At 38.0% G+C, this 288358-nt stretch overlaps 1 protein-coding gene across 1 annotated transcript; it reads right to left on the reverse strand.

Moving 5' to 3' along the window:
• Positions 1 to 22211: 22211 nt before the first annotated feature.
• Positions 22212 to 233425, reverse strand: LOC141401999 (uncharacterized). The gene is made up of 5 exons (XM_073982602.1): positions 232679 to 233425; positions 34496 to 34598; positions 33709 to 33731; positions 30633 to 31217; positions 22212 to 22351 (listed from the first exon to the last, which is right to left on the reverse strand). Exons 1-5 carry the CDS (start codon positions 233298 to 233300, stop codon positions 22212 to 22214), a joined length of 1473 nt encoding a protein of 490 aa, XP_073838703.1. The 5' UTR covers positions 233301 to 233425.
• Between the last annotated feature and the right edge of the window lie 54933 nt (positions 233426 to 288358).

The raw sequence follows: 288358 nt of genomic DNA on the forward strand, positions 1-288358 counted from the left end.
ACAAACTCAAATTCTGTTATCTTGGAAGCATAATTGTAATCGAGGGCGGAGAAGCGGTCATCGCAAATAGAATTGACAAAAGTAAATAAGCTTTCAATTAGCTACGAGTCATCTGGAACTCTTCAATAATTTCGACGAATACAAAAAGAAATATATGCAAATCGAACGTTTTATCCGTATTAGTTTAGGGTTGTGAAACTTGGTTGACAACAGTTGCCTAAAACTCTGTGTAACAATCATTTACAAATCGATGTCTTCGATACATACTGAGAATTTAAAATAACAATCATGGTTCAATTATTTAAAGGTTGGCCAGGTTCATGAAATTTTAAAAAAGCAACTCTGAAGCCAGTTTGCTTATAACTTCAAAATTACTAATAACAAAAGCAACAAGTATTCTATTTGAAATATTGTAAATGTTTGTTTTGTTTACATTTGATTTTAGATACAATTTATTTTTTTCATTTATTATCGCATCCATATGAAATAATCATTTAAGACAAACATATATAGCCATGTCCGTCCGTCTGCCTGTAGAGATCAATCTAGTATCCGAACGGATTGAAGTGACTGATAAATGTTAACGTTAGTTTACTTCTTTATGGAGAGGGTGACCTAGAGCAAAAGAAAAAAAGCAACGGTTCTGACCGGCTTTAACATGATAATGCCCATGACATATCATGCTGCCTCTTCTATCTCAAGTGGACCCCCCATACGCCGCAATCTCATTCATAACATCTATAAACACTTGGGTTGGCCGTTGGGCTACTAACTCACCCCTATAAAAAAACATCATACTATGAAAAAAAAACGACATCAAATGTTTATTACTCCCGGAAACGTTTTAGGGACCAAGATTTGCGAATCTGTACCAGAATTTCTGGACTCTTCATAGAGAAGGTGGACTTTAGATACTGGCAGATACTGTTTATAAAGAACGATGCCAATATTACTGCAAACAGGAAATAAAATGGATAAGGAAAGGCGTTACAAAAACACGCAAAGAGACGCACTGTATTATGTGCAATGACACAAAGCATGAGTTCCGTCGTTTGTAGCAGGTCGGATGTTAAAACATCTGGTATCCAGCTTCACCCCGAATAAAAACTTGCTGCAATTGGATAGATGCTGTTTTTCAAAATCAATTTTATTTGAAGTTTGAAAGCTCCCACCGAATACATTGAAGAACAGACCAGCGATACATTCTACGAGTGCTCAAAAACAAAAAAAACATCTACAAAATACACGGTAACAGCAGACCAGATTAAAGTGTCTTCACTTTCATATTCCACTGAATTGAATAATAATTTGTTTTCGAATAATGTATTATTATCTTTTGTTTTTATTTATACATACATACATATTTTGATTTTATTATTTTATTTTCAATCAATTTATTTTGTCATTTGTCAAAACAGTTTTGACACAATAGGAGGACCTCAGGAAAAAATTGTAATCATATGTTTGCTGTGTCCTACCTTGTAATGATTGTACCATGATAACAATCATCGTAAAGAGGAGGAAATGGATTGGACACACGTTGAGGAAAAATAACGAAGAACTATGCCGTTAAGGCCCAGATTGGAATCCTCAAGGTAGTAGGAAAAAGGGAAGACCTAACAACACCTAGAAAAGAAGTATTACGAAGAAATGATTTTCCGCATGGTATAAGTAAAGAGGTAGATTTAAATGAAAAAAATCTATAGAACACTTGTTTTTCTTGAATTCCTAAAACTTCAAAATAAAAGCAACAAGTGGGTTTGTTTACAATGCATTTTTTGAGCATTTTATAAAAAACGCGAAAAATGAATGAAGAGTTAAGTTTTCTCCACATAATCGAGTTGTGAATATGATAAACTGATTGTTTCAATACAAATCTCACCAATTTCTTCCATACAAATGGTCTAAAAACAATTTTAAAAATCATTGAATTCGATTTTTTTTAAAATTGTTTGGCATATTATTCAAACACCACACACACATACACAGTTTGTTTATATTTGGTCTGTTCCAGAAACTGCAAGAATCTACTTATTTTTACTACGATAACAATTTTTCCTTTATGTTATCGGAAAAAATAGTAAAAATTAGTAGATTTTTGCAGTACTGGAACAAACCAATTGTTTTGAAGTTTTAGGCATACTCGAATGAAAAAATTTAAATTGACATAAAGCTTTGGCTAACCTTTCTTATTAAACCATGATTTTCCGGTGTAGAATCCAACGGAGCGAAATAAAAGCAATAGCGAATGAGAGATCATTTTGGATGATATTTGTAGATGTCCTATGCTCCTCAAGAAGTTAAGCCGAAAAAGAAGAGAGATGTCAAGCCAATAAAGAAGTGTGTTTCCATCGAGGGCGCAGATAGAGAAACCTTACTGACGTATAGTCTGTGGTATGTTATGCGTACCATTGTGGCTCACGAATATAAATGCAACGCAATGGATTAACATTTAAACCTTTCCGAACAACCTCCAGCCTTCTCATGTCATCTGTGGATCGTCTGCATGAGAAGGCTAACATTCTTCCGATACGTCAACAAAATGGCATGCCCTCTTAGCAGTTTTTGCTCGCGTCTTATCGAGAGAACCGCCATAATGTAGAATTATTAGTTAGCGATAAATCGTTCAATGTGAACTGCCCTAATATTGATCACCTGTTAAGTGGGTCAGTGGATTAACAGTTCCATCAGCAGACCGCCAGACTTCATGACCTTTGAACACCGCACTTTCACAAGCCATCGGAATGTTAATGGACCTAGCTTCAGAGACTTCACCAATCACCTCTTCAGAGAACTGCCCACCCCTTATGATGTTCGGGTAGCAGAAAAGACTTTCTGAGACATAATTAATGCTGCAGCCACTCGCTATATATTTGCTGGTCGTATACCCAAAGTGAGATCAAATTTGCAAGCATTGGCGGCGGAACTAGCAAATGAACTTCGTGGATTCAACCACAGTCGATACAGCGAGCTAACACTGAAAGTTAACAGGTTGATGGATGGGAAAATGGGGAATATGTGGCTAAGTTATCCGGAAAATTGGAGCCGGAATTAATGAATTGTGGTCAACGGTTCTGTCACGTTTGGTTTTGTCGCCAAACTTGTGTCTACGTTTTTAATAGAAGCGACAACGAACATACATTTTACAGCCTTTAACACCAACCGTTGTTGTCCCAATCCCCGAAAATGCAGCCTTTTTGCAATTGAATTGCAATGGACTCCGAGGTAAGATCGAGGAGATAGTAGATTTTATGAGTCGGAAGATTATCAAGGTCTCGGCGGTGCAGGAAACCAGCATTGTGATGGTTACAATGTTCTGAGGAAAGATCGCACCAGCAGTGGAGGTGGGGGATTGGCTTTCCTATTGCACCAGTCTGTCCAATACAGACCTATCTCGCTTGAGCCTGTCTCTAATGGCTCATACATGGAATGTATGGGGGTAGCTGTCAGGAGTAGAGCTGCCGAGATAGACTTGCTGAATGTATACATCCCGCCGAGTAATAGCTGTATCCCTGATTATAGGCCTGACATTAGCCCGCTAGTGCAAGGTCATAATCGTCTGGTCCTGGGGGATTTTAATGCGCATCATAAGATGTGGCATTCGGCCCTCGGAAACGACCAGAGAGGTACAGCGCTGGCTGAGCAGATTGATAGCTCTACGTTTTGCACGGTCAATGAGGACGCCCCTACCAGAATTAGAGGAGAGTGTCACAGTTCGCCTGACATAACCATCGTGTCACCTGGTCTGACAAATGACGTTAGCTGGCAACCCGTCATTTCCCTTGGATCCGACCATCTCCCCATAATTGTCTCCATTAGCAGACCACCCGACTTCATCACCTCTGAACGCCGCACGTTCGTCAATCATAAAAAAGCTGATTGGCCGAGTTTCAGAGAGTTCACCAATCACCGCTTCAGAGAATTGCCCATTCCTTCTGATGTTCGGGTAGCGGAAAGGACGTTCCGGGACATTATCACTGCTGCAGCCGCTCGCTATATCCCTGCTGGTCGAATACCCGAAGTAAGACCAAATTTCCCAGCAGAGGCGACGGGACTAGCAAATGAGCGAGATGAGCTTCGTCGTATCAACCCCAATGACCCCAGAGTCAGGGAACTGACACTGGAAGTTAACAGGCTGGTCGGCGAGCATAAGCGGAACAAATGGTTAAATCATCTGAAGAGCTGCAACATTGGAGCCGGTATAGGTGAATTGTGGGCAACGGTTAAGTCACTCTCGAACCCTGGAAGAAGGGAAGATAGGACCTCAGTCACGATTAGCGACGTTACGTTGACTGACCCGAAGAGGTGCGCAAGTAATTTCAATCGACAGTTTGTCGAGCATCCCGAGAGTGACAGGGCGAAGAGAAGAGTATTACGTCGCATCTCTTCCTGCCGAGGATGAACCACCACAATTTACAATGGATGATGGATGATCCAAAGCGTTGGGCCCTGATGGAATCTCCATGGTAATGTTGAAGTAGCTGGATGAGCCGGGAGTCGAGTATCTCACCAAAGTCTTCAACTTGTCGCTAGGCACCCTCGTTGTTCCCGAAGTCTGGAAAATGGGCAGGGTGGTCTTACTCCGGAAGTCAGGCAAGGATGCCAGCAAAAGTGAATCGTACAGACCGATTTCGCTTTTGTCGCCCGTAGCAAAGACACTTGAGACCTTGCTCCTCCCCAGTATCAGAAATAGCTATCAAGTTGCCGATCATCAGCATGGATTCCGTAAGCAGCACAGCACGACAACAGCACGCCATTACCACATATATCTGTAAAGGACTCAACCAGAGACGGCCGTGCGATAGAACAGTGATGGTGGCGCTTGATTTATCAAAAGCCTTTGATACAGTCAGGCACTCCACACTGTTTGAGGACATTGAGCAGACAACCCTCCGGCCAAGCTTGAAACGTTGGATAGTCACACAATATGTGTGGACGCCAGTCGTACCTGGAATTCAGGAATAAGAAGTTCAAACCCCGTAGAGTGAAACAGGGAGTTCCCCAAGATGAGGTGGGGTAGGCTCGGCCCATTCAGCGAGATCAGGAAGGATATCCATGCTCTAGAGGGAGAGGTCCAACGATACAGGAGAGAATCCCTAGATCAACAAGCATATCAAGCAGGATTGAATAGCATTCACCCGGACGCAGTTGCCAAGGCCTTACGCAATTATAGCGTGAATAAAGTACTCGGAGTACATCCTCTATCTATCGCAGCTGAGGAGCGTCAGCTGCCACGACAAACCAGAGTAGTTTTGGCTCAACTACGCTCGGGATATTGTAGTCGCCTGAATTCGTATTGGGCGGAAATCGATCGCGCCGTGCAAGACATATGCCTAGTATGCGGCATGGGCCCCCACGACACACAACACCTTTTTAACTGCCCCGCCAAACCTACCCATCTAACTCCAGTGGATCTGTGGCTACATCCCATCGAAGCAGCCATTTTTCTGGAACTGGAGATAGACCCAGATTGAACAGAGGAACGAACATATAAACATAATAAAAACACTGTTACAACAACAACAACATACATTTTCAGAACTATGTATATTAATGCGAGTAACTATCTTGTGGTCTGATATTTCTTGAAAATTAAATACAATACAAGTTTCGACCCACCTTCAACTTTGTTTTTAGGAATCTAAATAAACTTTTATCGTCAACTGCGAACCAAATTTGTACAGTCGTTAGTTTTTGGCAATAATGTTTTTCTAAGAATTCCCTAAAAAACCGAACCCTTGCACAACTTTCACTTAATTAGACTGAAGGTCTCTTTTTTCAACAATTAATTCTATTTGCCTCAGTCTTTTTTGTTTCGGCTGTTTTTGCTTTGTCGTGCATCTCGTTGCATTTGCAACAAAGCATATAGTTTCAATGGAATGAGAGTGTCTGGAATTATGTCCGGATGCAGCAGCATCCATGCATTGAAGCAGCAGCCAGGCAGGCAGTTATTCATCTCTCTGCCTCCACACACCGAATAATGTGTAGTTAAAGTTCGAGCTTCATTTAACTTATGAATTGCAACATTTTAATTTTATTTCATGATTTGCAGTTTGTCTGCAGTCAAGCTTTTTGTTGTTTTTTTTTTTTCGTTTCTAGTTCGTCAGGATGTTTAGCGGTATTGCTGGGCCCACTTAAAGTGTCCATGGGTAACATAACAAAATAGCATTTCCCCATGCAATACTTTGTCTCGCCTGTGAAAATCAAACAGAGCATGGAGTATGGATGGCTGGCTGGTTGGTTGGCTGCTGTGGTGGCATATAACCTGGCCATGCCGCGATGGATAGATGGATGCTTCCATGCTTGAATGCTGAATAGCTGTATGGCAGCATACTGCATATGCCAACAAGTGTAAAATTAGTCAAAAATGTTTTGTCAGTCTCCACGCTTTTGAAAAATAAGTGGCTAAGGCCACAGTCACATGAAAAACGGAAAACCAAAAAAAAAGGCGAAAATCAAATTTAAAATAATTTTCTACAAAAAAAAGAAACCATAGCAAAGGAGGGAAGCCAAGGGAAGTGCTTAGTATCACTTTGCAAAACCAGACACTGGGACACTGACAGGCAAGTGGTGTAATATGCACAGAGGTGTATGAAAAATCTTTAGACAAACAGTCATTTCATTCATTGGCTGCCTGGCTGTGTGAGACAACCCACATGTGTTTTGTCAAGTTGCATGCATCATGATGCATGCATGCCGGCCGCCAACCCGCCGTATACCGTATACAGATTAGCAGCAAACAAACTTGTTAAATTGAAAATTGTTGATATTTATTTTGTTAGTTTTTGGTTTCTTTTTTGTTTGTCAATTTGTTAGTCTCCTTCCATTGACGCTGCAAAAGATTTCCTTCATTTATGTTTATTTTTAAATGCAAACTGCGAAACAAGACAAAAAACCAACGATGTCTTCAAAAGTACGTCTGAAATCGCTTTATCGCCTTTAAAGCATCAATTAATTTTAAATGTTCGAACATAATGCCAAACATGGGGTAATGAAATCAGTGAAACATTTTCAACAATGGCGATAATAAACGTCGGGTGGCGGTATACAACCCAGAAGTGACCTAACAATAAAGATGGATTTTTATGTGAAAACTACTAAATTTGAAGGTTGCCAGGAATATCTGTGGAGGAAAAGAATTTTTGAATTCTAGAATTCGAATATTTATAAAAACATGGTGCTTACTTCTCCCTCCAAATGAAATCTATCATCATCAACTCGAGAGGACAATCCATACACGAATTTCAGGAACTAGCACCATCAAAAAGTAAATGGAAACACTAAATGGCTAGGACCTCACCATTAAAAATATACGGATGCATTATTTGTAGGCAACGATGAATGACTCCATCACCTAGGACGGCAGACCAATAATCTACTTCATCATCTCTTTATTATGATCGTTTATTCTCTTACACTCTTTTTTATATATCTTCTTATTCTTATTCTTCTTCCATTTTCGAATACCGACTATTTTCAGCTCGCCTTCAAACATACAACCATTATGCTACATTTCACGAGTGGCTAAGGTCGATCATCACGTATATTAAATGTTATTTCAGTGTGTAGACGAAAACTAAACTTGATCCTTCAAACCGAATTAGTGGCCGAAACCAAGACCGCTTAAAAATTGGGAATTTGTCTCAATAGGAAGGATATTCGATCATGAAGAAGAAGCCATGGTGGAGTCTTACAAACTATCAGCCAAGTGTAGAGATATGCGTTAAAGCCATGCTGTGTCGATGAAATACTCGTAGTTGGGCCCAACATTAGTCCGGTTTTGGGAGGTCATAACCGTCTGGTCATGGGGACTTTAATGCTCATCATGAGTTGTGGCATTGGGTCCTCGGAAACGAGAAGAGTTGATTGATATCTCTACATTTTGCACGGGCAATGAGAACGCCCCTAACAGAATTAGCGGAAAGTTTCACAGTTCGCCAGATATAAAAGCCTGGGTACATAAGCTGCCTCGCCTGGTTACCTTGCTTTCCTGCTTCATTTCTGATATAACAAAAATAAAAGAATAAAGGAGAAAAGGGCAACCTAGTTCGAAATTGGCTCGGACTTATTTTTTCTTTTATTTTATGTTATGTCAGTAATGAAGCAGGAAAGCAAGGCAAGCAGGTGAGACACCTTATGTACTCAGGCCTTTAACTATCGTGCCACCTGAAAATTCGTCTCCATCAGCAGACCGCCCGATTTCATCACCTCTTCAATTACGGGAAAGCTAATTGGTTTAGTTCCAGACAGTTCACTAATATCCGCTTCAAAGATCTGATGTTTGGACAGCAGAAAGGGTATTGCATGATATATCACTGCTGCAGCCGCTCGCCATATATGTACATATGTACCAGCTGGCCGAAAACACGAAGTGCACGCAAAGAAGAAATATTGTGGGAGCAATCATATTCTAAGAGCAAAATAGTGTATTTTAAAAATTTGAAAATATATATTGTTGGCGAAACAATATATTTTGTGTCATTATGTTTCCTGGCACAGAATATATGGTTGAAACAACAAAATATATTTACAAATTTTTAAAATACACTATTTTGCTCTTAGAATGTGATTGTTCCCACAATATCTCTTCTTTGCGTGTGAGACCGAATATCCCAGCAGAGGCTACAGTATTAGCAGCGTGATAAGTTTCGTCGTACAAAGCCCAGTGACCCGAGAGTCAGGGAACTGAAACTGGAATTTAACGGGTTGGTCGGTGAGCATAAGCGGAACGAGTGACAAAATTATCTGAAAACGTTCAACATTTGAGCAGGAATAATAGAATCCTGGAAAGCTCAGTCACGCTTGGTGACGTAACGCTGACTGATCCAAGAGGTTCGCAAGTTATTTAATCGCAGTAGGTCTCTTACTGCCGAGGATGAACCACCGCAATTTACAACGAATGTTGTCACTACAATTTACATCGAAAGCGTTGAGCCGTAATGGAATATCCATGGTAATGCTGAAACAGCTGGATGAGCCGGAAGTCGTGCATCTCACTGAAGTTTTAAGCCTGTCTCTAGCCACCCACATCGTTCCGGAAGTCTGAAATTAGGCGGGTGGTCCTGCCACTGAAGCCAGACATGGCTGCCAGCAAAGGTGAATTGTATAGACCGATTTTGATGTCAATAGCAAAGACCCATGAGTCTTTTATCCTCCCCAATGTCAGAAATAGCTTTCCAGTTGCCGATCATTAGCATGGATTCCCTTAGTAACACAGCACAACAACAACGCTGCACACAATCTGCACACAATCTGCACACATATTAATGGAGGACTCAAGCTGAGCAAAAGTCATTGATACTGTGAAGCACTCCACTCTGTTTGAGAACACCGAGCAGACTACCAACCGGCCAAATTTGAAACGTTGGATAATCTTTTATATGGTTGGATTCCTGTCGTACGTGGAATTCAAAAACAAGAAGTCCAGACCCCGTAGACTTAAACAGGGATTTCCAAGAGTGGGGAGATATCTCTTTAAACTGTTTAATATCTACCTCTCCCGTGTGGAATACAGACGGCGTTGAGCTCGTAACATATGTGGATGAGTATACGAACTTGGCGTCAGGTACCTTCCCTGATGTCATTTGTGACTGATCTTACCAACCCACTAAATCTATGGCCTCACTTTCTTAAGTTTCTCAAGTCCCTAGCCGGGAACATATGGGGCGCTGATGAAGGAACATTGTTGATCACATATAACGTGATAGGTCGATCTGTGGTAAGCTATGCGGGCCAGTATGATCCGCGAATATAAGTACAACGGGATTGATACTTGTCAAAATGTCGCACTGAGAACTGCAACAGGGTGCCTCCTCATGCCTTCAGTGGACCATCTACATGCGGAGACAAATATTCTTCCGGCACAACAATATAATGACATGCTTTCGTTGCCGTACTGGTTTGGTTCGTGCGAGACATCCTAATCAACATACGGTGGAGAGAACTCCCCCACCTAGGCATGTCAGGAGGGAACTTCTTGATCTAAAAGGAGAGATCTAATGTTACAAGGGAGAATCCCTATCAATCGTGATCTAGAAGAAGAGATCTAACGTTACAAGAGAGAACCCCTATGAGTCACAGTTGAGGAGCGTCAGCTGCCGTGACAAACCAGGGAAGTTTTGGCCCAACTACGCTCGGGATGAGGCAATCGTCTAAATTCCTATAGGCAAGGATCAATAGCCCCGAGCAAAACATCTGCCCAGCATGCGGCACAGACCCGCACAACACACTGTACCTCTTCAACTGCCCTCCCAAACCTACTCAACTAACTCTAATATATCTGTGGTTACATCCCATCGAAGCAGCCACATTCCTAGAACTGGCGGTAGACCCAATGCCTGTTACAACAACAAGTATGAAATAGAGAGACTTCTTAACATCATTAGTTGAGCAATTGATGAGATTGATGGAACCCAGTCTGAAGAATTCCATGAGTTTAAAGTTTACCTCTGCGCGCTATGGAAGCAGAAAATAAAATGGGAAAGGAGATAATGCTCCGATTGTTTAATAAGAAGAGTGAGTTGCGGGAACCAGTTATACGAAGAAGGTAAGGGAAGAAAATTAATTTCTTTATATAGCCTTCTCATGTGAGGAACGATGAATGAAAAAATTCTAATTGACCTGTGCAAAGCTAAAATGTCAACATTAGAAATTATTTCTAACTCACCAGTAGTGCGATTCTCTAACTAATTTTTTGAGTTACCGACAAAAATCGATAAAATTAAAACGCAAAATTATGAATGAAAAGTGTAAATAAAAGTTGCCAACACTCTTGCTATCGGTAGAACTTTACGACTACATTATTTTGGTCGCTAGCTTACCGAATAATATCGTTCATTACCGAAATTATAAGCATATTAATTTTACCGACATTTGTCGGTAACTCAAAAAATGAGTTAGAGAATCGCACTACAGGTTATGGTTGTAGAATCCGAAACAAAATTTCAACAATTAGAAAGTGAGAGCATGGAATGGAAAACCGGTAGCTATTATGAAGGAAATGAAAGATGAGATCAGAACAATGAAAGTCGCTATGATTGCATAAAAATTAAAAAGAAGATGATTTCATGCTTCCAATTAATCTAAAGGAGAAAGTGAAGAATGATCTGCGTGCGGCTGAGGAATCCAAGGTAGCTAAGAAAGAATTACTAGCGGTTAGGCAGAAATAATGAAATTAAATAGAGCAGGGGAAGGCATTGTGACTCACAAGAGAGCCCATGTGCTCTAAGTGAGCGTAAATTTGTTATCGCTCACAGCCTGTGTAGATGCTAACACGTTGTGAACAACAACAAATTTACGATCATTGAAAGCACAAGAGACACCCAAAAATTTTCTCTGCCTCACTCTGAAATAGAGCTTTTGTTACCTCAGAGAGAGGGATAGAGAATAAATAAAGGGATAGAATAAAGCAGCCAAAATCACCCACATACGTTAACGTGACCCCAACAACAACATACGTTCTGTTCTCTTCATTCTCATATGCCGTGGATTAGCAAAGGAAAGACTCGCTCAGAGAGACCAATGAACAAAATATGTTGAGCAGCACCGAAATAAAGTTACCAATATTCAGTTCAAGAGGCGTCGTATGCCTTGGCATCTCACAGACACAACATCGAAGCAGCTTACTTACGACACGAGCAAGCCGTACCCGAATATTCGCAATTAGTACACTTTGTTTAGGACAGTGCAGCACGTTGAGCTATTTAATAAACAGTAAGCATTAGGGATACGTAAAATCGATTTCGGTTAATCGATTAATCGATTATTAACCGAAAAATTTCCAAAAGTCGTAGTCGACTATTGACTGTGCGAAAACCGAATAATCGATTATTCTTAGTCGACTTTCGGAAGACGGAGTCAACTATTATTCGTAGTCAACCATTAGTCGTAGTCTATTATTATTCGTAGTCGGCTATTAATCGTGGTCGACTATTAGTCGTAGTTGACTATTGGGTGTGCTAAAATCGCATAATTGACTGTATTTTTTTACACATGATTGATCGCATCAACGAAAATGGTCGATTATATTCGATTATAATCGGTTTTCGACGGTTAACGATTAATCGAAAGTCGACTTTTAGAACACTCTCAATTAATCGACTAACCGAAAATCGAGTTTTAAGTTTTTCACGAAAACCGAATAATCGAAAAATCGATTATTGCAATTCACTGCGTATCCCTAGTAAGCATCATTATTTGTAACCAAAACCTATCTTGCTCTTTCAGTCACTTGAATATCAATTTTCAGTGACGATAGCTACCATGCGAGCCTATCTCAGGAACCAGAGGAAACTTGTCGTTACATATGGTCTGTTCCTTTACTTCAGAAAATGGTAAAACCGGCAAAAGTTGTAAACTGCTCCCATATCAATTGTATTGTGCCTGAAGTAAAGGAACGCTTTTCGAGTAAAAAGTGGGAAATCTTGAAGATTCTTGAACGTAAAGGAACAGAGCTATAACTTTGTACATACAGTCTGTTGCAAAAGTTAGTATGCAGCATTGAAACCAAATTGTATTAGGGATAAAAAGCACTATAACTTGTTGAAAGCAACAAGCAATTTTTATTTTTTTGAGAGACACGAGGGTAGTCTTCGTTGATAACAATGGTAAGAGCGCAATATTTACATACATTGGAAATGTACAGTTATATTTAGTTATATTTTGTTCAAAATATCGAGAAATTTTTACACAGTTCCATAAAGGTTCTCCGCTGCATACTTATTTTTGAGACATGAGTTTTGGGTTTTGTGGTACATTTTTTATGTATGCAAACATTACACATTATTCATTGTTATCACCGAAGATTGTCTATCAAATAATACTAATTGTTTGTTGTTATAGTGCTTTTCATCCGTAATAGATTTTGGTTGCATTGCTGCATATGCGACAGACTGTATGTACCTTTGGGTGATGTTGAAGGCGCTGAAAAATCAAAACAAAAAAAAAAGCAAGTAAAAAAGTATCAGTCGGCTTTGCCAACAGAGATATACCCTCAGCCTGTGTATATTGAAACAATTTTTTCCCAAAAAACGCATGTATTTAGGGAGTTTCAAAAATTTTGGGCGTTTGAACTGGCAAAAATGTTGATTAGGATTAGAGATCAAAAGTTTTGCGGAGGAGATACTAAAAAGAATGGATCTCCGGCCACTACATATGGTACCATAGGGGGTTTTACAACTTCAGTGATGTTTGCTCATGGACTTGCCCCTGAAACAACTTTTACCATCGCAATTGAGGCAGAGAATGCAAGTTGCTTCAACAAAAATCAAAGTGATTCGAAAGCAGGTCTTAAAGTGAACATGTATCCGAAATTTTGTGTGGGAGGTACCGGATGGAGTGGACAAATATAGTCCATATTTGAACCTGATCTATATCTGGTAGATATATTAGGATGTGTTAAGTATGGTCCAATTCGGCCACTCTCTTCAAGAGTTATCGTGCACACAATTTTTCCAAACATTTTTGGACTTATGTGGGGGATGTACGTGAAGGAGTGGACCGATATGGCTTATCTTCGAACTTTAACTATGTTTGGACAAAGTATTACTAAGGCCAAACTTTGGACCGAATCGACAGACCTGTTCGAGAGTTATTTTGCCCTCCAACCTGTCACGGTGTCATAGGGGTTTTTTTGCAACTTTCAGGCTATTTTCTCAGGAAGTATGGACTTGCCCCTGATGAAACTTGTACCGTCGTATGGAGAGCAGTGAATACAAGTTGCTAAAGCAAAAATCAAAACGATTCGAGAGATGGTCCTAAACTGAACTTTTCCAAATTTTTGTGTGGGAGGTACCCGACGGAGTGGACCGATTGAGTCCATATTAAAACCTGATCTAAGTCTGGTACACGCTCCACGATGGGTAAAGTATGGACCAAATCGGTTACTCCCTTCAAGAGTTATCGTGCGTACAAACTTTCCGAACATTTTCGAACTTTTGTGGGGGAGGTACCGGAAGGAGTGGACCGATATAGCTCCTCTTCGAACTTAAACTAAGTTTGGGCAAAATATTACGAAAGCCAAAATTTGAACCGAATCGGTTCACCCGTTCGAGAGTTATAGTGCGCTCCAGCCAGACAGACGGACGGACATTGCTCAATCGACTCCAAATTGTCTGAAACACATTTCGCCCAAATATACTTGGGGTCTAAAACCATTATTTCGATGAGGCACATTTTGCCCGTATGAAAGTGTATATACCCTCGTTAGCATAAATGCTGAGGGTATAAAAATATGAATAAATCTCTTCATCTACACATACCGTTAGTAGGTAGACAAGACCACTAGAATGTAAGTACAGATCGACCCTTCATAAAACCATTTGAAGATATGTAATTCCAAACCCCAATGCTACCAAGAGGAAAACAAATGTTTTACTTGACATATTTGCATTTAAAGTTATCTTGCGGAAAGGTGTGGGGACAATACATGTTTGAAATTATTATTATAATTTGATATTCCCACGAACTAATATTGTCATTAAATTACCATAGATTTGTCTCTCAAAAAAACTATGCCAGCGGTAAAATTTCAAATAGAAGCGTAGGTGACACCTAGAACTGAATGCAGAATAAAAACAGCTGTGTGTCTAAGGCCTTTCATTTTCAATTCCGCCGCAACTCTAATGAAAATGACATGTATTGTCTCGAATATGACAACACGCACCATGAAACACACAAGATATTATCAGCCAACAAAACCTGCCTACCGTAAGGTACTTTAAAAAATAAAAACAAAATTGCCAAAAAATTAAACAATTTAAATAGTTTTCAAAATTTTGCAACTTATTTTTATTTGCCATAGTCTCATTATCCCCCCTTAGAGTATAAATGAGAAAACAAGTTTTGAAATTCGGCAACGATATCCGACATTAGTATCTTTGCATATGTCACCATACGGTGTAAAAAACCATGGTACGAACTTTTGTCATAGAGGTGCAACCATGGTAATGCTACTGGTTGCAGTCACCACATGATTTGCCTGCCCGCTGCTGTATGGTTTATACTACAGACAGACAGGTATCTTAACAGTTGTTGCCAAAATATTTTGTTTACTTAAAAAATGGAGATATTTGTCTTAACCATTATTTTGACGCTTTACAATCTCTATGGGCTTGAATTTCCACAAAAAAGCACAAACTGCTAAAATTCCATTCACAAAAACCGCTGATAAATGCAAGTTTAGTTTTTCGAAATGCTTTGCTGGCACAATTTTCATATGACACTTGCCCAAGGAGTTGGAGGGTAAAAACCGAATAAACAAATGATCTAAACTTACGCATTATGGCGTTAATGATTGGCTATTTACTGTGTGTTTTTTGGTTTTGGCTTCAACAACCAGTATGTACAAGAAAATAAAACTAATGTGAGAATTGCTCTGGTTTTTGGCATACGATTGTTGTTTGGAATCAGACTAGCCTAAGTGTCTCCAGGCTTGACCATGTCCCACTGCTAAGGTGACAACAAATTATGATAGCATAACATTTTATAAGGTAGGTTAGTGCATGTATGAAAGGAGGTGATTTTTTAAACCTGGTCGTAGGTTGTTAGAAGGGGTCTTTTTAATTAAGATCATTCGGGGTTTAAACCGGGGGCACCCCACAACGACGCAAAAATAGGGATCGACAACGCCAACACCAGTTACATAAAAACTTTACGTTCGTGGAGTTGACATAATAACGTATAACGCTTTATATAACTCCAAAAATACCAACTGGTCTTGCTTCTGTCCGTACAAGCTGATTCATAAATACATATCGACATCACAGAACGGCAATGCTCGCAACCAGATAGATCACACATGCGTGAGCTAAAGATGGAGAAGTGCTCTGGCAGACGTTAGAGAGAGGGATATTTAATTTAAAGCGGAAACCGACTTTTGGTTTGTAAAGACTCCAATGAGTTGTCAGGCTCCGGCCCAAGGTCGATATGATCATCGTTTCCGATTTCGAAGTGTTGATCTTTGTTTCTATATATTGTGGCCAAAAACGTTCTTTAACCTTGGGGGTAGGATAGACGTGCTGCAGAATCGATAAGATATTTTCTATGTTTCTGAACTTGCAAGAGTCTACCAATTTCGACATTTTGATCTTTTTTAAAGTGCAATGTCAGTCACTTTGAGCAAATGCATGGATGAATCATATATGAATAGCCTTATTCAACATGATGATGCTTACCGAATACTCAGAGATATTAGAACATTTCCAGCTGACTAGGAAGCAGAAAAGATGAAAGCCGTTGCAATGATTCGACAATTCGGACTTCCAACGTTTTTTATAACATAATCCAGCAGCTGAAACCAAATGGTTGGAACTTTAAATTATCCTATCAAAAACAGTAGATAACGTTGATACTTCTAAAGAAGAAACATCCAATATGTCATTCTTTGAAAAGGTTCGATTGATCGGTAGTGACGCTTGCTTTGCTTGCCACATGTGAGATAACTAAGTGTGTTTATGACCTCTACATAAGATTTATACAGATATGGTACATATGCATGTTTACATTTAGTTCTCTCGAGCAGAAGTAGCAATAAATAAAATGGCAAGTCTAGATATTGTCCTTAATTTAAAGGATAGTGAATCAGACTGGTTCAGAATGTGATGGCCGCAAAAATCGGAGATGAAGTAAAAATACTTTTGGAGAAGAAGCAAAAATACTTTTGGTCTTATTAACTGAGCGATTAAAGGGATTAATGACACCATGGTAGAATCATTTGGAAGGTAGGTCAGGTTCGAACAAATTGTGAAAAACAAGGCCTGGGTGTATTTGCTTATTCTGTCAGAATTCCAACAACTGAATATTCAACAGGTTGTACTGTTTATTTGATATTTTGGATCATTAACTAAAAACGAGAAAAATGAATGGGAGGCTAAGTTTTCTTTACAGAGTCAGCTTCTGTATATGTTCAAAAGTTTGTTTCATCACAATGTTGTAATAAATATAAATAACACTGCTCAACAAAATTGAAAAAGTTGAATGTTTCAGACGAAGTTGCAGTTGTTTCTAGATGAAATCGGCGAGTTATTTTCAAATCCGGTCCCAGGTTTTCTCCATCAGCTCTTGTTTTTGAGATATAGCTCAAAATCGGTTTTTACGAGTTTTACCCAGACTTTCGTTATTTTCGGATACAAACAAAAATTTTTTGTGGGTTTTTCGACATATATATATTAAGGAGATGTTGTACGCTCGATACAAATCGCTTTTGAAATAATTATGGCGAGAATATATCAAAAAATATAGAAAATATACGACGAACCTTGTAAAAATTGCATATTTTGAGTACTTTAAGCTGTAATTACGTCATCAGGGGAAGTCATAGGATCTTCATATGGTACTCCGAATATGCTTATAGCCCGTTTCCACGGTACGTCGTTCGTTCTTTATTCGTTGTTCGACCCATAACTACGAATAAATTACTTATTTCCCCACACAAAATTCTATGAACGAACGACGATTTTTCTACGTTGTTCGATTAAAAATACTCTCTGAACGACGAAAAAGTATGTCCCATCCCTAACAAATGAGAGAATTTATCGAAAAAATTAATTATGACATGTCTAAATTCAAAATTGAAAAATTTGTTGAAAACACAAAAAATTTTAGAAAAAGGAAAAAGATGAATGAAAATTAATGAACTATACATTTTATATAGATGCAGAAGGATGATGGTTGTGTTTCCTTCATAATTCCACACACCTTTCTTGTCAATTAGTTGAAAATCAAAAAGGAAACAAATAACTGAAAGTCTGTAAACACAAACATTGTTCTGACATGCCTCTCTCTCTTTAATTTTGAAAATAGAAGCATATAAAAATATATTAAAAATACAAAATTATTCTGAATTTATGGAAAAAATTAATGAAATGTGTGTAGTTAAATATAGACGATACATTTGAAGGAAGGTCTATTGCTTTTCCTATTCATTTAATGTATATTTTATGTGTTATCGGTTCAAATTTTCGTGAAAACAAGTAAACAAAAATGAAGGAAATTTTGTTTATATTTCTGTTAATTACGAATGGTGTCGTGGAAACGGGTTAATTCGTGTACGTCGTTCGACAGACGAACAACGTAATTGAAACGCTCGTGTGAACATGACATTAGGGTGTTTACTATATAATCCAGTATTCAAATGTATAATATAAAGTTCATAGCGCCCATGATTCCGCCATAACCTAAAAACCATCATGAAGAATGCCATTGAAAAGTAAATGGCTTATGTGGGAATGATATCACTGGTAAATTATTTCCCTTTAGCAGTCTTCATGCCGATTTTTAGGTTAAGGCCGAATCATGGGCGCTATGAACTTTATATTATATATTTGAATACTGGACTATATAGTAGACACACTAGGCATATCCGCATTGCCATATGAAGATCCTATGACTTCCCCCGATGACGTAATTACAGCTTAAAGTACTCAAAATATGCAATTTTAACAAAGTCCGTCGTATATTTTCTATATTTTTTGATATATACTCACCATAACTATTTCAAAAACGATTTGTATCGAGCGTACAAAATCTCCTTAATATATTAATGTCGAAAAACCCACAAAAAATATTTGTTTGTATCCGAAAATAACGAAAGTCTGGGTTAAACTCGTAAAAACCGATTTTGAGCTATATCTCAAAAACAAGAGCTGATGGAGAAAAACCGGGACCGGATTTGAAAATAACTCGCCGATTTCATCTAGAAACAACCGCAACTTCGTTTGAAACAAAAGTTGTGTTGAGCAGTGTAATAAATGCTGAAATAACAATTTTCATTTCGACTGAATTTTAATATCTATAAAATATTTTGTCATATTTTTCAAAACCATACACAATTTGTGTATACTGATTTGAAAGAATAAGCAAACCAATAGAAAAAAATGTAATCAGCTGTTTGCTATGCCCTACCTTGTAATGATTCTACCATGAATGACACCTTGTCTGAAAAGTACCACGAAAAAACGTTGAAAGCCTGCGAGCTGCGGCATCGAAGAAGGAGAATGCTCGAGTTACGGGAAGGATAACGAAAAAAAAAAAAATAAATTTGCCGATATAGTCATGTCATGTGCTGATGAAACGGTAAAGTATTCGCTTCCTCATGAAGATGGTCCACCAGTGTAATGAGGAGGCACCCTATTGCAGCCCCCAAGGCGGCATTGAGACATGTTTGAATATTCTTCGATCGCGTAGCGCTAACATTTACATAGGTTACCATAGATTTTCGCGTATTGATTTAAAAGAGGTGAACAGGTCAGAGCCCCAAGTGCTGCCAACCACAGATTTGACAGACTTGTTCCTTCTTCTGATCTTATTCTAAATAGCAGGGGCTTGCATGGACGACTTAAATATGCTATCGAACGTTACGCCCAATATTTTGGGCTAGGTCAGAGCGCCATGTGCTGCCAACCACAGATTTGACAGACTTGTTCCTTCTTCTGATCTTATTCTAAATAGCAGGCGCTTGCACGGACGACTTAAATATGCTATCGAACGTTACGCCCAATATCATGGGCTAGTTAGTGGTAGGCATCGGGACACCATCGACCAATATATTCAGGGGTGGTATCATTTCAGCCGTTTAAGCGGTGATATTCTCCTATTCCTCAAATGGAAGAATTTAACTAAGTCAGATATGTAGATATTTAACCTATGATATATGCCATTGACGATAAGATCCGACACCAATGGCGTCCGGAGGTTGTGGAATTTCAGAAAGGTAGAGGTTAAGCAGTTTCGGAGATATCAACCCTCCTTCGAGAACTCCCCGTACCACTCTAGGCGTCTTCCATTTCTTATTTCTACACATATAGTTGATTATCCTTATCAAACAGCTTGGCATGGCTGATGGTTATGAAGGACTTCTATAGGCCAAGAGTCATCATGACTGTTCGGTTGTTTGGCGTGTTCTGATTCAGTTCTTCATTGTGTGGATATGGCAAGTGATGCTGTTGTGGTACAGTGGATTTTACGCACCCCTTCCTGATGTTGGATTATGCGGTGGAGTAGCGCCTCTGGAATCTTCGCTATTGGCGGCAGGAGAGAAATCGGGATATACAATTCGCCTCTTATGGCATCCTTGCCTGGCTTTAGCTTCAACTTTCCAGGCTTCTGATACAGTATGCCTAAAGGTAGATTGAGAACACTTGACAATTGAGATATGCAGTTTTGTCTTATAACTTTCGAGGTCCTTTATAAATTGTCGCCTTTAAAAAAAACGCCCACATCTTCGTCGGATCTGTCACTGCCACTTCGTTGGCCGTTCTATCATCATTCTTTTCCCGATTGGAGAATGATTAAGCTGTTGCCCACAATTTACTCAATCCTGCTAGAATGTTGCATTGCTTCAGGTGATCTAGCCAGTTTTATCACTTTTGCTCGTTTACTAGCCTATTGAAATCAAGAGTAAGTTCCCTAACTAATAGTTCCTCAGTGTTCATACGACGAACTTCATCATACTCATTTAAAAAATCCGTCTCCTAAGTCTGATTACAGGTATAGATGATGTCCTGAAAAATTCTTTAAATTATCCGAACATCTAAGGGGATGGACAAAGCGATGATTGGTAAATTCTGTGAACCCTTGCAAATTAGCTTTTTCATGGCTGAGAAAAGTGCGGGGTTAGAGGTTATGAAGTCTAAAGGAGAAAATTATAGGAAATTGGTCTAGGCCACCGTACAAAATGTGGACCTACCAATTTGCTTGGAGCGTTGAAGCCTCTCCTGCTATTCGACCAGCAGGTATATAGCATTTGGCTGCAGTTGTGATAATGTCTAGGGAATTTATCTCATATGCAGGACTGAACAGCTCTTTGAAAGGCGATTGTTGAATTATCTGAACCCTTGTCAATCAACATTTTTGTGGTTTAAAGAAAAGCAGCGGCCAAAGTGAGGTGTTCTGATAACGGAGACGATGACAGGCCAGGGTTAACAGAATACGTAATTTATCTGACCGGGTGTCACAGTTGTTCTTGTTGTTGTAGCAGCTTCTACAAGTATGTGTATGTCTTCATTTTATTGATTCGGCTCTGCCTTCAGCTCTAAGTTCAGAAAGGACGCCACCTGAATAGAATTAGTCCAAAGTGTGAGTGGAGTCAGGATAGTCGGGTTGGTACCGCATGCTGGGCATATATTCCGCGTGCCATCAATCTTGGCCCAGTAAGAATGAGGCGGCTGCACCAACCAGATCTTAGTTGTGCCAACACGACTCTCGTTTGCCTTGGCAGCTGTTGCTCTTCCGCTGCCACGGGTGGTGGGTGATCTTTGAGGACGATATTAGCACGATAGGCTTCCAGAGACTCAGTGACAGCATAAGTGTGAATATCTCCCAAACCTGCCTAGTAAGAACGTTGATCCAGAGGTTCTCTTTTATATCTCTGGACCTCACGTACTTGTGGCGTGGAATGGCAGAAATATTGAGGTTAAATAGTTCCGCAGATATCACCCCTCCTTGGGAACTCCCTGCTTCACTGTAAGGGGTTTGCATTTCCTGTCTCTGAATTTCACGTATGACTGGCGACCACACAAATAGTTAATGACCCTGCGTTTCCGACAAGACCGGAGAGTAGTATTCTCGATATCCTCGAACAGCCCTAGCTTGGCTGACCGTATAAAACGCTTTGGTCAGATCCAATGCTACCATCACTGTTCTGTGACATGGTTTGTCCTGGTTGAGTCCTCGTCCAATATATGTGAAATGGCGTATAGTGCTGTTGTTGTACTATGCTGCTTCCGGAACCCGTGTTGGTGATCCGCAACTGGATTACACGTTCTGATGCTGTGTCACAGTGGTGATGTCTGGCGAGTTGTGGCAGCCTCCTCTTAGTCTACTCGCCTCATCTTAGTAGCGTCTTCGTTCACAGTACAAAATTTGAACCTATCAATTTGCTCGGCCATGGCTGTACCCCTAGGACGGAATACAAAAGCTCATGATGAGCACTGAAGTCGCCTAGCACCAGATGAGTATTGCCATCCAAAAGCGAGGCAGGAAGAGAATTCAGGCACAACTGTTCTTCGGAAGTATGCACCATTCAGAACTTCTACTTTGGCAGTCCCACACTATACTGCTAACCCCATAAATTCCATGAATGGGGTCCTTAGGATCTAGCTTAAGCAAGATAGATCTGTAGTGGTCAGACTGGTGTGTATAAGGAAGGCAAGTCCTCCTCCTCCGTCTCTTTATAATAATTCCGCAAAACATTGTAACCTTCACAACGTTGCAAGTCACAGGTGATGGTGAGCTTTGTTTCTGGGATCGCGGCAACCATGATGTTTCTCCGACTCATAAAGTATACGACGATACATATCCCGGTCGTTAAACAGCAAAATGGGGTTCAGGATGCTGCGTTTGTTGTCGTTGAAGTCTGTTAACAGAGAAAATGATAGGAAAATGGTCTAGGCCACCGTGTAAAAATGTGGACCTGCTAATTTGCTCGGCCAGTGCTGTACCCCTCTGGTTATTGCGTAGGACGAAAGGCCAGAGCTTATGATGAGCGTTGAAGCATCTTTTGCTATTCGACTAGTAGGTATGGAGCAAGTAGCTCCAGCTGTGATAATGTGCTGGGAAATTATCTCACATGGAGGGACTGAGCAGCGGCGATTGTTGAATTCTCTGATCCCTTATCTATCAGCATTTTTGTGGTTCAGCCTAGCACCAGATGATTATTGCCATTCAAAAGCCAGGCAGGCAGAGAATTTAGGGCACAACTGTTCATCGGAAGTATGCACACATTCAGCACTTCTACTTTGGCAGTCTCACACTTTACTGCTAACCCCATAAATGTCATTATGGGTCCTTAGAGTCTATCTTAAGCGAAGTAGATCTGTACTGGCAAGACTGGTGTATATAAGGAAGTCAAGTACTCCTCCTCCGTCTCTTTGTAATAGGTCTGTTCGATAAGTTCGCAAGTAAAACGTTTTTGCAGGTTCTTGCAAGTACTTGCTACTACTTCCCATTTCTCTTTTACTGAACATGTTAGTTATCGAACAGTAGACCTGGAGCTGGTTAAAATCTGAGCAGCCTCAGAAGTGCAACCATTCCTTACATCCAATGCATCTCAACGATATTCCCATGTGGTGTATGTGGATCTGGCAAATGAAATACATATATTCATGTCTCCAGTTTCTTCTATAACCCGGCACGGACCAAAAGATCTCGGAGCTGGTTTTCTGAGACATATTGCATTTCGTATTCGTGCGGAAGTATGATTGGCTTATGATTCCCTTGTGAAGAACTGAGAGTTCAGCATTTTCGAAGAACGCTCATATTGCTTAAATTTTTTTTCTGGTGTTGAAATTTTAATTATCATTATGAGGCGTAGGATTTTGATCTGATCTACACAGCATCTATTTGCCTGCAGCCATCTTGTTAATATCTCAGGGTATTATTCCCAGCTCAGGCAACTTCGAATTTCCAACGGTGGCAAAAATACCGCGGGTGACGCAGGAGACGAATGATACCAAGCAACGGTCTTGACCGGCTTTATCATGGCAAAGCCAAGGATTTATCTTGGTCCCTCTTTCATCTCCTGGGCAGCTGCCTTTAACATCCGTCAAAGCTAGTGAGCTAACATGTGCCGCGCGTTCACCCATAAGAACTTTAAAAAATTTGGGTTGGGCGTTGGGCTAGTAACTCACCCCGTCAAAACACAGCCCTACTATGAAAAAACAAAGAAAAAGAAACCCCTCTAAAGTTGACGAACCCCGCAAACGTTTGAGGACCATGATCTGCGAATCTGCAACTGGAATGTCAGGACTCTCTACAGAGCAGGTGCAATTTGCGCACTGGCGGATGAACTTGACAAGTACAATGCTGATATTATCGCCTTACAGGAAGTGCGATGGAACCAGACAGACGTAAAAATAACAAACGATTACGCACTGTATTATAGCTGCCATGAAACGAGACATAAGCTAGGTGTTGGATTTATGGTAAGTAGGAGGTTTAAAATCTCGTCTCCAGCTTCACTACTGTTGATGAGAGAATTGTCACAATCCGTATAAAAGCAAAGTTTTTTAACATCAATCTCATCTGCGCCCATGCCCCGACCGAAGAGAAAGATGAACAGACCAAGGATACATCTACGAGCGCCTAGTGAGAGCGTATGACCGCTGCCCTGGCCATGACATTAAGATTGTTCTAGGAGATTTTAATGCCTAAAATTGGGAGAGAAAATATCTTTGGTCCCACGTAGGGTGTCCAAAACCGAAACCGGTTACCCGGTTTTGAGTGACAAAACCGAAACCGGTTACCCGGTTTTGAGTGACAAAACCGAAACCGGTTTTCGCCAAAACGTCATTTTCGGTTAACCGAAAAACCCGGTTATTTGTGTCGGTTAACCGGTTTTAAAAAAGGAGTAATAATTTAAATATTTCATTACAACTGTATTCTTAAAAGTAAGCTAAAACTTAACTAACACCAGGTACGGCAAAGTTTTAATGTCAGATATCTTTAAATCTTAGAAATATTTTGTGTAAAATGTAGAGTTGTGCCAATTTAGTTCACTACGCAGTTCCAATGGTACCCACCATTTGCATGAAAATTTTGCGTATACGTGATATCACACGTTAGTTTGTATGAAGTTACTCATACATTATTGAAATAATACAGTGAACTATGAACTAGAGCTATAGTAGCTACAATTTAAAACGAGTGGTTGGTCCAACTTAGTCATTATTCAAATGACCGCCGAATTTTCAGGCATTTCACGATAATTTGAGGTTGGCAAAGCAAGACGAAGAATCCGAACTTAATAAAATGTAAACTTAATTCTTTTAGTACACAATTTTATATTTGTAAGGACTTTTACTGTCCTTAGGGCCGAATTTCAATCTTAATTTTGCTGTCCTCACTTCGAGGTTTATTGTCAAATAACAAGGATATTATGAGATAATTATTATATAATAACGAAGTCATTATACTTAATTTACCCCTTGCCGCACATTTTTAATCAAATATATATCAATTATGAGCAAATTTGTACCTATTTAACAAAACCGGTTTAAACCGGTTAACCGGTTTTGAAATTTTTGAAAACCGAAAACCGGTTTTTGAGTAAATTAAAAATTTCGGTTAACCGAAAACCGTTTTGTTTGGAAAAACCGGTTTTTTGGGCACCCTAGTCCCACGATCGGAAAGTGCAACCTTCATGAGGTAACATCCGACAGCGGAATGAGGCTGATCGATTTTGCAGCGGCAAAAAACATAGTAGTGAGCAGTAACAGATTGCCACACCTCGACATACACAAGGTCACGTGGATATCCCCAGATGGGAAAACAAGAAACCAGATTGATCATGTTGTGATAGACGGAAGACACTCGCCCAGTGTGTTAGATGTCCGTTCGATTCGAGGAGCGAAACATCGATTCGGACTATTTCCTTGTAGCAGCAAAGGTACGCACTCGCCTTAAGGTTGCGGCAAATGTGCGATCTAACACAGTACGGAAGGTGGATGTCGAGAAGCTGCAACACAACAGATAGCACAAAGGCAAAGAATAGCGCACTCACTTCAAACTGCCGCAAAATCTGTGCTTGGGTACCAAAAACCACCACCTAAAAATCTATGGTACTATCAGGAGTGCCGTAAGGCTACTAAAGAAAAGAACGCGGCACACAGAGCAACCCTGCATTCAGTAGCAACACGAAGCGCGAAAGAAAAATATCGGGAGAAGAGGAGAAGCGTATTTTCAGAAGAAAAAAGATAGAGCAAGAAAAATGTGAGCGTGAAAAACTCGTGAAGTTCAGGAGTCAGAATGAAGACCACGAATTTTACCAGAGTGTAAAACACCAGACTGAAGTGTATGGTGCAGGCAAATTCTCCTGCAAAGATCATGAAGGGAATCTGGTAACTGATACAGATACCGTACTGAGGATCTTTAAGGAGCATTTCATGAAGCTCTTAGTATCGAATATGGGCGACGAAGAAGATACACCAGAACCAATCGCAAACGACGACGTTGAATGTGTTCCACCTAGCCAAAGCGTGGTCATGACAGCAATTAATCGGCTGAAAAACATTAAAGCAGCAGGAGCTGATGGGCTGCCCGCCGAACTGTTCAAGACCGGTGACGAAATGCTGATAAGGAGTGTGCAGCAGTTAATTACCGAAATTTGGCAGGAAGAGAGCATACCCAACGATTGGAACCTCAGCCTCCTATGTCCCGTACATAAGAAAGGAGGCAAGACGGTGTGTACAAACTACAGAGGCATAAGTCTGCTCCCAATCGCGTATATAGTGCTGTCGAGTGTACTGTGTGAACGTTTAAAACCCATGGTCAATAACATAATTGGGTCATACCAATGCGGTTTTAGAGCTGGAGAATCGACAATTGACCAAATCTGCACACTGCGCCAAATACTGGAGAAGACCCATGAAAGACAGATCGACACATACCACCTGTTCGTCGACTATAAGGCCGTCTTCTACAGCCCAATTCGATCAAATGTGTTTGAAGCCATGTCTGAGTTTGGTATCCCTGCAAAACTTATAAGATGATGCAGGATGACATTGGCTAATACCAGATCAGCTGTTAAAGTAGGAAAGAACCTCTCGAAACCTTTTGAAACAAAACGAGGTTTCATGCAAGGTGACAGCCTATCGTGTGACCTATTTAATATTCTATTGAAAAAGGTCGTACGAGAAGCGAATGTATATACCGATAGAGATAACAAGTAAAAAAGTATCAGTCGGCTTTGCCGACAGAGATATACCCTCAGCCTGTGCAAATTGAAACACTTTTTTCACAAAAAACTTATGTATTTAGGGGGTTTCAAAATTACTCCCATCAAAAGTTATCGTGCGCACAATTTTTCCGAATATTTTTGAACTTTTGTGGGGTAGGAACCTGAAGGAGTGGACCGATATGGCTTATCTACGAACTTAAAGTAAGTTTGGAAACAATATTACGAAGGCCAAATTTTGGCCGGAATCGGCATTTCCGTTCGAGAATTATCTTGCGGTTCCACCCATAAACATGGTGTCATAGGGTTTGTTTTTCAACTTTCAGGCTATTTTTTCAGGAAGTATGGACTTGCCCTTGAGGAAACTTGTACCTTCGTATAGGGGACAGTAAATACAAGATGTTACAACAAAAACCAAAGCGATTCGAGAGCAGGTCCGAAATTTTGTGTGGGAGGTACTCGAAGGAGTTTACCGATTGAATCCATATTGGAACCTCATCTAAGTCTGGTAGAAATTTCATAATGTGCAAAGTATAGACCAAATCGGTTACTCCCTTCAAGAGTTATCGTACGCACAAATTTTCCGAACATTTTCGAACTTTTGTGGGGGAGGTACCGGAAGGAGTGGACCGATATAATCCATCTTTGAACTTGGACTATGTTTGGGCAAAATATTACTAGAGCCAAATTTTGGACCGAATCGGCAGATATGTTCGAGAGTTATCTTGCGCTCCAACGTGAAACGGTGTCATAGGGTTTTTTGTAACTTTCTGGCTATTTTCTTAGGAAGTATGGACTTGCCCCTAATGAAACTTACAGCGTCGTATAGAGGACAGCGAATACTACTGAACTTTTCCGAAATTTTGTGTGGGAGGTACATGAAGGGGTGGATCGATTGAGACCATATTGGAACCTCATCTAAGTTTGGTAGAAATTACACGATGTGCAAAGTATCGACCAAATCGGTTATTGCCTACAAGAGTTATCGTGCGCACAAGTTTTGCGACAATTTTTGAACATTTGTGGGGGAGGTATCTGAAGGAGTGGACCTATATGGCCCATCTTCGAACTTAAATCGAATCTGGACAAAATATTTCGATACCCAAAATTTGAACCGAATCGATTGATCCTTCGAGAGTTATCGTGCGCACCAGCCTGCCAGACAAACTGACGGACGGACATTGCTAGATCTACTCAAAGTTGTCTGTAACGGATATCGTACAAACATACTTGGGGTCTAAAACCATTATTTCGATGAGGCACATTTTTGGTGGTATCAAAGTGTAAATACCCTCTTTAGCCTAAAGGCTGAGGGTATAAAAATATCACTATATACTAGAGTTGTACAATCTAGTTCATATAGAAGATCGGCTCTTCCAGCTCAGCTCTTTTCATTGAACTAGTTCATCAATCTAGTTCATAGTTCACAATCAATTTTTCTTCGAATCAAAATCGTTCAACGGCTCTGAATCGTTCACCGGCTCTGAATTGTTTTGTTTACATTTTCGTTCGCTTGCACATGAATACAACAAAGAGCAAAAAAGAAAATAAATAAACAGCTGCTCCGCAAAGAAAGAATACAAAATGTTGACATTTGTATCAAAACATGCAAAGAAAAGGTAATAATATTTTAATTTGAAGGAATTTCAAATAAAATACAGCTAAATCTTTTCCAGGTAGATCAACAGAATTTATTGAGGTCGTTCCCGCTATATTGAAGAAAACTGGTGTACTCGAGATGTGGTTAATATGTTGGTGAATTCATTGTGAAGTGTGTCAATGCAAATGGATTCCAACGTTGTTCTGTGTCCCATTTTGTTAAAAATGGGTTGAGGGAATATAAAAGGTATGCCAGTGACAAGTGAAAATCGGTATGCCAACTTGAATTAGTACAAGATGACTGCAGCAAGGATTCGAATGCCAAATCGTTTGTTGACATTACCATCAGGACTATGAGTTCCTACATTATCCTTGAGTAAGCTTCCTGTTGCTGACAGAGGGCTTGTAATGTTGTTTACTTTTCAGTCACTGATTTGTGTCAGATAATAAGACTTATGTTAAAAATTGAATAAATAGTGGCATCGACATATTTGGAATATGTTGTGACAAAATTTTCTTTATGTTGTTGGGGAAATAATAATAATTTGTTTATAAAGGGGTTTGACATTTCATATTTGAATAGCTGGAATGACACCACTACCTATTCAATTTGCCCTGGCTAAGATAAAGGCTCGAAATCGTATAATTTTTTAATAATGCAAAATGTAAAGTTTTTTGTAAGCCACTGTATTAAAATAAATTTCATTGTAAAGCTTATGCTTCACACAAAACTATTGATTTTTGAGATGTTAGCTGGTGTTGGAATATGGACTTTTTAAGATAAGTATATTATTGTAATTGGGACTTCAAAGAATACTTATGAGAAAAGTAATAAAGCAAGTCCTGAACGGAACTTTGTTTCGATAAAAGTGGTGTTTCTAATTAAGAAAATAATTTTATAAATTATACTTCAAAGTTTATACTTGATAAGACTTCATTATTCCCAGTTGTATATAAAGAAATAATGTTTCAGATGTGGAATATTTATTTAGTTCTTAAAGAACACGAAGGTACTGTTTTATTTCAGTTATATAAGGGTACAAAAACATAGGTTAAAATAAAAAAATTAAAAATAATTCAGTCATATTTGTATAAAGTACAAAAAAAAAATATTAAATATTATTTTGTAGAGCATCATATGTTATTCTGGTTTACATATTGCTATGTAGGAAAATTAGAGCAGATACTTTCTCCGGTTTAAGGAGAGTTCGCCTATCACTTATGATTAGACCTGTACCAGAAAAAATCCTCTCGCATGGAACCGATGTCGCTGCAATGCAAAGCCTTTTAAGAACATGTGAGTATACGCGAGGATATACATTTTTTCTCTCACTCCACCACTCAAGAGGATCCTTTTTTCGGGCAATATATTCTTCGTTTAAATATTTGTCCAGCTCCCTTATACTGGCTGCAGTGTTATTTTCAGAGTGCACTAATATACTAGTTTCCTGATCAAAATCGTTCCAAAAATCAGATTCCCCCGCAGTTGGTGAAGATTGTTGTTCAGAAGGTTCTGCTTGGTCTCGATCGCAAGGTAGCTCAATAGAGCTTAGTGTCCTTTGTAAATTTGTTAATGCCTTCTCGTAGAGTAAATTGTTCTTGAAACCTCTTCTTTTGAAACGCGGGTCGAGAATCGTGCTTTCAGCATAAAGAGGATTTTTCTCAAGGGATCCAAAGCGTGAATTGAGCTCCTTCGCCATAATCTGTAGCATTGCACATATTTTGGGATTTGTAGAAGTGGTTTTTTCTATGAAGTTTTCCAAAATGTTGCACATAACGGTCACTTTCGACAGAGTTACATGTTTTTCAGCAGATATTTCTTTAGTTATTTCATAAAATGGCTTTAATATCTTGGTAGCTTCATTAATTGTCTCCCATTCATCTAAGTGAGGAAGCATTCTTGGGTGGATTAGGGACAATGTGGTTACAATTGCATCTTTGAGCAATAGTACTCTTTCAATCATCACGAAGGTGGAATTCCAGCGAGTCGGAACTGACTGCTTTAATTTCAATTCCGGAAGACCCATAAGCTTTTGGTTGCTGATTAGCTTTCTCAAATCCTTACTGCTTCTACGGAAATGCTCTACAATGCTTTTCACTTTCCCCAAAGTATCTTTTATTTCTTTTAGAGAAGCTTCAACAATTAAATTCAGGGTATGTGCAAAACATCCAATGCTTTTCCACTCTCCTAGGCGAATTGCTGCTTGAATATTGCTTGCATTGTCGCTTACAACTGCCACAATTTTGTTTACTATTTCAAAATCTCTTATAACGGTCTTCAAAAAGGTTTTTAAATTTTCACCAGTGTGGTCTTGAGAAAACTCCTCGCAGGACAATAAGCGCGATTTCAAAATGCAATTCTCACTAATGAAGTGGGCGGTCACAGCCATATAGCTAGCATTTGTCTTTGACGTCCATCCATCGGTAGTGAGACATATTGCCGATGCCGATCGTACTTCCTCCTTAATGGTTTCCAAAAGTTCGGTATACACCTTTGGTAACAAGTTTTTTGATAAAGTATGCCTTGCTGGTAAAGAATATCCGGGACAATTGGACACTAAGTGTATTAGTTTTTTAAACTCCGGCTCTTCGACTATTTTTAGCGCATGGTGTCCTTTAGCAACCATTTTCAAAACTTGTTTGTCGATTTCCTCCACTTTGCGAACAGACACAGGTCTCCGGATGTACTGCGTTATATGTTGCTGTTGACTTCTAACTTGTAAACTTGTTGATGGCAAATCTTTCTGCAAACCAGATTCAATGTTTGTTGTTTCCACAGCTTCAGCAGATGAGCATGCCTCTTGCCTTTGAGGTATCAATGGAATAAGGGGATGTTTTATCTTCATGTGCCGGTTGAGATTGCCATGAGACCCTCCGGCAATGCTCAACGATGTTTGACAATAGTTGCAAGTGGCTCTTTGGAAACCAGCTTCCTTGAAGTGTAGCCAAACTGAGCTGGTTTTTGTTTTTGAAGACATATTTTTTAATTTGATGTACACTCGGTATGAAATAACGCTCAAAAAACTGTTTTTAACTGATTCATCATTACAAGGCTGACGCATTTGACTTAACTAAATGGAAACGCACAATTTTTCACATGCAAAACGCCGCCATTACTGAGTTGCTTTGTCAGCCGTTCTCATTTAGGTAATGGTAACAGTTTACACGACGTATGTAGTACTGAACTACATCACACTACAAACAGAATTGGTAATCGTTCATCAACCAAACATAGTTCATTGAACTATAATGAACTATATTGACTGACCTAGTTCATACGCTCTTTTCAATGAATCGTTCATCTGAACTAGTTCGTTCATGAACTATACAACTCTACTATATACAATAAGGATATAATGTTACTGGCCTACGCAGACGATATTGATATAATAGGTCGATCAACTCGATCCGTAACAGCCATCTTTGCGAAAATTGAAAAAGAGTCTGCCAAAGTGGGTTTGGCAGTCAACGGCGATAAGACAAAGTTTATGGTATCAACACGCAAGACGTCCAGTAGACTCGGACCAACTGTGGATGTTCAGAACTACAATTTTTAGGTAGTAAATGACATTATTTACCTCGGCGCCACCATAAATGAAATGAACAACATCAGTATCAAAAGAAGAATAATATTGGCCAACAGATGCTACTTTGGTCTAAATAAACAGTTTAAAGGTAAAAACACCTCTCGTCAAACAAAACTTACACTCTACCAGACACTGATACTACCCGTACTTATGTATGGATCTGAAGCATGGGTACTTGCGAAAGCAAATGAGGCAGAACTTGGTGTATTTGAGAGAAAAATTCTTCGAAAAATGTATGGACCAATATGTGTTGACGATGAATACCGAAGTCGTATGAACCACGAGCTATACCAGCCGAACGACATCGATATAGTAAAACGTATCGAACTACAAGGATTGCGTTGCCTTGGCCATGTCAGCAGGATGGATAAAGATGCCCCCGCCAAAAAGGCATTTGAATACGAGCCACTCGACGGTATACACTCCAAGGGAAGGCCAAAACTCCGATGGAAAGACCAAGTTGAAGAAGATATCACAGAACATGGCATCCAAAATTGGAGAAGTAAAGCAAAAGATCGGTGCGTTTGGAAATCTATTCCTAGTACGGCTTATGGAACAAGACGTTCTATTTAATATAAAAGCCATCTAAGTAAGTAAGTAGGCAAAAATACCCTTCAGCGTATTTTTAGCGACCGACATTTCCGAAGTATTTCAGACAAACCGTTTGTACTCACAAATAAAAAACTGTTTGTTTTTTTGGGTCAATCTAATGTGCACATATGTCGTATCTTGTACCTGATATTGTACTAAATTATCTTTAGGGCGGTGATGCTCAAAATATTTTGTGCATTAGTCTCTCTGAGCGAGACTTTCCTTTGTTAAACAACGACAGATGAGAATAAAAAGAAAATATGTTGTTGTTGCAGTCACGTTAACGTATATGGATGATCTTGGCTGCTTTAGGGATACTTCCTCATCCTCATACCACGCATTCATCCAACTTCTTTCTTGCCCCAACTTCAACGTCTCTGTCTCGAAAATTTCAATTAATGTTCTCACTGCACCGACTTAATAAAAATGCACAAAATAATAATAGTAATGACTTGAAATGCTTTTAAGATAGTGTCCATTTGTTACAAAATCAAACAAACAATGCAAGAAGAAAAAAAATCGAAACGAAACCCAACCAAGTGTGACCAAGACCAAGTAGTAGACAAACATAGCAAACACATGTCTTTTGTTACAATCTTAGATTGAATTTAAACTTTAAATTAAATACGAAAGAAAACAAGTAAGAACAGACTATAGTCGGACGGGGCCGACCATGTGATACCCTATACCACTATCCCTGTGCACTAGCTTTCCGGGCTAGCTGTTATAAGATGTGCATTAGAAATTTTACCAATTTTCACACAAAAGTTTTGATCAATTTAACCCGCTAAATATTATCCGATCATACCGTTGACTTGCACGCTACTTCTTCATCTCAAACCAAAACTACGTTTAAAATTTCGCGCCGATCGGACTATTATTGCGACCTACAGAGCGGCTACAAAATCGAGCAAAAATTTTGTTTTTGGTCCATTTCATCCCTTTAACATTTCACGATCATCGCCAAAAACTAATCAGTTCTATTCTGGTCCAAACCCGACCTCCATACTAAATTTCGTGACAATCGGTCCATAATTGCGGCCTCTAGCTTGATTACAATTTTTAATGGACGGACAGACGGACGGACGGACGGACGGACACACATCGCTAAATCGCTTTATCTCGTCGAGATATGAAGTTTGGTATACCACATGAGGGGTCTACGACGAATATTTCGCGGCGTTACATGAATTTTTGGGAAAACAAACTTATTATACCCTTTTCCACATTGTGGTATAGGGTATAAAAACACAAAATACATACCATTAGCATTTGCTGATTTTATTCTGCAATGAGAAAAACAAATACACGAAATTAGTATACCAAATAAATTATTTCTTTTAATTGTGCTTAGGAAAAAGCAACAACAACGCCATTAATAATGGCAATAACATTTAATCGTAAATTTCCATTTCCGTTCCCATAAATTTTAGCAATTCGATCGATACTACTTTTTCTAATGGTGCCATCTTCATTGTTCGGTCGGTTTACAATGCTTATGTTGCCGATACACACACGTTCTTAACGGTTTGTTGGTCAGTCAACGGGACAGGAAGATTGTTACTTTTTTTTGGAAAGCCTTGTAAAGCTTTCATGAATAATTTAAGTTCTCCTTGGTTTATGGGGCAAGGTAATTGCTTTCTATTTACCACTCGACTACAAAACACACATTGCAAATAATTACCACCATTAAGTGTGGAGAAGTTGCGATTGTAGTTTTTCTGATTTTTCTTACATTCAAAATGATGAAAGAAACATAAGCGTTTTATTCCGAAGAGATCAAAAATAGTGACCATGGAACAGGAACATTTTTCAAAATTCTATTTAATTTAAAAAAAAGTAATCTTACCCTGCAAAGATTTAAAAAAGAAATTGATCTTTACGCGATTGAAAATGTTTACAGGGTCGGAATTGTTGCTCAAAAGATTACATTTAGTCGAAATTTAATAATCCCATATCTACCAATTTTTTTCATAGCCGCATATATTTATGGAAACGGAAGTACTAACTTGCAGTACAAACAATTAAATATGTATGTATATCTACTTACCTTCTACATCTTAGAACTACAACCATAACAATAGCACCTATTAGAGCTGATAGAATTGAGACTACAATCAATGTAAATGCCCAGCCAATTTCTCCGGATGCATCTGTAACAAAAAGAAGAAGTAAAACAAAAAATTAAGAAATAAACATAAAATTAGCATTTGATATAAATACATATTGTTCGGATATAAATTGTATTCCAACTATGAATTTATTTAATAGAATTGTTATGTTAATACGATTTAAATTTTTTATATGCAACATAAGATGAAAAAAAAACACACACACAGATAACATATGCATTTAAATCGATACTCTATTGTTTCCATTTCCCAACAAAAAACCGAAACGAAACAAAGAAAAAATAAAAAATGTAATAAAATCACAACATCGTTTTTCTAACGTTTATCCAGCAAATGGCACTGCAAGCAAATCGAATGACATAAAAATTGAAAGTTATGGCAGTTATAAGTGCTTACATTTGAATCAAAAAAAAAAAAAAAAAAATCGAAAAAAGAGAACAAAAGAAACTTTAGATTTCTAAAACATAGATTAGTGGCTTGTAATTTCAGTTTCTTCTTTTACAATTTTAGATCCCATAGAGGGCTCAAAAAATTATATAGAAATCTTTAGAGCCCATGGAGGGCTCAAAAAAATTCTATAGAAATCTTAAGAGCCCAAGGAGGGCTCAAAAATGTTCTATAGAAATCTTTAGAGCCCATGTAGGGCTCAAAAAATTTCTATAGAAATCTTTAGAGCCCATAGAGGACTCAAAAAATGTCTATAGAAAACTTTAGAGCCCATGGAGGTCTCAAAAAATTGCTATACAAATTTTTAGGGCCCATGAAGTTCTCAAAAAAAGTCTATAAAAATCTTTAGAGCCCATGGAGGGCTCAAAAAATTTCTATAAAAATCCTTAGAGTCCATGGAGGTCTCAAAAAATTTCTGTAGAAATCTTTAGAGCCCATGGAGGGCTCAAAAAATTTCTATAGAAATCTTTAGAGCCCATTGATGCCTCAAAAAATTTCTATATAAATCTTTAGAGCCCATTGATGGCTCAAAAAATTTCTATAGAAATCATTAGGACCCATGGAGGGTTCAAAAAATTTCAATAGAAATCCAAAAATTTGTAAAGAAATCGTAAGAGTCCATGGAAGGCTCAAAACAATTTTATAGAGATCTTTATAGCACATTAAGGGCTTAAAAAAGTATATTTAAATCATTAGAGCCCAGGGTGTCCTTAACAAGTTTCTATAGAAATCTATAGAAGAGTAGAAGGTATTCTTATAGATGACCAAAGGCTCTTCTCATGGAGGACCAGAGGGTCTTCTTACAGAAAACATTAAAGTCTTCTTATAGAAGACCAGAGGGTATTATAGAAGAGCAAAAGCTCTTTTTATGGAACACCACAAGGTCTTCTTAGAGAAGAGCAGAAGGTCTTCTTATAGAAGACCTGGACGACTTCATATAGAAGACCAGAAGGTCTTCTTATAGAAGACCAGTAGGTTCAGACCAGAACGTCTTCGTTTAGAAGACCAGAAGGTCTTCTTATAGAAGACCAGAAGGTCTTCTTATAGAAGACCAGAAGGTCTTCTTATAGAAGACCAGAAGGTCTTCTTATAGAAGACCAGAAGGTCTTTTTATAGAAGACCATAACGTCTTCTTATAAAAGAACAGAACATCCTCTTATAGAAGACCAGAAGGTCTTCTTATAGAAGACCAGAAGGTCTCCTTTTAGAAGACCAGAAGGTCTGCTTATAGAAGACTAGAACGACTTCTTACAGAAGACCACAAGGTCTTCTTATAGAAGTCTAGAAGGTCTTCTTATATAAGACCAGAACGTCTTCTTATAGAAGAATAGAACATCTTCTTATAGAAGAACAGAACATCTTCTTATAGAAGAGCAGTACGTCTTCGTATAGAAGACCAGAAGGTCTTCTTATAGAAGAACAGAACATCTTCTTATAGAAGACTAGAAGGTCTTCTTATAGAAGACCAGAAGGTCTCCCTTTAGAAGACCAGAAAGTCTTTTTATAGAAGACCAGAAGGTCTTCTTATAGAAGACCAGAAGGTCTTCTTATAGAAGACCAGAAGGTCTCCTTTTAGAAGACCAGAAGGTCTTCTTATAGAAGGCCAGATGGTCTTCCTCTAGAAAACCAGAAGGTCTTTTTATAGAAGACCATAACGTCTTCTTATAAAAGAACAGAACATCTTCTTATAGAAGACCAGAAGGTCTTCTTATAGAAGACCAGAAGGTCTTCTTATAGAAGACCGGAAGGTCTTCTTATAGAAGACCGGAAGGTCTCCTTTTAGAAGACCAGAAGGACTGCTTATAGAAGGCTAGAAGGACTTCTTATAGAAGACCAGAAGGTCTTCTTATAGAAGACCAGAACGCCTTCTTATAGAAGAACAGAACATCTTCTTATAGAAGAGCAGTACGTCTTCGTATAGAAGACCAGAAGGTCTTCTTATAGAAGACCAGAAGGTCTTCTTATAGAAGACCAGAAGGTCTTCTTATAGAAGACCAGAAGGTCTTCTTATAGAAGACCAGAAGGTCTCCCTTTAGAAGACCAAAAAAGTCTTCTTATAGAAGACCAGAAGGTCTTCTTATAGAAGACCAGAAGGTCTTCTTATAGATGATCAGAAAGTCTCCGTTTAGAAGACCAGAAAGTCTTCTTATAGAAGACCAGAAGGTCTTCCTCTAGAAGACCAGAAGGTCTTCTTATAGAAGACCAGAAGGTCTTCTTATAAAAGACCAGAAGGTCTTCTTATAGAAGACCAGGAGGTCATCTTATAGAAGACCAGGAGGTCTTCTTATAGAAGACCAGGAGGTCTTCTTATAGAAGACCAGAAGGTCTTCTTATAGAAGACCAGAAGGTGTTCTTATAGAAGACCAGAAGATCTTCTTATAGAAGAGCAGAAGGTCTTCTTATAGAAGACCAGAATGTCTTCTTATAGAAGACCAGAACATCTTCTTATAGAAGACCAAAGGTCTTCTTATGGAAGACTAGAAGGTCTTCTTATAGTAGACCAGAAGGTCTTCTTATAGAAAACCAGAAGGTGTTCTTATAGAAGACCAGAAGGTCTTCTTATAGAAGACCAGAAGGTCTTCTTATAGAAGACCAGAATGTCTTCTTAAAGAAGAAAAGAAGGTCTTCTTATAGAAGACCAGAACATCTTCTTATAGAAGACCAAAGGTCTTCTTATGGAAGACTAGAAGGTCTTCTTATAGTAGACCAGAAGGTCTTCTTATAGAAGACAAGAAGATCATCTTATAGAAGACCAGAAGGTGTTCTTATAGAAGACCAGAAGGTCTTCTTATAGAAGACAAGAACGTCTTCTTATAGAAGACAAGAACGTCTTCTTATAGAAGACAAGAACGTCTTCTTATAGAAGACCAGAACGTCTTCTGATAGAAGACCAGAAGGTCTTCTTATAGAATACCAGAAAGTCTTTTTATAGAATACCAGAAGGTATTCTTATCGAAGACCAGAAGGTCTTCTTATAGAATACCAGAAGGTCTTTTTATAGAATACCAGAAGGTCTTCTTATAGAAGACCAGAAGGTCTTTTTATAGAAGACCAGAAGGTCTCCTTTGAGGACACCAGAAGGCCTCCTTTTTGAAGACCAGAAGGTCTTCTTATGGAAGACCAGAAGGACTTCTTATGGAAGACCAGAAGGTTTTCTTATGGAAGACCAGAAGGTCTTCTTATAGAAGACCCGGACGTCTTCCTATCGAAGACCAGAAGGTCTTCTTATCGAAGACCAGAAGGTATTCTTATAGAAGACCAGAAAGTCTTCTTATAGAAGACCAGAACGTCTTTTTATAGAAGACCAGAAGGTCTTCTTATAGATGACCAGAACGTCATCTTATAGAAGCCCAGCAGTTCCACCATACCAGAAAGTTTTCTCATGGAAGACCAGAAGGTCTTCTTATGGAAGACCAGAAGGTCTTCTTATAGAAGACCAGAACATCTTCTTATAGAAGACCAGAACGTCTTCTTATAGAAGACCAGATGGTCTTCATATAGAAAACCATACGATTTTCTTTTCGAAGACAAGAAGGTCTTCTTATATAAAACCAGAAGATCTTATGGAGGACCAAAAGGTCCTTTTATGGATAACCAGAAGGTCATCTATAGAAGGTAATGGAAGACCAGAAGGTCTTCTTATAGAAGACCCCAAGGTCTTCTTATAAAAGACCCCAAGGTCGTCTTATAGAAGACCCCAAGGCCTTCTTATAGAAGGCCCCAAGGTCTTCATATAGAAGACCCCCAAGGTCTTCTTATAGAAGGCCCCCAAGGTCTTCTTATAGAAGACTCCAAGGTCTTCTTTTAGAATACCCAAAGCCTCCATATAGAAGATCTGGTTATCCCTCTTATAGAAGACCAGAAGGTCTTCGTATAGAAGACCCGAAGTAAGGCCAGAAAGTCCTTCTTATAGAAGATCACAAGGTCTTCTTATAGAAGTTCTTCTTATGCAAGGACACAGGTATTCCTACAGAATACCAGAAGCTTTTCTTATTGAAGACCAGAAAGTGTACTCTTTTGGAAGACCAAAATGTCTTTTTATAGTAGACTAAAAGGGCTTCTTATAGAAGCCCTAAAATCTTGTTATAGAAGACGAAAATGTTATCTTCTAGAAGATCCGAAGGTATTTTTATAGAGGATGAGAAGGTCTTCTTAGAAGACGATAAAGTCTTTTTTATAGAAGACAAGAAAGTATTTTTATAGAAGATAAGAAGGTCTTCTTTTAGAAGACCAGAACGCCATCTTATGGAAGCCCAGTAGTTTCACCATACCAGAACGTCTTCTTTTAGAAGACCTGAAGGACTTTCTATAAAAGGCAAGAAGGTCTCCTAATAGAAGGCTGAAAGAGTCTTCTTATAAATGACAATAAAGTCATATAAAGGACCCAAAAGTCTTCTTATAGAAGATCAGAAGGTTATCTTATAAAAGACCTAAAGTCTTCTCTTCATTGTCCCACCGCAAATTCTTTTCTTGTAATTTTGGAAAATTTGAATTTTCTTACACACTGATAATGAATATTGTAGCCAAACCTACATATTTTGAAATTTTGCAACTAAAAATGATGACTTGTCATTTTTTGTTTGTTTTTTAATTTCTCCCCCATTCTGTAAGTGTAGCAGTGCAACAGGTGCTGCTTTAAATTAACGCTTTCATACCAAAATTTTGTATTGTCATTTTAGGAATTTTGTAGCTTAAAAATTATCTACAAATGTTGAAATATGAATATAATTGTAGTAAGCCATCATTATCCCAGCGATTTTTGTGTGTCTGGTATTGTTTTGGCCCTGGGATGGATCAACAACACGAATTATCAATTCCTACCTTTTGTGTGTGAGTGTGTGTGCGGCATGATGGTTTCAGCATATAATTATTTGAGGTTTTTATTCAAATTGCAACAAAATGAAATAAATAATTTAAGCCCGTTTTAGTTCAGTGCTCTGCCGATATTGTTTTGTTGTTGCTTTATGGGTTTTATTGTTCAAAACTAATTGCTTGAATTAAATTTTTGAGTTCATTTGCAACTCAGCTGCTGCACACAAAAGCTAAAACTCATTATACGAATATTAGTGTATAATTAACAGCAAATAACACAGAGAAATAACTATTTTACTGTTCGTTATGTTTTGGAATTTTTGTGCCAAGTCATCATTGAAAATGGAGTGAATGAATGGAAGGAATGACTGACTGGTGGGTTCTGGGTGGCGTTGAGTGAATAAAAAAGAAGAGGGAAGAATATTATGCGTAACTATTTTTCGAGCTGCAAGAAACGTTTTGTAGTTTTTTTTCTCATTGTTCTTGTTTTTTTATTATTGTGAGGGAAGAAGGAACCCCCGCTTTTGAGTTGTGGGAAAAAACGGTGTATTCTTTGAGTTGTTCATTGTTGAGCGAATGTTTGCCAAATCATTGTGTAAATGAGGAAATATTCATTCAACGAGGGTGAAATTTGGATACTTTAAGTTATGGGTGTATTTTAAAATATAAAACTTTTTTGCTACGTTTACATAAAATGATTAAAAAATATACATATTTTTTCGTTTTTAACAAAAATTGTATATAATATTATTATACAATAAATAAATAAATAAATAAATAAATAAATAAATAAATAAATAAATAAATAAATAAATAAATAAATAAATAAATAAATAAATAAATAAATAAATAAATAAATAAATAAATAAATAAATAAATAAATAAAATAAAATAAAATAAAATAAAATAAAATAAAATAAAATAAAATAAAATAAAATAAAATAAAATAAAATAAAATAAAATAAAATAAAATAAAATAAAATAAAATAAAATAAAATAAAATAAAATAAAATAAAATAAAATAAAATAAAATAAAATAAAATAAAATAAAATAAAATAAAATAAAATAAAATAAAATAAAATAAAATAAAATAAAATAAAATAAAATAAAATAAAATAAAATAAAATAAAATAAAATAAAATAAAATAAAATAAAATAAAATAAAATAAAATAAAATAAAATAAAATAAAATAAAATAAAATAAAATAAAATAAAATAAAATAAAATAAAATAAAATAAAATAAAATAAAATAAAATAAAATAAAATAAAATAAAATAAAATAAAATAAAATAAAATAAAATAAAATAAAATAAAATAAAATAAAATAAAATAAAATAAAATAAAATAAAATAAAATAAAATAAAATAAAATAAAATAAAATAAAATAAAATAAAATAAAATAAAATAAAATAAAATAAAATAAAATAAAATAAAATAAAATAAAATAAAATAAAATAAAATAAAATAAAATAAAATAAAATAAAATAAAATAAAATAAAATAAAATAAAATAAAATAAAATAAAATAAAATAAAATAAATGAATAAAATAAAATAAGATAAAAAATAAAAATAAAGTAAAACAAAACAAAATACAATAAAATAAAATAGAATAGCATAAAATAAATAAATAATAATAAAATAACAAATAAATAAATTAAAAAATAATAAAATAAATAAAAAATAAATAAATATATAAGTAAAATAAAATAAAAATAAAAGAATAAGTAAATAAATTAATATAAAAATAAATTCATATCACGATTTATCATTTCTTGCTCATACATATATTTAAACCGGAAATGTATTTAAACATTTAAAACATCATCAACAAAAAATCGGTTATGAAAAATTGCCAAAAAGAATAATGGGCTTCCTGATAGCTTCGGTTAGAAAGCCAACATAAATCTAATTCAAGATTCTCATGATTCATATAACTTGTTAAATATGCATTTCCCATGTGTATGTATGTTCATGAGCATATACATACATATGTACATACATATGTAGCTCCTACATACACATATATATTAGCTATTGTCTAGTAGCTTTGCAGGAACTTTATGTGAATCCTTTGCAATGTTTTTGTTCTATTGACTCTTGCTTTCCATACACATACATTAGGGTGGGGCAATTTGAACATCATAAGGGGCGCTTCGCGTTTCTGATTCTGAGCAAGGAAGTCAACTATGTCTACGGTGAAAATCGAGCTTCCTCAGTTTTACTTGCAGTTTTTTTCCCTTTTTTTTGGAAAATTTGGAAATTTTTTTAGCTCATATTTTGAAATGTTGCCTTATTTTCTAAAGTAATGTTGTGGCTATTGCCTACAATTTCTCTGAACATATTACTTACAAAATTTTCGTTTTCATTGCCAAAAGTCGAGAATCCAAATTTTTTGTCACGATTTTTGGATATTTTGGCCCATACTAAGACAAAAACTGTAGCCAAGACAATAGTTAAGAACTCTCTAGAACGTCACAAAAGCATTGGAACGCTTCTTCTGACAGTTTTGGTCTTGTGAAAGTGCAAATTTTCGTAATTAATGTTTTCACGGAAAAATTTTACTTTTACAAGACCAAACCTGCCTGAAGGAGCGTTCCAATGCTTTTGCAATGTAATGAAGAGTTCTTAACTATTGTCTTGGCTACAATTTTTGTGTTAGGATTAGATCGAACAATTCAATGGTTTGGCTGTTATAGAACAAAATATCAAAAAAAAAAACCTGACAAAAATTGTGCAGTTTTTGCATTAAGATTTTTTTCCTTCCATATTAATCGCCTCACCCTAACATACATACATATGTACATATGTGAGTATGTATGCACATATATAATTGCAATCGAGTGTAAAATTATCTATCGATAATAAAACATTTTGTCTCTCAGCGTCATTCGTAGTTCAATTGGCAGTTCAGTTACAAGTCGTAATGTGTTGGTTGTCTTCAACAGCATTGGCAAGGATATTTTCTTGCCGAGATGGTGCCTGCTGTTCTTTGGTCTAAGACTGCAAAGGAAAGATTCGTCGTTTTTGTTTGTCTTTTACCTCACCGGGTGCAGAAATCCGCATTAACTTACAAATGAAAACACTTGGCATTGTCACCAATTTTAAGGCTGTAAACATAAGGAGGGAGGGTATATTAGGTTTGTCATTTTGTAAAGGTAAGGTCACATTAGACAAATATTTGCTCCAGCGACGGGCAGTGCGCGCTTACTGAGAGCAAGTAAGCGTAAATAATGCATTGACATTTATTCTCACTTGCTCTCAGCAAGTACACATTGCCGGTCGCTGGAGTAAATATTTGCCTAATGTGACCTTACCGTTAGAAGTAGTGCTAGAAGATCTTCTATGTATTATGTATAGAAGGCCATCGTAATTGGCATCCTACGTATAGAAAACCTCGTTAGACAGCCTTTATCCGGTAGACTCCAGTAAGACACATTTGGAAGGTCTTCTATGTAAAATAGACTCATTTAGGGGGAAAAGACACACTTAGGTATAGACACTCTTGGGCTATGTATAAAAGACATCATTAGTATACAGAAGGACATATCCTCTAAGTATAGAAGATACCTTATAGAGGTCTTCAGTCTGTTGAAGACTGCTTTATAGCGTATACAAAAACAAGTTTATATATAGGAGACCCCTTTAAGAAGTCTTCTATGTATAGTATAGTCCTTTTGACGGCCTTCTATAAATAGAAGAGTCCCTTAGGAGGTCTTCTTTATACAGAAGAGCCCTTTTGGAGATCTACTGTGTATAAAGACCTTTAGAAGGGCCCAGAAGAGCCCATTAGGTAGTAATTTGTGTACAGAAGAATCCTCAAGGAGGTATTATTTGTACAGAAGATCCCTTTAGGAGATGTTCTACGTATAGGAGAGCTCTATAGGAGGTCTTCTAAGCGCAGAAGACCCTCGTTAAGGCCTTCTAAGTAGAGAACACAAACGTTAAGATATTCTTTGTATCGAAGAGCCCTTAAAGAAGTCTTTTATGTGTAGGAGAGGCGTTTAGGAGGCCATCAATGTATAGAAAACCCCGAAAAATGCGTATATGTAAAGAAGAAGCCCTGTGGGAATTGTTCTATGTATAGAGGAGCACTCTAGGATGCCTACTATCTATAGAAGAACACTCAAGGATACCTTCGATCTATAGAATGACCCTTAAGGAGGTCTTTTATCTACGAAGGAACCCTTGAGAAGATCTTCTATATATAGAAGAAACCTTGAGCAGGTATTCTATGTAAAGAAGACCCCTTAGCAGATCTTCGATGTATAGATGATGATCCCTTTAGTAGATTTTCGATGTGTAGAAGACCCTTTTACCAGGTCAAGGCAGGTAAAGCCCTTTAGGGCGTCTTCTATGTATTGAAGAGCCCTTTAGGAGATTATCAATGTACAGAAGATTTCTTTCGGAAGTCTTCTATATATAGAAGACTCCTTTAGGAGATCTGCTAAGTTCAGAAGACCCTAGTTAAGATCTTCTTTGTATCGAAAGGCCCTTAAGTGCAGACGAGGCTGATAGATGGTCCTCTGTGTATAGAAAAATCCCTGAAGAAGGCTTATATATACAAGAAGACCGGGTGACGTAGGGGATGAGAGATATCAAGGAACGGTCCTGACCGGCTTTAACATGGCAAAGTCCAGGATTTATCTTGGTCCTTCTCTCATCTCAAGTGGACACTGACCTTCCCGTGGTGTCACCTGAGGAGCTGCCTTTAACATCCGTTAAAAGCAGTGAGCTAACATGTGCCGGGCGTTCACCCATAAGAACGTTAAAAACTTGGATTTGGGCACAGGGTTAGTAACCCTTCCCTAGAAAAAGCAGCCTACTATGAAAAAACAAAACAAAAGAAAAGAAAAACAAATCCCTCTAAAGTTGACGACCCCCGCAAACGTTTTAAGGACAATGATCTGCGAATCTGCACCTGGAATGTTCGCACACTTTATAGAGAAGGTGCAGTTTACGCATTGGCAGATGTACTTGAAAAGTACAAGGCCGACATTACTGCCATACAGGAAATACGATGGAACAGGAAAGGCGTCACATCAACACCTAAAGGCGACGCATAGCTGCCATGACATAAAGCATGAGTTTGGTTGCGGATTTGTAGTTGGTCGGAGGTTAAAACACCTGGTCTCCAGCTTCACACCCGTGAATGAAGGACTTGCTACAATTCGAATAAAAGCAAAATTCTTCAACATCAGCTTTATTTGGGCTCATGCTCACACTGAAGGCAAGGAAGAACAGAGCAAAGATATAGTTTATGAGCGCTTAGAAGATACATATGACCGTTGTCCTGCCCAATGACATTAAAACAAGTAAAAAAGAATCAGTCGGCTTTGCCGACAGAGATATACCCTCAGCCTGTGTATATTGAAACAATTTTTTCCCAAAATACGTATGTATTTAGGGGGTTTTAAAAATTTTGGGCATTTGAACCGACAAAAATGTTGATTAGGATTAAAGATCAAAAGTTTTGCGGAGGAGATACTAAAAGGAATGGATCGACATTGACCATTATGGAAGTGGATCTCCAGCCACTTCATATGGTGCCATAGAGGGTTGTTACACCCTTCGGGGTGTTTGCTGAAGAAGTATGGACTTGCCCCTGAAAAAACTTTTACCATCGAATGCAAATTGCTTCAACAAAAATCAAAGTGATTCCATAGCAGGTCATAAAGTGAACTTATCCGAAATTTTGTGTGGGAGGTACCGGATGGAGTGGACAAATATAGTCCATATTTGAACCTGATCTATATCTGGTAGATATATTAGGGTGTGTAAAGTATAGACCAATTCGGCCACTCCATTCAAGAGTTAACGTACGGACAATTTTTGCGAACATTTTTGTACCTTTGTGGGGGAGGTACCTGAAGGAGTGGACCAATATGGCTTATCTTCAAACATAAACTATGTTTGGACAGAATATTACTGAGGCCATATTTTGTACCGAATCGGCAGATCCGTTCGAGAGTTATCTTGGGCTCCAACCACCTCACACGGTGTCATAGGGGTTCTTTGCATCTTTCAGGCTATTTTCTCATGAAGTGTGGACTTGCCCCTGATGAAACTTGTACCGTCGTATGGAGGGCAGTAAATACAAGTTGCTAAAACAAAAATCAAAGCGATTCGAGAGATGGCCCTAAACTGAACTTTTCCGAAATTTTGTGTGGGAGGTACCCGAAGGAGTGGACCTATTGAGACCATATTGGAACCTCATATTACTCTGGTAGAAAGTTTACGCTATACAAAGTACGGACGAAATCGGTCACTCCCTTCAAGAGTTATCGTGCGCACAAACTTTCCGAACATTTTCGAACTTTTGTGGGGGAGGTACCGGAAGGAGTGGACCGATGTAGGTCATCTTCGAACTTATACTAAGTTTGGGCAAAATATTACGAAAGCCAAAATTTGAACCGAATCGGTTCATCCGTTCGAGAGTTATCGTGCGCTCCAGCCAGCAGGACAGACAGACAGACAGACAGACGGACGGACATGGCTAGATCGACTTAAAATTGTCTGAAACACATTTCGTCCAAACATACTTATGGTCTAAAACCATTATTTCGATGAGGCACATTTTCATCGTATCAAAGTGTATATACCCTCCTTAGCCTAAAGGCTGAGGGTATAATTATTCTATGCGATTTAAATGCCAAAATTGGAAAGGAAAATATCTTTGGCCCAACAGTCGGAAAATTCAGTCTCCACAATGAAACATCTGATAATGGCATGAGGCTGATAGACTTCGCAGCGGCAAAAAAAATGTAGTTAGCAGCACCAGATTTCAACATCTCGATATTCATAAGGGCACCTGGCTGTCTCCAGATCAGAAAACAAGAAATCAAATTGATCAAGTTGTGATAGGTGGAAGACATTCATCGAGCGTGTTGGATGTGCGCTCGTACCGAGGAGCAAACATAGACTCGGACCATTACCTACTTGCAGCAAAGGTACGCACCCGGTTAAACGTAGCAAACAAAGTACAAACAGACACACGAACAGGCCCAATTGCTTAATCAAAGCACTCCTCATCCCGATATCAGCGCAATGGCAAAGTATTGTCCATTCCATGCAAACAGTCGCAAGATCCATACTTGGATACCAGAGACCTCCACCAAGGAATCCGTGGCATGATCAGGAGTGTCGTGCTGCTACCGAAGAAAAAAATGCGGCATATAGGGCTACTTTACAATCCGTAGCAACGCGTAGCGCACGAGAGATATCGGGAGAAAAGGAGAGAGGAGAAACGTCTTTTCCGCAGGAAAAAGAGTGAGATGGAAAAGCGGGAGAGTGAAAAAATCGAGATGTACAGGAGCCAGAATGAAGGAAAGAACCACTTCGAAGAGTTTTGTACCAAAAGAGGTTTCAGACAAGGAGACAGCCTTTCTTGTGATATCTTCAACATCCTGCTGGAAAAGGTTATACGAGAGGCAAACGTCAAAAGAAGTGGCACAATCTACACCAATAGTCACATGTTTCTTGCTTATGTTGATGATATAGGCATCATGGGACGATCAGTAAAATAAGTAGCTGATACCTTTATGAAGGTCGAAGGAGAATCTGCTAAAGTGGGTCTAGCGTGTACCGCTAGAGAAGACCAAGTTGAGGGTGTCGACGCGCAATGCGTCCATTGAGCTCGGACCAACTGTGGAAGTTTTTTCCTATAATTTTGAGGTAGTAAAAGACTTCGTCTACCTCGGCACCTCCGTAAACACAACAAACGACATCAGTTGTGAAATAAAAAGAAGAATTGTAGTGACCAACAGATGCTACTTTGGTTTAAGTAAGCAGTTTAAAAACAAAGCCACATCTCGTCAAACAAAAATAACGCTCTAGAAAACACTGATAATACCCGTGCTGATGTATGGCTCCGAAGCCTTGGTACTTGCGCAAGCAGACATGGCAGTGCTTGGTGTGTTTGAGAGAAAAATTCTTCGAAAGATCTACGGACCAATCTGCATTGACGGTGAATATCGACGTCGCATGAACCACGAGCTGTATCTGCTATACAACGACATCAATATTGTTAAACGTATCGAGATGCAGCGATTGCGTTGGCTAGGCCATACCTAAAAAGGTGTATAAATACGGACCGCTTGGCGGTGCACGCAGAATTGGCAGGCCAAGGAATAGATGGCGCAAACAAGTGGATGATGAGATGAAAAGGCGCGGTATTCCAGAGTGCGAAGCAACAAATAGAGAGAATTGGAGATCTTTTCTCAGTTCGGTCTATGGAACAAATGTTCTGTAATGGGCCAGCTAAGTAAGTAAGTTAGTATGTTTTCTATGTGTAGAAGATACTTAAGGAGATCTCCGATGTACCTATGTAAAATGGCTACTTTCTATAGAATATACTTTTAGAAGGCTGTCTGTGTATAAAATAGTCTTTTAGTTGATCTGCTCTTTAGATATTCTGCTATACATAGAAGACCCCATTGGGAGGCAACTGCAGCCATGTGAAAACTAAACATCTCTGTCAAATGACTTGGGGTATTGGCTTCTTTGACCTGCGTTTGGACGCAATGCATTATTTTTTTCTCATTTCCATTTATTCCCCGCTCATTTTCTATTTGCCTTTTCCTGTGCTCGGTTTGAACGCAGTACTTACATAAATCTTAGCTTTTAACTAGATTTATTATGATTACCTCGTATTGGTCTTAAACTATTTGTCTGATCTTCTAAGACTTCAACTATCGTCCTGGATTAACTTTAATGCAATTCAACAGCACTGTAAGAATCCAATAAATTCCAAACAAATAAAAAACCGAAGATGGTATTGCATCATTAAAATGTCGATTTACACAATACTACTGCTGCTGATGCTTTTTCAGCTGCTGGATCTTCTATTAGCATTGTAGGTAAAAATGAATTATGGCCATAGTGTTACAATTGCCACTGTCAACAGCAATGATTACTGGAAACGGCAGGGAAGACAAAAATATGTGGTGGTCCTCAATTCTCAGTAGCCCTTTAGTAGATCCACAAAACCAAAGCCAAAACTATTCTAACACAGATTCAATTGGCACTGAGGCAGCAGCTACCTACAGTACGGTTGGTGTCTCAGAATCACTTTTCATTCCTTCTATTGGTATAGCACACAACCTCACATATTTACCAAAGTCTTTTAGTTTTACAAATAGTTATTTAAGCATAGCTAACTGTGTTCTTTGGCAGATAAAAATGGAAATGCATATTTGAAATGCTATCAGCTCCCCACAAAGTGAAATTTGAAATTCCAAGGATTAGAAAAAAATACTAAAATAGAAAATATAACAAAAAGACTTAATGGCCTGGGTTGCACTTGTTAAGATTTATACTCTACTTTAGTTTCATAAAAATTCTACACAGAGTACTTTGAGGACTTGAGCGAGGAGCAGCAGCATATTGTTCACATTTATCATAAGGTTGCTTGTGACCTTTATGTGCTTGGTTTTTGGTCTTTGAATGTTGATGATGCACACAGAGAAATCAGTAAGAGGAGAGAGATAGGGTTTTCTTTTGTCTTTTTTTTTCCTTACTTTCTATGGGCAAAAGTGGCAAAAATGAAAAATTCAATGTATGCATAAGGATAAAAATAAATCAGATTTTGCAATTCAATAGCATTGCTTGTTCTACACTGACACACACATGCACACACTCTTTAAATTAATTTTTTCGACAAGCAAGTGTTGGGAATGCTACTCTCTAAAATATGGAATTCATTTGATGAGATTTATTTTCGTTAGCAAGTAAATGCATTTTTCTCTAGTTCTATTTAAAGTGTAAATATTTCAACAAGAATATTATGTTTTCTTTGGAACACAAAAGAGAAAAAAACATTTAACTTGTTTTTCTAATCTGATTTTTTCAAAAAATTCAATGCATCCGAAGTAGTTTTTTCTAATACATTGTTATTTTAACCATGCAATGCAATTTCATGATTACTTTTGAGGACTACATAAGGATTCAGTTTGCTTTGTTGGCATATTTGCACTTAAAGTTAATAATTTATTTGAGTAAAAGTCCTCTATAGAATGTACAGAAGACCCCTCTGGAAGGCCATATGTAGAAAGAAGATACATTTTGGAGTGCGACTATAAATAAGAGACCACTTTAGTATGATGAATACAAGATACCTACAAAGGGTCTGCTATGAACCCAACATTATTTTAAGTATGTTCAGCCGATAGCCGTAGTCGCTAGTGCTTTTAGCTATAAATTTATTATAATTTTTAATTGTAATAAATGTTTAAATAAATCAATAAATAAAAATAAAAATATTTTAGGTATGTACAGAAAATTACATTAGGTGGCCATCTGTGAATAGAAGAAACCTTTAGGAGATATTAAATGCATAGAAAACAACTTTAGGAGGTCGTCTATATAAAGATGATCCCTATAAAAGGCCTTCCATTTATAAAAGCTGTCTCTAGGAGTGGAGGGCTATAACTGAAGAATCTTTAGGATGTCTTCTATGTATAGGAAATTCCTCTAGCAGGCCTTCTATGTATAGAAGATCATTTTAACGGGTCTTACATGTATATGCAAAATCCCTTTGGGTGGTCCTCTATGAATACAAGACCCCCTTCGGAGGTCCCTTGTGCTCAGAAGATCCTTTTGGATCTATGTATTGAAGATCCTTAGAACACTTTCTATGGGCTGAAAGATAACTATCTGGCCTAACAATGAAAACGCGAATATTTACCATCAAAAACGGTTTTATTGTTTTCTTATGTAGTCTCCAGTATTTATACACTTTTTCGTTCGCTCAAACCTATTGGCGAAGCACTTTTTCCACTCCGAATGAGACACCTCCAAAATATGGTTTTTGAACGAAGATTCTGTACTTCAGGCAACAAAAATCGTTGACCACACTTTTTTTCTTGGTGTGCTGGAATCAAATGAAGTCATTGGATCCCCAGTCAAGGCTGCACGGCGGATGAGCCATCAATTCCACATTTTTTCGGTCAAACAGGCGCTGCACACTGGTCGAAACCACTGATCTAGCGGCGCGAAAGTCAAAAAATCGAACTATAAAATTGCGATATATTTTCCATTGTATCGATTACAGACACTTTGCAGACAAGATTTTGTTTTTTCATTTTTGTTGTTGTAAATATTAACTCAGTTATTCACTATCAAATGCAAGAGTTTTTGTAGCATCGATTTTAAAAAATTGTTGCAAACAAATTAACTTCATATTTGTTTAAATGTTAAATAAATTCGTAATGAAAATGGACAAGATATATTTTTAATTAAGAGCAGAAGGTGTGATTTAAATTATAAAAATTAGTTTGGGGTCTGGAGGTACTTAGTTATATAGCAATAAATTTTCAAAAAATTAAATTTTTTGTGTTTTCGTGGGTTGTACGCGCTTGTTCCATAGAGTGCATCTTGTAAACTTGGCCGAACTTAGGTCCGATTAGTTTTTGGGGAATGAAATTGGACTCTCTGAATACTGAATAACCACATTCGGGCTGCAAATATTTGCAAATCTTTTGATGACTGCACTTTTAAAATAAGGGATTTTGCATGAAATTTAGATGTGCATTTGTATGGGAGCTAAATCAAAATATGGACCTATCTTGAGAAATGTTTGCAAGGAGGAGTTCTACCCCCGGAGACACTGCAATACCATATTATAGCTAAATATGTTATTAAATATGGGATAACAAGTAAAAATTCAAAGAATCTGGGGTACCATAAAAGGGGCTACATAGAAACATAAATCCGTGTTGAAAATGTTTTGTAAGAAGATTTTATACGCAGTGAGAACACGGAATGCAAAAGTTAAATTAAAAATGTGGTCATGATATTCAAAATACCTTAAATTGGGAGGTACGGTTACATGGGGGCTATAGCAAAACGTGTACCTATGTTCATAATTTTTGGTGGAAATATTTTGTGACCACTAGGAACCCTAAGTACCAAATTACAGCTAATTTTCTACGAAATTGTGGCTTAAATCCTCAAAATACCGAAAATCGGAAGGTACCGTTATATGGGGGCTATACCAAAACATTAGCCGATATTGTTCATATTTGGCCCATTACTACCCACAGGAACAAGCTGAGTTTGTGCAAAAGTTCAGTGACGTATTTCAATTCGTTTGCAAGTTATGAATTTGGCGCCGCTAGATCAGTGCTTTCGACCACCGTGCGCTGGTTTGAATCGATGTGTGAAAGCCCATATTGTCATAATGCAGAAAGATTTGTCTTCTCATGTTCGTTTTTCGAATTTCTCAGGAGACTTCAGGCAAACAAATTATAGTGTACCTCTCAGAATTAACCATCTTATATTTCTCAAGCCGTATGGTCGCCACACGGTCAGTTTTTCTGAAGAAACTGGTAACCTTTTTCTTCGAAGTGCATCTTATATCGCTTTCAAACACCCAAACGGTCGATTCTTGTCTTGTTTCGAGCTCCTAAGCATAGATTCAAGATTCGCGTCTGAGAAGATCTTATAAATGTCGTTTGAAGCACCGCGATTGTTTTTATTCACAATTTCTTTGCACCAATCCACAAGAGCCCTTTTTGGGCGATAGGCCAATTGTGCCAGATCTAGCGAGAAAAATCCATTTTTGCGGCCAGGTGTTTACGCAATATCAAATGTAAGTTGGTGGAAGAAATGCCCAAGGATGCCCCTCTATCCCACAGTATACAACATGGCGATCTCGCATTATCCGTTCACGCACGGCAGATTTTTTTCTTGCACATCGCCCGATTTTGAGCGACCCGAAATTCGTTTTCTGGCGATTGACGGGCATGATTGAATTCATTCAACCAGCTTTTCATAGAGCTATAGGATGGTCCTTTATCGACATACAAAGATTTAGTTTGATCGATGCACTCTTGCCGTGATAATCCACGTCGAAAGTTGTGAAAAATTATAGTACGAAAATGCTCACAAGTAAATTCCATTTTTTTGCAAAGTGATTTTTTCATGTCACTGCAAACAACCCAACACATGGACGTATGTCAAACGGTCCTGAGTACGCTTAGGTCAAAAGAGTCGAGCTATCCAAAAAAAATCAAATGACGTGTGGCGACACTGCGCGTTGCCTAGGCCGCAAACTTTTCTAGTGTCCCTCGTACATGTGTTTTTTGTCGCTTTTGTGTTTGTATTTGTTTACACCTAAACATATAATATGTTTGCAGCCAAACATATAATTTGTGTGCACCCAAACATATGTTATGTTTGGGACTGATTGCAAACAAATGTATGTTTGCTGCAAAATATGTTTGGGACGATATTTTTCCTCCGTGTAGGAGTGGAGGGCTATAACTGAAACATCTTTAGGATGTCTTCTATGTACAGGAAATTCCTTTAGCAAGTTTTCATGTATAGAAGATCATTTTAAGAGGTCTTATATCTATGCAAGATCCCTTATGAATACAATACCGCCTTCGGAGGACTTCTATCTTCAGAAGATCCCTTTGGGAGGTCTTCCATGCATAGAAGATCCTTAGGAAACTTTCTAAGCATAGAATACTATTTTACAGGGTCTCTTATATGTAGAAGACTCATTTGGGAGGTCTTTTGTGTATAGAAGGCCTTTTTAGGAGACCTTCTATATCTAGAAGACCCGTTAGTAGGTCTTTTATGAATACAAGATCTTCAATGTAGAGATGACTCCCAGTAGGACGACTTCTGTTTTTAGACCACATCTTTAGACGGTATTCTATGTAAAGACGAATCCTTAGCAGGTTTTCTTCTATGTACAAAAGTCATCTTCAGAAGGCCTCCTACGAACAATGATCCCTGTAGTAGATATTCTATTTATGGAATATATCTCTTGGATATCTTGTGTTTATTTATGGTATCTCCTGGGTTGAGAAGGCTCTTTAGGGAGTGTCCTGTGTTTAGAAGATAGCTTTTGGAGGGCACCAAGTTGTAAAAGAGTCTTTAAGATGTCTTCTATGTATAGAAGATTTACCTAGCAGGTCTTCTATGTATACAAGATCCTCTATGAGACGAAATGACCTTGGTCATTGTTTAGGTGACTTATGCATAGGAGACCTCCTAGAGAGGTAGGTCTATGCATATTATACACATTTGGAAGGTTTTCTGTGTAAAGTAGAGACTTGTAGAAGGTATTCTGTAAACGGATGGCGGTGTTAGGAGGTCTTTTATGTACAAAAAGAACTCTTTAGGAGGTCTCCTACGTGTACCAAAAGAAGACTCCGTTTACGAATACAACACTGTTATAGGATGTCTTGTATTAATAGACGGCACCTTTAGGAGGGGTCTTCTATGTATAAAAGCCACCTCCAGGCGGTCTTCTTTGGGCAGAAGGCAGTCTAAGGAGGATTTCTATGTACAGAAGAGATCTATAGAAGGTTTTCTACACTCACAAGACCCTTGAGTTTATAGAAGACCCCTGTAGTAGGTGTTTTATGGATACAAGACTGCTAAAGGAAGTCTATTAAACATTATATGTATAGAATACTCCTTTAAAAGATCTTCCACGTATAGAAGGCCATTTTTTTGAGGACTTCAATATATGGAAGGTTCCTCTAAGAGGTCTTCTACATATAGAAGACACTGCATAATATAATATATATATATATTATATATATATATATATATATATATATATATGTGTGAGTGTAGGAAACCTTCTATAGATCTCTTCTGTACATAGAAAACTGCCTTCTGCCCAAAGAAGACCGCCTGAAGGTGGCTTCTAATCTTCTAATGCCTTAGGAGTTCTTCTTTGAAGTCCATATATTTATAAATAATTCCTTAAACAGGCCTACTATTTGTAAAAGACTGCTTTAGGAGGTCAATATATAAACGTTTCCCTTATATAAAAGCCTCTCTTAAGCCTATAGGTGTCTTGTCTTTGTATTGCTGCCTTTAGATTGTCTTTGTATAGCTGCCTTCGTTAGAATGAATTTTTTGTATAGAAGGCTCATTAAGGATATCTTCTAGCTATAGAGGGCCCCGGCCCCTTTGGAACGGCTTCCACGTATAAAAAATTATTTTAGGAGATGACGGGTTCTTGCATTCCGGATTGACCCGGATTGCAGGCCATGCCTGTTCCGGATTCTTTTGATCCGTGCCGGGACGTCCTATCGATAGCAACAGTGTTTTTAACTTTTATTCATAATTTTGCTTTTTAATTTTACCGATTTTTGTCGGTAGCCAAAAAATGCGTTGCCCTGTAACTAATTTTTTGAGTTAACTAATTTTTTGAGCTACCTACAAAAATCGGTAAAATTAAAATGCTTATAATTTCGGCAATTAACGATATTATTCGTTAGCGACCAATAAAAAGTTGTCGTAAAGTTCTACCGATAGCAACAGTGTTGCTAACTTTTATTTGCATTTTTCATTCATAATTTTCCGTTTTAATGTTACCGATTTTTGTCGGTAACTCAAAAAATGAGTTAGAGAAACTGGTCTGACAAATCACATCACCTGGCAATTCGTCGTTTCTCTTCGATCAGACCATCGCCCCATAGTTGTCTCCATCAGCAGACCGCCAGATTTCACCACCTCTGAACGCCGCACTTTCATCAATCATGGGAATCAGAGAGTTCACTAATTACCTCTTCTGAGGTCTACCCAACACTTCTGATGTACGGGTAGCAGAAAGCACGTTCCGAGACCTCATCACTATGGCAGCCACATATACCTGCTGGTCGAATACCCGACGTGAGACCAAATTTCCCGGTAGAGGCGACGGGACTAGCAATTGAGCGTGAAGAGCTTCGTAGTGCCAACCTCAGCGACCCCAGAGTCTTGTAGCTGACCCTGGGAGTTAACAGGTTGGTCGGCGAACACAAGCGCAATAAGTGGTTAAATCATCTGAAGAGTTGCAGTATTTCAGCCGGATTAAGTGAATTGAATAAGTCACTCTCGAACCCTTCATAGAAGGAAGATATGACCGCAGGTTGGCGGCCTTACGCTGACTGACCCGAAGCGGCTCGAAAGTTATTTCAATGGACAGTTTGAGTACTACGTCGCATTAGATGATGATGTTGCGAATGCCATCAGGAACGCTAAATCATCCAAATCGTTGGACCCTAATGGAATCTCCATGGTAATGTTGAAATAGCTGAATGTGCCGGGAATTCGACTATCTCGCTAAAGTTCTCAAATTGTCGCTAGGTACCCTCATTGTTCTCAAAGTCTGGAAAATGGACAGAGTGGTCCAGCTACTGAAGTCAGGCAAGGATGTTAGCAAAAGTGAATAGTACCGACCGATTTCGCTTTTGTCGCTCTTAGCAAAGACCCTTGGAGCTTTAGTCCTCCCCAGCGTCAGAAATAGCTATCCAGTTGCCAATCACCAGCATGGATTCCGTAAGCAGCACAGGACGACAACAGCGCTACACGCCATCTCCACACATATTTGTCGAGGACTCAAACAGAGACCGCCGTGTGATAGAACAGTGATGGTGACGCTTGACTTATCAAAAGCCTTTGATACTGTTAGGCACTCCACGCTGTTTGAGAACATTGAGCAGACAAGCCTCTGGCCAAGCTTGAAACGTTGGATAATCAATTTTTTGTGTGGACTCCTTTTAAGGAGTACACAAGTATAAATGATTAAGGATACAGAGTTCCGGACGCTCGTTCGGGGTGACCTCGCTAAGTTCACCTATCCGCTCGTCGTTGGCAGCCCAGTCTTGACGGCAGACCCGAGTAGCTTCCGGATACCGACCTGTTGGATGACCTGGATAAGTTCGCCCACCGTCCGGGTCCTCCTCCAGACAAGTTACGTGCAAATATGGGCTAAATGGTAGACCTGGACAAGGCTCCGCGGGAGACCTGGATATGTTCTCCGAACTGATTGGCTAACTGGACGAGTGAACGCGGAAGAGAAGACCCAAGAGTTGCAGACACTTCAAGGCGTCTGGATAGAGGTACGTAGATGATTGCTAAGAGCAACGAACCCTAGAGGAATCTGCCAAGGTTACGCGAAGACCCAAGAGTTGCGGACACTTCAAGGAGTCTGGGCAAGGATACGCGAAGGGGTTCCAAGAGTTGCGAACACTTCAAGGAATCTGGCCAAGGTTACGCGAAGACCCAAGAGTTGCGGACACTTTAAGGAGTCTGGGCCAGAATACGCGAGGGAGTTCCAAGAGTTGCGAACACTTCAAGGAATCTGGGTGAGAATACCCGAGGGGGTTCCAAGAGTTGCAAACACTTCAAGGAATCTGGGCAAGAATACGCGAGGGAGTTCCGACAGTTGCGGACACTTCAAGGAATCTGAGCAAGGAATTAAGTATCACCACTATGACTCACCTGGTTCTCTGCAGCTGTTTAACTTCATTCGGTAGAATGCGCGCACTTGTTACCTTGACTTCCTGTGAACACTGACTGATCCCCTTTCAATTTCCTCTGGTCCTTTTATAGAAAAACAGTCGGTACCTATTACCCATTAAACAAATATAATTCAGGCATTTCTTGGTAGAGGTAACCGTGATGATAGGTGTCACTTATTACCAGGGATGATATGTATCACCTATTACCAGATCGATGGTGGCCTTGAGTCGATCGGTCAGTGAACTTAACGGTTAACAGCTGAACGACTTTAGTAAACAAATAAAACATAACATAGACAAAGGGTGTAGACGAAAACGAGCGTAGCGACTTTTGTCGTTACACGACAGCAGAAGGGCGCCCTTTGAACAGCCCCAACGTAAATATATAAAATGATAGTTGAATAATATTTTCAGATTTTATACAAAATTTGTCATAAGACAACACCCAGACAAGAGAAAGAGTATGATAAAATATGGAAAATGGTCAAAAAGTGATATAAGAAATGTTGGTATTTTTGGGGAGATGTTTAACTTTTAGGAAAGCAAAAGGACAAAGGAAAATAAAACAACAACATCAGCCAATGTCATAATTGCCAATATTTCGCAAAGAGAACCTTGGCTCTTTCTATTTCCCTATGTTTTCGTTTTTAGCTTATTTTCCTGAGAAGAAATAAGCAGCAATACCATCATTGACGTCTAGATGAACATGATAAAGTTTACTTTGAGAAGAAACTTAAAGCGAACAGTCAAACGGTTAATGTTTGCACATAGGTGGTGGTGGTCCTTCTGTGGTTGGTGTTTGTTTTTCTTTTCTACGCTTAAGCGATGAATTCAATATTTTCTTCTTCTAGGTTTTGTACTATAATTTTTACTTGATGAAAACTGTTGATGTGGTAATACCATGAGATTCTGCAACTAGTCTGTGACTATCTTTCGCTAAGCCACACTTAAAACGCATTCTAGACTGCAGCATGGTGGTGGTGATGATGATGATGACGACGGCGGCTGATGGTGTTGCACCAGTAAAAGTTAAGTCAAGTTAAGTAATTCTAGTAAAACTCCAGACAGCATTAGACAGACAGACAGACAGGCAGGCAGTCGGGCAGGCAGTCCAACAACATGATAAATGGCTAAAATACCAACATTTGGCGAATAACTTTTGAACGGTACCAATTGTGTGTAATCAGAGAACATAAATCTTGGAAAAAAGCAAGGCTCAAAAACGGCTTGAGTAGTAAGTGAGTAGCAGAGAGGAGAGGGAGCAGTGAGGGAAAAACAACTCAAAGTTGATCACATAAATTCAATTGAATTCACGGGTTTATTATTTGCCATAGCGTCAGCAGCTATCATCTTGCTGCAGACTTCTTTGAACTGAAAATTCTATTGAATTTATGTATCTTCTTACAAAAACAACAACAAAAATAATACAAAAAACAAATATAATTAGAATGATTTAAGATGAATATAATCACATTTCAACTAAGAAAGCACGTTTAATCTATTAAATGTTTGATTACGTTGATTGGCTGGCTGGCTGGTAAAATAATATTTCCAGGCTAGAAGAAAAGCTTTTAGAATTCCTGCGATATGCTGGTGTTGGTGGCGTAAGGTTTAGCACGGCTCTGAATGTTGTTGTTGAGATAGTGGTGAATACGGTGAGAAATTTTAATGCGAATTCTTGTAACAACTTTATTAAGATATTATGAATAAATTGTCTGCAAAGGTTATCGGCGAAAATTTATTCTTGTTATTGATTGCATTATTATGCTAGAGATAGACTTATAGCTTGAAGATGAGACTGAGTTTTTTTCTGGGATTTTTCACACATACGATTTCAGAAGGCTATACTTATATTTAAAGAAAGTAACTGAATTGAAAGTTTCCATTGGAAATCTTAATTCAGCCAGGCTGAATTGAAAATGTCCTATGGAAATCTTAATTCAGCCAGGCAGAATTGAAAATGTCCTATGGAAATCTTAATTCAGCCGGGCTCAATTGAAAATTTCCTATGGAAATCTTAATTCAGCCGGGCTGAATTGAAAATTTCCTATGGAAATCTTAATTCAGCCGGGTTGAATTGAAAATTTCCTATGGAAATCTTAATTCAGCCGGGCTGAATTGAAAATTTCCTATGGAAACCTTAATTCAGCCAGGCTGAATTGAAAATTTCCTATGGAAACCTTAATTCAGCCAGGCTGAATTGAAAATTTCCTAAGGAAATCATAATCCAGCCGGGTTGAATTGAAAATTTCCTATGGAAATCTTAATTCAGCCGGGCTGAATTGAAAATTTCCTATGGAAATCTTATTTCAGCCGGACTGAGTTGAAAATTTCTTATGGAAATCTTAATTCAGCTGGGCAAAATTTTCAAAGTTTCCTATGGAAATCTTAATTAAGCCGGGCTGAATTGAAAATGTCCTATGGAAATCTTAATTCTGCCGGGCTGAATTGAAAATTTCCTATGGAAATCTTAATTCAGCCGGGCTGAATTGAAAATTTCCTATGGAAATCTTAATTCAGCCGGGCTGAATTGAAAATTTCATATGGAAATCTTAATTCAGCCGGGCTGAATTGAAAATTTCCTATGGAAAACTTAATTCAGCCAGGCTGAATTGAAAATTTCCTATGGAAAACTTAATTCAGCCAGGCTGAATTGAAAATTTCCCATGGAAATCTTAATTCAGCTGGGCAGAATTGAAAATTTCCTATGGAAATCTTAATTCAGCCGGGCTGAATTGAAAATTTCCTATGGAAATCTTATTTCAGCCGGACTGAGTTAAAAATTTCTTATGGAAATCTTAATTCAGCTAGGCAAAATTTTCAAACTTTCCTATGGAAATCTTAATTCAGCCGGGCTGAATTGAAAATTTCCTATGGAAATCTAAATTCAGCCGGGCTGAATTGAAAATTTCCAATGGAAATCTAAATTCAGCCGGGCTGAATTGAAAATTTCCTAAGGAAATCATAATTCAGCCGGGCTGAATTGAAAATTTCCTATGGAAATCTTAATTCAGCCAGGCTGAATTGAAAATTTCCTATGGAAATCATAATTCAGCCAGGCTGAATTGAAAATTTCCAATGGAAATCTTAATTCAGCCAGGCTGTATTGAAAATTTCCTTTGGAAATCTTAATTCAGCCAGGCTGAATTGAAAATTTCCTATGGAAATCTTAATTCAGCCAGGCTGAATTGAAAATTTCCTATGGAAATCTTAATTCAGTCAGGCTGAATTGAAAATTTCCTATGGAAATCTTAATTCAGCCAGGCTGAATTGAAAATTTCCTATGGAAATCTTAATTCAGCCAGGCTGAATTGAAAATTTCCTATGGAAATCTTAATTCAGCCAGGCTGAATTGAAAATTTCCTAGGGAAATCTTAATTCAGCCAGGCTGAATTGAAAATTTCCTATGGAAATCTTAATTCAGCCAGGCTGAATTGAAAATTTCCTATGGAAATCATAATTCAGCCAGGCTGAATTGAAAATTTCCTATGGAAATCTTAATTCAGCCAGGCTGAATTGAAAATTTCCTATGGAAATCTTAATTCACCCGGGCTGAATTGAAAATTTCCTATGGAAATCATAATTCACCCGGGCTGAATTGAAAATTTCCTTCGGAAATCATAATTCAGCCGGGCTGAATTGAAAATTTCCTATGGAAATCTTAATTCAGCCAGGCTGAATTGAAAATTTCCTATGGAAATCTTAATTCACCCGGGCTGAATTGAAAATTTCCTATGGAAATCTTAATTCAGCCGGGCTGAATTGAAAATTTCCTATGGAAATCTTAATTTAGCCGGGCTGAATTGAAAATTTCCTATGGAGGTCTTAATTTAGCCGGACTGAATTGAAAATTTCCTATGGAAGTCTTAATTCAGCCAGGCTGAATTGAAAATTTCCTATGGAAATCATAATTCAGCCAGGCTGAATTGAAAATTTCCTATGGAAATCTTAATTCAGCCAGGCTGAATTGAAAATTTCCTATGGAAATCTTAATTCACCCGGGCTGAATTGAAAATTTCCTTCGGAACTCATAATTCAGCCGGGCTGAATTAAAAATTTCCTATGGAAATCTTAATTCAGCCGGGCTGAATTGAAAATTTCCTATGGAAATCTTAATTCAGCCGGGCTGAGTTGAAAATTTCCTATGGAAATCTTAATTCAGCCGGGCTGAGTTGAAAATTTCCTATGGAAATCTTAATTCAGCCGGGCTGAGTTGAAAATTTCCTATGGAAATCTTAATTCAGCCGGGCTGAATTGAAAATTTCCTATGGAAGTCTTAATTTAGCCGGACTGAATTGAAAATTTCCTATGGAAGTCTTAATTCAGCCAGGCTGAATTGAAAATTTCCTATGGAAATCCTAATTCAGCCGGGCAGAATTGAAAATTTCCTATGGAAATATTAATTCAGTAGGGCTGAATTGAAAATTTCCTATGGAGATCTTAATTCAGCCGGGCTGAATTGAAAATTTCCTATGGAAATCTTAATTCAGCCGGGCTGAATTGAAAATTTCCTATGGAAATCTTAATTTAGCCGGACTGAATTGAAAATTTCCTATGGAAGTCTTAATTCAGCCAGGCTGAATTTAAAATTTCATATGGAAATCTTAATTCAGCCGGGCTGAATTGAAAATTTCCTATGGAAATCTTAATGCAGCCGAGCTGAATTGAAAATTTCCTATGGAAATCTTAATGCAGCCGGACTGAAATGAAAATTTCCTATGGAAGTCTTGATTCAGCCGGGCTGAATTGAAAATTTCCTATGGAAATATTAATTCAGCCAGGCTAAATTGAACATTTCCTATGGAAATCTTAATTCAGCCAGGCTGAATTGAAAATTTCCTGAGGAAATCTTAATTCAGCCAGGCTGAATTGAAAATTTCCTATGGAAATCTTAATTCAGTAGGGCTGAATTGAAAATTTCCTATGGAGATCTTAATTCAGCCGGGCTGAATTGAACATTTCCTATGGAAATCTTAATTCAGCCGGGCTGAATTGAAAATTTCCTATGGAAATCTTAATTTAGCCGGACTGAATTGAAAATTTCCTATGGAAGTCTTAATTCAGCCAGGCTGAATTTAAAATTTCATATGGAAATCTTAATTCAGCCGGGCTGAATTGAAAATTTCCTATGGAAATCTTAATGCAGCCGAGCTGGATTGAAAATTTCCTATGGAAATCTTAATGCAGCCGGACTGAAATGAAAATTTCCTATGGAAGTCTTGATTCAGCCGGGCTGAATTGAAAATTTCCTGAGGAAATCTTAATTCAGCCAGGCTGAATTGAACATTTCCTATGGAAATATTAATTCAGCCAGGCTGAATTGAAAATTTCCTGAGGAAATCTTAATTCAGCCAGGCTGAATTGAAAATTTCCTGAGGAAATCTTAATTCAGCCAGGCTGAATTGAAAATTTCCTGAGGAAATCTTAATTCAGCCAGGCTGAATTGAAAATTTCCTATGGAAATCTTAATTCAGCCGGACTGAGTTGAAAATTTCTTATGGAAATCTTAATTCAGCTGGGCAAAATTTTCAAAGTTTCCTATGGAAATCTTAATTAAGCCGGGCTGAATTGAAAATGTCCTATGGAAATCTTAATTCTGCCGGGCTGAATTGAAAATTTCCTATGGAAATCTTAATTCAGCCGGGCTGAATTGAAAATTTCCTATGGAAATCTTAATTCAGCCGGGCTGAATTGAAAATTTCATATGGAAATCTTAATTCAGCCGGGCTGAATTGAAAATTTCCTATGGAAAACTTAATTCAGCCAGGCTGAATTGAAAATTTCCTATGGAAAACTTAATTCAGCCAGGCTGAATTGAAAATTTCCCATGGAAATCTTAATTCAGCTGGGCAGAATTGAAAATTTCCTATGGAAATCTTAATTCAGCCGGGCTGAATTGAAAATTTCCTATGGAAATCTTATTTCAGCCGGACTGAGTTAAAAATTTCTTATGGAAATCTTAATTCAGCTAGGCAAAATTTTCAAACTTTCCTATGGAAATCTTAATTCAGCCGGGCTGAATTGAAAATTTCCTATGGAAATCTAAATTCAGCCGGGCTGAATTGAAAATTTCCAATGGAAATCTAAATTCAGCCGGGCTGAATTGAAAATTTCCTAAGGAAATCATAATTCAGCCGGGCTGAATTGAAAATTTCCTAAGGAAATCATAATTCAGCCGGGCTGAATTGAAAATTTCCTATGGAAATCTTAATTCAGCCAGGCTGAATTGAAAATTTCCTATGGAAATCATAATTCAGCCAGGCTGAATTGAAAATTTCCAATGGAAATCTTAATTCAGCCAGGCTGTATTGAAAATTTCCTTTGGAAATCTTAATTCAGCCAGGCTGAATTGAAAATTTCCTATGGAAATCTTAATTCAGCCAGGCTGAATTGAAAATTTCCTATGGAAATCTTAATTCAGTCAGGCTGAATTGAAAATTTCCTATGGAAATCTTAATTCAGCCAGGCTGAATTGAAAATTTCCTATGGAAATCTTAATTCAGCCAGGCTGAATTGAAAATTTCCTATGGAAATCTTAATTCAGCCAGGCTGAATTGAAAATTTCCTATGGAAATCTTAATTCAGCCAGGCTGAATTGAAAATTTCCTAGGGAAATCTTAATTCAGCCAGGCTGAATTGAAAATTTCCTATGGAAATCTTAATTCAGCCAGGCTGAATTGAAAATTTCCTATGGAAATCATAATTCAGCCAGGCTGAATTGAAAATTTCCTATGGAAATCTTAATTCAGCCAGGCTGAATTGAAAATTTCCTATGGAAATCTTAATTCACCCGGGCTGAATTGAAAATTTCCTTCGGAAATCATAATTCAGCCGGGCTGAATTAAAAATTTCCTATGGAAATCTTAATTCAGCCAGGCTGAATTGAAAATTTCCTACGGAAATCTTAATTCAGCCGGGCTGAATTGAAAATTTCCGATGGAAATCTTAATTCAGCCAGGCTGAATTGAAAATATCCTATGAAAATCTTAATTCAGCCGGGCTGAATTGAAAATTTCCTATGAAAATCTTAATTCAGCCGGGCTGAATTGAAAATTTCCTATGGAAATCTTAATTCAGCCGGGTTGAATTGAAAATTTCATATGGAAATCTTAATTCATCTATAAAGACTACCTTCAGTTCGTTTATGAATTCTCTCTTGCCTTGATTTTGGATTTATTTTGAACATATTATGCACTTCCGCATTTATTAGAATTTTCCTCTGGTGACTTGGTCGTCTGTCCCCAGAGTAATTAACTCGCAAAAGAATAAACAAACGATTTGAAAGCAATCACTCTCTGAAGCGGAACCTTACTCTCAAGTCACCTCAAAAAACGTGGCCTAAAAGAATAATAGCTCAAAAGAAGAATAAAACAAAAACAACAACAAACCAAACTAATCGCCGTTCAATGATGATTGATTAGTAACAATTTTCCAATTTCGCCCAAACGCTTTTCCACTGGAAAACGTGTTCTGTCCGTTAGTGAAACAATCATCGCAGCTAAAGTTTCTTCTTGATCCAATTCATTGGGGACCGCTGTTCCCTGTTGCTGTTTTTGATTGAGTGATGTTAGCACAGGAAAATTTCTAACTTTAGGGCGGTAAATGTTGTCAGCCATGGTCGCCATGACTGTGCCATTGGCGGCATTTGGCCAAGGAAAAACAAAATATAGTTTATTTTGTTGTTCTTGTTGTTGTTTGTTTTAAGATCAAGTCGTTAAGTTTGTCTGTTTAACTTATCTTTTTCTCTGCATGCCGTTGGTAGTGATGGCCTATTATTGTTTGGAAAGTTATTAAATCGTCGCTGACTTGTCTTGAAAAATGTCGATGCTTGAGAATCGTTTGCTGCAAAAAAATAACAGCAAAAATTAAAGGGAAACTTGAGTGACAGGATCTGTTAAGTTTTATTTTTTGTTGTTGTTTGAACTTCGTGTGAGGCTGTCAATAGAACTGAAAATGGTTTCCTGTTATAATTTTTGCAATTTGTTGTTGTTGTAGAAGTTTTTTCTGCCGTGTGACAACGTTGATGTCGCAGATGTTATCATAGAGGGTCAATAGATTTCCTATAGAAATCTTTATTCAGCCAAGCTAAATTGAAAATTTCCTATTCAGCCTGGCTGAATCAAGATTTGCATAGAAAATTTTCAATTCAGCCTGGCTGAATTAAGATTTGCATAGGAAATTTTCAGTTCAGCCTGGCTGAATTAAGATGTGCATAGGAAATTTTCAATTCAGCCATAGGAAATTTTCAATTCAGCCTGGCTGAAATAAGATTTCCATAAAATTTTCAATTCAGGCCGGCTGAAATAAGATTTCCATAAAATTTTCAATTCAGCCCGGCTGAATTAAGATTTCCGTAGGAAATTTTCAATTCAGCCTGGATGAATTAAGATTTCCATAGGAAATTTTCAATTCAGCCTGGCTGAATTAAGATTTCCATAGGAAATTTTCAATTCAGCCTGGCTGAATTAAGATTTCCATAGGAAATTTTCAATTCAGCCTGGCTGAATTAAGATTTCCATAGGAAATTTTCAATTCAGCCTGGCTGAATTAAGATTTCCATAGGAAATTTTCAATTCAGCCTGGCTGAATTAAGATTTCCATAGGATATTTTCAATTCAGCCTGGCTGAATTAAGATTTCTATAGGAAATCTGCAATTCAGCCTGGCTGAATTAAGATTTCTATAGGAAATCTGCAATTCAGCCTGGCTGAATTAAGATTTCTATAGGAAATCTGCAATTCAGCCTGGCTGAATTAAGATTTCTATAGGAAATCTGCAATTCAGCCTGGCTGAATTAAGATTTCTATAGGAAATCTGCAATTCAGCCTGGCTGAATTAAGATTTCTATAGGAAATCTGCAATTCAGCCTGGCTGAATTAAGATTTCTATAGGAAATCTGCAATTCAGCCTGGCTGAATTAAGATTTCTATAGGAAATCTGCAATTCAGCCTGGCTGAATTAAGATTTCTATAGGAAATCTGCAATTCAGCCTGGCTGAATTAAGATTTCTATAGGAAATCTGCAATTAAGCCTGGCTGAATTAAGATTTCTATAGGAAATCTGCAATTCAGCCTGGCTGAATTATGATTTCTATAGGAAATCTGCAATTCAGCCTGGCTGAATTAAGATTTCCATAGGAAATTTTCAATTCAGCCTGGCTGAATTAAGATTTCCATAGGAAATTTTCAATTCAGCCTGGCTGAATTAAGATTTCCATAGGATATTTTCAATTCAGCCTGGCTGAATTAAGATTTCCATAGGAAATTTTCAATTCAGCCTGACTGAATTATGATTTCCATAGGAAATTTTCAATTTAGCCTGGCGGAATTCAGATTTCCATAGGAAATTTTAAACTCAGCCTGGCTGAATTAAGATTTCCATAGGAAATTTTCAATTCAGCCCGGCTGAATTAAGATTTCCATAGGAAATTTTCAATTCAACCCGGCTGAATTCAGATTTCCATAGGAAATTTTCAATTCAACCCGGCTGAATTAAGATTTCCATAGGAAATTTTCAATTCAGCCTGGCTGAATTAAGATTTCCGTAGGAAATTTTCAATTTAGCTTGGCCTCTATGATAACATCTGCGACATCAACGTGGTCACACGGCAGAAAAATCTTCTACAACGACAATAAATTCCTATGGAGATCTGGAAATCTCAATTCAGCCAGGCTGAATTGCATATTTCCTATAGAAATCTTAATTCAGCCAGGCTGAATTGCAGATTTCCTATAGAAATCTTAATTCAACCAGGCTGAATTGCAGATTTCCTATAGAAATCTTAATTCAGCCAGGCTGAATTGCAGATTTCCTATAGAAATCTTAATTCAGCCAGGCTGAATTGCAGATTTCCTATAGAAATCTTAATTCAGCCAGGCTGAATTGCAGATTTCCTATAGAAATCTTAATTCAGCCAGGCTGAATTGCAGATTTCCTATAGAAATCTTAATTCAGTCACGCTGAATTGCAGATTACCTATAGAAATCTTAATTCAGTCAGGCTGAATTGCAGATTTCCTATAGAAATCTTAATTCAGCCAGGCTGAATTGCAGATTTCCTATAGAAATCTTAATTCAGCCAGGCTGAATTGCAGATTTCCTATAGAAATCTTAATTCAGCCAGGCTGAATTGCAGATTTCCTATAGAAATCTTAATTCAGCCAGGCTTAATTGCCGATTTCCTATAGAAATCTTAATTCAACCAGGCTGAATTGCCGATTTCCTATGGAAATCTTGAACATTTTCTATGAAAATCTTAATTCAGCCAGTCTGAATTGTAGATGTCCGATTCCAACAGAAAAAAAACATTCATTTATAGTCCTCCACATTCATTACTTGTTCATTGTTTCTTTTTGTTGTTGTTTGCCAATTGAAAATGAAACTATCGACTTAATAAAAACTTCAGGAAAAAAATACCATTCAAAGGTTTAGCCAGGAGACAATCAGCAGCAGCAGCAGGGTCTACCAATCGTTGGACAATTGGCAAAAAATTTATGTTTTCACTGAATTTGGTCAAAAGTCATTTACGTGTTCCAAAGAGTCTTTTGTTTCATTTTCGTTTAGTTCAATGTTGTGGCTTGGTTTTTTCTCCTCCGCTTCTTCTTCTGCCATTTTTTGAAATTTGTCCAAAATTGACTTTTAACAACACAGGAGGTTATTTGAGAATTTTTTCTTCCTGTATTATGTTTGGGGTGGAATTGTTAATTTCACTTCGATGACCTTAGAGACGAGACAAGGAACTCATCTGCCATTAAGACCTGGTATCCAGCAGCAGCGGCAGCATGCATTGGCCAATATGCCACTGCAACAATGCGATGACACCGGGACATTGTGGCAAAATGACAAATTGAATAATGTTCAGTTTGTAAATTTGCAACAAGCGACATGATGCACCAGCGGACAGACATTTTTAGCGACAATGTTTTTTTGTTTTCTCTCGCTCTGTTTTGTTATTGAGGAGAAAAGTCCATGAATGATGGCCATAAAAATAAATTATAGAGGAAACCTCCTAAAATTTCTTTTATTAACTTTTGTCTCTCCACAAGGTAGATGCTGCGAGTGTAGTCCATAAAAAGATCAAATAAAAATTATGGTGTCTTTGTATCTTCATCTGTCTGTCCCCATGAATGTCTGTTTGGCTGTTTTGGAACTGTTGCTCTGCGGCTGATGCTGCTGCCGGTGATTGTGTTAAACAAATAATGAGTTCCATGTCAAACAAATACTGAGAACATCACAAAAAAGGATTAAAACAAGACGCACATATTAACATCCGCAGCCAAGCTGCCACGGAACCACACTCTCCCATAACGACGACGACGACAGCCCCAGCGAAACAAAAAAAGTTGTCCATTTTTTGTTCATTTCATTTAAACAATTGTGGCACACACACACACACACACACTAGGAATGAAATTTATGTGAAGATGCCAATGTTTGAGATGTCATTGTGGCAGTGGCACTACCATCTTCTTCTTCCTTAAGCGACGTCAACGACTTGGGATACTTGCATGCCCAACTTCCAGCAGATGAAGTTGCAAAACAGACGACAGCAACCACTCTCTCTTCGTAGTGTTTCTTTTGTGTGTTTCCTACGCACATTGAAGCCACCACCGACCCGCACCGCATTTTCACTAAATTGGAATTCTTTTGAAACAACATGGAACCCAGGGAATTTCTGGTGTGTGTTTCCTTTGTTTGGGAGTGTGTTTTTATTCGATTCGATCTCCACAAAAAAAAACAAAAACAACTCGGAATTGTACAACCAGCAACGGTATCAGTTTTTTAGTAGTTTTTACAAAAGTTTTTTGTTATTTTTGCAACCAGGTTGTTGCTTTTATTAGACCCCCAAGGGCGCCATGTCGTTGTTCCTTCAGAATTTGAAAAATTTAAGTGACAATTTTTGCGTGAATCAAAACCGGAGCGAACGTTCCAAAAGAAAACCACAGATTGCAGCAGCAACAGTGCCTCTGAGATACAAAACATTTAAGTGAGATTATCCTAAATGAATTATGAAGTTGAAATCGATTTTAATTTAAATTTAAATTGAAAATGCGAAAAGAAGAAAATGGTGGGCAGAAAATGTGGGACACAATGAAATGTTGGAATATAAAAAAAGACAACTGAAACGCAACGAAAGCAATGACAACAAGTAAAAAAGCGTTAAGTTCGACCGGGCCGAACTTTTCATACCCTCCACCATAAAATATTCTGAACTAAAATTGAATAATTAGTTTTCATTCCTGTCCCCAACTTTTAGTGGGTACGTTAAAATGTCAGATAATGTACATAAAATGCTTCCTTCGGGAGGCCCTTTTTATGGTGCCTATATCTAACTATGTATGTTGACAATTTTTGGTGGGCTAGAAATTGGGAGGTACCGTTATATAGGGGTTATAATAAAACATGGACCTATGTTGACAGTTTTTGATGGGAGCCCTTAATGTCAAATAACTCCCAATTCGGTTAAAAATTGTAGGTAGAATCCTCAAAATACCGAAAATCGGTACATAACATGGGAACTTCAAATGTCATTAACAGCTAGTTCGGAGGTATGTGGGCTATACGAAAATATGAACTTAAGTGAACAATTTTTGTTGGCTTTTAAATTTAAAATTACAGAAAGTTCGTCCAAAAAATAAAGCTAAGGTACGGAAAATCGGGAGGTTTGTTTTGGGGATATACCAAAACATGGACCTACGTTTGTTAAAAATTTTAAGTAAAATCCTCAAAGTACCGAAAATCGGGAAGTATCGTTATATTGGAGCTATGTTGAAAATTGTCGATGCAGATGTGTGGTGACCACTACAACCTTCAAATGTCAAATTACAGTTAGTTTGGTTAAAAATTCTAGCTTAAATTGCCAAATTACTAAAAATTGGGAGGTACCGTTATATGGGAGCTATATCCGAACATGAACCTATGTTGACGGTTTAATATTGTAGCTAAATCATCAAATTACTGAAAATACGGGGGGTACTTTTATATGGGGGCTTTATCAATACATCGACCTTTCTTGACAATTTTTGGTTGAGAGGGGTGGTGACCACTAAGAATTTCAAATATCAAATGTTCAAATTACAGATAATTCGGTTAAAACTTATAGGTAAAATTCTCAAAATACCGAAAATCGGGAGGTACCGTTATATGGGGCTATACCAAAACATGGAGCTATGTTCATAATTTTTTCGAATATAAGTTTTTTGGTCACTAAGAACCCTAAATATCAAATTATAGCTAATTCGGTTTAGAAATGTGACTTAAATCGTCAAAATACATGAAATTGGGGGTACCGTTATATGAGGGCTATACCAAAACGTGGGCCTATGTCCACAACTTTTGTTATATAAGTTTATTGACACATAAGAAAACGTCAAAATACCGTAAATCGCGGGGTACCGTTATATGGGAGCTATACCAAAACGTGGACCTATGTCCACAACTTTTGTTATATAAGTTTATTGACACATAAGAACCCTAAATGTCAAATTATAGATAAATCGGTCTGAAAATATAGCTAAAAACGTCAAAATACCGTAAATCGGGGGGTACCGTTATATGGGGGCTATACCAAAACGTGGACCTATGTCCACAAGTTTTGTTATATAAGTTTAGTGACGCTTAAGAGCCCCAAATGTCAAATTATAACTAAATCGGTCTGAAAATGTAGCTAAAAGCGTCAAAATACCGTAAATCGGGGGGTACCGTTATATGGGGGCTATACCAAAACGCGGACGTATGTCCACAAGTTTTGTTATATAAGTTAAGTGACGCTTAAGAGCCCCAAATGTCAAATTATAGCTAAATCGGTCTGAAAATGTAGCTAAAAGCGTCAAAATACCATAAATCGGGTGGTACCGTTATATGGGGGCTATACCAAAACGTGGACCTATGTCCACAAGTTTTGTTATATAAGTTTAGTGACGCTTAAGAGCCCCAAATGTCAAATTATAGCTAAATCGGTTTGAAAATGTAGCTAAAAGCGTCAAAATACCGTAAATCGGGGGGTACCGTTATATGGGGGCTATACCAAAACGTGGACCTATGTCCACAAATTTTGTTATATAAGTTTAGTGACGCTTAAGAGCCCCAAATGTCAAATTATAGCTAAATCGGTCTTAAAATGTAGCTAAAAGCGTCAAAATACCGTAAATCGGGGGTACCGTTATATGGGGGCTATACCAAAACGTGGACCTATGTCCACAACTTTTGTTATATAAGTTTATTGACACTTTAGAACCCTAATTGTCAAATTATAGCTAAATCGGTCTGAAAATGAAGCTGAAAACGGCAGAATACCGTAAATCGGGGGTACTGTTATATGGGGGCAATACCAAAGCGTAAACCTATGTCCACAACTTTTTGTTATATAAATTTATTGACACATAAGAACCCTAAATGTCTAATTATAGCTTAATCGGTCCGAAAATGTAGCTTAAAACGTCAAAATACCGTAAATCGGGGGGTACCGTTATATGGGGGCTATACCAAAACGTGGACCTATGTCTACAACTATTGTTATATAAGTTTATTGACACTTAAGAACCCTAAATGTCAATTTATAGCTAAATCGGTCTGAAAATGTAGCTAAAAACGTCAAAATACCGTAAATCGGGGGGTACCGTTATATGGTGGCTATACCAAAACGGTGACCTATGTCCACAACTTTTGTTATATAAGTTTATTGAACCCTAAATGTCAATTTATAGCTAAATCGGTCTGAAAATGTAGCTAAAAACGTCAAAATACCGTAAATCGGGGGGTACCGTTATATGGGGGCTATACCAAAACGTGGACCGATATAGCCCATCATCGAACTTGACCTGCCTGCAAACAAAGGACGAATTTTCCCAAAATTTCAGCGTCCTATCTCCATTTTTGTGGATGCTAGAGTGATTACCACAGACGGACGGACGGACGTGCACAGATCGACTCAGAATTTTACCCTGATCCAGAATATATATACTTTATAGGGTCGCAAATGAGTATTTCGATGCGTTACAAACGGAAAAACAAACATAATATACCCTCCATACTATGGTGGAGGGTATAAAAACGAATATGTTTGTATTTGTATTGTTTTTCAGTGTTGGGAGCAGTATATCCTGGAATGCCTGCTCCGACTCCCGGCAACCTCACATCAGCCGTAATTGTTCCAATTCCTGAAAATTCATCTTTTTTGCAATTTAATTGCGGATGAGTCGGAGTCGGAAGAATATCATGGTCGCGGTGGTGCAGGAACCCAACCCACCTGATAATGTGCATTTAATATCCTACGCTGACGACTGCATGGTTATGCCGACAAGCAGAAACATCCAAGACATAGAGTCAAAGATTTCTTTGAAGACCGAAACCTGCAGCTATCTCCCCCTTAAGTCCTTAGCTACTACTTTAACATCGTGGACAATGGAGGTCAACGCTCAGCTAAACATACATATCTGCTGACAGGTCATCCCAAAATACTGGGCTTCGACAACCTCTTGTACTTCTGTAAACATGCTGTGATAGTGGCTGGGAACGTCGGAAAAAGAAACAAAATACTCAAAGCGCTTGCTGGTAGTACCTGAGGGAAAGACATGCAGACCATTCTGACCACCTACAAAGCCATAAGCCGTTCCCTCATGGACTACGCAGCCCCGATATGGTCACCAGGACTAAGCGATAAACAATGGGGAAATCTTCAAAGGGTCCAAAATAATGCACTGCGTATCGCTACCGGTTGTCACTCCAGGGTCCACTTACACCACGAAGCAAAACTTCTCCCGGTGCAACCACACTGCACTCTATTAACAAGACAGCACGCAATTAAATGCACCAAAAAGGACCACCCATACAACGAAAGTTACACAGGACCTCCCTCTGAAAGAAATGTGCCGATCAGACGCGACTTCCGTAAAGAGCTCCCAAACATTCCCAAAATCCCTCAAAACCCATCAAATGATGGTATTAAAATTGCACTGAGGCAGGCTCATACAGGAATGGTAGAGGACCATATCTCATCTTACACATGCAGTGTTGTGCTCGGCGGGAGACCCTGACCATAAGTGATGATGAGAGGACACTCCCTAGGGAGACTAGAATGTTACTATTTAAATTTCGGTCTGGTATCTCTCACCCCTACGCATGTACTGCAAATCCGACTGAACTGACTCCAGAGTCACTATGGACACATCTAGTCTTAGCGGTCCACTTTCTTGAGTTGGATGTGTATTTCTAGATGCCTTTTACTTTTACTATTCGATACAACTTTACCAGCAGGGGTTACAACAACAACAACTTCAGCGTACAGCGTTGTGATGGTTAAAACGTATTGAGGAATGATTGCACCAGAAGATAAGATAGAGAATTAGCTTCCACATTGCACCAGTATGTTCAATACAGACCTATCTCACTTGTGTCTGACCCGTACATGGAATGTATGGGTGTAGCAGTCAGGTGTGGAACTGCCGAGGTAGAGTTGCTGAACGTGTGCATACCGTTGATAAATAGCTGTACTCCAGGTTATAGTTCCAACATTAGCTCGCTTTTGGAAGGTTATAACCGTCTGGTATTGGGGGAATATAATGCATATCATGAGTTGCGACATTCGGTCCTCGGAAATGATGTATAGCTCTACATTTTGCCCGGTCAGTGAAGACGCCTCTATCGGAATAAGCGAAGAGTGTCACAGTTTGCCATCGTGCCAACTGGTCTGACAAATGACGTCACCTGGCAACCCTTCGCTTCCCTTGGATCAGACTATCTCCCAACAATAATCCAAGCAGCAGACCACCCGATTTCATCATCTCTGAAGGGCGCACTTTCACCAACATGGCACAGCCAATTGGCCGTGTATCAGAGCGTTCCCTAATCACCGCTTCAGAGATCTGTCAAACCCTTCTGATGTTCGGGTAGCGGAAAGGACGTTCCGAGACATCGTCACTGCTGCAGCCGTTCGCCATATACCTGCTGGTCGAATACCCGAAGTGAGATCAAACATCCCGACAGAGGCGACGGAATTAGCAAATGAGCGTAATGAGCTTCATCGTACCAACCCTAGTGACGCCAGAGTTGGGGAGCTGGCACGGGAAGTTAACAAGTTGGTCGGTGAACATAAGCGGAAGAAGTGGTTTAATCATGCGAAGACTTGCAACATTGGAACCGCTAAAAGTAAATTCTGGGCAACGGTTAAGTCACTTTCGAATCCTGGAAAGAAGGAAGTTAGGACACCAGTCACGTTTGGCCACGTTTCGCTGACTGATCCGAAGAAGTGCGATAGTTATTTTTGTCTACAGTTTGTCGAGTACCGCGAGAGTGACATGGCGAAGAGTACTACGTCGCATTAGAGATCATTCTACCGAGAATGAACCACAACAATTTACAATGGATGATGTTGCGAATTTCATCAGGAAAACTAATTAATCAAAGCGTTGGGCCCTAATAGAATCTCTATGGTAATGCTGAAACAACTGGATGTGTATCTCACTAAAGTTATCAACATATCCCGAAATCTTGAAAATGGACAGGGTGTTGTTGCTACTGAACAAGTGAAAAGTTATCAGTCTGCTTTGCCGACAGAGATATACTTGAAGCCTGTGTGAGTGGAAATCTTCATCTATGGACCGTATATAATCGAATACCGGGAATTCACTGCACTAAGACACAAATGTTAAATTTTTGTGGGGGTGGTACCCTCAGAGAGGGCCCCTATGTGGGTCATTTTAGAAGTTAAACTAAATTTTGACAAAATATTAGTAAGATCCAAAGTTTGGACGAAATTGGTTGCCCCATTCAAGTGATATCGTACTAGCATTTTTGTGACATTTTTATATATTGGGGAGAAGTATCGAAAGTTATGGACCGCTATTGCCCCATGAAACTAAGTTTGGATATAATATGACGAAGATCAAATGTTGGACCAAATCGGTTGTTATCGGTTGTGCTCTCCGACCGCCACATATGGTGACATAGGGTGTGTATGGAGCAAATCTGTCACTGCCTTCGAGAGTTATCGTGCGCACCATTTTACCGTCGTATGGGGGGCAGTGAATAAAAGTTGTTGCAACAAAAATCAAAGCGATTCGAGGGCAGATCCTAAACTCAACTTTTCCCAAATTTGTTTGTGGGAGGTACCCGAAGGAGTGGACCGATAGAGTCCATATTGGAACCTGATAGAAATTTCACAATCTGTACAGTATGGACCAAATCGGTTACTACCTTTTTAAATCGCGGTCAAAGTTCATATTTTTAGGGTTTTTTTAGGTTTTCACGATTTTGCTTGGAAGCCGCAAGCCCAATCGAAATGGGATTAAAAAAGTGTTGTAGCAGTGAAAATTCTCTACAAATTCTCTATTACCATTTTTTAGATATAGAAATTCAAATTTTGACAATTTACTAACTACATCGTCTCATGACAGGGCATGACTGCAATTTCCTAACTTAAACTTTTTTATCTCAAAAATGGGACAACCTAGGAAAAATTAGGAAAAACAATCTTACAGAGAATTTTCACAGCTATAAGATTTTCTCTGGTCCTATTTCTATAATACTTAATGCTTTCAAGCAAATCGTGAAAACTTTACAAAAAACCTAAAAATGTGACCTGAATTCTACATCTCAAAAATGGTAAACCGTAGAAACAAATGATAACGGTCAATCCTCAGGAGAATTTTCACAGCTACCAAATTTTCTTTAGCCCCATTTCGATAGGACTTTCGGTTTCCAAGGAAAATCGCGAAAACCTAATATAAACCTAAAAATGTGATGTTTGACCGCGATTTATTTAAAAATCCCCCTAGCGTTTTTTTCTTGTTTTTGGATTTTTCTCATCCATGAACATTGCTGTTTCAAAATCCGCGAAACCTTCCCAGGTGTAAGCGGTTTTCATTCAAAGTTTAGGGTGCACCCTAACCTAAAATGTGAACTTTGACCGCGAATTATTTGAAAATAACTTCGGCGATTTTTTTTTTTATTTTCTCGTCTATGAACATTGTAGTTTGAGAAACCGCAAAAAACTTCCCAAGTGTAAGCACCTTTCATTTAAATTTAGTTAAGGCGCTCAGTGCGATACCACCCAATTTATGGTATTATGAAGATTTTAGCTACATTTTATTTACCGAACTAGCTGAAATTTGACATTCGCACTATAACTCTTGTAGGGAGTAACCGATTTGGTCCATACTTAGCACATCGTAAAATTTCTACCGGACTTAGATGAGGTTCCAATATGGACTCAATCGAACCACTCCTTCGGGTACTTCCCACACAAAAGTTCAATTTAGGACCTGCTCTCGAATCGCTTTGATTTTTGTTGCAACAACTTGTATTTACTGTTCTCTATACGATGGTACAAGTTTCATTAGGGACAAGTCCATACTTCCTGGGTAAATAAATCTCTTTTAATTGTTTGTAACAACTTGTATTTGTTTTCCCCATTACGACGGTACATGTTTTTTCGGGAAAAGTCCTTACTGGCCCGAAGGCCCCAAAAAGCCTGTCGACACCAACTAAACTGGGTAGCACGTAAGATAACCCTCGAAGGAAGAAATCGATTTGGTCCAAACGTTGTACATTGTATTATATAGACGTCAGAATAATTGCGTGTTACTTATTTTCTTTAGGTCTAAGGCTGAGGGTATATCTCTGACGGCCAAGTCGACTGATACTTTTTTTCTTGTTATATGTACAAGTTTGAGGACAATCAGGAGAGTAATGCGAATACGAATAATTGTATTTGTTCACATAGCCAATCCTCTTCAAACGTCAACCTCACCCTCTGTCTACTTGCGACTTGGTGTCCCCTGCTTATGCAAACGAGGCTCTGGCGATCGATCATGGACGGTACAACCCTAACTCCATGCACGGAAGAAATACCTGCATCAATACCAGCTCGAACTACTTGGGGAATAGGGAAGAGTTGGGCAATCTTGTTCAAGACGAATAAGTAACATCATAAAAACCAACGTGTGAAATTAAGTATACGCAGTTTTGTCAAAGAAATTACCGGTGTCCATTGAACGAGATAGTGTTCCGGATCGTTCAATTGAACGAAATTGCCCAACTCTAGAACTCTAGGGTCTACAGATATCTGCGTTGTTATGGCCGACAAGGCAGTAGGGATGGCAGCGGATGAGCCCATATAGGTCAACGGTGGCGCCCACAGGCTTCCAACAAGTTTACGCTCTTTCTTAGACGTTGTTGAGTGCCAGGCTCTCAAAGCTGTTCCTTGTGCTCACAAGCAAAGAAGAAATCCTGACGAATTTTGTCACCAAAAACATGAAAGAAAGAACCGAAAGAAATTTAATTCTCCCAGGATGTCACAGGCATATGCCAAATCCTACCGCAACTGCGGCAAGCTCCACGTGTCTGGGAGGGAGCACTTTATATTCAGACAGTGTTTCTGAAACCTCTGAGAGCTATGCTTCTCAAGGAGCTAAGCGGAAAAGAAGAAGATTATGTACAAATTAGGGACTTTTAACTAGGCAGTTCTAAACTTTACTGGGGATAGCATGTATGGGCCAGCGGAGAAAGTCAAGCGAGAATGGTCTGTACTTGACAGACTGGTGAACTTTGTTCCCTGGATCGCAGCGAACATGATGTTTATTAGGTAAAATATCAAAAAACTTATCTCGTAGGCAGATAATTGCACAATCTTACCTCCTGGAGTTGTTCAAAGAATTCAAATATATATATATCGTCACCATAAATGCCCGAAGACGTAACCCATAATATCAAAACTTTACAGGAAAAACAAAAAACTTTATAAAATGAAAAACTGTTTTATAGAATATCAATCTTATGAGGGCGAGTAATTGGAATATTATCAATCATGTACGAATGAGAATAAGGAATGAAACTAAAACCGCGAAAACGCTTGGTTTTGGGATCCGTCATTACAACAACATCTGTAATTTTATGCCATTTTCCGCCATTTCTTAAATAGGATCCTTATTTTTCAACGTAGAAGCTTCACATTTTGTCAGAGCATGTATTTTAGCTTTCTGTATCCGATTCCATCAAAAACCGAATTTAGATTTGCATGTGGGTTACGTGTTCGGGTATTTATGGTGACGATATGCTATTGGTTACCTATAAAGCGGGGTAAGCTGATCTGTCTTTAACAGCGCTAACAGTGCAAGAGGTTACAAACCATATATAATATTGCCCTTCGCACGGCTAATTTGGAACATTGTGATCGAAAATAAACCATATCTTGACCTTGTCCAGGAGAATCAGAATCATCTTAGCGAGGCTTCGTTCAGTTTGGTGAACGTTTTTTAACACCTTTCAGGTGAGGGTCATTTCAGGTGTTGAAGATATTACGCCCCAGTTCATAACATGAAACATATATCTTCGACCTTCTCCCCATAGATCTGTGGTTAGGACCAATAAAACTTTCTACAGCTTCCAACTTAGCATATAATTATACCCTCCGCCTTAAGTCTAGAAAGGTTATATATACCCTTTCATACGGACAAAATGTGCCTCATCGAAATAATGGTTTTAGTCCCCAAGTATGTTTGGACTAAATGAGTTTCAGACAATTTGGAGTCGATTTAGCAATGTCCGTCCGTCCGTCTGTCTGTCTGGCTGGTACGCACGACAATTCTCAAACGGATGAGCCGATTTTGTCCAAAATTTGGCTATCGTAATATTTTGTCCAAACTTAGTTTAAGTTCGAAGTTGGGCCATATCGGTCTACTCCTTCAGGCACATCCACCATAAAAGTTAGAAAATGTTCGGAAAATTTGTGCGCACGATAATTTTGGAAGGGGGTAACCGATTTATCCATACTTGGCACATCGTTAAATTTCGGTTTACTCCTTCGGGTACCTCCCACACAAAATTTCGGAAAAGTTCAGTTTAGCGCCTGCTCTCGAATCGCTTTGATTTTTGTTGTATCAACTTGTATTCACTGCCCCCCATACGATGGTATAAGTATCATCAGGGGCGAGTCCATACTTCCTGAGAAAACAGCCTGAAAAACCCCTATGACACCGTGTGTAGTGGTTGGAGCGCAAGATACATCTCACTGATTTTTACATGTAATGGATTCGGATATAACAATCGGAACATATCTATGACCTGGGATTCTCGAACGTCGACATTCTGACAGACATTCTGGGATAATATTGCTGAAGGCGGCTAAGCTGCCTCAGAAGTATAGCCATTCCCTACACGCATTACATCATACCATCCCATAGTATGTTGGAACAAATATTCAAAACCTTTTCAAGAATCTATATAATTCTCACCTATGGTATACTCACAGGCTTTCGAGACTACGATTTTAAATTTATTTATTCCATTTAAGTTTACAGTATTGGAAGAAGCTCGGAGAATATCGACAGTTGCGACTCTTTTATTTAAAACTTTAAAAAATATGTTGCACCATTTGGCTGTTATCCGGTGATACCGATTATCCTACAAATATGCAATCAAAATTAGACATGTACACAAACATGTCATTCATTCCATTAGATTGATCACTGAATTATTCCGAATTGCTGCCATTGTCTAACTCGCCGTATTATTATCACTTATTAAATAATTATTGTAAACTATTGTTAGACAATAATAAAACCCCCTCCCCAATTCCAAGAAAATCTTTTCTTGTTAAATGAAATCTTGTTTAGAGCCGTAACACACAAATCTGTTACGATTATTATGTGCCGTGTTATTTGCCACATAATCGCCAATAACTAACTGAATAATGAATATAATGGCATAAGCCCACACTTGACGGTAGATGATTGAGGTTGCTGCTGCGAGGTAAATCTTGTGGCTTGTTGCATGCATCAAAAAAACGTTGCATGAAACAAAGGCAGGCACGATTAACATGGCGACATTAAACGTCCACTGAGGCCAGCCAACAGCGAGCGGCGGCACAGTGCAGTCACTAATGAGGTAGAGACCAATTTGTTTGGATCATTAGCCGTACATTGAATATTGGCATTTTTTCGGTTTCGTTTAAAAATCCAATGAATATTACCACCAACAACAACTGCAACAACAATAATGCTTTATTGTTGCAGTTTTTCTTTGCTGCAACCCGAAAAAATGAAATCGGGAAATATGCAATTGTTTGGTTTTTTGTTCCATGCCGCCGCCACTGCCTGCCACTGGGGCATGAAAACATTTTGAAACATTTGTCTCGGTAAGTCATTAATTTGTCAATGATATGACCAATTTTAGAGGAATTTCCGCCAAGTACTTACCACGACATCAATGCTGCACTGCGATGCCATGAATGGCATGACAACAACAAGAATGTAAAAACAACACAATATTCAGATAACGGCACATACGGAAGGACGCTATCACAAATACGACGCCAAAGAATGTTCCTGCCATTTTTTGTTTTTGGTATTTGTTTGGGTGGAGGCAAAGCCTCCAACTATTTTGGCGTATGTCGTTGTCATCGTTACTGTTGTCATTGTAATTTTCGGCGCTTTAATACCATCCCGGCATGCCGGCCATTCGCAAATTGAACGCATCGCACTTTTCAATGTTGTACAACATATCGTTTTCATAACAGTAAATAACACTAATTACCGCATCGAGGGAGAAAGAAACAAATAGAGAGCAGGAAGAATAATAACGTTCAAGGCTTTAGTAGAAGGGGGAAGAAAGAAAAAACAACAAAACAAAGCCGCCAAGTTGGGGAAAGTAATTGAGATTTTTCGAGGTTCAGTTTGTAGTTCTTTGCGACATTGATCATGGTGATGTTGCCAAAAAGGGGGAAGAAAAATAACACAGAATTAATTGAGGTCGAATTAAGAGATCCTCTATCACCAAGATATTACCCGCTCCAATGTAAGGATCCAAAAATTGGTTCAAACACTTAACTTAGTAATGGGTAGGTCCATTCCTGCATTTTATGATATTCGTCAATAGTTCTGCACTTGACGATAGGAGAAAGGTCCTACTGTCATTACTTTGTCAATAGAATCCGACTTGGGAAGGATGTCGGCAATAAAGCTTCGTACATCACGCTAAGAAGTGAAGTAAATAGGTGAGAGGATCAATAGGAATGTTGGGAGTAAGTTCAAAACTTAATTGATATTCGCTCACATTGATGCCCTCCAACTTCAATTTGCAGATTCTGTATCTGTATGAAATCGCAACGGGACACATATAGAGTCGTCAAAGGGTAGGGAAACAGGCTTAAAATTGGTTTCTAATCCAACGCAAGCTTCTTCCACCAATTATCGGCATTTGAAAATGTGCAGTGTTTCGTGTCATCAATCCTTGCCCTAGAGGGAAACGAGCTTAAAATTGGGTTCTAATCCCACGTGAGCGTTTTCCACCAATTATCACACGGCAGTTGAAATTGTGTAGTGTGTCGTGCGGTCCTGTGCCGAATGTTGGCCAGATTGCACGGTGTCATGAATCCTTGCCCTATAGGATTTTAGATGGCAGCAACATCCCGAGCGTAGTTGAGTTAATCTACTCTGGTTTGTCGTGGCAGCTGATAGATCGCGGTTGTTCTCCGAGGGCCGCAGTGACACGATAGTTGTTTAAGTTGCTTGATAGCTTTGCTGATTTAGGGGAGAACCTGGTAACGTTGGTCCTCTCTTTCTAGATCATGAAGACCCCTCCTTGAAGATCAATCCATGCTCTGCAGGATTTTAGATTGCAGCAGCATCCCGAGCACAGTTAAGCTAAAACTACTCTGGTTTGTCGTGGCAGCTGATAGATGCCGATAGTTGTTTAAGGCATCTGCGACTGCATCTGTGTGAATGCTATTCAAAGTTGCTTGATAGCTTTGCTGATTTAGTGGAGAACCTGGTAACGTTGGACCTCTCTTTCTAGATCATGAAGATCCCTCCTTGAAGATCAATCCTTGCTCTATAGGATTTTAGATGGCAGCACCATCCCGAGCGTAGTTAAGCTAAAACTACTCCGGTTTGTCGTGGCAGCTGATAGCTGGCGGTTGTTTTCCGAGGTCCGCATTGACATGATAGTTGTTTAAGATATCTGCGGCTGTATCTGTGTGAATGCTATTCAAAGTTGCTTGATAACCTTGCTGATCTAGCGGTTCTTCCTGGTAACGTGGGACCTCTCTTTCTAGATCATGAAGAACCCTCCTGAAATGCCCGGGTGAAGGAGGGGAATGTGATCCCCTACCACATGGTGATTTGGATGTCTCTCATAGTAACACCCTGCAAGTACTGCACCGAGAGCCTGCCATTGTGTTGAATCTGTGTCTCCTCATGTAGATGGCCATCTGAAAACATGAGGAGGCACGCTGTTACAGTTCTCAGAGCGGCATTCTGACAGGTTTGAAAATGTTTCCATCGCGTTGCACTTATATTCGCAGACCAAACAGACGCCGCATAGCTTACCACAGACCTACCTATTTCGTTATATATGGTCAACAAAGTTTCTTTATCTGCACTACAAGTGCAGCCGGCTAGGAAGTTCAGAGCCTTATTTCTACACCTCTGTTTGTCGCAGATAGTTTTGGCATTCGCAGAAGACATGAACATGCTGTCGAATGTGACCCCTAGAATTTTGGCTGAGTTTGTGGTCAGAATTTTGCTTCCATCGATTATGAAATTTAACTCAGTTCTTACCTCTGCAGTCCATGTGGTGAACAGAGTGCCGCGTGGTAAGGGAGGTAAAATCAAGTAGGGTTTCAAGCTTTCAGAAATGACATCAGGGAAGATACCTGACGTCAAGATCGTACAATCATCCGCAGACCAAACTGGCGCCGCATAGCTTACCACAGACCTACCTTTTTCATTATATATGGTCAACAAAGTTTCTTTATCTGCACCCCAAGTGCTGCCGGCTAGGAACTTGAGGGTCTTGTTTCTACATTTCTGCTTGTCACAGATAGCTTTGGCATTCGTGGAAGACATGAACATGCTGTCGAATGTGACCCCTAGAATTTTGTGGTAGTTTGTGGTTGGAATTCTGCTTCCATCGACCATGAACAGAGTGGCCGCGTGGTAAGGGAGGTAAAATAAACTAGGCGTTCAAGCTTTCACAAATGACATTAGTGAAGGTACCTGAAGCCATGATCGTACAATCATCCGCGTACGTCACAATCTTAATGCAGCCTGGGAGAGGGTGGAATACAGGAGAGATAGATGTTAAACAGTTCCGGAAATATCACACCAACTTGAGTAACTCCCTCTTTCACTCTACGGAGCATGGACTGTTTGTTCCTGAATTCCACGTACGAACTACAGTCCACAGATATTAGTGATTATCCAACATTTCAAACTTGGCTGGAGGGTAGCCTGGTCAATATCGTGAAACAGGTGTGGAATGCTTGGCAGTATCAAAGGCTTTTAATAAGTCTAACACCACCATCACTGTCATATCGCACGCCTTGCACAGGTTGAGTCTCGACTAATATGTGTGGATATGGATAGCTAATACCGAACCTGATGAGTTGTAAATCCACAAGGGTCTTTGCTACAGGCGATAAAAGCGAAATCGGTTTGTACGATTCAGCTTTGCTGGCATCCTTGCCTGGCGTTAGTATCATGACCCTGCCCATTTTCCACACTTCGGGAACGATGTGGTTAGGTAGCAACAGGTTGAGAACTTTCGTGAGATACTTAACTCCCGACTCATCCAATTGTTTCAACATTACCATGGATATTCCATCAAGGCTCAACACTTTGGATGATTCAGCGTTCCAGATGGCATTTGCAACATCAATCCTCTGTGAATTGTGGTGGTTCCACCTCGACAGGAACAGGAATAACTTGCTTACCTCTTCGCAGTAGTCAGCGTAACGTTGCCAATCGTGACTGAGGTCCTATTTTCCTTCTTTTTAGGGTACGAGAGTGACTTAACCGTTGCCACAATTCACTTAATCCGGCTCCAATGTTGCAACTCTTCGGTTGATTTAGCCACTTGATCCGCTTTTGCTCACCGACCAACTGGTCAATTCGCAACATCATACATTGTAGATTGTGGTAGCAGTCAGCGTAACATCACCAAACTTGACTTAGGTCTTATCTTCCTTCTTTCCATGGTTCGAGAGTGACATAGCTGTTATCCATACATACATATGTTCCAACAACATCCCCGAAGGGACAAGGGAGACTTCTCTCATATCAATGAGTGCACGCCGATTCATATTGGCTCAATGATATGGGACCTACTTTTTATCGCCGAGTCCGAACGGCGTTTCTTACTACACCACTTGTAGTATTTTCATGGCTGAAATACTCAGGAAAAGTCGCCAGCATTACTGAGGTGAAATTTTGCCATCATTGTAAATTTGATGTTGCTTGGCCTGGGATTTGAACTGAGTGCAAGGCGGTCGTGCTAACCATTGCACCACGGTGGTTCCTAGCTGTTGTCCACAATTCACTTATTTCGGTTCCAATGTTTTAACTCCTCAGGCGATTTAGCCACTTGTTTCGCTTTTCTCACAGACCAACCTGTTAACTTCAAATGTCAGCACCCTGACTCTGGGTTCACTAGGGTTGGCTCGACGAAGTTCATCACGCTCAATTGGTAATTCCACTGTCTTTGCTGGGGAATTTGGTCTCATTTGGTGGATTGACCCAAGGGAAACGACGGGTGGCCAGGTTTCCATATTTGTCAGACTAGGTGATACAATGGTTATATCTGACGCAAATTCTGGTAGGGGCGTCCTTATTGAGCGTGCAAAAGGTGGAGCAATCAATCTGCTCAGCCAGAACTATACCCCACCTGATTATTGCTGATGTCCGAATGCCATAGTTCATTCTAGACCAGTAGGTTAGGTTTTCCAACAGCTGGCAAATGTTAGGTCTATAGCCGGCGAGATGAATACGTTGAGCAACTCTACCTCGGCAGTTCCACACCTGACTGCTACTCCCATACATTCCATGTAAGGGTCATTAGAGGCACGCTCAAGCGAGATAGGTCTGTGTTGAATAGACGGGTGCAATAGTAAAGCTACCACCTCCATTTTTGTTACGATCCTTCCTTAGTACGTTGCAACCATCACAACGCTGCGAGCTGCAGTTGTTGTTAAGCTTGGTTTCCAGCACCTCCACGACCATGATATTCTTCTTACTGACAAAATCCACTATTTCCTCGATCATACCACGGAGTCAATTGCAATTAAATTGCAAAATGGATGCAAGTTCAAGGATCTGAACAGCAACGGCTGGTGTTAAGTGCTGTTGGGTACTGCGAGGGAGTCTCGTTTCCTTATGATGTCGTAATCCCTCACAGCGACGAGTTCAGAGCAACCCCTGAGATGCACTAACACCCGGAATTTATTCAAATTTGAGTGTGATGGATGCGGATGTGACAAACCGATCACATTCATATAGGTCCTGGGCTTTCGTACGTCTCGACAGGGATCAAAAGAATCTGGAGCAGGCATTCCGGGATATACAAAAAAAACGGTGCAAATACAAATATACGGAAGGCTTGTGTGCAAAATAACTAAAACCATAAAACGCCCACCTGAAGGGGGCCAAATCTCAAAACTTAATTGATATTCGCTCACATTGATGCCCTCCAACTTCAATTTGCAGATTCTGTATCTGTATGAAATCGCAACGGGACACATATAGAGTCGTCAAAGGGTAGGGAAACAGGCTTAAAATTGGTTTCTAATCCAACGCAAGCTTCTTCCACCAATTATCGGCATTTGAAAATGTGCAGTGTTTCGTGTCATCAATCCTTGCCCTAGAGGGAAACGAGCTTAAAATTGGGTTCTAATCCCACGTGAGCGTTTTCCACCAATTATCACACGGCAGTTGAAATTGTGTAGTGTGTCGTGCGGTCCTGTGCCGAATGTTGGCCAGATTGCACGGTGTCATGAATCCTTGCCCTATAGGATTTTAGATGGCAGCAACATCCCGAGCGTAGTTGAGTTAATCTACTCTGGTTTGTCGTGGCAGCTGATAGATCGCGGTTGTTCTCCGAGGGCCGCAGTGACACGATAGTTGTTTAAGGCATCTGCGACTGCATCTGTGTGAATGCTATTCAAAGTTGCTTGATAGCTTTGCTGATTTAGGGGAGAACCTGGTAACGTTGGTCCTCTCTTTCTAGATCATGAAGACCCCTCCTTGAAGATCAATCCATGCTCTGCAGGATTTTAGATTGCAGCAGCATCCCGAGCACAGTTAAGCTAAAACTACTCTGGTTTGTCGTGGCAGCTGATAGATGCCGATAGTTGTTTAAGGCATCTGCGACTGCATCTGTGTGAATGCTATTCAAAGTTGCTTGATAGCTTTGCTGATTTAGTGGAGAACCTGGTAACGTTGGACCTCTCTTTCTAGATCATGAAGATCCCTCCTTGAAGATCAATCCTTGCTCTATAGGATTTTAGATGGCAGCACCATCCCGAGCGTAGTTAAGCTAAAACTACTCCGGTTTGTCGTGGCAGCTGATAGCTGGCGGTTGTTTTCCGAGGTCCGCATTGACATGATAGTTGTTTAAGATATCTGCGGCTGTATCTGTGTGAATGCTATTCAAAGTTGCTTGATAACCTTGCTGATCTAGCGGTTCTTCCTGGTAACGTGAGACCTCTCTTTCTAGATCATGAAGATCCCTCCTGAAATGCCCGGGTGAAGGAGGGGAATGTGATCCCCTACCACATGGTGATTTGGATGTCTCTCATAGTAACACCCTGCAAGTACTGCACCGAGAGCCTGCCATTGTGTTGAATCTGTGTCTCCTCATGTAGATGGCCATCTGAAAACATGAGGAGGCACGCTGTTACAGTTCTCAGAGCGGCATTCTGACAGGTTTGAAAATGTTTCCATCGCGTTGCACTTATATTCGCAGACCAAACAGACGCCGCATAGCTTACCACAGACCTACCTATTTCGTTATATATGGTCAACAAAGTTTCTTTATCTGCACTACAAGTGCAGCCGGCTAGGAAGTTCAGAGCCTTATTTCTACACCTCTGTTTGTCGCAGATAGTTTTGGCATTCGCAGAAGACATGAACATGCTGTCGAATGTGACCCCTAGAATTTTGGCTGAGTTTGTGGTCAGAATTTTGCTTCCATCGATTATGAAATTTAACTCAGTTCTTACCTCTGCAGTCCATGTGGTGAACAGAGTGGCCGCGTGGTAAGGGAGGTAAAATCAAGTAGGGTTTCAAGCTTTCAGAAATGACATCAGGGAAGATACCTGACGTCAAGATCGTACAATCATCCGCAGACCAAACTGGCGCCGCATAGCTTACCACAGACCTACCTTTTTCATTATATATGGTCAACAAAGTTTCTTTATCTGCACCCCAAGTGCTGCCGGCTAGGAACTTGAGGGTCTTGTTTCTACATTTCTGCTTGTCACAGATAGCTTTGGCATTCGTGGAAGACATGAACATGCTGTCGAATGTGACCCCTAGAATTTTGTGGTAGTTTGTGGTTGGAATTCTGCTTCCATCGACCATGAACAGAGTGGCCGCGTGGTAAGGGAGGTAAAATAAACTAGGCGTTCAAGCTTTCACAAATGACATTAGTGAAGGTACCTGAAGCCATGATCGTACAATCATCCGCGTACGTCACAATCTTAATGCAGCCTGGAGAGGGTGGAATACAGGAGAGATAGATGTTAAACAGTTCCGGAAATATCACACCAACTTGAGTAACTCCCTCTTTCACTCTACGGAGCATGGACTGTTTGTTCCTGAATTCCACGTACGACTACAGTCCACAGATATTAGTGATTATCCAACATTTCAAACTTGGCTGGAGGGTAGCCTGGTCAATATCGTGAAACAGGTGTGGAATGCTTGGCAGTATCAAAGGCTTTTAATAAGTCTAACACCACCATCACTGTCATATCGCACGCCTTGCACAGGTTGAGTCCTCGACTAATATGTGTGGATATGGATAGCTAATACCGAACCTGATGAGTTGTAAATCCACAAGGGTCTTTGCTACAGGCGATAAAAGCGAAATCGGTTTGTACGATTCAGCTTTGCTGTTATCCTTGCCTGGCGTTAGTATCATGACCCTGCCCATTTTCCACACTTCGGGAACGATGTGGTTAGGTAGCAACAGGTTGAGAACTTTCGTGAGATACTTAACTCCCGACTCATCCAATTGTTTCAACATTACCATGGATATTCCATCAAGGCTCAACACTTTGGATGATTCAGCGTTCCAGATGGCATTTGCAACATCATCCTCTGTGAATTGTGGTGGTTCCACCTCGACAGGAACAGGAATAACTTGCTTACCTCTTCGCAGTAGTCAGCGTAACGTTGCCAATCGTGACTGAGGTCCTATTTTCCTTCTTTTTAGGGTACGAGAGTGACTTAACCGTTGCCACAATTCACTTAATCCGGCTCCAATGTTGCAACTCTTCGGTTGATTTAGCCACTTGATCCGCTTTTGCTCACCGACCAACTGGTCAATTCGCAACATCATACATTGTAGATTGTGGTAGCAGTCAGCGTAACATCACCAAACTTGACTTAGGTCTTATCTTCCTTCTTTCCATGGTTCGAGAGTGACATAGCTGTTATCCATACATACATATGTTCCAACAACATCCCCGAAGGGACAAGGGAGACTTCTCTCATATCAATGAGTGCACGCCGATTCATATTGGCTCAATGATATGGGACCTACTTTTTATCGCCGAGTCCGAACGGCGTTTCTTACTACACCACTTGTAGTATTTTCATGGCTGAAATACTCAGGAAAAGTCGCCAGCATTACTGAGGTGAAATTTTGCCATCATTGTAAATTTGATGTTGCTTGGCCTGGGATTTGAACTGAGTGCAAGGCGGTCGTGCTAACCATTGCACCACGGTGGTTCCTAGCTGTTGTCCACAATTCACTTATTTCGGTTCCAATGTTTTAACTCCTCAGGCGATTTAGCCACTTGTTTCGCTTTTCTCACAGACCAACCTGTTAACTTCAAATGTCAGCACCCTGACTCTGGGTTCACTAGGGTTGGCTCGACGAAGTTCATCACGCTCAATTGGTAATTCCACTGTCTTTGCTGGGGAATTTGGTCTCATTTGGTGGATTGACCCAAGGGAAACGACGGGTGGCCAGGTTTCCATATTTGTCAGACTAGGTGATACAATGGTTATATCTGACGCAAATTCTGGTAGGGGCGTCCTTATTGAGCGTGCAAAAGGTGGAGCAATCAATCTGCTCAGCCAGAACTATACCCCACCTGATTATTGCTGATGTCCGAATGCCATAGTTCATTCTAGACCAGTAGGTTAGGTTTTCCAACAGCTGGCAAATGTTAGGTCTATAGCCGGCGAGATGAATACGTTGAGCAACTCTACCTCGGCAGTTCCACACCTGACTGCTACTCCCATACATTCCATGTAAGGGTCATTAGAGGCACGCTCAAGCGAGATAGGTCTGTGTTGAATAGACGGGTGCAATAGTAAAGCTACCACCTCCATTTTTGTTACGATCCTTCCTTAGTACGTTGCAACCATCACAACGCTGCGAGCTGCAGTTGTTGTTAAGCTTGGTTTCCAGCACCTCCACGACCATGATATTCTTCTTACTGACAAAATCCACTATTTCCTCGATCATACCACGGAGTCAATTGCAATTAAATTGCAAAATGGATGCAAGTTCAAGGATCTGAACAGCAACGGCTGGTGTTAAGTGCTGTTGGGTACTGCGAGGGAGTCTCGTTTCCTTATGATGTCGTAATCCCTCACAGCGACGAGTTCAGAGCAACCCCTGAGATGCACTAACACCCGGAATTTATTCAAATTTGAGTGTGATGGATGCGGATGTGACAAACCGATCACATTCATATAGGTCCTGGGCTTTCGTACGTCTCGACAGGGATCAAAAGAATCTGGAGCAGGCATTCCGGGATATACAAAAAAAACGGTGCAAATACAAATATACGGAAGGCTTGTGTGCAAAATAACTAAAACCATAAAACGCCCACCTGAAGGGGGCCAAATCTCAGCAACCTATTAAACTAGTGGGGTATATTAGCAGAAAATATTCAGATAGGTTTACTCCCAAAAGTCAAGGAAAGGCACAATCCCGAAACCCGGAAAAACGTGTACTTCGGGCTTCTCAAAGATAAAGGTCCGAATGAGTACTACTCCCAGGTCAACCACTCAAGCCGACAAAAACCGCAATAGGTCCTCAGGATGGTAAAATCATTAAAATTCATCGCACGATTAAGAGTTCCAGAAGATCTTCGAGTGGCATTTGTAGACAGGGAGAAAATCTGAGATAGAGTCGATAACTACTGATTTTGTTCTCGTACAGGGGTATACCTCCATACAAAGTTTATAGTACGTTCCTCAAAAGGGCCTGGGGTAGAGCGGTTAATAGAGCCTTGAGTGGCATTGTACGGAAGTCTCAGACTATCCGCTATTTGCAGTCACAGACAGAAGTGGTCCCAGAGTGGACCTTCTGTACAAGGGAAACCTCTTAAGTATGGTATGGGATGTTGAGAAACGGTCAATAGAAGGAAACGTTAGTAATCATTTCATGTGGCGATTGTCCTTACGAAGGAATTCACTAGGAGTTTCACGCAAACGACAGGAACAATAATTTCTATGGGAGCGTAAGGTTGCGTTCCGCAGCTCAAGGTCTTCTTCAAGCTCCTGGTCTCTACATCTTCCTCTTCATAGACGAAGGGCTCCATGCCTTCTCCTTCGTAGAAGAAGTGCTTAAGGTCTTATTATTTATAGAAGAAGGGCCAAGGTCTTCTTCTCTTCCTTTTTCATGGAAGAAAAGTTCCTGGTCTTCTTCTACGTAGAAGAAGAGCTCCATGTCTTCTTCATAGAAGAAGTGCTCACATTCTTCTTCGTTGTAGAAGAAGAGCTTAAGTCTTCTTCTTAACATCATGAACGTTCCACAATGCTTCTTACGTGAAATGTGTCTTCGATCTACAATTGATTCGAAATCGAAAACAAAGTGTTTTAATTTATTATCACGAAGTGTTACAAATAGATCGCCCCACGAATAACACCTTTATAAGTTTGACGCTAGAATGAGGTTCATAAATACCCGAAATCAAAAATTTAATTCCAAACGTCATCTCTTCTGCATTTGAAGTGGTGGCAGCAGTTCATTGTGATCGCAACATCTTCTTATATACCGCACCAAATAAAAAAACAACAAACCGCAAACCAACAACAAAATGCCCCACATCAAATGAAAATGTAACTCTGCACAAAAGAAGAAGAGGAAGGAAAATTCTTTTGTAAATGTTAGCGCCACAATTTGTTGCCGGCATTCGTTCACTCACTCATTCGTCTGTGGGACTGTGGGCAGCATGATTGTTGATGTCATAAAATTTGTTCCACATCCTCCTTGGCGGATTTAGAGAAAATAAACAATAAACTCTGAAAATAGACAACCAAATCTTCGTTACACAAAACGAAGCCGCAACTAAAGTAACACCAACGTGACAATTAATAGCAGCATTTGCTGCTAACGAATGCAGGCATGCAAGCGACGATGACGACGACGTAATCAACAAAAGAAAACCGTTTCATATTATAATAAACATCTCAGAAGGCGAGCTATAAGATGTGGAGCAGTAGAGGGAGGGAGTTGTGAAAGATATGTATGTATAAAATATCGAGAGGAGGCAACAGAAGCTGGGTAGTTGCAACACAATTGTTGCAACAGTGATTTGAAGGGTTTTTCCTAATTTTTTTCGATGTACTTCTCAAAAATAGTGATCGTGGTTTAATAAAACGGGTGACGTAGGGGATGGAAGATACCAAGAAACGGTCCTGACCGGCTTTAACATGGCAAAGCCCAGGATTTATCTTGGTCCCTCTTTCATCTCAAGTGGACACTGACCTCCCCGTGGTGTCACCTGGGGAACTGCCTTTAACACACGTTAAAGGAAGAGAGCTAACATGTGCCGCGCGTTCTTCCATAAGAACGTTAAAAACTTGGAGTTGGGCGTCGGGTTAGTAACCCTCCCCTAGAAAAAACAGCCTACTATGAAAAACGGAAGAAAAGAAAAACAAACCCCTCTAAAGTTAACGAACCCCGCAAACGTTTTAAGGACCATGATCTGCGACACAACACGGAATCTGCACCTGGAATGTTCGTACTCTTTATAGAGAAGGTGAAGTTTACCCATTGGTAGATGTACTTGAAAAGTACAAGGCCGACATTACCGCCATACAGGAAATACGATGGATAGGAAAAGGCGTCACAACAACACCTAAACGTGACGCACTGTATTATAGCTGACATGACACAAAGCATGAGTTTGGTTGCGGATTTGTAGTTGGTCGGAGGTATAAACATCTGGTCTCCAGCTTCACCCCAGTGAATGAAAGACTTGCTGCAATTCGATTAAAAGCTAAATTCTTCAACATCAGATTTATTTGCGTTCATGCTCCCACTGAAGACAAGGACGAAAAGACCAAAGATATATTTTACGAGCGCTCAGAAGAAACTTATGAACGTTGCCCTGCCCATGACATTAAAATTATACTAAGCGATTTTAATGACAAAATTGGAAAGGAGAATATCTTTGGCCTAACAGTCTCCAGTCTCTATCTGCAAGAAACATGGTAGTTAGCAGTGCCTGATTTAAGCATCTCGATATTCATAAGGACACCTGGCTGTCGCCAGATCAAAGAACAAGAAATCAGATTGATCACGTTGTGATAGATGGAAGACATGCATCAAGCGTGTTGGATGTACGATCGTTCCAAGGTGCAAACATAGACTCGACCCGCTACCTTGTTGCAGCAAAGGTACGTACCAGATTAAACGTAGCAAACAATGTGCGAACAGACACAACACGGAAGTTGGACATCGGTAAGCTGCAATCACAACAGAGAGCCACATCATAGTCCACTCAACTGGCCCATCTGCTTAATCAAAGCACCCCTAGTCCCGATAACATATCAGGACAATGGAAAAAACATTGTCTACTCCATGCAAACAGCCGCAAAATCAGAACTTGGATAGCAGAGACCTCCACCAAGGAATCCATGGTATGACCAGGAGTGTCGTGCTGCTATCGAAGAGAAGAATACGGCATATAGGGCTACTTTACATTCAGTAGCAACGTGTAGCGCACGAGAGAGGTATCGGGAGAAATGGAGAGAGGAGAAACGTCTTTTCCGCAGGATAAAGAGAGAGATGGAAAAGCGGGAGTGTGAACAAATCGAGATGTACAGGAGACAGAATGAAGTCCGAAAATTCTACCAAAGAGTGAAATATCAAACTGATGGCTTTGGAACTGGCACATCCTCCTGTATAGACCAGCAAGGTAATCTGGTAACTGATACAGATAGTGTGCTAAGGATGTGGAAAGAGCATTTTTCCAACCTGTTGGTATCCAATAGTAGCGAAGTCGACGAAGATATCACAGAACCAATCCCAGAAGATGGTATTGAATGTATATCCCCCGGCCAAGCTGAGGTTAAGACAGCAATAAACCGGCTGAAGAATAATAAGGCAGCATGCCGTTCTATCGTATTGTTGAAGTTACGAAGTTTTTCGGCAATTCACACACACACGACCCGAATGCAACGAAAGATCACACAAAAGAGAGCAAATGTTTTGATTTGTTTTTGTTTTTCAGCATTTGTGCATACAAACTTACTAACACACTGTTCAAATATGCCAATATTCAGAATTTTGTGTGCTCTCTTCTTGGTCGGCAGTGCTTTAAAACCGGAAGCGTCACGCTGATAAGGTGTATGCATCTGCTAGTTAGCTCCGTCTGGCAGGAAGAACGCGTCCCCGACAATTGCAACCTGAGCATCCTGTGTCCCGTCGATAAGAAAGGAGATAAGACTTTGTGCTCCAACTATAGGGGCATAAGTCTTCTCCATATCGCCTACAAAATAGTGTCAGGGATATTATGCGAACGACTAAAGCCCATGGCCAACGAAATAATTGGACCATACCAATGCGGCTTTAGACCTGGCAAGTCCACCATTGACCAGATACTTACCCTGCGACAAATCCTGGAGAAGACCCAAGAGATGCAGATCGACACCTACCACCTTATTGTCGATTATAAAGCAGCCTTCGACAGCCCGCTACCTGCAAAGGTATTCCAAGCCATATCTGAATTTGGTATCCCCGCAAAGCTCATTCGGCTTTGTAAAATGACTCTAACTGACACAAGATCTTCAGTTAAAATAGAAATTAACCTCTCCGAAGAGTTTTGTACCAAAAGGGGTTTCAGACAAGGAGACAGCCTTTCGTGTGATCTTTTTAACATCCTGCTAGAAAAGGTTATTCGAGAGGCAAGCGTCGAAAGAAGTGGCACAATCTACACCAATAGCCACATGTTACTTGCTTATGCTGATGATATAGACATCATGGGACGATCAGTAAAAGAAGTAAACGATACCTTTATGAAGGTCGAAGGAGAATCTGCTAAAGTGGGTTTGGCGGTAAACGGCGAGAAGACCAAGCTGATAGTGTCGACGCGCAGGGTCCATTGAGATTGGACCAACTGTTGAAGTTGGTTCCTATATTTTTGAGGTAGTAAAAGACTTCGTATACCTCAGCACCGCCGTAAATACAACAAACAACACCAGTTGTGAAATAAAAAGAAGAATTGTATTGGCCAACAGATGCTACTTTGGCTTAAGTAAGCACTTTAAAAACAAAGCCACAACTCGTCAAACAAAAATAACGCTTTACAAAACACTGATACTACCGGTGCTGATGTATGGTTCCGAAGCATGTTAAAATAGGAAAGAACCTCTCCTTATCTGCCGAAGCAAGCAGATAAGGCAGTGTTTGGCGTGTTTAAGAGAAAAATTCTTCGAAAGATCTACGGACCGATCTGCGTTGACGGTGAATATCGACGTCGTATGAACCACGAGCTGTATCTGCTATAAAACGACATCAATATAGTTAAACGTATCGTGATGCAGCGATTGCGTTGGTTAGGCCATATAATAAGAATGAGCTATGATGAACCCCCTAAAAAGGCGTATAAATTCGAGCCACATGGCGGTGCATGCAGAATTGGCAGGCCAAAGAATAGATGACGCAAACAAGTAGATGACGAGATGACGAGGCGCGGTATTCCAAAAAGCGAAGTACTAAACAGAGAGAATTGGAGATCTTTTCGTAGTTAGGTCTATGGAACAAATGTTCTGTAATGGGCCAGCTCAGTAAGTAAGTAAGGTTTAATACAACTGAGATGTTTATTTATTTGAAAATTTACCTAAAATCCGACGATTCGAACCCACAAAACCACCATTATCTCAAATGTTTCGCTGTTGGTAGCAGCTCATCAGACATATCGGCTGTTTTAATTTCTCAAATACAAGTTGTTTTTTTATTAGTCTAAATGCTGTGACAAATATAGGACATATATTCCCTGAGGGGACACCTAATGTCCACTTAGGTGTCTCATCAGGGAACTAAAAAGGTTGTTCACTCCTCTCTATATGTATATTGCTTTACTTTCCCAATTTTAAAGATCATGATTTGTGATGTCACGATTGGAACCATGCCCTTGGCCTTCCCTTCTGCATGTGCCGCCATGCGATGTCCACGCCTTTGTATATACGATAAAGCTTGTTCACGCCCTCAGATAACCTTGGTCAGGGTGGATCTCAAGTAATTCCATGCTATTAATCTCCATTAGGGACAGCTATACGCTCATAATTTCCTAAAAATATTATGAAAAATTTTTCAAAACCCGCTTTAAAAAGTATTTCCCACTTTCCTGTAGAAATAAACAAATCATCCCCCCTTCAAACCACTGTTTACAGGAAGTCATTTTCACAAGATTTTAAACCGCACTTGTTACTTGTTCTTCTGCTCTCCAGCCAAAGAAACCAAAAAACCAATAAAAACGGGGACAGACAAGGCACAGGCGCATGCAGACTAATGGACGGACGGACAGACAACTACCATAACACATATTTCATTAAATTTTATTTAACAACTTCATTAGAAAACGCAAAGACAAGATCAAAATGTAACGAACCGACAAGAAACGGACCCAATAAACGAACGAACCACCAAACAAAACGTAACAACGATCCAATGGAGGAAAAAAATTAAAACAAAAGAACAACAGCAACAACCACAAGTGATATAAGGCGGGTTTCAATCGGGCAACAACAAAACCAAAAACAAAAAAACTGGCTTTAATGGCTAATTAGACTAATTAGGAGACCTATTACTGAACACATACAGACACACGCATCAGCAGCAACACAAACAAACCATAACTGAATGTCGGCGGCTTGATTGTTTATTGCTGGAAAAATACATACAATATTGTAAAGGAACGGACAAACAGACGGACGGATGAAGGAGCGTATGCATGGACTCTTTACCAGGTGAATATAAATTAAAATGCCTGTCAAAGGAATTTTGGTTAGATTTTTTTTCTGCGCCCGTCGTTTGGAACAGGTTTAAATTACTTTTGGGGGACAGGATTGCAGTTGTTGTTGTTTTTTTAAATTTCGGTCAATTTGGATCTAGGAGATTGTGTGTGTTATATTGATAAATATTAGCACATTTTAATTGTGAGTTTAGGAAAAGTGGATTTCACTTTGGTGACTGGTTATTAAGAAGATTTTATTTAGTGGAATGTTGAAAAAATTTAAGAAAAGGAAATTGTCTTTTGGAAAATGAGTGTGCTACTTTTTGATGGGAATAAGTATACTTTCACATTTTTCGAAAGAATATAATAAATAATATTGATGTTCATACATTCTAAATCTCTTTTGGAGTATATACACTTCGATCAAAACGTTATTCATCAATATTCAGCGTTTTGTATATATGTATTTCATAATTTATATTTACAGTCGAACTTCTCTATAACGTAGCACTTGGGGACCGAAGAATTACTACGGTTTAGAGAAAATTCTTTATAGAGAAACCAAGGCAAAATGGTTAATTTGACCTAGATACATAAGTAATAAATTTTTAATTTTTATTAGAAGTTAAATAATGAGTGGTTTTAATTTGTTTTTGATGTTGGCACATTACTTTATTAAAGCCTTCACAATGAGCAATGGAAGAAAAATATGATCGGGAACATTGTTTCGAGACCCCAAAAAAGTGTCGCAAACGACATTAATATGGTCTTCAGTCGTAACATCTTATTATTATCTATTATATTATTTCTGTACATATTGAGACCCTATTTTTGTCATATTGTATTCATCAGTATTAACAGATTCTATAGCTGTAGTAAGAAAACCAGCGTTTTTAAAACAATGGTCAGTTGTTTCCCCTTAGATGTCTAATTTCCGAGCAACTAAGTACGCAAGTCATTAAAAATTCAACTTATTTTGAAGCAATTTTCATTCTTAAAGTGCTGATAAATGAAAAATTTTCATTTATTCTGTAAACATCAATGAGGAAAAGTTTGAAACAAAATCGTTACAGAGAGGTTATTTTGCGTGAGAATTCCCACATGTGCAATAAAATGACTTCGTTATAGAGAAGTATTCGTTATAAGGAAGTTCGTTATCTATATATATAAAAAAGGATGATGTTAGTTACTACGCTTATAACTCAAGAACGGCTGAACAGATTTTGATAATTCGCACCAATTCGGAATCGTCTTATGGCAGAAAAGGATAAAACCTAAAACAAACGCGAAAATCTGCGAAAAATTTGCAAAAATATTTTTTGAAAAAAGTCAAATTTTCTGCATATTTTTATTGAGCTTTTGGGTTTGGAGTATACCGTGACACTTTTTTGGACAGATTTGGCGAAAATTGTACATGCTCCAACAGTCAATGAAATTTTTGTGCTTCTGTTATGTCAATTTTTGAAAGTTCTGTAGATATTTTTATTTACAATCTATTTGAATACATTTATTAAAAAACGCAAAGCGGGAAGGCCAAGACTCCATTAGAATGAGTAAGTGGTCAACGATATCGAAACGCGTAATATTTAAAATTGGAATTAATGAAACCAAGAAACAGAAGGGGTTCGAGTTCTATTCTTAGTGCGGCTTATGCGAAATGTTTTGTATCGGACCACCTAAATATGTAACCACGAAGATTTTTAATTAATTCTCTTTTTATTTCCATAAATATTTAACTGTAATTTACTTATGTCGTTAACTTTCCGGTCGCAATTACAATGCCGGGAGTCAGAACTTCAACGTTCAAATCTACACCAAAGCTCTGGAAGAAATGCTCCAAATGGCGGTTTGAACGGAGCTTTATTACGTTTGCACAACTAACTACTTACTGTTCACACTCTTCTCTTTAAATTCTGCCAGTTCATTGGTTATATAGCTTCAGTGGACAATTTAATTATGACAATTGTCTATGTCAATAAAAAACAAGTAAGCAAATGCTATAGCAGGACGGGCCCGACCATGTGATACCCTACACCACTACCCTTGCAATTAGCTACCAGAACAACAAAATTCCTTTATTTAACAAATAAACTTATAGTAAGAAATAACTTTGTGGATTATATCACCTTATCACATCCTTATCAAGCTTAAACATTTACTGAGGGGTATTTTGCCACCATTAAAAATTGTATGTTGCCTGGCCGGAAAAATTCATATTCAATTACACGTCAGGAGGCTGTGGGGTCCTCCGCCTTCAACAATATATGTATAAAAATACAATTGGACAATAAGTACGCCGAGGCTCCACCTAATTTGCAATAATGCCAGAGCTGTGAATTTCTTGGTCATGATAGAGACAATTTGTAGCATGGGAGGAAACTGTGGTTCTCAACACAAAACCCACTATATATTAGGGAACAGGCCCGTTATCTAGCAGATACATTATTGCAATTTGCATCAGGAGAAGCGTCAGTAGTTCTTTTTTCATACGTAGGCTACTTTGCCCTCTAGGAATTAAAATATGGACCAAAAATAAAATTTTTATATTTTTCGTGTAAAAGTAATGGTTCATTTCCCCGCTAAATAATATCAGATCATCGTCCAAAAATGTGGGCATCTTCGTCGACCTTAACTCTTACATCGGGCAAAATTTCGTGACTATTGAGCTATAATTGAAGAGGCTGCGAGACGAAGTTCGCCGGGTCCACTAGTCTATATATATAAAAAAGGATGATGTTAGTTACTACGCTTATAAGTCAAGAACCGCTGAACTGATTTTGACAATTCCCACCAATTCGGAATGGTCTCATGGCAGAAAAGGATAAAACCTAAAAAAAATCGCGAAAATTTGCGAAAAATTTGCAAAAATATTTTTCGACACATTTCTATGTAGCTTCGTGTTAGGAGTATACCTTGACCCTTTTTTGACAGTTTTTGGTGAAAATCGTATATGCACCAACTGTCAGGATCCATTGCACTACTCTGTTTTGTCAATTTCTAAATGTTGTATAGACATTTTTTATTAACAATCAAATCAATTTTCATTTATTTTTAAGAGTCTTTTTAGAAAATTAACAGCGAAAACTTCGTTCAAAAGAGAGAGTTTAGTTTAGATTTTGTAAAGATTAGTAGTGGTTTCGGTCAGATTCTGATTAAAAAGATGAAGACGCTGGAAATGGTTTCCATAGTTTTGAGGGTTTTTTGAAAAATCTAGAGCTCAGAGGTAATTTCATTGGAAATGAGGTTGTGGCATATATGGTAGCATGGGGAGGGTGTGCCACGTTTTTGTTAAAAATGTTCTAATATCAACACAGTTGAAGTTTTTTCAAATATTATTATAAGTTTTGATATATACATAAATGTTTATAATTTTGTTTTTAAAATATAAGTTTTGAGAATTTACAAAATGTCTAAAAAGTGGCTAAGTAATGGGGCAGCTTTGTCGATGCCTACGCCAAGGGACTCTAAATATTCATTTACCATACTTCTTCCTTAAATATCAAAATTTTACCATAAAGGAACGTTTGCGGTGGCAAAGCCGCCCCGGTGGCACAGCCGCCCCATGTTACCATACATATGTATACGTTTAAACCGTATCTAAAAACATCTTCGAAAGATCAACTTCCGATTTATGTCGTATAAAATTTGGTACTGTCTAGGTCCTGTCATGTTACTGACAAATAATATCCCCACTGAAAATCAGTTTAGTTCCCGCAGAGCTGGAACACAATTGCAAATGGTCAAATACATACATATGTATGTATATCGAAAAAGTATGATATTCAAAATTGGAAAGAAACAAGTAAGAAAGTATCAGTCAGCTGTACCCTCAGCCTATGACCAAAAACAAAAAAATTAACTAACAAAAGCTTACACAGCGAGTCTAAACAAAGTTTGGAAAAAAAAATTTTGAAAAATTTGAGAGTTATGCTTCATACTAGCAGTTTAAGCATGTGCCGGCAGAGTGTCATGGACTTACTTCGGAAAAAATTGTACCGTTATAATAGGAATCGTGAAAACAACCTTCTGCAAACAAAAATCAAATAGATCCAAGACGAGTCCTCAAAGTCCAATTTTCCCAACTTTTGTGTGGGAGGTTCCCGAAGGAATGGACCGACTGGACTGGGTGAAATAATACGATGCGCAAAGTTTGGACCAATCAGAAACTCCCTGCGAGAGTTATCTTCAGGATTTGGCATTTTATGATGCCGTCAGGGCTTCATGGAGTTTTTAGGCCAGTATCTCAGGAAGTATGGACTGCTCAAAAAAAAAAAAAACCAAAACTGTCTGAGAGAAGCTCCTAAACTTCATTTATGGTGTGTGGTAGGTACACGAAGGAGTGGATTGATATGGTAGATATTCAAACCCGATCTATATCCAGAAGGAGTAATACGATTTGCAAAGTTTGGACCAAATCGATTGCGCCCTTTTGTGTGGGAGGTACCCGAAGGAATGGACCAATATAGATCAACTTCGAACTTAAACTATGTTTGGGCAAGGTTTTACGAAGTTCGGTTCGGTTGATTTGTTCGAGATTTATCGTGCACACCAGCCAGAAAGACGGCCAGACGGGCGGACAGGGCTAAATCGACTCCAAATTGTCTGAAAGAACTTCGTCCAACGACCTTGGGGTCTAAAACTATTATCTCGATGAGGCACATTTAGCCTAAAGGCTGAGGGTATCAAAAGCAAGAAGTAGAAGGTACTGATAAGAAGAAAACCATCGATTATGAAACGAATGGAGGCGTTACGAGACTACTTTGTTTCAACTGTGCGTCGCAAAATATGTTATTCGAGGAAAATAGAAACACTTTGCCCCTCAATAGCCTCTTTCTTCGACAAACTGACAATTATCGAAAGTACAATTGTCTTATGGACATCTGCGTCAAAGATCGTCCTAAATAGTTCAAAACTAAGAAATATTTGCAGTTGAACTCGACAACAGTTGAACTCGACTTCAGTAAGACGACGTCTAACAGACTGCGAGACGAAGTTCGCCGGGTCCCCTAGTATAATATAATTGTTCCACAAACATCCCATAAGGGACAAGGGAGACTTCTCTCATATCAATGAGTGCACCCCGATTTATATTAGCTCAATGATATGGGACCTACTGTTTATCGCCGAGTCCGAGCGGCGTGTCTTAAGACTCCACTTGTAGAGAAGTTTTACATGGCTGGAATACTCAGGAAATGTCGCCAACATTACTGAGGGGTATTTTGCCACCGTTGAAAATTGTTCGATGTTGCTTGGACGGGGAATCGAAACCACGACCTTCAGCGTGCAAGGCGGGCGTGCATACCATTGCACCACGGTGGCACTCAAGTTCGTTATAGAGAGGTTATATATATTTTGTATTTTATCTATAAACATAAAATATAAAAATGTTTGTTTATACGTTTGTTTGTTTGTGCCTTAATAACTCAAAACCGCTCATCGGATTTTCCCGAAATTTTGAGAGTATATTACAACATCGCCTGAAAGTAACATAGGCCATAACATTTTTTGAAATTCCGCGGTGATCTGGAGATATAGCATCACAATCGGAGGTACCTTCAGACAATTTAGATTTTATCTGTGTTTATATATAGAACGGTAACAGATATGGTCACGAAATTTTGCCTAAATAAGCGGGAAATAAGTACATGTCATCTCTCACAAAATAAGCGGGGTGAGGTCAGGGGGGAGATTTTGATATATGTAGCTCCCATATAAATATTTTCGGCCGATTTCATGTATTTGATGCACCAAACACGATATATATGTCCGATTTCAATGATATTTGAAATGTGTGGCGGATATTAGTCCAGAAATACATAGGCCCAATAATATAGAAATCGGTTCAGATTTAGATATAGCTTTCATATGTATTTTGGGTCGATTTCATGTATTTGATGCACCAAACACGATATATATGTCCGATTTCAATGATATTTGAAATGTGCGACGGAATTTCGCTTATGTGCCAAATTATATCGAAACCGCTTCAGATTTAGATATAGCGCCTATATATATTTCCGCCCGATTTCATGTACTTAATGCACCAAACTAGCTATATATGTTCGACTACAATGAAATTTTGAAAGTGTGACAGATATTGGCCTAAAAAGAGATGTGTCACATTATATAGAAATCGGTTCAATTTAGATATAGCTCCCTTATATATTTTCGACCGGTTTTTTGTATTTGATGCAACAAACACGTTATATATGTATGTCCGATTTCAAAGAAATTTTGGAAAATGGAAATTCAACTCCGTTCTTACCTCTGGGTGACGTAGGGGATGAAAGATACCAAGGAACGATCCTGACCGGCTTTAACATGGCGAAGTCCAGGATTTATCTTGGTTCCTCTTTCATCTCAAGTGGACACTGACCTCCCCGTGGTGTCACCTGGGGTAACTGCCTTTAACAGCCGTTAAAAATAGTGAGCTAAAATGTGCCGCGCGTTCACTCATCTCTCTAAAGTTGACGAATCCCGCAAACGTTTGAAGGACCATGATCTGCGAATCTGCACCTGGAATGTTCGCACTGTTTATAGAGAAGGTGCAGTTTACGCATTGGCAGATGTACTTGAAAAGTACAAGGCCGACATTTCTGCCATACAGGAAATACGATGGATTGGGGAAGGCGTCACAACAACACCTAAAGGTGTCATGATACAAAGCATGAGTTTGGTTGCGGATTTGTAGTTGGCCGGAGGTTAAAACATCTGGTCTCCAGCTTCACCCCAGTGAATGAAAGACTTGCTACAATTCGAATAAAAGCTAAAATCGTCAACATCAACTTTATTTGCGCTCATGCTCTCACTGAAGACAAGGACGAACTGGACAAAGATTTATTTTATGACCGCTTAGAAGAAACTTACGACCGTTGCCCTGCCCATGATATTAAAATTATACTAATCGATTTTAATGTCAAAATTGGAAAGGAGATTATCTTTGGCCCAACAGCCGGGAAATTCAGTCTCCACAGCAAAACATCTGACAATGGTATGAGGCTGATAGACTTTGCAGCTGCAAAAAAGATGGTGGTTAGCAGTACCAGATTTAAGTATCTTGATATTCTTAAGGGCACCTGGCTGTCGCCAGATCAAAGAACAAGAAATCAAATTTATCACGTTGTGATAGATGCAAGACATACATCGAGCGTGTTGGATGTACGATCGTTTCGAGGTGCAAACATAGACTCGGACCACCACCTTGTAACAGTAAAGATACGTACCAGATTAAACGTTGCAAATCGTTGGGCATCGGTAAGCTGCAATCACAATAGGTAGCCACAGCATATTCCACTCAACTGGCCCAATTGCTTAGTCAAAGCACTCCTCGTCCTGATAACATAACAGGGCAATGGCAAAACATTGCCCACTCTATGCAAACAGCCGGAGAATCAGTACTTGTATACCAGAGACCTCCACCAAGAATTCCATGGTATGACCAGGAGTGTCGCGCTGCTACCGAAGAGAAAAATGCGGCATATAGGGCTACTTTACAATCAGTAGCAACGCGTAGCGCACGAAAGAGGTATCGGGAGAAAAGGAGAGAGGAGAAACGTCTTTTCCACAGAAAAAAGAGAGCGATGGAAAAGCGGGAGTGTGAACAAATCGAGATGTGCAGGAGACAGAATGAATTGCGAAAATTCTACCAAAGAGTGAAACATCAAACTGATGGCTTTGGAACTGGCACATCCTCCTGTAGAGACCAGCAAGGTAATCTGGTAACTGATACAGATAGAGTGCTAAGGATATGGAAAGAGCATTTTTCCAAACAGTTGGTATCCAATAGTAGCGAATTCGACGAAGATACCACAAATCCAATCCCAGAAGATGGTATTGAATGTATACCATCCGGCCAAGATGAGGTAAAGTCAGCAATAAACCGGCTGAAGAATACTAAGGCAGCAGGAGCCGATGGCTTACCAGCCGAGCTTTTCAAAACCGGAGGCGACACCCTGATAAAGTGTATTCATCAGCTAGTTAACACCATCTGGCAGGAAGAAGGAGTACCCGACGATCGGAACCTGAGCATCCTGTGTCCCGTCCATAAGAAACGATATAAGACTTTATGCTCCAACTATAGGGGCATAAGTCTTCTCCCTATCGCCTACAAGATAGTGTCAGGGATATTGTGCGAACGACTAAAGCCTATGGTCAACAAGACAATTGGGCCATATCAATGCGGCTTTAGACCTGATATTTACCATTGACCAGATATTTACCCTGCGGCAAATCCTGGAGAAGACCCAAGAGATGCAGATCGACACCTACCACCTTTTTGACGATTATAAAACAGCCTTCGACAGCCCGCTGCGTTCAAAGGTATTCCAAGCCATGTCTGAATTTGGTATCCCGGCAAAGCTCATTCGTCTTTGTAACATGACTGTAACTGACACAAGATCTTCAGTTAAAATAGGAAAGAGCCTCTCCGAAGAGTTTTGTACCAAAAGAGGTTTCAGGCAAGGAGACAGCCTATGGTGTGATCTTTTCAACATCCTGCTAGAAAAGGTTCTACGAGATGCGAAGGTGAAAAGAAGTGATATACAAACACCCATATGTTACTTGCTTATGCCGATGACATTGACATCATAGGTCGATCGGTAACGGAAGTAACTGATACCTTTGAAAAAGTCGAAAGGCAATCAGCTAAAGTGGGTCTGGCGGTAAACGGCGAGAAGACAAAGTTAATGGTGTCGTCGCGCAATGCGTCCATAGAGATCGGGCCAACTGTTGACGTTAGTTCCTATAATTTTGAGGCAGCAAGGGACTTCGTCTACCTCGGCACCGCCGTAAACACAACTAACAAAATTAGTTGTAAAATACGAAGAAGAATATTATGGCCAACAGATGCTACTTCAGCCTGAGTAAGCAGTTTAGGATTAAAGCCACATTTCGTCAAACAAAAACAGCGCATTATAAAACACTGACAGAATCAGTGCTGATGTATGGTTCAGAAGCCTGGTTACTTGCGCAAGCAGACAAGGCAGTGCTTTGTGTGTTTGAGAAAAGAATTCTTCGAAAGACCTATTGACCAATCTGCGTTGGCAGTGAATATCGACATCGTATGAACCACGAACTGTATCTGCTATACAACGACATCCGTATAGATAAACATATCAAGATGCAACGATTGCGTTGGCTAAGCCATATCATAAGAATAAGAGATGATGAACCCGATAAAAAGGCGTATAAATACGTGCCACATGACTGTGCACGCAGAATTGGCAGGCCTAAGCGTAGATGGAGAAAAACAATTGGATGAAGATATGAAAAGGCGAGGTATTCCAGAAAGCGAAGCAGTAAACAGAGAAAGTTGAAGATCTTTTCTTAGTTCGGCTTATGGAACAAATGTTCTGTAATGGGTCAGCTAAGTAAGTAAGTATTATATATTTAATATTTAATGTTATATATTTTATATATTGTATTTCATATTTTATAATTTAAATTCTATATTTTATTAACATATTTATCTGGATTCACAAACATCTGGCAGATTATGAGCCTTTCAAAATCGTCCATACCTTTAATAAATATCAGCTCACCATTCAAATTGAGGCTGTAAATGGGGTGTTACTTTACCCCTCCTAATTTCCCCCTAATTATTGGCTAGCAAAGCGAATGAAAAGCATGTCTTGCTTGTCTTTTACCTTTGGTTGCCTGCACTTTTGTAACAAATTAGGCTATGGCTAAATGTTTATTAAAAGCCTTTTATTAAATGAGCAGTCAGCAGCTACTGTCTGATGAAGTTGCTCGCCCATTTAATGCTGCTGTTGTTGTCTAGTGGTTTCAGTGGTGGTAACACTTTTCTATGGCGGATCCTGGGTTTTTTGTTTTCTTTCGCTGACCATTGCGTGAAACAATGTTGTCACAGCCAGCTGGTTGGTTGGCTGGTTGACTGGCTTGGCTGCAGGCCACAGGTGTTTTTCATATGAATATTTATTATTAATGATAAATGCGTAACAGCAACGAACGAACCAATGGACATGAGAATCATATAAAAGGAAACTTGCTATAGAGAAATATGACAATGACAGCAGCAGCAAAAACAAAAACAGTACTAAATGCCACAATTGCAATAATCAAGAATGTCCATTAACATTGGTTAAACGTTATTCCCGTTGGGCCAGTTGCAATGTTTGTTTGAATGTTTAAATAATTTATTGTTAATTGATGGTAATTAAAAATATAAGTAATTTAATTTACATTTACAAATGCATTTTCAAACAAATTGAACAACTTTCATGCTTGTCTATTTGTTACATATCACGAGCACGTTCGTGGGGAGGGGAACGTTTTTTTTTGTGGACATGGACTTCTGGTTTTTGTTAAATATAATTCGTTGGAATTTCGTAATATGTTTTTGGTATTTCAAAAAGTAAGGTATGTGGTTGGCTCGTTGATATTAAGTTGATAATTAATCGTGAACATATTTAAAAAATTTTACGCCTTTTTTGAAATTTTAACAGCATTTATCACGATTAAATGTTGCCATTAAATTCCTAGTTCTTGTTAAAATTATGCAAAAAATTGTTTTTCACTTACCATTTCGAATTTTTTTATTTATTTTATATGGATTAACGAGAAATAAAGCTTACCTGTAAAAAAAGACATAAATAAATAAATATATAAATGAATTTGTTATTAAATTAAGAAATATACAAAAAATTATATGGCGAAAAACAGGAGTGAAGAGTTTTATACAAACATATGTTTTTAAATGAACAAATAAACGAAAAAAAATGAATCGGCTTTGCCAACTGCTATATATATACCAGCCTGATAGGAATGGAAAAAAAACTATAATACTTCTTGCATTGCAAGAATGCCACGTGGGCAGGTTTTTTTGAAATTATCGAAGGTTTTGTCCGATACAGATCATATTAGCATTGATTATTTCAAGAGTTATCAAGAGTATCTATATCTTTGTCCTAACTTAGTACTTCTTTGTATTTTTTAGTCAACTTTCTTTCAGAAACATATTTTTTAAAAAATCCAAGTTTTATATTTGATGTTGCCTCGAAAAATTTTCTTTAAAAAATTCACATTTTGTGCTGGATGTTGCCCCAAAAAATATTTTTTAAAAACTCCATGTTTTGTGATGGATATTGCCTCAAAAATTTTTCTTAAAAAAATCCACATTTTGTGTTGAATGTTGCCTCAAAATTTTTTCTGTAAAAAATCGACATATTGTGTTACATGTTGCCTCAAAATTTGTTATTCAAAAACTCCACATTTTGTGTTGGATGTTGTCTCGAAAAATATTTAAAAAAATCCAAATTTGTTTTTGGATGTTGCCTCAATAAATGTTCTTTAAAAAATACACATTTTGTGTTGCATGTTGCCTCGAAAAATATTTTTAACAAAAATCCAGAAATATTCTTTAAAAATCCGCATTTTGCGCAGTAGGCTTCGTCGTAAATTTTTCTTTAAAAAAATCCACGTTTTGTGTTGAATGTTGCCTCTAAAATTTTTCTTTAAAAAATTCACTTTTAGTGTTGAGTGTTGCCTCGAAATTTTTCTTTAAAAAATCCACATTTTGTGTTGGATGTTTCCTCGTAAAATATTCTTTAGAACATCCACATTTTATGTTGGATGTTGCCTCAAAAAATACTTACTTACTTACTTAGCTGGCCCATTACAGAACATTTGTTCCATAGGCCGAACTAAGAAAATATCTCCAACTTTCTCTATTTGTTCATTCTGCGTGCACCGCCAAGCGGTTCGTATTTATACGCCTTTTTAGCGGGTTCATTTTCGCCCATTCTTATGATATGGCCTAGCCAACGCAATCGCTGCATCTCGATAAGTTTAACTATATTAATTTCGTTGTAAAGCAGATACAGCTCTTTTTATACCCTCCACCATAGTATGGAGGGTATATTAAGTTTGTCATTCTGTTTCTAACACATCGAACTAATCATTTGCGACAATATAAAGTATATATATTCTTGATCAGGATAAAATTCTAAGACGATCTAGCCATGTCCGTCTGTCTGTCCGTCTGTCCGTCTGTTGTAATCACTCTAGCGTCCGCAATAATTGAGATAGAGTGCTGAAATTTTGCACCCGAGGGTCTTTTTTCCATAGGCAGGTCAAGTTCGAAGATGGGCTATATCGGTCCACTTTTTGGTATAGCCCCCATATAACGGTACCTCCGGATTTGAGGTATTTTGACGTTCTTCGCCTCATTTGCAGACCGAATTAGCTATAATTTGGGATTTAGGGTTCCTAGTGATCAACAAACTTATATACCAAAGGATATGGGCATATGTCCATGTTTTGGTATAGTCCCAATATAACGGTACCTCTCGATTTTCGGTATTTTGAGAATTTTAGAAACAATTTTTAACCGAACTATCTGCAATTTGACATTTGAGGTTCTTAGTGGTCATGAAATATCTCCACGAAACATCGTCAACATAGGTCCATGTTTTGGTATAGCCCCCATATAACGGTACCTCCCGATTTTCGGTATTTTGAGAATTTTAGCTACAATTTTTAACCGAATTAGCTGTAATTTGCCATTTGAGGTTCTCAGTGGTCATGAAACATCTCCACCAAGCATCGTCAACATAGGTCCATGTTTTGGTATAGCCCCCATATAACGGTACCTCCGGATTTTGGGTATTTTGAGAATTTTAACCACAATTTGTAACCGAAATATCTGCAATTTGACATTTGAGGTTCTCAGTGGTCATGAAATATCTCCACCAAACATCGTCAGCATAGGTTCGTGTTTTGGTATAGCTCCCATATAACGGTACCTCCCGTTTTTCGGTATTTTGAGAATTTTAGCCACAATTTTTAACCGAACTATCTGCAATTTGACATTTGGGGTTCTCAGTGGTCATGAAATATCTCCACGAAACATCGTCAACATAGGTCCATGTTTTGGTATAGCCCCCATATAACGGTACCTCCCGATTTTCGGTATTTTGAGAATTTTAGCTAACATTTTTAACCGAACTAGCTGTAATTTGCCATTTGAGGTTCTCATTGGTCATGAAACATCTCCACCAAGCATCGTCAACATAGGTCCATGTTTTGGTATAGCCCCCATATAACGGTACCTCCCGATTTTCGGTATTTTGAGAATTTTAAACACAATTTGTAACCGAAATATCTGCAATTTGACATTTGAGGTTCTCAGTGGTCATGCAATATCTCCACCAAACATCGTTAACATAGGTTCATGTTTTGGTATAGCCCCCATATAACGGTACCTCCCAATTTTCGGTATTTTGAGAATTTTAGCTACAGTTTTTAACCGAAATAGCTGTAATTTGACATTTGAAGTTCTCAGTGGTCATAAAACATCTCCAACGAAACATCGTCTACATAGGTCCATGTTTTGGTACAGTCCCCATATAACGGTATCTCCCCATTTACGGTATTTTAAGAATTTTAGCTACAATTTTTAACCGAACTAGCTGTAATGATCGGTATTTTGAGAATTTTAGGTACAATTTTGTCTATTCAAAAATAATCGTAAATATAGGTCCATGTTTTGGTATATCCCCCCATATAACTGTACCTCCCGATTTTCGTGAATTTTCAGGCGTGATGAAATTTTTGTTAGAGACCCTGTGGGCCATCAGGAATTAGCGTTATATCTTTGTTCACTGTTGCTTAAGTGCTCTACAAAAACAACAAACAAAAATATAAGCTAATTCATGATGGCTTACAGGGTCTTTGCAAAAACTTCATCACGCCATAACGCGGAAGTTCGAATCACGGCGCATCTGTCCTTCGGGGTTTTTAATATACACACACCGAGGGCTTTCATCTCCAAAAGGAATTATCTCTGTCCCAACATTTGTGTTCACAGTGTAATTTAAGCAATAGTGGGAGGCAGTAGGAGTCTAACCATTGTCGAAAAGTTGTTCCACCTAAAATTGTAAAAGGACTCTAATTATTCCATTTTAATTAAGACTATTTTATCGTGGAGGGTATAAAAAGTTCGGCCCGGCCGAACTTAACGACTTTTTACTTGTTATTTCACAACTGATGTCGTTTGTTGTATTTACGGAGGTGCCGAGGTAGACGAAGTATTTACTAGCTCAAAATTATGGGAACCAACTTCCACAGTTGGTCCGATATCAATGGACACATTGCGCATCGACACCACCAACTTGGTCTTCTCACCGTTTACCGCCAGAGCCACTTTAGCAGATTCTCCTTCGAAAGGTATCGGTTATTTCTTTTACTGATCGCCCCTTGATGTCTATATCATCAGCATAAGCAAGTAACATGTGGCTATTGGTGTAGATTGTGCCACTTCTTTTGACGTTTGCCTCTCGTATAACCTTTTCTAGCAGGATGTTGAAGAGATCACACGAAAGTCTGTCTCCTTGTCTAAAACCTCTTTTGAACAAAACTCTTCGTAGAGGTTCTTTCCTATTTTAACTGAGGATCTCGTGTCAGTTAAAGTCATTTTACAAAGCCGGATGAGCTTTGCGGGAATATCAAATTTAGACATGGCTTGGAATACCTTGAACGCAGCGGGCTGTCGAAGGCTGCTTTATAATCGACAAAAAGGTGGTAGGCGTCGATCTGTATCTCTTGGATCTTCTCCAGGATTTGCCGCAGGGTAAATATGTGGTCAATGGTGGACTTGCCAGGTCTAAATCCGCATTGGTATGGTCCAATTATCTCGTTGACCATGGTCTTTAGTCGTTCGCACAATATTCCTGACACTAGCTTGTAGGCAATAGGGAGTAGACTTATGCCCCTATAGTTAGAGCATACAGTCTTATCTCCTTTCTTGTGGACGGGGCACAGGATACTCAGGTTGCAATCGTCGGGTACTAGTTCTTGCTGAAAGATGGTAATAACTAGCTGATGAATACAACTTATCAGCGAGTCGCCTCCGGTTTAGAACAGCTCGGCTGCTAAGCCATCGGCTCCTGTTGCCTTATTATTGTTCAGCCGATTTATTGCTGTGTTTACATCATATTGGCTGGGCGGTATACATTCAATACCATCTTCTGTGATTGGGTCTGTGGTATCTTAGTCGTCTTCACTGCTAGTGGATACCAACAGTTTTGAAAAATGTTCTTTCCATATCCTGAGCACACTCTCTGCATCAGTTACCAAATTGCCTTGCTGGAGGATGTGCCTGTACCAAAGCCATCAGTTTGATGCTTGACTCTTTGGTAGAAATTTCGGACGTCATTCTGGTTTCTGTACATCTCGATATTTTCACACTCCCGCTTTTCCATCTCCCTCTTTTTCCTGCGGAAAAGACGTTTCTTCTCTCTCCTTTTCTCCGGATATCTCTCTCTTGCGCTACGCGTTGCTACGGATTGTAAAGTAGCACTATATGCAGCATTTTTCTCTTCGGTAGCAGCACGACACTCCTGATCCTACCATGGATTCCTTGGTGGAGGTCTCTGGTATCCAAGTATGGATTTTGCGGCTGTTTGCATGAAGTGGGCAATACTTTGCCATTGCGCTGATATATTATCGGGTTGAGGAGTGCTTTGATTAAGCAATTGGGCTAGTTGAATGGAATATGCTGTGGCTATCTGTTGTGATTGCAGCTTACCGATGTCTAACTTTCGTGTTGTATCTGTTCGTACTTAGGTGTGTACCTTTGCTGTCCGAGTCTATGATTTCTTGTTTTCTGATCAATTTGATTTCTTGTTTTCTGATCAGGAGACAGCCCGGTGCCCTTATGGTTGCCGAGATGTTGAAATCTGGTGCTGCTAACTACCATGTTTTTTGCTGCTGCGAAGTCTATCAGCCTCATACCATGTTTCACTGTGGAGACTGAATTTTCCGAATATTGGGCCAAAGATATTTTCCTTTCCAATTTTGGCATTAAAATCGCCTAGAATAATTTTAATGTCATGGGCAGGACAACGGTCATATGTTTCTTCTAAGCGCTCATAAATTATATCTTTGGCCAGTTCGTCCTTGTCTTCAGTGGGAGCATGATCGCAAATAAAGCTGATGTTGAAGAATTTTGCTTTTATTCGAATTGTAGAAAGTCTTTCATTCACTGGTGTGAAGCTGGAGACCAGGTGTTTTAACCTCCGACCAACTGCAAATCCACAACCAAACGCTTGCTTTATGTCAAGGCAGCTATAATACAGTGCGTCACCTTTAGGTGTTGTTGTGACGCCTTTCCCATTCCATCGTATTTTCTCTATGACAGTAATGTCGGCATTGTACTTTTCAAGGACATCTGCCAATGCGTAAACTGCACCTTCTCTATAAAGAGTGCGAACCTTCCAGGTGCAGATTCGCAGATCATGGTCCCGAAAATGTTTACGGGGTCGTCAACTTTTGAGAGATTTGTTTTTCTTTTGTTTTTTTTCTTAGTAGGCTGCTTTTTCTAGCTTTTAACGGTAAACACGCGGCACATTTTAGCTCACTATCTTCAACGGGTGTTAAAGACAGCTACCCCAGGTGACACCACGGGGAGGTCAGTGTCCACTTGAGATGAAAGAGGGACCAAGATAAATCCTGGACCTTGCCATGATAAAGCCGGCCAGGACCGTTCCTTGGTATCTTTCATCCCCTACTTAACCCTGCACCAAAAAATATTCTTTAAAAAATCCACATTTTGTGCTGGATGTTTCCTCGAAAAAATATTCTTAAAAAATTCACGTTTTGTGTTGAATGTTGCCTTAAAACATATTTTTTAAAAAATCCACTTTTTGTGTTGGATGTTGCTCCAACAAAAAAAAAAAAAAAAAAAAAAAAATTTGTCTTAAAAAATATTCTTAAAAAAATCCACACTTTGGCTGTATGCTGCCTCGAAAAATATTTTTTAAAAAATACACATTTTTTTGTTGGATGTCGCTTTCAAAATATTCTTTAAAGAATCCAAATTTTGTGTTGGATGTTCCTCAAAAAATGTACTTAACCCATTACCGCCCTCTGTCCCCATATGAGGACATCTGTTTAAAGAGAGACAACTATAAGTAATACCGTTGTATTTCTCATTGTAAATACACATATGACTGCTGTAGGCTATGTGTGATTTATAAACAAGAACACGTGGTCCCAAGAGCCAAACAAGTGTTATTTTTAGTGTTTTGTAATCTCGATATCGGTTCAGTTGTGTTTGGTAAAAAAGTTTTACTGTTATTAATTATACCAAGTGATTTAAAGTTAGTAATTCTTGGTGTATAATATCTCGATTACGTGTAGAGAAGCGTGTTATATTTGAAATAAACAAAAAGTGAAAAATTTGGCTAAAAAGGTAAGGTTTTATACGACTGTCCCCAGTTGGGGACAATGGGCTGATCAGTAATACATTTTACTATTTACCAGGTTCTTGATCGTCTGCAGTATGACACATCGGAATATTTTAGATGTGCCGGGAACTATTGAATTTCTTCCAAGACCACATGATTAGAGTAATTGCAACTCGGATTGGGATGATAATGACGATGAGCCACTGTCTAGATATAAAAAAGTCGATCAAAGTGCTTTTGGAGATCCTAAATGGAGACATATTTTTCCAACCTATAGCACAACTTATAATACCAATGGTGCAGTTGGAAGTAGAGTGGATGATTTTGGAAAAGTTATGAATGTGCATACACCTGTGGTTTTGTTTGAAAAAATGATTGATAACGATATTCTTGATTTGATAATCGAAAACAGTGTCTTATACGCCAATCAAAACAACAGACATAACTTCAATCTTGACCGGGAAGAGTTAAAACGTTTTCAGGGAATTTTATTGTTCAGTGGTTATAACCATCTACCTACAGAGCGAGCATACTGGAGTTTGGATGAAGACCTTGGGGTCCCTTTGGTCGCAAGTACTGTGAGACGAAATAGATTTTTAGAAATAAAAAAAACTTGCACTTCGCCGATAGCAGCAAAATTATAACTTCGACTGACAAAATGTTTAAAATAAGACCCCTTTGCAATCTAGTTGAAAGAAATTCATGTCAATGGGGTGTTCTCCACGAAAACTTGTCAGTAGACGAATCCATTATAAAAATTTTGGTCAACATTCTGCGAAGCAGTTTATTATGTGGAAGCCAGTGCGGTTTGGCTATAAGAACTGGGCAGCAACAAGTTCAGATGGTACTGCTACGCTTTTGACATTTATTGTGGCAAAACTACAGAAGTAATTACTGATCCTTTAGGCGAAGGAGTTGTTAAATCTCTGCTTGCAAAAATGCCTATAGTTCCAAAGGAGCACATCGTATACTTCGACAACTTCTTTACAAACTACCATTTGTTGTGAAACGTCTGGGATATAGAGCCACTGGTACAATACGAGATAACAGAACAAAAAAATGACCACTTATACCCGTCAAAGAAATGAAGAAAAAGAGTTTGAGAGCAGAATATGATTATCGATTTGACAAAAATAATGAAATCGCAATAGTACGTTGGAAAGACAACAGTGTTGTTACGATGGCAACAAATTTTGATCATATAAATCCACTAGGAAAAGTGAAACGATGGTGTAAGGATCGAAGGGAAAAGGTGGACTTCCAAATACCAAGACTCTTCGTCAATTACAACCAGGGTATGGGAGGTGTAGATCAAATGGATCAATCCATTAGCCTCTATAGAGTGTCCATAAGAGGAAAAAGTGGTGGTGGCCTATATTTACGTATCTATTAGATTTGGCAGTTAGTAACGCGTGGCGCTTACATGTTATAAGGTGTAAAGCTGAAAATAATACACCGATGGACCAATTATCGTTCAGACGAAGCATTACTCTGGCGTATTTACAACCTACAACATCACGACATCGCAATTCCTCGTCCGTAGTAGTTAGTGACGATCGAAAAAACAACGGCCATAATCCGGAACGCATATCTAATCCATTAGGATGTGTTGTTTGTCATGCAAAGTGTCGCTGGAGATGTGTATTATGCAAAAAAAAAAACACTTTGTGTTGAACGAAGCTGCTTTGGGCAATTTCATAATTAATCTGCCCATTGTCCCCATGTAGGGACACCCCTTTTTCTCAAAAGTGAGCAAATAGTTTTAAGTTTTTTTTTTATGGAATCCCTTTTATTTAGTCGGTAATGAATTAATAAAAATCAATTAAAGCAATTTTTGACCGACAGTTTTCTTTTGGGGGTTTATGGGTTAAAAAATCACGTTTTGTGTTGCATGTTGCCTCGCAAATATTCTTTAAACATCCACGTTTTGTGAAGGAAGTTGCCTTAAAAATATTCTTTAAAAAATCCACGAAAAAAATCTTAAAAAATATACGTTTTGTGAGGAGGGTGGCTCGAAAAATATACTTCTCTTCCTTTCGCCCCTCTTTCATAATCTGCCTGTCTTTTATTGTAATTATTGCTTGTGCAATGTTATCAAATTCATAAGTATGAATAACTTTTTGCTTCTTCGACAAAAACATTTTTTTCCTGTTTTGGTTTTATGCTGATTATATTTATTCTACCTCAAAGAAACTCACCGCAAAGGTCTAGATTAAATCACCTGTGTATTGAAGTTATTTGTAAATACAAAGGAGACACATAAAAGGAATAATTTTGTCCTTATAATTATCTCTCCCACTATTTTTAATGAATTGTTACACATTTTTGTTTATTTTTGGTTTATTCTTTAATGGATTCCAAGTCTGTACTTTTGTATCTAGGCGGATACAGTGTAGCGAGTTCATATTATTATTCTTAATTACAGCCTGTAACAGTAACTAGATCCGAGGCTTTTGTTGTCTACCACCCTTAGAATGTTTAGTTCAGATGTCCGCTGTTTGGTCGGTGTCTATTTTCTTGTAGTCATAGATTTTAATGATGTACGGCGAAATGGGATAATTTTGTTGTTTTTGTAATTTTTCTTTCTGTTTGTTTTTTTTCTATCTCGTTACATATGAATACATTTGATATATTCCGGGATCTACATGAACATGTACTGAACTCTGTTCTACAGAAAACAACAACAACACCAACAACTAACTAGACACAGACTACCAGTTAGGTGTTCATACATTTGTCTTACGGGTAGGTAGGTATATCACATTACCGCAACAGTGAGCGTGCTTTATGAGAAATGATGGCTTACAGGCTTCAGAACAACAATTCGTCTTTGTTTTGTTATTCAGGCAACCAGCGAAGCGAACACAAAACTTACTCCGCACACTCGCTCGCACATTACATTTATTATCTTAATTACTTAATTTACTTGATATAATTCATTCATTGCAGTCAGTCAAAGCGGCAGACGGACAGACAGACATACACGCTTCCACATGTAGAGAGGCCCAGGAACCAACTACTTTGCTTCTCGGTTCTCGCTTGGTTATTCATTCCATTTGTGTTGTTGCCTCCATTCAAATCCAATTCATTTTGTGTTTTATGCAATTAACTGCGAAGTAGGTTTTGTTTGTCAGATCAGTTCAGTCAGCTTAGTTCAGTCACTCAAGTTGGCTTACTTGCTTACTAGCTGACTGACTGTATTACCTTTTGTTGGTGATACACACACACAATGGATGTATGAACTCCCCAGCACAGTAATGTCGAAGCGGATGAGAGCCCAAAACATATGTACCAAAGTCTGGTTCAGCGTTGGTGTTGCTCTGGTGGTAGTGCCGGTGGCATGTTAATTCACAATTGTTTAATGGTTTTAAACATGTTTAACCAAACCGTTAGTAAGGTGTCACCGAGCCGGGTAAAATGAGAAAAACAAACTATGGCACTTGTGTGTAATAAACATGTCAACCAGATCCATTAAATTGAAATGTGAGTCTATAAACTATGAAGCCATGGCTGGAGGGGTGGTTGAAGTTTTCCCACACATTGTAGGTACATGGAATGTAGAAGTATTTTATACCCTGCAGATATAAATCGATGTATACTATTAACTCATATAGCTCAGCTATTCAGATAAGCATCACAGTTGTTGCCACAAGCAAACGAGGAGAAATCATAGGATCAACCAGCAATGGCTGTTATTAGGTCCCAATAAATCCCATGGTGACCAGTTCTATGTGCGGATTAACTTGGAAACATTTTCGAACAGGGGTAGCCACCTCAACAATTGTGTGTTTGTGTTTGTATATTTTTATAATTATAATTATGGGAACTGCAACATATCCCTGAATTCATGTTTTGATCTCTTTTGATTCGTAGTGGGATTGAGAAGAATCCCTGGCCATGAATTTGTTCCGTTTGCATCCACCACATTTTAAAATCGGTAAGATGTAGATCTGAACTGCTCCTTATCCACCTCCAGGACTACTGCAAAGGAGTCATGTTGCTGCTTGTTGTTCCAGAACATCTTCCAAGATGTCTCTAACTTCGTCGTCGGAATAAGAGATACTCCGCAATCTACCCAGCAACAACAAACGCGGCATCTCACACCACATGTTGTTGTTCAGCGTCCTGCAAATGCACCGTTCCTGCAATTTGAATGCAACGGTCTCAAGTGCATAGGAAGCCACCGTGTTGCAGTGGTATGCACGTCCATCTTGAACTGCGAAGGTCTGCGGTTCAATCCCATACCAGAATTCCCTCAGTGGAATTTTGGCGACGTTTCCTGAGTATTTCAGCCAATGTGTCGTAAGACACGCCGTTCGTACTCGTCAATAAAGAATAGGTCCAATATCATTGAGCTGTTCAAATGATATCCCGGACTCTTTGAGCTTTATTTATTGTGGGTCACCAGTCCCGAACTATTTGGAATTCAACTGGTAGCAGTTTTTATACTACAAAGCCTGACCATATAGCCTTCGGTCAGGCTTCGTAGTATTTTTTAGGAGCCTCTCCTCAAAGATCTAGCCAGACAGTTTGGTGCATGTCGCTGTTGGGAGCATCGTGGTGACTGTGGTTTATACCCAAATATCGGGTAGAACTTTGGCTCAAATGTGGAGTTGCATTATAAACCGGTTGCCTGACCCACAGCAAGGTAGGAGCGTTAGATAGGATCCGCCCCAAACCAAGGGGATGAGCACGTACAAATGCGTTGGAACGAATTTGTACTCACACTTGTAATGAGGGCGCCGATGGACGCATTGTTTCCGTCCGGTGTTGGGAACACCGTGGCGTTGGCTGAAAGTCAGGTAACAGCGTTAAACTCAGCATATCTGTTGATATGAAAGAAGTCTCCCTAGTCCCTTCGCGAATGTAGAGGAAACAACATACGACTGTGACTCTATTATTTCGAACATCAGTGTATGTATGTATGGTCTCCGCAACAAAGTCGTCAAAGTTGTAGATTTTATGAGACGAGGAAATATCAGGGATTGCTAAATTGAGGGGAAAAGTTTACCGCCACCTGCTTTTCAACATTGCCATGGTTACAACGTTGCGGAAGGATTGTACTAGAAGCTGAGTAGGAATGACCAGAATGACCTACATATGTTGCGCGGTGAATGAAGACGAGGATAACAGGGAAGTGCTTCATCTCTCCACGTATCACCATTGTGGCACCCGGTTTGATACTTTATGGCAACCCTTTTCTCAGACCATCTTCCTGTCTTCGTCTTCGACTTCATAACATCTTTCTTAACCATCGGATTGGCAAGGGTTCATAGAAATTGCCAATCATCGCTTCTGAGAGCTGCCTATTACCTCAGATCCTCGGGTAGTTGGGAGAACATTCTGTGACATCATCACACCAGCAGCATCTCGTTACATACCTGCTATTCGAATATCCGAAATTTAGATCCATTTTTCCCACCAGAGGTGGTGGGTCTAACAAATGAGTGTGATAAGCTTCATCGTTAGAGCCCTGCAGACAAAGAATTACATAACAGGATCGCAGGATAACAGGGTCGTAGGTCTACTTTTGGAAAGCATTAACCGCCTGGTGCTAGCGAATGCTCATCATGAGCATTGGTATTAAGTCTTACGCAATGACCAGAGGCGTACAGCATCTGCCGAGTAAATTTGTAACTACATATTTTGCGGGGTGAATGAAGACGCTGCTAAGAGGATAAGAGGGAATTGCTTCATCTCTTTAGATATAACCATTTTGGCACCCGCTCTGATAATTTATGGCAACCCTTTTCTCAGACCATCTTCCTATCATCGTCTCCGTAAACAGACCACCCTACTTCATAACCCCTGGCAGCAGTACTTTTCTCAACCATGGGGAATCGGATTGGCAAGGGTTCATAGAACTTACCAATCATCGCTTCTGAGAGCTGCCTATAAACTCAGATCCTCGGGTAGCTGGGAGAACTTTCGGTGACACACCTGCCTGCTATTAGAATATACGAAATTTAGATAAATTTTTCACACCAGAGGTGGTGGGTCTTACAAATGAGCGTGATAAGCTTCATCGTACGAACCCTGAAGACCAAGAATTAGATAACTTACTCTTATTGTCAACAGGGTCGTAGGCGATCAGAAACGGAAAAGTGCCTAGATCACCTGAAGCAATGTAACTCTGACTCTAACATTTACCATGAACGATGTTTCAGAGATACCTACTAATGTTGACGAACCCCGCAAACGTTTTAAGGACCATGATCTGCGAATCTGCACCTGGAATGTCAGGACTCTCTACAGAGCAGGAGCAATTTGCGCACTGGCGGATATACTTGGCAAGTACAAAGCTGATATTATCGCCTTACAGGAAGTGCGATGGAACCGGGCAGACGTAAAAATAACAAACGATTACGCACTGTATTATAGCTGCCATGAAACGAAACATGACCTAGGTGTTGGATTTATGGTAAATAGGAGGCTTACAAATCTCGTCTCCAGCTTCACTCCTGTTAATGAGAAAATTGCCACAATCCGAATAAAAGCAACGTTTTTTAACATCAGTCTCATCTGCGCCCATGCCCCGACCGAAGAGAAAGATGAACAGACCAAGGATATATTCTACGAGCGCCTAGACAGAGCATATGACCGCTGCCCTGGCCATGACATTAAGATTGTTCTAGGAGATTTTAATGCAAAAATTGGGAGAGAAAATATCTTTGGTTCCACGATCGGAAAGTCCAGCCTTCATGAGGTAACATCCGACAACGGAATGAGGCTGATCGATTTTGCAGCGGCAAAAAACATGGTAGTGAGCAGTACCAGATTCCAACACCTCGACATACACAAGGCCACGTGGATATCCCCAGATGGGAAAACAAGAAACCAGATTGATCATGTTGTGATAGACGGAAGACACTCGTCCAGTGTGTTAGATGTCCGATCGATTCGAGGAGCGACCATTTCATTGTAGCAGCAAAGGTACGCACTCGCCTTAATGTTGCGGCAAAAGTGCGATCTAACACAGGACGGAAGCTGGATGTCGAGAAGCTGCAAACACAACAGATAGCACAAGCGTATTCCGCTCAACTGACTCACATGCTGAATGACGGAACTGCTTGTCCCGATAATGTGAGTGGGCTATTCTTTGCCACCGCGCAAAGAATAGCCCACTCACTTCAAACTGCCGCAAAATCTGTGCTTGGGTACCAGAAACCACCACCTAAAAATCTATGGTACGATCAGGAGTACCGTAAGGCTACTGAAGAAAAGAACGCGGCATACAGAGCAACCCTGCATTCAGTAGCAACACGAAGCGCGAAAGAAAAATATCGGGAGAAGTGGAGAGAGGAGAAGCGTATTTTCAGAAAAAAAGAAAGAGCAAGAGAAGCGTGAGCGTGAGAAACTCGAGATGTTCAGGAGTCAGAATGAAATCCGCAAATTTTACCAGAGTGTAAAACACCAGACTGAAGGGTATGGTGCAGGCACATTCTCCTGCAAAGATCATGAAGGGAATCTGGTAACTGATACAGATAGCGTACTGAGGATCTGGAAGGAGCATTTCATGAAGCTCTTAGTATCGAATATGGGCGGCGTTGAAGATACACCAAAACCAATCGCAAATGACGACGTTGAATGTCTTCCACCTAGCCAAAGCGAGGTCATGACAGCAATTAATCGGCTGAAAAACAATAAAGCAGCAGGGGCTGATGGGCTTCCCGCCGAACTGTTCAAGACCGGTGGCGAAATACTGATAAGGAGTATGCATCAGTTAATTACCAAAATTTGGCAGGAAGAGAGCATACCCAACGATTGGAACCTCAGCCTCCTATGTCCCGTACACAAGAAAGGAGACAAGACGGTGTGTACAAACTACAGAGGCATAAGTCTGCTCCCAATCGCATACAAAGTGCTGTCGAGTGTGCTGTGTGAACGTTTAACACCCATGGTCAATAACATAATCGGGTCATACCAATGCGGTTTTAGACCTGGTAAATCGACAATTGACCAAATCTTCACACTGCGCCTAATACTGGAGAAGACCCACGAAAGACAGACCGACACATACCACCTGTTCGTCGACTATAAGGCTGCCTTCGACATCACAATTAGATCAAAGGTTTTTCAAGCCATGTCTGAGTTTGGTATCCCTGCAAAACTTATACGATTATGCAGGATGACTTTGCCTAATAAATTATCAGCTGTTAAAGTAGGAAAGAACCTCTCGGAACCTTTTGAAACGAAACGAGGTTTCAGGCAAGGTGACAGCCTATTGTGTGACCTATTTAATGTATATACCGATGGCGATAAAAATAGCACTATATACAATAAGGATATAATTTTACTGGCCTACGCAGACGATATTGATATAATAGGTCGATCAACTCGATCCGTAACAGCCACCTTTGCGAAAATTGAAAAAGAGTCTGCCAAAGTGGGTCTGGCAGTCAACGGCGATAAGACAAAGTTTATGGTATCAACACGCAAGACGTCCAGTAGACTCGGACCAACTGTTGATGTTCAGAACTACAATTTTGAGGTAGTAAATGACTTTATTTACCTCGGCACCGCCATAAATAAAACGAACAACATCAGTTTTGAAATCAAAAGAAGAATAATATTGGCTAACAGATGCTACTTTGGTCTAAGTAAACAGTTTAAAAGTAAAACCACCTCTCGTCTAACAAAACTTACGCTCTACCAGACACTGATATTACCCGTACTTATGTACGGATCTGAAGCATGGGTACTTGCGAAAGCAGATGAGACAGAAGTTGGTGTGTTTGAGAGAAAAATTCTTCGAAAGATTTATGGACCAATATGCGTTGACGGTGAATACCGACGTCGTATGAACCACGAGCTATACCAGCCGACCGACATCGATATAGTGAAACGTATCGAACTACAACGATTGCGGTGGCTTGGCCATGTCCGCAGGATGGATAAAGATGCCCCCGCAAAAAGGCATTTGAATACGAGCCACTCGACGGTATAACCCGAAGGGAAGTCCAAAACTCCGATGAAAGGACCAAGTTGAAGAAGATATCACAAAACATGGCATCGAAAATTGGAGAAGTAAAGTAAAACATCGGTGCGTTTGGAAATCTATTCTTAGTTCGGCTTATGGAACAAGACGTTCTGTTTAATATAAAAGCCATCTAAGTAAGTAGTAAGTAAGATGTTGAAGATGTCATCCGAAATGCGAAAACATCCAAAGCGTTGGGTCCGCAAAGAATCTCAATGGTAATTCTTAAACAAATGAATAACCCCGAAGTTAAGTATTTGACGATCGTCCTCAATTTATCGTCAAGCTGGATGTCAGCAGAACTGAATCGCACAAGCTGATTTCCCTTTTGTCTCCTGAAGCGAAGAATATAAAGGCACTACTCCACGCTTTGAGAAGCTGTTTCCTAGCCTTTCTATAAGAGGAGGTCTGAACCAAAACAGGCCGTGCAACCGTCATGATGGCTCTTGACCCATCAAAGACCTTTGATACTGTCAATCATTCCAAGATGTTCGAGACCATAGATAAGACGCCATTCAACTCTGGTTGAAACTATATGTGTGGACGTCAGTCGTGTGTGGAATTCGGGAATAAGAAGTCGGGAGTTCAACGAGGTGGGAATATATCTTCGGAATTGTTTAACTTCTACCTTTCTGAGATTCCACACCCTTCGGAGTGTACGATCTTGGAGTATCTGAGGAATATGAAAACATTCAACGCTATGTCTGCTATCACTAGAATTGGGTAGTCTAGTTCCCTGTACTAGTTCCAAAACGTATGAATGACGTGATAAAATCTAACGTGTGATCTTACTACAACAATGATTCCGACCCGAATATGCCAGAAGCTTGCCCTGAGGACTATTAAAAGGGAGCTTCCTCATAACACCAGTCTTCATGAAATGACAAACATTTTACAGGTGCATCAGGGAAAACATTATGGTCGATGCAAACCTCCTTGTGTGTTATCGCCATGAGCATCCTTGCCGCAATGTTGTGGATAGGCTTTCCCTCCTGAACACGTCAGGAGAAATCTTCATGGTCTGGAGAATGGGGTCCAAAGTTTTAAACGGGAACCTTCATACCAATAAGCATATCTCTTTAATAATTTTCTCGAACTTTCCCCTTCAAACATTTATTGATAACCAAACTACAATTCGAAATTGCTCAAATCCAAGACACAGTGGTGGCGGTTATCATTTAAACGATTTGTCTAAGTCATGTCAAACGACGACCGAACACCGTCGACTACCTTGAACCAAAAACCAAATAAGATTTGACATATTGAAAGATATTTATTTTAGTACGAAACCACACCTTCTCTGGCATAACGTGTTTTGTTCTGGTGTTGTATCTCAAATATGGAATCTCTTAATTGATTTTCTATGGAATTTCTAATTTCATGTATTTGCCTACATCACAAACGAAAAAAAAAAACTTTGTTTTAAATTAAGACATAAATTTTATTTTAAATATTTTATCACCTCAATATGTAAATTAGCTTGAATTTTAAAAAGTTTTATAAAAAAAATGAAACAAGTGACAGTGTCACCAACTTCTTTGTACACAAGAAGAGGTCATGTCAGACGAAAAAACAAATGTCTTTCTAACCGGCTTAATTCAAAGTTTTCTGTATTTAATTTAACACTGAGGCGGAGCTGTAAACCAGTTTATAACTTTTTAAACAAATATAGAATTTTTATACAGAATTTAAATTGTTCATTATAATATTTGTCATTTTGTGACTAATTGTTTAGATTTAAATGTAAAAGTTAACAAGCTCGATAAAACGTGAATTGGATTAATATTTTTGCTAAAACATTTAAAATGTTTTGAATTATTTCGAAAATTTGTGTTGATAGTTTCTCAGTTTAATTTGCAAATTTTTAGGAAAATCGAAAAATATGTTTTCATAACATTTACTATACCCTACACCACTATGTGGGGAGGGTATTATAAGTTGGTTTTTGGCCCAAAAGTTTGTAAAGTATCGAAATAATGGTCGTAGACCTATACCAGCTGAGTCCATCTGGCTATGTGTGTCCGTCTGTTCGTTGTTGTAAGTGGCCAAACAACGGATAAATCGAAATCTAACCCAACTTTTCATTATTGCAATTTTTATTGTTATGACGATTTTTTTTAATCAAGCTACAGGTCAAATTTTGATCGAATCGTCAAGATATTTTGGGAGCTCAAGCGGATCTCACAGAGAAGGAAACCTTTTGATTGTGGTGATGGTCCGGTAATATTCAGGGGGTCGGAATGGGCAAAAAAACTTATTTGGAGAAAATGTCTAGGTTTTTATTCTTATAGACCTAACATTATCGCGCTATTGGAAGACAATATTCACCCTGTGGTATTCGGGCCTATGGGTTATGGCGCTGGCAGACTAGATATATAGCTCGACAGCCATAACTATTGTGTCTTCTCGTCTAAAAAATTATGCCACTTGACAACCCGCCATTTCTCTTAAGTCAGATCTTCCTATCACCATTGAACGCCGCACTTGGATCAACCATGAGAAAGATAAACGGCCTTGATTCAGAGTTCATATATCACCGCTTCAGAAAATTGTCCAACCTTTGTGCTGTGTGGGAAATAAAACGATTCTTACCTATTGGTTAAATACATGAGGTAAGGCCGAATTTCCCAGCACTGACAATGGGCAATGGAAGTCAATAGTTTGGTCGGCGAGCATAAACGGAAAAAAAGTGGCAACAATTTGTGGAACAGCTCGAAAGTAGCAGAGTATTAAGTGGGACCGAGAAGAGTATTAAGTGGGATAAGATATCCAGTCGAGGATGCATTACGACAGCTTGCTTTGAATGATGTTGGAAATGCCATTAGAAACACTAAATAATCGAAAGCGTTATACAGGAAGGAATTTCCATAGTAATGCTGAAACTGTTGGATAAGCCCTGCCCTGCGAGGTTTATATATTTTCCTCTAAGTCGGCTGGAGAGATGAGAATGCCATTAAAAGTCCTAACCGCCAATTAAAATAAAGAAATATGACCGAACGCCTGCTACTTTCAACTGCTTGAGCTACAACAAAACGTTGACCTGGTTCAAGAATTTTTGGTAAAGACTCCTACGGAGGTCTTCTATTCTATAGAAGACCCCTACGGAGGTCTTCTATTCTATAGAAGACCCCTACGGAGGTCTTCTATTCTAGAAGACCCCTACGGAGGTCTTCTATTCTAGAAGACCCCTACGGAGGTCTTCTATTCTATAGAAGACCCCTAAGGAGGCCTTCTATTCTATAGAAGACCCCTAAGGAGGCCTTCTATTCTATAGAAGACCCCTAAGGAGGCCTTCTATTCTATAGAACTGCTTGAGCTACAACAAAACGTTAACCTAGTTCAAGAATTTTTGGTAAAGACCCCTACGGAAGTCTTCTATTCTATAGAAGACACCTACGGAGGTATTCTATTCTATAGAAGACCCCTAAGGAGGTCTTCTATTCTATAGAAGACCCCTATAGATCTTCTATTCTATAGAAGACCCCTAAGGATCTTCTATTCTATAGAAGACCCCTAAGGAGGTATTCTATAGAAGACCCTAAGAGGGCTTTTTTTCTATAGAAGACCCCTAAGGAGGTCTTCTATTCTATAGAAGACCCCTACGGAGGTCTTCTATTCTATAGAAGACACCTACGGAGGTCCTCTATTCTATAGAAGACCCTTACGGATGTCTACTATTCTATAGAAGACCCCTACGGAGGTCTTTTATTTTATAGAAGACACCTACGGAGGTCCTCTATTCTATAGAAGACCCCTAAGGAGGTCTAATATTCTATAGAAGACCCCTAAGGAGGTCTATATTCTATAGAAGACCCCTACGGAGGTCTTCTATTCTATAGAAGACCCCTACTGAGGTTTTCTATTCTGAAGAAGTCCCTTACGGAGGTCTTATATTTTATAGAAGACCCCTACTGAGGTCCTCTATTCTATAGAAGACCCCTACGTAGGTCTTCTATTATATAGAAGACCACTACGGAAGTCTTCTATTCTATAGAAGACGCCTACGGAGGTCTTCTATTCCATAAAAGACCCCTACGGAGGTCTTCTATTCTATAGAAGACGCCTACGGATGTCTTCTATTCTATAGAAGACGCCTACGGAGGTCTTCTATTCCATAAAAGACCCCTACGGAGGACTTCTATTCTATAGAAGACCCCTACGGAGGTCTTCTATTCCATAAAAGACCCCTACGGAGGTCTTCTATTCTATAGAAGACCCCTACGGAAGTCTTCTATTCTATAGAAGACCCCTACGGAAGTCTTCTATTCTATAGAAGACCCGTACGGAAGTCTTCTATTCTATAGAAGACCCCTACGTAGGTCTTCTATTCTATAGAAGACCCCTACGTAGGTCTTCTATTCTATAGAAGACCCCTACGGAAGTCTTCTATTCTATAGAAGACCCTTACGGAAGTCTTCTATTCTATAGAAGACCCCCACGGAAGTCTTCTATTCTATAGAAGACCCCCACGGAAGTCTTCTATTCTATAGAAGACCCCTACGGAAGTCTTCTATTCTATAGAAGACCCCTTCGGAGGTCTTCTATTCTATAGAAGACCCCTACGGAGGTCATCTATTCTATAGAAAACACCTACGGAGGTCTTCTATTCTATAGAAGACCCCTAAGGAGGTCTACTATTCTATACAAGACCCTTACGGATGTCTACTATTCTATAGAAGACCCCTACGGAGGTCTTTTATTTTATAGAAGACCCCTACGGAGGTTTTCTATTCTACAGAAGACCCCTACGGAGGTATTCTATTCTACAGAAGACCCCTAAGGAGGTCTTCTATTCTACAGAAGACCCCTAAGGAGGTCTTCTATTCTATAGAAGACCCCTACGGAGGTCTTTTATTTTATAGAAGACCACTAAGGAGGTCTTCCATTCTGTAGAAGACCCCTACGGAGGTCCTCCGTAGAGGTCTTCTATAAAATAAATGACCTCTGTAGAGATCGTCTATAGAATAGAAGACCTCCGTGGGTTCGGTAGGGGACTTCTATAGAATAGAAGACCTCCGTAGAGATCTTTTTTTGGATTGGACCCCCCTATCGACGTCTTCTATTCTATAGAAGACCCCTATCGAGGTATTCTAAAGAAGATCCCTACGAATCTCTTCAATTATATAGAAGACCCCTATGTAGGTCTTTTACTCTATAGAGACTCCTACGGAGGCGGCTTTTTGCTGCCTAACATGTTATATTGAAATTTAGGTTACATTTGATGCAATGCATAAGCTCACTCTTCAGTTAGTTCTGGCATGGAACAACATTTTTGAAATCGTGACCCTTCCATGACTAAGCTCTTCTTACATAAATTTACACAATTGGCTTAAATATCTAATTCCTTTCACACCATTCATCACGGGCAGATAAACATTCATCTTAGTTCACCTCCACAAATATTTTCATAAGCGGATATCATAATTTTACTAATGTCTTAGATACGAACACAAGAAAGGCTGCTAAAACCCTTTCTTCAGTCTAGCCACTGGCATTAGCATTTCTTCTTTAATTGAGTCATAAGCCCGAGAAAACATTTTATCACTTTTGTATTTAAATCAATTTTGGTGTTTAAATTAGTCAACAGCCTAGTCTTAGGTTAGGCATTGTTCAAATGTCACAATCTAAAAAAATAACAAATGAGTTCATGCTTCAGTTAAAAAAAACTAATGGAGATTAAAGCAAAAGCAAAAACAAAACGAAAAACGTAAATGTTTCAACAACGAATCTATTAACCAAAAATATGGCTACTTTGCATTTTTAATTAGGTAAAAAAGAAAAAACAGAATTTACCTTGGCCAGCCAATAATTTATTAAACAAAATGTGTTGCTTCGGCTCCCTTAAAAACACGAAGTGAGGGCGAGAAAAAAGGTCAAATTATTTTGGTGCACTTTCCTTTGATGGAATTGATTAAGTGGCGGGTGGCTAGTGGTTATCAATGTGAAATATTAACACACAGCCTGAGTGACCATTGGCTTAGAAGAGTGGCAGCCCTTACTATCTCCCATACTTACAACTGCCACCAACTGCTACCTAGCCGTCGTGATAAAGATAAAGTTGTTAGTTGTGTTTCCCTTAGTTTTTCTTCTTCAGAGCAGGGGTTTTTGGGTAATAAAACAATGTTGGTTTTATATTGTGTTAATATTCTGTTTGTTGTCCGAAAATATTAACACGTTGTCGTTTTGTTGTTGCTATATTTTCCCAACTAAATGAAACAGCCATAACATTTACCCATGCAGTAACCGAAATCCACATAGCAAGTAATAAATTTCCGAAAACACAGCATTAAGATAAACAAAATAATTAGGGAGTTAGATCAAACAGGCATTAGTAAGTGGCAACATTTTTAGGAAAGATCAAGTGGACTCGTCGAATGCTCACATAGACTGGCCTACTGAAACTCATAACTATTAAGAAAAGGTATTTTGTGAAAGACCTCCGTAGGGGAATGGAACACCTCCGTAGCGGTCTTCTATCGAATAGAAGAACTCCGTAGCGGTCTTCTATAGAATAGAAGACCTCCGTAGGGGTTTCTATAGAATGGAAGACCTCCGTAGGGGTCTTCTATCGAATAGAAGAGCTCCGTAGGGGTCTTCTATCGAATAGAAGAGCTCCGTAGGGGTCTTCTATCGAATAGAAGAGCTCCGTAGGGGTCTTCTATAGAATAGAAGACCTCCTTAAGGGTCTTCTATAGAATAGAAGGACTGCGTAGGGGTCTTCTATAGAATTGAAGACCCCCATAGGGGTATTCTATCGAATAGAAGACTTCCGTAGGGGTCTTCTATAGAATAGAAGACCTCCGTAGGGGTCCTTTATAGAATAGAAGACCTACTTCTATAGAATAGAAGACCTCCGTAGGTGTCTTCTATAGAATATAAGACCTCCGTAAGGGCCTTCTATAGAATATAAGACTTCCGCATGGGTCTTCTATAGAATATCACACCTCCGTAGGGGTCTTCTATAGAATAGTAGACTTCCCTAGGAGTCTTCTATAAAATAGTAGACCTCCTTAGGGGTCTTCTATAGACTAGAAGACCTCCGTAAGGATCTTCTATAGAATATAAGACCTCCGTAGGGATCTTCTGTTGAATAGAATACCTCCGTAGGGGTCTTCTATAGAATAGAAGACCTCCGTAGGGGTCTTCTATAGAATAGAAGACCTCCGTAGGGGTCTTCTATAGAATAGAAGACCTCCGTAGGGGTCTTCTATAGAATAGAAGACCTCCGTAGGGGTCTTATATAGAATAGAAGACCTCCTTAGGGGTCTTCTATAGAATTGAAGACCCCCGTAGGGGTATTCTATAGAATATAAGACACCTGTAGAGTTCTTCTATAGAATAGAAGATCTCCTTAGGGGCCTTCTATAGAATAGAAGACCTCCGTAGGGGTCTTCTATAGAATAGAAGACCTCCTTAGGGGTATTCTATAGAATATAAGACACCTGTAGAGTTCTTCTATAGAATAGAAGACCTCCTTAGGGTTCTTCTATAGAATAGAAGACCTCCGTAGGGGTCTTCTATAGAATAGAAGACACCTGTAGAGTTCTTCTATAGAATAGAAGACCTCCGTAGGGGTCTTATATATAATAGAAGACTTCTGTAAATCTTCTATAGAATATAAGCCCTACATAGGTCTCTTCTATACAATAGAAGACTTCTGTAGGGGTCTGCTATAGAATAGAGCAAACGTAGGGGTCTTCTATAGAATAGAAAAACCGTAGGGTTCTTCTTTAGAATAGAAGACTTACGTAGGGGTCTTCTATAGAATAGAATACCTCCTTAGGGGAATATAAGACCTCCGTATGGGTCTTCTATAGAATTGAAGACCCCCGTAGAAGACTTCCGTAGGGGTCTTCTACAGAATAGAAGACCTCCGTAGGGGTCTTTTATAGAAAAGAAGACCTGTGTAGGGGTCTTCTATAGAACAGAAGACCTCCGTTGGGGTCTTCTATAGAATGGAAGACCTCCGTAGGGGATATTCTATAGAATAGATGACCTCCGTAGGGATCTTCTGTTGAATAGAATACTTCCGTAGGGGTCTTCTATAGAATAGAAGACCTACGTAGGGGTCTTCTATAGAACAGAAGACCTCCGAAGGGGTCTTCTATAGAATGGAAGACCTCCGTAGGGGTCTTCTATAGAATGGAAGACCTCCGTAGGGATCTTCTATAGAATAGAAGACCTCCGTAGGGGTCTTCTATAGAATAGAAGACTTCCGTAGGGGTCTTCTATAGAATAGAAGACCCCCGTAGGGGTCTTCTATAGAATAGAAGACCTCCGTAGGGGTCTTCTATAGAACAGAATACCTCCGTAGGGGTCTTCTATAGAAGGGAAGACCTCCGTAGGGGATATTCTATAGAATAGAAGACCTCCGTAGGGATCATCTGTTGAATAGAATACTTCCGTAGGGGTCTTCTATAGAATAGAAGACCTACGTAGGGGTCTTCTGTAGAATAGAAGACCTCCGTAGGGGCCTTCTATATAATGGAAGACCTCCGTAGGGGTCTTCTATAGAATGGAAGACCTCCGTAGGGGTCTTCTATAGAATGGATGACCTCCGTTGCGGTCTGCTATAGAATAGAAGGCCTTCTTAGGGTTATTCTATAGAATAGAAGACTTCCCTAGGGGGTCTTCTATAGAATAGAAGACCTCCGTAGGGGCCTTCTATAGAATAGAAGACCTCCGTAGGGGCCTTCTATAGAATAGAAGACCTCCGTAGGGGCCTTCTATAAAATAGAAGACCTCCGTAGGGGCCTTCTATAGAATAGAAGACCTCCGTAGGGGTTGTCTATAGAATAGAAGACATCCGTAGGGGTCTTCTATAGAATAGAATACCTCCGTAGGGGTCTTCTATATAATAGAAGACGTCCGTAGGGGTCTTTTATAGAATAGAATACCTTCCTTGTGATCTCAACTTCAGATAAACAACCTTGTATTTCATTCTTAAGAACATCTTAAGGGAGGTCAAAACGCCCAAAATGAAGCTTGGCCTTGTGACCATAAGGATTTGTTAAAGGTTCACGCAAAACATACCCTCCTTCCAAGTGATGTATAAACACATTGGGCACTTGTTTCAAAAATCTAACACTTAGTGGGTGCACTTGAGTCGAATATCTACAGTACAATCAATAGTGAATGCCACCACCACCGCCGCAACCAACACCCCTGATACAGCCACCATTTCTAACACCATCTTCATCATAGTTGGACGACAGTTTTAGACATTTATGAGTTGTTGCTGTCGTTGTCCATGTCTAGTTTATAGTTTATTATACCGGATAATGCTAATGCGGTACACTAGACACAGCCGGCTGACGGTGCCGTTGTTTGCCGAGCGTTGTGTGTTTTATGTAAAATGTTTAAAACATAATTAATCAACATTAATGTCTTTGTTAATGTGGGAATTAAAATGTTTTAGCATTTTGCCACCGACCGACTGACAACAACAACATTCTACCACTACCTCAAACGGCTAAGCACCGCACCGGTTCGTTTGGACCAATGAGTAGGGAAATGAGAAGCATTGACACTCGACTCAATTCATCCACCGCTGACGTTGCCGCCACCACCATTAGTGTGATTTACTGCCATAGACACTGTGCACTTTATCTTTTCCTTCTTTGTTCTTCTTCTTGTCGTTTTGGAACTTGAGGAAATCTTATGCGGTATTACGTGGTTTCTTATTAGCCATAGGCCTACCTTCTCTCCATGTTCCCAAAAGAACATTTTTTCATATCATTCTTTAAAATTAATTATTTTTTTAATTAATTTCTTCTTAAGTAAACATTTTTGTTGATTTCGAAATGGTATTTAAATTAGTTAGGGCTTGTAACAAATGTAAATACAGACGTACATATGTATCTGTGTATGTATACATTAATGTCGAGGTTATAAATAATGTTTGAAATGTTGAGCATTACAACACCGATGTAAGTGCTTTAATGTAAATGATTTTAAATGAATTAATCTTAGGTCCTACAAGCGTGAATTCAGTATGTTATGGGATTCTTCTATAATAAGTGAAAATAAGAAGAAGACAGTTAGATGCCGTCAGATTATGACTGTACAACAGAAGGCAATAACAGGAGTAATGGACCTAAATGTCTTATGAAATGTTCTATCATGAACAGAGGCCTTATTTTTTCCACTGACAGATCCAATTAACACAGTCAACACTAATAGAATACAACTACAGGACAGACTTGGCCGAGGAAATTTCGGGTCACTAGAGAAATGGTTTATAGCCATTATTTCAGAGAAATTGGACTTGTCCACGAAAAAGTCTGTAAAAATGTAAAACCTTTAAACGAAAATGTTGAACTTTTGTAGAGGGATACTCATAGAAGTTGGCTGAAGTAGGGGATGGAAGATACCAAGGAACGGTCCTGACCGTCTTTAACATGGCAGAGCCCAGGATTTATCTTGGTCCCTCTTTCGTCTCAAGTGGACACTGATCTCCCCGTGGTGTCACCTGAGGAACTGCTTTTAACAACCGTTAAAGGTAGTGAGCTAACTTGTGCCGCGCGTTCAGCCATAAGAACGTTAACAACTTGGGTTTGGGTGTCGGGTTAGTAACCCTCCCCTAGAAAAAACAGCCTACTATGAAAAAAACGAAAGAAAAGAAAAACAAACCCCTCTAAAGTTGACGAAACCCGCAAACGTTTTAAGGACCACGATCTGCGAATCTGCACCTGGAATGTTCGCACTCTTTATAGAGAAGGTGTTGTTTACGCATTGGCAGATGTGCTTGAAAAGTACAAGGCCGACATTACTGCCTGCAATACAGGAAATACGATGGAACGGGAAAGGCGTCACAACAACACCTAACGGAGACGCACAGTATTATATCTGTCATGACACAAAGCATGAGTTTGGTTGCGGATTTGTAGTTGGTCGGAGGTTTAAACATCTGGTCTCCAGCTTCACCCCAGTGAATGAAAGACTCGCTGAAAATCGATTAAAAGCAAAATTCTTCAACATCAGCTTTATTTGCGCTCATGCTCCCACTGAAGACAAGGACGAACAGACCAAAGATATATTTTACGAGCGCTTAGAAGAAACTTATGACCGTTGCCCTACCCATGGCATTAAAATTATACTAGGCGATTTTAATGCCAAAATTGGAAAGGAGAATACCTTTGGCACAACAGTCGGGAAATTCAGTATGCACAGTGAAATATCTGACAATGGTATGAGGCTGATAGACTTTGCAGCTGCAAGAAACAAGGTAGTTAGCAGTACCAGATTTAAGCATCTCGATATTCATAAGGGCACCTGGCTGTCGCCAGATCAAAGAACAAGAAATCAAATTGATTACGTTGTGATAGATGGAAGACATTCTCGAGCGTGTTGGATGTACGATCGTTCCGAGGTGCAAACATAGACATATCAGAACAATAGCAAAACATTGCCCACTCCATGCAAACAGCTGCAAAATCAGTACTTGGTTACCAGAGACCTTCACCAAGGAATCCATGGTATGACTAGGGGTGTCGTGCTGCTACCGAAGAGGAAAATGCGGCATATAGGGCTACTTTACAACCCGTAGCAACGCGTAGCGCACGAGAGAGGTTTCGGGTGAAAAGGAGGGAGGGGAGAAAGCTCTTTTCCGCAGGAAAAAGAGAGAGATGGAAGAGCGGGAGTGTGAACAAATCGAGATGTACAAGAGACAGAATGATGTCCGAAAAATCTACCAAAGAGTGAAACATCAAACTGATGGCTTTGGAACTGGCACATTCTCCTGTAGAGGCCAGCAAGGTAATCTGGTAACTGATGTAGATAGTGTGCTAAGGATATGGAAAGAGCATTTTTCCAAACTGTTGGTATCCAATAGTAGCGAAGTCGACGAAGATACCACAGATCCCAGAAGATGAATGTACGAGTAACCACCCGGTCAAGATGAGATAATGACAGCAATAAACCGGCTGAAGAATAATAAGGCAGCAGGATCTGATGGCCTACCAGCCGAACTGTTTAAAACCGGAGGCGACACGCTGATAAGGTGTATGTATCAGCTAGTGAGCTCTATCTGGATTGGAACCTAAGCATCCTGTGTCCCGTCCATAAGAAAGGAGATAAGACTTTTCGCTCCAACTATAGGGGCATAAGTCTTCTCCTATCGCTTACAAGATAGTGCGAACGACTGAAGCCCATGGTCAACGAAATAATTGGACCATACCAATGCGTCTTTAGACCTGGCAAGTCCACCATTGACCAGATATTTACCCTGCGGCAAATCCTGGAGAAGACCCAAAAGATGCAGTACCAAAAAAGGTTTCAGGCGAGGAGAGAGCCTTTCGTGTGATCTTTTCAACATCCTGCTAGAAAAATTTATACGAGAGGCAAACGTCAACGGAAGTGGCACAATCTACACCAATAGACACATGCTACTTGCTTATGCTGATGATGTAGATCATGGGACGATCAGTAAAAGAAGTAACCAACACCTTTATGAAGGTGGAAGGAGAATATGCTAAAGTGGGTCTGGCGGTAAACGGCGAAAAGACCAAGTTGATGGTGTCGACGCGCAATGCGTCCGTTGAAGTCGGACCAAAGACTTCGTATACATCGGCACCGCCGTAAACACAACAAACGACATCAGTTGTGAAATAAAAAGAAGAATTGTATTAGCCAACAGATGCTACTTTGGCTTAAGTAAGCACTTAAAAAACAAAGCCACAACTCGTCAAACAAAAATAACGCTTTTTAAAACACTGATATTACCCATGCTGATGTATGGTTCCGAAGCCTGGGTACTTGTGCAAGCAGATAAGCCAGTGCTTGGCGTGTTTGAGAGAAAAATTCTTAGAAAGATCTACGGACCGATCTGCGTTGACGGTGAATATGGACGTCGTATGAACCACGAGCTGTATCTGCTATACAACGACATCACTATTGTTAAACGTATCGAGATGCAGCGATTGTGTTGGCTAGGCCATATCATAAGAATGAGCGAAGATGAATACGCTAAAAAGGCGTATAAATTCGAGCCACATGGCTGTGCACGCAGAATTTGCAGGCCAAAGAATAGATGGCGCTAACAAGTGGATGAAGAGATGACAAGGCGCGGTATTCCAAAAAGCGAAGCACTAAACAGAGAGAATTGGAGATCTTTTCTTAGTTCGGTCTATGGAACAAATGTTCTGTAATGGGCCAGCAAAGTAATTAAGTACTCATAGAAGTTGTCAGATGTGCATCTTCGAACTTCATTTAAGTTTGAGAGAAAAATATTGCAATGTGTAATGCATGGACCAATGTCAGTCAGATCTTTAAGTTGATCACCGTAAGATTTTTTGGATCTTTTGGACCAATATGTCACACAAAACACTAAATTGCTGTAAACAGGATCCTAAGAAGTACCTTCGGTAGAAATTTCCAAATGATCCTTGAAAATACCTTAATCTGCACTTAAGCGAAAATTTTCAACTTCAGGGAGGGATTGTCCGATATATCAATGACTTACTTTGGACAATTTTGGCATCCATAGCCAAATCAGTCTTCGACCATCATCTCAACCAGCATGTCTTTGTGTAATTTTTCACCATGAGAGCGCCGACATATCCGGAAATGCCTGTTCCTAGCTCTTTTGGTCCGTGTTGGGATAGAGAAGAATTCCGGAACATGAATCCGTTTCGTTTACCAGATCCGTATCCACCATATGTCAGTACCAGTGAGATACAATGGATGTAGGCAATCGATGCACTTACGAAGCTGGTCCGGCATTAGCCTCCTCCGGATTACTGATATAGGAGTTATGTTGATATGTTGTTGATAAGTGTTGATAAATTATTGCGCAGGACAACAACATGTGCTGTATGATGCTGTGTTTGTTGCTGTTGGGTGGACAGTGGGACAGTCTTGTATTCCGACGACGAAAAAAATCTGACGACGAAGTTGGAGTCGTTTTTGGAAAGCAAGAACCGTCTTCCGTATTACTACAACCCGCCTGACCATCGTGTCCGGGCATCCTGTAATTTCCCTTGACTCAGGCCAACTCCTTCTCATCGCCTCCGTTAACAGACCATCCGGCTTCATTGCCTATGAACGACATACTTTTTTGAAACATGGGAAAAGCGATTGGCAAGGACTCAGAGAATTTACCAATTACCGCTTTAGAGAAGTGCCCAGGGCCTCAGTTAGCTAAGAAAATGTTGTATAATCTTAGAGCTGCAGCTGCTCGCTACATATCTGCCACTTGATTACTCGAAAAAAGACAAAACTTCCCAGCAGAGGCGACGGGCTAGCAAATGAGCGTGATGAGCTTCGTCGTTCGAACTCTGAAGACCCAAGAGTTAGGGAAATTGTGGGTAACAGTTACAACACTCTCGAATCTGTGTAAGAAGGCTGATAGAAGATCTGTTTCTTTCAGCGTCGTAAGAGGAAAATATCCGAGAAGGTGTGTGTGTGTTTTAACCGGCAAATTACAGAGCTTTCCAGAATGACAGGGCGAAGAGCAGTGCGCTGCGTCATGTTAGAGTTGAGGAGGTACCACTACAATGTACGATGAGCGGAATCTCAATGATAATGCTTAAGTAAGTGGATAATCCAGGAGTTAAGTATTTGACACGGTTTTCAATTTGTCTTTTGCCACCCATATTTTACCAGAAGCCTGAGAAGTTGGCAGTTTGATTCCCTTACTGAAGCTAGGCAGGGATGCAAGCAGAGGCGAATCGTACATACAGATTTCCCTTCTGTCGTCAGTAGCAAAGATTCTAGACGCACTACTTCATGGATTCCGGAAAATGCAGCATTGGACACCATATTCAAACATATAAGTCGAGGACTGAACATAGAGATGACTCCCCTTCAGTCATTTTTGAAACGTAGGATAATCAACTATATGTCAAAAACCTGAAACAGGGAGTTCCCGGAGTTGTTTAATCTCTACGTTTCTGAAATTTCACAACCTCTGGGCGGAAAATATGTCGTAATGTACAAGGGCACTAAAAAACCTTCTGGCCTAGGCAAATCGCAGTGTCGCCAGGTGTCATTTGACATTTTTTTTGGAAAGTTTGACAGTTTTTATCTTAAGCGTACTCAGGTCAGTTTGACATATGACCATGTGTTGGGTTCTTTACAGTCACTTGAAAAAAGTAATTTGCGAAAAAAATGGAATTAATTTGTGAACATTTTCGTCCGAAAAATTTTCACAACTTACGACGTGGATAATCACGGCAAACTAAAATAAATCTTTGTATGTCGATAAAGGACCATCCTATAGGACTATGAAAAACTGGTTCAATGAATTCAACCGTGGCGGACACTCGCTAAAAAGCGAATGTCGTGAAGGTCGTACAAAAACGGTCATTGTGCAAAAAAAAAAAAAAAATTAAGCCGTGCGTGAACGGATGATCCAAGATCGCCATGTTAAATACCGACAGATAGAGACATCCTTGGGAATTTATTCCACCAACTAACATTCGATATTACCGCAAAAATGGACTTTTCTCGCTAGATTCAGCAAGTGCAAAGGAATAGTGCATAAAAACAATCGCGGTGCTTCAAACGGCATTTATACGATCATCACAGATGACGAATCTTGGATCTATGCTTAGAAGCCCGAAATAAAACAGGAATCTACCGAAAGCGAGCCAAATCCAACCAGAGCTGTTCATGGAAATAGACCTTCGAGGCAAATGTCCGCCTGTCTCTAGGCAATACTGACCGTGTGGCGACTCTACGGCTTGAGAAATAAAGGACGGTTAATTCTGAGCATTACACTACAATTTGTTTGCCTGAAATTCGAAAAACGAACAAGAGAAGACGAATTGTTCTGCATCATGACAATGCGAGCTCTAACACATCAATTCAAACCAGCACCTGTTTGACCGGATAAAACGTGGAATTAATGGGTCATACGCCGTACAGCCCCGACTGGGGATCCAATGACTTCATTTGATTCCAGCAAATCAAGAAAAAAGGCGTGGTCAACGATTTTCGTCGCCAGAAGATGTTGTAAAAGCGTTCAAAAACCAAAATTTGGAGGTGTCTTAATCCTAGGCTTAAATCTGTCAAACATTTCAAAAAAAAGTCAAATGACACCTGGCGACACTGCGAGTTGCCTAGGCCAGAAAGTTTTTTTTAATACTCCTCGTATATCGGCTTTTATAGTCGATGAAGTACTTTTTTACCCACTTGCTGGACTCCAGATGCTTTGTGGACGCAACCAGTTAAGGTTGTGGAATTTTCGAATCTAGACATAGTAGAAGCAGATATTTGAAACTATACACGAATAACACTGTGAACACACATTTTGGGGCAGAGATAATGAAAGCCCTTGGTGAGTATATAAAGAATATCGAAGGATAGAACTGCCGTGAGTCGAATTTCCGCGTTATGGCGTGATGAAATTTTTGCTAGAGACCCGGTAAGCCATCAGGAATTAGCGTTATATCTTTGTTAATTGTTGTGTTAGCTTATTTATGTGATGACATGTCTTCAGTCAAAGCGAATGAGGATTATTTTCGTAGAGCACTTCGACCTTATAAATCACTTCCTTCAATGTCCTTTTCGTCCTTTATTTTAAGAGCCGCTATAAAAGTACCACAAGATGACGTTTTTCAGCTTCGAAATGTTCTGCAAAAATGTCGCTCAGAAAATTTTAGGTACGGCTCTCATTGACAACTAATCGATTTTGTCGGGCTAATTACAAATTTCTGATATTTCGGTAAGATAATGTGGCTAAAACCTAAAAAATACCAAAATTAAGAGGTATGCTTCTATGGGGGATAAAGGAAGACGTGGACATATACTAATAATGCTTTTCAGGAATATTTTATAACCCCCACAACCTTTAGAATTACGAAAATCGGGAGCTGCCGTCCTATGGGGGCTATATAAAGGCGTTCCGACAAATTTCATATGGAAAGTTTTATACCCCAAATGAACCCTAAACACCAAATGTCAGCCAATTTGGTGGAATATTGAGGCAACACCTTTCCAAATACCGAAAATCGGGAGGTACCGTTCAATGGGGGCTATGTGAAGGCGTGGACCTATACTGACAAAATTAGAGGGGAAAGTTGAATACCCCCCAGCCACTTCGATGGATTATTGTAGCCATAACATTCAAAACATAGAAATTCGGCAGGTATCGTTCTATGGGGGCTATATAAAGGCTTGGACCTATACCCACAATTTTCATATGGGAAGTTGTATACCCCAATTGATGACTAAACACCAAATTACAGCCATTTCGGCGTAATATTGAGGCCACAACCTTAAAAATAACAAAAATTGTGAGGCACCGTTCTATGGGGGCTATATGAAGCACGGACCCCCAACGAAGACTAAATACCAAATTTCAGCCATTTCGGTGTGATAATGAAGCTAAAACCTTCAGAATACCGAAAATCGGGTGGTACTGTTCTATAGGAGCTATATCAAAACGTGGCCCGATATAGCCCATTTGCAATACCAAACATTCTAGAGTAATAGAAGCTTCTATACCAAATTACAAAGCGGACGGACATGGTTATATCGGTTTAGAATTATGGTGGAGGGTATAAAAATTGCGTTAGATTACGCTCTCTTCTCTTATTATCCATGGTAGCCACCGTGGTGTAGTGGTAAGCATGACAGCCTTGCACTCAGAAGCACTGCGGTTAAATCTCTGACCAGAACATCTACATTTTATGCTGTGACAAATCCTCTCAATGTAATGTTGGCATCCATTTTCGGAGTATTTTAGGCAAGGAGAACTTTTCACAAGTGTATTGTAAGGCACGCCGTTCGAACTCGGTGATAAAAAGTAGTTCCAATATAATGCAGCCGATATGAGTTGACGTGCACTCATTGATTTCAGAGAAGTCTCCCTTGTCCCTTCGAAGATGTTGTGAGGACATATGTCTCCTTATTTTCTATACAAGTTTGGCCGAGTAGGAACGGCAGCGTATCTGTTGTCATCTGATTGGTTTTGACAATTCTGCTTGAGTTATTGCCACTTTTCCGTTCCCGTTCTCGTCCCCGTAAATAAGATTTATGGCTGTGGCGGAATATTTGCTCCGAAGGGTATCAATGACATAACAATCTGCTAAAAATTGATAATTAATAGCCAACAATCTTCGTTAAGAAGATTTTGAGGATTTTCCAAATTTAATTGACGACTTGACGATTTTTTGGCAACACTGTATATGAGGCCCAGGTGTCACCGAGGAGCAATGGTATGCAGCACGTCTTGCACGGAGTTTGACAACATCACACTTTTCAGCGGTGGCATATAAAACCCTCGGCGTTATGTTGAGAACATTTCCTGTGTTTCCTGCGACACACTGTTTTGTCTCGGTGATAAAAAGGAGATACCGTATCATTGAGCTAATATGAATCGGGATTCATTTATGGATATTAGAGAAGTCCCCCTACTCTTTTCGGTTATTTCTGTGTGGAATTTATCTATATAAAGCTATAAAAACGCATGTTACCACAAGCTAAAACTTATTTTTTTTTAAGAATTTCAATTATATGTTGAATTATGTTATTTATATCGATAATTTCTGTATAATTTTCACCGCATAATTTTATTATAAGAACAAATTAAAACTTTACCTTAATCATTTTCCAAAATGATGTTTAAAACGACTTTCCTTCATTATACATAAAAATATTGTTTTCCAATTATTAACATAATAAATTAATATTCCGCCTCTTCGCCACATTCTTGTAGCCACTGGCTGCTGTGCATTCTCGTCCATCTTTGACTTGTTAACTTGTTCTATAAATTTTTCCAATTTTTGCTGTTGTTGTTGTCGAATATTCGAATATTAATAAAGCAATAAAGCGAGAATGAAAATTAAAATGTTTCTTCTAATGGTTTCTAATTATTTTTCATAATTTGAATTTTATTGGTTTTTTAAAGTTAAGTTATGCCAGTCGACCGATGAAGAGAAACTTTCACGTTTCACGTTTCGTTTATTTTATGATTTGAGGAAAATTGAAAAAGAAAAATTATCTTCTCGAGAAAATTAGTAATGAATATATAATGAATAATGATAATAATGTGCCTACAAATAAGCTGAAGAAGCTTCTGATGCTTCTTCTCTTTTTACACATCTAGCATCGTATCATGAATCACCATCACCGTCCATAGTAGGCTACTTCATCAGCCTCTTAGAGTGCCATAAAAATTATCTGCGGTAGCTGACGGCGACAGTGGGTAGCAGTTGAAGCTCTTAAGTTTTTCTTCTTTTTTTTATTCTTCCCATCTTAGTCATGGTCAAATTGACCATTTCACTAAAATATTTTTTTTTTGTATAAATTAATCAATTTCGTTTTTTTTTGGTAAAGCCTGAGTGCTTTATTTGATTTTTTCTGCTTTACCATCGCAAGTAGAAATTAATTAGAATTTTTAATGGAATTTTATTAGCCGCCCATAAAAGAAATATCTTCTTCCAGCAAAATGTTGGCCAATATCCTTGAAAATGCCAATTTTCCTTCATCTTCTTTTTCTGCTTCTTTAGTTGAATGGTGTAAACTAAAAGTTTCCGTTGTAGTGCAAAACTTTTTAATGATTCCTTTTGGTTAATGCAGACAATTATGCAAAAGTTTTAAAAGTGAAATTGAAAATTTGGAAATGGTCTGTACAAGTGCTGGACTAATTTGGAAATAAAGAGGATATCTTGAACATCATAACATATTTTGAGAAGCCTTGGCTGTTCATAGATTTTCATTTTTATGATTTCTTCGGCACCAGTGAACAATATGGGTAGTTGGAATGCGTATAATTTAAGATCTAGCATATTTTGACACAGTTATGATTTGATACTTCGCTAACAACAGCGAGTTTTTAGTAAGAAAATGGGGGGTGGGCACTTAGGTCTATGCGAAAATTTTATTTGGTTTAATATAAACCGGTGTAACGTAGGGGATGGAAGATACCAAGGAACGGTCCTGACCGGTTTTAACATGGCAAAGCCCAGGATTTATCGTGGTCCCTCTTTCATTTCAAGTGGACACTGACCTCCTCGTGGTGTCACCTGGGGAACTGCCCATAATAAATGTTCCACAAACATCCCATAAGGGACAAGGGAGACTTCTCATATCAATGAGAGTCTCCACAGTGAAACATGGAAAGCGGGAGTGTGAAAAAATCGAGATGTACAGGAGACATAATGGAGTCCGAAAATTCTACCAAAGAGTGAAACATCAAACTGATGGCTTTGGAACTGGCACATCCTCCTGTATAGACCAGCAAGGTTATCTGGTAACAGATACATATAGCGTGCTCAGGATATGGAAGGAACATTTCTCCAATCTGCTGGTATCTAATAGTAGCGAAGACGATGATACCACAGATCCAATCCCAGAAGATGGTATAGAATGTATACCGCCCGGCCAAGATGAGGTAAAGACAGCAATAAGCCTGCTGAAGAATAATAAGGCTGTGAAACTTGAGCATCCTGTGTCCCGTCCATAAGAAAGGAGATAAGACTTTATGCTCCAACTATCAGGGCATAAGTCTTCTCCCTATCGCCTATAAAATAGTGTCAGGGATATTGTGCGAAAGACTAAAGCCCATGGTCGACGAAATAATTGGACCATACCAATGTGGCTTTAGACCTGGCAAGTCCACCATTGACCAGATATTTACCCTTTGACAAATCCTGGAGAAGACCCAAGAGATGCAAATCGACATCTACCACCTTTTTTGTCGATTATAAAGCAGCCTTCGACAGTCCCCTCCGATCAAAGGTATTCCAAGCCATGTCTGAATTTGGTATCCCCGCAAAGCTCATCCGGCTTTGTAAAACGACTTTAACTGGCACGAGATCCTCAGTTGAAATAGGAAAGAACCTCTCCGAAGAGTTTTGTACCAAAAGAGGTTTCAGATAAGGAGACAGCCTTTCGTGTGATCTTTTCAACATCCTGCTAGAAAAGGTTATACGAGAGGCAAACGTCGAAAGAAGTGGCACAATCTACACCAATAGTCACATGTTACTTGCTTATGCTGATGCTGTTTCCTAAAAAACCTTAAAAATGCGAATTTTGACCGCGATTTATTTGAAAATACCTCCAGCGATTTTTTTAGTGTTTTTGATTTTTCTCATCTATGTACATTGTAGTTTCAGAACCCCCACAAAATTCTCAGGTGTAAGCACCTTTCATTTAAAGTTAGTTAGGACGCACCGTGAGGTATTTTAGGGTTATGACTTTTCGAAATTTTTTCTCAAAAATGATTTCCTGTAGCACGGATGAATGAACTCACTATAATAACGTTTATTCCATTGAAATATAAAAAAAGCCATGGGACGATCAGTAAAAGAAGAAACTGATACCTTTATGAAAGTCGAAGGAGAATCTGCTAAAGTGGGTCTGGCGGTAAACGGTGAGAAGACCAAATTGATGGTGTCGACGCGCAATGCGTCCATTGAGCTCGGACCAGCTGTGAAAGTTGTTTCCTATAATTTTGAGGTAGTAAAAGACTTCGTCTACCTCGACACCTCCGTAAACACAACAAACGACATCAGTTGTGAAATGAAATAAAAAGAAGAATTCTATTGGGCAACAGATGCTACTTTGGTTTAAGTAAGCAATTTAAAAACAAAGCCACATCTTGGTGTGTTTGAGAGAAAAATTCTTCGAAAGATCCACGGACCAATCTGCGTTGACGGTGAATATCGACGTCGCATGAACCACGAGCTGTATCTGCTATACAACGACATCAATATAGTTAAACGTATCGAGATGCAGCGATTACGTTGGCTAGGCCATGTCATAAGAATGGGCGAAGATGAAAAATCATTTTATTGAAGAAAAAATCAAGGTTTTTCATACTTATTTTGAAAATGTTCCATCTTTTCAGCATCCGCAGCACTCGAGGTTGTCTGTGTCATATTCTATCTTATTGTGAAGAAATATGACATATCTGCGCGACTCTTATTGATATTCCGAGATGTGTTTATTATCTGTCAATTTAAACCCGTTCGGTCCCGCGAAATTATTTATTTGGTTTTATTGGTGAAAAATGATTAGAAAGCCCAGCTTTATAGACTGAAGGAAAATTCGGCGTTAATATCTTCACAATTCGCGAAAATAAAGTGACTGTTCTATCCTGATGACCGACAATAAATGCCTATTTTTCATAGTACTATCGGAAAAATGATCAGAAAATCATTTCGCGAAAAGCTAGAAACATATTTTTTTCTGTGTTTGATACGGAACATCATAGGCTTTAAATCCATACAGGATTAAAAACGTAGATTCATTCGCTTCGGGATAAATAAGCTAACATTAACAGAAATTTAGGTGTTCTATTCTACTGACGTGGAGTGTATATACATACATTAGGGTTATTACTTTTTTTACAACCTCATATCCATCTATTATGATGATGAGTTTCTACATAAGATTACATAAAATCTTAATTATAAGGTGATTTGGTGAAAAAAGCTCACGCACAGAATGATTTTTAAATTTTTTTTTTTAAATTTATGGGAAATTTTTTAATTCACTGTAAGCAGATATATAATTAAAAAAAACTTTAGAGCCACATGAAATACCCATTCTGACATAACATTTGTTTCTCATTTGTTGTTTGTCTTTAATTCTGAGAGTCGGGTCGGGGCCGACTATGTGATACCCTACACCACTACCACTGTTCATAAGCTTTTGACTAATAAAATTCAAGATATTAAAATTGGGATAGCTTAGCGCCTTTGCTCTGAATGTCTACATTAACACAGGTCAATTTTTTTGAAACGCATTTAAGTACATCGACAGTACAACCCAAATAAAAAATGGAAAAGTGGGATGTATGCCAACCATCAATAGGCTTCTTTCTGTGTTAGACCCCCATCAACCCCCAAAATTTCGTGAGGATCCGATCAAAATTTTGTAGTGTGATTGCACAAAAATGGAAAAAGCGATGCATTACCGACTATTGCGATATCTCTGTTGTTTGACCACCTATGACAACCTACTTCACATCGTTGTAAAGGTGAAATTTTCTACTTTCCTTGCCAGCTTTTGCTTTCGATATACCTCCTACAGAAGGGAGATATTAACTTTGAAATAAAACGTTGGCCTTTTTTCCAAATATTTTTGTTTGTCACATTCCGACCCCTGAATAATATCCGACCATTATCAAAAATCAAAAGGTTTTTTCCTCTGTGGGACCCCCAATAACACCCAAAATTTCGTGACGATCCAATTAAAATTGCGACCTGTAGTGTGACTTCCAAAAAAGTGGAAAAATGGGATGTATTACCAACTATTGCGATATCTCCGTTATTTGGATACCTACGCCAAACTGCTTTACATCATTGTAATAATGGGATTTTTTACTTTCATTGTCAGACTTTGCTTTTGGAAGATTCGGAACCAAAGCTGTGATATTTGTCATTTTTATTAAAATCGTAAAAATGAAAAGTTGTGTCCTATTAGCGGCATTTGATTTTGATATACCCCTTTTAGAAGCAGAGATATTCGCTTTGAAATAAAACGTTGACTTTTTCTCCAAATAAGTTTTTTGCCCATTCCGACCTCTGAATATTATCCGACCATCACCAAAATCAATAGGCTTCTTTCTCTGTAGGATCCCCATTAGCCCCCAAAATTTCGTGACGATCCAATTAAAATTGCGACCTGTAGCGTGATTACAAAAAAATTAAAAAATGGGATGTATTGCCGACTATTGTGATATCTCCGTTATGTGGCCACCTACGCCAACCTACTTTGCATCACTGTAAAGACGGGATTTTCTACTTTCATAGTCAGACTTTGTTTTTGGAAGATCTCCAACCGAAGCTGTGATATTCGTCATTATTATTAAAATCGCAAAAATAAAAAGTTCGGTTCTATTAGCGGCTATTGCGATATATTCGTTGTTTGATCACCTACGAGAACCTACTTTACATCAATAGAAAGGCGATTTTTTCTTCTTTCATGGCCAGGTTCTGCTTTTGGTATACCCCATATTGAAGCTGAGATATTCGCTTTGGAAAAAAACGTTGTCTTTTTCTCCAAATAAGTTTTTTGCCCATTACGACCCCTAAATATTATCCGACCATCACCAAAATCAATAGGCTTCTTCATCGGTGTGACCCCCATTAACCCTCAAAATTTCGTGACGATCCGATCAAAATTGAGACCTGTAGCGTGATTTCCAAAAAAGTGGAAAAATGGGATGTATTACCTACTATTACGATATCTCCGTTATTTGGTCACTAGTTTACATCATTGTAAAAATGGGATCTTCTACTTTCATAGTCAGGCTTTGCTTTTGGAAAATCCCCAACCCAAGGCTGTGATATTCGTCATTATAATTAAAATTGCAAAAATTAAAATTTGGGTTTTATTTGCGACTATTGTGATATCTTCGTTGTTTGGCCACCTACGATAACCTACTTTACATCATTAGAAAGGCGATATTTTCTACTTTTATTTTCAGGTTTTGCTTTTGGTATACCCCGTATAGAAGCTGAGATATTAGGTTTTGGAAAAAAACGTTGCCTTTTTATCCTCATTAGTTTTTTGCCCATTCCGACCCCTAAATATTATCCGACCATCACCAAAATCAATAGGCTTCTTCCCCTCCGGGACCCCCATCAACATCCAAAATTTCGTGACGATCCGATCAAAATTGCGACCTGTAGCGTGATTACAAGGTTTAGATGGACAGACGGACAGACGGACGGACGGACACACATAGCCAGATCGACTTAGCTCGTCGAGACTAGAGATGGACAGTGGGTAAATACCCAATGGGTAAATACCCGGTAAATTGGGTAAATTGGGTAAATACCGGGTAAATACCCATTTGTGGGTATTTATTTGGGTATTTACTATATTGAATCGCTAATACAACATCTTAGACCCTATTTCTGGGTTTAGGCTATGAAATCGATTCAAAATGGATAGTTTTACAATACTTTAAACAAGTGGGTAAATACTTGGGTAAATACCCGAGTATTTACCCAAGTGTTGGGTAAAAACTCATTAACTGCCGAACCACTTGACGTAGGCTGACAAAATTTGGCTCAAATCTTATTTATGTCAAGAGAATATCTAACATTGAAAATGGGGTCTCTGGGTCCATGTTTTGATATAGCCCCCATATAACCGTACCTCCCGATTTAAGGTATTTTTTGTCTATTTGCCTCATTGTACAATCATAGTGGCTGAAATTTGGCATAGTGAGTTCTCAATATGTAGAAAATACCCTTGCAAAAACTTGTCAACATAGGTCCACGTTTTCTAATAGCCCCCATATAAGTGTACCCCGATTTCGAGTATTTACCCAAATTTTGGGTAAAAACTCTTTAACTGCCGAACCACTTGACGTAGGCTGACAAAACTTGGCATAAATCTTTCTTATGTCAAAAGAACTTCTGGTACTGAACATGGGGTCTCTAGGTCCATGTTTTAATATAGCCCCCATATAGCCGTACCTCCCGATTTAAGGTATCTTTCATCTATTAGCCACATTTTACAACCAAATTGGCTGTAAATTGGCACAGTGAGTCCTCAAGGAGTAGAAAATATCCTTGCAAAAATTTGTCAATATAGGTCCACGTTTTCTAATAGCCCCCATATAAGTATACCCAGATTTCGAGTATTTACCCAAATTTTGGGTAAAAACTCTTTAACTGCCGAACCACTTGACGTAGGTTGTCGAAATTTGGCTCAAATCTTACGTATGTCAAGAGAATATTTAGCATTGAAAATGGGGTCTCTGGGTCCATGTTTTGATATAGCCCCCATATAGCCGTACCTCCCGATTTAAGGTATTTTTCATCTATTAGCCACATTTTACAACCAAATTGGCTGTAATTTGGCACAGTGAGTCCCGAATGAGCATAAAATATCCTTGCTAATATTTGTCAACGTAGGTCCACGCTTTCTTATAGCCCCCATATATGGGTACCCCGATTTCAAGTATTTACCCAAATATTGGGTAAAAACTCTTTATCTGCCGAACCATTGGCGTAGGCTCATAAAATTTGGCTAGAAACTTTCTTATATCAATAGTATTAATGGTATTGAAAATGGAGTCCCTGGGTCCACTTTTTGATATAGCCGTACCTCCCGATTTCAGAAACCCATATTGGGGCCACAAGAAAACGTGGACCTACGTCGACAATTTTTTGCAAGGATATTTTATACATATTGGGAACCCACTGTACCAAATTACAGTCAGTATGATTGTAAAATGTGGCTAATAGTTAAAAATACCTTAAATCGGGAGGTACGGCTATATGGGGGCTATATTAAAACATGGACCTAGAGACCCCATGTTCAGTACGTGAAGTTCTTTTGACATAAGAAATATTTATGCCACGTTTTGTCAGCCTACGTCAAGTGGTTCGGCAGTTAAAGAGTTTTTACCCAAAATTTGGGTAAATACTCGAAATCGGGGTACCCTTATATGGGGGCTATTAGAAAACGTGGACCTATATTGACAAGTTTTTGCAAGGGTATTTTCTACATATTGAGAACTCACTATGCCAAATTTCAGCCACTATGATTGTACAATTAGGCAAATAGACAAAAAATACCTTAAATCGGGAGGTACGGTTATATGGGGGCTATATCAAAACATGGACCCAGAGACCCCATTTTCAATGCTAGATATTCTTTTGACATAAGTAAGATTTGAGCTAAATTTCGTCAGCCTACGTCAAGTGGTTCGGCAGTTAAGGAGTTTTTACCCAAAATTTGGGTAAATACTCGAAATCTGGGTATACTTATATGGGGGCTATTAGAAAACGTGGACCTATATTGACAAATTTTTGCAAGGATATTTTCTACTCCTTGAGGACTCACTGTGCCAATTTACAGCCAATTTGGTTGTAAAATGTGGCTAATAGATGAAAAATACCTTAAATCGGGAGGTACGGCTATATGGGGGCTATATCAAAACATGGACCCAGAGACCCCATTTTCAATGCTAAATATTCTCTTGACATACGTAAGATTTGAGCCAAATTTTGTCAGCCTACGTCAAGTGGTTCGGCAGTTAATGAGTTTTTACCCAAAATTTGGGTAAATACTCGAAATCGGGGTACCCTGATATGGGGGCTATTAGAAAACGTGGACCTATATTGAAAATTTTTTGCAAGGATATTTTCTGCTCCTTGAGGACTCACTGTGCCAAATTACAGCCAATTTGGTTGTAAAATGTGGCTAATAGATGAAAAATACCTTAAATCGGGAGGTACGGCTATATGGGGGCTATATCAAAACATGGACCCAGAGACCCCATGTTCAGTACCAGAAGTTCTGTTGACATAAGAAAGATGTAAGCCAAATTTTGTCAGCCTACGTCAAGTGGTTCGGCAGTTAATGAGTTTTTACCCAACACTCGGGTATTTACCCAAGTATTTACCCACTAGTCTAAAGTATTGTAAAACTATCCATTTGAAACGAATTTACAACCTAAACCCAGGAATAGGGTGTAAAATGTTGTATTTGCCATTCAATATAGTAAATACCCAAATAAATACCCACAAATGGGTATTTACCCGGTATTTACCCACCGTGTGGGTATTTACCGGGTAAATACCCGGTAAAAACCATCTCTAGTCGAGACATTCATTTTGGTATATATAAATATGGGTCTACGACCATTATTTCGATGCGTTACAAACTTTTTGGCCAAAACCAACTTATAATACCCTCCCCACATAGTGGTGTTGGGTATAAAAATCAAATTTGTGGTTTGTGCATGAATGTTTATACCCTACACCACCTTGTGGTAAGGGGTATTATGTCATTGTGCATTAGTTTGTAACATGCAAAAGAAAACGAGATAGACCCATAGTTCCTTTTAGGGATATACATAAAATCACTTTCTGAGTCGATTTACGCATGTCCGTCTGTCTGTCCGTCTGTCCATGTATTTTTGTAAACAAAGTACGTGTCGCATTTATTGCCCGATTCGCATGAAAATTGGGGAAGATAGTTTTTTTGGCCAAAGGACGAACGCTATTTATTTTGGTAAAAATCGGTTCAGATTTGGATATATCCACCATATATATCTTCGCCCGATTTAACGCATTTGGTGCACGGTGACAATTGCCGCAAGGAAAATTGCCTAATATAAATATGGACTATGGAATGTTTTTATTTCGGGTCATATGACATTGATAGCTAGTGTAAACTACCTCTAAGTGAACATAATTCGAATATACAATTATTGTTTATACTCCAATCACTGAAGTTCACTGCTCGTTTTAAGTACATCAATAGATGATCTATAGGAACTCTTCCTTATTTTAAAGTTCAACTACTATGAAAAAAAATTTACCCATCAGCACGTTCAATCTATGTTTCGCATAGTAATCAAAAACTAAAAAAAAAACAACAAACTACAAAATATACGACCATAAATAAATAAATAGAAAATCATAATAATGGAGGAGGATTCCAGCATGCCTCGGCAGCAGCGTGTTGAAGGTAATAAATAAATAATAAAAACACATAACGAATTGTGCTTTGTTTTTGTTTCAATTTTAATGACGAGTTCAAGCGTTTTTTGTGCTGTCTTTCTTTATCATTGCTCTGCATCAACATCTGCTGCACGAACTGATGACACTTCAATTCTTTTAAGACTTGTCAACACTGGAGCATCTTCAATAACTCCTACAATTTGGTTTAGCACTTTTTGTTCTACTACTTTATGTCTAGAAAAGAGGTTGAAGGAGACGAAGAAGTAGTAGTTCGGTGTTTGTAGAATGCCATTGAAAATGTGTACGAAATAAAAATAGTTTTCCAAACGAGCCGAATAGAACAAATTGTCCAATGATTGTTGCCTCCAAAATGTGTGCCTGTTGTACAACATCTCCATAGAATAATATTTTATCGTGTACAATAACTTCAGCAGCAACAACGAGAAGAAGAAGAACAAAACAAAACACACATCCAAGCTATAAAAAGAGATTTTATTGGCGATCGTAAAATGTGAACACACCTTCCTTCTTATCTGTGTGGCACAATGACAACATGGATGGATAGATGGTTCTCGGGTTGTAGCAATGACAACTGCTGCTCGTTCAACTGTTTCCATTTAAAGTGTTTGACAACAACAACAAATGATAATCAAATGGACAAGGCTACCAGACGAATTGCTTGAGGGTTGGACGCGTTCGACTACAACTGGACGTGCATGCGTTCACATGGAATGGAATGAATATGTGACCTAGCCAGCCATCCAGCCAAATGGACTGATAGAATTATTTACACATTAAAAAATGCAAACAACAACTGTTTTTATTGCGTTTTTATGATTTTATGGCAACATATTTGTTGTCGTGAAAAAACAACAAGAACAACAACAACATAAAGGAGATTATAAAACAATATGTTTGCTTGCTTGGTTGACAAATTAAATATTTAATTATAATAAAACAAACAACCAACAACAAGTCACAAAGTTCCAGTAGATGTTTTGCAATAAAAACTAATCAACTTCTGTCTGGCCACGACAGAATGGGGATCAACGAAGGAGTGCTGCAACGAAAAAACTTGAAATAAATGATAATTTATGGCTGTAGAATTTCGTCGTTTTCCACAGGTGAACTATAAAACTTGGAACCGTCCCCGACAGTCGGGAATGTTTTAATTTAATGAAAACATGATGACATTTGTAGATAAGACGTAGTAACAATTTAGAATCGTGTTATGAGGGGACAATGAGAGATATGTATGTACATAAAAAAGTTAAGGAAAACCGCCATAAAATACTAAAAAACTTTTATTCGTCCCCCAATTAAGATATGTCGTCGGAGAGATGGAGGAAAAATGTCACCCTCAGAAGTCACAGGAATAATAAACCTTATGACCTTACCACCACACCTACACGTCGACTCCTCAAAGATATCGTATTCTTCCGCCCCTTAAACATACGCAAATGTATCCTCTAGGGAACGCAATACACACAAAAATGTTTCTATTCTCACTTCTGAAGAGGTATAGTTTCCTGAATAATATGAAGTCTTTTACGATAAATCTATTTGAATAGATTGCTGGTCACATCAGTATACTCTTGGACGTTTGCCTTAAGGGGGTATGTGGCTAAAAGTCAAAGCTTTTTACCTTTCCAGTTAAACAATATTTTTTGGTAAAAATCGGTTCAGATTTGGATATATCCACCATATATATCTTCGCCCGATTTAACGCATTTGGTGCACGGTGACAATTGCCGCAAGGAAAATTGCCTAATATAAATATGGACTATGGAATGTTTTTATTTCGGGTCATATGACATTGATAGCTAGTGTAAACTACCTCTAAGTGAACATAATTCGAATATACAATTATTGTTTATACTCCAATCACTGAAGTTCACTGCTCGTTTTAAGTACATCAATAGATGATCTATAGGAACTCTTCCTTATTTTAAAGTTCAACTACTATGAAAAAAAATTTACCCATCAGCACGTTCAATCTATGTTTCGCATAGTAATCAAAAACTAAAAAAAAAACAACAAACTACAAAATATACGACCATAAATAAATAAATAGAAAATCATAATAATGGAGGAGGATTCCAGCATGCCTCGGCAGCAGCGTGTTGAAGGTAATAAATAAATAATAAAAACACATAACGAATTGTGCTTTGTTTTTGTTTCAATTTTAATGACGAGTTCAAGCGTTTTTTGTGCTGTCTTTCTTTATCATTGCTCTGCATCAACATCTGCTGCACGAACTGATGACACTTCAATTCTTTTAAGACTTGTCAACACTGGAGCATCTTCAATAACTCCTACAATTTGGTTTAGCACTTTTTGTTCTACTACTTTATGTCTAGAAAAGAGGTTGAAGGAGACGAAGAAGTAGTAGTTCGGTGTTTGTAGAATGCCATTGAAAATGTGTACGAAATAAAAATAGTTTTCCAAACGAGCCGAATAGAACAAATTGTCCAATGATTGTTGCCTCCAAAATGTGTGCCTGTTGTACAACATCTCCATAGAATAATATTTTATCGTGTACAATAACTTCAGCAGCAACAACGAGAAGAAGAAGAACAAAACAAAACACACATCCAAGCTATAAAAAGAGATTTTATTGGCGATCGTAAAATGTGAACACACCTTCCTTCTTATCTGTGTGGCACAATGACAACATGGATGGATAGATGGTTCTCGGGTTGTAGCAATGACAACTGCTGCTCGTTCAACTGTTTCCATTTAAAGTGTTTGACAACAACAACAAATGATAATCAAATGGACAAGGCTACCAGACGAATTGCTTGAGGGTTGGACGCGTTCGACTACAACTGGACGTGCATGCGTTCACATGGAATGGAATGAATATGTGACCTAGCCAGCCATCCAGCCAAATGGACTGATAGAATTATTTACACATTAAAAAATGCAAACAACAACTGTTTTTATTGCGTTTTTATGATTTTATGGCAACATATTTGTTGTCGTGAAAAAACAACAAGAACAACAACAACATAAAGGAGATTATAAAACAATATGTTTGCTTGCTTGGTTGACAAATTAAATATTTAATTATAATAAAACAAACAACCAACAACAAGTCACAAAGTTCCAGTAGATGTTTTGCAATAAAAACTAATCAACTTCTGTCTGGCCACGACAGAATGGGGATCAACGAAGGAGTGCTGCAACGAAAAAACTTGAAATAAATGATAATTTATGGCTGTAGAATTTCGTCGTTTTCCACAGGTGAACTATAAAACTTGGAACCGTCCCCGACAGTCGGGAATGTTTTAATTTAATGAAAACATGATGACATTTGTAGATAAGACGTAGTAACAATTTAGAATCGTGTTATGAGGGGACAATGAGAGATATGTATGTACATAAAAAAGTTAAGGAAAACCGCCATAAAATACTAAAAAACTTTTATTCGTCCCCCAATTAAGATATGTCGTCGGAGAGATGGAGGAAAAATGTCACCCTCAGAAGTCACAGGAATAATAAACCTTATGACCTTACCACCACACCTACACGTCGACTCCTCAAAGATATCGTATTCTTCCGCCCCTTAAACATACGCAAATGTATCCTCTAGGGAACGCAATACACACAAAAATGTTTCTATTCTCACTTCTGAAGAGGTATAGTTTCCTGAATAATATGAAGTCTTTTACGATAAATCTATTTGAATAGATTGCTGGTCACATCAGTATACTCTTGGACGTTTGCCTTAAGGGGGTATGTGGCTAAAAGTCAAAGCTTTTTACCTTTCCAGTTAAACAATATTTTTTGAAGACAAACGAAACAAATTTGACTCATGGATTGAACGGATCAACCGATTTGGCCCAAACTTTGCACCTCGACATATTTTGTGCACAAAAGCGCTAAATTTTTACAAAAAATTGTGTAAACGACGGGAGTAATCGATTTGGCCCAAACATCGGAAATCGTAATGTTTTTATTCCCTCAGCATTTATGCTAACGATGGTATATAAACTTTGGTTTTTGACCTCAAGTATGTCTGGACGAAATCCGTTTCAGACAATTTGGAACTCTCGAACGGATCAACCGATTCAGTCCAAAATGTGGCTTTCCTTATACACGGTGTTCTTGAAGCAACTTTAAATGGAAGGTGCTTACACCTGGGTGACGTAGGGGATGAAAGATACCAAGGAACGGTCATGGCCGGCTTTAACATGGCAAAGCCCAGGATTTATCTTGATCCCTCTTTCATCTCAAGTGAACACTGACCTCCCCGTGTTGTCACCTGGGGAACTGCCTTTAACACCCGTTAAAGGTAGTGAATTAACATGTGCCGCGCGTTCGGGTTAGTAACCCTCCCCTAGAAAAAACAGCCTATTATGAAAAAACGAAAGAAAAGAAAAACAAATCCCTCAAAAGTGGACGACCCCCGCAAACGTTTTAAGGACCATGATCTGCGAATCTGCACCTGGAATGTTCGCACTCTTTATAGAGAAGGTGCAGTTTACGCATTGGCAGATGTACTTGAAAAGAACAAGTCCGACATTACGGCCATACAGGAAATACGATGGAACGGGAAAGGCGTCACAACAACACCTAAAGGTGACGCACTGTATTATAGCTGCCATGACACAAGGTATGAGTTTGGTTGCGGATTTGTAGTTGGTCGGAGGTTAAAACACCTGGTCTCCAGCTTCACCCCAGTGAATTAACTATTCGCTGCAATTCGATTAAAAGCAAAATTCTTCAACATCAGCTTTATTTGCGCTCATGCTCCCAGTGAAGACAAGGACGAACAGACCAAAAATATATTTTACGAGAGCTTAGAAGAAACTTATGACCGTTGCCCTGCCCATGACATTAAAATTATACTAGGCGATTTTAATACCAAAATTGGAAAGGAGAATATCTTTGGCCCAACAGTTGGGAAATTCAGTTTCCACAGTGAAACATCTGACAATGGTATGAGGCTGATAGACTTTGCAGCAGCAAGAAACATGGAAGTTAGCAGTACCAGATTTAAGCATCTCGATATTCATAAGGGCACCTGGCTGTCGCCAGATCAAAGAACAAGAAATCAAATTGATCACGTTGTGATAGATGGAAGACATGCATCAAGCGTGTTGGATGTACGATCGTCCCGAGGTGAAAACATAGACTCGGACCACTACCTTGTTGCAGCAAAGGTACAGACACAACACGGAAGTTGGACATCGGTAAGCTGCAATCACAACAGATAGCCACAGCATATTTCACTCAACTGGCCCAACTGCTTAATCAAAGCACTCCTCGTCCCGATAACATATCAGGACAATGGAAAAACATTCCCCTCTCCATGCAAACAGCCGCAAAATCAGTACTTGGATACCAGAGACCTCAACCAAGGAATCCATGGTATGACCAGAAGTGTCGTGCTGCTACCGAAGAGAAAAATGCGGCATATAGGGCTACTTTACAATCAGTAGCGCACGAGAGAGGTATCGGGAGAAAATGAGAGAGGAAAAACGTGTTTTCCGCAGGAAAAAGAGAGAGATGGAATAGCAGGATTGTGAACAAATCGAGATGTAGTCCGAAAATTCTACCAAAGAGTGAAATATCAAACTGATGGCTTTGGAACTGGCACATCCTCCTGTAGAGACCAGCAAGGTAATCTGGTAACTGATACAGATAGTGTGCTAAGGATATGGAAAGAGCATTTTTCCAAACTGTTGGTATCCAATAGTAGCGAAGTCGACGAAGATACCACAGATCCAATCCCAGAAGATTGTATTGAATGTATACCACCCGGCCAAGATGAGGTAAAGACTGCAATAAACCGGCTGAAGATTAATAAGGCAGCAGGAGCTGATGGGCTACCAGCCGAGCTGTTTAAAACCGGAGGCGACACGCTGATAAGGTGTATACATCAGCTAGTTAGCTTCAGCTACCCGACGATTGGAACCTGAGCATCCTGTGTCCCGTCCATAAGAAAGGAGATAAGACTTTATGCTCCAACTATAGGGGCATAAGTTTTCTCTCTACCGACAGCCCGCTACGTTCAAAGCTATTCCAAGCAATGTCTGAATTTGGTATCCCCGCAAAGCTCATTCGGCTTTGTAAAATGACACTAACTGACACAAGATCTTCAGTTAAAATAGGAAAGAACCTCTCCGAAGAGTTTTGTACCAAAAGAGGTTTCAGGCAAGGAGACAGCCTATCCTGCTTGAAAAGGTTATACGAGAGGCAAACGTCGAAAGAAGCGGCACAATCTACACCAACAGCAACATGTTACTTGCATACGCTTCTGATATAGACATCATGGGACGATCAGTAAAAGGAGTAACCGATACCTTTATGAAGGTCGAAGGAGAATCTGTTAAAGTGGGTCTGGCGGTAAACGGCGAAAAGACCAAGCTGATGGTGTCGACGCGCAATGCGTCCATTGAGATCGGACCAACTGTTGAAGTTGGTTCCTATAATTTTGAGGTAGTAAAAGACTTCGTATACCTCGGCACCGCCGTAAATACAACAAACGACATCAGTTGTGAAATAAAAAGAAGAATTGTATTGGCCAACAGATGCTACTTTTGCTTAAGTAAGCACTTTAAAAACAAAGCCACAACTCGTCAAGCAAAAATATCGCTTTACAAAACACTGATACTGCCCGTGCTGATGTATGGTTCCGAAGCCTGAGTACTTGCGCAAGCAGATAATGTAGTGCTTGGCGTGTTTGAGAGAAAAATTCTTCGAAAGATCTACGGACCGACATGCGTTGACGGTGAATATCGACGTCGTATGAACCACGAGCTGTATCTGCTATACAACGACATCAATATAGTTAAACGTGTCGAGATGCAGCAATTGCGTTGGCTAGGCCATATAATAAGAATGACCGATGATTAAACCGCTAAAACGCGTATAAATTCGGGCCACATGGCGGTGCACGCAGAATTAGCAGGCCAAAGAGTAGATGGCGCAAATAAGTGGATGAAAAGATGACAAGGCGCGGTATTCCAAAAAGCGAAGCACGAAACAGAGAGAATTGGAGATCTATTCCTTAGTTCGGTCTATGGAACAAATGTTCTGTAATGGGCCAGCTAAGTAAGGGCGGTACCAAACAAGAGTCTACCCACGGAATCTTACAATTCCGTGGTACTAATTTTGAGAACTGGAGTTATCGAGTATGGATGTATCTGGATACTCCGCCCGCCGAACCAAATTTAGCTGCATCATTCTCTAAAAAGGATAAAAAGGCTTAGACAACTATTATCAGCCTAATAGCAGATGATTATTTGGAATGTGTTCGCGATAAGAAAACAGCGAAGGAGATGTGGTCTGCTCTGCAAAATACATTTGCTAAGAAGTCGGTTACGAGTCAGACATTGGTAAGGAAGCAGTTAGCGCTATTACGAATGAAGCCTGGTGATGACTTGCAGAAACATTTACTGGTTTTTGATGAACTTATACGGAAATTGAAGACATCTGGAGCAAAAGTGGATAAAAGAGATGCCGTTACTCAACTTTTTGTCACACTACCAGAAGCCTTTGAGCCTTTGAGTAGTGGGAATATAAATATTTGTATTTTGTTTTAGCCTTATGGCTTGGAGTATTTGTAATTATAGGATTATATCATATACCTAGTTTTATATGCACTCTGAGTAGTGATAACATACACATATGTAATATAATGTAATTCATTTAAATTGGCCCGATGGCTTAGAATTATTGTAAAGTTGATAAATAAATAAAAATAAATAAATAAATAAAGCCTTTGACCCGGTAGTGACCGCGTTGGAAAATATGAAGGAAGAAGACCTGTCAATTGAAATAGTTAAGCAGAGGCTATTGACAGATGAATCAAAAAGGCAAGATCGTTGTGACGTGGATACTTCAAAGTCGTCTGCATTTAGTGGTGAGAAGAAATCGAAGAAGTTCCTTGGTGTGTGCTTCCGATGCACTGTGGTCGAACTTGTATGGGAAGAGCGGCCAAAAATACTTCCTGAACAGATTCTGAACAGATAACAATATGAAAATTTCAGTAAAGGCTAGTTTAGCAACACAAATAAAAAGAAGCAAACAAAAATCAATATAGGTCCAAGGTTAGGTATAGCCCCCATAAAACGGTACCCCCTGATTTCAGGCATTTTGGGGGTCTTGACCACATCTTTCAGTGAAATTGGCTAAAATTTGGCTATCGGTATTCCCTAGTGTTAGAAAATCTTCTAGCAAAATTTTTTTGAACTGGGTCCACGTTTTTATAGGGTCCCCATGTAATTGTACTGACCAATTTTCGGAATTTTGAGGGTTTCATATAACTTATTAAATCGAAATGGCCGAAATGCCACTTAATCTTTCGTAGATGTAGGCTAATCCCAAAAAATTGTCGATTAATGTAGGTCCACCCTTTGATTTTGTCCCCATAAATAGGTTCCACCCAATGTTCGGTATTTTTAGGGTTCTAGCCGTAATAATCAATCAAAATGGCTGAATTTTTCAAATTTTACATTGAGGACCACATTTTAACGTATATATATATTTAAAACACTGAAATGTATCACCTGCACATTTGAAAAAATGAGAAAAACACCCTGAAATGTACCCTTAGTATTTTGGGAACCAGTTCCATAGATACGGAAAGAAGCAGCTGAAAGTTTGAAAAATATAACCCTTAGACTACTACTGATCTTTTAAAAAAAATTTCGTTATGGGGAAAGAGGGGGAACATAATTAAAACTTTACATGAAATTGAATTATATTGAAGAAATGACATTACAAAAGTCCTTTAGTCAACACACGTATTCAATAATGAATCCAAAAAATTAACAAACACAAAACTGCATAAAAATTAAGTTAATACATTGTTTTTCAATATTCGAATTATGTTTGGTCAATATAGAGTTCATTTAGTTTGATATTGATATTTTAATTTCCCTAACTTTTGCACTGAATTCACCTAGAAATCCAACCTCTTAAATTTTCTCTTTTTTGGTGCCATTCTCAAAGAGTACAGTAAGAAGTAATCCATAACAAATTTATTTTAGAGAAATTTAACATGTTAGTAGTGGATATGAACACATTTGTTGCCAAAAATTAGACTTTCAATTTTTAATTTTGGCCAATGGCAGCGACCACTGTGCGATGTAAGAAAAAGGGACATAAACAGAAGAATTGCCGCGTTCGTTTGGAAAACGGAAAAGCCAATTCAGCGTCGACATCAAAGTCAATATGTTTTATGTCAAGCGTTTCTGATGGTAAGAAAATTAAGGATAAGTCTGAAATTTTAACATTCAAAATAGATTCTGGAGCCACGGATCACATGTGTAAAAGCGGAATGCAGTTTCAATGATCTTCATAATATGAACGAACCCATTACCATATGTGTTGCTAAAGATACGGAAAAGCTTTTGGCTTACAAGAAAGGTACAATCAGAGGATATTGGAGAGATTTGGCAATCACCATGACGGATGTTCTCTATGTTAAAGGACTTCGGGATAACTTGTTATCTGTACCAAAGCTAACTGAATATGGAATAAGCGTTGAATTTTCCAAAAATGTTGCTCTATTGAAGAAAGATGGTAAGGTGATTATGAAAGCACCTAAGAAAGGAAGTTTGTACGAGATGCAAATAAGAATAACACATGAGGCAAATGCAAGTTTAAGTACAACAGATATTGGGAAATTGTGGCACTCAAGAATGGGTCACCCTAGTGATAGTAATCTTGAAGAACTGGTCCGACATAAAATGGTCGATGGTGTGGAAGCTGTGGCGCCTGTTGGCATTTGTAATGTATGCATGCAAGGTAAGCAGAGTCGGCAGCCTTTTAAAGGAAGTCGTCCAAAGTCCAGTCGCATTCTTGAAAGAATTCACACTGATATTTGTGGACCAATTGATCCCCAAACATGGGATGGTCACAGATACTTTGTAAGCTTCATAGATGATTATAGCCATTTCGCATTCATATACCTACTGAAAAGAAAATCCGATGTATTCGACAAATTTGTCGAATTTGAATCAATGGTTACAGCAATGCATGGTGTCCCAATATCTGCAATAACTGCCGACCAGGGCACAGAATATCTTTCAACCAAAGCAAAGGAATATTTTAAGAGAAAAGGAATTCAGATTCAAAATACAATTTCCTATACTCCCCAGCAAAACGGAGTTGCTGAACCAGAGAAATCACATCGAAAAGATCCTTGAAAATTTTTCAATGACAGAGTGCAATCCTACAAAAACTCCAATGGAGAAAGCTTTGATTCTACCAAAAGAAACCCAAGATTTAACTGATAAACCATATCGTGAAATGCTGGGAAGTTTAATGTATTTAATGCTAAGTGTTCGACCAGACATATGTTATCAAATATCATATATGGGTAGATTTCAAAACAGTCCTGGTGATATACATTGGTCGGCGTTAAATTGTTGGAATTGTTCGCTACATTAAAGGAACTAAAGACTTCCATTTGTTTATCAAGATAATTTATGTGCTGAAGAACTTGTTGGATACGTAGATGCCGATTGGGCATCAGATAGTACAGACCGTAAATCTGTAAGCAGATTTATTTTCAAAGTTTTTGGTTGTACCCTATCATAGAGCAGTAAGAAACAGACAATAGTTGCAACGTCTTCCAGCGAAGCGGAATACATCGCTCTTAGTAATGCAGTTTCAGAAGCAGTTTGGATAAGGGGTATCCTTTTAGATTTAAAAGTTCTAAATGAAAATACGCCTATTAAACTATATGAAGACAATAAAGGGATGTATTGGTATAGCGCAAAATTCCGGCAGTAAAAGATCAAAACATATTGACGTGAAGTATCACTTCATCCGAGATTACATTTCTAAAGGGATTATAAAAATTCAACATATATCAACAGAATCTCAAGTTGCTGATATGTTTACAAAAGCGCTGGATACTAGCAAGTTCGTAAAGTTTCGAGATGAACTACAATTAAAACGCAGTGATTGAGAGGGGGTGTTGAGACAGTCTGAACTCCATTGTTAAATAACTTTGTAATTTTTTAAATATTTTTTCAATCACATACGTTTGAATTTTCTGTTTAATACCTATTTTCTGTAACCATATTTTTTCTTCACTTCAAATTGTTTTCTCCTTCGTGTATATACATTTTTGTTGAATTTGTTCTCTCATTAATAAATTTTATAAAAAATAAATATCCACCGCGTTTTATCTCTGCAAATAGATTATAAGACTTACACCTGGAAAGTTTTTGCGTATTCTGAAACTACAATGTTCATAGATAAGAAAAATCAAAAAACAAAAAAAATCGCCGGAGCGCTTTTTAAATAAATAGCGATTCAAATTGTCATTTTCATGGATTTATTAGGTTTAAAACAATTTTGCTTCAAACCCGCAAGTCCTATGGAAATGGGACTAAAGAAAATGTTATAGCTATGAAAATTCTCTACAAGAGTGGCCTTTATGATCATTTCATAGGTGTTACCGTTATTGAGATATAGAAGTTTAAATTGGGACAAAACATTGACTGTAACGCTGCCTTATAAACCAAGTTCATACATGATGCGTCTTAACTAACTTTAAGTGAAAACCGCTTACACCTGTGAAGTTTTTGTGGATTTTGAAACAGCAATGTTCATAGGTGAGAAAAATGAAAAAACAAGAAAAAATCGCTGGAGGGATTTTTAAATAAACCGCGGTCAAAATTCACATTTTTAGGTTTATTTAAGGTTTTCGCGATTTAGCTTGGAAACCGCAAGTCCTATCGAAATGGCGCTAAAGAAAATGTTGTAGCTGTGAAAATTCTCTAGAGGATCAACCTTTAAGATTTGTTCCTATTTTTAACCATGTTTGAGATATAGATATTCAGGTCACATTTTTAGCTTTTTGTTAGGGTTTCACGATTTGCTTGAAAACGGTAAGTCTTATCGAAATGAGACTAGAGAGAATCTTTTAGCTATGAAAATTCCCTACAAGATTGGCCATTAGGGAATGTAGGGAATTGTACCATTTTCGATATATATAAGTTTAAGTTGGGAAATTGCAGTCATAACATTGCTTTATAAGGTAGCGATACAGTCAATGTTTTGTCCCAATTTGAACTTCTATATCTCAATAACGTTAAAACCTATGAAATTATCGTAAAGGTCAATCTTGTAGAAAATTTTCATAGCTACAACATTTTCTTTACTCCTATTTCGATAGCACTTGCGTTTTCCAAGCAAAATCATGAAAACCTAAAAACCGCATAAAAATATCAACTTGAATCGCGATTTATTTAAAAAAGCTCCGTGGACAAGTTCATGCTTCCTGACAAAGCTCTAAATGCTACGGTGACTAACTAAAATAGCTTATGGGCACGGTAACTATCGAGAGGAGTGTATCTCAAAATAGTATCCATTTCTAAAATTAATTAGCTTATTATTAGCGAATAATTAAGTGGGGTTCAATAAGGATCGATTGTTATTTGTCAAAACTATATAGAACTAAGTCCATCAAAGTGTTTGTCATCGAGTCCAAAAACTTCTAATCGTACAATTAAAAAAATAAATTATAATGCTTCTTTTTTAACATTATATTAAAAGTAAAAAATAATCCTGGATCAGACTCTATTTCTACCGGTAAATAACACTGTGCAGCATTTTTAAGGTAATCTTGTGCAAACAATTTGAAGTGAGGATTTTTTGAAAGTACAGGCACAAAGTACAAAAGCCCTTGTTTCGTTTTGTTGAGTGAGATCCAGCTTGGATTTTATGGCCCCCTCTAAACATTGTTAATTATCGACTTTTTAAAGCAACACGGGGCTAAATCTTAGAAACCAATGCAAATCTTCTTCTCATCTCGGAAGCAAATTTGTAGATAAGGGTCAGAATAAAATATTTGAAAAATCTACATTTATTACCTCAAATTTCATAATATATCTAAAAATTCCGTAATTTGTATAGATTTCGCACCATATCTCCAAAACTGTTAAATTTTTCTTAATGTTTTCATTTGGAAACATATCAACGACAAATATTGTGTATTTATTGTAGATCACTTATCCTGAAGATGCAATTCAAGTAATTGCGAAATATTGATATACCAATAAATAAATGATTTAAATATACCAAACACTACGACCTCGAGCTTGAATAATTTATTCCCAAAATTGAAAACAAAAAAGGTCGAAAAATCAAAACTAATAAATTAGGTAGCCGATATTCTTAAAAATTAGGCTAAGATCATCGAAATAGTAAAAATCTTGCTATAGCAAAGACAACGGCAATTCTTTGTGGTTGTAAAATTCTGCGATAAACTTTAACGTGGGCCTGTATGATTAAAAACTTCAATATACTGAAAACGGGGCTTAGATTTTACATGGCGACTTTACCGAACGTGGCCCAATATTGTCTATTTTCAATTGTAAATATCCTACTCTGTGAATATTTAAAATTGTATCCTAAATATTATGAATTCTTTCCATTGAATTTATATACTTTGTACCAATTTTTTATATAAAATTGGAAAATTCGAAATTTTTTTTCTCATTTTAAAGTACATGTAGAATAGAATATGTGCCAAAATTTTCCAGTCCATCGGACAAAAATTTACCGAGACATTAGCTTTCGAAGGCACTTTTGAAAGCGGTGCCCACTGTAGCTCGAAAACGGATGCTCCGGTCTTTATGTTTTTGTTTGAATATTATACACATAAATCATGTGCTTAACCGAGAGAGTCTTTAAAAAAAATGCTGACAGGGCCCGTTTTTATACCCTACACCACTATGTGGAAAAGGTATTATAAGTTTGTTTTGGGAAAAATTCATGTAACACGGCGAAATATCGGTCCTGGACCCCCAATGTGGTGTACAAGTCTTCATATCCCGACGAGATAAAGCGATTTTGAGATGTGTGTCCGTTCGTCCGTTTGTCCATTATAAATTGTAATCAAACTCCAGGCCGCAATTATGGACCGATTGTCGCGAAATTTTGCATGCAGGTCGGGTGGTGATGATCGTGAAATACTTAGCGGGTGAAATGGACCAAGAACATATGTTTTATCCGATTGGTTAGCTGCTCTAAAGGTCGCAATAATAGTCCTATCGCCTCGAAATTTTAACTAAGGTAAGAGTATATGACAAAGAAGAGGCATGCAATTTGTAATAGTGAGCAGATAATATTTAGAGGGTTAAATTCACAACTTTTGTATGAAAATTGTGAAAATGTTTAATATACAGCTTATATACATTCCGCCCACGTAAATAACGCTTGGAAGGCCATTTCTTGACCTTTCTTGATGTCAATTATGTTGATTTACGTGCTCAGATAATAGAGTTAAAGCCTAATATATCCAATTATTTGTTTGTAGTGAAATCAGAAGTACGCTAGATGTCGCAATTATAGATCAATTGTCGCGAGATTTTTCACGATGTAAGAGTTTAGGTCGAAGAACATGCTGTATGATGATCTCATATATCTAGTGGGTTAAATGGACCATTACTTTTTCATGAAAAATCTAAAAATTTAAAATTTGGTCCATATTTTACTTCCTGGAGGGCATATAGCAGCGAAGTAGCCAACATATGGAAAACGAACTATTGACCTTTCCCCTGATGCAAATAGCAACATTATTAGCTTCGTAAAGATCCCACAAAAATATATGCTGATCGGTTTATTCTTTTTCAAACTACAGTGGGTACCGCAAACTGCATTAGTAACAAGTTAAAATGTATCAGTCGGCTTTGCCGACAGAGATATACCCTCAGCCTGTATATATTGAAACAATTGTTTCCCAAAAAAACGTATGTATGTATTTAGAGGTTTTTTATAAATTTTGGGAATTTGAACCAACGAAAATATTCATTAGGATTAGGGATCAAAAGTTTTGCGGAGGAGATACTAAAAGGAATGGATCTACATTGACCATTATGGAAGTGGATCTTCAGCCACTCCATATGGTGCCATATGGGGTTTTTACACACTTCGGGATGTTTACTCAAGAAGTATGGACCTGCCCCTGAAAAAACGTTTATCATTAACAAAAATCAAAGTGATTCGATAGCAGGTCTTTAAGTGAACATATCCGAAATTTTGTGTAGAAGGTACCGGATGGATTGGACAAATATAGTCCATATTTGAACCTGATCTATATCTAGTAGATATATTAGGATGTGTAAAGTATGGACCAATTCGGCCACTCCCTTTAAAAGTTACCGTATGAACAAATTTTCCAAACATTTTTGAACATTTGTGGGGGAGGTACCTGAAGGAGTGGTCCAATATGGCTTATCTTCAAACTTAGACTATGTTTGGACAAAATATTACTAAGGCCAAATTTTGGGCCGAATCGGCGTTATTTTGCGCTCCAACCACCTCACACCGTGTCATAGGGATTTTTTACAACTTTCAGGCTTTCCTCAGGAAGTATGGACTTGCCCCTAATGAAACTTGTACCGTCGTATGGAGGGCAGTGAATACAAGTTGCTAAAACAAAAACCACAGTGATTCGAGGGATGGTCCTAAACTGAACTTTTCCGAAATTTTGTGTGGGAGGTACTCGAAGGAGTGAGCCGATTGAGGCCATATTGGAACCTCATCTTCCCCTTGTACAATGTATACGATATACAAAGTATGGACCAAATCGGTTACGCCCTTCAAAAGTTATCGTGCGGACAATTTTTCCGAACATTTTTGAACTTTTGTGGGGGAGGTACCTGAAGGAGTGGACCGATATGGCCCATCTTCAAACTTAAATCAAATCTGGACAAAATATTTCAATACCCCAAAATTTGAACCGAATCGATTGATCCGTTCGAGAGTTATCGTGCGCACCAGCCAGCCAGACAGACAGACAAACGGACGGACATTGCTAGATCGACTCAAAATTGTCTGAAACGGATATCGTACAAACAAACTTGGGGTCTAAAACCATTATTTCGATGAGGCACATATTTGGTCGTATCAAAGTGTAAATACCCTCTTTAGCCTAAAGGCTGAGGGTATAAAAACAGTGCTTTGTAGGCAGGCATTTGTCAGAAAGATTATTAAAAAAATAGAAGGTAACTCAAGGTAAAAAATGCATGAAAATGGCTTTTCTGATACTTATAAGTGGCCATAACCCCTTAAAATAGCTTTACGTAACGCTACACAACATTTGAATTTTTTTTTTTGTAGTTCTTCAAAATAATCACTTGCGACCCCATGAAGTAAGGTAAATGAAGGTAAAATTCGTCTAGATATTTTTCACTCGAGTGTATAGGCCCCATATAATGGTATCTCCCGATTTTCGGCATTTTGACGATTTTAGCTACATTTTTTGACCGAACTACCTGTAATTTAGCATTTGCGATTCCCAGTGGTCAAAAAACATCTGAATCGGAAACTGTTAATTTAGGTAAACGTTTTGGCAAATCCCAATATAACGGTACCTCCCGATTTTAGCTATTTTGAGGATATTAGCAATATTTTTGGAACGAACTTACTGTCATTTGACATTGGGGGTGCCTAATGGTTACAAAACTTCTTCACCAACAATTTTTCACTTTTTTCATACAACGGTACCTTCCGGGTTTAGGTATTTAGAGGGTTTTGGCTACATATTTTGATCGATTTTGACCATTTGAGGTTCCCAGTGGTTGAAAAATATCTCCACCTAAAATTGGTGTCAGGAAAGGAAACTTATTATTCCATTTTAGTTCAGAATATTTGATGGAGTTTGTCCGTCAAGTTTTTATTTGTTTAACTTCCCATGTATTTTAATTCCACAACATTAAAATAATTTCCATTTGAATATCAAATATTGTGATTTAAACCAATTCAAGAGGAAATTGAAGCTCCAAGATATAAATTAATCAAAACAAGATTGATGAGAACTGGTGAAAAATTACTTTAGTTCAGCCGACGTCGACGACGACTAGTTGATTACACAAAGTTTTGTAAAATTGTGATCAATTTAAAATACCATTTTTGGGCAATAAAATAATTTTAAATACTCGTAAAATACACCGCCAATAAAATGTCCAGTCGCATTTCAAATATTAATTGTTTTCTGTTTTATTTTTTGTTTTTTCTTCGTTGATATTAAAATGTGGTAATAAATTAATTTTGAATAAATCACAATGCGGCATGGTGGTATGACAGTTACAAATGTGATATCATTTTTGTTAAGAATTGATGGACTACTTAAAGATGCTTTACGATCAACGAAGAAACTCATTGAGCGGTAGCGATCTAAAGAAAATTTATGTAAATTTTAGGTTTTTTGTTTTAGGCGGTATTGACTGATGTCATTGTCAGCGCTGGTTGTTAGTGGACGAGCAAGCGTCTTATGAAGCCATAAAAAATAATTAAATTTTTATGGTACATATTTGATGGTATTAAATACATCATCATCATCGTCATCACCACCGTTGTCAATGTCGTAAAGAGATCATGGCGGGTCATTTGTAGGTCTTGTAAAAGAAAGAAACAAAGTTAAACATATCTCCTGTGTTCCATTTTGTGTCACGTCTCTGGAGGAACATAAAAAGTCTTTTAAAAACCAATAAACCCCAAAAACCACAATTTAAACTATTCCATTTAAATTGAAAAGATTTGTAATAAAAAATTAGTATTTTTAAAGAAAGACTAGTGTGGTGTTGTTTTTTTGTGGGGCATAATACAATGTTGAAAATATTTAAAAGGGGTCATTATTATCTTAGTTGGTAACAAATTATGTTTCCTTTTTTAAATAAAAAATTTGGGACCCCTTTAATGTGGGGAGATTTAATTTTTATGATCCACCAACAACAAAGACGAGGTTTCTGTCCCTTGGGAGGTATCCATTAAATTATCAGTATATGTAAGCATGACATTATTTATTTGTATTTTACACACAAAAACATTTTTTGGCCAATATCGATGGATTTTTTCTTCTATAAAACAATCATTATTTTTGTTGTTATTTCTTGGCTAATATCGTCTTTATTTTTTTAATTTCCCCGCTAAAGTCTTTAAAACAAAGTTCATTACTAATGTTGTTTTTATTAAATTTCGCTTTTCACATTTAATGTTATTAAGAACTTTTCTCCTCCATTCTCTTTGTTATCGATTATTATTTCCCTCGTTTTCTTCACAAAGTTTCTTTCACACCCCACAAGAAACGAAAAGAAAAACTGTCAGTTTTGTTGCCTTCAAAGTGTTTAAGCCTGAGTACAAACAAAAAATTCGACAAAACTGCATCTGAAAAATGTGAAAACACAAATGCCGAAATAAAACTTAAACGAAACATTCATTTATTATTTCGCATTTTTTGTTGCGAAACTCTTAACATTCAAACACAAGTGAAGTTTTTCAGCATCCAAGGAAAAGCTAATGGAAAATAAATACCAAGTTGTTGTTTTTTTTTGTTATTTCGTTTTGGCAATACAAAACAAAAACTTTGTTTTTTGCTTTCTTGCCAAAGTTTGTGACAGACCCAAAGCAATATGGGAGAAGAATTAAAACTGTCTATTTGGAGAGAAAACAAATTAACACGAAAATTGAAAAATAAACTGTCAATTTGTAGAGCAATGGGATACGGTAAATATCTTTAAATTTAAAGCATAGCAAGAGAACTATAATGAAGGCTAACTATAACTTTTTAGAATACAAAAACTAATTATTTTCTACAATTTTACTAGTAGTTTATTCGATTTGAAATATTTACTAGAGTTTTTTGAAGTCCATATTTAAATTCCGAATTGTCCAATTGATTTCAGTGGATTTTTATTAATTACTTACATTTGCAAAGTGCTTACATGTGGTTTTGTGACAAATGACCGTCCACGAAACCCTTTGATTGTAAAAGCGTTTTGCCGTGCCAACTCTACCTCGAAAACTAAATAACCGATCGTCATATATTTGTGTGGGCTTTTTTAGAACATAAAGGTCTAGAACTTCATTGATAATTTTTTTAAAAAAAATATTTGATTTTACTGAATTGGTGGGCCAAGAAAGTCAACATTTCAATTTTTGGCTTAAAATGGCTGCTCTTGAATCCCTTAGATTTTTGTTGTAACAACTTGCATCCGCCACCGTGGTGCTATGATATGCACGCCCGCCTTGCACGCTGAAGGTCGTGGGTTCGATTCCCCGGCCAAGCAACATCGACAATTGTCAACGTTGGCAAAATACCCCTCAATAATGTTGGCGACATTTCCTGAGTATTCCACCCATGTAAAACTGCTCTACAAGTCGTATCTTAAGACATGCCGTTCGGACTCGGCGATTAACAGTAGGTCCCATATCATTGAGCTAATATGACTCGGGGTGCACTCATTGAAATGAGAGAAGTCTCCCGTGTCCCGAATGGGATGTTAGTGGAACAATTATATACTTGTATTCCCTGCCCCAATACGATAGTCTAAGTTTTTTTCAGGGGAACCCTTATACTTCCTTAGAAAGTTGCCCGAAGGGTGTAATGGCACCATGTGTAATGGCTGGAGCGTACTATAACTCTTGAACGGATCAATCGATACGATAAAAAATTCAGCCTTCGTAATATTTTGTCCAAATTGCGTTTAAGTTTGAAAATGAGTCATATGGGTCCACTCCTTAGGGTACCTCAACCACAAAAACACAAAACATTTTGCTAAAATAGTGCGCACGATATTTCACGAAGGCAGTAACCGAGTAGGTCCATACTTTGAACATGGTAATATGTCTTCGAATCTCAGATAATATTCGAATATAGGCTACATCGGTTCACTCCTTAGGGTACCTCCCCCACAAAAGTTCAACATTTTTTGTTTAGTGTCTGTTCGAAAATCCTTGGAAATGTATACCGATGTTACTCCTTGTGGTTATGTTTACAGCGAAATATTTTTCGTGGGAAAGTCTTCTAAGTTGTACGGTGACCAACTGAAATGACTGGAAATTTCTCCTTGAAATGGTTCTCAAAATAAGACGCATTTCCAAAATGGACTATGCCGATGCATGCCTTCAGTTACGTCCTCCGCAACACTTTTCACTTTTAATCCAAATATATTTTTATCGGCAAATTCATACGTCCAAAAAGGCCCACAAAATCCGAAAATATTTTACTACATAATTACACTGTGCTACAAATGTCGACGAAAAAATATGCACCAAATTGGATTTGTTGGAGTCCATGCAAGACGAAAATACCTATGGTTTTTCCAGATCCTTTGTAAAGTGATTTTATTACGGTAACTTTAGAGAAAAATGAATTTCTTAATTTTTCAACATCAAACGGGCTTAACTTCTACATTTCACCACAGATTTCTATTATTTCGTCAAAAGGGTCGTATGTTGCCTTTCAAAAAAATCGGTCTATGTATGACTAAGTTACAGAGGTTGAAGTGCGAAAAAAACGCATAACAAAAACAGGAAAATGATTTTCTTCGGGTTCCATGTTGCGTAGAATATATCCGTTTGTTTAATATTGAGTTTTGCTGTATTCAAAGACCCTTAATAAAATTTTTTTTTGGTAAAATTGTCTCCCATATTTAGATTGATTACCTCCAGATGTAAACATTGATAAGTTGGCCGATTTATTTTTTTATACCCTCAGCATTTATGCTAATGCCTCATCGAAATAATGGTTTTAGACGCCAAGTATGTTTGGACGAAATCCGTTTCAGACAATTTTGAGTTGATTTAGCCATGTCCTTCCGCCTGTCTGTCAGTCTGCCTGGCAGGCTGGTGCGCACGATAACTCTCGAAAGGACCAATCGATTCGGTCCAAAATTTGGCTTTCCTAATATTTTGTCCAAACTTAGTTTAAGTTCGAAGATGGGATTTATCGGTCCATTCCTTCCGGTAGCTTCCCAACAAAGGTTCAAAAATGTTCAGAAAATCTGTGCGCATGATAACTCCTGAAGGCAGTAACCTATTTGGTCTATAATTTGCACAGACTTAGATTACCGATTCGGGTACCTCCCACACAAAATTTTGGAAAAGTTCAGTTTAGGACCGGCTCTCGAATCCCTTTGATTTTTGTTGTAACAACTTGTAACTTGTAACCTCCATAAGACGGTACAAGTTTCATCAGGGGCAAGTCAAGTTAGAGCGTAGTATAACTCTCGAACGGGTTTGCCGATTCTGTCCAAAAGTTGATCCTTGTAATATTTTATCCAAACTTAGTTTAAGTTATCGGTCCACTCCTTCAGGTACCTCCCCCACAAAAGTTCAAAAATGTTCGGAAACATTGGGCGCACGATAACTCTTGAAGGGAGTGTGCGATTTGGTCCATATTTTACACGCCCTAATATATCTACCAGATATTGTTCGAATATGGACTATATTTGTGCACTACTTCGGGTACCTCCCACACAAAACTTCGCATAAGGTCCCTTTAAGACCTGCTCTCGAATAACTTCCATTATTGTTGAAGCAACTTGCATTCGCTGCCTCTATTACGACGGTAAAAGTTTTTTCAGAGGCAAATCCATACTTCTTGAGAAAACAGCCCGAAAGGTGTAAGAAACCCCTATCGAATTTGGTCGAAATTTTGGCCTTCGTCATATTTGGTCCAAACAGAGTTTCAGTTCGCAAATAGGCAATACTGGTCCCCAACTTCCGGTACTTTCCCCCAATATTTAAAAAATTGTCACTAAAATGCTATGCACCATATCTCTTGAACGGCTGAGGGTATATCCCTGTCGGCAAAGACTTTTTTCCTTGCTTTTTTCACTCTATTACCAAAGAAGGACGGATGAACACGTATAGATCGACTCAGAATTTTACCCTGATAAAGAATAGGGGATGAAATATACCAAGGAACGGTCCTGGCCGGTTTTAACATGGCAAAGTCCAGGGTTAGTAACCCTCCCCTAGAAAAAAGCAGCCTACTATGAAAAAAACGAAAGAAAAGAAAAACAAATCCCTCTAAAGTTGACGAACCTCGCAAACGTTTTAAGGACCATGATCTGCGAATCTGCACCTGGAATGTTCGCACTCTTTATAGAGAAGGTGCAGTTTACGCATTGGCAGATGTACTTGAAAAGTACAAGGCCGACATTACTGCCATACAAGGAATTCGATGGATTGCGAAAGGCGTCACAACAACACCTAAAGGTGACGCACTGTCTTATAGCTAACATGATACAAAGCATGACTTTGGTTGCGGATTTAAGTTGGTCGGAGGTTAAAATATCTGGTCTCCAGCTTCACCTCAGTGAATGAAAGACTCGATGCATTCGATTAAAAATTCTAAAAATTCTTCAACATCAGCTTTATTTGCGCTCATGCTCCCACTGAAGAAAAGGACGAACAGACCAAAGATATATTTTACGGTCGCTTAGAAGAAACATATGATTATTGCCCTGCCCATGACAATAAAATTATTCTAGGCCATTGGAAAGGAGAAATTGGAAAGGAGAATATCTTTGGCCAAACAGTCGGGAAATTCAGTCTCCACAGTGAAACATCTGACAATGGTATGAGGCTGATAGACTTTGCAGCTGCAAAAAAAGGTAGTTAACAGAACCAGATTTAAACATCTCGATATTCATAAGGGCACCTGGCTGTCGCCAGATCAAAAAACAAGAAATCAAATTGATCACGTTGTGATAGATGGAATACAGGCATCAAGCGTTTTGGATGTACGATCGTTCCGAGGTGCAAACATAGACTCGGACCACTACCTTGTTGCAGCAAAGGTACGTACCAGATTAAACGTAGCAAACAAAGTGCGAACAGACACAACACGGAAGTTGGATATCGGTAAGCTGCAATCACAACAGATAGCCACAGCATATTCCACTCAACTGGCCCAATTGATTAATCAAAGCACTCCTCGTCCCGATAACATATCAGGACAATGGCAAAACATTGCCCACTCCATGCAAACAGCCGCAAAATCCATACTTGGATACCAGAGACCTCCACCAAGGAATCCATGGTATGACCAGGAGTGTCGTGCTGCTACCGAAGAGAAAAATGCGGCATATAGGGCTACTTTACAATCATTGGCAATGCGTAGCGCACGAGAGGGGTATCGGGAGAAAAGGAGAGAGGAGAAACGTATTTTCCGCAGGAAAAAGAGAGAGATGGAAAAGCGGGAGTGTGAAAAAATCGATATGTACAGGAGCCAGAATGAAGTCCGAAAATTCTACCAAAGAGTCAAGCATCAAACTGATGGCTTTGTACAGGCACATCCTCCTGCAGAGACCAGCAAGGTAATTTGGTAACTGATACAGATAGTGTGCTCAGGACATGGAAAGAACATTTTTCAAAACTGTTGGTATCCAATAGCAGCGAAGACGATGAATATACCACAGATCCAATCCCAGAAGATGGTATTGAATGTATACCACCCGTCCAAGATGAGGCAAAGACAGCAATAAACCGGCTGAAGAATAATAAGGGAGCTGATGGCCTACCAGCCGAACTGTTTAAAACCGGAGGCGACACGCTGATAAGGTGTATTCATCAGCTAGTTAGCACCATCTGGCAGGAAGAACGAGTACCCGACGATTGGAACCTGAGCATCCTATGCCCCGTCCACAAGAAGGGAGATAAGACTGTATGCTCTATCTGTAGGGGCATAAGTCAACTCCCTATTGCCTACAAGATCGTGTCAGGGATATTGTGCAAACGAATAAAGCCTATGGTCCACGAGATAATTGAACCATACCAATGCGGCTTTAGACATGGCAAGTTCACCATTGACCAGATATTTACCCTGCGGCAAATCCTGGAGAAGACCCTAGAGATGCAGATCGACACCTATCACCTTTTTGTCGATTATAAACAGCCTTCGACAGCCCGCTGCGTTCAAAGGTTTTCCAAGCCATGTCTGAATTTGGTATCCCCGCTAAGCTCATCCGGCTTTGTAAAATGACTTTAACTGACACGAGGTCCTCAGTTAAAATAGGAAAGAATCTCTCTGAAGAGTTTGGTACCAAAAGAGGTTTCAGGCAAGGAGACAGGTGTGATCTCTTCAACATCCTGCTGGAAAAGGTTATACGAGAGGCAAACGTCAAAATAAGTAGCACAATCTACACCAATAGCCACATGTTACTTGCTTATGCTAATGATATAGACATCATGGCCGATCAGTAAAAGAAGTAACTGATACCTTTATGAAGGTCGAAGGAGAATCTGCTAAAGTGAGTCTGGCAGTAAACGGTGAGAATACTAAGTTGATGGTGTCTACGCGCAATGCGTATTGAGCTCGGACCAACTGTGGAAGTTGGTTCCTATAATATTGAGGTAGTAAAAGACTTCGTCTACCTCGGCACGAAAACATTTGTGAAATAAAAAAAAAGAATTGTATTGGCCAACAGATGCTACATCTCGTCAAACAAAAATAACGCTCTACAAAACACTGATACTACCCGTGCTGATGTATGGCTCCGAAGTCCGGGTACTTGCGCAAGCAGACATGGCAGTGTTTGGTGTGTTTGAGAGAAAAATTCTTCGAAAGATCTACGGACCAATCTGCGTTGGCGGTGAATATCGACGTCGCATGAACCACGAGCTGTATCTGCTATACAACGACATCAATATTGTTAAACGTATCGAGATGCAGCGATTGCGTTGGCTAGGCCATATCATAAGAATGAGCGATGATGAACCCGCTAAAAAGGCGTATAAATATGGACCGCTTGGCGGTGCACAAGTGGATGAAGAGATGAAAAGGCGCGGTATTCCAGAGTGCAAAGCAACAAATAGAGAGAAATAAAGATCTTTTCTTAGTTCGGTCTATGGAACAAATGTTCTGTAATGGGCCAGCTAAGTAAGTAAAGAATATATACTTTATAGGGTCACAAATGATTATTTCAATGAGTTACAAACGGAAAAACAAACTTTATATTCCCTGCGTGCTATGGTGGAGGGTATAAAAACATAAGCGTTTAAAACTCGAAATATTCAGGAGTCAGAAAGAATTCAGAAAAAAGACAGAAGAGTATGGTGTAGACACATTCTCCTGCAAAGATGATGAAGGGAACCTGGTAAATTATAGAGATGGCGTGCTGTGGATTTGTAGTGCGATTCTCTAACTCATTTTTTGAGTTACCGACAAAAATCGGTAAAATTAAAATGTTTATAATTTCGGTAAGTGGCCATGTTTTTCGGTAAGTTAGAGATGAATAACAAGTAGTCGTAAACTTCTACCGATAGCAAGAGTGTTGTCAACGTTTATTTGAATTTTTCATTCAAATTTTGCGTTTTTATTTTACCGATTTTTATCGGTAACTCAAAAAATGAGTTAGAGAATCTCACTACTGGAAGGAGTATTTCATCAAACGGATATGAAGACACCATTGAACCAATCTCAAAGGACGTCTTTGAGTGTTTGCCAACTAGCCAAAGTGTGGTCAAGACAGCAAGTAATCGCCTGAAGAACAATAAGGCGGCAGGATGGACTACCTGCCGAACAGTTGAAGACATGTGTCGATATACTTATAAAGAGTGTACATCAACCTGATAACTTGTCCACTACATCGGTTACTTCACACAAAGCTTGATAACTCTCGACGGAAATAGTCGACTTAGTTTAAGTATTGCAATTGAAGGACACATCTCGGATAGATTTGATATTTTACAGCAAGTAATCTTCGCGACTCCTGTTATGACGGGATAATTTTTTTTTTTGGGCCACGTCCATATTTCCTGTGTTAATTATTCTAAAACTGCAAATAATCTACGACCACTTTCTAAAATGGCTAGTGCACAAAAGTACTGCCGAAGGGAGTACCTCAATTTGGTTGAGATTTATTATTTGGAACGTCCATGATTATTAAGATAAAGACCTGAAAGTTCAAATAATCCGCATATATTTTGAAAGTGTATACTTCCTAAAAAGGCCACAAAATTTTGAATATAAATATAAATTGCGGAGAAAAATGATTTTGGTTTGGTAGCCGTTATGCGATCTCCCATAGGTTAAAATCTCAATATCTAGCCGAAGGTCTGAGTCATGTGGAATCTGTGATTCTTAATTTCAAATCGACATATTTTATATACATCAGGACTAAAAGTTTTGCGGTTTCTTCTAGTCTTTATGTTACAGGCTGAGGTAAATCTTTTGCTTGTATTGCACAATTATTTTGTAATCAAAGTTTTTCTTCTCCTCAAACTTATTTTATTTCACTGTATCTTTAAGTTTAAAGTCCATGCAACTGTTTATTCCATCCAATAACTGATAAAAAGAAGAACCCGAACTCTTTGTGCAAACCTAAAGTAAATAATGCCGGCGCAATATGGAATTTTCTGTAAATACTTTTTTACGATATCTTTGGTATTTAAAATGCCTAGAATAGCGAACGAACGCGCGGCATGTGTGTGGTCTTCATTATTGGATGGAAATGTAAATCCCAATGTCTTAAGAATCCAAATAATAAATGAAAAAAAAAAATACTTTGAAGTGAAAATATTTCCCTTCAATCATAGCCCTTGGAGCCGTTATTCGATTGAAGAAGGATGGTTGTTGGTGGATTCGTTTACATTATGCAACTGAGCTACAATACGATGTATGTATATGTATGTATGTACATGTAATGTAAATTCCATTTCAATTTTAATATTAAAAAATTGAAAGAATCATACTTTGAATAAAGTTATGCCAACAACAACAACAAACACCACGCATTCGCACAGAGCAGCAGAGAAACACAAAAAATAAACAGACCACCCAACATCCATCCTTCAAACACAATAAAGAAATATTAAAAATATTTTTGCATAAATAATCTCCTGCTCTGTGGAGGATATTTGTTTACAGTAAGAAAAGTTTTGTTTTTTTTGCAGAAATGTAATATTTGTTGTTGTTGAGTTATTTTTGCTTTTTTGTGATTAACACAACATTTAATGGGGAACAATTACGCAGCAATGAGAGGCAGACAATGATTATTAGGGGGGGATGAGGGAACATATCAGCTAGGATCCATGTTAAGTTTTAAACAAAAATATGTTACCAATGTTGGCCACTGTATGAAATTATTTTTTTTACACAAGCTTGAAATCCATTTTGGGTATCCTACAGAATTGCGTGTGATAAAAATCCTACGAATTATTTAAAATTATATAAGACTATCCCAACAATTTTGGTCGAAATTGATTAAATCAGCAACCTTAAAGTACATGTGGGTACGCATACAATGCCATTGTGGTGCCGTACGGCACACTTAATGAAAAAGTTTTTTGCCTTTCCTCTTTAGGTTTTTTTACACTTTTTGCGGATTTGCAGCTTAAGAACAAGTTCTGCAATTAAGAGAGAGAGGGCCTTAGTATCATGGATAATGAGTGGGGGTGATGGGTAAGTAGTCGTAATAATGCATTTTTTCATAGTCTCTTTTTGCTGGTAATTACTCAGTTTTAATGGAATAAAGTGCACTTTAGCGTAATAGTTTAACTTAGGGACTGTGTAATTGATGTGAAAGGATATACTAAGTTTAAAGATAATGCTGCGGGGCATGGGTAATGAAGTTGGGGGTGAGGGAAGGATCGAGTAAGATTTAAAGATTACCACAATGTCATTGTGTAAAGTACATAAACCATTTGCCGCTATTTGACTAAGAAGATAAAGCCAAGAAGGCCATAACTTATTGACTTGAATAAAGAGTGTTTGATTTCACGTATGAATGAGTTTTGACTTTGCGTATGAAATTGGTGGGTGATCGTTGTGGGAGTAAGTTTCTTTAAGACTGAATATTGTAATCAACATGCAAAACAGTATCAGTCGGCTTTGCCGACAGAGATATACCCTCAGCCTATGTGAATTGAAACAGCCTTTTCCCAAAAACGTATGTATTTAGAGGGTATTCAGAATTTTGGGCGTAGAAGCTTGCCGATAAATATATGGATAAGGATAACATCACAAAAGATTTGGGGGGAGGTACCCAAAGTAATAGACCGACACAGCCTATTTTGGAAGTGTGTCTTATTTTTTGAGTCATTCCTCTCGATAGGACCATTACATCAGGAAACATGGATTTGTCCATAAAAAAATTATATCGCTGTAAACATGGCTACTTGGAGTAACCTCGGTAAAAATGTCTAGCACAGACCCTTAACCACACTTAAACAAACATTTTGAACATTTGTGTAGGTGGTACCGAAAGGAATGGACCTATAAGCACCATCTTCGAATTTCATCTAATATTCGAATAAATATCCAACACAATATTTGGTTCGGGTGTTGTCGTGCGCACCAGCCACTACACATGCTGACCGTAGTGTAACGTGACAAAATGATCACGCACATACAACCAAAAACAGCAAGGCCCCACTACCCAACAACGTCATACTGTTGGTCAACCCATACACACTGTTGGCTTTATAACATACATTTCTTCGGGTTGATCGACAGAATAACAACTGCGGTGTAATTCTCATTCACTTTGTATGACTGCATACTTAATTATTTCAGTTTGTTGTGGGAATGACAGGCTTGCTACTGCAGGGAGCCAGCCATACGGGCTTGAGTACAGTTGTGTGTTCGTGGTCCGCCAACCGACACGGGAGTGTAGAGAGGTTGGGAAGTATTTTTGAGAGCTACCCTCTTGCGTGGTCGCTAATACATTCACTCCACCTTCGGGTGTTGCTCCACTCCACCTTCGGGAGTTGCTCCACTACACCTCCGGGTGTTGTTCCACTCCACCTCATGGTGTTGTTCCACTCCAACTCAGGGTGTTGTTCCACTCCACCTTCGGGTGTTGTACCACTCCCCCTCCGGGTGTTGTTCCACACCACCTTCGGGTGTTGTTCCACTCCATCTCCGGGTGTTGTTCCACTAGCCAGTACTCGTACTATAGTGTACAAGTTAACTTAGAACTAACACTAACTAACGACGACCCGAACAACCGAGCCGAGTGCTGAATCACCGAGTGGCCGAACCCCGAATCACCGAGTGGCTGAACACCTACGAACCCCGAGTAGCCTAACATCTATAACACGAATCAACGAGTGACCGAACCATGAACATCCAGTGGCCGAACACGTACGAACCCCGAGTAGCCGAACATCTGCAACAAGAATCACCGAGTGGCCGAACCCCGAATCACCGAGTCGTCCAGCTCCAGGGCATCTGCAAATCGCCGCATCCGAACCTAATACCGAGTCGTTGGACCCTACCACTCCACCAGCCACTTACCCCGTACGAAGCTCCGAACCAGAAATACTGAATCCAAGTTGCCGATCCCCCAGTCAGTTACCTGATCTACCAGTTGCTATTTAAACCCTTCTTATCGTATTTAAACATCAGTAGATTATAAATTAGTTTTACATCAATAAATATCCGATTTAACCCCCAGGAAAGGGAGAATACTCGCCCTATTAATCCGTAAGGTTAAGTGGGCTCTTATGGCGACCCCGGACACGAGTAAGTCTACCCCAGTCTACGACAAAACCCCTTACAGTAGGGTTTTTTTTACAGTTTTCGGGTAATTTTCTCAAGATGTATGGACTTGCCACTAATAAAACTTGTACCATCGTAATAGATTCGAGAGGTGGTCCTATCCTGTACTTTTACGAAATTTTGTGTGGAAGCTATCCAAAGGAGTTGACATATATAGTCCATATTTTAACTTGTATTATGGACCAAATCGGTTACTGCCTTCGAGAGTTATCGTGTACACCATTTTAGCGAAAAGTTTGGAACTTTTGTGGGGGAGGGAGGTACTCAAAGGAGTGGACCAATAAGGCCCATCTTAGAACTTGATTTAATTTTGGGTAAAATATTACGATTGCCAAATTTTGGATCGAATAAGTTTATCCGTTCGAGAGTTACCGCGCGCTCCGTCCACAACACATGGTGTCATAGCGGGGTTTTACAGCTTTCAGGGCATTTTCTCAGGTAGTATGGACTTGCCCCTTAAAAAAACTTGCACCGTCGTGATGGGGGCAGCGAATATAAGTTGGTGCAACATAAATCAAAAGGATTCCTTAAAATTGCATTTTTCCGAAATTTTATGTGGGAGGTAACCGAAAGAGGAGTATTCCAACTTTATCTATGTCTGGTAGAAATATTACGATATGCAAAGTGTGGACCAAATCGGTTAGTCCCTTCGGTTTGCAAAAAAAGTTGAAATTTTGTGGAAAAGGTACCCGAGGGAGTGGGCCGATATGGCCCATCTTCAAACTTAAACGAAGTTTGGAAAAAATATTACTTACTTACTTGGAAAAAATATTACGAAGGCCAAATTTTAGACCAAATCAGTTAATCCGTTACTCCAGGTTAATCCAGACAGACAGATGGACGGACATTGCCAAATCGACTCCAAATTTTTTATTAATTTTCTCGTTTAGAGTTAAGCTTGATGATCGGAAATTATTTGCAAGTGAAAAAGGAAAGCCAAGGACTCGAACCCACATAGCCACCAAATTACGTTACCTGGTTTCATTGGTGGTAAAGCAAATCTTCGGACGTATCGACTATGTAATGGCTTCTCTGTCCTAGAACTTATCGTTTTTCAAATGCAAATGTGTTTTGTACATTTACGCGGATACTTGGCCACAGAAATGTATTTTCTTCAAATTGTCTGAAACGGATTTCGTACAAACTCACTTGGGGTCTAAAACCATTATTTCGATGAGGTACATTTTGCCCGTATGAAGGTGTATATACCCTCATTGGCATAAATGCTGAGGATATAACAAATTACATTTTATTTATATGTCAGTCATTCCGAAGACTTTTGCTAGTGCTCCTACCAAGGCGCGTCCCCACCTTTGAATAGGTGGTGGTGGATGGTCATACTACTCTGCCCTAAACAAGGGAAATCACTTGTGCCTTGGCATCTGTGGTCGAGGAGGGAGTAGGAGACAGGGAAGCTTAGGGAGAGATTTAACATGAGCCAACTATCAGAGACCCGGACTCCAAACCGACAATAACACCAAAATAAACACTACAGTTGAGGAAAAACACAATTAGGAGGATGTCCATAAAATGACAGATAAAGTAAGCGACGAGAGTTCAAAAAAAAAAAATCAGGAGCGACTAAATAAAGAACATAGGATTACAAGGTGAGCTCGGACATGAGGACGGAGAGCGCGACCACAGAATCTTTAGGAATGACCGGGGACTCAGGAAATGACATTCTAGAAGAGGAAGATGGACACGGATAACGGAGCGGAGCCGCCTTCTACTTGTGCCAAAAGGCACTTCAAGGACGAGCGATTCTATGCGGTGATCGGCACTAGTAGGGAGTCCAGGAGACTACCCAAAGATCCTTAGGGGCCATCGAATAAAAATAGTCAAACACATACTTCCTGCACGAGGACCAATACAAATATTAAGCAGCGAGCATAATAAAGAACTCTTAATGTACCGCATGCCGGCATGCGGATCCGGCCGGTCTCGGGAAGGTAAACAGCAGTTTAGCAACTCCTTGGAAAGGTGCCAAATTAAAGCTGGTAAGAAAGTATGAAATACCTCGCGTAACCAAACCGGCGGTTTACGTCAAGGTGCCTGGCTGAAAACTCGAGACGGTAGTCATGCTCGAGGTCTTTGGTAAACAAAACGGTAACTTAAAAGTGAAGTGATGGGACTTGAACATTTATCACAGACTTGCTATCGAAGGCAAATGACATCTCAAACGCAAAGTTAATGGGAAGTCTAGTTCCTTCCAGAAATCTGGAGCATCTAAGCATTATGACAAAGTAGTGCCGCTTTTGGAATCGGATGATCTGAGAGTAATACTAATCGATTAGGCGAAACCCAATGGGTTCATGGGTGAATGTCATTGGTCGCTGACCAAGGGCCTTATCAGTGACATCCTCCTCTCATATGTGGATTTTTCTTTGCATTGGCTCGCTTTTTATGTAATTTGGCAAGTAGCTGCAATCCCAAATGGTCTTCTATTTGTAGAATACCTTCTTTGTATAGAAGACCCCTTTCTGACATATTCTATGTATTGAAGACCTTAAAGGAAGTCTTCTATGTATAAAAGATTTTTTTTGGAGGTCTTCTATGTATAGAAGAACTCTTTTGGAGGTCTTCTATGCATAGAAGACCCTCTTAGGAGATCTTCTTTTTAGAAAAGATCCCTTTAGATGGTGTTTTGTGTATAAAAGGCCACTTTAGGAGGTCTTCAATGTATAGAAGGTCTTCTATGTGTAGAAGACCCCATTAGGAGGTCTTCTATGTATAGAATACCCCTTTAGGAGGTCTTCTATGTATAGAAAACCCCCGTCGGTGGCCTTCTATGTATAAAAGATCCCTTTAGAAGATCTTTTCTTAGGATGTCTTCTATGTATAGAAGACCACTTTAGGAGGTCTTCTATGTATAGAAGATCCCTTTAGGAGGTCTTGTATGTGTAGAAGACCCTCTTGGAAGGTCTTCTCTGTATAGAAGACCCCATTAGGAGGTCGTCTATGTATAGAAGGCAACAATAGGAGGTCTTCTATGTATAGAAGACCCCCTTAGGAGGTCTTCTATGTAGGAGGTATTCTATGTATAGAATAGGAGGAGGTCCTCTGTGTATAGAAGAACCCTATAGGAGGTCTTCTCTGTATAGAAGACACCCTTAGGAGGTCTTCTATGTATAGAAGGCACTCTTAGGATGTCTTCTATGTATAGAAGCTCCCCTCAGGAGGTCTTCTATGTATAGAAAACCCCCTTAGACGAAGACCCCTATAGGAGGTCTTCTCTGTATAGAAGACCCCCTTAGGAGGTCTTTTATGTATAGAAGACACCCTTAGGAGGTCTTCTATATATAAAAGACCCCCTTAGGATCCTTAGGAGGTCTTCTATGTATAGAAGACACCCTTAGGGCGTCTTCTATGTAAAGAAGACCCCCTTAGGAAGTCTTCTATGTATAGAAGACTTTCTTAGAAGGTCTTCTCTGTATAGAAGACCTCCTTGCGATTTTTTCGATGTATAGAATACCCCCTTAGGAGGTCTTCTATGTATAGACGACTCCCTTAGTAGGTTTGTATAGAAGGCCCCTTTAAGAGGTCTTCTATTAATAGAAGACCCCTTTAGGTGGTATTCTCTGAATGTGCTCTCAGAGGTTCCCTTTCCCGGTTTCATAGGTCATAAGGAGCACAAATTGGTGACAGCAAGTTGAGCTAAGTTCCCAAGACTTGAGTGGAGGTTTTCTATGTGTAGAAGACCACATTAGGAGGTCTTCTCTGTATAGAAGTCCTCCTTAGGAGGTCTTCTATGTAGGAGGTATTCTATGTATAGAATAGGAGGAGGTCTTCTATGTATAGAAGACCCCAATAGGAGGTCTTCTCTGTATAGAAGACACCCTTGGAAGGTCTTCTATGCATAGAAGACACCCTTAGGAGGTCTTCTATATATAGAAGGCCCTCTTAGGATGTCTTCTATGTATAGAAGCTCCCCTTAGGAGGTCTTCTATGTATAGAAAACCCCCTTAGGATCTTCTATGTATAAAATAGTCCTTTTGGAGGTCTTCTATGTATAGAAGACACCCTTAGGACGTCTTCTATGTATAGAAGACCCCCTTAGGTGGTCTTCTATGTATAGAAGACTTCCTTAGAAGGTCTTCTCTGTATAGAAGACCCCCTTAGAAGGTCTTCTCTGTATAGAATACTTCCTTACGAGATTTTCTATGTATAGAATACCCCCTTAGGAGGTATTCTATGTATAGACGACTCCCTTAGTAGGTATGTATAGAAGGCCCCTTTAAGAGGTATTCTATTAATTGAAGACCCCTTTAGGTGGTATTCTCTGAATGTGCTCTCAGAGGTTCCCTTTCCCGGTTTCATAGGTCATAAAGAGCACAAATTGCTGACAGCAAGGTGAGCTAAGCTCCCAAGACTTCAGTGGGCGATCAATAGCTTTTAGCATTGCGAATCCCCGAGAACGGGTGGAAGAGCAGCAAATATGCTTCAAAATGCAACGGAACCTATGTTAGCAATACTAAAAAAGATTTTAAAGGCGTGTTTGCGCTTCTGGTCCAAGGAAACCGAGTCATTCATAACCCCCAAATTGATCAATTAGCATTACTTCCTTCCTATTGAAAAAAAAATAAGCTGTTACTAGACCCTGAAATTGGGGCACAACTAGACTTTACAAAGGTTATTAAATCTCAGCACACGAACATCACGAGCAAGTCCGTAGAAACCGCCCAACATGATGTGGTTAGACACATTGAGTGAATAGGGAGAATTCTAAATGTAATCATCTTGGTATATAGAGGCAGATCCAATATGGAAGAATTCATTGAAGCCGCTATCTACTGCAAAAAATCCACTCATCAAAAACTCATATTAGTCTAAAGACAGCTTAAGCGTATTTTAAACAGAGCAGTATAGCTAGAGATATATCAAGAAAACTTCAAAGTTTTTTAGACGACTTTAATCCATTCTCATCCATGATCGCAGAGTGGTTCTGCACAACATCATTGAGGACATAGTAACATATTGGATCTATGTCGATCGATATACCATTTGATGAATCTGTTAGGTTACCAATGTTCTATTACATCGGTCTACTTTGAAAAAGCAAGATGGAAAATGGAACCTAGATACGGAATATCTAAAGCAATTTAGTCATTTCCCTATTATTACTCCATAAGTTAGGGATGACAATGACTCTGTGACTCATTATGGCCTAGATTTTTAAATTCAAAATAGGAGATTCAAAAAATCACCGAATATCGGGGAGATAGGTGATATACCTTTTTAAACGCATTTATTATTTTCTTCTCTATCTTTTCCAGTTCAAATCATAAACATTACTCGGAAACTTCTTCACCTTCAACCGCTTCAAGCAATAACACATAAATCTCATCATGGATGAAACAATGGTCCTTGGGTCTCTGGTGTAGACACGCTTTTAAGGTGGCTGTGCATCCTTAAATCTAACCTGACTTAACTCGGACTACAAAATATAAAATATATCCCGTCTAAAACAAGATTTTTAGATTAAAAAATACATATTTCTAGAAACGCGAAAAAAAACATGAATCATTTTCATTTGTGTGTCACTCACCATCCAGTTGTTCCACATCTTCTCCGTTGTTTTACATTTTCATATTAATTACCATTTTAATGACCTTAAATATTTCTTTTCAATATCCGATAATTTACAACACCACTTGACAATCTCTTTTTATTTTATTATCTTCCGTTATTAATAACTTTATTTAGATCAGAGAGTGCGAAAACAACTCTTAACATGGCATATAGCCTAAAATCACAACAACAACAAACGAATGAATGCTACGTCATTTAAAATCAGCTTAAAATTGACAGCGACTTAAGATTGTGTGAATTTCAACACCCAAAGTAAGGAACGATCCAGTTTTTATTTTCTCCGCTTATTTTGTTTTTAATTCCATTTTAATATGACAAATTTTTGGTCATAAACAATGGCCATAAAATATCGCAAAATATGATTTCAAGTTTAAGAAGGTGAAATAAATTTGAGATCTTTATTTCATTCTTTTAAGTTATAGGACATTTTAGGATGGCGGAAGTTCAAGGTATTTCAGCTTTATGATTTTTAATATTTTTGGGTGGTCTTTTGAAAGATTGGTGAGTGGAGAGAGATGTAATTCACTAATAAAAAACTTAACTTAGCTGTAGGAGCCAAAGGGGGAATTTAAAGGGATTAAACAAAAAATCTGGGACTTTGGAAATCAGGTGTTTGGAAACTCTATGCAAAATCGGAATCGGACTAGTACAGACAAGGCAAAAACAATAGAAAACTACATTTTCGTAAATATGTGACCAATATTCCGCATTTTTTACTATATTGTAAATATTTGGCGTAATATTCCAGGTAGTCTTTGCTTTGTAGGTATACACTGTCTTGGGCAATATTACTGCAACAATCCAAGGAACATCGCTGTATTTTTACAGTGTTTTATTTAACTTGCCTTGGTGTGTGTTTAGTTCAAATCTGGTAACTCATTTTTAACACGGTTGCAGTAAACCAATCTTAGTAAAACTTTTCACACTTTTCAGATTTGGATGACAATACACGAATATGAAATCAAAACCAATATTGGTCCATTTTTACACTGTTTTACAGTGTTTTATCTAATTTGCTTTTCAAATCTGGTAACTAATTTTTCACACAGTTGCAGTTGACCAATCGAACTTAAAATTTGCACACATTTCAGATTTGGATGACAATACATGAATATGAAATTAAAAGCAATATTGGTCCATTCTTACAGTGGTTTTACGGTGTCTAACTTAACCCCCTTTTCAACTCTGGTAACTGATTTTTAACGCGGTTGCAGTTGACCAATCGAAATAAAACTTTGCACACTTTTCAGATTTAGATGACAATACGTGAATATGAAACCAAAATGAATATGGGTCCATTTTTTCCTATAGCCCCCATATAACGGTACCACCCGATTTCCGGTATTTTGCTTTTCAAATCTGGTAACTCATTTTTCACACAGTTTCAGTTGACCAATTGGACTAAAACTTTGCAAACTTTTCAGATTTGGATGACAATACATGAATTTGAAATCAAAACCAATATTGGTCCATTTTTACAGTGTTGTGCAGTGTTCAATTTTACATGCTTTTCAAATCTGGTAATTCATTTTCAACACAGGTGTAACTGACCAGCGAACTAAAACTTTGCACACTTTTCAGATATGGATGACAATACATGAATATGAAATCAAAACCAATATTGGTAAATTTTTACACTGTTTTACAATTTTTTATCTAATTTGCTTTTCAAATCTGGTAACTCATTTTCAACACAGATGTAATTGACCAATCAAACTAAAACTTTGCAAACTTTTCAGATTTAGATGACAATACATGAATATGAAACCAAAACCAATATGGGTCCATTTTTTCCTGTAGCTCCCATCCAGCGGTACCACTCGATTTAAGGTATTTTATCGTCATTTTAAGCCCGTATTGGCTGTTTTTTGACAACTACAACTACTTTCCCATGGTACAGAAACGTGCCCATTAACAATTATGGACATAGGTCCAGGTGTTTGTGTAGCCCCCATATTACGGCTCCACCCAATTTCAAGTGTTTTTACAGTGGTTTATTTAACTTGCTTTGGTCGTTTAGTTCAAATCTGGTAACTCATTTTTAACACAGTTGCAGTTGACCAGTCGGACTAAAACTTTGAACACTTTCAGAGTTGGATGACAATACATTCACAGTGTTTTAACGTGTACTATTTGAATTGCATTTCAAATCTGGTAACTCATTTTCCACACAGTTGCAGTTGACCAATCGAACTGAAACTTTGCACACTTTTCAGATTTGGATGACAATACATGAATATGGGCCCAATTTTTCCTACAGCCATATAGCGGCACCACCCGATTTCAGGTACTTTGAGGATTTTATCTTAAGTTTTGCCCGAATTAGCTGTCATTTGGCATTTCCAAAGATACAGACATTTAACTCATTTTCCACACAGTTGCAGTTGACCAATCGAACTGAAACTTTGCACACTTTTCAGATTTGGATGACAATACATGAATATGGGCCCAATTTTTCCTACAGCCATATAGCGGCACCACCCGATTTCAGGTACTTTGAGGATTTTATCTTAAGTTTTGCCCGAATTAGCTGTCATTTGGCATTTCCAAAGATACAGACATTTACCCACCAAAAATTGTGAACAGAGGTCCAGGTTTTGGTATAGCCCCCTTATAGCGGTACGACCTAATTTTAAGAGTTTTAAGGATTTTATCTCAATTTTTAGGTGAATTGGCTGTAACGTGGCATTTGGAGTCCACAATGGTACAGAAACTTCCCCAACAAAAATTATGGACATAATTCCAGGTTTTGGTATAGCCTTTATATAACGGAACTACACGAAAAAATTTATTTACTTAAAAGTTAAAGTGTATTTACTAAAAAGTTAAAAATAAAATATAATTTAAAAAAATTAAGTTTCAGTGTTTTATTTAGAAATGCACTTAAAACTAGAAAATAATTTGTCGCTTAGCCTCAATAAATATATTCTTTCTCATGATGGAATCTCTCAAATAAAACGCTTGCATTTAAATTATAAATAGTGGCAAAATTAAACGGCAAGCGTTTTATTTGAGAGATTCCATCATGAGAAAGAATATATTTATTGAGGCTAAGCGACAAATTATTTTCTAGTTTTAAGTGCATTTCTAAATAAAACACTGAAACTTAATTTTTTTAAATTATATTTTATTACAGTGTTTTATTTAACTTGCTTTGTTGGTTGATTTCCTCACAAAACCTGATGTCTTTTGGAATAGTGCAGCTTTTTGCTAATTTTAAAGTATGGAAGCTTTGTATTGTTACGCTCCTTTCAAAAGAGAGTGTGCATTGTTTTTGTGAGAATCCTGCTCCTGAAGCGCCACGATCGTGTTTTTCGAAATTTCATGCACCGATCGACAGGGAATCCAACGAGAAAAAAACATTTTTGCCTCTAAGTGTTCATGCAATATCCAATGTTAGTTGGTGGAATAAATGCCCATGGATGCTTCTATATCACGGTATATAGCACTGCATTCTTGCATTAACCGTTCACACACGGCTTAATTTGTTCTGGCCGCTTTCGTTTTTGGACGACCCTCACGAACTTCGTTTTTTGGCGAGTGTCCGCCAGTTTTTCATAGTGCTATAGGATGGTCCTTTTTCGACATACAAAGATTTAATTTGAGCGATGCAATCTTGCCGTGATCGGAAGTTGTGAAAAATTATCGGACGAAAATGTTCACAAGTACATTCCATTTTTTTGCAAAGTGATTTCGTCAAGTCACTGTAAACAACCCAACACATAGGCTAAAAACTGTCAAACTTTCCAAAAAAAGACAAATGACGCCTGGCGACACTGCGTGTTGCCTAGGCCAGAAGGTTTTTAGTGAGGTGACCGGTTGAAACAACAGGAGAAGTACAGCGCACAGTGTTGCCGCGTGGACAAAAATAAAAAAATGTGATGGTTACTTTTACATATGTTTATGTTTTTTTCTTACAGTAAAAACATCCGATACAACGAATCTGAAAGAATTTTGTCGATATGTGCATCTATAATGAAGTTATAGCTCCTTAAATATGAAAAGTATTTCCCAGGTAATCTAAAGCGATAATCATATGAAAATTAGACGACATTTAAAATAAAATTTTCTGAAAAGTTTGTTGGTAATATTAAAAGTTTTGAATGGGGATTTGATGGGAGGGCTATAAATATAAAATTTTAGTACAAAAATTGCAATTGAAAAAGGGCTTAAGAAAACATTCCATGTTAAATTTGAAGGCAACTTTCCGATTTTTGCGAAATCAAATCAAAATCGGTAAAACTGAACAGTGGCCTGAGGAAACATACCATGTTAAGTTTGAAGGCTATTCATCAAAAATTGATCGATTTATAGCAAAATCGGGGAAAGATATACATGTTAGCTATATCCAAATCTGAACCGATTTTTACGAAGATCAGTGAAATAACAAAAGGGGCCTAAGAAAATATCACATATAATATTTGAAGGCTATTCGGTTAATATTGACCGAGTTGTAGCAAAATCAGGGAAAAGTATATATGCGGACTATATCCAAATCTGAACCAATATGGACCAAAGTTGAAGTTGTGCATTCCTATGCCTTTATAAGTACTTGTGCAAAAATTCATCAATCTAGGTCAACTCTTTCTATTTTTGTCCACTTTTGTATGGAAGCGGTAACACTGTGCCGCGTGTCTTGCAGGTGAGTAAAATAAGTGCAAATGGAATATAAACCCCAAGAGGAGTCCGTTATCCTTTGGTGCCACTCGTGCATATCCCAAACATAGAGCTTTCCACAAACCATTGGTATCATTCGTGTTTCCTTTTCACCAGAACTTTAGTAGTGTTCCTAACCATTTTGTATCGCTCCTGCTTTATCCGTGAATTGAAACTTTTTTTCTACGGACAGATCGAATGTATTTAGGGTCTTTTCAGAATTTTTCACCCATTTTTGGACATTTGAACTTGCCAACAAAAATATGGATTAGGATTAAAATTCAAAAGTGTTGCGGAGTAGGTACTTGAGGGTGGATCTTATTTTGGGAGTCATATCTTGTAATTTTAGTGGGCCATCGCATAACTTTTGGATTTTAGGAAGCATGGACTTGTCCACGGAAAACATAATAAGACTGTAAACAGGACCACAACGAACAGCATGGGTATACATTTCCAAAGGAACTTCGAACAGACTTAGACACAAATGTTGAACTTTTGTGAGGAGGAGAGGGCCGATATAGACCACTTTGGAAGTTAAATTAAATTTGGACAAAATATTAGGCGATCCAAAGTTTGGACCAAATTAGTTGTCCCGTTCAAGAGATATAGTGCATACCATTTTAGTGAAATTTTCATAAATATTGGGCGGAAGTACCAGAAGTTGTGGACCGGTATTGCCCATCTTCGAACTGAAACTAAGTTTGGACAAAATATAACGAAGCCCTAATTTTGGACCAAATCGGTTGATCAGTTCGAGAGTTATCGTGCTCTCCTTCCACTACATATGGTGCCAAAGGGGTTTTTAACAACTTTCGGGTTGTTTTCTCAAGAAGTATTGACCTCCCCTTGAAAAAACTTCTTCCGTCGTAATGGAGGCAGCGAATGCAATTTGCTTCAAAAAAATTCAAAGTGATTCGAGAGCAGGTTTTAATGTGAACCTATCCGAAATTTTGTGTGGGAGGTACCCAAAGGAGTGGACAAATATGGGCGAAATGATTTTGGTTCCCATAGGATATTAGGTTATGTTACACATTTTTTAATTTTTGAGTACAATTTTAAACTGTTTTACAGAAAGTTATTTAACTACATTGGTATACTTATTGTCCAACATATTTGAAAATATAAAAATAATGAACAAGTTAGGTTTTTTAGCATTTGTGCATAGTTCTTGTTAAGTTTTAAAGTGTTGTTTAAGCGTTTAATCGGAATTTTAGGCTGACTGTAAGTGTTACTAGGCGTTTACACCAGACAATTTGTCTTCAATTACAACTCTGATTTACTAACACATACATACATTTGTCGTTTGTCTCCCGGCTGTCCATCATTTTTTCACAGACAGTAAGGAAGACAAATTTTTGGCATTTTTGTAAAAATAAGTGAGATAATAATTGAAATGGGTTGAAACCAAAAGAACATGAACAAAAACAAAATATGTGATTGGAAAACAAAAAGAAATCGACGATTTTCATTCAAAATTTTACAACTATTTTTGCAGTTGTCGGGACGCCTACGTCACACAGGCAAGTTGTGGGATTTTGACAATCAATACATGAACTCAACTGTCCTGTCATGTGTAAACGCAGCGTTACTGAGTTCAGAACAAAACGTTTATTTGTATTTATTGAACGTCTGTAACATATTACGTCCAATACTTTGGCTTATAAACAACATTCAGAAAAAACATTTATGCGATATTTTGTTTTTGAAACTTTTTATAAGAGCAATTCAACAATAAAAGATAAAACCGTTGCTTAATCTTTGTGGTTTTAAGTGTTTGTATATTTTCTCTGACACGTTTTTATAATGAACTATTTTGCAATTAATAACAATTACAAATTCTTTATTATGTTTGAAATTTGCAATAAAAAAACTATATCAACCATTTTTTATGATATAATTTTTGTTCCTTGGAAGTGTCGTAAATATCTATTGGACAAAAGGATTTTTCTGTCGATTTTTTATATTTTGTTCGACCTTTCGAATGTTAATAAAATCAAGATTATTTAGCTTGGGGTCAATGTTTATATTTTACTAGCTGAAACCGGTGCGCTTCGCTATCCCGAATAAGGTAAAATATATTTTGACAAATTTATTAGTAGGCCAATTTTCGTCACTCATTCCAACTTTCATTAAAATCGGATATATACAGAGTGTTTGGTGCATCAAATACATGAAATCGGACGAAAATATATAAGAGAGCTATATCCGAATCCGAACCCAATATAATTTGGCAAATTTATTTCTAGACCAAATTCCTGTAAACATCCAAAATTTGGAGACATTATCTGTTACCATTCTATTAATATTTACATAAAAAATCTAAATTTTTTGGAGGTACCTCCGATTCTGATGCTATATCTCCGGATCAATGCGGAATTTCAGAAATTTTTATCGCCTATATTACTTTCAGGCCATGTAGTGATATACTCTGAAAATTTCAGGAAGATCGGTTCAGCGGTTTTTGAGTCCATAAACTTCAAACAAACAAACGTAGAAAAATTTTTCTACTTTATATATATTGACTTATTGTTACATATTATTTCCAGTATTTCAAAATTACAATTGCAAATTTGGGGGGAAAATACCAAAAGAAGTAGACCAAAAAGCACTATCTTCGAATTTTGTATATATAAGGCTCGCTGAAATATTGCGATAAACAAAGTTTGGACCAACGCAGTATCCGGTTCGAAAGTTGTCGTGCGCACTAGCCACTACACATGATTGCCTTAGGTGTTCTTTACAGCTTTCGGACCATTTTCTCTGGAAGTATAGACTTGCCTCTGAAAATTTTGTACTGTAGTATAGGGGCCCCGAGAACACTTGTGGCAAAAAAAACAAAGCATTTCCAGAGAGTTCTTTTTATTTATTAATTTATTTATTTCATATTTTTACTTATAACTAAATTATTAGCATAAATGAAGCGAAGCCATGACCATTGAGGTCATAAGCTTACACAGCTTATTCAGAGAGGTCTTAAACTGCACTTCGCTGAAAATTTTTGAAATACTCTGCCGAAGTTTGTCGAAATAGTGGATCGATATGACCCATATTCGAAGTTGATCAAAATATCACAAAGGCCAAATTTTGGACCGAATCTGTCGATCTGTTTGAGAATTATCGTGATCTCAAGGCAGCTATCCAGACGAACGGACATAGCTAAACCGACTCCAAGTTTTCTGAAACAGATTTCTTCCAAACACACTTTGGCCCTAAAGCCATTATTTCGATGAGGCACATTTTGGCTAAAGGCTGAGAGTATAAAAATGTAGATTGGGAAAAATTGTGTTTATGGATTTTTGCTTAAAGAATGTATACAGGTATAGACCTTGGATGGGCGACATAATTTCATTTTAAAAGAATTTAAGACTGGATACCAGAGTTTCCCTTGTTCCTGATCAATTTATGAGAATATCCAGGATAGGAAATCAGAATTTCTATAAGTGAAGTCCGACGATTGGACGTCAAAATTAGTCTATTGACAGATACTCGATTTGGCGAGAGGATTTGTCATTTATGTAACGGCGATTAGGTGCTAGAATTTCTTGATGGATAGACTAACAATTGCTTAGCATTAGTTCTCGGCCTTCAGAAATTCTTTGTGATAAGTAGACATCGGATTTTTGCATATATTTGAAAATTAAATGTTATGATATTTCTAAGGTTTTCCGATTGTATTCGCTTTCTTTTGGCCTTACCGAAGTGATATCAATGAATTCCATAACATTCACTGTAGTTGTGAATTATTTGATAAATGATACGTCCAACAATATATGGGATTATTAATATATTCATTGTTTTGACCATATATTAACTGTGACATATTGTCAAAAAAGTTCTAAAAACAAGATAAAATTGGCCAAGAAGTCTTACGCCATTTTAATAATAATGAAAATTATTTCATCAGTAATATAAGTCTAAAATAAGGTTTACATCTTTGCTAAATAAGACATTTTCGCTAACATGAACTTTCAAAATTTTGGTCAGGTGGGCCCCCCCCCCCCCGAAATGAAATCCTGGCTACGTCCCTGATTCGAACCTGATCTATATCTGGTAGATATATTAGGATGTGTAAAGTATGGATAAATCGGTCACTCCCTTCAATAGTTATCGTGCGCAGAATTTTCCGAATATTTATGAGCTCTTGTGGGGGAGGTACCTTAAACTAAGTTCTGACAAAATATTATGGATGCCGAATTTTGGACCGAATCGGCAGATCCGTCCGAGAACTATCTTGCGCACCAACCACTATACACGGTTTCATAGGGGATTTTTGCACCTTTCAGGCTTTTTTTCAGGACGTATGTACCTACCCCTGATGAAACTTGCACCGTGGGCAGTGAATACAATTTGTTACAACAAAAATCAAGGCAATTCGAGAGCTGGTCCTGGAAGGAGTGGACAGATTGAGTCCATATTGGAACCTTATGTAAGTCTGGTAGAAATTTCACGATGTGCAAAGTATGGACGAAAATCGAATTTGTTGATCCGCTCGAGAGTTATGGTGGTCCTGCGAGCCAGACAGACAGACGAACGGATATTGCTAAATCGGCTCCAAATTGTCTGAAACGGATTTCGTGCAAACATACTTGGGGTCTAAAACTATTATTTCGATGAGGCACGATATACTAGGGTTATGATTTTTCGTAATTTTTCTCAAAAATGATTTCCTGTAGCAAGGATGAATGAACTTTTGCCTATTAGTCACTAAAATAACGTTTATTCCATTGAAATATAAAAAAGTTCACGGAGAAAACAATTTAAAAAATGTTTTTTTTTTTTTTAAATTATGAAATAAAAAAAAATCTCAAAAATTCTCGAATGAATAAATTTAAGCCTACTAATAACTAAAATAACGCTTATTGCATTCAAATATTGAAAAAGGTCATGCACAAACCACTTTGAAAAGATTTTGATTTTTTATACCCTCTATAATATGGAGGGTATAATTAAATTTGTCATTCCGTTTGTAACACATCGAAATATTCATCGGAGACCCTATAAGGTATATATATTCTTGATCAGGGTAAAATTCTATGTCGATATAACCATGTCTGTCTGTCCGTCCGTACGTCCGTCCGTCTGTCTGTTGAAATCAAGATACAGCTCGCAATTTTTAAGATAGAGCTTTGTAATTTAGTATTGAAGTTTATATTACTCCTAGGATGTTTAGTATTGCAAATGGGCTATATCGGTCCACGTTTTGATATAGCTCCCATAGAATGGTACCACCCTATTTTCGGTATTTGGAAGGTTTTAGCTTCATTATCACACCGAAATGGCTGAGATTTGGTACTTAGTCTTCGTTGGGGGTATGAAACTTTCCCCCAGAAATTTGTCGTTACAGGTTCACCCCTTCATATAGCCCCCATAGAACGGTACCTCCCGATTTTTGATATTTTGAAGGTTATGACCACAATAATCCATTGAAATTGCTGAAACTTTGTATTTAGTCTTCGTTGAGGGTATTCAACTTTCCCCCCGAAAGTTGTCGGTATAGGTCCACGCCTTCATATAGTCCTCATGTGGCATCAATATTCATCCGAAGTGGCTAAAATTTGGTATTTAGTCTTCTTTGGGGGTATTTAACTTTTTCCACGAAATTTGTTGGTACAAGTCCACGCCTTAATACAGGCCCTATAGAACGGTACCACTCAATTTACGGTATGTTGAAGGTGTTAGCGTCATTATCATATTATCCTTCGTTGGTGGTGTACAATTTCCCCCCCCCCCCCCCCAGGATTTTGTTGGTATGGGTCCACACAATCATATAGCCCCCAAAGAACGGTATCTCTTGATTTCCGGTATTTTGAAGGTTGTGGTCTCAAAATTCCTCCGAAATTGGTGAAATTCGGTACCAAGTGCTCATTTGAGGTATAAAACTTTCCATATGAAATTTATCGGTATAGGTCCTTAGAACGGTACGTCCCGATTTTCGGTATTTTTAAGGTTGTGGCAACAACAACCCACCGAAATGGCTGAGATTTGGTATTTAATCTACGTTGGAAGTAAAACCATTTCGACTGAATTTCGTCAGTATATGTCCACCTTTCGATATAGCCCCCACTGTACGGTACCTCCGATTTTCGTAATTGTGGAAGATGTGACTGAGGGAATAAAAACGCGGTATTCTAAATTGAAAAAATAAAGCAAGAAATAGAGAGGAATGGACGTCTTTCCTTAGTTCGGCATATAAGACAAATGTCCTGTAGAGGTCCAACTAGTACGAAAAGTAAGTAAATAAACCCCATTGATTCTTTTTTATTTGTTTTTATGTTCTAATTTGATCGTTGTTTCCTTTACACGATTCCATTATGTGATTCATTTTGGAAATAATCGCAGATTTTACAAAATATCATATCTAACCCACGACCTAATTAAACATTTTTGTTAACATACATTTTTGAGGGGGGAGTATAATATGTAGATATTTTCTTGTTATCGTTAATTTTTTCACTTCGGTACTTTTGATTTGAATGTGTTTAAATTACGATACAAAAAATGAAATAAATAATAACAACATTAAATTTGTTGTGTATATGTCTGCAAATGTTATTGTTGATTATCAGTGATTGCGGCATTCCCGTGAAATGTTTATTCACGCGTGTTTTTTTTCGTGGAATTATAAAGTCAATGCAAAGTAAACATTTCTTCTTCAAAGATTTATTCATAAATGTCATCTCCAAGAGTGACTTATTTGTGTTACAAAGAAGTGTTTTTCCTAAGAACTCATAAACGTATTAAATTACAGCGAAGAATGACAGCTTTAGGGGCGGTCTGGTGTTGTTGATTTAATAAATATTAAAAGCAGTGTAAAGAAAATGAATAATTTCCAAAATTGACTTTAAAATAACAATGGATTTATCTTCATTTTATGGAGCAGTAGGAATTAAGCAATTCCTTATTTGTATTTCGTCCTATTAATCCCTGTGTAATAACTTAATTTGTAATCATATCCCTATAACTTGTTTGATAGAGATATTTGCCAATACGACAAACACAAAGTCAATGCCTAGACCACCATCAAACCAACTTCTCAAATCCTGTAGCCATCTGTGTGTATTAGGGGGCAAAATCACAGTGTATCATCGCCATTGCCATTTACACCGTCAAATGACATGATTGCATGTCGACAGTTTCATGCAACTGAAATTGCCACTGCCACAAATTCCAAACTGCAATCCGGCAACAAAACTACAATGAGCAACGAGCAATTACATGTTTGTACAATTAACAGAGAAAAACATACGTGATGTCAATTACAGGTTAGATGGTTGCGTATAAGTGCAACATAAGTACGTATGTATGTATGTGTGAATGTGTATCTATGAACGTCTATTTGTTTATTGCCAGTGATACATTAAAATGTCATTCGTGTTAATTTTGCAAACAAAAACTTTTTAATTCAAAATTGTTCGATGGCATATCCTGATAATTTGCACACACACACCCATATACATGTTGTAAAACAATACAATGCAGCTGTGGACAACAGCAGCAGCAAAAGTCAACACAAAGTTGCTAATTACTCAACAATCAATTTCGAAATTACCATCATCAACATCACGAATTCGATATGAATACGTTTTTTTTGGTGTTTGAAATATTTGCTAATTTACTTTCAGAGAACACATTTTGCAAATCGATCGATACACATATCTATCGATAATGACATTTTGTGTTAATGTGATACGAATCGGAATCGCTTGTCATTAAAGTGCACTTTATTGAATTAACAATAAATTAAAAGTGGGCAACTACTGTTAATGTGATGTTCGGTCGTAACTCCAATGTGGATCGTAAAAAATAAACATAAATTTTCAATACGGGGAGGGTTGCTGTGTGCTAAAGGACACGTCCACCGGTTTTGAATAGTGGAATGCTTAGTGGATGTATTTCGCAATTGTAAATAAAATAAGCAATTGTTTAATTTTTGTGTGCCTGGAATCCCTGGATACCTAAAACTTTTAAGCTCTTCTTAAGACCGAAGAAGACTTTTTAAGTTTTTCTATAAGCAGAAGAAGATATTTTAAGGTCTTCTATAGACTGAAGAAGAACTATAGACAAAAGAAGACATTTTAAAGTCGTCTAAAGACTGAAGAAGACCTTTCAAGGTCTTCTATAGACCGAAGAAGACCTTAAGGTGTTCTATAGACCGAAGAGACTTTTTAAGGTCTTCTATATACCGAAGAAGACATTTAAAGGTCTTCTATACACCGCAGGGGGTGCCAACGTGGTGCAATGGTATGCACACCCGCCTTGCACGCTGAAGGTCGTGGGTTCGATTCCCCGGTCAAGCAAACATCAGCATTTTCAACGTTGGCAGTAATGTTGGCGACATTTCTGAGTATTTCAGCCATGTAAAACTTCTCTCTACACGCCGTTCGGACTCGGCGATAAACTGTAGGTCCCATATCATTGACCTTACTATGAATCGGGGTGCTCTCATTGATATGGTCTTCTATAGACCGAAGAAGACCATTTAAGGTCTTCAATGGAACGTATAAGACATTTTAAGGTCTTCTATGTACCGTAGAAGGCCTTTTAAAGTTTTCTATAGACCGATAAAACTGTTTAAGGTCTTCTATATACCAAAGAAGACATTTAAAGGTCTTCTATACACCGCAGAAGACCTTATAAGGTCTTCTATAGACCGAAGAACAAAACCTTTTAAAGTCTTCTATAGACCGAAGAAGAAAACCTTTTAAAGTCTTCTATAGACCGAAGAAGACCTTTTCAAGTATCTTATAGATAAAAGAATACGTTTTAAGTTTTTCTGCAGACCGAAGAAGAACTTTTAAGGTCTTCTATAGACCAAAGAACACCTTTTAAGGTCTACCATAGACTGAAGAAAACCTTTTAAGGTATTTTATAGATCGAAGAAGGCCTTTTAAGATATTCTATAGACCGAAGAACACCTTTTAAAGTCTTATATATACCGAAGAAGACCTTTTAAGGTCCTCTATAGATCGAAGAAGACCTTTTAAGGACTTCTATACCGAAGAAGACCTTTTAAAGTCTTCTGTAGACCGAAGAAGAAATTTTAAGGTCTTCTATAGACAAAAGAACACTTTTTACAGTCTACCATAGACTGAAGAAAACCTTTTAAGGTCTTCTATAGACCGAAGAAGACTATTTAATGTCTTCAATGGACCGTAGAAGACCTTTTACGGTGTTCAATGGGCCGTAGAAGACCTTTTAAGGTCTACTACAGACCGAAGAAGACCTTCTTAGTCTTCTATATAGCGAAGAAGACATTTTAAGGTCTTCTTTATACCGAAAAAGACATTTAAAGGTTTCCTATAGACCGCAGAATACCTTTAAAAGTCTTCTATAGACTGAAGAAGACCTTTTCAAGTATTTTATAGATGGAAGAAGTCTTTTATATACCGAAAAAGAACTTTGGAAGAATTCTACAGACCGAAGAAGAAGATTTAATGTTTTCTAGAGACCGGAAAGATCTTTTAAGGTCTTCTATAGACCGAAAAAGACCTTTTAAGGTCTTCTGTAGACCTTTCAAGGTCTTCAATAGACTGAAGAAGATCTTTAAGGTCTTCTATAGACCGAAGAAGACCTTTTAAGGTCTTCTTCATACCGAAGAAGACATTTAAAGGTTTCCTATAGACCGCAGAAGTCCTTCTAAGGTCTTCTATAGACCAAAGAGTATTCTATAGAAGTCTTCTATAGAAGACTATTTAAGGTCTTCAATGGACCGTAGAAGACCTTTTAAGGTCTTCAATGAATTGCAGAAGACCTTTCAAGGTCTTCTATAGACCGAAGAAGACATTTTAAGGTCTTCTATATACCGAAGAAGAACTTTTAAGGTCTTCTATAAACCAAAGAAGACCATTTAAGGTTTTCAATGTACCGTAGAAAACCTTTTAAGGTCTTCAATGTACCGTAGAAGACCTTTTAAGGTCTTCAATGGACCGTAGAATACCTTTTAAGGTCTTCTATATAGCGAAGAAGACATTTTAAGGTTTTCTATATACCGAAGAAGACCTTTTAAGGTCTTTTATATACCGAAAAAGACATTTAAAGGTTTTCTATAGACCGCAGAAGTCCTTTTAAAGTCTTCTATAGACCGAAGAAGACTTCTTCAGGTATTTTATAGATGGAAGAAGACTTTTTAAGGTCTTCTATATACCGAAGAAGACCTTTTAAAGTTTTCTATAGACCGAAGAAAACTTTTTAAGGTCTTCTATATACCGAAGAAGACATTTAAAGGTTTTCTATAAACCGCAGAAGACCTTTTAAAATCTTCTGTAGACCGAAGAAGACTTTTTCAAGTATTTTATAGATGGAAGAAGACCTTTTAAGGTCTTCTATATACCAAAGAAGACTTTTTAAGGTCTTCTATATACCGAAGAAGACCTTTTAAAGTTTTCTATAGACCGCTGAAGACCTTTTAAGGTCTTCTATATACCGAAGAAGACCGTTTAAGGTCTCCTATAGACGAAAGAAGAAGGCCTTTAAGGTCTTCTATATACCGAAGAAGACCCTTTTAAGGTCTTCTACAGACCGAAGAAAAACTTTTAAAGGTCTATTATGGACCGCAGAAGACCTTCTAAGGTCTTCTATAGTGCGCAGAATACCTTTTAAAGTCTTCTATAGACCGAAGAAGACCTTTTCAAGTATTTTATAGATGGAAGAAGACGTTTTAAGGTCTTTTGTAGACCGATGAAGAACTTTTAAGGTCTTTTATAGACCAGAGAACACCTGTTAAGGTCTACCATAGACTGAAGAAAATCTTTTAAGGTCATTTATAGATCGAAGAAGACGTTTTAAGGTCCTTTTTTGGTCTTTTGTAGATCGAAGAACACCTTTTAAGGTATTTTATAGACCGAAGAAGATCTTTTAAGGTCTTCTATAGACCGAAGAAGACCTTTTAAGGTCTTCTATATGCCGAAGAAGACCTTTCAAACTTTTCTATAGACCGGAGAAAACTTTTTAAGGTCTTCATATACCGCAGAAGACATTTAAAAGTCTTCTATAGACCGCAGAATACCTTCTAACGTCCTCTATAGACCGCATAATACCTTTAAAAGTCTTCTATAGACTGAAGAAGACCTTTTCAAGTATTTTATAGATGGAAGAAGACCTACTATAGACTGAAGAAAACCTTTTAAAGTCTTTTATATACCGAAGAAGAACTTTTGAAGAATTCTACAGACCGAAGAAGAACATTTAATGTTTTCTATAGACCGGAAAGATCTTTTAAGGTCTTCTATAGACCGAAAAAGACCTTTTAAGGTCTTCTGTAGACCTTTCAAGGTCTTCAATAGACTGAAGAAGATCTTTTAAGGTCTTCTATAGACCAAGGAAGACCTTTCAAGGTCTCCTATAGAGCAAAGCAGACCGTTTAAGATCTTCTATAGACCGAATAAGATCTTTTAGGGACTTCTATAGACCGAAGTAGACCTTTTAAGGTTTTTTCTACTCCGAAGAAGACCTGCTAGGGTCTTCTATAGACCGAAGAAGACCTTTTAAGGTCTTCTACAGACCAAAGAAGAAGACTTTTAAGGTCTTCTATTGACCGCAGAAGACCTTTTAAGGTGTTCTATCGACCGCAGAAGACCTTTTAAGGTCTTCAATAGGCCGAAGACGATTTTTAAGGCCTTCTATAGACCGAAAAAACATTTTAAGGGCTTCTATAGACCGAAGAAGTCCTTTAAAATCTTGCAAAATATGTATTTTGCACGGTGTCATTAACTTTTGCACTATAGGCATTTAGACGGCTGCATCGTATCGGGATGGGGTAGTTGACCCAAAACTACTGTGGTTTGTCTAATCAGCTTACGTTCTTTATCTGCAATTGATGGAGAATACAGATTGTCCATTGGTGGATGAGGACGCATTCGCTTACAGTTCTCAGGGCGGTGTTTTGCCAGGTTTGGCCACAGACCTATATATTGTTTTAAATATGGTCAACAAGTTTTCATTGCCTTGATCCTCAGCTTGCCGCAGATGGCTATGGCATGTGCGGATAACGTGAATATGTTTGTTGTCGAATGTTAGCCCTAGAATCTCGGTAATGAGTTAGTTGTCGGAATTCTCTGTTCATCTATGTGCTGAACAGAGAGGCAGTAGCGTATACCCGACGTCAAGATCGTACAAACATCGGCTTATGTACATAACTATCACATTGCCGTCTGGAGGAGGTAGAATACAGGAAAGGTTGAGGATAAACAGTTCCGGAGATATCACTATACCTTTGGGAGCCGCCGTGGTGTAGTGAAAACTTTGACACAAATAAGTTAATTACGCTCATTTGCTAGTCCCACTACCTCTGCTTGAAAATTTGGTCTCACTTCGGGTATTCGACCAGAAGAAGTATAAGGAGTGGATGTGAATGTGATATCACTTCTGATACCCGAACATTAGAAGGCTTGGACAGTTCTCTGAAGCGGTGATTCGTGAATTCTCTGAAACTAGTCCATTGTCTTTGTGAAAAGGATCAGCTTTGCCAATGATGGCTTGACCCCTAGACTGTTTCGATGTTTCCATCCCACTAATTTCACTAGAGTTAAAATAACTGCGAATTTACAGACCATGTCCTTTGGTTGGTCTAAATCGACTCCAATTAGTCTGAAACGTATTTGGTCTTAACATTTGTATGTATGCTTTAAATCAATATTCCAAGTATGCCCCTTTCCAAAAATTCACAAATAAATTCTTTCCACATTTTTTATATTTGTAACAACCTCCAACCCATTGTGCACCATTGAACTTAATTGTTGTGTACTCGCCGTATGTGTGAACCTCACATTAAAATGAACACATGTTTACCACATTTGAATTAAATTTGTAAAATAAACCACAAATGAAAAAAGTGAAACACAAATAAATAAAGAATGTTTTGCAGAAATTTGTCGGTGTCGTTTTTTCTTTTTTGGTTTTGCTGTCAGCCAGTCAGTCAGCAAGTCAACGAGGAGATCGTGAACGGGTGTGTGTAGTATATACATATGGTTGTATATGCATATTTCAGACTGTGTCTAATACAATTCCTGGAAAACTGTTACCTGTGCCATGAAAAAAACGTTTTTTTTTTGTTTTGCCTTTATTTTCGTTTTATGTGTTGTTCATTTCATATTTATCTTGGCAGTGTTTTGTGGCATTAATAAAGTTATTATGTGGTGTAAACACCCGCCGCCACCGCCTTCAGTTTGTCTCCATCCAACAACTATTTGTTCAGGAGGGTTCAACACTTCGTCATCTTCGTCATGATTGCAATTCGTTTTGTTTTTTTTTTGTTTTTGTGTTTTTAAATAAATATAAATGTATGCAAAAGTTTTCAGGAACAGTGGTTTTCAAAAACAGAGGAGTACTTTTTGAAGACTGATTTTACCTACATTAAGCTAAGGGTCTTAAGCATTTTTCCAATTCACGATCTTCTGTGTTAATGGCGAGCATGGTAACCGTGGTACCATTAGCTATTGAATATATTGAAATGACCGGAATGTCTATAAGAGAAGACATTTAGGTCCCTTATATTGTCATCCAGAAAATCAATACCATTAAAGAATTGAAAAAAATTCTTCAATAGCAGAATTGTAACTTTTTGCCTTAGGAGTCTTTCTTAATGTTCATCCAGAACACTTTAATTCCTTGAAATTTTATTAACATTCATAACCAATGTTTCCATAACTGATTTCATTCACAACCCTTCCTTACTCGCATTAGGCCGATTGTATGCAAAATCTTCCAATAAAGATAAATGCTTACTCGTGTGCACCTAACACTGTTGATGAAGTTTGTGTCCCTTTGGTGTCGTTCCCCCCTCCTCTCATGTTACCGTGTTGTATGTATGTTTGCTAAATGTAGATTAAGTCAGATTCAGATTTAGATTATGATATGAGACAAATGGCAACACATTGCCAAGCACGACATCACTCACATCCAAACACATGTAAATATTTCTATGCCATAGAATCTATGGAATAATATGCATACACACACAAAATATGTGTGTATATATGTGTTAGTTTTATGGTAATTATATGTTGAAATAATAGCACGAATTACTTTAGTTCTGAATTGACGTTAGGTTTGAAGTTGAAATGAATTAATTGTAGATTTGCATTGCATTGAGTGTGACTGACGTGTTTGGTTTGATGATGAATTCACCAGGAATTCTTGGAAAACTCATGTGAAGCCTACTGACATCACATCGCATATCCTTGTCATAACTTCCTACTTATTAGACTAGGTCGAGTGGGAAAATTTGGTAGAGAGATATCCTTTATAATAAATAAAAAGAAAATAGTAAGAACGGTGGGTGACGTAGGGGATGAAAGATACCAAAGAACGGTCCTGGCCTTAACATGGCAAAGTAAAGGATTTATCTTGGTCCCTCTCACATCTCAAGTGGACACTGACCTCCCCGTGGTGTCACTTGGGGTGGCTGCCTTTAACACCCGTTAAAGGAAGTGAGCTAAAATGTGCCGCGCGTTTACCTATAAGAACGGTAAAAACTTGGGTTTGGGCGACGAGTTAGTAACCCCCCCCCCCTTGAAAAATGCAGCTTACTATGAAAAAACAGAAGAAAAGAAAAACAAATCCCTCAAAAGTTGACGGCCCCCGCAAACGTTTTAAGGACCATGACCTGCGAATCTACACCTGGAATGTTCGCACTCTTTATGGAGAAGGTGCAGTTTACGCATTGTCAGATGTACTTGAAAAGTACAAGGCCGACATTACTGCCATACAGGAAATACGATGGATTGGGAAAGGCATCACAACAGCACCTAAAGGTGACGCACTGTATTATAGCTGTCATGACACAAAGCAAGAGTTTGGTTGCGGATTTGTAGTTGGTCGGAGGCTAAAACATCTGAATGCAAGACTTGCTGCAATTCGATTAAAAGCAAAATTCTTCAACATCGGCATTATTTGCGATCATGCTCCCACTGAAGACAAGGACGAACAGACCAAAGATATATTCTACGAGCGCTTAGAAGAAACATATGACCGTTTTCCTGCCCATGACATTAAAATTATACTAGGCGATTTTAATGCCAAAATTGGAAAGGAGAATATCTTTGGCCCAACAGTCGGGAAATTCAGTCTCCACAGTAAAACATCTGACAATGGAATGGGGCTGAAAGACTTTGCAGCTGCAAGAAACATGGTAGTTAGCAGTACCAGATTTAAGCATCTCGATATTCATAAGGGCACCTAGCTGTCGCCAGATCAAAGAACAAGAAATCAAATTGATCACGTTGTGGTAGATGGAAGACATGCATCAAGCGTGTTGGATCTACGATCGTGCAAACATAGACTACATTGTTGCAGCAAAGGTACGTACCAGATTAAATGTAGCAAATAAGGTAAGAACAGACACAACACGGAAGTTGGACATCCGTAAGCTGCAATCACAACAAATAGCCACAGCATATTCCACTCAACTAACCCAATTGCTTAATCACGCTTAAGCACTTGTAGTCCCGATAACATATCAGGACAATGGCAAATATTCCCCACTCCATGCAATCAGCCGCAAAATCAGTACTTGGTTACCAGAGACCTCCACCAGGGAATCCATGGTATGAATAGGAGTGTTGTGCTGCTACCGAAGAAAAAAAGGCGGCATATAGGGCTACTTTACAAACATTAGCAACTCGTAGCACACGAGAGAGCTATCGAGAGAAAAGGAAGGAGGAGAAAAGTCTTTTCCGCAAGAAAAAGAGAGAAATGGAAAAGCTGGAGCGTGAAAAAATCGAGATGTACAGGAGCCAGAATGAAGTTTGAAAACTCTACCAAAGAGTGAAACATCAAACTGGTGGCTTTGGTACAGGCACATCCTCCTGTAGAGACCTGCAAGGTAATTTGGTAACTGATACAGAGAGTGTCCTAAGGATATGGAAAGAACATTTTCCAAACTGTTGGTATCCAATAGTAGCGAAGTCGACGAAGATACCACAGATCCAATCCCAGATGATGGTATTGAATGTATACCACCCGGCCAAGATGAGGTAAAGACAGCAATAAACCGGCTGAAGAATAATAAGGCAGCAGGAGCTGATGGCCTACCAGCCGAGCTGTTCAAAACCGGAGGCGACACGATGATGAGGTGTATGCATCAGCTAGTTAGCACCATCTGGCAGGAAGAACGCGTACCCGATGATTGGAACCGGAGCATCCTGCGTCCCGGCCACAACAAAGGAGATAAGACTGCATACTCCAACTACAGGGGCATAAGTCTTCGCCCTATCGCCTACAAGATAGTGTCAGGGATATTGTGCGAACGACTAAAGCCCATGGTCAACGAAATAATTGGGCCTTACCAATGCGGCTTTAGATCTGGCAAGTCCACCTTTGACCAGATATTTACCCTGCGGCAAATCCTGAAGGAGACCCAAGAGATGCAGATCGACACCTACCACCTATTTGTCGATTATAAAGCAGTCTTCGACAGCCTTCACCGTTCACAAGTATTCCAAGCCATGAATTTGCTATCCAAGCATAGCTCATTCGGAATCTCTGCGAAGAGTTTTGTACCAAAAGAGGTTTCAGGCAAGGAGACAGCCTTTTGTGTGATTTATTCAACATCCTGCTGGAAAAGATTATACGAGAGGCAATCGTTAAAAGAAATGGTACAATCTACACCAATAACCACATGTTACTTGTTTATACTGATGATATAGACATCATGGGACGATCATTAAAAGAAGTAACCGATACCTTTATGAAGGTCGAAGGAGAATCTGCTAAAGTGGGCGGTAAACGGCGAGAAGACCAGTTGATGGTGTCGGCGCGCAATGCGTCCATAGGGCTCGGATCAACAGTGGAAGTTTGTTCCTATAATTCCTATGCTAAAAATAGCAGTTTAAAAACAAAGCCACAGCTCGTCAAACAAAAATAACGCTTTACAAAACACTGATACTACCCGTGCTGATGTATGGTTCCGAAGCCTGGGTACTTGCGCAAGCAGACAAGGCAGTGCTTGGTGTGTTTGAGAGAAAAATTCTTCGAAAGATCTACGGACCAATCTGTGTTGACAGTGAATATCGACGTCGTATGAACCACACGCTGTATCTGCTATACTACGACACCAGTATAGATAAACGCATCGAGATGCAACGATTCCGTTGGCTAGGCCATGTCGTACGAATGAGCAATGATGAACCCGCTAAAAAGGCGTATAAACACGTCCCGCACGGTGGTGAACGCAGAACTGGCAGTCCAATGTTTCGATGGAGCAAACAAGTGAAAGAAGAGATGACAAGGCGCGGTATTCCAAAAAGCGAAGCACTAAACAGAGAGAATTTGAGATCTTGTCTTCGTTCGGCTTATGGAACAAATGTTCTGTAATGGGCCAGATGAGTAAGTAAGTAAGTAAGTAAGTAAGTATCTTTTCGATAGATATCGCGCCCACTAGTCATTTCAGTGGGTCATCGCATAACTTTTGGACCAGTATGCCAGGAAACATGGACTTGTCCATGGAAAACATAATGTCGCTTTAAATAGGACAGCAACGAACAGCATCCGTATACATTTCCAAAGGATCTTCGAACAGACCCTAAACTGCACTTAGACACAAATGTTGAACTTTTGGGGGGATGTACCCTAAGGAGAGGTCCGATATGGGATATTTTAGAAGCTAAACTAATTTTGGACGAAATATTCCAAAGTTTGGAACAAATTGGTTGCCCCGTTCAAGAGATACATATATCGAGGGGAAGTGCCGGAAGTTGTGGACCGGTATTGCCCATCTTCGAACTTAAAATAAGTTTGGACAAAATATAACGAAGACCAAATTTTGGACCAAATCGGTTTATCAGTTCGAGAGTAATCGCGCTCTCCAGCCAGTACATATGCTGGCATAGGGGTTTTTACACCTTTCGGGATGTTGTCTCAAGAAATATAGACATGCCCCTGAAAAAACTTTTACCGTCGTAATGAAAGTAGCGAATGAAGTCGCTTAAACAAAAATCAAAGTGATTCGAGAGCAGTGAACTTATCCGAAATTTTGTGTAGGAGGTACCCGAAGGAGTCCAGAAATATAGTCCATATTCGAACCGATGCTGCTTAACCAATTTTAAGTGAAATAAGCTTACACCTGGGAAATTTTTGCAGATTCTGAAACTACAATGTTCATAGATGAAAATAATCAAAAAGAAAAAATCGCAGGAGGATTTTTTAAATAAATCGTGGTCAAAGTTCACATTTTAAGGTGTTTTTAGGTTGTCATTGCTTGGAAACCACAAGCTCAACGGAAATGGGACTAAAGAAAATGATGTAGGTAGCGTTCTATGGGGGTTATATAACAATTTGAACCTTTTTCAACGCAAACGTCCTAGGAGTAATAGAAACTTCTATACCAAAGTAAAGATGTTTATATCTCACCTCATACCGTGACTGGATATAACAATTCGTAAAATACTTGCTGGGCGAAATGATATCGAATATTCCAGCAAAAGCGACGGGATTATCAAATTATCAAAATTATCAGTTTGTCGAGCACCCCGATGGTGACGGGGCCAAGAGAAAAGTACTACGTCATATTAGATCTCTTCCTGCTGACGATGAACCACCACAATTTACAATGGATAATGTTGCGGATGACATCCAAAGCGTTGGCTCCTGATGGAATCTCCATAGCCCCACTACTGAAACGGCTGGATGAGCCGGCAGTTGAGTATCCACTCACAGCGTTCCCGAAATATGGAAAAAGAGTAATAGCGCTACTGAAGGCAGGCAAGGAGGCCAGCAAAGGTGGATCGTACAGACCGATTTCTCTATTATCCTTGAGGCTTTAGTCCTTCCCAGCCTCAGAAACAGTGTTATTCCGTAAACAAACACAGCACGACAACAGCGCTGCATGCCATCTCCACACATATTAGTCGAGGGCTCAACCGGAGTAAGTCGCGTGACAGAACAGTGATGGTGCCGGTTGACTTATCCAAAGTCTTTGATACTGTCAATCACTCCACGCTGACTCAACCAGAGCAAATTGTGTGACAGAACAGTTATGGTGAACAGTTTGCTGATCGTACCGAGGAATATGCAAATATTAGCCACTATCTATGGTCACTCTGTTCATCACTTGGACGGCAGAGGTGAGAGCAGAGTTGAATGTCATGGTCACATTCGACAGTATTTTCATGTCGTCCGGGCATGTCACAGCTATCTGCGACAAGCTGAGATGTAGGAAGAAGGTCCTCTAGTCCCTAGCCGGCAACACTTGGGCTAAATATAAAGTAACCTTATTGATAACACATAACGCGATAGGTCGGTCTGTGGTAAGTTATACGGCGCCAGTTTTGACGGCGAATAGAAGTGCAACGCGATTGAAAAATATTCAAAGCTGTCATTGTAGACCTGAGAAGATCAACAGAGTGCCTCCTCATGTCTTCACTGGACCATTTCCATGATGAGACAGAGATTCATCCAGTACAGCAATACAATGGCATGCTCTCGTTGTAGTACTTGCTCGGGTGTTACCGTGAGAGCAATCCTAATCCCTCATCTATCGCAGCTGAAGGGCGTCATCTGCCACGACAAACCAGAGTAGTTTTGGCTCAACTACGCTCGGGATGTGGGAGCCGTCCAAATTTCTATAGGGCAAGGATCGATGACACTGTACAAAACATGTGCCAAGAATGTGGCACAGGTCCACACAACACACTGTTCCGTTTCAACTGCCCTGCCAAACCTACTCAGCTAATTCCAGTAGATCTGTGGTTACATCCCATCGAAGCAGCGGCATTCCTAGAACTGTAGATATTCTCAGAGCCGCATTAAAGAAAAGAATGAATTTGCAAACATATGATAACAAGTAAAAAAATATCAGTCGGCTTTGCCGACAGAGATATACCCTCAGCCTACGAGTATGTGAATTGAAACTTTCATCTACGAACAGATGAATGTATTTATGGTATTTTCAGAATTTTTGAGGCCCATTTGGAACGTTTGACCTTATAGATGTGGATTGGATTAAAGTTCAAAAGTGTTGCGGAGAAGATACTTTAAGGAATGGACCGACATAGTCCGTTATGAAAGTGGATCTTATTTTGGGAGTCATATCTTTTCGTTAGATATCGCCCCCACCAGTCATTTGGAAGTTAAACTAAATTTGGACAAAATATTATAAGATCCAAAATTTGGACCAAATTGGTTAACTCGTTCAAGAAAGTGTATCTTGCATACCATTTTAGTGGCATTTTTTAAATTTTGGGGGGAAGTAATGGAAGTTGTGGACCGGTATTGCCCATCTTCGAACTGAAACTAAGATTGGGGCTAAGTTTCCGGGCTATTTTCTCAGGAAGTATTAACTTTCCCCAGAAAAAAACTTGTTCCAAGGTGATTCGAGAGCAGGTCTTAAAGTGAACTTATCCGAAATTTTGTGTGGGAGGTACCGGAAGGAGTCGAGAAATATAGTCCATATTCGAACCTGATCTATATATGGTAAATATATTAGAATGTGCAAAGTATGATGCGCACAATTTTTCCGAACATTTTTGAACTATTGTGGGGGAGGAATCTTAAGGAGTGGACCGATATGGCTTATCTTCGAACTTAAACTAAGTTTGAACAAAATATTATGAAGGCCAAATTTTAGACCGAATTGGCAGATCCGTTTGAGAGTTATATACGGTGCCATAAGGGTTTTTTGCAACTTTTCTCAGGAAGTATGAACTTGCCATGATGAAACTTGTACCGTCGTATAGGTGACAGTGAATACAAGTTGTTACAACAAAAATCAAAGCGATTCGAGAGCTGATCCTAAACTGAACTTTTCCGAAATTTTGTGTGGGAGATACCCGAAGGATTGGACCGGTTGAGTCCATATTGGAACCTCATCTAAGTCTGGCAGAAATTTCGCGATGTGCAATGTATGGACCATATAGGTTACTCCCTTCAAGAGTTATCGTGCGCACAAATTTTCCGAACATTTTCAAACTTTTGTGGTGGAGGACCGGAGGGCGTTCGATATACCCATCTTCGAACTTAAACTAAGTTTGGACAAAATATTACGAAAGCCAAATTTTGGACCTGTTCGGTTAATCCGTTCGAGAGTTATAGTGCGCACCAGCCAGACAGACAGACGGACATTGCTAAATCGACTCCAAATTGGGGTCTAAAACCATTATTTCGATGAGACACATTTGCCCGTGTGAAAGTGTGTATAACCTCGTTAGCATAAATGCTGAGAGTTTAAAAAACACTGTTACAACAACAAAGACTACCTTCAGCAGAAATGTCAATGAAGACTATTCAGAAAATAACCTGAGAATATTCTTAAACATACTTATTTATATAGTTCTACTTATTAATAATTCTAATAATAAACTAAACACGCTATATAGACCCATCAATGTGTATACTAATAACAGTAATATATATCTAACTACCACGCCTTTAAATAGTTCTGAAATTTCAGACAAATTTCATTACAAAGCAAAATCACGACCTTGACTAATACATAGATTTTGTTCTTTGGAAATTCGTATCTGATTTGTGGGTTAAAAGCACAATTCACACGCCATATTCTTAACGAAAAACCTTCATAAAATATGAATGAAACTACATCAATGTTCTCTATTATTATAAAACACCGACCAGGCGTAGAAGAGGAGAAGCCGGCACAAAAAGCGAAGGAATGACATTTGAAACACACACAAAACCAATGATGGTGTTAACTAATTGGCAACGACAACAACAAAACGTGAACGACAACAACAAAACGTGAACGAGAACGTCACATTTTTTCCACATTCATTTGATTTTTTTATAAAAAAATTGTTTAGTTGATTTCTATGGAAACAACAGAAATATGATGTGGCGTCTATGGACAAGATTTGTAGTTTTACCTGGCAGTGAGATCTAAAAGTTTTTTTTTCAAATGACTGGCACCTTTTCAAAGGACACCCTGCTGTTTTCGTCCACTCGTTTTTTTTTTGCAAAACAAAAATCTCCTTGTAATGCCCTGACAATTCATGTGGACGGGGCTTCTCTTGTTGTTGTTGCTATCGTTATTGTGTGTTGGTTCACTTTTGAAAAAACTCCAAAATTTATTTGTCCACATTCGTCTTAGTGGCACAGGTTTATCAAATGAAATTAAAGCGAAAAAAGGCGTTGTTTCGATCGTTTTTTTATTTGAGTCCATCCATCCCTCCCTTCCTCTGTGTTTCCTGGAGTTCTGAAGGCAGGACCGTAGAGTTTGTGACCGGTCGTGTATGTTTCTTTTTTGTTGTCCGCCTTTTGGTCATGCTAAAGACCAGAGAAACCTCCATCTAAATGTATAATTGACGCTTGCTGTTTTGGGTTCGCAAAAAAAAAAACGAAACGAAAACAACGACAGAAAAAAATGAAAACTAATGTCTTAATTTAGTTGGAAACATGTCAAGTATTATTGCACATTGTTTTAGTTGTTTTTTTTTTCCATAGTTGTTGTTATTCTTATTTTTGGTCAGAAAACATAATTGTTGTAGCTGTTTTATATGTTTGTTGTATTGTTGTATTTTAGGCATGAACGATTTCCTTTATGTTTTTATAATTGTTATGGTGTTTTAGATTGTGTAAACACCTACGGTATAGCTGGATAGGGTGTTGTTAATGTGGAGTGATATCGAAATCAGGAAACGGAAGAAGAGAAGCTTTTATGGCTATTTTAAAGATTTTTTTTCCAACCAAAGACCACAATAATTGTGGATATTTTAAAGATTTTTATTTCCAACCAAAGACCACAATAAACGTGGATTTTTTAAAGATTTTTATTTCCAATCAAAGACCACAATAAACGTGGATCTTTTAAAGATTTATATTTCCAACCAAAGACCACAATAAACGTGGATTTTTTAAGATTTTTATTCCCAACCATAGACCACAATAAACATGGATTTTTTAAAGATTTTTATTTCCAATCAAAGACCACAATAAACATGGATTTTTTTAAAGATTTTTATTTCCAACCAAAGACCACAATAAACGTGGATTTTTTAAAGATTTTTATTTCCAACCAAAGACCACAATAAACGTGGATTTTTTACAGAATTTTATTTCCAACCAAAGGCCACAATAAACGTGGATTTTTTAAGAATTTTATTTCTAACCAAAGACCACAATAAACGTGGATTTTTTAAAGAATTTTATTTGCAACCAAAGACCACAATAAACGTGGATTTTTTAAAGATTTTTATTTCCAACCAAAGACCACAATAAACGTGGATTTTTTAAAGATTTTTATTTCCAACCAAAGACCACAATAAACGTGGATTTTTTAAAGATTTTTATTTCCAACCAAAGACCACAATAAACGTGGATTTTTTAAAGATTTTCATTTCCAACCAAAGACCACAATAAACGTGGATTTTTTAAAGATTTTTATTTCCAACCAAAGACCACAATAAACGTGGATTTTTTAAAGATTTTTATTGCCAACCAAAGACCACAATAAACGTGGATTTTTTCAAAGATTTTTATTGCCAACCAAAGACCACAGTAAACGTGGATTTTTTAAAGATTTTTATTGCCAACCAAGGACCACAGTAAACGTGGATTTTTTAAAGATTTTTATTGCCAACCAAAGACCACAGTAAACGTGGATTTTTTAAAGATTTTTATTGCCAACCAAAGACCACAATAAACGTGGATTTTTAAAGATTTTTATTGCCAACCAAAGACCACAATAAACGTGGATTTTTTAAAGATTTTTATTGTCAACCAAAGACCACAATAAACGTGGATTTTTTAAAGATTTTTATTGCCAACCAAAGACCACAATAAACGTGGATTTTTTAAAGATTTTTATTGCCAACCAAAAACCACAATAAACGTGGATTTTTTAAAGATTTTTATTTCCAACCAAAGACCACAATAAACGTGGATTTTTTAAAGATTTTTATTTCCAACCAAAGACCACAATAAACGTGGATTTTTTAAAGATTTTTATTTCCAACCAAAGACCACAATAAACGTGGATTTTTTAAAGATTTTTATTTCCAACCAAAGACCACAATAAACGTGGATTTTTTAAAGATTTTTATTTCCAACCAAAGACCACAATAAACGTGGATTTTTTAAAGATTTTTATTTCCAACCAAAGACCACAATAAACGTGGATTTTTTAAAGATTTTTATTTCCAACCAAAGACCACAATAAACGTGGATTTTTTAAAGATTTTTATTTCCAACCAAAGACCACAATAAACGTGGATTTTTTAAAGATTTTCATTTCCAACCAAAGACCACAATAAACGTGGATTTTTTAAAGATTTTTATTGCCAACCAAAGACCACAATAAACGTGGATTTTTTTAAAGATTTTTATTGCCAACCAAAGACCACAGTAAACGTGGATTTTTTAAAGATTTTTATTGCCAACCAAGGACCACAGTAAACGTGGATTTTTTAAAGATTTTTATTGCCAACCAAAGACCACAGTAAACGTGGATTTTTTAAAGATTTTTATTGCCAACCAAAGACCACAGTAAACGTGGATTTTTTAAAGATTTTTATTGGCAACCAAAGACCACAATAAACGTGGATTTTTTAAAGATTTTTATTGCCTACCAAAGACCACAATAAACGTGGATTTTTTAAAGATTTTTATTTCCAACCAAAGACCACAATAAACGTGGATTTTTTAAAGATTTTTATTTCCAACCAAAGACCACAATAAACGTGGATTTTTTAAAGATTTTTATTTCCAACCAAAGACCACAATAAACGTGGATTTTTTAAGATTTTTATTTCCAACCAAAGACCACAATAAACGTGGATTTTTTAAAGATTTTCATTTCCAACCAAAGACCACAATAAACGTGGATTTTTTAAAGATTTTTATTGCCAACCAAAGACCACAATAAACGTGGATTTTTTAAAGATTTTTATTGCCAACCAAAGACCACAATAAACGTGGATTTTTTTAAAGATTTTTATTTCCAACCAAAGACCACAATAAACGTGGATTTTTTAAAGATTTTTATTTCCAACCAAAGACCACAATAAACGTGGATTTTTAAAGATTTTTATTGCCAACCAAAGACCACAGTAAACGTGGATTTTTTAAAGATTTTTATTGCCTACCAAAGACCACAATAAACGTGGATTTTTTAAAGATTTTTATTTCCAACCAAAGACCACAATAAACGTGGATTTTTTAAAGATTTTTATTGCCAACCAAAGACCACAATAAACGTGGATTTTTTTAAAGATTTTTATTTCCAACCAAAGACCACAATAAACGTGGATTTTTTAAGATTTTTATTTCCAACCAAAGACCACAATAAACGTGGATTTTTAAAGATTTTTATTGCCAACCAAAGACCACAGTAAACGTGGATTTTTTAAAGATTTTTATTGCCAACCAAAGACCACAGTAAACGTGGATTTTTTAAAGATTTTTATTGCCAACCAAAGACCACAATAAACGTGGATTTTTTAAAGATTTTTATTGCCTACCAAAGACCACAATAAACGTGGATTTTTTAAAGATTTTTATTTCCAACCAAAGACCACAATAAACGTGGATTTTTTAAAGATTTTTATTGCCAACCAAAGACCACAATAAACGTGGATTTTTTTAAAGATTTTTATTTCCAACCAAAGACCACAATAAACGTGGATTTTTTAAGATTTTTATTTCCAACCAAAGACCACAATAAACGTGGATTTTTAAAGATTTTTATTGCCAACCAAAGACCACAGTAAACGTGGATTTTTTAAAGATTTTTATTGCCAACCAAAGACCACAATAAACGTGGATTTTTTAAAGATTTTTATTGGCAACCAAAGACCACAATAAACGTGGATTTTTTAAAGATTTTTATTGCCTACCAAAGACCACAATAAACGTGGATTTTTTAAAGATTTTTATTTCCAACCAAAGACCACAATAAACGTGGATTTTTTAAAGATTTTTATTTCCAACCAAAGACCACAATAAACGTGGATTTTTTAAAGATTTTTATTTCCAACCAAAGACCACAATAAACGTGGATTTTTTAAAGATTTTTATTTCCAACCAAAGACCACAATAAACGTGGATTTTTTAAAGATTTTTATTTCCAACCAAAGATCACAATAAACGTGGATTTTTTTAAAGATTTTTATTTCCAAACAGAAACCACAATAAACGTGGATTTTTTAAAGATTTTTATTTCCTACCAAAGATCACAATAAACGTGGATTTTTTTAAAGATTTTTATTTCTAACTAAAACCAAAGTAAACGTGGATTTTTTTAAAGATTTTTATTTCCAACCAAAGACCACAATAAACGTGGATTTTTTAAAGATTTTCATTTCCAACCAAAGACCACAATTAACGTGGATTTTTTAAAGATTTTTATTTCCAACCAAAGACCACAATAAACGTGGATTTTTTAAAGATTTTTATTGCCAACCAAAGACCACAATAAACGTGGATTTTTTTAAAGATTTTTATTTCCAACCAAAGACCACAATAAACGTGGATTTTTTAAGATTTTTATTTCCAACCAAAGACCACAATAATCGTGGATTTTTAAAGATTTTTATTGCCAACCAAAGACCACAGTAAACGTGGATTTTTTAAAGATTTTTATTGCCAACCAAAGACCACAATAAACGTGGATTTTTTAAAGATTTTTATTGGCAACCAAAGACCACAATAAACGTGGATTTTTTAAAGATTTTTATTGCCTACCAAAGACCACAATAAACGTGGATTTTTTAAAGATTTTTATTTCCAACCAAAGACCACAATAAACGTGGATTTTTTAAAGATTTTTATTTCCAACCAAAGACCACAATAAACGTGGATTTTTTAAAGATTTTTATTTCCAACCAAAGACCACAATAAACGTGGATTTTTTAAAGATTTTTATTTCCAACCAAAGACCACAATAAACGTGGATTTTTTAAAGATTTTTATTTCCAACCAAAGACCACAATAAACGTGGATTTTTTAAAGATTTTTATTTCCAACCAAAGACCACAATAAACGTGGATTTTTTAAAGATTTTTATTCTTTTGAGGAGTTTTGGGTATAAAACTTTTGTTGATTTTAAAAGCTTTTTTCAGGATCTATCTAAACAATATCCATAACCTCCCCAACGATCTACCCTTTTCAAAAAATACCCTTTGAAAATCCTACAAACACACACTCACTTACAAATCAAACCCATTAAAAAGGTGAAACATTTTATTTTTGCACCACAAATAAATTAGGGTCATTTTGTTGTTTTGATGGCGGCGGCAGCGTCATTATTATGTGCGTTGCTGTTGTTGTTGTTGTTATAGCCATTGTGTGTTTCATTAGAATTTTTATTTGAAAACGGCTAATGACTTCTGAAGAATTGCAAAATGTTAAACCCATTATTTTCGACATTGTTAATACGAATGTTGACGAAGACCATAACAGCAGAAGAAATTGCAGCAGTAGGGGCAGCAGCTGAATCAAAATTACCACCAATGTTTCAGTGACTAATGTCTTTATTAGTTGTCAAATGGGAGGTAACACTTTACCGGTGATGGAAAAAATTGACGTGTCTGGAAACGATATTTTGTGAAAAAAAAACACAACCCAGAAACTTAATTGTGATTCACAACATAATTTCTTTATTAAACAAAATTGCTAATGGCCAAATAGGGAGTGAGGCAAAAAAACAACTGCTTCTTTGCTTACATTGCCAACTGGTCACAGGTGGTAATTTCTAACAACAATAATTGGGTAAGGTGTTTTCAAATTCGTTTTTTTTTTGTCAGACATAGACAGCTGATTACTTTTTCCTGGGTGATAATTGGAGCAGAATTGGTAAAAATAAAACAGTTTAAATAAAATATACAAACATATGTACACTGAAGTGGCAGCCGCTGGCAGGAACAATGATGTTGTGTAGTTCCGGGACAATCCGGTAAGAAAGAACCCGCTGCCGTGGGATAGTGGAATTCAGGAACAAGAAGTCCAAACCCCGTAGAGTGAAACAGGGAGTTCCCCAAAGTGGGGTGATATCTCCGGAACTGTTTAACCTCTACCTCTCCTGTATTCCGCCCCCTCCAGATGGCATCGAGATCGTAACGTATGCGGATGATTGCACGATCCTGGAGTCAGGTACCTATCCTGATGACATCTGTGAGAGACTGAACAACTATTTAACCGACCTTACCACCTTTTTCCATTCGAGGAATATGCAGATTTCCGCCACAAAGTTTGGAAGAGAATTGAATGTCGTGGTCGACGGTAGCAGAATTCTGACCACAAACTGCCCAAAAGTTTAAGGGTCACATTCGACAATCTGCGACAAACTGAAAAGTAGGAACAAGTTCCTCAAGTACCTAGCCCACAGCACTTGGGGTGCAGATAAAGAAACCTTGTTGACCACATATAACGCGATAGGTCGGTCTGTGGTAAGAATTGGAAAAAGATTCAAATCTGCCAGAATGGCACTCTGAGAACAGCAAGAGGGTGCCTCCTCAAGTCTTCAGTGGACCATCTACATGAGGAGGCAAAGATTCTTCCAGTAAAGCAACACAATAAGATGCTTTCGTTGCAGTACATGCTTGGGTGTTGCCGTGAGGGCCATCCCAATCGCCATCTGCTGGCTAGGCCCGACACATTCAGGCATATCAGGAAGGATATTCATGCTTTAGAGAGAGAGGTCCAACAATATAGGAGAGAACCCTAGATCAACACTGTTATAAAATGTTTGTTTTGTTTTGGTTGAAGTTTCAATCTCAATTGATAATTCGCTTCGCCGGATGAAATCATGATATTGGTAGCAAACAGTCAAATTTTGAAATACATTACGCTCATTAACAGAAAGTAATGACGAAGTTAAAGTCATTGCACAGAGGCCGATTTTCCGAAAAACCTGGCCAAAAATCGAAAAAAACCGTTGTATTAATTTACACTAAATAGTGTCAGTAGGTGTCTATTGCGTGTAGTTGTAGGAGTCTATTGCGTGTAGTTGTGCAAAAATATATACGTTTATTGTTTAGTAAGTGGGTATCATAAAAAGGGAAGAGTTTTTTTTACCAATTTCCATCGAAACATTATGCACATATTTGCACTTTTCGTTTTTATACCCGCCTTCATACAGCTCGCAATTTTAAAGATAGAGAGTCAAAATTTGGTACAGACGTTTTTAGTACTTGCAGGATGGTTGGTATTGAAAATAGGATATATCAGTCCACGTTTTGATATAGCCCCAATAGAACGGTATCTCCCGATTTTCGGTATTTTTAAGGTTTTAGCTTCATTATCCTATAAAATGGCTGAAATTTGGTATTTAGTTATCGTTGGGTGTATAAAACTTTCCACCTGAAATTTGTTGGTATAAGTCCACGCATTCATATAGCCCCCATAGAACGGCACCTCCCTATATTCGGTATTTTGGAGGTTTTAGTTTCATTATCCCACCAAAATGGCTGAAATTTGGTATTTAGTTATCGTTGGGTGTATAGAACTTTCCACCTGAAAATTGTTGGTATAGGTTCACGCCTTCATATAGCCCCCATAGAACGGTACCTCCCGATATTCGGTTTTTTGAAGGATTTAGCTTCATTATTACACCGAAATGGCTGAAATTTGGTACATAGTCTTCGTCGGGGGTATAAAACTTTCTCCCAGAATTTTGTCGGTATCTGTCCACGCCTTCATATAGCCCCCATAGAACTTTTTTTTGGGAGTATAAAACTTCCCCCTCTAAATTTGTCGGTATATGTAGGTCCACGCCTTCATGTAGCTCCCATAGAACTGTACCTCCCGATTTTCGATATTTTGAAGGTTGCGGCCTAAATATTACCCCAAAATAGATGAAATTTGGTATTGAAACTTCGTTGGGGGTACTCAACCTTCCCATTTACATTTGTCGGTATAGGTCCACGCCTTCATATAGCCCCATAGAACGTTGTGGCCTCAATATGCCACCGAAATAGTGATACAAAACTGTTCCCCAGGTATATGTCTGTACAGGTCCACGCCTTCATATTGCCCCATTTCCGTCTAAAATCCGTCGGTATAGGTCCACGTTTCGATCAATATCCCACCGAAATGACTAAAATTCGTTATTTAGTCTTCCAAGAGGTTATAAAATATTCTAGAACAGTATTATCAGTATAGGTCCAGGTCTTCCTATATCCCCATAGAAGCGTACTTCTTCATTTGCGGTATTTTTTAAGTTTTAGCCACATTCTCTTACCGAAATATTCCGTCGGAAATTTGTCGGTATAGATCGACGTGCCTCACATTGTTTTACCGAAATTGCTGAAATTTGGTATTAAGTCATACACGAAAGGAAACTAATCATTATACCCTCAGCATTTATGCTAACGAGGGTAGATACACTTTCATAAGGGCAAATTGTGCCTCATCGAAATAATGGTTTTAGACCCCAAGTACGTTTGGACGAAATGTGTTTCAGACAATTTGGAGTCGATTGAGCAATGTCCGTCCGTCTGTCTGGCTGGCTGGATAACTCTCGAACGGATCAACCGATTCGATCCAAAATTTGGTTTTCGTAATATTTCTTCCAAACTTAGTTTAAGTTCGAAGATGGGCTATAACGGTCCACTCCTTCCGGTACCTCCCCCGAAAATGTTCGGAAAATTTGTGCACACGATAACTCTTGAGTGAAGTAACCGATTTGACCCTTACTTTGCACATCGTGAAATTTCTACTAAACTTAGATGAGGTTCCAAAATGGACTCAATCGGTCCACTCCTTCGGGTACCTCCCACACAAAATTTCGAAAAAGTTCACTTTAGGACCTGCTCTCGAATCGCTTTGATTTTGGTTGCAACAACTTGTATTCATTGCTCTCCATACGACGGTACAAGTTTCATCAGGGGCAAGTCCATACATCCTGAGAAAATAGCCTGAAAGATGCAAAAAGCCCCTATAACACCGTGTGTAGTGGATGGAGCGCAAGATAACTCTCGAACGGATCTGCCGATTCGGTCCAAAATTTGGCCTTCGTAATATTTTGTCCAAACATAGTGTAAATTTGAAGATAAGCCATACCGGTTCACTCCTTCAGGTACCTCCCCCACAAAAGTTCAAAAATGTTCGGAAAAATTGTGCGCACGATAACTGTTGATGGGAGTAACCTATGTAATCCATGCTTTGCACATCCTAATATATCTACCAGATATGGATCAGGTTCGAATATGGACTATATTTGTCTACTCCTTCTGGTACCTCTCACACACAATTTCGGATATGTTCACTTTAAGACCTGCTCTCGAATCACTTTGACTTTTGTTGAAGCGATTTGCACTCGCTACCTCCATTACGACGGTAAGAAGTTTTTCAGGGGTAAGTCCATATTTCTTAGGAAAACTGCCCGAAAGGTGTAAAAAATCCCTATGTCACCATATGTGGCGGTCGGAGAGCACGATAACTCTCGAAGTGTTCAACCGTTTTGGTCCAACATTTGGTTTTCGTCATATTTTATCCAAACTTAGTTTCATGGGCTATACCGGTCCACAACTTCCGGTACTTCCCCCAATATTTAAAAATTTCACTAAAATTCTAGGACGATATCACATAAGGGGGCAACAAATTTGGTCCAAAATTTGGATCTCCTAATATTTTGTTAAAATTTAGTTTAACTTCTAAAATGGTCCATATCGGTCCTCCCTAAGGGTACCTTCCCTACAAAAGCTCAACATTTGTGTCTTAGTGCAGTGCCTAATCCACATTTTTGTCGGCAAGTTCAAATGTCCAAAAAGAGCCACGAAATTCTGAAGATACCTTAAATACATTCGACATCAATTTCTCAAAGTCTGCCGTGGCAATGTGTACTTTATGAATTTCAGATGTGGTGGGAAGTATTAATTTTGGGAGCCAAAATACCCGACCACGCCAACTTTTTTAAATATGTTATATCTTGAAAACTGATGGCCACACCCACACCTTTCAATACATTTTTTTTTCAAAACTTCTGAACCTAATTTCATGAAATTTTCAGATAGTGCTCAGGAATATTCGTGGTCCAAAACGCCATATATTAGATAGTGCTCAGAATGTCCCGTGGTCCAAAAAGCTATGTATTTATTTGTCGGTGAATTTCGGGGGCCTATTGTTTTATAATCGATATATTTGCTAAACTTATGAATGCATCGGCATACAAATTAATTATCGATTAAATGTTCTTTTTTGGTGCCCGAAGTTCCGACCACGGACAATTTTTAAGTACTCGTATCTCGAAAACATACATGAAATTTTGTGGAATGTGCCGTGGTACATGTAGGCATGAATTTCGAAGGTAGTACGGTATCTCCCCTATTAAGAAAAACTATATATTTACAAATTTCCTTAAATGGTGAAGTTGAACGATCCTTCAGCCATGAAAAACTAAAAACATATAAGTCTCAATAAGCGGGAGAATTCGACTTTATCATTTTTTCAAGATAGCTTTAGGATAAAGATATGGGAGAGGGGCAATAATAAATCCTTACCAGCAAATCCGACAAAGTCCGTAAAAGAAAAAAAAGGTTACAGACAAAATCTGTTGATAAATTTAAATCCTCAAAGAATAACTCAGTTGGACAATGAACCCGAAGAAATGAGGTATAAAATACCTATTTTTGAATTGTAAAGCATAAACCCCATAAAAATTGCCATTAAAACTCAATACGACGGGACAGCAACGCGGACCCTGGTCTGCTAATATAAAATATAAATTATAAAATATAAATATAATATAACATAAAATTATAAAATTACAATACAATAAAATATAGCATAGCAGATTCCCAAGACATCCATTTATTTTCCCAGACCATTCTTAAACGTCCAATCTAAATGAATGTCAATAAATCAAATATGATTTAATTTCTAAGAAGTACAAAATATGAAGTCGATTTCATAATTGCTTTTAGACATGCACATTGCAATGTCTGAAATTTTCCAGTTCGGCTAGTGGTTTGCCTCTTGATATTGCAACATTTTAGATCTTTTATTAAAAAATTAAAAGAGAGACGATTTGGCAATAATGTTAACAAATATTTCAGTTACGTTAAAAAGGCATCTTATGAAGAGTGTGTGCATATGTGTGTCTTAGCAGGGATTAGGGATGTCGAAATGTATCTTTTAAAAATCGCAATTTCCAAAAAAGGGTAATTTTCGACAGGACAAAATTTTATACTTTAAAGGTGGCATATTTTTCCTCATCTGTTAAAAAAATCCAGCTTCTGAGATTTTTCCGAAAATCTTGCCCTCTTCAGCATACTCTAAATGTACAGAAGATTTGTGAAAGAGCCACAAGATATGTGTTATGTGCTAGCAGATAATTTGTATAGCTGCCTAACTTTTTGTGAACAACATATTTCCTTTGTGAAAATATTTTTCTTTGTTGGTGGTTTATTGTTAGCATTTTTATTAATTTTCTTTAACATCCACATACATTGTGTTATTGTTGCAACATGCAACATCTTAGACACTTTAGTGCAGAGCGGCAGCAACATTTCAAAGCTTAGTACTTTGGCTAACTGCTCGGTGAATGCCTGCCTGCTGCCTATCTGCCCATATGGAATGCTGTCTCTCTGTCTGTCTGTGCATGGTGGCTTGTTTAGAAAACTAAAGGAAAAAACCTAGGGGAGTGATCTCCATGATGGGCTACTCGCTTAGTTATTGCATTCAAGCGCTGAGAGTAATGCAAGCAATATTGCACAAATTAAAATTGTTTAGATTTTCCGCCTACTTTTTTACGTTTTGTTGTTGTTGGTGGCATCACACGAAAAAAAAAACTTTTGCAACTCGTAAAAATGAATGTTAAAACTAAATTAATTTATGTTAACATGCTGTAGGACATTAAACCTCAGAGTTGGTTGCAGAGACGACGACAAACAATTGCCGGAGACGTGCAAACACAATGCAAGGCTAGAAATTACACTGAAATATGAGTGGCAGCCATCCCCATTGGTAATCGGGGTTGTCCGAGAGGTTGGTCATTTCAATTTAACCTATAAAAAAATCAGCAAATGATTAATGTTTTTTTCAGCAGAAAGCTATGAATGGTATTTGGAACATTTCATTGGAAGAAAGAACGAGAAAGAGGTGCGAGGAGTTGCTGTTAACTTTGGTCTATAAGTCATGGAAATGGAAAGTTCAAATAAATGCCTCTTGATGTAAGGAAGCGTAATCAATTTTTGTTGCAGACAGAGGATGGAAATTTGTTATCTGATATTTGATCAAATCACATTTTTTTTAGAGATTTGATAAAAAAAAAAAAACAAAAAGATGTTGGTATGAACATTTTGGGTACACCGTAGTGTACTGTTTTAGCCCCCTTACTACCAAAATGCACACAAATATCATGAAAATACGACACACCTTGCAGTCCTTAGGGCGGCAGGCCGGAATATCTACACATCTCCACCATTTACAGACTTATTGCTTTGTAAGCAAGGTCAAAAATGTGGCAATGTGGCGCATTGTGGCTATGGATCTAGCGGCGGATAGCAACCTGTCTTATTCCCAGGGTAAAACCCCAGTTAGACTATACATTTATAACATGTTTAAGTGCATTATCTCGATTTATTTGACATATTTTGTATGAAAATGACAACAATCCAGTCGATTTGGATTTTCTAAATCTTTCATAGTCTAAACGTACTATAACGTTCCAAGTGGTTGTTAACACATAAGCCTTACCTCCGGCATCATACAGTTGCTTTATAATGGTAGTTCAAATTTCGTGTGGTCCTAACGGTACATAGCGGCTTCTCTTTTTTTCCTTTAATTTTCCTACTAGTCATACCCAAAATTGTACTGTATTATTTATTTTTCCTACTACATATTTTCTTTCCTTATTTGTTCCTCTCCCAAATGCAATGCCAAATCCAATTCTTCCGCTTAAAAAATCGATTCTATACAATTTATTATTATTGATTATAAAGATAAGCGACAGATTTTTCAATTATTTTCTTGATGATGTACTTTTTTCGTTTTTTTTTTGTTTTCCAGCATTTCCGTTTGGCATAAGAACTTGAAGAAGTTTGTGGACTGCCACTAGAACACAAGAAAAACTGCCATATAAAGTGGCAAACAACTGGCCTTTAACACACATTCTTGGCTTTGGACTTTATGCTTTCTTATGTGCGATTTATTTTCCAGTTTTCCCAAAAAAAGCTTATTTTTTCTTTATTTTATTTCTGGTGTTAAAATGAAACTATAAGCCTTTATTGGTAGAGTTTTTTGGAATGACAGTGGGTTGCAACAAGAAGGGTGTTGCCACTTGAATAAATATTCTTTAAAAACCCCCGTTATTAAAAAATCCACACTCAAAAGAATAAAAAAATATTCTTAAAAAACCCACCCTAAAAATATTAAAAAAATATGTATTCTTTAAAACCCACATTCATACAATTTTTTTAAGGAATAGTTTTTTTTCAGTTTTGATCGTGAATTAAAAAAAATATTCTTCAAAAAACTTCGCTTAAAGTTAAAAAATAATATTCTTTAAAAATTTACGCTCAAAATTAAAAAAATATTCTTTAAAAATCTACGCTCAAAATTAAAAAAAATATACTCTCTAAAAATCTACGATTAAAATTAGAAAAATCTTCAAAAATACATGTTGAAATTTAAAAAAAATATTCTTTAAAACTCACATTCTTAAAAAATTAAAAATATTAAAAATTAAAAAAATATTCTTTTGATTGCTTAAGCTGGAGTATTCCCCCATTAACTTCATTTATTACCCTCTATTACAGAGAGTAATGTTTTTCAAAACGAACTGACAGTGTTGCAAAATTTTACTGATCGTTGATCATGATTTCATCCCGGCGAAGGGAATTATCAATTGGCTTTTTCAGCTTTTTGAAATGATGCCTTTTTTTAGCGAAAAAAACCGAACTCTTTAAGTGTCTAGTATTCTCAAATAAATGAGAACCAAAATCACTTTTCTGCTTATCCAAAAAAAAATTTTGCTCTGATGTTTTTTGGAAAAGCCGAAAAGTAAGTGTGATTCTCATTTATTTGAGAATACTAGACACTTAAAGAGTTCGGTTTTTTCGCTAAAAAGGCATGAATACTCCAGCTTAAGCAATCAAATGAGATTGAATCTTCAACAATAAACTAAACAAACAAAGAATATTATCTAAAAATCTAAGATCAAAATTAAAAAATGAAAATGAAAATTTAAAAAAATATTCTTTAAAAATCATGATCAAAATTTAAAAATTATTTTTTAAAACCCACATTTGTTCCACCCACAAAATATTAAAAAATCTTAATATTTTTAAAGAATATTTTTTTAATTTTGAGCGTAAATTTTTAAAAAATATTTTTTTAATTTTGAGCGAGATATTTAAAGACTATTTTTAATTTTGAGCGTTGATTTTTAAAGAATATTTTTCTAAAATTCACGATCAAAATTTAAAAAAATAGTCTTTAAAACTACGTCCAAATTTAAAAAATATTCTTTAAAAATCCACGTCCAATTTTGAAAAATATTCTTTAAAAATCCACGATCAAAATTTAAGATATATTATTTAAACACCCACGATTAAAATTTAAAAAAATATCCTTTAAAAATCCACGATAAAAAATTTAAAAAATATTCTTTAAAATACCATGATAAAAATTTAAAAAACAATTCTTTAATAATCCACGATCAAATTAAAAATCCACAATTAAATTTAAGAAAATATTATTTAAAAATCCACGATCAAAATTTAAAAAACAATTCTTTAATAATCCACGATCAAAATTAAAAATCCACAATTAAATTTAAGAAAATATTATTTAAAAATCCACGATCAAAATTTAAGAAATATTATTTAAAAATCCACGATCAAAATTTAAGAAATTTTATTTAAAAATCCACGATCAAAATTTAAAAAAATATCCTTTAAAAATCCACGATAAAAAATTTAAAAAAATATTCTTTAAAAATCTTTGCTAAAAATTAAACTAGTAAAAAAGCATTAAGTTCGGCCGGGCCGAACTTTTCATACCCTCCACCATAAAATATTCTGAACTAAAATAGAATAATTACTTTTCATTCCTGTCCCCAACTTTATGTGGGTACGTTAAAATGTCAGATAATGTTTATGTACATTCATGCTTCATTCGGGAGGCCCTTTTTATGGTGCCTATATCTAACTATGTATGTTGACAATTTTTGGTGGGCTAGAAATTGGGGGGTACTGTTATATAGGGGTTATAATAAAACATGGGCCTATGTTGACAGTTTTTAATGGGAGCCTTTAATGTCAAATAACTCCTATTCGGTTAAAAGATTTAGCTAGAATCTTCAAAATATCGAAAATCGGTACATAACGTGGGAACTTCAAATGCCATTAACAGCTAGTTCGGAGGTATCTGGGCTATACGAAAATATGAACTTAAATGAACCGTTATATGGGGGCTACACCAAAACGTGGACCTATGTCCACAAGTTTTGTCATATAAGTTTATTGACATTTAAGAACTTTAACTGTCAAATTATAGCTACATCGGTCTGAAAATGTAGCTAAAAACGTCAAAATACCGAAAATCGGAGAGTACCATTATATGGGGGCTATACCAAAACGTGGACCTATGTCCACAACTTTTGTTATATAAGTTTATTGATACTTAAGAACCCTAAGTGTCAAAATATAGCTAAATCGGTCTGAAAATGTAGCTAAAAACATCAAAACACCGTAAATCGGGGGGCACTGTTATATGGGGGCTATACCAAAACGGGGACCTATGTCCACAACTTTTGTTATATAAGTTTATTGACACTTAAGAACCCTAAATGTTAAATTATAGCTACATCGGTCTGAAAATGTAGCTAAAAACGTCAAAATACCGCAAATCGGAGGGTACCGTTATATGGGGGCTATACCAAAACGTGGACCTATGTCCACAACTTTTGTTATATAAGTTTATTGACACTTAAGGACCCTAAATGTCAAATTATAGCTATATCGGTCTGAAAATTTAGTTAAAAACATCAAAACACCGTAAATCGGGGGGCACCGTTATATGGGGGCTATACCAAAACGGGGACCTATGTCCACAACTTTTGTTATATAAGTTTACTGACACTTAAGAACCCTAAATGTCAAATTATAGCTATATCGGTCTTAAAATGTAGCTAAAAACGTCAAAATACCGCAAATCGGAGGGTACCGTTATATGGGGGCTATACCAAAACGTGGACCTATGTCCACAACTTTTGTTATATAAGTTTATTGACACATAAGAACCCTAAATGTTAAATTATAGCTAAATCGGTCTGAAAATGTAGCTAAAAACATTAAAACACCGTAAATCGAGGGGGTACCGTTATATGGGGGCTATACCAAAACGGGGACCTATGTCCACAAGTTTTGTTATATATGTTTATTGACACTTAAGAACCCTAAATGTCAAATTATAGCCAAATCGGTCTGAAAATGTAGCTGAAAACGTCAAAATACCGTAAATCGGGGGGTACCGTTACATAGGGGCTATACCAAAACGTGGACCGATATATCCCATCTTCGAACTTGATCTTCCGACGGCTAAAAAAATGGTATTCCCCAATTTTCAGCGAAATCGGTCAACAAATGCGACCTGTATGTTGCGAACGGACGGACGGACATGCATAAATCGACTCAGAAAGTGATTCTATGTATATCCCTAGAAGGAACTATGGGTCTATCTCGCTTCCTTTTGTATGTTACATACAAATGCACTAACACATAATACCCCTTACCACATAGTGGTGTAGGGTATAAAAATATGTTCTATAAAAATCCACGCTAAAAATTTAAAACAAAATATTCTTTAAAATCCCAAGAAAAAAATTTAAAAAATAGCATTGGTGGCGTCGTTTTTTATTGGGATAGCTAATACAATTTTGTTTTTTTTTTTTCAAAATAGTCTGGCTTAATCCCATTATTGTTGTTTTATTATTTTAAAACAACTAAAATTTAAAAAAATAATGTTTAAAAATCCACGCAAAAAATAAAAAAAAAATTAAATTATACGATCAATTTAAAAAAAAATATACTCGTATATTCTTTAAAAATCCACGATCAAAATTAAACAGAAAATTTTTCTAAAAATCCGTGATCAAAATTTAAAAAAATATTCTATAAAAATCCACAATCAAAATCTTTAAAATATTCTTTAAAAATCCCCGATCAAAATATAAAATATATTCTTTAAAAATACACGATCAAAATTTAAAAAATATTCTTTAAAAATCCGCGATCAAAATTTAAAAAATATTCTTTAAAAACCCACGATCAAAATTTAAAAAAATATTCTTTAAAAATCCTCGCGTAAAAATTAAAAAAAATCTATATATATATAAAAATGGTGTAAAAAATGTATAGTAATTCATAAAATGAGAACGGCTAGGCCGATTTCTATAAAATTTTTTTGTCAGTTATTCGCATTTTCGAGGAGAAGGTCTTTGCGGAAGAACATTTTGGAGAATCCCTCTGGAAAAGTCGGAAAATTGGAAAAATCGAAAATTGAGTTTTTGTATGAAATTGTATTCCTTAATAGCGAGACGAAGTTCGCCGGGTCCGCTAGTATTCTATAAAAACCCACGCTAAAAATTTAAAAAAAATATATTCTATAAACTTTCTTTAAAAATCCACGAGAAAAAAAATTTTAAAAAAATTGTTTAAAATCCACGCTAAAAACGAAAAAATATTCCTTAAAAATCTACGATACAATTAAAAAAATATATATTATTAAAAAGAATATACTATATATTTAAAAAAATATTCATTAAAAATCCACAATAAAAATTAAAAAAAAAAACTAAAAACACGATCAAAATTTTTAAAATATTCTTAAAAAATCCATGATCAAAATTTATAAAATATTCTTAACAAATCCAAGATCAAAAATTAAAAAAATATTCTTTAAAAATCCATGATCAAAATTTATAAATTATTCGTTGAAAATCCACGATCAAAATAAAAAAAATTCTCCTTAAATATCCACGATCAAAATTTAAAAGAAAATATTCTTTAAAAATTCACTATCAAAATGTAAAAAATATTGTTTAAAAATTCACGACCAAATTAAAAAAAATATACAAAAATGCACTCTCAAAATTTAAAAAAAAAAAATATTAAAACACCCACTCTGAAAAATTTAAAAATTCTTTGAACATTGTTTTTTTAAACAAAAACTTAAGAATCCAAAAAAATTAAAATTGGTTACAAAATTAAAAATCTTTAAGAAATATATATTTTTTTAAACTAAAAATGTTATAAAAAATATTCTCTAAACATTTAATATTTTTCAAAAATATTCTTCAAACACTTTTAGTTTTAAAAAAGGCTATTTTTAAACATATTTTATTAAAAATTTATATTTTTTAAATAAATTTAAATTTAAAGAAAATTATTGTTTAAAGATCCGATCCCAAAATTCTAAAAAATATTAATAATATTAAAAATATTAATAAATTTAAATCATTTTTATTCTTTAAATTTTTTTAAACATTTTTATTTTTTTAAAAAATATATTCTGTAAACATTTTAAATTTAAGAAAATTATATTAAGGAATTAACGCTCAAAATGGTAAATTAAATAAAAAAAGTTATTTAAAAATTCACAAACATTTAGAAAAATATGTTTTAAAAATTTTTATTTTTTTTTAATACTCTGTAAACTTTAAATATATTGTACACATTTTTAATTATAAAAAATACATTAAACATGTTTAATTTTTTTATCAAATATTCTCCAACAATTTTCTTTTAAATCTACGTTCAAAATTAAAATAAAATATATTTAAAAATCCAAGCTCAAAATTTAAAAAAATATGGTTAAAACTCCACGCTCAAAATTTGAAAAAAAAAATATTGTCTAAAGATCCGAGCCCAACATTTTAAAAATATTAATTATATTAAAATTTTTAAATCATTTTTATTCTTTATTTTTTTTTAAACATTTAATTTTTTTAAAAAAATATTCTTTAAACCCTTTTTAAAAAATATTTCTTAAACAGTTTTAATTGTTTAAAAAAAATTTAATACAAAACATTTATATTTATGAATAAACGCTGTTAAATTAATTAAAAAAAGTTATTTAAAAATTCACAAACATTTAGAAAAATATGTTTTAAACATTTTTAATTTTTTTTAAATACTCTTTAAACTTTTAATCATTTTTATTCATTAAAAAAATTAAAACATTTTTATTTTTTTTTTTAAATATACTTTAAATATTTTTCAGGTAAAAAATGCTAAATAATTTGTAATTTAATATATATAATTATACAATTGTTCCACGAACATCCCAAACGGGGCAGGGGAGACTTCTCTCATATTAATGAGTGCACCCCGATTCATATTAGCTCAATGATATGGGACCTACTGTTTATCGCCGAGTCCGAACGGCGTGTCTTACGACACCACTTTATAGAGAAGTTTTACATGGCATAAATACTCAGGAAATGTCGCCAACATTACTGAGAGGTATTTTGCCACCGGTGAATATTTTGAAGTTGCCTGGCCGAAGAATGGAACCCACGACCTTGTGCGTGCAAGGCGGGTGTGCATACCATAGCACCACGGTGGCGCCCAATTTTTAATTTAAACAAAGAAATATTCTGTAAACATTTTTAATTAAAAAAAATATTCTTTAAACTATATTTAATTTTCGAAAAAAAATTTTTTGAAAATTTTTATTTTTTTAATCACAAACGTGGCCTAAAATGTGTAAGAATTCTTCAAAAAACAACGGGGCGCTTTACAATTAATAAAAATGTTCAACGCTTGCAAAAAATATTCTTTAAAATTAAATATCACTTCTTAAATCACTGTCTTCAACCGCTATCATCAGCATCATCCTGCTGAAGTTTAAGTAGGAAGACTCCCAACTAAAGTTGCATTCAAACCCAAAAAACCAGCTAAACAACAAAACCCCAACAACCGCAACAGCAACAACAACAAAATATGATAAATCGCCATCAGTGATTGTAGCGATAAATTATTTTTCGATCGATTGTATGAAACGATAAAACAAAAAGCCGCCTATGGGCAATGGTGTTGTCTATAGTTGAGGTTATGTTTTGTTGCAGGCAGAAATCATTTGTTGGATAAAGCAAACACTAATGCAAAGAATTTTTGCCTTTATCCTAGCACATGTGTAGCCCTATCTCTATGTAACAAAATATACAGTTGAATGTTTGCTGTTCCCCAGCTTTTCATAGTTGGGTAAATTGAAAAGTGAAATTTCAACTCCTTCCAAATGCCTAAAAAGCTTTGACCAGTTTGCCAAGGCAACACACCAAAAAAAAACAATCTTCTCATTTATCACAAAAATAGACAAGTCTAACTGATTACACAGAACACAACTAACCAGAATATTGGGAATAGAAAAGCGCAAAAAAATAACATACAGATATTGCCAACGAAATAAAATTGGGTGTTGGCTAACGCCCACTTACCTATCGATCCATCCAATGAATAGGCATTACGCTGCCATGCCCATGTGCATAGATCACAGGTTGTCAAACCATCGGCGGCCACACTCTCATCGAGAAAGGGCGGTCTCGGTGGTGGTGGCACAAAACGTCCATTCCACAGCCCGTTCTCACTGGCATCGAAGGCCAACGGTGAATCGAATGTATCCTCTTCGATGGCATTCGACCACCAGTCATCGTCATTGGCAGGTAAAAGATTTGCACCACTATTGCCGCCACCGCCACTATTTGTGGCAGTAGCAATGGCCTCCACACCACCGGATGCCGCTGCTCCTGCTGCATCGCCGAATATTGTGCTAGCGGTGGCTAAAAAATCTCTTTCTATCGCTGGATCATAGGGTGACAACAATTGATGATTACCACCGCCAAATGTTGATGATGGCTGCTGTGTTGGGTTCGGCGGTATTGCTGCTGGCGGGTGATGGGCGCCGTGGGGAGGTGATTGTCCATGTGATTGATAATTGTGATTGGCAAGGGAATCTAGGCGGGAATTGGGGAATGCTGAACGCACTGTTGTCGTTGCACCAGCAAAAATATCATCATCCTGCTGCAGCTGCTGATGCTGACCAGTTAGGCGGGGAAACATGTTTGACAGGTCTTTGTTTTTGTTATTTTGTATATATTTTAAAAAGGTTTTTAAATAAAATCAATAAAAATGGTTTTTTGTTTTTAAGGCAACTGGAGATGGTGGTTAAAATTGTCGTTGAATTGTTTTTTGTGGTGTGGATTCTGAAAGGAAAGAAAAAAAGAGATAAAATTAATTACAAATAAATTGTTTTGGGATATAACAAGCAAAAAATAATTAGGCCAAAAATAATTAACCAAATGCGGTAAAAATGGCAGTTCGCTAATCAGAAAAAATAGAATTTTCGTAGTTGACAAAAATAGTTTTGGAAATTTCCAGCGTTAATTTTAAGGTGTTCGAAATTTCACTTTTCAAAATGGATAAAATTATTCCACTGACAGATACAATCATCACAGTTCTTCACGAACAAAATTCATAACACTTCGTATATTACAAGAACAACACTTGGGCGGGTATTTTGAAAATTATCGTATGGTGACTAAAATTTTACAGCTACAATAGAGACCACAAGGACTTACTTAGCTGGCCCATTACAGAACATTTGATCCATTTGTTTTCGGTATTTTTAAGGTTTTAGCTTCATTATCCTACCAAAATGGCTGAAATTTTGTACGTAGTCTTCTTAAGGGGTATAAAACTTTCCCCCAGAATATTGTCGGTATCGGTCCACACCTTCGTATAGCCCCCATAGAACGGTACCTCCCGACTTTCGGTATTTTGAAGGTTTTAGCTTCATTATCCTATCAAAATGGCTGAAATTTGGTACGTAGTCTTCTTTAGGGCTATAAAACTTTCCCCCAGAATATTGTCGGTATCGGTCCACACCTTCATATAGTCCCCATAGAACGGTACCTCCCGACTTTCGGTATTTTGAAGGTTTTAGCTTCATTATCACACCGACATGGCTAAAATTTGGTAATTAGTCTACGTTATTGGTATAAAACTTTCCCCCAGAACTTTGTCGGTATCGGTCCATGTCTTCATATAGCCCTCATAGAACGGTACCTTCCGATTTTCGGTATTTTGAACGTTGTGGCCTCAATATTCCACCGAAATGGCTGAAATTCTTCATACACGAATGGAAACTAATTATTCCATTTTACTTCAATACAACTTGTGGTGGAGGGTATAACAAGTTCGGCCCGGCCGAACTTAACGCCGTTCTTACTTGTTTTTTTTTTACGAGTTGTGACTTTGTTTTTGAAGTGCTTATTTAAGCCAAAGTAGCATCTGTTGGCCAATACAATTCTTCTTTTTATTTCACAACTGATGACGTTTGTTGTGTTTACGGCGGTGCCGAGGTATACGAAGTCTATTACTACCTCAAAATTATAAGAACCAACTTCAACAGTTCGTCCGATCTCAATGGACGCATTGCGCGTCGACACCATCAGTTTGGTCTTCTCGCCGTTTACCGCCAGACCCACTTTAGCAGATTCTCCTGCGGCTTTCATAAAGTTATCGGTTACTTTCTTTACGGATCGTCCCATGATGTCTATATCATTAGCATAAGCAAGTAACATGTGGATGTTGGTGTAGATTGTGCCACTTCTTTTGAATTTGCCTTTCGTATAATTTTTTCTAGCAGGAAAAAGATCACACGAAAGGCTGTCTCCTTGCCTGAAACCTCTTTTGGTACAAAACTCTTCGGAGAGTTTCATTCCTATTTTAACTGAAGATCTAGTGTCACTTAGAGTCATTTTACAAAGCCGAATGAGCTTTGCGGGGATACCAAATTCAGACATTACTTGGAATACCTTTGAACTTAGCGGGCTGTCGAAGGCTGCTTTATAATCGACAAAAAGGTGGTAGGTGTCGATCTGCATCTCTTGGGTCTAATCCAGGATTTGCCGCAGGGTAAATATCTGGTCAATGGTGGACTTGCCAGATCTAAAGCCGCATTGGTATGGTCCAATTATTTCTTCGACCATCTTGTAGGCGATAGGGAGAAGACTTATGTCCCTATAGTTTGAGCATAAAGTCTCATCTCTTTCTTATGGACGGGACACAGGATGCTCACGTTCCAGTCGTCGGGTATGCGTTCTTCCTGCCAGACGGAGCTAACTAGCTGATGCATACACCTTATCAGCGTGTCGCCTCCGGTTTTAAACAGCTCGACTGGTATGTTATCAGTTCCTGCTGCTTTATTATTCTTCAGCCGGTTTATTGCTGTCTTTACCTCATCTTGGCCTGGTGGTATACATTCAATACCATCTTCTGGGATTGGATCTATGGTATCTTCGTCGACTTCTCTACTATTGGATACCAACAGTTTGCAAAAATGCTCTTTCCATATCTTTAGCACACTATCTGTTTCAGTTACCAGATTACCTTGCTGGTCTCTACAGGAGGATGTTCCAGTTCCATAGCCATCAGTTTGATGTTTCACTCTTTGGTAGAATTTTCGGACTTCATTCTGTCTCCTGTACATCTCGATTTGTTCACATCCCGCTTTCCATCTCTCACTTTTTCCTGCGGAAAAGACGTTTCTCCTCTCTCCTTTTCACCCGATACCTCTCTTGTGGGCTACGCGTTGCTACTGATTGGAAAGTAGCCCTATATGCCGCATTTTTCTTTTCGCATTTTTCGGTAGCAGCACGACACTTCTGGTCATACCATGGATTCCTTAGTGGAGGTCTCTGGTATCCAATGTTTTGCCATTGTCCTGATATGTTATCGGGACGAGGAGTGCTTTGATTAATCAATTGGGCCAGTTGAGTGGAATATGCTGTGGCTATCTGTTGTGATTGCAGCTTACCGATGTCCAACTTCCGTGTTATGTCTGTTCGCAATTTGTTTGCTACGTTTAATTTGGTACGTACCTTTGCTGCAACAAGGTAGTGGTCCGAGTCTATTTTTGCACCTCGGAACGATCGTACATCCAATACGCTTGATGCATGTCTTCCATCTATCACAACATGATCAATTTGATTTCTTGTTCTTTGATCTAGCGGCAGCCAGGTGCCCTTATGAATATCGAGATGCTTAAATATGGTACTGCTAACTACAATGTTTTTTGCAGCTGTAAAGTCGATCAGCCTCATACCATTATCAGATGTTTCGCTGTGGAGACTGAATTTCCCGACTGTTGGGCCAAAGATATTCTCCTTTCCAATTTTGGCATTAAAATCGCTTAGTATAATTTTAAAGTCATGGGTAGGGCAACAGTCATAAGTTTCTGCTAAGCGCTCGTACAATATATCTTTGGTCTGTTCGTCCTTGTCTTCAGTGGGAGCATGAGCGCAAATAAAGCTGATGTTGAAGAATTTTGCTTTTAATCAAATTGCAGAGAGTCTTTCATTTACTGGGGTGAAGCTGGAGACCAGATGTTTTAACCTCCAACCAACTACAAATCAGCAACCAAACTCATGCTTTGTGTCATGGCAGCTATATGACAGTGCGTCACCTTAAGGTGTTGTTGTGACTCCTTTCCCAATCCATCATATTTCCTGTATGCCAGTAATGTCGGCCTTGTACTTTTCAAGTACATCTGCCAATGCGTAAACTGCACCTTCTCTATAAAGAGTGCGAACATTCCAGGTGCAGATTCGCAGATCATGGTCCTTACAACGTTTGCGGGGTTCGTCAACTGTAGAGGGGTTTGTTTTTCTTTTATTTCGTTTTTTCATAGTAGGCTGCTTTTTTCTAGGTGAGGGTTACTAACCCGACGCCCAAGCCCAAGTTTTTAACGTTCTTATGGGTGAACGCGCGGCACATGTTAGCTCACTACCATTAACGGGTGTTAAAGGCAGTTCCCCCGGTGACACCACGGGGTGGTCAGTGTCCATTTGCGATGAAAGAGGGACCAAGATAAATTCTGGGCTTTGTCATGTTAAAACCGGTCAGGACCGTTCCTTGGTATCTTCCATCCCCTACGTCACCACAAGGACTATCTACAGTAAAAATCTGGATTTACCTGCAACTTTGTGCAGGAGGTGACCCTAAATATTGGGATATTTTAGAGTCTCCGGAAGCATTTCGTTCCCCTATGAAAGAAAATGGCACCAAAAGAAGCGACCCTTTATTAAAATGTCACCAAGATCCCAAATCTGGATTAAAGTGCAACTATGTTGAATGCGGTTTCAGGGCAGCTTTCGTGCTGCCGGTCAATCTCAATACCTGGCAATCACACGACTGCCTGTTATATACATCGGATTGACTGGGAGGATTCTTAGGGGTCGTCACATCAACAATAATGTGTTTGTGATCGTATATGTTTTACCAAGGGAGCGGCAATATGTCCCGGAATACTTACTTCGCGCCTTTCGGTCTCTGCCGGGATAGAGAAGAACCCTCTGATCCCTTTATCGCATCCCCATAGTGTCAACTGGTTTACTCAATCGAGGCCTTGGCCTTTCAAACATAACCATACCTATGAAAGTTTAGGACTGTTTTAAAAAAGAAGGAAGTGTGTCGGACCCATATGAATTGAGACGGCTAAATCGTCCTGATGTTAAATGGGCTTACACTACTACTACTTGGTAACTGGCATTTTTCGGCTGCGATGAATGGGTGGTCTCCGAGTACGTCGTTCATATTATACCTTTGCCATTCATACTATACCTTTGCTCGCCTACTAGGCTGTTCACGTCGAGAGCAGTTTGGGTCTTCAGAGTTCGTATTACGCTTTATTTGCTAGTCCCGTCGTCGCATAATGTAGCGCCGCATAATGTTCTCCCAGCAATCCGAGGATATGAGGGAATGGATAGCTCACTACCTTTGCCAGTCTGCATCTCCAGGATTCAGAAAAATACGGAGGTGGTCTGAGCCAAGCAAATAACTGGTTGCCAGGACACGCCATTTATCAGACAGGGTGTCACAATGGTGATATCTGGCGAGCCTCTTATCCTCATAGGAGCGTCTTCGTTCACAGTGTAAAATGTGGAGTTACCTATTTACTTGACCAGCGCTGTATGAAAAAACGAAAGTAAAGAAAAACAAACCCATCTAAAGTTTACGAACCCCGCAAACATTTTAAGGACCATTATCTGCGAATCTGAACCTGGAATGTTCGCACTCTTTATAGAGAAGGTGCAGTTAATACACTGGCAGATGTACTTGAAAAGTACAAGGCCGATATTACTGCCATACAGGTTATACGATGAAACGGGAAAGGCGACACAACAACACCTAAAGGTGACGCACTTTATTATAGCTGCCATGACACAAAGCATGAGTTTGGTTGCGGATTTATAGTTGGTCGGAAGTTAAAACATCTGGTCTCCAGCTTCACACCAGTGAATAAAATACTTGATACAATACGGATAAAAGCAAAATTCTTCAACATTAGCCTTATCTGTGCCCATGCCCCAACCGAAAACAAGGACGAACAGACCAAAGATATATTCTACGAGCGCCTAGAAGAAACATATGACCGTTGTGCTGCCCATGACGTTAAAATTATTCTAGGCGATTTTAATGCCAAATTGGAAAGGAGAATATCTTTGGCCCAACAGGCGGGAAATTCAGTCTCCACAGTGAAACATCTGACAATGGTATGAGGCTGATAGACTTTGTATCTGCAAGAAACATGGGAGTTAGCAGTACCAGATTTAAGCATCTCGATATTCATAAGGGCACCTGGCTGTCGCCAGATTAAAGAACAAGAAATCAAATTGATCACATTGTGATGGATGAAAGACATGCATCAAGCGTGTTGGATGTACGATCGTTCCGAGGTACAAACATAGACTCGGACCACTACCTTGTTGCAGCAAAGGTACGTACCAGATTAAACGTAGCAAACAAAGTGCGTACTGACACAACACGGAAGTTGGACATCGGTAAGCTGCAAGAAACGTCTTTTCCGCAGGAAAAAGAGAGAGATGGAAAAGCGGGAGTGTGAACAAATCAATATGTACAGGAGACTGAATAAAGTCCGAAAATTCTACCATAGAGTAAAACATAAAACTGATAGCTTTGGAACTGGCACATCCTCCTGTAGAGACCAGCAAAGTAATTTGGTAACTGATAGTGTGCTAAGGATATGGAAAGAGCATTTTTCCAAACTCTTGGTATCCAATAGTAGCGAAATCGACGAAGATACCACAGATCCAGACCCAGAATATGGTATTGAATGTATACCACCCTGCCAAGATGAGGTAAAGAAAACACTAAACCGGCTGAATAATAATAAGGCAGCAGGATCTGATGGCCTACCAGCCGAGCTGTTTAATACCGGAGGCGACACGCTGATAAGGTGTATGCATCAGCTAGTTATCTCCATCTGCCAGGAAGAACGCGTACCCGACGATTGGAATCTGAGCATCCACTGCCCTGTCCGCAAGACAGGAGATAATACTGTATGCTTCTTCTCCCTATCGCCTACAAGAAAGAGTCAGGGATATTATGCGAACGACTAAAGCCCATGGTCAACGAAATAATTGGACCTTACCAATGCGGCTTTAGACCTGGCAAGTTCACCATTGACCAAATATTTACCCTGCGGCAAATCCTGGAGAAGACCCAAGAGATGCAGGTCGACACCTACCACCTTTATGTCGATTATAAAGCAGCCTCGAAAGCCCGCTACGTTCAAAGGTATTCCAAGCCATGTCTGAATTTGGTATCCCCGCAAAGCTCAAATGACTCTAACCGACACAAGATCTTCAGTTAAAATAGGAAAGAACCTCTTTGAAGAGTTTTGTACCAAAAGATGTTTTAGGCAACGAGACAGCCTTTCGTCTGATCTTTTCTACACCCTGCTAGAAAAGGTTATACGAGAGGCAAACTTCAAAAGTAACCGATACCTTTATGAAGGTTGAAGGAGAATCTGCTAAAGTGGGTCTGGCGGTAAACGGCGAGAAGACCAAGTGGATGGTGTCGACGCGCAATGCGTTCATTGAGCTCGGACCTACTGTTGAAGTTGGTTCCTATAATTTTGAGGTAGTAACAGACTTCGTAAACACAACAAACGACATCAGTTGTGAATAAATAAAAAGAAGAATTGTTTTAGCCAACAGATCCTACTTTGGCTTATGTAAGCGCTTTAAAAACAAAGCCACAACTCGTCAAACAACAAATAACGCTTTACAAAACACTGATACTACACGTGATGATGTATGGTTCCGAAGCCTGGGTACTTGCGCAAGCAGATAAGGCAGTGCTTGGCGTGTTTGAGAGAAAAATTCTTCGAAAGATCTACGTACCAATCTGCGTTAACGGCGAATATCGACGTCGCATGAACCACGAGCTGTATCTGCTATACAACGACATCAATATAGTTAAACGTATCTAGATGCAGCGATTGCGTTGGCTAGACCATATCATAAGAATGAGCGATTATGAACCCGCTAAAAAGGCGTATAAATTCGGGCCACATGGCGGTGTACGCAGAATTGACAGGCCAAAAAATAGATGGCGCAAACAAGTGGATGAAGAGATGACAAGGCGCGGTATTCCAGAAAGCGAAGCACTAAACGGAGATCTTTTCTTAGTTCGGTCTATGGAACAAATGTTCTGTAATGGGCCAGCTAAGTAAGTAAGTATAACGCAATTCTTCTATTCATCGGCGATTTATACACATTAGCTCCACTTCGACTGTACCACACCTTACTGCAACCCATGTTTGTGTCAATATAGTCCAGCTCAAGCAAAAAAGGTCTATACAGGGCAAATCTATCTTGATTCGATCTCTCTCATCAAGCAGGACACGTGCCATATATATTTTTAAGCTCTCGTAAAATACATCTTTGGACCGCTCGTCCACGTCTTCGGCGGGGGCCATGATCTTAGATAACATTGATGTTGAAGAATTTTGGCTTTATCCGAATTGTAGCAAGTCCTTCATCCACCGTGTTGAAACTAGAGAACAGATGTTTAACCTGTGCTATATATTGTGGTAGCTATAATATATTGCGTCACCTATAGTATTTCCATCGTATTTCGGTCTTGTATCTTGCCAGTACATCTGTTAGTGCAGATCATTGTCTTTATAACGTTGGTGATGGTCGTTATCTTCAGAGAGGTTGATTTTTTAAGGGCTGGTTAAAAATTCGACGCCCTGTCCAAGTTTTTTTGTCCTATGCGTGAACGAGCGTAACATGTTAGCTTATTATTGTTAATGGTTGTTACAGTATGTTCCCCAGGTGACACCACAGGGAGGTTAGTATCCAAATGAGATGAAAGAATGTACCATGATAAGTCCTGGGTTTTGTCATGCTAATGCAGGTTTGGCCCGTTCCAAAGCGAGAATTTCGGTTGCAAAAACCAAAAACGGGGACAAAGGTCAACAAAAATAATGACAAACCTAATAAGAGTACAAAAAAAAACTTCTATACAAGTGGTGTCGTGAGACACGCCGTTCGGACTCGGCAATAAAAAGTAGGTCCCATATCATTGAGTCAATATGAATCGGCGTGCACTCCTTGATATGAGAGAAGTCTCCCTTGTCCCTTCGGGGATGTTGTGGGAATATATGTATGTAATAAGAGTATTACAGTAATCTCAACTGCGAAGGCATATTCAAACAATTTTAATAACTGTACGTTATAACAATTATTGACCGGTGTGTTCCCATGTGTCCTTCATAAAAAGCATTTTAATGTTAATAGAATAAAAGTGTCCTTTGCAGTACAATTGAAATGCAAATAAACTAAAACCAACTTTACTTTTCACAAGGAGTTCTTCAGAAGGGCACCTCTAAGGCTGTTATTATTTAGGACCTCGCCCTTCCTCCCTCTGCCTTTCCTTTTAATTTTAAAAGCAACCATATAGAGTTTGCACTAATTTCAGAAACGTTTTGGTTTAGGAGCGGCTGTTGGCTTCTAAAGAAAAAAAATGATGCGATTTCACTTAGGCCCATAACGTACACGTGGGGTCTGGCCACTGTCCGTCCGTCCATGAACTAGGACCATTCACACAATTATTAAGAGGGGACTGTTACTGTAGTGTAGTATGGTGAGGGGAATTTTTTTTTTGTAAAAGTTTCGATTCTGTTTCCATTGAAGTGGCGCATGGTTTTGATCACGATTTTTTCATAAAATCGTCGTCGTCGTTTTCGTTGAATATTTCGTTTTTGTTTCAAGTTGAAATGCTGGAACACAAAAAAATACGGCCTCAAAGTAATGAACAACGAGTGAGTTTAGTTGAAGGAGCTGCTGCTGGCATGGTAAAGTTTGAGAGGAATAATTTTTTGTGGTGGTGGGATAGATGTATGAATGCTGTTTGTTTGATTTCTGATTCTGCAATAATTTTTTTGGTTGGCTTTGCTGACAAATGCTGACTGCCACTATTAAGGCGGCTGTAACTACTTGTGGCGCAGGCGCTTTTGCTCTCCACGACATGCATACATAGCTGTTACTGTTAATATTTAAAAATTGTTTTGTTTAGTTTTTTTCTTTTTGGTTTTTGAGTTTTGTATGCCCACGTTAATGTTAGTGGCACTTGAAGTGGTACCACTACTCTTGTTGCCATCAACATCATCGTCATCATCATCATTTTGTGGCGGCTACAGACGGCATGGTATGCTATGATGGGGTGCCGGCAATTGCCAACATTTCCAAGCATTTTAAATAAAACGTTTCAATTCGTTTTCTCCTGCACTTGGCTTCATATTGTGGGGCTGCTGCTGAAGTCAATCTGGCCTAGCTAACATTTCGTGGTACTTTATGGTCTCTTCATGGTTTCGGTAATGTTTTTATCTTTGTGCACTGTGTGCCATTTGGGTGGTCCACAAAAGAACTATGAATGTGTGGACGGACGATATATGAACTCAGGACAACCGCTCAAGCACTCGGTTATACCAGAATGTTTAGGAAACAGTTACCACTCACTTTAAATTTATTACAATTATCATAATCGAATCGTTTCATTATTTTTCCAGCTTTTTCGTTTCGTTTGAGTGGGTGTTGGAGGTAGGTGGCAGTCAGACTGTTTTGCCCAACAGCAGCAGCAGTGATTTTATGTTTTCTGTTGTTATTGTTGCTCCATATTTTCGTTGTTGAAATTAGAACAGGTTGCAGTTGACGTTAGCTGTTTGTCGTATTGACGTTTATTGGCTATTATTTCTTAAAATAGTCCCTTAAACTATAACGTGGAGATTGTTGGGGAGTTTTGGGGGCACATACTTTGTTGCAAAATTTGCCAGCAGCACATTAAAAATAGTTCATTTTAAATGAAACGGATGCCAAATCATAGATTGTGCAATAATACGTTTAGAAGGGAATTCACCCACCACATGGAAAGATTTTGGGAGTGGTGGATATAACCCAAAGGTTATAATTGGCTTTTTAAAGGGAGTTCTCCCCGTCCCACACTGGTCGAAACCACAGATCTAGAGGCGCGAAAGTAAACAAGAAATCAAACTATAAAATTGCGAAATATTTTCCATTGTATTGATTTTACTTTTTTGTTGTTCAGTATCCGTTCACCCATAAGGACGCCGGGTTAGTAACCCTCCCCTAGAAAAAAGCAGCTTACTATGAAAAAACGAAAGAAAGGAAAAACAAATCCCTCTAAAGTTGACTAATCCCGCAAACGTGTTAAGGACCATGATCTACACCTGGAGAAGGAGCAGTTTACGCATTGGCAGATGTATTTGAAAATTACATGGCCGACATTACTGCCATACAGGAAATACGATGGATTTGGAAAGGCGTCACAACAACACCTAAAGGTGACGCACTGACACAAAGCATGAGTTTCGTTGCGGATTTGTAGTTGATCGGAAGTTAAAATATCTGGTCTCCAGCTTCACTCCAGTGAATGAAAGACTCGCTGCAATTCGATTAAAAGCAAAATTCTTCAACATCTGCTTTATTTGCGCTCATGCTCCCACTGAAGACAAGGACGTACAGACCAAAATTGGAAAGGAGAATATCTTTGGCCCAACAGTCGAGAAATTCAGTCTCCAAAGTGAAACATCTGACAATGGTATGAGGCTGATAGACTTTCCAGCTGCAACAAACAAGGTGGTTAGCAGTACCAGATTTAAGCATCTCGATATTCATAAGGACATCTGGCTGTCATCAGATCAAAGAACAAGAAATCAAATTGATCACGTTGAGATAGATGGAATACATACATCGAGCGTGTTGGATGTACGATCGTTTCGAGATGCAAACATAGACTCTGATATTAAACTTAGCAAACAAAGTGCGAACAGACACAACACGGAAGTTAGACATCGGTACGCTGCAATCACAACAGATAGCCACAGCATATTCCACTAAACTGGCCCAACTGCTTAATCAAAGCACTCCTCGTCCCGATAAAATATCAGGACAATGCAAACCATTGCCCACTCCATGCAAACAGCCACAAAATCAGTACCAGGAATGTCGTGCTGCAACTGAACAGAAAAATGCGGCATATAGGGCTACTCCACAATCAGCTGTAACGCGTTGCGCACGAGAGAGGTATCGGGAGAAAAGGAAAGAGGAGAAACGTATTTTCCCCAGGAAAAAAAGAGAGATTTAAAAGCGGGAGTGTAAAAAAAATTGAGATGAACGGAGTCAAAATGAAGTCCGTAAATTCTACCAAAGTGTGAAACATAAAACTGATGGCTACGGAAAGGTCACTTTTCCAAACTGTTGGTATCTTATAGTATCGACAAAGATACCACAGACCCAATCCCTGAAGATGGTATTGAAAGCATACCACCCGGCCAAGATGAGGTAAAGACAGCAATAAACCGGCTAAAGAATAATAAGGCAGCAGGAGCCGATGGCTTACCAGCCGAGCTAGTCAAAACCGGAGGCGACACGCTGATAAGGTGTATGCATCTACTTCTAACCATCTGGCAGGAAGAACGCGTACCCGACGATTGGAAACTGAACCTACCACCTTTTTGTCGATTATAAAGCAGTCTTCGACAGCCCGCTACGTTCAAAGGTATTCCAAGGCATGTCTGAATTTGGTATCCCCGCAAAGCTCATACTTTGTAAAATGACTTTAACTGACACCCGATCTTCGGTTAAAATAGGAAATAACCTCTCCGAACAGTTTTATACCAAAAGAGGTTTCCGACAAGGAGACAACCTTTCGCGTGATCTCTTCAACATACTTCTGGAAAAGGTCATATGAGAGGCAAACGTTAAAAGTAATGACACAATCTACACCAATAGCCACATGTTACTTGCTTATGCTGATTATATAGACATCATAGATCAGTAAAAGTAGTAACTGATACCTTTGCGAAGATCGATGGAGAATCTACTAAAGTGGGTATGGCGGTAAACGGCGAGAAAACCAAGTTGATGGTGTCGACGCGCAGTGTTTCCATAAAGCTCAACCAACTGTTGAAGTTAGCTCCTATAATTTTTGAGGTAGTAAAAGACTTCGTCTACCTCGGCACCACCATAAACACAACAACCAAAACCAGTTGTAAAAAAAGTAGAATTGTATTGGCCAACATATGCTAGTTTGGCTTAGTAAGCAGTTGAAAAACAAAGTCACATCTCGTCAAACCAAAACAACGCTTTACAAAACACTGATACGACCTGTGCTGATATATCGACGCCTCCAAACAATAGTATGCTAAGGCGACTTTGCATGTTTTCAAGTTCTTTACATTTTTATATTTAACGTCCTTTAACTTAAATTCTGTCAAATTTTGGTAATGATCGGACAATCCGAACAGAAGTTATAAACAAATATTGACTTAGCATAGTACGGAAGGTCAAAGAAATTTCCAAACTTTTAGAGCTTGTCCTGCAAAACTCGTTTTTCAGAATTAGCAAACTATTATTTGGAGGTGTCGAACGTCCTTTAACTAAAATTCTGTCTAATTTTGGTAATGATCGGTCAATCCGAACAGAAGTTATAAACAAATATTGACTTAGCATAGTACTGAAGTTCAAAAAAATTTCCAAACTTTGAGAGCTTCTCCTGCAAAACTCACTTTTTAGACTTAGCATACTATTATTTGGAGGTGTCGATATGGTTCCGAAGTCTGGGTACTTGCGCCAGCAGACAAGGCAGTGCTTAGTGTGTTTGAGAGAAAATTTCTTCGAAAGATCTATGGACCAATCTGCATTGCCGGTGAATATCGACGTCGTATGAACCACGAGCTGTAGCTGCTATACAACGACATCAGTATAGATAAACGTATCGAGATGCAACAATTGCGTTGGCTAGGCCATGTAATAAGAATGAGCGATGATGAACCCGCAAGGCGTGTGTGCATACCATTGCACCACGGTGGCACAAAAATTGGAAAGGATAATATCATCGGTCCAACAGTAAGGAAATTCCACAGCATATTACGCTAAGAATGCCCAAATATATAAGGAAAGCACTCTTCGAGTGAAACATCAAAGAGTGTAACACATTCTCCTGTGGGGACGAGCAAGATCTGGTAGAAAATTGTATTGAGTGTATACCGACCGACCAGGACGGGTAAAGACGGGGTAAAGGCTCTTGCCCGACGGCTTACCAGCCGAGTTGTTCGGGACCGGAGGCGATGCTCTGATAAGTTGTGTGTATCATCTAGTTAGCACCATCTGACAGGAGGCATGCGTAGCCGAAAACAGTTAAGAAAGAAAAGACAAGAAAGGAGTTAATACTGTGTGCGAAAAATATATCCGAAATATTGCGAGAACGACTAAAGGCCGTGGTCAATGAAATGTAGCAACGCTAATACATTCGTGTCGTAAGTTGTTCAGTTATCTGGTTCTGGTTCCTCTGTGTTCAGATTTTGCAACCTGAATTGGCTGCACCCATACAAAATCATCAGACAAGTGAGTGGGTTTATCTGGGCAGTTAAAACAAATGCAGTGGGTCGTGCGGTCTCAATCCACATGCAGGACATATTTCCGGACCCAAATACAAAAAAATTTGAATATCGACGTCGTACAAACCGCAATCTGTACAGGCACAGAATAGGGATTGGTAAACGTGCCACGTTGCAACGATTCCGATGGCTAGGTTATGTTATGAGATAGAGCGATGATGAATCCATTAAAATGGAGGGCCAAGGATCCGATGGAATAAATAACTGCAATTAAAACTTGGGAGAGTAAACCAAAAAAAAGTAAAAACGACGTTAAGTTCGGCCGGGCCGATCTTGTTATACCTTCCACAACGAGTTGTATTGAAGTAAAACGGAACACTTAGCTTCCTTTCGTTTATGCAGAAGACTAAATACCAAAAATCGAGAGGTACACCTCGATAGGGTATAAAGGAAGACGATGACCTATACTGGTAATTCTCTTCTGGAATATATTACGACACCATGGAAAACTAAATACCAAATTTAAGTCATTTCCGTGGGATATTGACGTCAGAACCTTCAGAATTACGCCTTTGGTGTTACCGAGTTGGGAAAACATTTTTGAAGCTATCCATTAAATTTTTGTGGCTAATAAACTGCAATGGACCTTCGGGTTTTTCAGTTCTACAGGGATTCCGAGTCATCTTTTCCATTCGGCACTAGACCTTCGGGTTTTTCAGTTCTGCAGGGCTTTCGGGTCGGCTGTTCCGAAGAATTTTTCTCTCAAACACGCCAAGCACTGACTTCTCTGCTTGCGCAAGTACCCAGGCTTCAGAACCATACATCAGCACTGTTGTATCAGTGTTTTGTAAAGCGTTATTTTTGTTTGACGAGTTGTGGCTTTGTTTTTAAAGCGCTTACTTAAGACAAAGTAGCATCTGTTAGCCAATACAATTCTTCGTTTTATTTCACAACTGATGTCGTTTGTTGTGTTTACGGCGGTGGCGAGGTATACGAAGTCTTTTAATACCTCAAAATTATAGGAACCAACTTCAACAGTTGGTCCGATCTCAATGGACGCATTGCGCGTCGACACCATCAACTTGGTCTTCTCACCGTTTACCGCCAGACCCACTTAAGCAGATTCTCCTTCGACCTTCATAAAGGTATAGGTTACTTCTTTTACTGATCGTCCCATGATGTCTATATCATCAGCATAAGCAAGTAACATGTGGCTCTTGGTGTAGATTGTGCCACTTCTTTTGACGTTTGCCTCTCGTATAACCTTTTCTAGCAGGATGTTGAAAAGATCACACGAAAGACTGTCTCCTTGCTTTGCGGGGATACCAAATTCAGATATGGCTTGGAATACCTTTGAACGTAGCGGGCTGCCGAAGGCTGGTAGGTGTCGATCTGCATCTCTTGGGTCTACTCCAGGATTTGCCGCAGGGTAAATATCTGGTCAATGGTGGACTTGCCAGGTCTAAAGCCGCATTGGTATGGTCCAATTATTTCGTTTTTTGAACCTCGGAACGATCGTACATCCAACACGCTTGATGCATGTCTTCCATCTATCACAACGTGATCAATTTGATTTCTTGTTCTTTGATCTGGCGACAGCCATGTTCCCTTATGAATATCGAGATGCTTAAATCTGGTACTACTAACCACTATGTTTCTTGCAGCTGCAAAGTCTATCAGCCTCATACCATTGTCAGATGTTTCACTTTGGAGACTGAATTCCTCGACTGTTGGGCCAAAGATATTGTCCTTTCCAATTTTGACATTAAAATCGCCTAGTATAATTTTAATGTCATGGGCAGGGCAACGGTCATAAGTTTCTTCTAAGCGCTCGTAAAATATATCTTTGGTCAGTTCGTCCTTGTCTTCACTGGGAGCATGAGCGCAAATAAAGCTGATGTTGAAGAATTTTGCTTTTAATCGAATTGCAGCGAGTTTTTCATTCACTAGGGTGAAGCTGGAGACCAGATGTTTTAACCTCCGACCAACTACATATCCGCAACCAAACTCATGCTTTGTGCCATGGCAGCTAAAATACAGTGCGTCACCTTTAGGCGTTGTTGTGACGCCTTTCCCGTACCATCGTATTTCCTGTATGGCAGTAATGTCGACCTTCAACTTTTCAAGTACATCTGCCAATGCGTAAACTGCACCTTCTCTATAAAGAGTGCGAACATTCCAGGTGCATATTCGCCGATCATGGTCCTTAAAACGTTTGCGAGGGTCGTCAACATTTGAGGGATTGGTTTTTCTTTTCTTTCGTTTTTTTTTCATAGTAGGATATAGATTCCACAACTTTCAAAATACCGAAAGTCCGCAAGTACCTTCTATGGGAGCAATATTAAGGCGTGGACCTATGCCGACAAATTTAGAGGAATATCGAGTCCACAACCTTTAAAATACCGAAAATCGGGAGGTACCGTTCTATGGGGGCTATATGAAGGCGTGGACCTGTACCGACAAATTTCCGTGTGAAAGTTTTGTTCCTACAAAGAAGACTAAATACCAAATTTCAGATACTTCGGTGGAATGTGGAGGCCACAACCTTCAAATACCGGAAATGGGATGTACCCTTGTATGGAGGCTATATGAAGGCGTGGACCTATACCGACAAAAATTCGAGGCGAAAGTTTTATACCCCCAATGAAGACTAAGTACCAAATTTCATGTAATTTCGGTGTGATAATGAAGCTAAAATCTTAAAAATACCGAAAATCGGATGGTACCGTTCTATGGGGGCTATATTAAAACGTGGACCGATATAACCCATTTGCAATACCAAACATCCTGGGAGTTGTATAAATTTCTGTTCCAAATTACAAAGCTCTATCTTAAAAATTCTTAAAAATTGCGAGCTGTATCTTGGTTTCAACAGACGAACCAACGGACGGATAGACGGACATGGTTATATCGACTTAGAATTTTACCCTGATCAAGAATATATATACTTTATAGGGTCTCCGATAAATATTTCGATGTGTTACAAACGGAATGGCAAATTTAATTATACCTTCCATTGTATGGCGGAGGGTATAAATAGAGAGGAGTCTTTTATTAATTCGACTTAGGACAAACGTTCTGTAGTGGGCCACCTAAATAATTTAAGCGGACTCATATATAGGATGCGTAGCATCCACTATTGATATTCCGCTTAAGAAAAATTAGCTGGCAAAATATTGCCGACAAGGTACAGAATTGTTAACTAAAGTTTCATGTAGTAGACCGCAATACCCTAAATGAACTTCACTATGTATGTATGTATGCATGTCGTTATGTCCATTGTAAGTATGTAGTTATAATTCGTTGATTTTCTTTAGGTCTTTTTTGACTCTCTTGGTGGCAAAAGTGGTGCCTCTCCGACTACAGTTTTAAAAGTTCCATGGGAAACACTTATATGACGCTTTTGGTGGAAAGGCAATTGTAAAATTGCAGCAATGGTGGCTGCCAAACCAACAAACGGCCAACAGCCATTGGGATAAAAATTATGAAAATTTAAACATCACTTGTTGTAGAATTGTTTTCTTGTTGTTGCTGTTTTACTAGCAAAAAAACAAAAAAACTCTTCAACAATGTTTTAAGACATTCACGGGCCGCAACAGGATCATAAAGCGTTTATTTGATATGGTGGCGGTGGTGTACTGCTGGTGCTTGGCAGAGGAGCCTGAGTATTGTTTGCAATGTTACCTCCTAATAGAGTTATTATAATTTAAAAGCGTTATGATAGTGAGTCAGTCAGCAGACAGACAAACATCTTTGGTTTGCAACGAACTCCTGCCATATTCTTATTGTTGGTTACCAGGCAAGTGGTGAGGCAAGGTAGCGCCAAACAAAAAAAAAAAAAAAAAAAACAACAACAAAAGGTACAAAAATCACCATCATCGCATCATACAACAATAAAAATAGTGAAATTTCCCAAACAACATGGTGGTCATGTTGTGTTACCACCAGAAGAGTGTTGCAGTCCTGACTATCTCAACAGCAAGAAAAGAAAAAAAAAATTGGCAACCCAACAATAAGTCGTGTAGTCTCATAATGATGATTATGATGATGGCAAGCAACAACGGCAGCTCAGTTCGCTCAGTAGTACTTAGTTCTCACTGTGTGTCTGCAGGTTATCATTTTCTAGCCCCCGTCGTTGTTGCCTCGTAATTTCGCTTTGTATTTCCCAATTGCTTTGTTAAAGGAAAAGTCAATTGCAGTTGTGTTCAACTGTGGCAGCTGCAGCAGCAGCAGTTGACTCCAGTTAGGGGTCTATTTAAATTGCTACCTTGAATCTCATTTTTTTTGTTATTTTTGGAGGGAGCCTTGCTCCCTGATGTTGGCATTTTGCTGGTGTTCTTTTGATTTGATTTTCACTTTTCCCCAAAAAATCATGATTTTGTGTTTTTTTGTTGAAGAAAAAATGGGAATAATGTTATGAAAGTTCATTTGTTATGAATATTTTTTTTTTGTTAAAGGCAAAAGGTTAAGGACAGTTTACACTTGCGGTTGTTTCTCCAAAAAGTTTCAGATTTTACTTTCATTGTGCAATGTATTTATTTTATTTCATTATTTTTTGGCTGGAAGTTTATTTATTATTTACTGTAATAGGTGTTACCTGTGCCATTTCATCTCCCTGCGTGTCACCACAATCGCCCTGCGATTCATTATCGTCGTCGGAATATGAGAGACCCCTGCATCTCCCCATCGACAACAATCACAGCGCCGCGATGCAGGAAACAAATTTCAAATGGACAGGCTTCCTCCACCCAAGCCAGGTGGAGATCTTGATGATCAGGATCTTACTCAATGGTGTAAACGAGAGCCTCTTGATAAACCAGCCTATCAGAAAAGCTTGAATAGCATTCATACTGATTGCGTAGGCAGCACAATTGTACAGTGTGAGTGCCATACTCGGAGACCATCTCCCATCCATCACAAAAAGTTTGGACAGACGAAGTAGTATTAAGTCTAATTCAACTAGATAGTTAAGGCCGTCAATGTGGTTGATGCAGCGGGTGGTCGCGTCTTTTATGATGCCTGTAGACCCAAGCAATAAATGACCACGTTGAGTGAGTTCTACGATCCATGGACACAGTTAGGTCAGCCAAGCAGTACAGCGAATGAACGATCGGTCTCCTCGGTATCCGATACATTCACAGCGGATGGAGATACAATTGCTGACTACACCTGTGTGTATAGACAGCGGAGGAAAAAACAGCCTACTATAAAAAACCGAAAGAAAAGAAAAACAAACCCCTCAATAGGTGACGACCCCCGCAAACGTTTTAAGGACCATGATCTGCGATTCTACACCTGGAATGTTCGCACACTTTACAGAGAAGGTGCAGTTTACGCATTGGCAGACGTACTTGAAAAGTACAAGGCCGACATTACTGCCATACAGGAAATACGATGGTACGGGAAAGGTGTAGTTGGTCGGAGGTTAAAACACCTGGTCTCCAGCTTCACACCAGTGAATGAAAGACTTGCTACAATTCGAATAAAAGCAAAATTCTTCAACATTAGCTTTATTTGCGCTCATGCTCTCACTGAAGACAATGACGAACAGACCAAAGATATATTTTACGAGCGCTTAGAAGAAACATATGACCGTTGCCCTGCCCACGACATTAAAATTATTCTAGGCGTTTTTAATGCCAAAATTGGAAAGGAAAATATCTTTGGCCCAACAGTCGGAAAATTCAGTCTCCACAGTGAAACATCTGACTATGGTATGAGACTGATAGACTTCGCAGCAGCAAAAAACACGGTAGTTAGCAGCACCAGATTTCAACATCTCGACTTCCATAAGGGCACCTGGCTGTCGCCAGATCAAAGAAGAAGAAACCAAATTGATCACGTTGTGATAGGTGGAAGACATTCATCGAGCGTGTTGGATGTGCGTTCGTTCCGAGGAGCAAACATAGACTCGGACCACTGCCTTGTTGCCACAACCGTACGCACCCGGTTAAACGTAGCAAACAAAGTACGAACAGACACAACTCGAAAATTGGACATCGGTAAGCTGCAATCACAGCAGATAGCTACAGCATATTCCACTCAACTGACCTAAATGCTTAAGCAAAGCACTCCTTGTCCCGATAACATATCTGCACAATGGCAAATTATTGCCCACTCCATGCAAACAGCCGCAAAATTCATACTTGGATACCAGAGACTTCCACCAAGGAAACCATGGTATGATCAGGAGTGTCGTGCTGCTACCGAAGAGAAAAATGCGGCATATAGGGCTACTTTACAATCGGTAGCCACGCGTAGTGCACGAGAGATATATCCGGAGAAAAGGAGAGAGGAGAAACGTCTTTTCCGCAGGAACAAGAGAGAGAGAGAGATGGAAAAGCGGGAGTGTGAAAAAGTCGAGATGTACATGAACCAGAATGAAGTCCGTAAATTCTACCAAAGTGTGAAACATCAAACTGATGGTTTTAGTACAGGCACATCCTCCTGAAGGGATCAGCAAGGTAATTTGGTAACTGATAGAGATAGTGTGCTAGGATAGTGTCGTCAGATCAAAAAAGAAGAAATCAAAGTGATCACTTTGAGATAGATGGAAGATCTTCATCGAGCGTGTTGGATGTACGGTCGTTCCGAGGTGCAAACATAGACTCGGACCACTACTTTGTTGTAGCAAAGGTGCGTACCAGATTAAACGTAGCAAATAAGGTACTTACAGACGCAACTCGGAAATGGACACATCATATTCCACTCTACTGGCCCAAATGCTTAATCAGAGCACTCCTCGTCCCGAAAACATATCTGCACAATGGCAAATTATTGTCCACTCCGTACAAACAGCGGCAAAATCCATACTTGGATTCCAGAGACCTCCACCAAAGGAACGCGTGATATGACCAAGAGTGTCGAGCTGCTACCGAAGAGAAAAATGCGGCATATAAGGCTGTTTTACAATCAGAAGCAACGCGTAGCGCTCGAGAGAGGTATCGGGAGAAATGGAGAGAGGAGAAACGTCTTTTCCGCAGGAAAAAGAGAGAGATGGAAAAGCGGGATTGTGAACAAATCGAGATGTACAGGAGACAGAATGAAGTCCGAAAATTCTACCAAAGAGTGAAATATCAAACTGATGGCTTTGGAACTGGCATATTCTCCTGTAGAGATCAGCAAGGCAATCGGGTAACTGACATAGATAGTGTGCTAAGGATATGGAAAGACCATTTTTCCAAACTGTTGGTATCCAATAGTAGCGAAGTCGACGAAGATACCACAGATCCAATCCAAGAAACTGGTATTGAATATATACCACCCGGCTAAGATGAGGTAAAGACAGCAATAAACCGGCTGAAGAATAATAAGGCAGCAGGAGCTGATGGCCTTCCAGCCGAGCTGTTTAAAACCGGAGGCGACACGCTGATAAGGTGTATGCATCAGCTAGTTAGTACCATCTGGCAGAAAGAACGAGTACCCGACGATTTGAACCCGAGTATCATGTGCCCCGTCCACAAGAAAGGAGATAAGACTGTATGCTCTAACTATAGGGGCGTAAGTCTTACCCCTATTGCCTACAATATCGTGTCAGGGATATTGTACGAACGACTAAAGCCTATGGTCAACGAGATAATTATGCCATACCAATGCGGCTTTAGACCTGGCAAGTCCACCATTGACCAGATATTTACCCTGTGGCAAATCCTGAAGAAGACCCAAGATATGCAGATCGACACCTACCACCTTTTTGTTGATTATAAAGCAGCCTACGACAGCCCGCTGCGTTCAAAGGTATTCCAAGTCATGTCTGAATTTGGTATCCCCGCAAAGCTCATACGGCTTTGTAAAATGACTTTTACTGACACTCGGTGTTCAGTTAAAATAGGAAAGACCCTCTTCGAACAGTTTTATACCAAATGAGGTTTCAGGCAAGGAGACCGCGTTTCGTGTGATCTTTTCAACATCTTGCTAGAAAAGGTTATACCAGAGGCAAACGTCAAAAGAAGTGGCACAATCTACACCAATAGCCACATGTTACTTGTTTATGCTGATGCTATAGACATCATGGGACGACCAGTAAAATAAGTAACCGATACCTTTGCGAAGATCAAAGGAGAATCTGCTAAAGTGGATCTGGCTGTAAACGCCGAGAAGACCAAGTTGACTGTGTCGACGCGCAATGCGTCCATAGAGCTCGGACCAACTGTTGAAGTTGGCTCCTATAATTTTTGAGGCAGTAAAAGACTTCGTCTACCTCGGCACCACAACAAACAACATCACTTGTGAAATAACAAGTAAAAAAGTAGCAGTCGGCTTTGCCGACAGAGATATACCTTCAGCCTATGTGAATTGGCTCATCTAGGGACAGATCGAATGTATTTAGGATCTTTTCAGAATTTTGTGGCACTTTTTGGACATTTGAACATGCCGGCAAAAATGTGGATTAAGATTAAAGTTCAAAAGTTTTGCGAATTAGGGAATGGACCAACATAGTGAATTACGGAAGTGGATCTTATTTTGAGAGTCATATCTTTTCGATAGATATCGCGCCCACTAGTCATTTCAGTGGATAGACCAAATCGGTCTATCAGTTCAAGAGTAATTGTGCTCTCCATCTACTACATATGGTGCCATAGGGGTATTTTACAACTTTCGGGCTGTTTTCCCATAAAGTATGGACTTGCCACTGAAAAAGCTTTTACCGTTGTAAGTTGCTTCAACAGAAATCAAAGTTAGTCAATAGCAGGTCTTAAAGTGAACTTATCGGGAATTTTGTGTGGGAGGTACCCGAAGAAATGGACAAATATAGTCCATATTCGAACCTTATCTATATCTGGTAGATATATTAGGATGTGTAAAGTATGGACCTAATTGGTCAATCCCATCAAGAGTTATCGTGCGCACAATATTTCCGAACATTATTGAACTTTTGTGGGGGAGGTACCTGAACGAGTGGACCGATATGGCTTATCTTCAAACTTAAACTATGTTTGGACAAAATATTACCAAGGCCAAATTTTGGACCGAATCGGCAGATCCGTTCTAGAGTTATCTTGCGCTCCAACTACTACACACTGTGTCTAGGTTTTTTTGTACCTTTCAGGCTATTTTCTCAGGAAGTATGGACTTGCCCACGATGAAATTTGTACTGTCGTATGGGGGCAGTGAATACAAGTTGCTAAAACAAAAATCAAAGCGATTCGAGAGCAGGTCCTAAACTGAACTTATCCGAAATTTTGTGTGGGAGTTACCCGAAGAAGTGGACCGATTGAGTCCATATTGGAACCTCATCTAAGTCTGGTAGAAATATCACGATGTACAAATCGGTAACTTCCTTCAAGAGTTATCGTGCGCACAAATTTTCCGAACATTTTTGAACTTTTGTGGGGGAGGTACCGGAAGGAGTGGACCGGTACTTGCGCAAGCAGATACGGCAGTGCTTGGCGTGTTTGAGAGAAACGTGAATGAGCATGAACCACGAGCTGTCTCTGCTTTACAGCGACATCAGTAAAGATAAATGTGCGTTGGCCAGGCCATATCATAGGAATTAGCGATGATGAACCAGTTAAAAAGGCAGAAATGGCAGGCCAAGGAATCGATGGAACAAACAAATGGAAGAAGATATGAAAAGCCGCGGTATACCAGAGAGCGAAACAACAAATAGAGAGAGTTGGAGATCTTTTCTTAATTCGGCTTAAAGAACAAATGTTCTGTAATGGGCCAGCTAAGTAAGTAAGTAACTAAGTATATTAGGAATATATTCTAGCTGCCTTAGCACAGCAGAAATTAACGTTTTGCTTTTTTACTTGTTTTTCCTCGTGGTGTGACATTAACCACGTGTTTATTATAGCGGCACATACTACACAGCTTAGCTTAGAACTAGTTTCTCGAGGTGTCAAATAACAATGAACAGTCCACACGTCAATAATTATACAATAATTAAGGTCATATTTGTTGATTACACCGACACAAGACATAATTACTATAAATATTCTTAAAGTAACAACAACAAGAAATTATTATTACAAAAATTTGTAATAAAGAAAACCACTAGTAACGACTACAATACAGAAATACAATACACCACTATTAAATGAATCCAAAGTTTATATGTGTCTGGATCTGGTATGACAATAAGACCACAGCAAATGCGGTAAACGTGATATAAGAAACAATTGCTCAATTGTTAATAAACGTACTTTCACACTTTGATTATTTAACATTCATTTATGCTATGCGAATGATAATTTACCGTGAATTAAATTCAACAACAATAACAACAGCAATAACAAAATATCCATGTGGCATATTGAACATTTTGCGGCTGATTGTTCGTTAGATGGTTGAATGGTTGACGGGTTACTTTGTCCATTGGATAAATGATTGGTTGGTTAAGGAAGCACAATTCAACCACAACCAAATTAACAGTAATATTCATTCATATGTGATTGTGATTGTGTCGTTCGTTGATCAATCAAATTCAGTTCGATTGTGTTGAGTAGGAATGGTATGTTAAATTTATGTGTTGTAAATGTCACATACATACCTGTATAAAATGTTAAGGCAATAAAAAAACACAGGTTCATTCTCTACAAATATCTTTATTGGGGAATTGGGGTCTAGAAAACATTGGAAGTGACCTTACGGTTATTCTCTTCGAGAGTTATAGTGTTAACCAGCCCGACAACGGACTGGACGGATATGACTAGATCGACTCCGAACGGTCTGAAATGAATTTGGTCAAGCTAAGTTAGGCAGAAATTTCGGTACCACACCAACGCTGAAAATGACGATCAGGCTTATAATTTCATCCCGGTGACTTCGAACCTCCAATACGAGTTACAAATGTCATATATGTACTATTCATTTAATATGTGTTTGGTTAGACCATACCTGTTATCAATTTTTATTTCCTCTTCTTCCCACTATTTTTCCTTGACTTCCACAATTCAACTAGACAAAATTCCCAATTGAACCGTTTTCCTGCCAATACTCTAGACTCTGACCACAACAACAACCGAACCAGCAAATAAGTAACCATTCCATGGATGGATAAAATTGAAACGTTGCAACAACAACAGCAACCAGTAAAGAACAGTCGGAATAAAAGCAGCAAATAGAGTCATTTATCATAATCATTGTGATTGATTTGTTCGTTATTACGGAGCATTAAACCAAAGGAGAGCAATCAAATTGCCACGGATTCAATGGTCAATGTATGAGTGTGTGTGGATTGAAGTCGATGCTGCTGTACGAACGAAAACACAAATCGAAAATAAGAAACAACAAAAAATAATGAAACATAGACTGACTGTCTGTCTTGACCAATAGATAGACAATAAATACTCTTTAGTCTTCGGCCTGAAACAATAATCGAGCGTAAATTAATGAATGATTTTTTTCTGAGTTGTTCTTTTATTTTTGAAATTTCGTTGAGCTTTCTTGGGATTTCACTGTCTAGCGGCAGAAGTCAAATTGAACAACAACAAAAGTGGAAATGTGAAAATATAGCCATTACTTATGGTTAACAACAAGGTCCGGAATAATCGAACTGAAGGTGAAGAAACCCTCAGTGAACAACACCATCGCTGCGGTGACCTATTACAAGTATTTTGTTTGCACACTTCTTTTTTAATTGACCAAAGGCATTAATCATTTTTTTCCTTTGGTCGATGAATAAAAATCAGAGAAGAATTCCAAACAAGCAGAAAACAAAAATTAATTACAAAAGCATTTCGCTTTAATGTGGTTGAATAAAAACCCTCTGTTTCATGTTGAAAAATATTTTTTTTTTGATAAAATTTTTGAATTTTTTTAAAGTTTAATTCAATTTCCCCAAAACACACATAAAAAGGCTATGTGCAAAAATAAAATATTTCGAAATAATGCGGGTTACATGATTTTGAAATTATCATCAAAGAGGGGTATATTTTGGGATGATAAAACATGATAGTGTTATATGCACTAATGACTACCAGCAAGTAAAAAGATATCAGTCAGCTTTGCTAACAGTCCATCTTGGAACTGGGTCTAATTTGGATATCATTCCTTTCGGTAATTATCGTACCAAACAGCCATTCTACTGGATAACTATAGGATTTTTTGAGTTTTTGGGTCATTATGGCTGAAAACTTCTTCTGAACTTCTTCATGAAAAAAGATATCGTTGCAATCAGAATCACAAGGCTACCTTCGATAAAAATTTCGAAGGAACCCTTGAACATCTTTAAACTGCGTTTAGGTAAAAATTTTGAACTTTTGATGTGCAAACTTTCGACCGAATGGGATACATACTTTGTAACTTATCATGCTCATAGTTATTTTAGTTGGTGGAAGCAGGTTTTTATAGAGTTTTCGGGACCATTAACAAAGGGGCCGCTAGGACAACTTTCTGCAAAAAATTCAAAACTTTCCGAAACATGCCCTTGAAATGTAATTTTGTAAAATAGTGTGTGCAAGGTACCTGAAGGAGTGGGCCGATTTAGTCCATATTCGATCCTGATCTATGTCTGTATGAAATATTACTAGAAACAATGTTTGGACCATATCGGATATATCAGCTCGAGAGTTATCGAGCTCGCCATTTTAGCAAAAAGGTGAATTTTTGTAGGGGTATATACCGGAAGCAGTGGACCGAAATCGGTCATCGGTCTCACCTCACTCCTTGACAGGTCACAACAATACATAGCTAGTTGCTGTCCTGCCCCTCAGAGCAATTCCATTCGCTCGTGGCAAACTGTTCAGTCTGTCCAATGTCTCTTTTCAGTTTGCGGAGATGTAATCCGGAGAAATGTAAAATTCGTTCAATGCAACGACTGCAAAAATTAATGTAGAACCTTTCATTCAAACTAGTAGCGCAGCTAGTTATTCTACTAGTGATTCCTAAATCCCACAGCGGCCGGTTTTATGCCCCGGATTAACTTTGAGGAATCTACGACCAGGGAATGTCACCTCAATAATCATGTGTTTTGGTTTTATATATTTGTTTCGCCATGGGAGAGGCAATGTAACCCGGAAAGCTTTTCCGAGCCATTGGTCGAATACCAGAAATTAGATCAAATTTTCCAGGAGGGAAACAGGACTAGACCCATTTGGTGAGCTTCGTCGTATGAACCTGAGGATCCAAGAGATAGGGAACATACTGTTGAAGTCAACAGGATAGTAGACGAACACACGCGGAAAAAGTGGGTAGACCAACTGAAACAATGCTAATTACGATAAGCGATTTTGAAGACTTCATCCGAAATGCGAAATCATCCAAAGCATTGGAACCACACGAAATCTCAATAAAAATGCTTAACCACAGATGAACCCTGAGTTGAGTATTTGGCAAGTGTCCTCAATCTATCTATATTGTATCGGAAGATCCAAAGCGTACAGACCGAACTCCTCTTGTCGCCAGTAGCGAAAATTTTAGAGGCACTACTCCTCCCCCTGATGAGAAGCAGTTTCCTAGATGCCCAACATCAGCATGAATTCCGGAAAATGCACTGCGCCACAACAGAATTACAAGCCATTTCCGTAGAAATTAGTCGACTACTTAACCAGAACAGGCCGTACGACCGTGACTCAACCATTCCAAGCTATTTGAGGACATAGGGAAAACTTCGCCCATACTTGTTTGAAACGTTGGATAGCCCACTATATGTGTGGGCGCCTGTCTTTTGTGGAATTCAGAAATAACAAGTCTAAGACCGGAAGTGTGAAACTGGGAGTTCTCCAAGGCAGTGTGGTATCTACGGAACTGTTATACATCTACCTTTCTCAAATTCCTCACCGTCCAGATGGCATAGAGATTGTAATGTATGCGGATGATGATACGATCTTGGCGTCGGGTCCTATCGTCGATGACATACATATGTGACAGGTTACATAGCTCACCTAGTGCAGTTCTTTCATCTGAGAAATATGCTGAATCTACTGCCACACTGCTCACCACTTGGACGGCAGCACTTGGGTTGCTACGCAATAGGCCGGTATGTGGTAAGCTGTGCGGCGCCAGAGTGGTATGCAAATGTTAGCGCTACGCAGTGGAAGAAGATTTAAACCTGCCAGAATGTGGACCTTAGTACTGGAACAGGATGCCTCCTCATGGCACTAGTGGATCATCTTCATGAGGAGACGAAGGTTTTACCGGTGCGTAAGATGTTGTCGATGCAGTACATGCTTGGGTGTTATCGCAGTGAGCATCCCTGTTACGATTTAATGGTCAGGCTTTCCTCACCCAGGCACGTCAGGACGGATCCAATAGGCATAATACTGTTGCTATAGAATTGCTGCAGTATGAATCATCATGTCATCTGTGGGCCATCTGTACCACGTCATGCTAGTTGTACTTGCTCGTGTGTTACCGTGAGAGTTATTAGAGATTAGAGTCATTATCTAGAAAGATAGGTTTAACATTACGAGAGAGAGAACCCCGGATCACCAAGCCTGTTAAGAAGGTTTGGGTATCATTCAGACATATATTCCTAGTACATCTCCCATCTATCAACTGCCCTGCCAAACATATTAAGAAGAAAATGAACTTACAAACATATCATAGGAGGTCACCGGTATTTTTTATCCATACACTTTCCTTCTAGTAACACCCTTTTGATATATTTCCTCGAAAAAATAAAGAAATAATCTCCCATATTTGCGATTTACTAACCAATTGACCAAAAAACCCAATGATCAACGATGATCAGAGTCAGTCATTGGCATTTGTATTTTAGGCAACAACAGCAGCAGGCTGTTCAATGGGTAATTGTGCTAACCCACTGCAATCGATTTTGTGATGTAGTCTGCGAAAAGCAAAACTGACAGCTCTTCTCTTCGTGTCATCATTATTAACTGTAATCAAGGTGTATGGATGAATTGAATAACTGCTGGTCACTGTTCAGGCTGGTAGGCAGGCAGCAGCTAGCTGGTTGGCACATCATCAACGGCAACACATTTCTGAATATTTTACACAAAATTTATACATTGAATTGATGATTGTAGGCAATGGAATCGGACTGATTGGATGCTTTACATTCGTCATATGCTGAAGAAGTCTATAGTCATTGGCATTTTGGTTTGGTTGCTTTATTCATCGATTATCTGTCTGTCTTTTTACCCTAACTGACTGAGTGACCATTGACCAAAGAATGCAACATAAAAAACCACATTTCTTACTTCAGTTACTTTTGCTTGAGTTTTCGTATTGTTGTTGTTATTTTGCATTCGTTTCGATTGATCAACGGTAGTTATGATCGATCATTGTTAATGGATTTCTTGAGAATTCTCGGTCATGATCTTATTTTTCCACTTTCCGTCTTGTCGGTCTTCTGATTTGCTTGCTTTTTTCATAGAAAGAGAAATTATGTGTGAATGTGATTAATGTGGTCAAATCCAAAGCTGGTAAAGATAAATGCCAAAGAAGAGTGAGAAATTGAAAACAAATCATTGCAACAACGATTCAAGAGAATGGGATTATGAATGATTGGCTAAAATTCTTCTCAGGATCAGAAATTGTTTGGATTGGATCAGAATGAACTCAAACACGTAACAAATGAGGGGCCAATAACATTGTTAACGAGAACAAGAGAAAGTTGTAAAGATTTTGGGGGGAAATATTATTTTTTATTACTGTTTTGAAACACAATTCTTGAGAATTGCATTTCATGATTTATTCCAATGACCATAAAAATCGATCTAGTTATGTCAATTTTCCGCTTGATTCAACCATGTAATAATTTCATGTAATTACCATGAAATTTGGAGTCGAGTCGTTACTTTCAACCAAGAGTTGCAGCTGTGAGTTGTTAGAGTCATAAATGAAGGGTGGAATAAAACTGAAATGCATTCAGCATCTAATTTCATTCCACTAGGACTTGAGATCCTTGGGGATAAAAATTGGAAATAAATATCTTTAAAAAAATCCACGTTTATTGCGGAAATTTTGTGGAAATAAAATTCTTTAAAAAATCCACGTTTATTGTGGTCTTTGGTTGGAAATAAAATTCTTTAAAAAATCCACGTTTATTGCGGAAATTTTGTGGAAATAAAATTCTTTAAAAAATCCACGTTTATTGTGGTCTTTGGTTGGAAATAAAATTCTTTAAAAAATCCACGTTTATTGTGGTCTTTGGTTGGAAATAAAATTCTTTAAAAAATCCACGTTTATTGTGGTCTTTGGTTGGAAATAAAATTCTTTAAAAAATCCACGTTTATTGTGGTCTTTGGTTGGAAATAAAATTCTTTAAAAAATCCACGTTTATTGTGGTCTTTGGTTGGAAATAAAATTCTTTAAAAAATCCACGTTTATTGTGGTCTTTGGTTGGAAATAAAATTCTTTAAAAAATCCACGTTTATTGTGGTCTTTGGTTGGAAATAAAATTCTTTAAAAAATCCACGTTTATTGTGGTCTTTGGTTGGAAATAAAATTCTTTAAAAAATCCACGTTTATTGTGGTCTTTGGTTGGAAATAAAATTCTTTAAAAAATCCACGTTTATTGTGGTCTTTGGTTGGAAATAAAATTCTTTAAAAAATCCACGTTTATTGTGGTCTTTGGTTGGAAATAAAATTCTTTAAAAAATCCACGTTTATTGTGGTCTTTGGTTGGAAATAAAATTCTTTAAAAAATCCACGTTTATTGTGGTCTTTGGTTGGAAATAAAATTCTTTAAAAAATCCACGTTTATTGTGGTCTTTGGTTGGAAATAAAATTCTTTAAAAAATCCACGTTTATTGTGGTCTTTGGTTGGAAATAAAATTCTTTAAAAAATCCACGTTTATTGTGGTCTTTGGTTGGAAATAAAATTCTTTAAAAAATCCACGTTTATTGTGGTCTTTGGTTGGAAATAAAATTCTTTAAAAAATCCACGTTTATTGTGGTCTTTGGTTGGAAATAAAATTCTTTAAAAAATCCACGTTTATTGTGGTCTTTGGTTGGAAATAAAATTCTTTAAAAAATCCACGTTTATTGTGGTCTTTGGTTGGAAATAAAATTCTTTAAAAAATCCACTTTTATTGTGGTCTTTGGTTGGAAATAAAATTCTTTAAAAAATCCACGTTTATTGTGGTCTTTGGTTGGAAATAAAATTCTTTAAAAAATCCACGTTTATTGTGGTCTTTGGTTGGAAATAAAATTCTTTAAAAAATCCACGTTTATTGTGGTCTTTGGTTGGAAATAAAATTCTTTAAAAAATCCACGTTTATTGTGGTCTTTGGTTGGAAATAAAATTCTTTAAAAAATCCACGTTTATTGTGGTCTTTGGTTGGAAATAAAATTCTTTAAAAAATCCACGTTTATTGTGGTCTTTGGTTGGAAATAAAATTCTTTAAAAAATCCACGTTTATTGTGGTCTTTGGTTGGAAATAAAATTCTTTAAAAAATCCACGTTTATTGTGGTCTTTGGTTGGAAATAAAATTCTTTAAAAAATCCACGTTTATTGTGGTCTTTGGTTGGAAATAAAATTCTTTAAAAAATCCACGTTTATTGTGGTCTTTGGTTGGAAATAAAATTCTTTAAAAAATCCACGTTTATTGTGGTCTTTGGTTGGAAATAAAATTCTTTAAAAAATCCACGTTTATTGTGGTCTTTGGTTGGAAATAAAATTCTTTAAAAAATCCACGTTTATTGTGGTCTTTGGTTGGAAATAAAATTCTTTAAAAAATCCACGTTTATTGTGGTCTTTGGTTGGAAATAAAATTCTTTAAAAAATCCACGTTTATTGTGGTCTTTGGTTGGAAATAAAATTCTTTAAAAAATCCACGTTTATTGTGGTCTTTGGTTGGAAATAAAATTCTTTAAAAAATCCACGTTTATTGTGGTCTTTGGTTGGAAATAAAATTCTTTAAAAAATCCTCGTTTATTGAGGTCTTTGGTTGGAAATAAAATTCTTTAAAAAATCCACGTTTATTGTGGTCTTTGATCGGAAATAAAATTCTTTAAAAAATCCACGTTTATTGTGGTCTTTGGTTGGAAATAAAATTCTTTAAAAAATCCACGTTTATTGTGGTCTTTGGTTGGAAATAAAATTCTTTAAAAAATCCACGTTTATTGTGGTCTTTGGTTGGAAATAAAAATCTTTAAAAAATCCACGTTTATTGTGGTCTTTGGTTGGAAATAAAATTCTTCAAAAAAAAAAATCCACGTTTATTGTGGTCTTTCGTTGGAAATAAAATTCTTTAAAAAATCCACGTTTATTGTGATCTTTCGTTGGAAATAAAATTCTTTAAAAAATCCACGTTTATTGTGGTCTTTGTTTGGAAATAAAATTCTTTAAAAAATCCACGTTTATTGTGGTCTTTGGTTGGAAATAAAATTCTTTAAAAAATCCACGTTTATTGTGGTCTTTGGTTGGAAATAAAATTCTTTAAAAAATCCACGTTTATTGTGGTCTTTGGTTGGAAATAAAATTCTTTAAAAAATCCACGTTTATTGTGGTCTTTGGTTGGAAATAAAATTCTTTAAAAAATCCACGTTTATTGTGGTCTTTGGTTGGAAATAAAATTCTTTAAAAAATCCACGTTTATTGTGGTCTTTGGTTGGAAATAAAATTCTTTAAAAAATCCACGTTTATTGTGGTCTTTGGTTGGAAATAAAATTCTTTAAAAAATCCACGTTTATTGTGGTCTTTGGTTGGAAATAAAATTCTTTAAAAAATCCACGTTTATTGTGGTCTTTGGTTGGAAATAAAATTCTTTAAAAAATCCACGTTTATTGTGGTCTTTGGTTGGAAATAAAATTCTTTAAAAAATCCACGTTTATTGTGGTCTTTGGTTGGAAATAAAATTCTTTAAAAAATCCACGTTTATTGTGGTCTTTGGTTGGAAATAAAATTCTTTAAAAAATCCACGTTTATTGTGGTCTTTGGTTGGAAATAAAATCCTTTAAAAAATCCACGTTTATTGTGGTCTTTGGTTGGAAATAAAATCCTTTAAAAAATCCACGTTTATTGTGGTCTTTGGTTGGAAATAAAATTCTTTAAAAAATCCACGTTTATTGTGGTCTTTGGTTGGAAATAAAATTCTTTAAAAAATCCACGTTTATTGTGGTCTTTGGTTGGAAATAAAATTCTTTAAAAAATCCACGTTTATTGTGGTCTTTGGTTGGAAATAAAATTCTTTAAAAAATCCACGTTTATTGTGGTCTTTGGTTGGAAATAAAATTCTTTAAAAAATCCTCGTTTATTGAGGTCTTTGGTTGGAAATAAAATTCTTTAAAAAATCCACGTTTATTGTGGTCTTTGATCGGAAATAAAATTCTTTAAAAAATCCACGTTTATTGTGGTCTTTGGTTGGAAATAAAATTCTTTAAAAAATCCACGTTTATTGTGGTCTTTGGTTGGAAATAAAATTCTTTAAAAAATCCACGTTTATTGTGGTCTTTGGTTGGAAATAAAAATCTTTAAAAAATCCACGTTTATTGTGGTCTTTGGTTGGAAATAAAATTCTTCAAAAAAAAATCCACGTTTATTGTGGTCTTTGTTTGGAAATAAAATTCTTTAAAAAATCCACGTTTATTGTGGTCTTTCGTTGGAAATAAAATTCTTTAAAAAATCCACGTTTATTGTGGTCTTTGTTTGGAAATAAAATTCTTTAAAAAATCCACGTTTATTGTGGTCTTTGGTTGGAAATAAAATTCTTTAAAAAATCCACGTTTATTGTGGTCTTTGGTTGGAAATAAAATTCTTTAAAAAATCCACGTTTATTGTGGTCTTTGGTTGGAAATAAAATTCTTTAAAAAATCCACGTTTATTGTGGTCTTTGGTTGGAAATAAAATCCTTTAAAAAATCCACGTTTATTGTGGTCTTTGGTTGGAAATAAAATTCTTTAAAAAATCCACGTTTATTGTGGTCTTTGGTTGGAAATAAAATTCTTTAAAAAATCCACGTTTATTGTGGTCTTTGGTTGGAAATAAAATTCTTTAAAAAATCCACGTTTATTGTGGTCTTTGGTTGGAAATAAAATTCTTTAAAAAATCCACGTTTTTGTGGTCTTTGGTTGGAAATAAAATCCTTTAAAAAATCCACGTTTATTGTGGTCTTTGGTTGGAAATAAATTTTTTTAAAAAAACCACGTTTATTGTGGTCTTTGGTTGGAAATAAAATTCCTTAAAAAATCCACGTTTATTGTGGTCTTTGGTTGGAAATAAAATTCTTTAAAAAATCCACGTTTATTGTGGTCTTTGGTTGGAAATAAAATTCTTTAAAAAATCCACGTTTATTGTGGTCTTTGGTTGGAAATAAAATTCTTTAAAAAATCCTCGTTTATTGTGGTCTTTGGTTGCAAATAAAATTCTTTAAAAAATCCACGTTAATTGTGGTCTTTGGTTGGAAATAAAATTCTTTAAAAATCCACGTTTATTGTGGTCTTTGGTTGGAAATAAAATTCTTTAAAAAATCCACGTTTATTGTGGTCTTTGGTTGGAAATAAAATTCTTTAAAAAATCCACGTTTATTGTGGTCTTTGGTTGGAAATAAAATTCTTTAAAAAATCCACGTTTATTGTGGTCTTTGGTTGGAAATAAAATTCTTTAAAAAATCCACGTTTATTGTGGTCTTTGGTTGGAAATAAAATTCTTTAAAAAATCCACGTTTAATGTTTTCTATTGTTATGGCTGTAAAAATCCATGTTTTATGGAATATTTATTGCTCCAACCCTCCCAATCTGCAAACACACCTTTTCCTAACGTTGAACCATAAACCACCTATTGTAAGAGATTAAATACCAGATTATCATTGAACTTTGGCTGCTGCTGGGCTGGTGGTGCTTGTGCTGTTGGCTGTAATTCATATCATTGATTGACATAATGATTGACTACCATTAAAATGACCCGTAATCGACATAATGAGACGTTTGTGTCTTTAGCAGGTTAATTAAGCACTCATTATCCAGCCAAGTGTCATTAAAACCGGATTTCTTAACAATCGACAATAATCAATAAAACAAATCAGAAAAAAAACATGAAGAAAAAAGTTTCTCACAAAACTTTAATTAAACCACAAACAAGAAAAGAAGAGGAGATGATCGTTCATTAACCATGGCAGCTCAAAAAACAAACGTTTTGAGGCGAGTAAACGTCAAAAGGTGTAAAAAAGTTAAAAAAAATCTTTGATTTATGTTTTAAAAAATTATCTGCGATATATTTTTTATTTATTCATTAAATGTTAAATAAATATTGGCAAAATTTAACATAAATCAAATGGCCAGGAGAATGCAAAGCAAAGAAAATACAGTTTGGCAGTTAAACGGATGGTGCTGATTTGAGAAGCCAGCACAACACCAAAAAAAATGAGCACAACTTAATAAATTCATCAGCTGTAGACGAAAATCAAATATCCCCCGAAAATAAATTAATCAACAACAACGGCAGAAGCAGCACCAGTTATTAAAGCACTCAAAAAAGAAGAATTGTGCGGAATAAAAACCAGGCCACGAGGCAGGCAGACCATTAAACCAATAGATATGTGGCGATACCACAGATACTGCTAGGCAGGCGATCATGATGTTGTTGATGAAGATGCCGATGACGTATCTGTACTGTAATAGTTTTAATAATAGCCTTAACACCATAACCAGCCGTAAAGCAGAAGCCGTTAACGTACCAACAGAGCATTTTAACCAGCCAACATGATAGATCGACTCTATGTGTTTCTGCCATACGCCGCCATTCATTAATGATAGCAACATTAATGAAGAAAAACTACAACAACATTACAACGTCATCATAGGCTGAGCATCCATCTGCCACATTTTGTATTGCGAATGTGATGCATAATGTCTTGTTTCAAAAGTAATCGAAGCAAAGGAAATACGGACGTGGAAAAGTCTTACATTGAGGAGGCAAATTTAAACCAAACAATTTCAGTCACCTTTCAAATTCATAGTTTTATCCTTGCTTCCACCTTAAAAAGGAAATTATTGACGCTTAGGAACCTCTTCACAGAAGTGTTAAATGGAAATCTAGTAAGACTACGCCACTACTTCGAAGATATATCTCCTCATAAGAAAACGCAACTATCCACCAAATTCGCTTCACACAATATTTTTCTATGCCACTGTAAAATAAGTGCAGCTGATGCTTAATAATGTCTGTAGCTGCAAATCATGTTGAATTATAGTTTAAATATAATATTTGTTACCCAGTTTTAAGTTAAACATTAACCACCAGCGGAAAAGTAATCGTGAACGCAAAGCAACCATAGCACCAACAAATAGAAGGATAAAACAAGAAATAAATAAGTAAACGAACTTTTCGTTGTAAACCAACTGAAGAACTATTACTTTAACCCAGATAATGAATTAGCCAGCAAAATTATAACTCTGTGTTTTTGGCATGGTATTTTATCGATGCGTATGGCTAATTAACCCGCTGCGATACCATTATTATGTTTATTCCTCTAATGTCCCAATTCCACAAAGTTCAAACGCCACAAAGCTACACAAGGAAAACAAGGGGATAGCATTTTCAAATAGATCTAAAGTCAGACATTAAAGGAACTAATTATTCTCCACAATCACCAAATCACAAATTTTAAAAAAACACGTCTATTGTTTGTTTTGGATGTGTCTTTAAAAAATTCACGATAATTATTGGGGATGGTCAAATTTTTTGTTGGGCCATCCTATTATTGCTGTGAAGAAGCTTTAAAAAAATCCCCGTTAATTGTTAAAATTGAGTTGTCCTAAAAGTTTATAAAAATCCACGTTCATTGCTTGGGAACAACCTGAAAGTTAATAACATCAAAAAAGTAACAACCACACATTTATTGTTCCGGATGGGACATCCTGAACATTTTTAAAATATTTTTGAAGCCACCAATATTTTTTAAATAACCTTTTAAAGTTGTTTCTTTTGCTTTTGAGAGAAAGTTAATAACTATTCGGAAATGACTCAAACTCAAAGTGGAAGATAGTTCTTCAAATATTGGTTTTAGCTAATGATATATTATTGGGTCTCTCACCTTAGTTGGAAAGATATCAGCTCTCTGTATTAAACGTAAAATAATAATCAAATAATTATCCCTATTTTGCATCGGTTGAATCGACGATTTAAGAAACAACCTCGAAATTTACTTAATGTGAGGGTGAAGAAGCGAATATTATCACCTGGATGTTTTGTTAATATCAAAACCTGAAACTTTTGTACAGTATGTGAACAGGGATCGTTCTCATCTGAAAATTTTGTTAATGTGAAAACCTGAAACATTTATTAGATTCATTCATCATGTCTAAATTGTGAGAATATCAGATTACCATATGGCTACCCAACACTAGGTTTAAAATACTGTTGGTAATCATAGTCATCCACCAATGGTTGAACGGCAGAAAAATCATTTGACAGATTCAGATAGTGAATTCCATATTGACTGTATAACTGAGTCAAAAGTGGCTAGCCAAAAAGGAGAGATGACTATACTGTACGAGTATATATACAAATAGGATGTCTAGACAAGCTGAGTCGATCTGGCTATGTGTGTCTGTCCGTCTGTCCATCTAAACCTTGTAATCACGATACAGGTCGCAATTTTGAACAGGTTGTTACCAAATTTTGGGTGTTGATGAAGGAAGAAGCCTATTGATTTTGGGAATATCAAAAGCAATACCTGCTAATGAAAGTAGAAAATATCGTATTTGCAACGATGTAACGTAGGTTCTCGTAGGTGACCAAAGAACGAAGATATCGCAATAGCCGCTAATAGAACGCAACTTTTCATTTTTGCGTTTTTATAATAATGACGAATATCACAGCTTTGGTTGGGGACCTTCCAAAAAAAAGCGTGACTATGAAAGTAGAAAATCCCATATTTTCAATGATGCAAAGTAGGTTGGTGTAGGTGGCCAAATAACGGAGATATCGAAATAGTCGGCAATACGCACCATTTTTCATTTTTTTGTAAACACGATATAGCTCGCAATTTTGATCGAATCGTCTCGGAATTTTGGGAGTTGGTGCGAGTGTCATAGAGGAAGAAGTCTTTTGGTGATGGTCGGATAATATTCAGGGTTCGAAATGGACAAAAATTCATGTGGAGAAAAACTCAAAGTTTTATCCTTTGGCGAATATCTCGGATTCTAGTATGGTATTCTACCGGCAAGGCCTATCAATGTTTGAAGAAAATGTCGCATTTACATTGATGCAATGTAGGTAACTCTACATGTTGCAATATTGGTCGGATCGCCATCATCGTTGGCTAATGGGGATTGTAGAGAGGAATGAGCATATTGAGTTTTGTGGTAGTCAGATAATATTGCTTAAAATAAAAGTTTACAGTGAAAAGGTTATGCACAGGAGTAGTGGTGTAGGGTATCACATAGTCGGCCCCGTCCCGACTATAGCCTTTGCTCACTTGTCTATTTTGTGAAGCAAATTTTAAATTTAGTGGAGTGGGTTTGTTTTTGTTTTGTTTTGACTATGGCCATCTTTTATTGATACAAATATTATGACTATACAGCATGACTTACTGCTAATTGAATATAAATAAACATGTGACCAAACGCCACCTACTCCATTAAGGTATAAATCTGCAGGTTAACTGCGAACTGATATCAACTAAGTTAACGAATGTTTTTATAATTAATTGTATAAAGCCCCAAAATGTCAATTCAAAAAATGGGCAAATTAAAATTAATTGAAGACTTAAAACTAGAAACTAAAACTAAGAACTAAAAACTACTATATACAAATATTTACAAAACATCTACTGAGTCGTAATGTATACAGTGTCATTAATATTTATTGTGTTGAACCGTCGGTGGTAAAACATAAGATCGTTTTCGGTGTTATACAATAAACCTTCTTCCGATAATTTTAATAATGCCACTGGTGGCAGGTGTTTGCGTACCATAAGATTATCTATGTCGGTGGGATGTTCCAGGAATCCTTGCACAAGCGCATTGTCGACGTTCCGTGCTGTCTCTAGAAAGTTTAGGGCCCCCCCTCATTAGGAACCTGTCTATTCTTTCCATACCTGCCCTGTCGTAAACTGCCCGACATGAAGGTCTTCTAAAAGATCCATCGGGTCTGATATATGGACACATACCAAGACAATAAGTCAGAATTGCCCTTTCCCATCTCCTAAGCCTCTCCCATCTCCTAAGCCTCTCCATCTGGCTCGAGGAGATTACAAACCAGACAGGAAAGGCATAGGAGATGATAGGTCTAATTACCTGCTTATATATTAGCAGTTTTATATTATTACCAAGACCACTATTGTGTCGTAAAGCTCCTTGATAGGCAAAATATATTTTTTGGCCCTGTCAAGGATGAAATCCACATGTCTGACAAACTCTAACCGTTCACAGAAAATGACGCCAAGGTATCTTATCTTATCTAAGACTTGAATATCCTGACCCCCGATTTTAAGGACTGGGCGGAAGGATTTAAAATTAGGGTATACCACCTTTGATTTCCATCTAAAGACTATGGCTGAACATTTGCCCACATTTAGCCTGAGACCCCACTAGGAGAAATATCCATGTAGGATCTCAAGGTGAGCGTTAAGGCGAGAAGTAACTATGCTGGCATTCGCTCCAGATAAAGCCAGTATGACGTCATCGGCGTACAGTAGCTGTAAGCCTCCATCAGGGGGTTCAGGCACGTCGCTAACGAATATATTATAGAGCATGGGACCCAGGAGAGATCCCTGTGGAACCCCAGCTCTAACTGGCCGTTCATTCGAGAGCGAGTAGTGGAGTGGGTAAAAATTTGTATAATTTGTATATCGATATTATTTGCTGTTTGAGTTGTGGGAAGTGAATGGTTTGAAGGCGAACATGTTATTTATATTTTTTAGTGACCACCTCATTAGGGGGTTGCCCCCTTTTGTAACATAGCGATTTGCGGTATCGGCTAAAGCTCGAAAACGAACGGACAGATCATCATATATCTATGTGGGCTTATTAAGACCAAATAATTGGGTCTTTAAACGAAGGAATTGTAAAAATATAAATTTCCACAAAAATGGCGAACAATCAATTTATAAGCCGAAAGTGGACCGTTTTTGACCATTAATAAGCAAACAAAGTTTTAAGGAAAATTCTCTTATTTAAAGACAAAATGTTGAAATATTCAATAACACTGTGCAACAAAATGGAGCTCAAAGTCTGGGGGGTGGAAAATTCCTATTGGAGATGAAAGCCCTTGGTGAGTATATACAGAACCCCGAAGGACAGATTCGCCGTGAGTCGATCTTTCGCGATATGGCGTGATGAAGTTTTTGCTAGGGACCCTGTAAGCCATCAGGAATTAGCGATATATCTTTGTTCACTGTTGCTTTAGCTTATTTTTGGTATGACATGTCTTCAGTCAAATCGAATGAGGATTATTTTCGTAGAGCACTTCGACCTTCTAACTCGCTTCCTTCAATGTCCTTTTTGTCCTTTATTTTTAGAGCCGCTATAAAAGTACCACATGATGGCGTTTTTCAGCTTCGAAATGTTCTGCAAAAATGTCGGCCAGAAAATTTTAGGTACGGCTCTCCTTGACAACAAATCGATTATGTCGAGTTTTCGTGGTCGTTTTGTGCATTTACCCCTGTTTGCTCAGAAAAAAACTGTGTTTTGTGTTTTTGTATGTTCTGTTACGAATATACAAAAAACAAAATATAGTATTTTTCTGAACAAAAACAGGGTAAATGCACAAAACGACCACGAAAACTCGACATAATCGATTTGTTGTCAAGGAGAGCCGTACCTAAAATTTTCTGGCCGACATTTTTGCAGAACATTTCGAAGCTGAAAAACGCCATCATGTGGTACTTTTATAGCGGCTCTAAAAATAAAGGACAAAAAGGACATTGAAGGAAGCGAGTTAGAAGGTCGAAGTGCTCTACGAAAATAATCCTCATTCGATTTGACTGAAGACATGTCATACCAAAAATAAGCTAAAGCAACAGTGAACAAAGATATAACGCTAATTCCTGATAGCTTACATGGTCTCTTACAAAAACTTCATCACGCCATATCGCGAAAGATCGACTCACGGCGAATCTGTCCCTTGGGGGTCTGTATATACTCACCAAGGGCTTTCATCTCCAATAGGAATTTTCTACCCCCCAAAATTTCGGTTCACAGTGTAATCCAACAAAAATATACGATGACTAAACACCAAATTGAAGTCATTTCGGATGGATAATGTGTCTAAAACTTTTAAAATGCTGAAAGTCGGACGGTACTCTTTCATGGAGGCTATAGCAAAACGTGGTTCAATGTCAGAAATTCTCTGTAGGAATGCTTCGTAGCCCTGATGAAGACTAAATACCAATTATCAGCTACTTCGATTAGATAATGTGGCTAAAACCTTTAAAATATCGAAAATCGGGAGGTACCGATCTGTGGAGGCTATATCAGAACGTGAAACTATGAACATAATTGTTATCAGAAAAGTTTTTTGTCCACCTGGGAACCCTCAATGCAAAAATTCAGCCAATTGGGTCGATAAACTTAACAAAATCTTTAAAATACCTAAAATCTATAGGTACCGTTATATGGGGTCTGTATCAAAAAGTCGTCCTATGTCTATAATTTTATCGGGAATGTATTTTGGCCAACTGGAAATCCTGCGCCTCAAATTTCAGCCAATTTGTTAGATAAATTTAGCTAAAATTTTCAAAACATCTAAAATGTATATGTACCATTATATGGGGGCTATACTTTCCCAATTTTGTTGCCCTCGACATTTTCAGCCAACAATAAGAACTTGTACCAAAATATATCCACCTAAGCCAAATTCTTCTATTTTTGGTCATCTTTTATTTTTGGAACTCGCGACATAGTGCTACATGAATAAAATCCTCAATGCTTAAAAAAATCCACTTTTAGTTCTTTGGATGGGCTGTCTTAAAATCTATTAACATATCACGATAATTGTTGAGTATGGATGTTTTTAGGATATCCAGGTTTATTATAAAAAGCTATAACAATTCCACGTTTATTGTTGCGTATCCCTAACATCTTTAAAATTCCAAGTTAAAAGTTTTTTTTTTTAATTTTCAAACAAACAATCAAAGAGGTAGATCGTTCTTCAAATATTGTTTTTAGCTAATGAAGAGATTAATTATTCTCTCCAACACCAAAAGGCGAAATATGTGTTATATATTTATTAAACAGAAAATAATCAAATAGATATTCTAATTTTTAATCAGTTTGATAGAAGTCTTAAGAAATAAACTTGAAAATTACTTATTGTGAGAGAGAGAAAATTCAGAGAGTGAATGCTCTCACCTGAATATTTTGTTCATATAAAAACCTGAAACATTTGTACAACGCATCGTACTTCGCAACATTTATACATTTTGAGGCCTGAACTTGTCAATGTTAATTAAAAAAGTAGTTGGGCATAATTGTGATAACATATATTTTAAAAATAAATATTCCCCTTTAATGGAATTATAAAATAAGTTAAGGTTTGTCCTATAAAATATGTTTCATAACTTTTAAACTTTTTTAATCCCATGTGGCATCGACGCACAGTGGTCTCTGCCATTGGCCAAAATTAAAAAAGAATGTCTAATTTTTGGTACCAAATGTGCTCATATCTACTCCTAACATGTTAAATTTTTATAAAATGTATTTGTTATGGATTACTTATTACTGTACTCTGTATTAACTTAATTTTTATGCAGTGTTGTGTTTGTTAAGTTTTTGGATTCATTACACCGTCGGACAATTTTCAAAAAAAATTTGTTACACTTGAACCGGACTATATACGTTTGAAAGTATAGGAAAAATGGAGTATAATGGTATTTTTAATTTTTCGTTTTCTCGTCGTTTTGACCTTTTAGAGGTCAAACAAATTTCAAAGGTCAACATTTTTCAAAAAAATATTTTAAATACTTGTACTCGTCGTAGGATGCTGGTATTGGTGTCGTATTAAAGAGGAGAGTATAGGCTTTATATAATAATTATAAATTATCGTATTTCAGAATAAAAAGGACATTAAAAATATCCTTGAAAAATTAAATCAAAAGTGAACATTAAGGCCAGGAGCATATCTCCTAAAACGCGAAGAATTTTAATTTGCTCTTGGAGGCAAAGTGGTAGCTCTTGTCATAAAGAACATCAATTATGGACAAATGAAATCCACCAAACCTTATTTTCAAGGTCAATACCCTAGAAAAAGTTATAGAAGATAGAAGATGAGGTTTGGTGGATTACATGCGTCCAGAATATATATTCTTTATGACAAGAGCTAAAACTTTTCCTCCATGAGCAAATTAAAATTCTTCGCGGTTTAGAAGATATGCGCCTGCCAAAATGCTCACTTTTGATTTAATTTTTCAAGGATATTTTTAATGTCCTTTTTATCCTGGAATGCAATAATTTATAATTATTATATAAAGCCTATACACTCCTCTTTAATACGACACCAACACCAGCATCGTACGACGAGTACAAGTATTTTAAATATTTTTGTGAAAAATGTTGACCTTTGAAATTTGTTTGACCTCTAAAAGGTCAAAACGATGAGAAAAATAAAAATGCCATTGTACTCCATTTTGCCTATACTTTCAAACGTATATAGTCCGGTTCAAGTGTAATTTTGGCTGTCGGACAGTGTTATTGAATACGTGTGTTGGCTGAAGGACTTTGTAATGTCTTTTCTTCAGTATAATTAAATGTCATATAAAGTTTTAGTTTGCGTAGTTCCTCTCCAACGAATTTTTTTAAAAGATTAGTAGTAGTCTAAAGATTATATTTTAAAAATATCAGCTGCATCTTTCCTCATCTTTGGAATTTGTTCCCAAAATACTATGGATACCTTTCACAGTGTTTTTGTCATTTTTGCAAATGGGCAGGTGATACATTTTAGTTTTTTAAATATATAGAAGATACATTGTGCGGTTCAGTAAATTTTGGTTCAATGTAAAATTTGGAAAATTCAGCCATTCTGGTAAATTATTACTGCTAGAACCTTAAAAATACATAATATTGGGCGGCACCGAATTATGGTGACAACATCAAAGGATGGACCTACATTAATCGACAGTTTTCTGGGGGTAGCTTACCTCCAAGAATGATTAAGTGGCATTTCGGCCGTTTCGAATTAATAATTTATATAAAACCTTAACAAATCCGGTGCCATTATATGGGGACCTTTTCAAAACGTGGACCCAATTCAAAAATATTTTGCAACAAGGTTTTATAACACTAGGGATTACCGATAGCCAAATTTTAGCCAATTTCATTGAATGATGTGGCCAAGAAACCAACTCCGGGGATTCCGTTCTATAGGGCTATACCTAAAGTTTTTGGCCGCTCTTCCCATAAAAGTTCGACCACAGGGCGACGTAGCCACCTTACCGCAAAACTGTAGTCGTGATGAAGGTGCTGTATGGAGAGCTTATTAATTTTATCCAAAAAATTCCAAAGTTTTGTCCGAAACCCAAAACTCGTCCAATTGAGTAAGCATTTTCCTGGCAAGACATGATCTATGTGGTTTCTTTAAATGGACTTGGGTGTATCGTCACGTCCGAATAGGGTGCTACGAAGGCTATAAGTTTAATATTTTCATCGTTTTTTGTGTTTGTTTACGACTTCTTATATATTAAAAATCCCACATAATTAAACTATAAAAATCCAAAAAAAAAAAATTATAAAAAATTTTTGAAAAAAAATTCAAAGAATGTAAAATAAAGAAATACATATTTTTTTTTTTAAAAACAGAAGGCTGAAATAGGATGCTCTTTCCAGAATCATCATAACATGTATGTGTCTCATGGAAATACCAGGTTTAAAAGTTGATCAAGGATTGTTTTGAAATTAAAGTATTCGTGGTCCCCCTTACAACGATATACTATTTTCGTTAGCATGCTATATAAAACTCAACAATGACCAACTGAAATGTCCGGTCCAATGGAACAAACTTTCCAAAATTGACTATGTCAATCCAATTATAACCTTTTTGGGAAAGGTTATTTAATTCAAATCATAATAGTTTAGCTGCTACTGACCACAATTCCAGAAATTATGTAAACTGTCACATATATTATCGATTTTGATGCGCTAGATGCAGTTTTTCCTAGTTCTTTCCACGTAAGTTCTTCTAGGGCTACAATATTGCTGAGGACCGCTAAGTAAAATTCTTATTAGTTTCTGAGACACTGCCCCGATCAGTGGAAAAAGGGTAGTTTTAGCCCGTTTTAGATAAGGCTATGAAATCCTAACCCGATCTAACAACACAAACAAAAAAAAAAAAAAAAACATTGTTCCACAACATCCCATACGGGACAAGGGAGACTTCTCTCATATCAATGAGTGCACCCCGATTCATATTTAGCTCAATGATATGGGACCTACTGTTTATCACCGAGTCCGAACGGCGTGTCCTAAGACACCACTTATAGAGAAGTTTTTCAAGGCTGAAATACTTAGGAAATGTCGCCAACATTACTGAGGGGTATTTTGCCACCGTTGAAAAATGTTTGGTGTTGCCTGGCCGGGGAATCGAACCACCGACCTTCTGCGTGCAAGGCGGGGGTGCATACCATTGCACCACGGTGGCACCTAATCTAACAACACTAAACCCAATTAGGATTTTTGTAGTTACGCACTGAAATTTCAGAAAATGTCAATTAGAAGTTCTTTGCATGTGCAACAACAGTGTTATAATTCGATTGACATAGAACTTTAGTTTACTTCCAAAAAATTTAAGCATCAATCGGACAAACAAATATTCTCGACATGCATTTTGTGATCAAAATAGAGACGAAAATATATACTTCAAAGTATAGCAAATATATTTTCAATCGTCAGCTGACGTAAAGGGTTCCGAGCTGTTAAACTTCTTGTGTGGGAGGTACTCGAAGGAGTAAAACAATATAGTCCATATTCGAACCCTTCGAGAGTTATCGTTCACACCATTTTACAGAAAAACGTTGAACTTTTGTGAGGGAGGTACCTGGAGGAGTGGACCGATATGGCCCATCTTCGAACTTAAACTAAGTTTGGGGAAAATATTACGAAGTGCAGAATGTTCGAATCGGTTGATCCGTTCGAGAGTTATCGTGCGCACCAGCCAGCCAGACAGAAGGACAGACAGACAGAGGAACGGACATGGCTAAATCGACTCCAAATTGTCTGAATCGAATTTCATCCAAACATACTTGGGGTCTAAACCGTTATTTCGATGAGGCACGTTTTTGGCAGTATCAAAGTGTATATTCCATTTTAGCCTAAAGTAAGCAAATTTATGAAAATGGTTGCATAACTAGAAGTTATCAAACTCAGCCTTTTTCTTGTATTCATTCACATTCAAATATACCTGATGAGCTGACTTAAACCACGAGCGAAACGATCGTAGCATATTGGTTGGGTGTGTGGTACTTCGTCAGAATTAATTTTTCAATATAAACTATTTAGGCCATGTTAGCTCGACTAATTCAATTAATTAATTAAATAGACCAAATCGGTTTGGAAGTGATATTTATCCCTAAATCCAATTTAATCAGGTATGCCGTTTTTTTCGAAAGTTTAACATTGATAAATATGGAAAATGGAATGTTGTCAAACATTTTTGAGTTCGAAATTTTTTAGCAAATTTTTAATATTTCGTTCTCGCAATACGATAATATTTGTTATTCAATTATTACTTACGTACATTAATTAAAATCTGAAAATAGAAAAACAGAAATTCTTATTAATATAATAATATTGACAAATGCTTTAATTAAATATTAATAATATTCAATTGCACAATTAAAAAAATTTATCTTAAATTCAATTTCACCCTAAAAGCTTAAAAACAAGATTTGTCACTTTGTTCATATTTCGAAATGAAATATTTAAGTCTAGCGACTAGTTAAAAATTCTGTTCAGGCATTTGGTTTAATTTCCATTCTGTCTGTTCTTGCAGTTTGTTTGTGGCCCACAGATCAACATTCACATTAATTACAAATTGTAGATTTATTAGGTGATGTTTTCTGGTCTTTATTACACTCTTTCACAGTTTCATTTCAATTTATTTTATCATTTGTTGTTAATTCTGTTCTTTATACAGTTATTATATGATTGTTGGCAGATTGGAGTGTTGGAGTGTGTGTGCAGCCATGCGATCTTAACATGGCTAAGAATAACACGTTTTTCCATTAAAACCTCACCGACGGCAGAATAAAAGGTGCCAGAAATGCAGTGGCAAATCTGAGAGGGAATAAATTGCAAATAAAGTTGATGTTTAGTATTCCATCACACACACATACAAAGTCAAACAAAGTAGAAATGATTTCCACGAACCCCTCACATTGGCAGTCATTCAGTGGAGACTTCTCAAAACATTAAGTCATTTAACGCTTTTTGTTGTTGTTTAGTTCACTTTTAAGGCACTTTAGAAAAATATTAATGTCACTTTTTAATAGTTTATGTTGTAATTAATTATACATACATACGTTTTTTCCTACTGTCATGTTGTCGTTTTTGTTGTTTGCTTTGTTGTTCTTGTTGTAGTAGCAAAACAAGTTAAAAATGTTGACATTTATGGAGCAAGCCAAACCCGTCAGTCGGTTATTAGAAATTCGATACTTTGGCTGTAATTAATCGTTACGAGCTGTGATTTAAATTTAATATTTTTCAATAGATCTGTCATTGCAGTGGAGATACGAGTGGCATTTTTTTGTCCAACAAAAATGTTATCAACTGTAAGCGAAATGTGTGTAAAATGTTGCCATTTAATGGATTGGCTGTAGTAATTAGAATCCTGTGTTGAAGTAGATAAAAAACTAGTTGAAAGGTGATAAAGCAAGCTGGAAGCCTTCTCATGAGATTTGTTACAAGGTAATGGCTTAGAAGCGGAACTAATTGAAACTAATCAAGGTTGGCACATTTTAGGAACTTTTCAATAGAATCAAATACAGTCGTCTTTATATGGCAAAAAATAATATATTTGGGTATATATTTCTCAAATATATCTCTTGAAAATTTTCACCTGTAATTTTACCTAAATTTCCTGTTCTGTTTTTTTTTTAATTTTTCCTTGAACTTTCATGTCTGGGCCAGGATTAATATAATGGCATTAAAGAAAACCATGCACACACCCAAAATTGCTTTAGGAAAAGATGAAAAACCTTTATTTAGTGACCTTTTTTCCACCCAAAAGATAAACATTAAAAACAATTTCCAATTAAAAATGTCCGCTTTGTAAATGTTATCCTTTACATACTGGCGCAGCCTTGAAATGAAAAGTTCGAAACCAAAAAACAGCACTTAATTAAGAGGCTTTTTAAAACTTGCTTCGAAAAAGGAAAACATGCAACAACAAGTACAAGGAAAAACCTTCACACATACATTGTAAGAAAATGTTGCAGTCCTTTGTGTTGGATATGGTTTTCATCATCTTGGAAGATGATGTAAGGAACAGGGTTTTCCAGATGGTAAAGGTTTGAAAATTTTAATAATTGTTAATTTTGGTCGATAAAATATTCTTTCATATCCAATATAGCGTGACCGCCGGGGAAGAAGTGACAGCCCTTCAAAAAAGGTCTCCTGACACACCACGAATATTTAATAAACAAGTGAAAAAGAATCTGTCGACCAACACCAATATAGACGAAGCCTATTACTATCCAAAAAAAAAAAAACAAACAGATAAGGAGTCGTTAAGTTCTGTCGGACTTTTTATACCCTCCACCATAAAATATTCTTAACTAAAATGGAATAATGAATTTCCCTTCCTCACCACAATTTTACGTGCAAGCATTTTTTGACCACGGATACCCCAAATGCCTAAATCATCTAATCTAAAAATGTATTCAATCAGGTAATACGTTTCCAGCAAAAACTCGGATCCGTTAGTCACTATGTAACTCATTACAAAGTAATATAAACAAAAATAACTACGTAGGGTGGCACAGAGCGCGTCTGTCCGACTACAAATCCTAGGGTTGTGTGCCCAACGCTCACCGTCGGCACGCAAACTTTTTGTTAACCAAATAAAGAACAGCTGGTGGTGCACATGTTAGCGTTTAAACAACCCTTAATGTTCTTACGCGTGGCAGAGTGTGTAGTGTATTTGGCTACAAATCAAATGTACGCATGATGAAATCCAGCAGACAGGGAATAAAAATAAAATAAAATAAAATAAAATAAAATAAAATAAAATAAAAAAAAAACAAGTAAGAAGGAGTTAAGTTCGGCCGGGCCAAACTTATTATACCCTAACCACCACGAGTTATATTGAAGCAAAATGGAACAATTAGTTTCCTTTCGTTTATGAAGAAGACTAAATTTCAAATTTCAGCAATTTCAAAATACTGAAATTCGGGAGGTACCGTTCTATGTTGGCTATATCAAAACTTCGATCTATGCCGAAAAATTTCTGCGGAAAATTTTTTAGACCCAAAGAAGACTAAATACCAATCTTCCGATATTTCCGTAAGATAATGTGTGTAAAACCTTCAAAATACCGAAAATCAAGAGGTACGCTTTTTGTGGCCACAAACCTTTAATACGTACCCCCAAAAGAAGACTAAATACCAAATATCAGCCTAATTTCTGCCACTTCGGAGGAATATTGAGGCCACAACCTGCAAAATACCCATAATCGGGAGGTATTATATATATATATATATATATATATATATATATATATATATATATATATATATATACCGATATACCGACCAATTTCATATGGAAATTTTGTACCCCACATGAAGACTAAATACCTAATTTCAGCCATTTCGGTGAATATGGATGCGACAAAGTTCGAAATACGGGAAATCCGGAGGTACCGTTCTATGGGGACTATATAAAGGCCAACAAATTTCATATGGAAATTTTTATTACCATAATAACGAAGACTAAATACCAAATTTTAGCCACTTCGGTGCATTATTGTGCCCACAACCTTCAAAATACGGAAAATCGACAGGTACCGTTCTATGGGGGCTATATGAAGGCGTGGACCTATACCGACAAAATTCTAGGGGAAAGTTTTATATCCGCAACGAAGACTAAGTACAAAATTTTAGCTATTTCGGTGGAATATTGAGGTCAAAACCTTTAAAATACCGAAAAACTGCAGAACAGTACCTATGGGGGCTATATGAAGGTGTGGACCTATACTTACTTAGCTTGCCCATTACAGAATATTTGTTCCTAGACCGAACTAAGAAAAGATCTCCATTTCTCTCTGTCTATTGCTTCGCTTTCTGGAATACCGCGCCTTGTCATCTCTTCATCCACTTGCTTGCGCCATCTTTTCTTTGGCCTGCCAGTTCTGCGTGTACCGCTATGTGGCCCGTATTTATATGCCTTTTTAACTGGTTCATCATCGCTATCATCTAATGATATGGCCTAGCTAACGCAATCGCTGCATCTCGATAGGTTTATCTATACTGATGTCGTTGTATAGCTGATACAGCTCGTAGTTCATGCGACGTCGATATTCGCCGTTAACGGAGATTGGTCCGTAGATATTTCGAAGAATTTTTCTCTCAAATATGCCAAGCACTGCCTTATCTGCTTGCGCAAGTACCCAGGCTTCGGAACCATACATCAGCACGGGTAGTATCAGTGTTTTGTAAAGCGTTATTTTTGTTTGACGAGTTGTGGCTTACTTAAGCCAAAGTAGTATCTGTTGACCTTCTTTTTATTTCACAACTGATGTCGTTTGTTGTGTTTACGGCGGTGCCGAGGTATACGTAGTCTTTTACTACCTCAAAATTATCGGAACCAACTTCAACAGCTGGTCCGAGCTCAATGGACGCATTTCGCGTCGACACCATCAGCTTGCTCTTCTCGCCGTTTACTGCCAGACCCACTTTAGCAGATTCTCCTTCGACTTTCATAAATGTATCGGTTACTTTTTTTACTGATTGTCCCATGATGTCTATATCATCAGCATAAGCAAGTAATATGTGGCTATTGTTGTAGATTGGAGCACTTCTTTTGACGTTTGCCTCTCGTATAACCTTTTCTAGTTGGGTGCTGAAAAGATCACAGGAAAGGCTGTATCCTTGCCTGGAACCTCTTTTGGTACACAACTCTTCGGAGAAGTTCTTTCCTATTTTAACTGAAGATATTGTGTCAGTTAGAGTCGAGCTGTCGAAGGCTGCTTTATAATCGACAAGAAGGTGGTAGGTGTCGATCTGCATCTCTTGGGTCTTCTCCAGGATTTGCCGCAGTGTAAATATTTGGTCGATGGTGGACTTGCCAGGTCTATAGTTCGAGCGCAAAGTCTTATCTCCTTTCTTATGGACGTGACACAGGATGCTCAGGTTCCAATCGTCGGATACGCGTTCTTCCTGCCAGATGGAGCTAACAAGCTGAAGCATACACCTTATCCGCGTGTCGCCTCCGGTTGTAAACAGATGGATCTGTGGTATCTTCCTCCTCTTCGCTACTATTGAAAATATTCTTCTCCTCTCTCCTTTTCCCCGATATCTCTCTCGTGCGATACGCGTTGCTACGGATTGTAAAGTAGCACTATATGCCGCATTTTTCTCTTCGGTAGCAGTACGACACTCTTGATGGATGGATTCCTTGATGGAGGTCACTGGTGTCCAAATATGGATTTTGCGGCTGTTTGCATGGAGTGGGTAATACCTTGCCATTGCGCTGATATGTTATGAGTGCTTTGATTAAGCAATTGGGCTAGTTGAGTGGAATATGCTGTGGCTATCTGTTGTGATTGCAGCTTACCGGAGTCTAACTTTCGTGTTGTGTCTGTTCGTATGTTGTTTGCTACCTTTTACCGGATGCGTACCTTTGCTGCAACAAAGTAATGGTCCGAGTCTATGTTTGCTCCTCGGGACAAACGCACATCCAACACACTCGATGAATGACTTCCATCTATCGCAACGTGATCAAACTGATTTCTTGTTTTCTGATCTAGAGACAGTCAGGTACCCTTATTGATGTCGAGATGTTAAATCTGGAGCTGCTAACCACCATGTTTTTTGCCGCTGCGAAGTCTATCAGCCTCATACCATTGTCAGATGTTTCACTGTGGAGACTGTTTTTTCCGACTGTTGGAGTACAATCATTGATAAAAATTGATTTTAAATTTTAAATCGCGAAAATTCAAGGCCACTGTGCGAATATATTTTCTATATTTTACTAGGTAGCTGATAAAACAACAAAAAATACAAAAAAGATTTTTTTTCCATTTGGACCAAAAATAAAGAAGTTATGAGTATTTCTTTGCACATAGTTTTTACAGAATTTGACTTTTCAAGGCGCAGAAACTCGTTTTATCACAAAATAAAACGAATTAGGCCCAGAAATTTTTGCATATCGTGCATATTATGACATATTTTTACATATTTGAATAAAATTAGCATATGCAAAACCATATGCAACCAGTAAGGAAAGGATCAAAGTCGGTCGGGGCCGACTATATGATACCCTACACCACTGTGAATATGTAAAATATAAATCGGAGCTATATCCAGATCTTAACCGATTTCGATATAATTTGGCACATTTATTTCTAGACCGAATTCAGTCACACATTCCATATATTATTGAAATCGGACTTATATATCCAAATCTGAACCGATTTCGATATAATTTGGCACATTTATTTCTATACCGAATTCAGTCACACATTCGAAATGTCATCGAAATCGGAAATATATAGGGTGTTTGGTACAGAAAATACGTGAAATCGGCGGAACATATATATGGGAGCTATATCCAAATCTGCACCGATTTTCACCAAAAGCAATAGCGTTCTTCCTATGGCTAAACAAATTGTAGTGCCCAATTTTCAGATGAATCGGACAAAAATGAGACCTGTACGTTGCGAACAAAAATACATGGACAGACGGACGGACATGCATAAGTCGACTCAGAAAGTGATTCCCCAAAAGGAACTATGGGTCTATTTCGTTTCCTTTTGTATGTTACATTCAAATGCACAAAGACATAATATGCCTTACCACAGTGTGGTGTAGGGTATAAAAATATATACAAGGATTTGTGGTCTAAAAATCCCACCGAAATGGCTGAAATGTGGTATTAAGTCTTCGTTAGTGGTATGAAACTTTACACCTGAAATTTGTCCACATGTGTCCATGTCTTTATATAGCCCCCATAGAACGGTACCTTCCGATTTCCGATATTTTGAAGGTTGTGGTCTCAACATCACACTTAAATGGCTGACATTTTGTATAAAGTATACGTTGGGAGTATAAAACTTTCCACCTGAAATTTGTCAGTATAGGTCCACGTCTTCATATAGCCCCCATTGAACGGTACCTCCCACTTTTCGGTATTTTGAAGGTTGTGGCCTCAATATCCCTCCGAAATGGCTGAAAGTTGGTATTAAGTCTTCTTAGGGGTATAAAACTTTCCACCTGAAATTTCTCGATATAGGTCCACTTCTTCATATAGCCCCCATATGGCCTCAATATCCCTCCGAAATTACTGAAATTTGGTATTAAGTCTTCCTTGGAGGTATAAAACTTTCCACCTGAAAGTTGTCGGTATAGGTCCACGTTTCAATATAGCCCCCATAGAACGGTACCTCCGGATTTCTGGTATTTAGAAGGCTATGGCCTCAATATCACTAAGAAATGGCTGAAATTTGGTATAAAGTCTTTCTTGGAGGTATAAAACTTTCCACCTTAAATTTGCTGGTATAGGTCCACGTCTTCATATAGCTCCCATAGAACGGTACCTCCGGATTTCTGGTATTTAGAAGATTGTGGTTTCAATATCCCGCCAAAAGGGCTGAAATTTGGTACTAAGTCTTCCTTGGAAGACCTAATATTTGTCGGCTTAGGTTCAGCACTTCATATAGCCCCCATAGAATGATACCTCCCGATTTACGGTATTGTACTATATACTATGGTGGAGGGTATAAAAATATAGTGTGAGTGAAGTCAACCCCCATCTGCCGCTATAGAAAAACTCTGCCAAGGCAAACACGCGTCCGCATGTATTCGTATATGACCCAAATTGACAACACGATACCTAACAGGTGTCGTGCATGCGGACTGGGACTGCACGATACTCTGCATCTGTTTAATTGCCCAGCGAAACCTACTAACCTGTCTCCCGATTTTTTACTGACGCAGTTCATATTTGAACTAACGAATAGTCATTCATCTAAAATTTCAAGGTCTTACGACCTTTCAGTCGGAAATTCACAAGAATATTTTTCAAGGACTAACCGTTATTCATCTTAGATTATTGGAAGAATATTTTAGTAGCTCTTTTATGGTCTCCGTTTAAGGTCATGTTGAATTATTTCAATATTTTTGGTCGCTTTAATAAAATGGTGAAAATAAAGTAACGTTAACCCTGCAACTCCACAGATATCACTCTTTCATTCTCCCTTCACAGTTACCATGTTACAAGAAACCCGTCGTCATGTTGCAAAAGAAAAACCAAAAACTCGCACAAAATTAAGGAAAGTGTAAAAATTGTACTGATGAAGACAGTTCAGAGGGAAAACAATATTGAAACGACAGATAGAATTTCGCAGTGGTGGGACAAAAGTGTCACAACAAACAGACGGCTAGAGTTGAAACTAAATAAAAAAGCACTTAAAGAAAAACATTTTAAGTAAATCGGGTTAAAAGGACTGTTTCTGTTTTCTTGTTTTTGTTTTTCACTGGATGCCAAAACACAGCAAATGAAGAACAACTTGGATACTGGGCCAACAGAAAAGTTCACTTTAAGTGTTGAACTTTTGCTCTTTTTTCGTTTAGATGGTATTTTGTTTTTACTCGACAATCTGTTTTTCGTTTTCGTTCGAAGAATGTTTGGTTATCCTTTTCTAGGAAATATGTGTGTTTTGTTTTTGTTCTTTACTTCCTCCCATTTTTGTTTGGGTTTAGGTGCCAAGAAATTAGTAAAGTTATGTAATAACAACAGCACCAACAACAATAACTGATATCATAGAAATAATCAAGCTGGGTAAATAATCAAGCAAGCAGTGGAAACTTGTTAGTCAGGAAGGGAGGGTAGGACGGCCTTCATTTTCCTTGGTGCCAAATTAAGAAAAGCAAACAAACGAAAAGGAAATATGCTAGAAATGTTGGTTCCTCTTTGCCAATTTGAAGGGTTACTTCCTTTTAGCTGTTTTATGCTTCTTCTTCTTTTTCGCCTTGCTTCGGGACTTAAGTGTGAACAATTTTGGTGTTGTGATTAGTTTTTTGTTTTATTTTTTGTATTGTGAAATTTTCTGGTGCATGAGAAAATGAAATTAAAAGAAAATTCTCTTGAAATGCTGTGTGTGTGCGCTGTGGTGCATGTTGGCATAGTTTCACTTCAGCAATCACTGGGTAATTAGGTTGCACTGCCAACTTGGTTCTTTTTGTTCTATGCCAATTTAGAAATTGGGGTTTTATATTTTAATTTATGAAAAAGTTGTACGCCTTCGAAAGTGTCAATGCGGGTTAATGTTAGCATTACATGGCATTTGGATTTAAGGATTTTTTTTAGGTTGGAAGAGTTGACCGAATGAATTATTTATATAGCAATTTTTGTAGTAGTGTTTCTTTGAAAGCGACTACGAAAGTT

The sequence above is a fragment of the Musca autumnalis genome, unplaced genomic scaffold (genome assembly GCF_047663935.1).
Source record: "Musca autumnalis isolate F117 unplaced genomic scaffold, ASM4766393v1 scaffold_4, whole genome shotgun sequence".
Classification (NCBI taxonomy): Eukaryota; Metazoa; Arthropoda; class Insecta; order Diptera; family Muscidae; genus Musca; species Musca autumnalis.

Bases quoted from the DNA above. Each gene is read 5' to 3' on its own strand.
- LOC141401999 (XM_073982602.1), bottom strand. From the start codon at position 233,300: ATGTTTCCCCGCCTAACTGGTCAGCATCAGCAGCTGCAGCAGGATGAT. The intron at 34,599-232,678 runs GTAAGTGGGCGT...TTTTTGTTACAG, and splicing joins TTCATTGGATGGATCGATAG to ATGCATCCGGAGAAATTGGC. The intron at 33,732-34,495 runs GTAAGTAGATAT...TTCTCATTGCAG, and splicing joins GTAGTTCTAAGATGTAGAAG to AATAAAATCAGCAAATGCTA.